The sequence below is a fragment of the Salvelinus namaycush genome, chromosome 13, assembly GCF_016432855.1.
Source record: "Salvelinus namaycush isolate Seneca chromosome 13, SaNama_1.0, whole genome shotgun sequence".
In the NCBI taxonomy this organism is placed as follows: domain Eukaryota; kingdom Metazoa; phylum Chordata; class Actinopteri; order Salmoniformes; family Salmonidae; genus Salvelinus; species Salvelinus namaycush.
The window spans coordinates 13,984,935-14,236,941 of record NC_052319.1 but is presented as its reverse complement, the minus strand read 5'-3'; the positions used below and the strand labels follow the sequence as shown (position 1 = coordinate 14,236,941).

The 252,007-nt window shown below is 43.1% G+C and overlaps 8 protein-coding genes across 10 annotated transcripts; 5 read left to right on the top strand and 3 right to left on the bottom strand.

The window, feature by feature from the left end:
• The first annotated feature begins 7,197 nt into the window (after positions 1 to 7,197).
• Positions 7,198 to 13,926, top strand: LOC120058267 (caspase-8-like). Its single transcript, XM_039006805.1, has 12 exons — positions 7,198 to 7,478; positions 7,725 to 7,830; positions 7,972 to 8,116; positions 8,216 to 8,283; positions 8,434 to 8,479; positions 10,294 to 10,367; positions 10,542 to 10,575; positions 10,689 to 10,784; positions 10,934 to 11,022; positions 12,303 to 12,423; positions 12,542 to 13,055; positions 13,199 to 13,926. Exons 1-12 carry the CDS (start codon positions 7,198 to 7,200, stop codon positions 13,368 to 13,370), a joined length of 1,746 nt encoding a protein of 581 aa, XP_038862733.1. The 3' UTR covers positions 13,371 to 13,926.
• Positions 13,927 to 22,145: 8,219 nt separating this feature from the next.
• On the top strand, positions 22,146 to 27,247 carry prkra (protein kinase, interferon-inducible double stranded RNA dependent activator). The gene is made up of 8 exons (XM_039006803.1): positions 22,146 to 22,330; positions 22,625 to 22,800; positions 22,958 to 23,039; positions 23,166 to 23,241; positions 24,631 to 24,748; positions 24,911 to 25,005; positions 25,106 to 25,268; positions 25,387 to 27,247. The coding sequence occupies exons 1-8, from the start codon at positions 22,272 to 22,274 to the stop codon at positions 25,542 to 25,544; spliced, it is 927 nt and encodes a 308-aa protein (XP_038862731.1). The 5' UTR covers positions 22,146 to 22,271; the 3' UTR covers positions 25,545 to 27,247.
• A 2,446-nt stretch (positions 27,248 to 29,693) lies between these two features.
• On the bottom strand, positions 29,694 to 57,411 carry LOC120057883 (oxysterol-binding protein-related protein 6-like). The gene is made up of 22 exons (XM_039006358.1): positions 57,122 to 57,411; positions 48,727 to 48,849; positions 48,499 to 48,552; positions 47,897 to 48,010; positions 46,217 to 46,378; positions 45,359 to 45,497; positions 44,420 to 44,523; positions 43,670 to 43,762; positions 41,169 to 41,349; positions 39,697 to 39,830; positions 37,948 to 38,055; positions 37,295 to 37,426; positions 36,143 to 36,230; positions 35,478 to 35,731; positions 34,531 to 34,668; positions 33,217 to 33,280; positions 33,034 to 33,112; positions 32,225 to 32,369; positions 31,855 to 31,999; positions 31,501 to 31,627; positions 31,009 to 31,131; positions 29,694 to 30,783 (listed from the first exon to the last, which is right to left on the bottom strand). The coding sequence occupies exons 1-22, from the start codon at positions 57,275 to 57,277 to the stop codon at positions 30,675 to 30,677; spliced, it is 2,772 nt and encodes a 923-aa protein (XP_038862286.1). The 5' UTR covers positions 57,278 to 57,411; the 3' UTR covers positions 29,694 to 30,674.
• Positions 57,412 to 108,771: 51,360 nt separating this feature from the next.
• On the top strand, positions 108,772 to 110,854 carry LOC120058265 (cytochrome c-like). The gene is made up of 3 exons (XM_039006802.1): positions 108,772 to 108,900; positions 110,304 to 110,477; positions 110,579 to 110,854. Exons 2-3 carry the CDS (start codon positions 110,309 to 110,311, stop codon positions 110,722 to 110,724), a joined length of 315 nt encoding a protein of 104 aa, XP_038862730.1. The 5' UTR covers positions 108,772 to 108,900; positions 110,304 to 110,308; the 3' UTR covers positions 110,725 to 110,854.
• A 5,692-nt stretch (positions 110,855 to 116,546) lies between these two features.
• LOC120057786 (dual 3',5'-cyclic-AMP and -GMP phosphodiesterase 11A) lies at positions 116,547 to 178,506 on the top strand. The gene is made up of 21 exons (XM_039006251.1): positions 116,547 to 117,347; positions 118,209 to 118,367; positions 128,480 to 128,569; positions 129,268 to 129,408; positions 129,634 to 129,698; positions 131,585 to 131,717; positions 138,438 to 138,513; positions 141,092 to 141,159; positions 141,310 to 141,402; positions 154,477 to 154,527; positions 156,141 to 156,287; positions 157,192 to 157,299; positions 157,760 to 157,869; positions 160,614 to 160,704; positions 162,212 to 162,312; positions 162,617 to 162,694; positions 162,792 to 162,855; positions 163,005 to 163,079; positions 171,504 to 171,587; positions 177,036 to 177,138; positions 178,484 to 178,506. The coding sequence occupies exons 1-21, from the start codon at positions 116,547 to 116,549 to the stop codon at positions 178,504 to 178,506; spliced, it is 2,661 nt and encodes an 886-aa protein (XP_038862179.1).
• A 2,304-nt stretch (positions 178,507 to 180,810) lies between these two features.
• On the bottom strand, positions 180,811 to 217,431 carry LOC120058263 (alkyldihydroxyacetonephosphate synthase, peroxisomal-like). 3 transcript variants are annotated; one of them, XM_039006799.1, is made up of 20 exons: positions 217,188 to 217,431; positions 209,958 to 210,047; positions 206,764 to 206,854; positions 206,536 to 206,656; positions 206,218 to 206,295; positions 205,096 to 205,167; positions 204,770 to 204,849; positions 203,437 to 203,517; positions 202,365 to 202,490; positions 201,917 to 202,025; positions 198,807 to 198,934; positions 198,143 to 198,194; positions 195,113 to 195,189; positions 194,893 to 195,005; positions 193,402 to 193,471; positions 192,953 to 193,014; positions 191,916 to 192,005; positions 186,816 to 186,915; positions 186,553 to 186,610; positions 180,811 to 182,960 (listed from the first exon to the last, which is right to left on the bottom strand). In XM_039006799.1, exons 1-20 carry the CDS (start codon positions 217,343 to 217,345, stop codon positions 182,839 to 182,841), a joined length of 1,878 nt encoding a protein of 625 aa, XP_038862727.1. In that variant the 5' UTR covers positions 217,346 to 217,431; the 3' UTR covers positions 180,811 to 182,838. The 3 variants fall into 3 exon arrangements, with proteins under 3 accessions (XP_038862727.1, XP_038862729.1, XP_038862728.1); XM_039006801.1 differs by lacking the exon at positions 217,188 to 217,431 and adding an exon at positions 216,670 to 216,768; XM_039006800.1 differs by lacking the exon at positions 203,437 to 203,517.
• A 5,395-nt stretch (positions 217,432 to 222,826) lies between these two features.
• LOC120058262 (nuclear factor erythroid 2-related factor 2-like) lies at positions 222,827 to 230,387 on the top strand. The gene is made up of 5 exons (XM_039006798.1): positions 222,827 to 223,046; positions 226,511 to 226,786; positions 227,053 to 227,145; positions 227,269 to 227,451; positions 228,027 to 230,387. Exons 1-5 carry the CDS (start codon positions 223,005 to 223,007, stop codon positions 229,275 to 229,277), a joined length of 1,845 nt encoding a protein of 614 aa, XP_038862726.1. The 5' UTR covers positions 222,827 to 223,004; the 3' UTR covers positions 229,278 to 230,387.
• A 4,901-nt stretch (positions 230,388 to 235,288) lies between these two features.
• Positions 235,289 to 239,410, bottom strand: LOC120058261 (heterogeneous nuclear ribonucleoprotein A3-like). Its single transcript, XM_039006797.1, has 11 exons — positions 239,311 to 239,410; positions 237,745 to 237,867; positions 237,518 to 237,664; positions 237,222 to 237,432; positions 237,044 to 237,130; positions 236,872 to 236,940; positions 236,731 to 236,784; positions 236,495 to 236,632; positions 236,244 to 236,372; positions 236,077 to 236,147; positions 235,289 to 235,972 (listed from the first exon to the last, which is right to left on the bottom strand). Exons 1-10 carry the CDS (start codon positions 239,314 to 239,316, stop codon positions 236,092 to 236,094), a joined length of 1,020 nt encoding a protein of 339 aa, XP_038862725.1. The 5' UTR covers positions 239,317 to 239,410; the 3' UTR covers positions 235,289 to 235,972; positions 236,077 to 236,091.
• Between the last annotated feature and the right edge of the window lie 12,597 nt (positions 239,411 to 252,007).

Below are 252,007 nucleotides of genomic sequence, written 5' to 3'. Positions count from 1 at the left end.
TGCTTAAAATCGTGCAGTCAAAATCGTGATTTTTTCCTGTGCTTTACATATACACTGCTCAAAAAAATAAAGGGAACACTTAAACAACACAATGTAACTCCAAGTCAATCACACTTCTGTGAAATCAAACTGTCCACTTAGGAAGCAACACTGATTGACAATAAATTTCACATGCTGTTGTGCAAATGGAATAGACAACAGGTGGAAATTATAGGCAATTAGCAAGACACCCCCAATAAAGGAGTGGTTCTGCAGGTGGTGACCACAGACCACTTCTCAGTTCCTATGCTTCCTGGCTGATGTTTTGGTCACTTTTGAATGCTGGCGGTGCTTTCACTCTAGTGGTAGCATGAGACGGAGTCTACAACCCACACAAGTGGCTCAGGTAGTGCAGCTCATCCAGGATGGCACATCAATGCGAGCTGTGGCAAGAAGGTTTGCTGTGTCTGTCAGCGTAGTGTCCAGAGCATGGAGGCGCTACCAGGAGACAGGCCAGTACATCAGGAGACGTGGAGGAGGCCGTAGGAGGGCAACAACCCAGCAGCAGGACCGCTACCTCCGCCTTTGTGCAAGGAGGAGCAGGAGGAGCACTGCCAGAGCCCTGCAAAATGACCTCCAGCAGGCCACAAATGTGCATGTGTCTGCTCAAACGGCCAGAAACAGACTCCATGAGGGTGGTATGAGGGCCCGACGTCCACAGGTGGAGGTTGTGCTTACAGCCCAACACCGTGCAGGACGTTTGGCATTTGCTAGAGAACACCAAGATTGTCAAATTCGCCACTGGCGCCCTGTGCTCTTCACAGATGAAAGCAGGTTCACACTGAGCACGTGACAGACGTGACAGAGTCTGGAGACGCCGTGGAGAACGTTCTGCTGCCTGCAACATCCTCCAGCATGACCGGTTTGGCGGTGGGTCAGTCATGGTGTGGGGTGCCATTTCTTTGGGGGGCCGCACAGCCCTCCATGTGCTCGCCAGAGGTAGCCTGACTGCCATTAGGTACCGAGATGAGATCCTCAGACCCCTTGTGAGACCATATGCTGGTGCGGTTGGCCCTGGGTTCCTCCTAATGCAAGACAATGCTAGACCTCATGTGGCTGGAGTGTGTCAGCAGTTCCTGCAAGAGGAAGGCATTGATGCTATGGACTGGCCCGCCCGTTCCCCAGACCTGAATCCAATTGAGCACATCTGGGACATCATGTCTCGCTCCATCCACCAACGCCCCGTTGCACCACAGACTGTCCAGGAGTTGGCGGATGCTTTAGTCCAGGTCTGGGAGGAGATCCCTCAGGAGACCATCCGCCACCTCATCAGGAGCATGCCCAGGCGTTGTAGGGAGGTCATACAGGCACGTGGAGGCCACACACACTACTGAGCCTAATTTTGACTTGTTTTAAGGACATTACATCAAAGTTGGATCAGCCTGTAGTGTGGTTTTCCACTTTAATTTTGAGTGTGACTCCAAATCCAGACCTCCATGGGTTGATAAATTTGATTTCCATTGATCATTTTTGTGTGATTTTGTTGTCAGCACATTCAACTATGTAAAGAAAAAAGTAGTTAATAAGAATATTTCATTCATTCAGATCTAGGATGTGTTATTTTAGTGTTCCCTTTATTTTTTTAAGCAGTGTATTTCCACACTATGAGGTTGGGAATAAAAATGTTAAATTGGGAAAATTATGATAATGTTGTTTTAGTGTAAGAGCTGTTTGAAAAGACCGGCAGAAATGTAAGCCTGATTCGGTGGGATGGAGTTTTGGCCTGCCTGGCGACATCACCAGGCGGTATAATTTATTAGATCAATAACAAAGAGAGTTTCAAACCTCTCTGCTAATAACAGCTAGTTTTTAGGTTACATATCCCCCCCATTAAGCTCGTCCAATTAGGCCCCTCACTCAGACCACTCCCAGACAGTCCCAGCACAATTATTGCTTGAGAAATTGCTCTTTGCTAAGAAGCAATTATTTTTCATTTTGACCATTTCTGTCAAGTGTCAGTGTGCAGCGGATAGGACGGAGTCAGGCGCAGGACACGGAACTGAGTAAAAACGTACTTTACTCGGAAAATCACAAACAAATTCCATACAGGGAAAAATATTCCAGCTCGACACAAAAGAGCGACTACTTAACAAAGAACAAACACGCACAAAACTATGTGGGAACCAGAGGGTTAAATTTGGAATAAATTATAACGTAATGGAAACCAGGTGTGTACAATCAAGACAAAACAAATGGAAAAAGGAACGTAGATCGGTGGCGGCTAGAAAGCCGGTGACGTCGACCACCAAACGCCGCCCGAACAAGGAGAGGCACCAACTTCGGCAGAAGTCGTGACAATTTCATTTTTTTAATAACAGTAAGGTACTTAATTGTTACCCAGAAATGATTTGATATTGAGATAAAAAAAGCTGCATTGGGCCTTTAAATAATGCAGTCAAGCTATAAAAGTGTAGTAGAGAATGAATACGAGGTTAGAGCATGTTGTACTGTGCTTGAGTCGGTATATAAATCCATCATGTGATACTGACCACCTCCTGTTCTCAGACGTGTGTGATATGAACTTTGAGCGTATTATAAACATGTAGGTAGGCCCTGTGTCATGAAGAGACCGAGTCATCAGCCAGGAAGTGCAGCTCAAACTCAAACTAAATAAAGTCCTCCAAAGTGTTGAAGCTTTTGTCACATATGTACAGTGTAACAAAACCTTTCCAAATGTTTATACCATCTAATGAATAATGATTCCTAAACTTCCTGCCTATAATCACTCTAACATTATGATTTGAACTTTAATATTCCCAATTTTACTGAGGTGATTGCTTCCTTTAATTGAAAGACAATTCTAGTGTCTTATCCAGTCAAAACACCAAAGAGAGAAAAGGTGGAACTTCCATCATTAAACCTCTCTTAATGCGTCATTAGAAGGATGAATGACTTGGTGGTAGCCCACTGCAGCCCACTTATCTATGGCTTCTCACTAAGGCTGCAATTAACTCCCAGATCACGCATGCATGTGGCATTTCACTAAAAGCATCGGCACACTGCTTATGTAGCACACCAGTACTCCCGTGTGTTTCGTCTGCACTGGAACCGGAAATAAGGACTTTCCAAGTTGACCCAGAGTCAGATCTCCTGCTGTCTTCCTTTCAGTGACTCTTCAGCTTGAATGAAACTGGGCTGTACTCATGGCTGTGCAGCAGTCTGACTCATTCACTCAGGAATATGGTTATACCCGAACTGCCTGAAATTGTAGTTATCCTTGAGATGTGATTTAGGATATGCAAATTCTCCTAGAAGTTCTGTAAGAAATTCTGATATCTGAATAAAGTAACGGTTCTTTGCACAAGGTTGCAAATAGAGGAGATCCCCCCCCCCCCCCCCCCCAAAACAAATGTTGGGTAAAAACAACCAATTGTTGCATTATGAATAGGGTCAGTTTTTACTAACCTATGACCTACTCAGTAAACATGTATCATGATTAAAACATGCAACAGAAAGTAATCAACCAAATAGCCTGTTTCATGAACGTGTTTACTTGCTTACTCCCGGACTTGCTTTCTTACCAAGAAATATGTCATATAATATCTCTGAAAGGTTTAGTCACAATTCCTGTTGTTTTGTTAATACAAGCTTTAACCACAGACCAGAGGCCTAATCCAAGGTTGTTCATAAAACCACCTTTTCAGTTCTTAACAAAGTTTATTCAGATGGTTTATTAATATATTAATGAAATATTTAGTTTTTATTTATTATGTTTTTGTATAGGCGATTTAAAAACAAAGGAACAGATTGATGCACTGCCAAAGAGGAAGGTCTAGGTTATAGCCTCTGTGGAAATGAAAGAACCCTCCCTCCAGTGTAAAATTCCTGAAGAATGATGTGTAACAATGTACATTTCAATTCACATTTTATGCAAATGATGAATCCGTCCAATAGAAATCAGCATGTGACAGTCAGACAGTGTTCAATCACTTCCATTGGAAAGCTAATAAACTATTTGGCCGTCCCCCTTGGATAGACTGACGTACTGTATTTGAGAGCAAACAGATGCGCATCTAAACATCGAGGGCTGCACAAACTACATCACTCTACAAAAGGTAAGTCCCTGTTTTGCACCTGTTGTATTTTATGAGCTTTTTTTCGTGTATATTTAATAAAAACCTGAAATTAGAACGTTTTGTTTAAGAAATATTTGTTGCCAGGTTAATCTTGCAAAATGTACTTTATTCGAAATAAAGCAGTTTAAAATAAAAGCTTAGTAGGCCTTTCACTTTTATGATATTTCCTCACACAACAGTTATATGCCTATTCTTCATCAATATTTGGCATGTTATTTATTTAAAAAATCATAATTCAAAATAGAATGCCTGATATTTGTTCGGAACATATTACTTTATTTGGATTTTATGGAAACATAACTATGTTTTAATCTTTACCATTTCAAGGGATAAGTTTATTCTGAGAACGTGTAAATTCCTATGGGCTATCTTTAACAATAGCCTAATTCAAATATCCATTCTGAAAACAGAATGCAGTGATAACATTATGTTTGATTGATGTCATTCATGTTTTACTAACACTTACATTCTGTCTCAACGCAGATGGATACTACAATCCTCAACATGTATCTGGCTACAGTGCTGCTCATGGGCTGTGTATGTGTGGTACCTCTCCAAGGTCAGAAGCCAGGACAGGTGGACCCCCTGACTCTGAGCAGGGCATCACAGTGCTGGACCTCCTCCTCAGAACTCCTGCTGGAGATGCGCTCCCCGAGGATCGCTGACACCGTGCCTGCCTTCTGGGATCTGATGGTGTTCCTCAAGTCGTCAGACAACAGGAAGCACAGTGCTCTATTCTGGGACCTGGCCCAGGTCTTCTGGGACATCTATGTGGATTGTGTCCTGTCCCGGACCCATGGACTGGGGAGGCGGCAGCTAACTTGGCCCCATGAGCAGATCACTGCAATGCGCTCACTCGTCACTGACAGTAAGTACCTGTCTCTGACACTTTTCTCTCCAGTTTACAGTTTGGGCATGGATACTTTTTAAGGAGCCGAGTTAGGCTCTGTCTGTGTGTACAGGATACATGTTCTATTGCAACTGATATCATGGCTGATCTGGTGCCATAATTATAACACAGAAGTAGCCTATAAACGTGTGTTGTGAGATAATGACTGCTATGTTGTGTGTTGCTGTACATATCATTGATTAGTAAATTGCAAGTCATTGTTAAAATATAATTATTATGAGACGATGGGATCTTATCTGTACCCATTACCATGCTTAAACCTCTGAATGAAACATATTCACCACTAGTAATGAATCGGTTTTTCTGACTTTATCTTGCAGAATCTTTTGTTCAGGACTCACAGACGAACGTCTCCAAACTGAAGGAGTCATCTCAGGGATGGCTAGAGATCCAGGTTCAGCACTTTGGACCAGGCATTTTAAATCACATCATTCGTACCAGGGGGATCAAGAGTAGATCTATTCTTTAACCACGCATTATAATTCAACCAAGTCCATATGTCCTATTGACTTTTTCTACCTTTGATGTGTTGAATAAAAATATTACATTCAGAGTACTTCTCTAAGTGTATGTTGTGTGTATGACAATGCATGGATGCCACTGTACGTTTGTGAGGATTATGGTGACTCATCTGTACTAATTACAGCTACATTGCAACATTTGGAGAGGGTGAGACCATTGGTTGAAAATATTGAAACGGGGCGTATCCTATGAAATTGGCGTGAGGAAAGCTCGAAGTACTGTACTGACTTCTCGCCACTTGTATCGAAACCTCCCGATACTTTCAAGGAAATAAAATGACTTGTAGTTGTTATCGGGAAGAAGACAGGATCTTTGGAAAAAATTGATATTCCTGTAGTTTATGTTACCTCCAAAAGTACAGGTAGGCCTATTTGGACTTGAAATATCAGGACGCACATTTACACTTCGAACGCACTATTATTCCTAGCTGAGGAACGCTCAACTCCGTCCTTCAGCTATACTTTCCCCAAACTTGTTCTTGGGTGAGGCATGTGTTCTAATTAAACAGTAAAACAATAGTATTATACACTGTATAGCCTTTTTGGACAGTGTGTTATTTTTTTATTGGACAGAGTGTGTGGCTTGTTATGGGTGAATTCATGTAGATTTGTCATGGTTTCTCATTCTCAATTTTACGTCTATAATAATGTGGGCTAAATCCGGGTGTACACTATATGACTTTCAGAATCCTAACATCGCTGAGCCTCTCACATTAGACGTCTTTTATGTCACTAAACGATGTGGCACAGACAGTGGTCACACACTGCAAGATATTTTACTTGGTCGTGAGGATTGTTGATACCACGCTATCTCGCAAAAAACATTGTTTGTGCACTTCGGAGCTGTAACGATTTGACGCTTTGGTTAATTAAAGGCAAGTACAAAGTGCAGACGCATACTAGTAGTAGTCATCGCTCCGGTTCGTGAGTCTACGCCTTCTAGGTGATGCGAAACAACGTCATCATCTCACTGCTTTCTTCTCTGGCGAGCTTGCATTGGCTGTCGCTGATCACTGTTCTCAAAACTTGTCAGGGCACATCTCACACTACACGAACATTGCAGATTGTGTGCTGATAAAATCAAACGTTTGAAAATATCGGGAAGTCTGGGATTCCTGAAAGACGAGATCGGTATCCCTCGGATTGTGTCTCTGAGCCGCTCACATTAAACCAGCGTCGGTGACGGCCGCGCGCCCAGATTAGGCAATGACATGGGGATTTTTGTCTCCGATTTTAAAAACTTCTCTGGGACAGCTAAATCGGGGCCAAAAACGTGTAGTGTACACCCGGTTTAAGAGACATATTACTGTTTTATGTAATTATGTGAGCATAATCTTCTAGTGTTTTAAGTATGAGCTCTTCTATAGAATATAAATGTTTTGCAATGGTTTCCTCTCTGATTTTTATGCGGCTGGAAATTCAATTCTAGAAAATAATTATACTGGGACAAATTAGAAAATTCACTGAGGCCCCTAGGGGTCCCCATCCCCCTGAAAGTTCCTGCACTAGAGGACTATCCAATTGATTACTCACCTGGGCTAATTGATATTTTCAACTGACATTATATTAATACCATGTACAGAGATGGTAAATTCACAATATGTATTTATAGATATCAAACATAGCAATCATATTGGTATTTCGACAGGAGATGGATTTCCAAAGGCTGCTGTTGCAGGTGGAACAAGCCCTGAGCAGTGAAGAAGTACAAGCACTTGCATTTCTTTGCAAAGATTTACTGGATAAAGACCTGAACTCAGTGACCACAGCTAGTAAACTCTTCTCTCTTCTGACGGACCAAGAACTGTTATCCCCTGATCAACCTTACTTGCTTGCTGACCTACTACTCACCATCCAGAGGCACAGCTTGATGCGAGGCCTTGGCCTCAACAACCAGCTACCAACAACCAGTAGACACATCTCTCCTTATAGGTGAATATATAGGCCACATTTACTATAACCTCATCCCCAGGCTTAGTGTTGTCGGAAGTGGCTGGGAATGAAATGATTACTACATCTGAATCCATACATCTTCCCCCACAATTGAATACAGACAAAGATAACTACCCACTCATGACACGAATATAAACACTTGTTGTGTTACAGTTGATCACTCCATATACTGTAATATGATGTTCTCTGAAAAGTGAATGACACATTGTATCTAACCATCTGCAGAAAGCTGCTGTATAACCTGTCAGAGAACATCACTAGAGATGAGTTGAGGGAGATCAAGTTCTTGTTGTGGAATGAACTCCCTCGTAGAAAACTGGAGGACAACCTGGTGAGTATGTCAGAACAGTCTAAAATTCAATATGTGTTGTCCAGAGTAGGGCAGTAACCTTTTATTTAGTGCAATATAATTAGAAAGAATGCTTATCTTAATGGACCAACTGACGTTACACATTTTGCTTCATTCTTTCAGACTACCTTGCAATTATTCCTGGAAATGGAGAAAATGGATATTTTGAGCATCATAAAACTAAACACTCTTGAAAGCATTTTTGAAAGTGTCTGCCCCATGTTGAACACAACAATCAAAAAGTATAAGACACAGAATTCCTTAGCTGGTAAATCACTTATATGCTGAACAATCCAATCCCTTGCCTGTCAATCATTTAGAACAGGGATATGACTGAGATGTTTTATGCTATTCAATCAAAAACCAGGAACTCAAGAGACAGGGGTGGGACAGTTAAGACCAAGATCTGTGTCTGACGCTCATCCAGGAATCCAGGTAACATACAATTCTCGTCAGCACTCCTTTTTATTTCTTACATTATCTTGATATCCAGTACTCATGGACACATTTCAGTTCATATCTTGATAAGCTACTACAGTATAATCCTCACAGACTCTCATGCCTGTTTTATTTGTTTTCCTTCAGGCTGCCTCCATGCTTCCAAAGAGGCCTGTCTCTTGTGAAGTATCAGGTAGATAGGAGCTGTCACTATCCACTGGGCACAAACTGGTTGAATCAACGTTGAATCACCTCCTACTAGAGAGTAGATCTGCAGCTGTTCATTTGGTCTCCCATCCAGGGTTTTAACCAAGCCCAGCTTTTATATTTGTTACTGACTACTATTAATGTGCTATCGTGAGAATGATTTTTGAGTGACCTCTTAAAAACGAAATATATTCACTTTTGCTATCAAAGTCATTCTAATAGGTAGGTTTAACAGAGCAAATGAAATGGGACCATACGTTATCAGTCATATATCATCAATGATGCTATTCAGGACTATATAGCATTAACAAAGTCATCAACAGCTATTGTTTCAATTCAACCCAGAATTCAACAACAAAAATAGACAATACATATGCTTAGGGTTTCAAGCTTTGGTTGATTTCAAGTGTAATCTTCAAGTTAATCATTAATATGTTGGATTCATAATCTGCATCTCAACCAAAAAGTTGAAGAGTATAACTAATTCTAATGAAACTTTATTCAAAGTGCTTTTAATGTTTGATTAGATTAGATTTAGTACTATTCTTTAACTTGAGTTTGTGGTTGAGATGGAGATGTGAATCCAACATATCAATTATTAATTTGTGTAATATCAACATTTGAAGGAGATGTCTCTCCTGCTTGGATAGCTCCATCTGTACCATTGAATTAGCCTGGCTTTAATTCCACTTTGTCTACAAATTAATCATTGATATGTTGGATTCACGTCTCCATCAACCGAAAATCAAAATGAAAGAGTAGGGCTAAATCAAACTTGAAATGTACTTTAAATAAAGTTTCATTTGATTTAGTCCTATTCTTTAACTTTGATTATAGGTTGAGATGGAGACGTGAATCTAACATATACATTATTGATTTGTAGACAAGATGGAATTTGTTGACCATCAAACAAAATTCAATATCACTTTTGCAATACAGTCAATAGCCTATTAACTTGTCGACAAGTTAACAAATGATGTTGGATCTCCAACTAACCAAAAAAAGTTAAAGAATGGGATTAAGCCAGTGGGTCTAATGAAACTATCCAAGCATTAAATGTTGATATTTGGTTGCGTTGTCAACCAAACACAATTCAATATTAATTTTGTAATACAGTAAATTGCCGAAAGTGAAAAATATCTTACAAACTAATGTAACAGTATTTATTCAACCTTAAAATGGGTAACACATCCATGGCCACATTTTGAGGTTACTGTAACTATAAATGTCTTCTTATGTAATCACATTAAGCGTGCATGTTCAAGATAGCATGAATAGGTCATCGCAGGTCTGTGGAGAACTTCATAATTGCTGTAATAATCTGTGCAGAATCTCGAACTGCATTGATCACTTGCACTATGTACTTATTATGCAATATCAACTGCAATCCAAGTCATTTGGTTGTGCTATTAGATAAAGCACAGTGATAACATATCAAGTTGTGTAAATACAAAATATGTGACATTGTATTCCCATTTGAACTTTGTTTTGCTTTTTAATGGTTGAAAGTGTGGTGATAACACATTTAGATGACAACTAAACCAAAAATCAGACGTTGTTTTCCCATTGAAATTTGGTTGTGCTTTTAGATGGTTGAAAGCATAGTGATAAAGCTTTGGGAATTCCACACATTTCTGGCAGTCTTTTTGACTTGGTGAAATCTCATTGATCAACGCCTCAACCAAATATTACCCAAATTTCAACGTTGAAATGACACGATGTGCCCAGTGGGTACTGTCAATGTCAAATCTTCTTCAGTATGTTATAACATGCTCACCTTCCATTTTCTTGTTGTCTTAGTTGAACAGTATGACCATTCTGACGAGACTCTCATTCCCCCCACTTACTTCTCGAGTTCACAGCCTTCAGCCAAGGTAAGTGTCTAATGTTCAGTCCAGGTTTTGGGGCCACACTTATTTGCTGTATATGCTGCATTGGAGCTGACAGCATACATCAACAGGAACACCCCACCTGTCTTTACATCAGAGGCCATGGCCATCCCTTATGTCTGTGTAGTAACTTGTCATTACCTCTTCTTCCATTCACAGGTATCCTCTCTGAATCAATCTGACACCTCTCTGGGTAAGTCCCACACTGAACATGCTGTGCCGCCCTCTAACCTTGTTCTCTGTTTTAGAGAACAGTGCAGAACTCACATGACCTTTTTGTGTCATCTTGGTCTATCCACACAACAGATGTTCGGAGAGTCTCATATTCGATGGATGCAGGACTTTCACATGGGCTGAGTCTCCTAAGTACCAATGGGGACAACTGTGCTGCTCCCATTAAAGGTCAATTGAGAATGTATAATGCCAATCTGCAAAAGGGACCTGCTGACTCTTACCTTTCCTACTCACTCTGTTGGCTCATTGGCCTCACTGTTTAATGTTAGCTGTATCATTGATGCATTCTTACCTGATCCATGTCTTCTCTCACATAGAGTATCATCATGTTTCATCCACATCCTCATGTGGAGACAGTAAGAACTTTGGCCCAGCAGATCCTCAGACAGGAAACACCAAAAGAGAGGTTTCTCTTATAATTATCTTTTTAAAGGAGCATTGACAAAGTCATGTCAGTGCCTGTTTTTACTGAAAACTGACTGTAATGTATAGATTATTTTAGGTACACTAGTTGTTTCTGGGATTATGGATTTGTATATGACGTACAGTGCATTCGGAAGGTATTCAGACCTCTTGACTTTTTCCAGATTTTGTTACGTTACAGCCTTATTCTAAAATTGATGAAATTGTGTTTTTCCCCTCATCAAACTACACACAATACCCCATAATGACAAAGAAAAAACAGTTTTTTCTAATGTTTTGCAAATATATATATAAAAAAAGCTGAAATATCACATTTACATAAGTATTCAGACCCTTTACCCAGTACTTTGTTGAAGCACCTTTGGAAGTGATTACAGCCTTGAGTATTCTTGGGTTTGACGCTACAAACTTGGCACACCTGTATTTGGGGAGTTTCTCCCACTCTTCTCTGCAGATCCTCTCAAGCTCTGTCAGGTTGGATGGGGAGCATCGCTGCACAGCTATTTTCAGGTCTCTCCAGAGATGTTTGATCTGGTTCAAGTCCAGGCTCTGGCTGGGCCACTGAAGGAAATTCAGAGACTTGGAAGGTGAACCTTCGCCCCAGTCTGAGTTCCTGGTCACCTCCCTAACCAAGGCACTTCTCCCCCGATTGCTTAATTTGACCGGGCGGCCAGCTGTAGGAAGAATCTTGGTGGTTCCAAACTTCTTCCATTTAAGAATGATGGACGCCACTGTGTTCTTGGGGACCTTCAATGTTCCAGACATTTTTTGGTACCCTTCCCAAGATCAGTGCCTCGACACAATCCTGTCTCAGAGATCTACGGACAATTCCTTCGACCTCATGGCTTGGTTTTTGCTCTGACATGCACTGTCAACTGTGGGACCTTATATAGACAGATGTGTGCCTTTCCAAATCATGTAAAATCAATTGAATTTACCACAGGTGGACTCCAATCAATTTGTAGAAACATCTCAAGGATGATAAATGGAAACAGGATGCACCTGAACTCAATTTTCGAGTCTCATAGCAAAGGGTCTGAATACTTATGTGAATAAGGTAATTCTGTTTTTATGTTTAATACATTTGCAAACATTTCTAAAACCCTGTTTTCGCTTCGTCATTATGGGGTCTTGTGTGTAGATTGATGAGAAAATAGTTTTATTTAATACATTTTAGAACAAGGCTGTAACGTAACAAAATGTGGAAAAAGTCAAGGGGTCTGAATATTTTCCGAATGCGCTATATGTGTTTTCTTTCTGTAGGAACTGGGAGAATATTCTATGACAGGAAAGAAGAGAGGTTTCTGTCTGATCATTAACAACCACGACTTTAGAAATTCCCCTCAACCGTTAAAAGAAAGAGAGGGAACACACATTGACAAAAGTAAGATCATCTTTACTTGTAATACTTACTATACTGAAATACTTCCAATACCTGTATGTTGGTTGCTTTTGAAGAAGCAGGGCTAAACCACAACCACTTGTATGTGTTTGTGTTTTAGAGAGTTTGGTGAGTGTGTTTAAGTGGCTGGGCTTTGAGACACAGACTGAGTCAGACTGCAGTCGGGAGAAGATACTGTCTCTACTTGCGGAGCTGCGCAACCGGGATCACAGCCAGATGGACTGCCTGGTGTGCTGCGTTCTGAGCCACGGCCTAGAGGGAGGTGTTTATGGGGTGGACGGGCTGGAGGTCAGTGTCAGGGAGCTCACAGAGCCCTTCTCTGGACTGGAGTGCAGCTCACTGAGGAACAAGCCCAAGCTGTTCTTCATCCAGGCCTGTCAGGGCAACAAGGAGCAAAAGCAAGTGTTCATCCAGTCTGATGGCCCAGGACCAAGCTCTACTACCACCAGCTCTATCTGCACTGATGCAGTGGTACACAGAGACTCCATTCCCACTGATGCTGACTTCCTTCTGGGTATGGCCACCGTTCCTCACTTTGCCTCTTTTAGAGACAAGAGGCAGGGCACTTGGTTCATCCAGTCGTTGTGCCAGAACCTCATCGACTTGGTGCCCAGGTTAGTGCTCAGAGATATGCTTGGTCTCTCTGTTGTTAGATTCTGCCATCAGTACACAGTGAAATATGACATACAGATGTGAGGGTATTGTTGGTAAATTAATATCAGGTTTAATTTCCTTTCATTGTTCTCTCTCTGTCCAGTGGGTATGACTTGCTGTCCATCCTGACCAAGGTGAATGATGATGTCAGCAGGAAGACAAATGGCATTAAGAAGCAGATGCCCCAGCCTGCATACTCACTCAGAAAGAGGGTGGTCTTTCCCATTCCCAAAGAACCACCTCCCAGACTATGTGAGCCACAGGCATTGGCTTGAGACCACTAGAGCAGATTTCTTTAATGGTCGTCACCTTTCCCATCTATTCAGGGACTGATTCAGAAACTAGTTGAGTGGACTCTCACAGACGATATTAATCAATGGCGAAAAGACTAGTACTTGAATAGCACTGCCCTAGACTGAGAGACTGTCTCCACACTCCTGTCTACACTGCACACCTCAGGGATCCCTCAAGTATAAACTGCTGTGTTTTTCCAAAACTGAATGTTAACTGTTTTTTACACCTTATATAAAAAATGAAATTCAATATACATATATCCAAAGAACTGTAAATAGAAGATTTCAGGGATTTTTTTAAAGGGTATTTTTAAATGTTGTAGAGAAAAAGCAAGAACAACCGAAGAGCACTTAATATGCAATGTTTTCCACATGGTTTTTCTAAATGGTCTATTTCTTACTCCCTTGCACATTGACTTCCTAAATGAATACAAAATAACATTTTCAATCAATATTGATCATTTTGTTGTTGCTGCTGTTTCAATACATCACAGTGTACTCCTTGACACCACATGTCATACAACACATTTAAGACAAATTCTATGACAGAAGAATAAAAAAATATGTTCAAACATGTATTGGTGTGGTCATGAGTTGCACTATGGCTCTGTTGGTTCTTGCGTGATGCATGACATGCGTCTTGGTCCAAGCTGGCTTGGATTTTTCCCGAAGTCTGACATACGACAGGTCTGTCACAACAACAAGATATCCATCACTAGCAGGTTTGAACAGAAACTTCAGTGACAGTTTCTCTGGATGAAGAGGATACATAGAGTATCAGTAGCTCACCACAATATCCAGTTGCTCTTGTGTCTGGTGATAAGCTGTTCTCAACAAACTGATGGTTACATCCTTCTCTGTCAGCTCACCAGCTAGTACCTAGAAAGCCACACACACTCAGTCACTTCAGAGGTAAACTATCCCATTGTCCGAACCACCTTTAAGTCAAATTCAGGTTAACATTGGTAGCAACAATCCTCCTCTGACCTGAATCTCCTCCTCAAACCTGGTCTGGAGTTCTGCCATTTCTGCCTCAAAGGCCTTTCTTTGGTTATCCTTTTCCTGCTCACTTTTGTTCAGCTGCTCACGTGCTGTCAGAGATGAGAAATATACCATTTCTAAATATCAACACTGAAACTGAGGAGCTGTATAATAACTACTTTGCACAATTGTTAATAACCTCACAATGCATCAGTTGGTCCATGAGATGCCTTTCCTGCTCCTCTTTCCAGCTGTTCTCCTTCCTTAGCCAGCTGCTACGCATCTCCTCAAATATACTGTCCTAGAGCAGTAGGGAAAAAACGTTATTTTAGTTTTCAATAAATAAATCTACCTTTTTTTGCAGTACATTTCACTGAAAAAATATGAAACGCCAAGTTCTGACTGGTGCCATCTGGCAACAGGTGGCAAGGCTAATTCACCTTGTATGTGCGGAAGGAGCTTTTGAGGAAGTCATAATCTTTCTCCAGCAGGGCTGTGAGGGTTGACGAGCAAAGAAAGGGTGTGAGTGATAGGGACAGGGACAGGTAGAAGAGATACAGTATTAGTTAGACTGTTAGGCTGCCGCAAGTCATTGTTTCTTGTTTAATACCACATCTCTCCTCTGCACAGCCCTTCTCCCCCTCCAGAGTCTTGGTATGGAGGGTCACCAAAGCACTGATCTCTGATCTGTGGGCCTGCATTAGCTGCCTGTAAATCAACGGGAAGTGGTGACTGGGAATCACCTCTTTGTCAAATGACCTTATTCCAATTTGACAGTCTAGCATGAAAGGACGCCACCTCTGCTAGCTGTGTGGGGCATAAAGTACCTACTCAATCTCCTGTTGTTGCTGCTGCCTAACTCTCTCAGCTCTCCGCTCTGCTTCGTCCAACAGCTGTGAAACAGAGACATGATGAAGTCAGAAGGAGTCAGAGGTTCTCTTTAGATGACCATGTTGGAGAAACTATCTAGATATCTCACCGCACGGCAGCTGTGCTGGTGGGACCGCCGTTCATCCTTTAGGAGGTCTGTCAGTTTCCCCATCTGCTCCTGCATGTCCTGCAAAAAACCCTGCCTAGAGAACACAAAGGCAATAAGCCAAGCATGTAAAGGCCAATAACTCTGTAATCCAGAAGAGCAGATTTCATGCACAGAATGTTACTATCCATGTCAAACTACCCAAATCAACTATATCAATGGTATTTGAATGAGTTCTGTGCTTTGAGTGACATATACTGACAACTGAAATTAAAAACTCACATGTCCATAGTTTGGGAAACCCAGTAGTCCACTAGGCCTGAGGACTACACTGTGCAAGTTCTCAGGTTTTTTGCTGGGATTCTAATATGAGGTCATAATTAACTTCTAGCTTCTCACAAACTTTACTGTTCCAGTAATCTCTGTTAATCCAGAAGTCAAATATTTCTCAGTCTATACGCAGAATCTGACCATTGGAGATTACTGTTCCAGAATTTGAGAAAAAATCATTTCTGGGAATGAATCAAGCTTTACGCATCCCTAAAGTCACTAGACACATAAGCATGTTACAGACTGACCAAGTGGGAAAGAAATCAGGGGCACGTGTTTAAAAATACTAAATATATACTGTTTTTAATATATAATGTAATACTACTAGCCACCTGGCAATTTTATGAAGTTGGCGTTAGCTAGCTCAGATAGGTTCCCAATCTCCCAATCTCATAACTAGATACACTATATGACCGAAAGTATGTGGACACAAATCAAATCAAATGTATTTATATAGCCCTTCTTACATCAGCTGATATATCAAAGTGCTGTACAGAAACCCAGCCTAAAACCCCAAACAGTAAGCAATGCAGGTGTAGAAGCACGGTGGCTAAGAAAAACTCCCTAGAAAGGCCAAAACCTAAGAAGAAACCTAGAGAGGAACCAGGTTATGAGTGGTGGCCAGTCCTCTTCTGGCTGTGCCGAGTGGAGATTATAACAGAACATGGCCAAGATGTTCAAATGTTCATAAATGACCAGCATGGTCAGATAATAGTAATCACACTGAACAGGTCAGGGTTCCATAGCCGCAGGCAGAACAGTTGAAACTGGAGCAGCAGCACGGCCAGGTGGACTGGGGACAACAAGGAGTCATCATGCCAGATATAGATATATACAGATATAACAGACTGAACCTAGCCCCCCGATACATAAACTACTGCAGCATAAATACATGACACCTGCTCGTCAAACATCTCCAAAATCATGGGCATTAATACAGAGCTGGTTCCCTCTTTGCTGCTATAACAGCCTCCACTCTTCTGGGAAGGCTTTCCACTGGATGTTGGAACATTGCTGTGGGGACTTGCTTCCATTCAACCACAAGTGCATTAGTGAGGTTGGGCACTGATGTTGGGTGATTAGGCCTGGCTCAAAGTCGGCGTTCCAAATCATCCCAAAGGGCTCTGTGCAGGCCAGTAAAGTTCTTCCACACCGATCTCAACAAACCATTTCTGTATGGACCTCGCTTTTTCTGCACGGGGGCATTGTCATGCTGAAACAGGAAAGGGACTTCCCCAAACAGTTGCCACAAAGTTGGAAGCACAGAATCATCTAGAATGTCATTGTATGCTGTAGTGTTAAGATTTCCCTTCACTGTAACTAAGGGGCCTAGCCTGAACAATGAAAAACAGCCCCAGACCATTATTCCTCCTACACCAAACTTTACAGTTGGCACTATGTATTCGGGCAGTTAGCATTCTCCTGACTTCCGCCAAATCCAGATTCGTCAGTCGGACTGCCAGATGGTGAAGCGTGATTCATCACTCCAGAGAACGCATTTCCACTGCTCTAGTGTCCAATGGTGGCAAGCTTTACACCACTCCAACCGACACTTGGCATTGTGCATGGTGATCTTAGGCTTGTGTGCAGCTGCTTGGCCATGGAAACCAATTTCATGAAGCTTCATGAAACAGTTATTGTGCTGACATTGCTTCCAGAGGCAGTTTGGTACTCGTGAGTGTTGCAACAGGAAAGGAACACTCCCCATCCAACCCGACAGAGCTTGAGAGGATCTGCAGAGAAGAATGGGAGAAACTCCCCTCTCCATTTTAGAATAAGGGTGTCATGTAACAAAATGTGGAAAAAGTCAAAGGGTCTGAAAACTTTCCGAATGCACTGTATCTACTGCTTGGATATTTCCATCTGAGCCACTGGCTTAATCACATTCTTTAACTTTTATTTTTGGTTGAGTTGGAGACATTAATCCAACATATCAATTGTTGACTTGTCGACAAGTTTAATAGGCTATTTATTGTATTTCAAAAGTAATATTGAATTATGTTTGGTTGTCAACACAACCAACTATCAACATTTGAAGGAGATGTTTCTATCGTTTGGATCTGTGCCACTGATTTAGTCTGGCTTTATTCCAGTTTGTCTACAAATTGATATGTTGGATTAACGTCTTCATCTCAACCAAAAATCTAAGTTAAAGGACACGACTAAATCAAATCAAGCTTTAAATGCACTTTAAATAAAGTTTTATTTGACTTAGTCCTATTCTTTAACTTAGATTTTTATTTGAGATGGAGACGTGAATCCAACATGTCAATCATTCATTTGAAGACAAACTGGAATTAAAGCCAGACTAAGACGGTGGCACAGATGTAACTCTCCAAGCAGAAGATACATCTCCTTGCGTTGACAACCAAACACAATTCAATATCACTAAATATCAACAACCAGAGCTTGAACCCCTAGGCCTATTGTATTGTCTATTTCTTTTGTTGAATTGAAACAATAGCTGTTGATGTCTTTGTTAATGCTATATAGTCCTGAATAGCATCATTGATGATATTTGACTGATAACGTATGGTCCCATTTCATTTGCTCTGTTAAACCTACCTATTGGAATGACTTTGATAGCATCAGTGAATCTATTTAGTTTTTAAGTGGAGATCTCTCAACAATCATTGGTAATATTCAGTGACAAATATCATAGCTAGGCTTGGTTAAAGCCCTGGATAGGAGACCAAATGGTAGCTGTAGATAGATCAACTCTCCAGTAGGATGCGCTGCCCAACCTATTGTTTTTTCTTCTGATAGTGGATATAAGGTTGAAGATCTGACCTTGTTTAAAAGGTACAAATTCAACATATTTTATTTATTTCACCTTTATTTAACCAGGTAGGCAAGTTGAGAACAAGTTCTCATTTACAATTGCGACCTGGCCAAGATAAAGCAAAGCAGTTCGACACATACAACAACACAGTTACACATGGAGTAAAACAAACATACAGTCAATAATACAGTAGAAAAATAAGTATATATACAATGTGAGCAAATGAGGTGAGATAAGGGAGGTAAAGGTAAAGAAAGGCCATGGTGGCGAAGTAAATACAATATAGCAAGTAAAACACTGGAATGGTAGATTTGCAGTGGAAGAATGTGCAAAGTAGAAATAGAAATAATGGGGTGCAAAGGAGCTAAATAAATAAATAAATACAGTAGGGGAAGAGGTAGTTGTTTGGGCTAAATTATAGATGGGCTATGTACAGGTGCAGTAATCTATGAGCTGCTCTGACAGCTGGTGCTTAAAGCTAGTGAGGGAGATAAGTGTTTCCAGTTTCAGAGATTTTTGTAGTTCGTTCCAGTCATTGGCAGCAGAGAACTGGAAGGAGAGGCGGCCAAAGGAGGAATTGGCTTTGGGGGTGACCAGAGAGATATACCTGCTGGAGAGCATGCTACTGGTGGGTGCTGCTATGGTGACCAGCGAGCTGAGATAAGGGGGGACTTTACCTAGCAGGGTCTTGTAGATGACCTTATATGAGGTTTATGTTGAAATTTGGTTACCACGATGACATCATCCTGTTGACATTTCACCCTTAAAACACGTTTTGTTCAAACAGTTTTTTCAAATCCAATGTATTTTCCATGTATATCACAACACTTTGACAAATTGCGTTGGGAAAGCTGAATTCTCTTGCTAGAAAATGTCATTTCTAGTGCTCCTCATTAAACCAGTAGATGCCAGTATTCACCTATTTTCTGACGTCTAAACGGGTTCCGTGGGACGTCCCAATGCTGAAGTCACCCCAATGACGTTGACATTTCAAACGGTTAGGGTAACACTTACGAGAAAAGGTTGCAGTATACTACAAATACTGCGTCCAAAATACCACAGTCGACTGCAGTTTCAAACTTCAATGTTTCTTTTAAAGGGAAGGGTACGGGTTAGGTTTGGAGCAGCATTTCCCAAATTCGGTCCTGGGGACCCTAAGGGTTGCACATTTTGTTTTTTGACCTAGCACTACACAGTTGATTCAAATAATCCAAGCATGATAATGAGTTCATTATTTAAATCAGCTGTGTAGTGCTAAACCAAAACGTACACCACTTGGGGTCCCAAGGACTGAGTTAGTGAAGCGCTGGGTTAGGGTTTACGGTAGGGACGTCCGAAGGATTCCGTATAGCACTAACCATTATCTGAAATCCTACAACTGCGGAAAAATATTTATTTGACCTGGTGAACCGGATGTTGTTGATCAGTTGTCGAATGATCAAATCGGATCAGTGTCATGGGAGGACCCAACACTAGCTGGATCCTATCCACATTAAGAATTCCGGTTTCCGGATTTTGCCTTCAAAATAAAAGTTTGCGGTAAAACGTGTATGATAAGAAAACATTTTTCCCCCCCAGCTTTGCATAGTGCATAATTTCAAAAGTATGTGAAAAAAATTAAAAACATTGTATAACGACATGGTGTAAAAATCTAAAATAAAGAGATTTACTACTTTATATACGATAAAGATTATTATAAGGTGGAGCTTAAGTAAATGAATGTCAAGAACATAATAGCCTACTGGTAAACATTTTTTTATAAATCATTATTTTGATTGTATGATCCTTGTTTATTTACTGGTGCTATTGTTCAAGGATGCAATTTTGAAATGTAATGTTTAAGAAAAGTATTTTTGTTGTATTGCACAAACAAATTGCACCATACAGGAAAAGAAAATGATCATGTGTCCATAAAACCAGGGTTCAGTCTACTCACTATAGTCCCTAGAATACAAATCAGATGAGTTTTAACAAAAAGCTAGGTCATAGGAAGTGTTGGACTTTTACGGAGTGTTGCTGGCCTTTTACTCCGTCCATCACATTGGCCACAATGCAAATCACTGTATATGGAATACATAGACTTTATATAGAGCAACATCTTAAATCAAATCAAATGTTATTTGTCACATGTGCTGAATACAACAGGTGTAGACCTTATAGTGAAATGCTTACTTACAAGCCCCTAACCAACAATGCAGTTTTAAGAAAAATAAGTGTTAAGTAAAAAATAGATATGTAAAAAAATAAGAAATAAAAGTAACAAATAATTCAAGAGCAGCAGTAAAATAACAGTAGTTAGGCTATATACAGGTGGTACCGGTACAGAGTCAATCAATGTGTGGGGGCACTGGTTAGTCAAGGTAATTGAGGTAATATGAACATGTTGGTAAAGTTAAAGTGACTATGCATAGATAATAAACAGAAAGTAGCAGCAGCGTAAAAGGTGGGGGGCAATGCAAATAGTCTGGGTGCTCCGGTACCACTTGCCGTGCGGTAGCAGAGAGAACAGTCTATGACTTGGGTGGCTGGAGTCTTTAACAATTTTTAGGGCCTTCCTCTGACACGCCTGGTATAGAGGTCCTGGATGGCAGGAAGCTTGGCCCCAGTGATGTACTGGACCGTATGCACTACCCTCTGTAGTGCCTTCCGGTCGGAGGCCGAGCAGTTGCCATACCAGGCAGTGATGCAACCAGTCAGGATGCTCTCGATGGTGCAGCTGTATAACTTTTTGAGGATCTGAGGACCCATGCCAAATCTTTTCAGTCTCCTGAGGGGGAATAGGCTTTGTCGTGCCCTCTTCACGACTGTCTTGGTGTGTTTGGACCATGACCATCTCTGACCTTCTCCCTATAGGCTGTCTCATCGTCGTCGGTGATCAGGCCTAACACTGTTTTATCATCGGCAAACTTAATGATGGTGTTGGAGTTGTGCCTGGCCATGCAGTCTTGAGTGAACATGAAGTACAGGGGGGGCTGAGCACGCACCCCTGAGGGGCCCCCGTGTTGAGGATCAGTGTGGCGGATGTGCTGTTACCTACCCTTACAGGTGTGGAGTAAAAGGCCAGCAACACCCCGTATTATTCATAACCCCATGAAATGACACCATATATACATTCTACTGCCCCTACTGAGTATTCCCGTACAATACTTTTACTGCGGCACCTAGAATAAGTTTTGCTCTATAACGCTTCAAACACACCGACAGTGTTGTGGCACAAAATAGTATGCAGCATCATCTGGATGTGTATGCAACACAAGTTCAACATTCACCTTCTGCTACCATTTCTGTCAGGCCGTCTAGGCATACAGTTCGACGCATACGTTCGATAAAAAACAATTTATGCACCACACCAAACGCACTGCAACTGCCTCTGCAACGCAATGCTGCAAGGCAAACACAGCGTTTCATTGGAAACGCATGTAATTCTGGTGTACCAAAATGCAATAACGCTGTGGTGTGTTGCATTGGGCAAATTTATTTTTACCTTGGAACATATTTTAAAACCTATATTTAATGCAAATATCACTTAAATATTAACAAATATGAATAATTGTTCATGTTTAGATAATTATTTCAGATATCATGAATAAATACAGGTTATTGACACGTTTATACTATTACGTGAGGGACTTTTATTTGGAACATTTCCGAAATTCCGTAACCCGAAAGTACTTGTTTAATGTTGCTGACGAGCCGCTGATTCAAATCGGCAACCCCCCCATCCAGCTAATTTCACCGGTTTCTGCAGCAGATAAATTAAATTTGTACAACAATATATTAACATTACGCACGAAATTGTTTACTAACGTTAGCCATGTCTCAAGACGGATTTCAACCTACACTAATAAGGACCACGCACAATAACAACACGAGGTCTGTCATGCTACTAGCTAGCTCTAGCTAGTCAACGTTACATTCGATTTGTTTCCATCCAAGCATTTGATGCTCGTTAACTAGCCAGCCAATTAGCCAGTTAGCATTATTCTCACTATCAAATATATTTATAATTTACCCCTTTAGCAGGCTAGCAAAAATCTTGCAAAAATTGTTATCAGGGCTTTATTCAGTACCATCATTTGTCAGTCAATAATACCAACAAAAAAACAGCTATTTCTATTGAATCAAATGCAGTGACACTAATGACTGTTAATCATGCTTTCTACGCAGCATGACTATTCAACAAACTCAGGCACCGTGCCCTGGTAAAACGCCAATACAAATTCTGCATGAATACGGAACCAAAATTGGTAACCTTCCCGTGTACGTGATGGAAAAGGCTGAAGGGGAGGCACACCAACCCAGTTTCATCTTTAACGTGACAATAGGCGATGTATCCTGCACAGGTGAGCCATCTTGTGAAGTATGTAAATTAGGCTCTACTTAGCTAGAGTATTATGGGGGATTGATATTAACAACATGGGCTTCAAAGTTATATCCCCATGTTCGCCTCATCCTCAGTACTTTCTATGATACCGTGAGTATAATTCTGTTATATCCCAGGTCAAGGATCCAGTAAAAAAGCTGCCAAACACCAGGCCGCTGAGTCTGCCCTGAACCTTCTGGAAATAGACGCTGGGACACCGTGAGTGAACATGTACAATTTCTAAAATGAGCATTTATGACAAGTTGCGTTTGCAACCATTCTAGTCAGGTAACATTATTATCATTATTATTATTAACTTCTTACGTCTGATATCCCCTCCTGCAGCCTTCACATAAAGCCGGAGAGTAACGGCATCCCAGCAGAGCCCAACGATCAACCCAACTCAGTGGGGATTCTGCAGGTGTCTTTGTTATTGCCCTTCAATGACCTTAGATTGTGTTTTTGTAAAACAATAGGGCGGTGTACTGTTGCAGGGCTGTAATCATAGTAACACATTCATGTTGGCATTGAGCATCTTCAAGGTGACATAAGAAAAGTCCATATGATTATGAATAGATGGGTTGTTTTCATGTCTTTCCTAATATGTACACTATATATACAAAAGTATGTGGACATCCCTTCAAATTTGGGGATTTGGCTATTTCAGCCACATCCGTCGCTGACAGGTGTACAAAATCGAGCACACAGCCATGCAATCTCCATAGACAAGCATTTGCAGTAGAATAGCCTTACTGAAAAGCTCAGGGACTTTCAACGTGGCACCTTCATAGGATGCCACCTTTTCAACAAGTCAGTTCGTCAAATTTCTGCCCAGCTAGAGCTGCACCGGTCAAATGTAAGTGCTATTATTGTGAAGTGGACACATCTAGGAGAAACAACGGTTCAGCTGCGAAGTGTTAGGCCACACAAGCTCACAGAATGGGACCGCCAAGTGCTAAATCGGGTAGCGTGTTAAAATTGTCTGTTCTCGGTTGCAAACTGCCTCTGGAAGCAACATCAGCACAGAAACTGTTCACCGGGAGCTTCATGAAATGGATTTCCATGGCCGAACAGCCGCTCACAAGCCTAAGTTCACCATGCGCAGTGCCAAGTGTCGGCTGGAGTGGTGTATTGCTCACTGCCATTGGACTCTGGAGCAGTGGAAACACGTTCTCTGGAGTGATGAATCACGCTTCACCATATGGCAGTCCGACTGACAAATCTGGGTTTGGCGGATGCCAGGAGAATGCTACCTGCCCCAATGCACAGTGCCAACTGTACAGTTTGGTGGAGGAGGAATAATGGTCTGGGGCTGTTACGGGAAGTCTTAACGCTACAGCATACAATGACATTCTAGACGATTCTGTGCTTCCAACATTTTGGCAACAGTTTCAGGAAGGCCCTTTCCTGTTTCAGCATGACAATGCCCCCGTGTACAAAGTGAGGTCCATACGCAAATGGTTTGTCGAGATCGGTGTGGAAAAACTTGACTGGCCTGCACAGAGCCCTGAACTCAACCCCATCGAACACTTTTGGGATGAATTGCAACCCCGACTGTGAGCCAGGCCTAATCGCCCAACATCAGTGCTCGACCTCGCTAATGCTCGTGGCTGAATGGAAGCATGTCCCTGGAGCAATGTTCCAACATCTAGTTGGAAAGCCTTCCCAGAAGAGTGGAGGCTGTTATAGCAGCAAATGGGGGACCAACTCCATATTAATGCCCACGATTTTGGAATGAAATGTTTGATGAGCAGTTGTCCACATACTTTTAGTCATGTAGTGTATGTTTCCTATGGATTCCTCCCAAAAGGAGCTGGCACTGCAGCGGGGATGGCGCCTCCCTGAATACACTGTTCTCATGGAGGCGGGCCCACCTCACAAGAGAGAGTTCACTGTTACCTGCAGAATGGAGTCACTGACAGAGACGGGTATGGTGGCTCCACGGTTGTTCTTTCTGAATGCTTTATCATTTTAAAAGTAGAAAGTGTTTAAATACTTTACCAATGCAAAAACACAATGCTTATGTTCTTTCAAATGCAAAGTGTTCCGTTGAGTCAATTATAAGTATGTCATCCACGTGTATCCGATAGCAATGGGAAATTCCAAGAAGGTGGCCAAAAAGGCAGCTGCGGAGAAGATGGTGGCTAAACTTCAAAATCTGTCTGGCTGTCCTGAAATCACATGGGTATGTAGAATGTTTCCTCTCATTTGGCCTCCTTGGTAAAAACATATTTAGGGCGTTTTAGAATGAATGTAATGAGTGATCTTTGACCAACTCTTTCCAGACCCCGAAGCCCAGTGTCCGTCTGGAGAACTTGCGTAACTCCTCTGCAGAGAAGATGTCTCTCCTGAGAAGGAATCCACTCAGTATTCCCAACACCGACTACATCCAGATGATGCTGGAGCTGTCCAACGAGCAGGGCTTCGAAGTCACATACTTTGACATTGGTAAGGAGCTATTTCTTCCTTTGACTGATCATAGATGTTAACTTTGTGTTTTCAAGAATAGCTAACCGGGGGCATATTCCAAGTATATTGTAGAGTGTGTTTGTGATGTGTTTGGTAGATGAGCTGACTGTGAACGGGCAGTACCAGTGTCTGGCAGAGCTGTCCACCTCACCTGTCACCGTATGCCACGGCACGGGCATCTCCTGCGGCAACGCACACAATGACGCCGCACACAGCGCGCTTCAGTACATCAAGATCATGGCTTCTATCAAATGAACGATCCGAGTAAACGTCACAACTGGTTCACCTGCAATACATATTTAAGAAATTGAGGAGGGGAAAAAAAACATTTAATCACAACTGAAACGTGTAGCCATCTTCCATCTACCATTATGTTTTCACTCTTTACCCGTGTTTACTCAGTATGAAATTGGTGGATATTGAAGGCAGTATCAATAGGAATCATGTGATTCAGACAAAACAATCCAGTTGTTGTTTTTATAACGGTGACAGTCAACACCGTTCATCACCTATGGTTTCTGTCAGATATTGAAGTTACTTTGAGAAGATCAGCGCAAAAAACAAATCTAATCCCATGGGGGTTATGTACCGTAGAAAAACAAGGACAAGGGAATAGAATGGACACTAGTCTTGAACGGCTTTGCTGCCAAAATGTCGACATATTGAAAATAGTCTCCAATTTATCCCCTTGTCCTTGTTTTTTTATAAGCCAGTTTGAGGACATGCAATCATTTATTGAATGATACACAATTTAAAACTGTATTGCACTGAACAAAATTAGTGATGGAAACTGGTTTGGACTCGTTTACCTTTAAGGTTATGAGAAAATAATGAATTTAACGTAATCTTATAGGTTCCCAAAATAATGAAGCCGATTGAAAAGGGCCTATTGGATAAACTATGTAGGAACAAACAATACATTAATTTCACATTTTGTATTTGGTTTGATCTTCTAAATGATCTCTGCTTTATTTAATTGGTTATTTCTCTCTGCCAAGATTCAATTACATGATGGAAATAATTTTCCATCGCAATATCAACCCCTATTTTCCAATCGGCTTATTAAAAAGAGTCCATTATCACTTTGTTTGATTTTAGAGTAAATGTTTTGAGCTTTGGTTGGTTTAAGACCATATTACTGTTTTTTTGTTTTTAAAATGTTTTTTTATTCAGTCATAGGGAGAAGGACTGGTGTTTTTCGACTACCACCACATGTATTTACAAAGAACACTACTATTAAGCAGGTTTTTGTTCACAGTGACTTTATCTCCCAACAATTATCATTATAAACAACTGCTCAATTAGAAAGTTACATTTAGCTTGTTTAGGTGAAATTGTGCTGGATATAAAACCACATGTCTAGATTAAGAACACATTTCTTTTTGTAAAATGTATCTTTTTTTAAGTTAATGGTAGCAAGATGGCATTCTCGGAAACATCTGGACCACTCCTGACTTAGACTTCAAGACCAAGACTGCCATTATCGTCTCTTCATGCTACAAATGAGCAAGAGCCAATAATTGCAATCTTGGTAGCTTTGATGTTGATGACTAAGCAGGTAGTTGCCCTGTTGTGTATTGTGACGTTATCTTGCTCAGTCTGCCTGTAATGTTGTAGCTAGCCTAGTTATGTCAGCTGTATATGAAAGTCATGCTGCTGTGTGTGTGTTTTGAAGATTTTGAGTTTGTCGGCCTTCACACCGAGTCTTGCGAAATGTTATCCGCCAACTACGGAGGATTTTTACAACTGAATTCCACCCTGTCCTGAGTTACTGTCACAGAGCCGAGACTGGGCGGTTTAATCACATTTTCGTTTCCTTTTATCAAGGTGTATTGTAAATCGTCTCGATGTTTTGGCGGACTCATCCCAAGCGCGTGCTGTGTACCTGACCATATTAATACATATTTATGACATGTGAAGTGTGACAGACATGTTAAATAAATCTACCTGACATTGGCCTCATCCTACATTTATTTGACCTTTGACCTTTTTCCCTCCAATTTTAAAACAATGCTGTAGAATGACCTATATAAACATGATTGTAGGGGAGATGGTAATAATTCAGTCCTCCAGTCTCTTGGTCTGGGTCAACATGGTAGCAGCAGTGCTGACAGGAAAAACAACTATATAGCCAAGGGAGTCCCAAAATATTCTCAACCGGGTGCAAGAATTTCTTCACTTGTCTTTGATTCACTGGCAAAGGCCCACACAGTCCTTTACTGCCATCTACTGTGCAGGAGTACGATGGTGTTAATACACTATTAGGTACTTACCATGACACTACTATACCTAATGCATGGCTGGATTTGGTAAACGGTGATAAACAGTTTGTGTCACAGACGCCACTGAGTTTTCTGTATTTTTATTAGAACAAGCACTATGTAGCAGCAGTGTACAGTGTTCATGGAAAGATATGTACTTAGACAATTGCACTTTAGAAGGTACCCATTAGAAAATAGATAGAACTCAGCTGACACAGTGCGTAGTGGTACAAGTCAGTCCAAAATTCAAAAGAAAAAGCCCAATTGAGAAAATAAAATATTTCGTAAGGCATTTGCAACATTCATTGGCAGGCTATGTCATTTAAACATGCAGATATAAACATTGTAACCGATGAATTACTCAGGTCTAACTGTTCTACTCTGATGAAACAAGTCTCTTATTTTTTTTACTGGTCTCTCTGAAAACAAATGTATTAATCTAGAACTAAAACTTTACAAAGTACATTATCCTCAAATGTCCTTATGAACAAAGTACTGTGTTAAAGTCGATGGTGTAGTCTTTGCATCAGTCTAATCCAAAAGAGGAGATAGGAATATTCTGCTGTTTACATGTAGTGCACTGCCAATAACAGTGATCACAAATGAGTGGGGGTGACGGCACAGAAAATAAGGAATTTCTAGATTATTTATGGGCAATGTCAATTGAGTGTGACCACAGTCTCCCATTCTCCCTCCCTCTTAACAAGATCTCAGACGTCTACATTCCCTCCTTGGTGGAATGTGACACATTCAGAACATTTTCATTCCCTGACCGTCGTTATTCAGTACATAATACTCTGTGGGGAACAATACTCTTGTGGGGAAAGTAGTTTATTCGATTTTAAATGGTTTTCTTATCTGGCTTGTATGGGGTTTCTTATCAGTATTGTGTCAGAGGCGTTAATTAAAATGTATTAAGGCACAGCAAGTGGAATTGACACTGACAAACAATTGATTTCTGAATACATAGCTACAATATGGTACTATAGTCATATCTATAATTTTTGGATCTAATCTGCAGTACTGCACAGGATAGTGCACACAAATTAATAGTTTTCTTTACAATTGAACATTTAAATTCTACATATTTCTAACATAAACCACTTTCCCTGTTTCAATTTCAGGCTTCATTCTGGACAAAACAATTCAAAGAACAAATAAATATAATCCCAATGTAAAAATGTTGTTCACTCTACAGATTCTGCGGTAATGTAACAAATGTAACCATTGTGTATTGACTTCTACACACAGTGACAGAGGGAGGGGAACATCAAATATACATTAAAGCTGAAATGTTTGGCAGTAAAAGATCTAAACTGTTTAAATTGTATTGGTGTAAAGGATAATATACCAGTAAACTCTAGGAACTGGACATGTGTTTAAAGGATATTCAAATATAATAGCATTAGCTGTGTCGTAACTACCTAATTAAAACCACAGAACTTGAACAAGTTTATTTTTATTTATCAAAATGTTGTCTTTGGCTTTAACATCCACACTCTGCCATTTGCAAAAGCAGAAAGTTCTGAACATTCTAAAACAACGTAATAAAAGCTGTTTGACTTACTCAAGCCCTTGGCCTCTACATAACACATTTCCACATACATATGAATTCATGTAAAGTGTTTTCAAAGAACTGACAGTAGGTGGCTCTAGTGTTTCATAAAACACTAATTGTATAAGTGGGGGTAGTCAGTCTGGTGTAGTAGTGACGGTCTAATGGTCATGAGTCATGTGGTTCCCAGTAGAGGACACATTGACCTCTATACTGCCACAGGAGGACTCCACTTTCACTATGACATTTCAGTGAGTGGCTTGGTCGGAAAATAACGCGAGACCGGACTCGCGTGAAACGGAAATACATTTGACGAGCCCACTGGCTCCCTCACTATATATGGACAGAATCAAAGATGATTCGTGTAACCATGTATCCAGATAAGTGACCAGGTTTTAAATTGATTCCTCAGAAGGGTATGGCACAAGGCCAAACGTTCTGGGTAGGAATCTCTTCAGATCATCATGAGACGTCCTGAGTGTTAGTATTACACATCCTTTCAGTTATACTACAGGCTAAACTGCAAACAGCAAAAAACACAGAAATTGTAGTACAGGAAATTAAAGAACATTACAATTATATTTATAATTACTTTTAAAAACTTTTATTTTACCTTAAACTATTAAAACTAGTTTGAATGTGAGCTGTATAAGGGAAAGAAGTAATGTCTATACATGTGGTTTGCAATAACAGTTGTGGTGAGTGACATGAAGGGTCAAAAAGGAACTTGTTTCTCAGGTCAGTCCTTACGCATCAGCAGTTGGGCCAGTCTTGTAATGATGGTCCTCTTCCAGGCAAACTGGAACTAAAAGTCTCCGCTCAAGGGGTTTGTCTTTTGGAGTTGCTGAGGAAATCTCTCAGTATACAGCAACGTCCATCAATACCAGTGACAAAAACAAATTAACTGCAAAAACAAAAATGTGTCCCAAGAGAGAATACAGCTATGATACAGATTCAACTAATACAAAAGGCTGATCCAAAAATAAGAGCAATCTTACCAATATTGTATAATAGTTACATTTTCACTAAATTCTTTGAGTTGACGATATTTTGCAAAAATATCAGACTTCTTTCAATTTTATTTTTGTTATAGTCTATATAGCATATGCCAATGAAAGCTGCACTCTAAGCATGCATGATACATACAGTAATAGGTAATCAAAAGCCTAATCCAAACACTAGTCTAAATCAAACTGCTTTCAGAACTCAAGTGGGTTTCACTAAAAGCTTTAAAATGTGTGGTGTGGATAGGTGACTTTTTAAGGCAAGGACATCCTCTGAAGTCAAAACAGCTTAGGATAGATCTACGTGGTAAGATTGTTGCCCTGACAACCCAGCCTCTGCAGCAAGCTCAATGAGGGGGATCCAAGAGAATACTTGGATGGGTGACTGGTTGGCTGCAGTGCCAAACAGGGTGACGGTTGGTCCAACTCATCTCTCAGCTCTGAAGTCTTTTGTATCCTTCCACACTGTCATCTTGTCAAGGAGACGTTCATTTGAAAACCGTATTGTGCATAGGAAAAAGCCTCTGTCAGCGGTGATGATATGGTCTGTATAGCGATCCATATGCTACCATAGATTAGGGTTTTCCATGTTGATGAAGCCGGGGGATTTGCGAAGCTCCCAGTAGGTGTTGTTAGTGACCCAGCGCTCCCTATGATTGGCATCAACCACTTTCCTGGGAGTAAAGAGACGGGCAATCAATGAAATCGTCAGGGAGTTAAATGTCATGAATGGAATGGATAATGACAACTCAGCCACACAAGTGTAGGAGGAACAGCCAGATGTATTGCTGTCGATCTTGGGGATACATTCCCCAATCTACCCCTCGTTCTTCTCCCATTAAGCTAGCCTGGTTTATACTTTACGTCGCTGTAAATGACCCTCTAGCCTCTGTACTTACTTGAAGAAGCGTGGCTCGTGCTTTATGTCATTCTCCTCTTGCCACTTCCTTCTGGTGCGTTGCAGGTCTTCGATACGCTGCTTCTCTGAGGCAGCCATTTCCACATTGCCCTCCTCCAGATGTCTAATGTAGAGAAACAACATCACTATGACTCAAATACACTGTCAAGTGTCACTCAGCAGAGAAATACACAAAGCTTATCAACATATTTACCCGTACAAATACTATTTGACTGATGTCTTATTTCTGATTTCAAAACTCGTTTTTAAGCCCTTTTTGTAGCTTCACAAATCAATTCTGAAAATGTATATGAGAGTACAACTAAAGCTGCAATGGTTCACTAGTCCAGTACAGTCAGATCTGCATGATAATGCTACTGTACCACGTTCTCTCAGCAGGTGGCAGCAGTAGCACACAGTGCATTTCTCATACTGTCTGGGCATTACAACAACCTTCACAGTAGCTGGAAGTGTGACGGCTGTCTGACTCTACCTTTGATCGGGTCTGAAGCGGGCATCTGTGGGTGGTAGCAGATCTTGCATCTCCGGGCAAAGCTCATTGAGCTCAATGGCAAACCTGGTGAAGCCATAATACAGCTCGTAATCGGTGGGCATGGCGCCTGAGAGAAGAACACAAGAATCAAGAATCCGTTTCAAGTCCTTTTTTTGAATTGTCTGGACTATTGACACCATTGTCAACACTTTCTTTGTTCCCATATTATGGTCTCATGTACTAGTAGCATATGTTCTACTCTAATGCTGTTATCTGCTAAATGAAAGGAGATATCCAATCAAAAAAAACTGTTCAAAGCATCCTGCTTAGCAACAGTATGATTAACGTGGTTACCTGTCCTCCAGATGCATTTGGCAGAGGGCGGGACTCCACAGTAAAGGCCCTCATGCCATTTTCCGAACAGCCGATGCACTACCTTCCCCTCTTGGTCCATCACGATCCCTTGAACCTCATTGACATTAGAACTCCAGTAATTTCCCTGCAAGTAAAATGGTAACAGTAATATTGTGACCGCAAGATAAATAGCATTCATCCCCCACCTGAAAGGTAACAAATAGACAATAATTACATTTCCAAATGAAAGAGACAGCTATGGTAATGTGAAACGCTTCACAGGGATGGTTATTTCTCAGCACATAATTGTCTTTGGACTTCATAGTGTTTGTACTGGTCATATCCACAGCTGAGTTCACCGATGTCTTACCTTGACGAAAGTGAGTTTGCAGATACAGGCACTGCTTTTGGTGTTCCTAATGGTGATCTCCCCGTAGTGTTCGATCCACCTTCTGCCGCTTAGGATGTTGTGCACGCAGGTGGTGACTTTGTTCCATTCATAGTGATCACCAAAGCTGAACGACACAATAGCGATTAGCGTGAAAAGCTTGAAACACTCTCAGGATATCTACAGTAATCACAGACAATGATAGTTATTAAGTCGGTCTGTGTCTTTGAGATGCTTACTGGGCAACATAATCACAAGTCTCATAAACAAAACAGCGGGGGCTTGTGGATACCTGTGCAATCTCATTTTCTGTTGAGGCAGACACGCTTGCAATCTCCTATAATCTATGTGCTTATTCAGCAGCCCTCCCACCCCCCCTTTCCTGCTCCTCTGTCTTTCTGATTCATTTCTCACAGGATGGAAAATAGAGCGCAGCCCATCTCACTCCTCCCTAACCCAGTCAGGGGATCTTCAGTAGGGAGTACAGTAGCTCCTTAAAGCTTCCCAGGACCCAGCATAGAGCCCACTCCACAGGGTGAAGTGATGACTGTGGCAAGGGGAGGCTAGCAGAGGCCTGATGGCTCTAAGTAGGTAAGGCCACTGTTATGGAGTTATTTAGGTAGCTCCTATAGCGAATGACAGTGGGGACCAAACTGGGCCCGCGGAGACGTTTGGTTTGGCCCGCCAGAAGGTCCACTCCAAAGGAACATCTAAAGGATGTTACACAGAGTGGGACTGCGTGTGTGTGTGTGTTTGTGTGTAGCTGAAGAATAGGGCCAAAGCTGGATTACCTTGGAAGCATAACATTGACTGTGCCAATGGGTAGGATTTCCATGGATTTCCCCCAGAATTTGTTTTTCCATCTGACATCTGAGAAGAAAATTGGCAGAATTAGCCGTCAAGAAAAAGAAAACCATGACCTCATTGAGGAAGTGCACAACGTGTGTGACACTGTAATTCAACAGATAACCTACCTTGCCAGAAGGTGAACTTGTTGGAATCAGCGTGACAAGCTGAGATTGGTGGATGGTGGCTCACCTTCAAAGAGATAATCAAACGTCACACGTCTTATCAGTGGCAACATTGCTAGATTGTTGCCTCGTAGAGGAATTTATTTTAGGTCAAGATACAAGAAGGTGAGTCATTATATTGTGACTATCATGCAGACTGGGTACTTGGTAACAGCTGACACCAGCACTTAGGGTAAGTGCAGACTAGGTTCAGTCAGACCAAGGGGAAAAAAATTGAGTTACCTTCAAAGGCCCTGTCAGCCGACTGGGACACACAGTCTTTCTTTAAGCACGCCGAAAGCCACCAGACCTGACAGGTCTGTCAGTCTGCAGCACAGTGCAATACAATACTGCAACCTGCAGCTCATGTTACTATTAAATTGATCTTACAGACTCCAGTACATGGAAGAGAACTGACACATTTGACCTAGTCTTGGAAAACCCAGACCCAGGGAACATTGTGGGAGGCAACCCGTCTTGTCTTTCTAGAGCAGGGGTGGCAAACATTCGGCCCACGAGCCCATTAAATCCAGGGGGTGTGGGGGGGTTGAGTAAAACAAATATATACACCAAGTGTACAAAACATTAAGAACACCTGCTCTTTACATGACATAGACTGACCATGTGAATCGAGGTGAAAGCTACGATCCCTTACTGATGTCACTTGTTAAATCTACTTCCATTAGTGTAGATGAAGGGGAGGAAACAGGTTAAAGAAGGATTTTTAAGCCTTGAGACAATTGAGACATGGATTGTATGTGTGCCATTCAGAGGGTGAATGGGCAAGACAAAATATTTAAGTGCCTTTGAACTGGGTGTGGTAGTAGGTACCAGGCGCACTGGTTTGTGTCAAGAACTGCAACGCTGCTGGGTTTTTCACACAACAGTTTCCCGTGTGTATCAAGAATGGTCCACCACCTAAAGGACATGCAGCCAACTTGACACAACTTTGGGAAGCATTGGAGTCAGCATGGGCCAGCATCCCTGTGGAACACTTTCGACACCTTGTAGAGTCCATGCCCTGGTGAATTAAGGCTGATCTGATGGCAAAAGGGGGTACAACTCAATATTATATATATATTTTATAATATTTTTTTCTCAATAAGTAGTCCGTACAGTAGGGTGTACAGTACGCGATAGATAAAAAAAAAAAAAGCAGAGTTAGACAGGATTACCGACACATTATGTAAAAAGCAAAACCGATCCCAGATCTACTACTGAGACGCTTGATACATACGGCCCGCGCAACTCTGTAATGAATGTGTTCCGAGTACCTACCTGCTCAGCGATAAAACACATGCCCTTGTCCTCACGGATACATTCATACGTCTCTCCCAGTAAAGGGTTGAATGGCTTGCTTCCCGCTCTGTAGTACGTGGAGGAGTATCCTGAGATGACGAACGCTGCCATAATGGCCTGTAGCAGAGAAACGGCAACACAATGAACGCTAACAACGTAAAACATACACAACGCTTTCCATCAATACTGCCAGTGGCGTTACACTGAAACAGAAGTTCTCTTTGTTTGATAAAAGTTACGAATGAATCATTTGTGCATAAAATAATACATGATAAAATGATCTAAACGCCATTTAAACCCCTGGTACATACTGGTTTACAACCTCCCAGTAAAATATCATTATTGTCACACTTGTCTTGCAAGTGCAACGTTAGTATTCACACACCGTCCTGTTATGGTAAAAAAAGACAGGAGAATGACAGATGTGAGATTGAACAAGGTCGACAGCTGCAGCGGAGCGTGATGTCTCTGGGCCTTGTCTCTGGAAGAGGCCAGGGCTGTTGTTCAGACTGTTTACTTTGGGCATGGCACTGCCAACGCCACGCCAGCACACATGCCATGGACTGGACTCACCCAGTATGGGTTAGTGATGGTAGAGACCGGGAATGTATATAGTTGCTTGTGCTGATGAACTCCATCTTAACCTGAAGAGGTTTTCCGTCATCTAATGAGCCTCTCCAGTATGTCTTCTGTTAGCTGGTTTAGTGGGTCACATCATCACTAAGAGTTCCAGTAATGTAAGATTAGGTCATACCTTGTGGTAGAGAATGCAGAGTTATACTTGTGGCTTTTCTAAGTGCATCCATACAGTTATAGGACTCAGAGAGGTGAGCGTTTGGGCCGTACCATGCATTGGTTGTCAGAGGGGTGAGCATTTCAGTTGTACCATGCGTTGGTACTCAGAGGGGTGGGTGTTGGGGCCGTACCATGCGTTCGTAGGGGTCCTCCGTATCAGCAGCTCTGTCCAATAGTTCAGTGTACTCCAGCTCCTCACACATGTGCTGCAGGGTGTTGAGGGGCTCGTTGAGTTCCACGGGCATGGACACCTTGGACAGGTCCTTCCCTATGTTGTTCCTCAGGATGTTCCACAGGTTGATGTTGCTGCAGTCCGGCGAAGGGGCGGGGAGGGACGGGCGCCGCCCGTTACGGAAGGAACTTCCAGCCAGGTCTCCGTTCAGCACTGAAAAAAAATAGGAAAGTACAATACTGTCACGGAGCATCCTCGAGGACTCACGACCGTCTGAACCAGGCTTCGTCAAATCCTAGTCCTTGCATCTCATAATAGCCACAGGTAGTTCATGACTGAAACATAGTCAAAGGATGAATGGCTAGAATAGAAGATAGAGTGCCTGTGCAGAGGAGAGGGAGGCCCTGCTTCACTTTCCCCTGACAGCTTTCATAAACCCTGAGTGCCGCTCTTGGCACACTGTGAGCCCTGCAAGGTCAATCCCTGCCTCAGTGATAAATGACCTGGCCATCGCAGTGGGAGAGGGGGGAGGTGGTGGTGGGGGCAGGGGGTTCACCACCACCTCTATTACATTAGCCCCCTTGCTCTAATGGAAGGAGAGGCCGCCGCAGAGGGGGGACCTACTTTGTCTGGAGACGTTATCGGTCACGCTGGCATTGTCCTCTGAAATGTTATCGCTCACATCGCTGACGTATGACTCATCGTCTGAGGCCTAGAGGGAGCGGGGGACAAAAGAGCCACTGAGTCAGTACAGTACACACACCCAGAGAGCCTAGTCAATAACACACACACACACACACACACACACACACACACACACACACACACACACACACACACACACACACACACACACACACACACACACACACACACACACACACACACACACACACACACACACACACACACACACAAAACACAACAGTTTGCCAGTGGCTAGCAAACTGCAGTCAGCGCTGGCTTTCTCTCTCTCGCTCTGCAGTAATCAAAAGATGAGACACTGCAGCATTTCCATGCACTTTATATATAGTAACATATAATGAACTCATTGACGGTGCCAGAGAAAAGCAGATTGTAGCTGGCGGTAATGGCCTCTATTGCAGTACAGTCGGCTGCTGGAAGAGCTTTTTTGGCCAACAGCACTCTGCTGGTTTGAATAGGGCCTGGCACCTGAGGCAGAGGATTTGGCCTTAGACTAGTGATGGGATATCCTTGGTGAGTAATCCTTCAGTGGGACTCTAGCTAGCAGCACTGTGTTTGCATACCTGGGGAGCAGCAAGCCAGTCCTGCTGGCTTTTATGAGGCCATATTGACTGGGGCTTGGTATTCATGGCAGTGAGTGAGAAAGGCCATCTTTGTGGCGTAGGAACGGACACAAACCATCAGTCTAGAGGATGAACCATGTCAAATCCATAAAGAAGGGCTTATCATTGAAAACCTGGAGTTGGTGGGAAATCCCGGGGGACGGTGGCATGAGAAATGCTGCCGTGCTTTAGGACATGACTGGACCCAGTTGAAGGATTTAAGCAGCAGGATAATAGAATGGAGACTGGAGAGCCTCCCTCCAGTGTGGCTTTGTTTGACTTTCCGTTGTGTTATCTCTGTCCCTCACACTCTTCTCATGAATCGCTGACGAACTCCAGCTCCACTCGGGCCATCGGCCATGCTTAATCTGAGCTCCCAGCTCTTTGACATGTTTTCACCCTCCCCCTTCCTCTTCAATCTGCTCCCCGTGGTCCTGCTGCCACCCCCCTCTCAACGCCCCACTCTCACCTCGTTTTCCGACGAGCTGGCAGACAGAAGCACTTCCTGGGCGTCGAAGAACTCGGACACAGACTCTGACATGGACAGCCTGCTCTCATTGGACGTCTGTTGTGTCAGAGGGATTCCCATCTGCTCACCAGCCTGTAAGAAAACACAGTGAAACACAAGTAACTTATTTGAAATTAATTGGGAGAGGGGAATGACAGAACTGCAATGTGTAATGGGGGTCTTTATTCTTCCTATATTTCTGAAAGGACTGAGGTCACAATGTTTTCTGATTAGTCATTTTCCCATTTACCTTGACGTCGGGGTCAGCATAACTTAATGATCAGTAAGCTCACCTGCCAAGATATACTGGAAGCACCATCCTTCTTTAAGGACAGGAATCAATAGTGTAATTGGCAAATGCAGTAAGCAGAGATTACACAATGTTTTCCAGTTAACTAAGGCTACATGGCCAGCTCTATGCCTGTGTATCACCAAAGAGGGGGAAAAACAGCACACAAGATCACGCTATTCTCCCTGACCTCACTTGGCAGCTATCGGATGGCTGCTATAAGCACATTCAGCACTGCAATGGCAGGTTTTCTGCAAGTCAGGGACATTGGTTTTGGGGAATAGAAAAACTTCAGACAAGTTTATCTAGTTGAAGATGTAGCTACCTCGTCAGAACTGGGAATGATGTTCACACTGACTTTTTGTTCAGACAGGACCGACTCAGAGTGGATGCGGCCCAGTCGGGTTTTAAGCTCGGCGTTTTGGGACAGGGCCTGAAAGAAATAATGATCAATCATTAATCTGTCAGCTAGATGAGAAAACAGAGTGGAATAGAGAACTAAAAAGATAAGCATTAAAACTGGATCTATGTCATGCAGCTCTACATTCATTTTTGTTAAACAGAAAACCCAAACATATGGCAGCAGATCCACAAGGTCTGCCATGAGAGGTGACTGTATAGTTCCCTTAAGGAAAAGCACCTTTAGTAAATCCGCTTTCTCTGTGAGAGCTTCCCATGTCTGGAATACACTGCCATCAGACACACATAACTGCACCACATATCACACTTTCACAAAATGCATGAAGACATTGCTAAAGGTCAATCAGATTTGTGAACATAATCCCTAGCTGTGTATTGCCTCTTTCCATGTTGTCTGTTGTCTGTAGCTTGTGAGGTGTGGAAACACTTTGTTGCTTTTATGAATTTTGTCTTACTGCTTTTTGTTCTATGTTACTCTGTCTGTATGCTACCTCTTGCTTGTCCTATGTTGCTCTGTCTGTATGCTATGTCTTGCTTGTCCTATGTTGCTCTGCGTGTGCTCACTGCTCAATGATTGTCTATATTGTAATTGTTTTTAATAACCTGCCCAGGGACTGCGGTTGAAAATTAGCCGGCTGGCTAAAACCGGCACTTTTACTGAAACGTTGATTAATGTGCACTGTCCCTGTAAAAATAAAATAAACTCAACTCATTAACACAGAAATATCGGAGGCTTATACTGTATGTACTGGCACACCATGGACATATTTTGTGAAAATGAGATACAGTTATAATGTCACCTATAGTTCGACAGATTTTACTGCTGCAGTTATGGTCTGTATTGGTCTAAACTGTAATATCTCCAATCAAACCTACCTAACAGGTCCCTAAGGAGAGTACAGTACATCAGCTACCCTGACTACCCTTAGCTGCAGTAAAGGGCATGTTAAGTTGACATCCCGACAACCCTCTCTGTAGCCATACCACGACTCTATCTTGCAGGCACCCAGACTACACACACACACACACACACAACATGCCATGGCCTGATACCCTTGACCTGCACTATTACGAAAACTCCCAATTAAGAACCAAAACAGTAAACGGTTGACACATTTCACAAAAATAATTTGACATGTCAACACAGAACGTGCTCCAATGAAATCATTGGCAACCCTAAGGAGTCAACTTAATGGACTTGAGACGCAGTTAATATTACTTTCATATTATTTTGAAAAAAGGTAACAGCAGTTTTTTTAAACTAAGCTGTCCTCTTTTTCATCTCCACGTTTCGCTTCTCAGAAAGAGATGAAAGCGATTGCAATGAATCAGCAATGGCTGCTCTGCTTTCCATGATGAGTTATTAGCTTAGTCTCACTATGTGACAATATAAAAATGGATCCATTCTCATAGAAACAGAAAACAAAGCAGTGTGTCTAGTAAAACAAATGATGAAAGCCATATCATTCTTTCAAAACACCTCATCTCTCCATCCATTACATTAAAAAAATGTTATGTGCTGCAATGAATATTTGAAGTGACGCAGTGAATTCTGACAAAAACAACAATATTAACAATTTATAATGACAGTTCCCAGTGCAGGGGAATTCTGGGTACTGTAGTACATTTCTTATAGAACACCTGCATGTCTCACCTGTGACAGAGACTTCCTGAGGGTGATGAGCTGGACAGACTGCCCTGATGACTGATCCTGGTCTGATAAAACAGTTTTGATCTTCTCCTTCTCTATAGCCACTGTGTTGAACGCAGACTTTAGCAGAGAGTGGACTGCAAAGAAAGGAACCAGAAATCCCTTTAAACACACCCTCTAGTAACAACTCTTCAGTATCGCTTTCACTTTATTTTAGTGGTATGGATAGTGTAAAGCCACGTGAAGTGTAAATAAATCTGTTGGTTGGTGTCAAATGTATTCCAATAGTCTAACACAGGGGTTCTTAAACTTTTTCAGTCTATGACCCAAATTAGGATTTCTGTGTTTTCCTGGGACCCAAGCTTATAAAAACATGCAACTAATTGTAAATATGGGTACATTCCATTGCCCTTATGCCTAAAACAAATGCAGTATAGACAAAAACAAATAACAATTAAATACCCATATAAATATTAATGTTTATTGTTCCCCATTAAAAAACACACTGCTTCCTGCTGTAGATGAGCAACCCAAACATGTGAGTGTTTGCCTCAAAAAGCATCTTGCTTCAATCAGTTTATTCCAGTTCAGAATAAAAATGCATACTTGTATTTTAACTGCAACAGTTCAAATCTAGACTTGTTTTCAACAATACTTTCTACAGTAATATGTACAGTAGGCCTGATAATTTTTCAGGTTGCACTATCAGTAGCTAGCTAGCTTGCTTTGGCTAACGTTAACTAGCTATTAGCTGTGTAGAAGGTGATTGTTTGAAAGAAACTCACATCGACTACTATGAGATATTATTTCTGCTTATCATCAACACCTGCCTTGCTAGCTGACGTTTTCCAAGAGGCCCCTGGGTTTACCATCATGCTGTTTGGTCAGGACGTGTTCGTTTGAGACACTCATTACCAAGCACTTCCCCGCACAAAACACATGGTGGGCGCTCCGAGTTATTTCTCAAAGTTTGTATGAAACCAAGAGAGAGAAACTCATCGCTGTATTCGCGTTTCATGACGATTGAGTTCAGTCAGAACTTGTGGCTAGCTTGAGTCAATTGGATGACAGAGATGCGTGGGAATGAGAAGCCAGTGGCTCACAGCGCATCGTCTGCTGCTGAACGACAGTGCCGCAGTGTGTGGGTCGCGGAGGGATCTTCACGAAAACTGCAGAAGAAAGATCCGGTAAATCACAGAGCACATCTCCCTCCCACTCGCGCAGTGGCCAAACTGTGCAGACACAGCTGCTAAGCAGAGAGCGCAGTTGCACTTGGCCAAATCAATGAGTCACTAATGAAATAATTATACATTTACTCTGACACGTCGCGACCCACCATTAACAGGTCCAAAGTGGGTCGCGACCCATACTTAAAGACAGTCTGGTCTAACATGACTTTTCTATTCAGTGCAGAAGCCTGTATGTGTGTCTGCGTCTGTCTTTCTGTCTGTCGGTGTATATGTATGTGTGTGTACCTTTCTGAGCGATGAGGCAGAAGTCCTCCTGTAGTTTGATGTAGTCGCCTCCACACTCTATGTTGTCAGGAGCCAGGCGAGAGGCAGGGGTCTGGATGTCCACCAGCTCAGCACTCAGGTTGGGGTTTGAGGAGTGGAGGCGGACTGGAGACATGCTGGCACTCACAGGGAGAGATGGGACCTGAGAAGGAGGAGTGAAGTGGGGCACTGTAAGTACCACCTAGAAGACTTACAGTGCCTTCAGAAAGTATTCAGACCCATTTACCTTTTCCACATTTTGTTGTGTTACAGTCTGAATAAAAAAATGGATTACACTGAGATTGTGTCACTGATCTATACACAATACCCCATAATGTCCAAGTGGTTTGTAGAACCTTTTTTTTAATTAATAAAAGATTAAAAGCTGAAATGTCTTGAGTCAATAAGTGTTCAACCCCTTTGTTATTCAAGCCTAAATAAGTTCAGGAGTAACAATGTGCTTATTAACAAGTCACATAATTAGTTACATGGACTCATTCCGTGTTCAATAATAGTGGTTAACGTGATTTTAGATTAACTACCCCATCTCTGTACCACACACATACAATTATCTGTAAGGTCCCTCAACCAAGTAGTGCATTTCAAGCACAGATTCAACCACAAAGACCAGGGAAGTTTTTCAATGCCGTACAAAGACGGGCACCGATTGGCAGATAAAAAAGCAGATGCTGAATATCCCTTTTGAGCATGGTGAAGTTATTATGGTGAAGTTGGATGGTGTGTCAATACACCCAGTCAATACAAAGATACAGGTGTCCTTCCTAACTCAGTTGCCAGAGAGGAATGAAACTGCTCAGCGATTTCACCATGAGACCAATGGTGATATTAAAAACAGTTACAGAGGTTAATGGTTGTGATATGAGAAAACTGAGAATGGATCAACAACATTGGAGTTACTCCACAATATTAACCTAAATGACAGAGTGAAAAGACCCCTGTACAGAATAAAAAAACATTCTAAAACATGCATTCTGTTTGGAACAAGTCACTAAAGTAATACTGCAAAAAATGTGCCAAAAACATTTTTGTCCTGAATACAATGCGTTATGTTTGGGGCAAATCCAACACAACACATCACTGAGTACCACTCTTCATATTTTCAACCATGGTGGTGGCTACATCAAGTTATGGCTAATGCTTGTCATTGGCAAGGACTAGGGAGTTTTTTTAGGATAAAAATAAATGGAATACAGCTACAAGCACAGAGAAAATCCCAGAGGAAAACCTGGTTGTCTGCTTTCCAACATACACTGTAAGAGAAATTCACCTTTCAGCAGGACAATAACCTAAAACACAAGGCCAGATGGGTGAGAATTGTTTTCATTTCATCCATGTTTAAATTCAGGCTGTAACACAACAAAACGTGGAATACGTCAAGGGGTATGAATACTTCCTGAAGGCGCTGTAGGTGGGTGGGAATGTAGGCCAAGTTATGTGTCTACAGAAAGGAGTGAATGGGTCCAGATTAAGCTCAAGTTCTGGCTCCTTATAGAACACCCTTCTGCTGTCTCTTCAGATAAATATTTGAGCATACAGACTGATGGTAAATAATAGATAGATACGCATACTTGTATGTTTGTTTACATCCCTCTATAAAGCATAGCAAGTCTGCCGAGTCATTGGAGACGGTGAAGCACAGTTGAATCAGAGGCTTTGTTCCAACCAATGCTCTTTTCATGTTCCTCAGCTATAAATAAACCATAAAACAAGGAAAAAAACCTTTCCCCTTGTTTCTCCTGGACTGATGACTCACTCATTCATTAACACTACGTATCCCAGAGGGCCGCTGGTGAGGAAACGGTTGGTTCTGGGCTACATAATCTACCAGAACGCCCGTAGTGAAAAGAACTCAGTATCATGAAGGAAAAGGCTTTTAAACTGTCCGTTGTTGCAATCGGCCATTGGAACAGTTTTAAATAACGGAGCGTTATATGAATTCAAAGCATGACTAGCCTTTTCCCGAAGCAGTAGAGTGTTAAAAGTAAATAGGGGAATTTAGTCAATATAAGAAAAAAGTAATTGTACAGACCAAAACAGGGTATGTGGTTCAGGCTTTGTGTTATGAGTACAAAGTACAAAAAGGACATTGAATCCTGAGCAGATAGCCTAACATGTTCTCTGTGTCCTGACCTATAATTGCATGACCCATGTTGGTAGGCGATAATGCGGTGGGGTTAACTGGATACATCCCGAATGGCACCCTATTAGTGGTGCCCAACTTTTGAGCCCTATGGGTAGGGCATTTGGGACGTACCCACAGAAAAAAATTCAACTTAATGATGTGCCCTGTGCTTCCCCCTGCAGACGGCTGCACAATGAGGGCCTTCGGACACAGAAAGACTGCCTTGAATATATCTGGGGCATTTTGTATGGAGGCTACTAAACCAGAAACGATTCCAAAGAGCTATGTGTGCGTGGGACAGAAAAAGAGAGAGACTGGATATCTAAGAAATAAGAGGTACCTGAAGCTGCAATTTTGCATCTTTGCCGACACTTTTTGTTCTCCATCTTCTGTTCATGCGCTTGTCTTTCTTTGACATGTCTACACAATTGCTCTACATAACAAACACGGATCAGAATATGTGAGAGGTGGTTAATAAGACAAGCAAAGGTTGCATCATCACTAAGAGAGAAGCAATGATGCCAGATAACATAGCAGCAATGATGCCAGATAACATAGCAGCAATGATGCCAGATAACATAGCAGCAATGACAGTTAACCCACACACACATTGTTAGCTATGAAATTGAGGATGAGATCGTCTCCACACAACTGAGTAAAAAAAAACTTTCTCTTAATGAAATGTAACGATTCAAAGCAAATGGCAAACATTCAAACGTTGATGTATGCTCTTAATCAAATGCAATTTGTTATACATTGATTGGAAAGCAACAAAAGCAACAGTGAATTATGTGAGTCTATTAGAGTGTGTTGATGTACAGTGACAGAGATGAAGGCTGTGTTGGAAACGAATTGGGCCTCACACAGCCTGACCATGAGGCCCAGAGATACACACCTCCATCCATTAGAGTAACAGCCCCCCCCCCCCACCCCCCACCACACTCAGACACTGCTGTACTAAGATTAAACTCTCCCTACTCCTGCTATGTGTGTGTGTGTGTGTGTGTGTGTGTGTGTGTGTGTGTGTGTGTGTGTGTGTGTGTGTGTGTGTGTGTGTGTGTGTGTGTGTGTGTGTGTGTGTGTGCGTTACCTGCATGTCAGTGAAATTAGGAGCCGACTGGGTCCTCTGTAAGATCTCCAGGCTCTGCAGTAACTTGCTCAGCTCAACCAGGCTGGACTGGCAGCGGGCGAGCTCTGGACAGAAGCAACACAAGGACATGGGTCACACACTGGAAGACCACGTCTGACACAATCATCGTTTTTCTATCACTGCTGTGTTTAACAAATGAGAGAACAATTATGGAAAAACAAATATCCTTATTAGTTTAAGTAACAAAGTGGAATAATATGACAGGCAGTTGCTACGGCTATTATTTTTTTCAATTAATATACAGTATTAGTATTGTCCACAAGTGTCTAGTCGATAGACCATATGGTTCAAGAGAAAATAGCCAAATAATCGAATCAACAATGGCATTATTTTCAATTACTTCTGCAACTCGTTCAATTATTGACTTTTTACACAACATAGACAACAAATACATATTGACATAGTAAAATAAATAAAAGTGTAAAAGAAAAATAAGGATATTTAACACTGAAACCCTTATATTAAACACCAAATGGTGTTCATTAAGTTGATGGTTAATATTTATGTTTTACAGCTTTGATATTCTCTCTTTTTTATTTGACAGCCAGAGAGGCGCCTGTGATAATATGAAGTACCCCAAAGGGCCACTAGATGTATTGTGATAGATTACATAAAATCCTTGAAAGATTCAAAAATTCTGGTAGTTTACTGGTAAACTTTGAAAGTTTCCAGTAATATACCCTCCTTTTGCAACCCTAGTTGCTACTATCAGAAGCTGTTGTAAATCAGACACGGGCATGAGGAGAATATCCCATCATATGAATAATACAGTAAATCTTTCAATGTTGGCAGGGAAAGGGAAATATATTGCTGATCCTTATCATCCCGATATAATAGATGGATGTTTCACAGCAGTGATGGTGGGAAGAGAGCACTTACCCTCTGTACACTTGTCCATCTCCTCCGACTCCTGGAGCCATGCGGCCACTTTGCTCTGTCCGTTACTGTAGGAGGCCGGCAGGCTGCTGCTACTAGGGACCGGGGGGGACTGCCATGATGGAAGGGTGGTGGGTTTGGGCTGCTGGAGGACAGGGGTAGAGACACAGAGGGTTGGGTTAGTAAACACACCTCAGACATACAGTATGTATACCTTCTGAATAACACACACCAGATGTGAGAGAAACATGTATGTTTCCTGCTTTCTAAGACACATTCTAACAGAATTCATGCTTTCTAAGAGAAATTAGAAGAGAATTTATGCTTTCTAAGAGAAATTAGTATAGTAACTGTGAAGCAAAGGACAGGAGATATAGTATGTCCAAATCATCAAAGATTTCCTATTTAGAACAGTAAAGATTTCCTGCATCATCACCACTTCAAAGCCACAGATCTTTATTGACTCAGGTCCTGTGAGAGTGCTGATCAGTAAGAGCCCGTAGCGCGCAGGCCGAGACCCAGGCCCAGCTGCTCTGAATACAGGTTTGTTTGATGAGTCCTAATAACCTGAGTCTGCCAGAGACTCTCCCCTCCCTGGGGGGATTCAGTGCCATTAGTCTTATAATTAGCTCGGTAACTGAACAGGGTTGTTAGAACCCGTCACAAATGAAAATGTTGAGTGGCTGTATATTGAAACGTTAATAGCGTTGTATGAGGGCCACTGCCACTATGTAAACCCAACCTGAGTCAGACAGACGTAAGAGTTCAGCTTACCACAGCAGAGAACAACTGTGCCGAGGTAACCGCCAGGGAAGAGAGGCCCACCTTTACGTCATGTTGTCCCGCAATGGGGGTGGGGGCTGGCTGAGGGTGGGGGTGTGGGATGGGGGACTCAGTGGTGGCAGGGGGAGGGAACGTCCTTATGGTGGCGTCTCGGGGGGAGCGGACAATTTCGTTCTGCCGGTAGAGACGGTGGTGGCGCAGCTTGACCACCCAGGAGTCAAAGATGTCTGGAGACTTGACCTGGGAAGAGAGAAGAGAAGAGGAGAGGGGAAAGGAATAGAAGAGCCGTGAGAAGGAGAGGAAAGGGCATAGTCTTTGAATAATGCAAATGTAGAGTGATGCCACATTAAATCCAATCTAATGTTATTTGTCACATGCTTCGTAAACAACAGGTGTTGACCAACAGTAAAATGCTTATGTAGGCTACTGTACCTAGACTACATGACCAAAAGTATGTGGACATTAATATGGAGCTGGTCCCCCCCTTTGCTACTATAACAGCCTCCACTCTTCTGGAAAGGCTTTCCACTAGATGTTGGAACATTGCTGCAGGGACTTTCTTCCATTCAGCCACAAGAGCATTAGTGAGGTCGGGCACTGATGTTGGGCGATTCGGCCTGGCTCGCAGTCTGCGTTCCAATTCATCCCAAAGGAGTTCAATGGGGTTGAGGTCAGGGCTCTGTGCAGTCAAGTTCTTCTACACCGATCTCAACAAACCATTTGTGTATGGACCTCGCTTTGTGCACGGGGGCATTGTTATGCTGAAACAGGAAAGGGCCTTCCCCAAACTGCTGGATGCACAGAATCGTCTATAATGTCATTGTATGCTGTAGCGTTAACATTTCCCTTCACTGGAACTAAGGGGCCGAGCCTGAACCATGAAAAACAGTCCCAGACCATTATTTCTCCTCCACCAAACTTTACAGTTGGCACTCTGTATTTGGACAGGTAGCGTTCTCCTGGCATCCGCCAAACCCAGATTCGTCCGTCAGACTGCCAGATGGGGAAGTGTGATTCATCACTCCAGAGAAGGCGTTTCCACAGCTCCAGAGTCCAATGGCGGTGAGCTTTACACCACTCCAGCCGACGCTTGGCATTGCGCATGGTGATCTTAGTCTTGTGTGCACTTACATAGTGTAGAAATTTGACAAACTGACTCGCTGGAAAGGTCCTATGACGATGCCACATTGAAAGTCACTGAGCTCTTCAATAAGGCTATTCTACTGCCAATGTTTTTCTATGGAGATTGCATGGCTGTGTGTTCGATTTTATACACTTGTCAGCAACGGGTGTGGCTGAAATAGCCGAATCCACTAATTTGAAGAGGTGTCCATATCTTTTACATATATTGATCAAAAATATAAACGCAACATGTAAAGTGTTGGTATCATGAGCTGAAATAAAATATCCCAGAAATGTTCCATATGTACAAAAAGCTTACTTTTCTCAAATGTTGTGCATCCCTGTTAGTGAGCATTTTATCCTTTGTCAAGATAAAGTCCTTTTGTGGGGGAAACTGATTCTGATTGACTGGGCCTGGCTCCCCAGTAGGTGGGCCTGGCTCCCAAGTGGGTGGCCCCTGCCCAGTCATGTGAAATCCATAGATTAAATTTATTTCAATCGACTGATTTCCTTATATGAACTGTAACACAGCAAAATCTTTGAAATTGTTACATTTTTGCTCAGTGTAGAAATTGTCCTCTTCCTGACTTAGCCTATATCATCCATCATTTCTATCTCAGTCACAATGAAGCTTACTTTGAGGTGGTAGATATGCTCCTCTGTGTCCAAGTCAATGCGGCGGGCCCTCTTCTTGATGGACATGACTGACAGACCCACATCAATGCAGCCATGCAGTTTGGCTTTCTGAATCTGAGAAAAGAGAGTTTAACAGAAGTCAACGTATGTCATGTAAGCAGGTGTGATAACTCATTGTTGCTGTATAAATAAATGGAATCTTAAGGTGAAGAAAAAGAAAAGAGCATCACGATGGAAAGCTACAGGCCTACTTGTCTCTAAAGTCTTATTCAAAAGTAATCATCATGTGATTCAGCACTATTACGCAACATCATGCATTGAGGCTAGTTTGCCAGTTCGGTTCAAAGAGATCAAGGCTGACAAGAACATGGCTGATTCCAGGAAGCCCTGTGAAAGGAAGGGTCCTTTGTACACATCTGATTAGTGTGGACGCAGCAGTTTAGAAAGTCATTTGGAGATTTCCTGCAGGCTGACTTGGGCAGCTGAAACACAATGGGCAGTGACCCTGGGGGTGTTTCTGCTGAGTCACCATGGTGCCACAGCCATGCCAAGCGAGGCTGCCCTCGGTCTCTGCCTCGTGGCTACTAGTCAGGGTTACTCACATCAATTGGCGACTTGGAGTACTTCAGCATCCCATTGTCCAGGACAAAAAAACGCTTTGGAAAAACAACAACAACAAAACATTGAGTTGGTGACTAACAGTACTTGTCTCTAGAAATATATGTCCTTTTGAGAATTGTGTTTGGTGACTTTTCTGAAGGGTTTCGCAACAAGGAAATCGATGAAAACAAGTAAACAGTTTTGTGTCCCACTCGGTCGTTAAGCCCTACCTTGTGCCAGCCTTTCAGCGGCCATTTTCGCTTCTTCAGCATGAAGCCCTCGTGCTTATCTGGCCTCTGGACGTTGCTCTGACCGATTCTCAGTCCCTCAATGATTTCCCAGCTGTCTGCCTCCTAGGGATGGAGACAAAAACAGAGCCGTGTCGGAACTCATCTGTTCACTTCTCCAGGGTCAGGGAAAACAGCAACAGTAAAGAAACGCCCCCGGCCTTGGCCGCATCGCATTCTGCCTGTAAACAGTATGCATAATAGATACTACCAGCTATAACAGAAATACTACTAGTATACTACAGTATATTACATCGAACTGGGCATTTTGTCTACCTATTTACAGAAATACTGCCCGATTGAGTATCTTGTAGCCCTCTCAGCATTTCCACTCCATTAGCTTTCCCTTAGTCTGCTCTCCTGTTTCTGTTGGCTCTGCAAATCACAGGCCTCCTCTGGAGTGGAGGGAGGGATGGGGTCAGGTAAGGATACGTATGACAGGGCAGAAGTGTCCCACTATAAGACAGAGACCCGGGAGAATCCCCACTGGGCTGTGTGGGCCGGGCGATGGTCAGGTGAGGTTATAGCTGAATACGGAAACATTATTATCTGCCTAATAAGAGTCCCCTGCAGCGCTGACAGCCCAGTGTGTGTGTGTGTGTGTGTGTGTGTGTGTGTGTGTGTGTGTGTGTGTGTGTGTATGTGTGTGTCTGCGTGTGTGCATGACAGGATGAGGCATCACTCACCACCCAGGGATTACTATAGGCCATGAAGGGTCATGTGGCCATAACCACACATACAACACCCAAGGCAAAACAAACTGTTGGCTGCTGCACTGTTGTGGACAAAAATACACCTCTCACCTTGCAACAACCTCCTCTCGCTCTCTGTGTCTGTTTCTATGTGTGGGTCTCTCTCTGTGTGTGTGTGTGTGTGTGTGTGTGTGTGTGTGTGTGTGTGTGTGTGTGTGTGTGTGTGTGTGTGTGTGTGTGTGTGTGTGTGTGTGTGTGTGTGTGTGTGAGAGAGAGAGAGAGATAACAACATTGGACAGCCTAATAAATATGGCAAAGTAGACTTGACTTCAGTGTGTAACAACCAGTTTTTTAACCAGCCCAGTGCAGAAAACCAGAGACTACAGCTGTTATTCTGTTCTGGTCTGCCCCAGTTCAGTCACCATAGCAGCCTGGGAGGAGAAGTAGGCCATTCCAAGCCCTCTATTTAAAAAGTTCAACTCACCTTCCAAAGAAATTAATTCAAAAAAACAAGATGCTTCCAAAGAAATGAATTCAGAAACGTTTGCATACTTGCCCCCATTACGCTTGAATATGAAGAGGAATGAATGCATCATAACCACTAAATCTGTTTCCTCACAATGTTGGGAGGATAGATGGATTGAGGTTGCTCCAATAATATACAACATTGTTGTCCCAATACACAGTAAGCAGGCTTCCAGCTTCCTGATTAGGCTTGATAGACAAAGAACAAGAGCAAAGCCTCAGTTCACTAAAACAACTTCCCTGTGTAGTTTATTATTATTATTAAAATAATGGTCACAAGTCATTCTCTCACTTCTAAAGAAATAAATCTACACTACATTAAATAAAAGCTTGCTCATACTGCAACAGAGGACAGCATATTTATTTACTTCAACATCCTGTCAAGATTCGAACAACCCAAAGATCAAAGTATATACAATACCAGTCAAAGGTTTGGACATACCTACTCATTCAAGGGGTTTTCTTTATTTTTACTATTTTCTACATTGTAGAATAATAGTGAAGACATCACATCTATGAAATAACACATGGAATCATGTAGTAACCAAAAAAGTAGCCATCCTTTGCCTTGATGACAGCTTTGCACACTCTTGGCATTCTCCCAACCAGCTTCACCTGGAATGCTTTTTCAACAGTCTTATATGCTGAGCATTTGCTGGCTGCTTTTCCCTCCCTCTGCGGTCCAACTCATCCCAAACCATCTCAATTGGGTTGTCTGGTGATTGTGGAGGCCAGGTCATCTGATGCAGCACTCCATCACTCGCATTCTTGGTCAAATAGCCCTTACACAGCCTGGAGGTGTGTTGGGTCATTGTCCTGTTGAAAAACAAATGATAGTCCCACTAAGCCCAAACCAGATGGGATGGAGCATCGCTGCAGAATGCTGTGGTAGCCAAGCTGGTTAAGTGTGCCTTGAATTCTAAATGAATCACAGACAGTGTCACCAGCAAAGCACCCCCACACCATCACACCTCCTCCTCCGTGCTTCACGGTGGGAACCACACATGCAGAGATCATCCGTTCACCTACTCTGTGTCTCACAAAGACACGGCGGTTGGAACCAAAAATCTCAAATTTGGACATCAGAACAAAGGACAGATTTCCACCCGTCTAAAGTCCAATGCTTGTGTTTCTTGGCCCAAGCAGGTCTATTCTTATTATTGGTGTCCTTTAGTGGTGGTTTCTTTGCAGCAATTCGACCATGAAGGCCTGATTCAGACGGTCTCCTCTTAACAGTTGATTTTGAGATGTGTCTGTTACTTCAACTCTGTGAAGCATTTATTTGGGCTGTAATTTCTGAGGCTGGTAACTCTAATGAACTTATCCTCTGCAGCAGAGGTAACTCTGGGTCTTCCTTTCCTGTGGCGGTCCTCATGAGAGCCAGTTTCATCATAGTGCTTCATGGTTTTTGCAACTGCACTTTCAAAGTTCTTGAAATTTTCCGGATTGACTGACCTTCATGTCTTAAAGTAATGATGGACTGTCGTTCCTCTTTGCTTATTTGAGCTGTTCTTGCCATAATATGGACTTGGTCTTTTATCAAATAGGGCTATCTTCTGTATACCATCCCTACCTTGTCACAACACAACTGATTGTCTCAAACGCATTAAGAAGGAAAGAAATTCCACAAATTAACTTTAACAAGGCACACCTGTTAATTGAAATGCATTCCATGAAGCTTGTTGAGAGAATGCCAAGAGTGTGCAAAGCTATCATCAAGGCAAAGGGTGGCTACTTTGAAGAATATGAAATATATTTTGATTTGTTTAACACATGATTCCATGTGTTACTTCATAGTTTTGATGTCTTCACTATTATTGTACAATGTAGAAAATAGTAAAAATAAAGAAAAACCCTGGAATGAGTAGATGTGCCCAAACTTTTGACTGGGACTGTATATATTTATTTGTATGAAGTAGGCTATCTTATGAAGACCTAGGCCTAATAAAGCATTATTAAAAAGGACCCTGGCTTTCTAAAATGTTTCATTTCAGCTTTAACGTAGTCTAAATCGTTTTACTACCTGGGATTGTGATTTAACAGCCATGATATCCACTGGATCCAACTCATGACTGATTATTCCACTGCTTTAAAGCTTGCAATGCATTATGCATCCACCAGCGTGGAAACAGTATAAACCTATCAAATGTCCAGGCTATTTATATCTTTCAATGGTAACTAACTACCAGCTCATGGGACCAACCTTCATTGGTACACAGTGGTGTAGTAGGCTACATTAATCTCCAATACTGCAATGAATCAAACCGTTACTACAGTTAAGGTCTTTAAGAGCAGGGAAAAGGACCAACGGTCCGTGGGGACAAATTAGGGTAAAACTGGACTATAACTATCTAGACCTACACGGCACGGCAGAAGCAGAATTCCTATGGCAGCTTCGCCTGACACATCTGTTTTCCCAGGGACTCCCAGAGTAACAGACACACAACAGAGCATTGAGGGGATACTACTGCTGCTTGAGCATTAGGCAACATACCGCCTTGTTTGGTATGTTCGCTGTGTATTGAAGCACACTTAACAAACTCAAATCCGGTAATGCTAACACCACAACACTTGAGACCATGTTGATTTTGTGTAGCGAATCTCTCTTGCTTCGCAACTAAGCAAGGCAACTCACCTGCAACCTAAACAACAACAAGTAGCAGGCTGAGATTTGCCGGAGGAATATCCACACCGTAGTAACTAATCCCCCAACACGATGGATGTTAATTCAAGTACCACATTAAGTACCCATTGGACCCTAGCGCTGATCAGAAGCAGACAACCTAAGTGCCAGGCATTGGTAATCACTGCCAATGTGATTGTAACGAGACGAGAGTCATTTGCTGCAGTCTTGGGTTTTGCTTTGCCATAAATCTGAGTGAGAGAGGGGCTGGGCTGTTGCTGCGCTACTGATGAGATGTAACACAGTGTGAGGTAATATAAACACTGCCTGCGTTCCAAATGGCACCCTATTCCCTAAATAGTGCAATACTTTTGACCAGGGCCCATAGGGAATATAGAGAATTATACACTGAGTGTACAAAACATTAGGAACACCTTCCTAATATTAAGTTGCACAGTCTCAATTCGTTGGGGCATGGACTACAAGGTGTCGAAAGTGTTCCACAGGGATGCTGGTCCATGCTGACTTCAATGCTTCGCACAGTTGTGTCAAGTTAGCTGGATGTCCTTTGGGTGGTGGACCATTCTTGATACACACGGGAAACTGTTGAGCGGGAAAAACCCAACAACGTTGCAGTTCTTGACACAAACCGTGTGCGCCTAGTGCCTACTACCATACCCCGTTTAAAGGCACTTCAATCTTTCGTCTTGCCCATTCAGCCTCTGAATGGCACACATACACTATTCATGTCTCAATTGTCTCTAGGCTTAACAATCCCTCTAACCTGTCTCCACCCCTTCATCTACACTGATTGAAGTGGATTTAACAAGTGACATCAATAAGGTGTTAGGTTCCAAATATCAGAGTAAGAACTCGACGGACAATATGAAAGCTTAAACCAAGTTTATTCATCCCAGGGGTCGAACAGCTGAACAGACAAAGACATATTCACACAAAGACTGATATTTAACCCTTTCTCCTATGAAGAGTCTCCTCCTACACATCTGAACAGCCACTACATCTCTGTTGCTAGACAGAACCTTAGTGATATCTGTTCTTCATCTGACCTGACCTCTGCCCCAAAGTGCTCAATCCTCCCCAACTCACGGCTCTCATGGTGATTGGTACCTGACTGTGTCTCTTCTCATCCCAGAGGATCCCTCCCATAGGATCCCTGATGGCTAACAATAACATATCCTGACATAACGTAAACATTACCCGCTCTCCCTCAGTGACATGAATAAGTATATTTCATTTTATCAAAACCCAACAAAGGGATCCTAGCTTTCATCTGGATTCACCTGGTCAGTCTGTCATGGAAAGAGCATGTGTCCCTAATGTTTTGTACACTCAAGTGTGTAGGGAATAGGGTGCCATTTGGGCCTCTCCCACTGTCTCACTGTAGTAAACATGATTGATTCAGAGCTGCAGGAGGGGCGAGGGGAAGAAAGCACTGAGTTAAACCTTTAGGTGCCAGAAGGCAGAAGCCTGACCTATAGTGGAGCAGGTGGGAATATGTAGTGTGTCTGCTGTACTCTCCACTTCACACATTGCCATGGGCAACAGATGGCAGATTTACCCCCCCACCCCCCAACACAGATTGCCCATGGATTGTCCATTAAGAGGAGGATCTATGGGCCAACCCTTGCAAAGAACGTGTAGTGCAGGGGTCTCCAACCCTGTTCCTAGAGAGCTACCGTCCTGTAGGTTTTCACTCCAACCCTGTTCCTGGAGAGCTACCCTCCTGTAGGTTTTCGCTCCAACCCTGTTCCTGGAGAGCTACCCTCCTGTAGGTTTTCGCTCCAACCCTGTTCCTGGAGAGCTACCCTCCTGTAGGTTTTCGCTCCAACCCTGTTCCTGGAGAGCTACCCTCCTGTAGGTTTTCGCTCCAACCCTGTTCCTGGAGAGCTACCCTCCTGTAGGTTTTCGCTCCAACCCTGTTCCTGGAGAGCAACCCTCCTGTAGGTTTTCGCTCCAACCCTGTTCCTGGAGAGCAACCCTCCTGTAGGTTTTCGCTCCAACCCTGTTCCCAGAGAGCTACCATCCTGTAGGTTTTCACTCCAACCCTGTTCCCAGAGAGCTACCGTCTTGTAGGCTTTTGCTCCAACCCTGTTCCTGGAGAGCTACCCTCCTGTAGGTTTTCACTCCAACCCTGTTCCTGGAGAGCAACCGTCCTGTAGGTTTTCGCTCCAACCCTGTTCCTGGGGAGCTACCCTCCTGTAGGTTTTCACTCCAACCCTGTACCCGGAGAGGTACCGTCCTGTAGGTTTTCACTCCAACCCTGTTCCCGGAGAGCTACCGTCCTGTAGGTTTTCGAAAACCTACAGGATGGTAGCTCTCCGGGAACAGTTGCGCTTTTGACCTCAATGGGATAACCCAGTTAAAAAAATAATAATTGAAAGGGACTTAGTGGTTGGACACCCAAAACAAGGGCTTCATTGGATATACTTTTGCCACAGTGAAAATGGCGGAGATGTATTATATTGTCAGCGCCGGCGCTTCATCACCCTTTCATCTTCCATCAATGTGTTCTAACCATTACCATGAACACAGCCTCTATCTGCTGCTGCTGTACATAATCACGTCATTGATTTCTCCACAGCCAGAAATCCACTAGTCGTCTGCTATCAAAAGACTTTCCCGGGTCCCCCACAGAAGCATAAAGGGAACCAAACGTTTCAGATTCATCATGTTCCTTATCTCCATGCCTCAGAACCATCTTATCACACTAAGAGACGGCAGACGGTTGTTATAGCATAGAGAGAAAGGTTAGCGTGATTATCTAGACACACAGAGGGATGACTGTGTAGGATGTGCGCTGAATCAGTGTGTCGGTACTATACACTGCAGGTGGTGTCTCTAATTGCACTTGTGAGAGTCTCCAGTCCAGAGTGCCTAACGGTAGTCTGCAGCACAAGAGAAAGTGACATGTACTGATCCCATAGGGACTGGATCTCATTAAGGCTTCCCCCTACAAATAGCCACTGCACTCACTTTCCCTCGCACACTGAAACACACTGCAGCCAGCCAAGCCTACCGAGGTCTTTTCCCTGGGTCTGTAGTCTGCACCACTTCCCCAGGAGTCTCTGGGGAGGATGTAACCCTTATACAGCAGTAAACACGCATACAGACACTGATACACACATACTCTTTCTACACCCCCTAACCACATAAACAACGAGGCAACAGAGTTATAAAGATGACTCTTGGTGCTCGAGTTAATGCATCACTACGGTGATGGCGATACTGAGCTGGGTTGTAGCTAGTCGTGCCTTTCAACTCGGGAGCCAATGAGGACACAGGATCAGCCTGTATTAACAAATCACACCACACGGCCCCACCTCCAGCCTCAACACAACAATAGCTGTGTAGTATAGTAGACAATCCTCTGGTGCTTCCCTGGATCTATAGCATCTACCCAGTAAATTACTACAGTAATGAAATACAACAGCAGTCACTATCGGCCAATAACCTTTCTAGGCATCGCAGTCTCACAAAGGACGAGTAAGGTGAATCAATTGGACAAGTGCCTAATTTCTTGCATGCCTCTTACCTTCCTTGCTCGCTACTTTAATTAAACTCATTAAATTAGCGGAGTAGGAATGGGACATCAATATGCTGTTTAGATTAGAGTGAATTCAGGGAACAGGCTAGAAGACCGCAGAGCTCACAAGGTCTCTTTGTACACCATGTACAGCACGACAGGGAACAGAGTAGGAGGCCCAGGAAGGGTTAAATCTCTCATTTAGCAGCAAGCCTGACTGCTACTGTAAGTGTTCTGTACAGGCCGCAATTCCCCCACCAACTCCCCAAAGCACTCCTCTTCAGAGAGCAATCTCCCATGGTTACGGGAATGCAGAAGTAGCTCCCACACAGCACAGAATACCAGAGCGTGCCACATGTTCCCTGGTCTAATCGAGCCTTGGCTTTCTAACTCTACCTCATGAATTATTCACGACCCCCCCCATCGGAAAAGCCGTGATGTCAGAGATTCCAGATAAGTGTCCTGTTTCTCCATGGCTAAGGTGATATGGCAGTTCAGTTCACAGACCGAGACAGTAGAAAGGCTTCCTCTTCACACGCTTACAAAAGGGGCTAACATTTAAGCCCCTGTAAGCTGACCCTTAAAAAAAATAATGTATCTAATTCACTGTTCCACTTAGGACATGGTGAACAGTGGACACATATAAGCCACAATGCCTGGAATTGGCACCACTACTCTACAACATACTACAGTGCACAACATAAAACGCCTAGAATGATAATAGCTAGTTACATACAGTGCATAGTCATCACCTCCTCATAATAGCACAGCTCTCAGTGATCGCCCTTACAGACTGCCCTCAGGGAGCTGTTACTTCCAGTCAGTCCCACTCTGTCTGTCTGCTGCTCCAGAAACAGTCTCGGGGGACCAGATTGAGTGAATCACACCACTACACTGTTCCCAGAGCAGCGGACTGTGTCGCGCTCTGTCTGTCTGGAGGCGGGCGCCACTTACCTGACGGGTGTCGCGCTGGCACGAGGAGGAGGACGAGGCGCTTTTGTGTGTGGGCGTGGACGTCTTGTGGTGGTGGACGGGCGTGGAGCACCTCTCCTCGGCGCTCATGGTGCGGTGGCTGCTCTGGCTGGGGTTCCTGTGGTGGTGGTAGGACATGGTTTCCCTCCCTGTAGCACCCCTCTCTGTGGCTTTCTGACTGGACTCGACTGTTCCTCCCTCAGCAGCAGCTCCAGGCCATGTGGGTAAACAGCATTATCTGATGCAGCTCTGCAGCTTTCCCCGGCTCACGCTCCTCTCATCTGCAGCACAGACAGAGACAGACATGACACACAGACGTTAGGCTACGTTATGTTAACCCCTCCTCCTCCCATCACTGTTTCCCGTTGTGCATCCATCCAGCCCAGAGCCTAAACGACACTACACACCCTAGCAATTCAAGTTCTAGCCAATGAGCTACAGCACCCCACCATTTAAGTGACAGCTAGCCAGATGCAGCACACAGCAGAGAGAGAGAGAGCACGTTACAGAGGGTCAAAGATCATGCCCCCAAGACATGCTAACCTCTCACCATTACCAATAACAGGGGAGATTAGCATGTCTTGGGGGTATGATCTTTGACCCTCTAACTTTCTCACATCATCATTTACGATTCATTACGGATTATCCTTAATCATGGTAGCTTCTAGAGCTGGGTGAAATGCTGAGTGATACAGCTTATTTATTATTATAGTTAAGGGCTCTACACTGACATTTTTTACAAGGAGTACATACACTACCGGTCACCTACTCATTCAAAGATTTTTCTTTATTTGTACTATTTTCTACATTGTAGAATAATAGTGAAGACATCAAAACTATGAAATAATAATTATGTAGTAACCAAAAACGTGTGAAATCAAAATATATTTAATATTTGAGATTCTTCAAATAGCCACCCTTTGCCTTGATGACAGCTTTGCACCCTCTTGGCATTCTCTCAACCAGCTTCATGAGGTAGACACCTGGAATGCACTTCAATTAACAGGTGTGCCTTCTTAAAAGTTAATTTTGTGGAATTTCTTTCCTTCTTAATGGGTTTGAGCCAATCAGTTGTGTTGTGACAAGGTAGTTTATATACTTAAAGACATGAAGGTCAGTCAATACTAGGGTTGCACATTTTGGGGAATATTCAAAGGTGGAAACTTTCTGTGGGAATTAACGGGAATATATGGGAATTAACGGGAATATGGGAATTAATGGAAATATATGCAAATTAATATTAATACCATTTAAATGTAGATGTTTTTGCATTGGATATATTTACCATATCATATGGAGACAGAAACATAAACCTTTTACCTTATCATAAGTAGACATAATTGCAAATGATTAAATCCAGCCAATGGAAATTTAAAAAAACTATTTAGTTACGAATTGAACTTTTATTAAATGAGTTGACTCTTCACATGGGATTATTTCACTGAACAACAAAAGAAAGGGAATATTGAATGATCCCCAACAATCCATTGCATCTCCCAAAAACGTTTTCAACATAGTCTAGAAACTAAAGCTTTGGTTGTCTTCCTTTCAGGCTTCCATGTCTTCTCCCTGGACCTACTCAATGACCACCTATTAAACATCAGACTCTGAGGCCTCATCTTTACTGTCACTTTCCAACCTTGTTGATGATGGCTCGTTGTCAGGCTCAAAAAGCCTCAAATTTTCCCGGACGGCCACCAATTTTTCAACCCTTGTATTGGTCACCCTGTTGTGTGCTTTGGTTTGTGTGTTCCCAAACAAGGGCTAGTTGCACACTGAGGCGGATGATGAAGGCAACAGGGGAAAGAGCCTCAGACCCACAAAGTCCCTTTCACCAATAGCTGATGAGATATGTTGGCACGATTGCATATTGCATCTCCATGCCATATTGCATCTCCATACCAAAGCCCTTGCTTGGAAGTGTACTTCGTCAGACCAAGGTCCCTCATCCAGGCCAAGGTGGTGAAACATGGTAGTGATGACACCATAGGCCTTGTTGATCTCTACACCAGACAGGATGCTCTTGCCAGCATACTTGGTGTCAAACATGTACGCTGCAGCGTGTATGGGCTTCAGGCAGAAGTCTTCATGCTTTTTGATGTATTTCAGAACTGCAGTTTCCTCTGCTTGGAGCAACAGTGAAATGGGCAGGGCAGTACGGATTTCTTCTCTTACATTTGCAAGCAGAATCTGAACATCAGACAGGATGGCATTGTCTCCCTCAATCCGTGCAATGCCTACTGCTATAGGTTTCAGGAGTTTCAGGCTGCTTACCACTCTCTCCCAAAATACATCATCCAGGAGGATCCTCTTAATGGGGATGTCCATATTGGCAGACTGCGATGTGGCATTTTCTTGGAGACTCCTTCCCCTCAGGGTGACTGTCAAACATGATGACAGCACCACCCCAACGGGTGTTGCTGGGCAGCTTCAATGTGGTGCTCTTATTCTTCTCACTTTGCTTGGTGAGGTAGATTGATGCTATAACTTGATGACCCTTCACATACCTAACCATTTCCTTGGCTCTCTTGTAGAGTGTATCCATTGTTTCAGTGCCATGATGTCCTTGAGGAGCAGATTCAATGCATGAGCAGCACAGTCAATGGGTGTGATGTGAGGGTAGGACTCCTCCACTTTAGACCAAGCAGCCTTCATGTTCGCAGCATTGTCTGTCACCAGTGCAAATACCTTCTGTGGTCCAAGGTCATTGATGACTGCCTTCAGCTCATCTGCAATGTAGAGACCGGTGTGTCTGTTGTCCCTTGTGTCTGTGCTCTTGTAGAATACTGGCTGAGGGGTGGAGATGATGTAGTTAATTATTCCTTGCCCACGAACATTCAACCACCCATCAGAGATGATTGCAATACAGTCAGCTTTCTCTATGATTTGCTTGACTTTCACTTGAACTCTGAACTCTGCATCCAGCAAATGAGTAGATAAAGCATGTCTGGTTGGATGAATTTAAGCAAAAGTACTACATTTTCCGGGCTTAACTTCCCATGGAAAATTTCCGGCAAGTTTCCGACCCTTTGCAACCCTAGTCAATACAGAACATTTCAATAACTTTTTAAGTTTCTTCAAGTGCAGTCGCAAAAACCATCAAAGGCTATGATGAAACTGGCACTCATGAGGACCGCCACAGGAAAGGAAGACCCAGAGTTACCTCTGCTGATGAGGATAAGTTCATTAGAGTTACTAGCCTCAGACATTGCAGCCCAAATAAATTCTTCACAGAGTTCAAGTAACAGACACATCTCAACATCAACTTTTCAGAGGATACTGTGTGAATCAGGCCTTCATGGTCGATTTGCTGCAAAGAAACCACTACTAAAGGACACCAATAAGAAGAAGACATGCTTGGGCCAAGAAACACGAGCAATGGACTTTAGAGCAGTGGAAATTTGGAGTCCAAATTGGAGATTTTTGGTTCCAACCACCATGTCTTTGTGAGACGCGGTGTGGGTGAACGGATGATCTCTGCATGTGTATTTCCCACCGTAAATCATGGAGGAGGGTGGTGTTATGGTGTAAGGGTGCTTTGCTGGTGACACTGTCTGTGATTTATTTTGAAATCAAGGCACACTTAACCAGCATGGCTACCACAGCATTCTGCAGCGATGCGCCATCCCATCTGGTTTGGGCTTAGCGGGACTATCATTTGTTTTTCAACAGGACAACAGAACAATGACAAACATTTCTAAAAACCTGTTTTCACTTTGTCATTATGGGGTATTGTGTGCAGATTTGTATTTATTTAATACATTTTAGAATAAGGCTGTAATGTAACAAAATGTGGAAAAAGTCAAGGGGTCTGCATACTTTCCGAAGGCACTTTGTATATATTCCGGAGTCTGACATTGCCCGTTCTGATATTTATGAATTTCTATTTGACTTTTTGGGTCATGTGTGTATTGTTTTGTATTGCTAGGTAATACCGCACAGTTGGAGCTAGAAGCACAAGCATTTCACTGCACCTGCGATAACTGCAAATCTGTGTACGCGACCAATAAACTTTCATTTGATTTGTTGTTCAATGCAATGTTCCATTTTATAATGGCTGCTGTGGCTACTGCTAGCTAGCATGAGGACGAAAACAGCAGTTTCCTCATAAACAAGCAGTCGTTTAAGCTTCTGGGATAATTGGACAAGTCGGAGTACAACGCATTTCTTATCCCTGGATTGAGGTAAAATGTTCAAGACATATCTCGCGCCGGCTCCGCGGTGTCTTAATTTACATAGGAAGTCTATCCGATCCTAGTTCAGCTGTAAGCAAGCGGGTCGGATCTGCTGGCTACAAATGGAGTAAACTATAAAATTGGACATTACATGAGTCCGGAGTTGTGTATCACATTTAACAAACCAAACATTTAAATACCGCTATAGAAGGTAAAGTAAAAACCCAAACCGGTCCGTGCATCAATACCGGTATATAGTCAAACATGGTATACCATCCAGCAATATTCCTTCAAAAATGTTGAGACACATTTTCACAATTTGAACATTGTGAAGATTCTGTGCAACTTCCGGCGTGCGTTTACAACACTGAAGCTGTACCCACTTTAAGTTCCGGTTTTAACAGTGGCCAAGTAGGCTACTGTGGTTATTTGATCATAATGTAGGCCTACCAGAGTGGCCTACCATCAAAAACAATGGAGAAAATGCATCCAATTTTAACATGGAAATAGCTGTTTTATCATTCAGCCTACAGTAGCAGAAAATGTGTGGTGTTCATTGTAGGCCTACATTCCATGAGACTTTTGAAAAAACATGCCTAACCTGTTTATCCACTTGTCCTTCAGAGAAGGAAATGTTGTGTGTTGTTTGATGCAAGAAGCCACTTTACAAAATACAATTAATTTATATTACAGAGAATCAGGCAAATTATGCTAACCTCTTTCTATTGGCTACTTAACTTATTCAAGACCGTCTCAAAATACAACACTGTGTCACGTTCCTGACCTTGGTCCTTTTGTTGGTGGGTGATTCTGTAACGTTCGTCTTGTGGTGAATGAACGGACCAAGGCGCAGCGGGTGATGAATACATACTGATTTATTAAATGAAAGACGAAACACTAATGAACACTAGAACAAAACTACAAAACAATAAACGAAGGCAACAGACCTGAAACAAACGAACTTACATATAGACGAAGAACGCACGAACAGGAACAGACTACCTAAAACGAACAAACAAACGAAACAGTCCCATGTGGTATACACAGACACAGGAACAATCACCCACAAACAAACAGTGAGAACAACCTACCTTAATATGGTTCTCAATCAGAGGAAACGTCAAACACCTGCCTCTAATTGAGAACCATACCAGGCAAACCATTAACCCAACATAGAAAACACATAACATAGACTACCCACCCCAACTCACGCCCTGACCAACTAAACACATACAAAACAACAGAAAACAGGTCAGGAACGTGACACACTGCCCCTTTAAGACATTAAAAAAGCTCTTTACCTGACGGGCTTTTCAAAGATAGCTAGAAACGCACACATTTTGTGCTCTTGTAGGAAGCAACCACTCCCACATTGCTGACTAGAAATTAGCTGTAACTGGGCTAATAACTCACTAACTAGCAAAGAATATGAACAAATGTACACAGGTGGCTACATGTAGCTCTCGCTTTGATCTCAAAACAAGCGCATCTCAAAACAAGCGCATCTACTAACGACCGCTCATGCTGTAAACACAGTCCAGTTCAAATTGAATGGCACAGATTCATGGCTATGGCTATTTGCAAATAGGCCTACTGCAGCTCTGATTAGTTATGGCACAACGGTCTGTGTAGAGTACGGGCCTGAGTCGTGCCTGTCAATGCAGTTAAATCCTACTCCAATGCACTCTGCCTACAAAAAAAACAGTTTTGCATACTAAGTCTTGCATAGTTTGTTTTGTTTCGGTATGTTACATTGGAAGTGACTAATATTGAGTTGATTCGAGCACTATTCCCACAGTAGGGCAAAACTTTGATAGTGTTAACTAAAGAGGAAAACTCAGATATTTAATCTGCGTGGAAGTGCGAAAGTATCTGCGCAACATTGCCACCCAGCCCTAGTAGCACATTAATGTAGAAGTGTTTAGAAACATATTATATTCTTATTTATAATAAAAGTGACTCCAAAATGACACAATACATTATTTACCATTTCTATTGGGCACAAAATGATCTGGAACACAACCAAAACGAACTGCAAATGCATCCAACAAGTTTGTAGTCAGAAGCTTGATGTATTCATTGCGTGCTAGGATTACGGGAACAAATACTAAACTTTTGACTACTTTATTTATAAGAATCTTTAGGGGTGTCAATAATTATGACCCCTACCTTTAAAAAAACAAAAACATTACTTGTTAAACACTCTTTCTCTGAGCAATTGTAATTTCCCATTTTTGTTTGCATACAATATAGCTCAGTATTTGAATTATGTATTTTATACAGTCATTATTGCTCATCTTCATCAAGGGTGTCAATCATTCCAGACCCCACTGTATGTGACGTAGTACTCAATATTCGGGGAACACTTTTTGCTCGTGAGCGCTACTTTCAGAACTACTCTGCTGCTACAGAACTGCTGCTGCTACTCTCTGTTATCTATGCATAGCCACTTTAATAACTCTACCTACATCTACATAATTACCTCAATTACCTCGACACCGGTGCCCCCGCACATTGACCCTGTACCGGTACCCCCTGCCCTGCTATTGTTATTTACTGCTACTCTTTAATTTGTTATTCATATATCTTACTTATTTGTAGGTCTTTTCTTAAAATTGCATTGTTGATTAAGGGCTTGTAAGTAGGCATTTCACTGTAAGGTCTTTGATTTGATTTTACTGGCTAAAAAGTACACAAACGTACCAGAGAATCTCTTTAATTATGATGTTTGTTATGGTGAGAAAGGCGACATCTCAATTCTGCTCGGCTCTGTATTTCACTCATATTCCACCTAGCAGTGCAGTGGTGTCTGGCCTCCTATCCCTACTCTGCATGTCTCGGTCTCTCACCCAGCCAAAGAGCAAACTCACCCAGTATAATTGGCTCAGTGATGCATGCCTGAGGTTTTTCCCATTGCCCTTGTCTCACAGACAGAGACGAGAAAAGACACAGGACACCCAATTAACATTTCTTGTCCACTCCGCCTTGTATATGATTCAGTTCTGTTGTGTAGCAGATCGCTGTGTGTTCAGTTAATTCATGACAGTAATCAGCATCTCGATTGCAGCAGGAAAACTAGCCATCCCAGATCCCACAGGCAACATAAATCCCTCTGCATCCATTCTAATTACCATTATGATACATTCGTTAATGACGCCAAATTGGGTGGGGATACCAAATCAATACAAGCAAGACACAATGTATATGCAGGATCTGGAACGCAAACTAGTCTAGGATGTAACCTAGCTCTTACAATTGTTAGGCCTAGATATGTTTTGAATGGATATGGAATGAACAGTCAGTATAATCATCTGACATGCAATGGTTACATCATCTAAGTCATCATACTGTAGGAGATTCCATACAAACATGGCTGATCCATCTTCAGCTGACCAGACATTAAAAAAAAGCTCTCATCAGTCTGTCCATAGTTCCAGGCAGGCTGACACCTAAGTATTGTGTAAGTGCAGAGTCATTGTGTGAGATAGCTGTCACCCTGCCTCAGTATTGATCTAGCGTAGGCTGAGGGACAGGGACACACGGTTCAGGTTAAATTGGACCCTGAGGACTAGAGTGGAAATTCTGGTTTTCATTTTCTATCTCACAGCAGGCAGCGTAACACAGCAGGCAGTCTACTCCTCTGAAGTGGCTGAAACCAAAAGACAGAAACAGACGACTGGTAGGACTACATCTGATACAGGAGTACATTTGGTAATAACTGGTGGGTGCTTACATTTGTCCTATTTCACACATGCACAAGTGTGGATTATACGAATGTGTGAATTGGAAAAAAATGTCTTTGGCATATCCCAGATATATCCTGAGACACCCTCGAAGACCCACAACATATTTTTCACCTAGTCAGCACTGAGATTTGAACCAGCGACCTTTCAGTTACCAGCCCAACAACTCTTAACCGCTAGGCTACCTGCCGAACAACTGGCTGTGTAAAGACACGCTGATAGGGTAGAATGAGTGGACTTGTTTCCAAGCTGCTCCCTCACACAGGGTATGATTATCAGTACGTCGGGCCTGATCACCACTTTCTCTAACCTTACACCATAGTTACTGTAGTGAGTGTAGGCCTAGTTCTTACAGGAAAGTGCTGATTCAGGAGGATTCCTTATTTCAACAACAGGATACATCTGTAGCCTGGTCTCCCCCCCACACACACACGCGCTCTCTCATGAACATATTGTACTACACACACAGTCTGATCTATGTTACCAGCCCCCATCTTTAACCAACTAGGAACTAAGCCCAGACAAAACCTGAGCCTATTCAGAAAAGTATGGCTCTCTAACAGATCCCTTCCTCCTCATCAATCTAGGAAGACATGGAGAGTATCGGCCTATTGTGGATAAATGCATTTCATGGTAAAACACCACCAGTGCAGTGCATGCATAGAATGAGTAACATACAGGTGATGTGCTGTCTATCCCTGTCTAGATGGCGTGGCAACAGACAGCTACAAAAAGCAGCATTGGATGTCACAACAGTGCTTGTTGGAAGCTCTCCTTCCTAGACTTGATTAGTAATGAGTTTAATCTCTTAAATCTTGTTACTGTGACTATCGTCTCTGGGCACAGATAGGACCTGGAACATCGCCTGTTGTACAATAATATAAGAAATATACACTGAACAAAAATATAAACTCAACATGCAACAATTTAAAAGATTTTACTGAGTTACAGTTCATATAAGGAAATGTGTCAATTGAAAAAAATGTATTAGGCCCTAACCTATGGATTTCACATAACTGCGAATACAGATATGCAAAATGAAGGTAGGGGAATGGATCAGAAAACCAGTTAGTATAATGACTGCAGGAATGTCCACATACTAATTGCATGCTCCTTCAAAACTTGAGACATCTGTGGCATTGTGTTGTGTGACAAAACTGCACATTTTAGAGTGGACTTTTATTGTCCCCAGCACAAGGTGCACCTGTGTAATGATCATGCTGTTTAATCAGTTTCTTGATATGCTACAGCTGTCAGGTGGATGGATTATCTTGGCAAAGGAGAAATGCTCACTAACATGGAAGTTAACACATTTTTACACAAAATGTCAGCGAAATAAGCTTTTTGTGCATATGGGAAATTTCTGGGATCTTTTATTTCAGCTCATGAAACATGGGACCTTTACATGTTGCGTTTATATTTTTGTTCAGTATATAATATACATTGTCTTCAGAAAGTATACCACACCACTTTAACTTTTCCACATTTTGTTGTGTTACAGCCTGGATTTAACATGGAATAAATTGTGATTTTTGTCGTTACTGGCACACACAATACCCCTTAATGTCAAAGTGGAATTATGTTTCTTTTTATTTGTTACATTTTTATTAAAAATGGAAAGCTGAAAAGTCTTGAGTCAATAAGTACTCAACCCCTTTGTTATGTTAAGCCTAAATAAGTCCAGGAGTAAACATTTGCTTAACAAGTCACATAAACACTATTATTGCAGTCCATGCAAATGATTAACATGATTTCTGAATGACAACCTCATCGCTGTATTCCACACATACAATTATCTTTAAGGTCCATCAGTCAAGCAGTGAATTTCAAACACAGATTCAACCACAAAGACCAGAGAGGTTTTCCAATGCCACGCAAAGAATGGCACTTATTGAAAAAAAATAAGACATTGAATATCCCTTTGAGCATGGTGAAGTTATTAATTACACTTTGGATGGTGTGTCAATACACCCAGTCAATACAAAGGTACAGGTGTCCTTCCTAACTCAGTTGCCAGAAAGGAAGGAAACCACTCAAGGATTTCACCATGAGGCCAATGGTGGCTTTAAAATAGTTACAGAGTTTAATGGCTGTGATAGGAGAAAATTGAGGATGGATCAACAACAACAAAGTGTTATATTTGGGGCAAATCCAAGATAACACATTACAGAGTACCACTCTCCATATTTTCAAGCATAGTGGTAGGTGCATCAAGTTATGGGTATGCTTGTAATCGTTAAGGATTACGGAATGGAGCTAAGCACAGGCAAAATCGTAGAGGAAAACCTGGTTCAGTCTGCTTTCCACCAGACACTGGGAGATGAATTCTCCTTTCAGCAGGAGAATTACCTAAAACACAAGGCCAAATCTACATGGGAGTTTCTTACCAAGAAGACAGTGAATGTTCCTGAGCGGCCAAGTTATTTTTGACTTAAATCTACTTGAAAATCTATGGCAAGAACTGAAAATGGTTGACTAGCAATGATCAAAAGAGCTTGAAGAATTTTTAAAAGAATAACGGGCAAATGTTACACAGTCCAGGTGTGGAAAGCTCTTAGAGACTTACCCAGAAAGACTCGCTGCCAAAGGTGCTTCTACAAAGTGACTCAGGGGTGTGATAACTGATATAAATTAGATATTTCTGTATTTATCAATAAATGTGCAAAAATGTATTGTAAATTCTAAAAACATGTTTGCACTTTGTTATTATGATGTATTGTGTGTAAATGGGTGAGAGAAAAAAATAAAATAATAATCCATCCACAAAATGTGGAATAAGTCAAGGGGTATGAATACTTTCTTAAAAGGCCCTGACAATTTTATCCACAGCGACTTAGTCATGCGTGCATACATTTTACGTATGGGTGGCCCCAGGAACCGAACCAACAACCCTGGCGCAACAAGGGCCATGCTCTACTAACTGAGCTATAAAAGGACCAACAACACCAAAGTTGTTTACTACCACTCAAAAATATGGCCGCCCTACACTAAAAAAGACAACACACACCTAGAAATGTTGTTACAAAATTCACTGCTAAAACATTGCAAAGATGTGACATTTTGAGTTCAGAAATTATAATAATTTGTTAGCTTCTCTTTTTAAGTTGGAATGCAATGCACTCAGTAGACCTATGACCATTTGAATGATGATATATTTGGCCACTATTTGGAGGCTAGTCTGGAGACAGAAGTTCTGAGCTGATTGAATAGGCTAATGTTTCTGCAACAACAGAAGTCAGTACATCCTCTGCACTGAAAACTGTTGAACATCACATCAGGCGCTTAGCTTGTGCATACAGGAAGCTAGCTATGTTATGTTTAGCTTGAAGGGGAAGTTGCGCTGACATTGAGTCAGCCCTATCCTTGTAGCTCAACTTCTCACCAAATTCTAGGTATTGGCTTGATTCAGGGAAAAACATAAAATGATTACATTTCAAATAGCTGGTTCCTGTTCGAGGTTGTATGCTTTTGTAGTGTGGCCTGTGTTTGATTTACATTGTCACTTTTGTACAGTTTGTACCACTGGTCAAGAGAATGACTTCAGCTCTAAGCAGGGATAATGAATGATACTTGTGTCTAGCATATTGTGAACAGACTCTAGTCAAACATCAGTTTCCCAGCAGGGCTTAGCTCTGGGTTATTTTGACACGAGGAGAAATGTCACCAAACAATGTCCATTGATAACACAGCATGCTAAAAATCCCAAGAATCCCTTTGCATGCAAGTCTCATTGGCTGTGTTTACACAGGCAGCCCAATTCTGATCTTTTGCCACTAATTGATCTTTGACCAATCAGATCAGATCTTTTGCCAAGAATAAAGCAGCCTTACTGCTTTTTTTGGAGGCATTTACACTGACAAAGAAACAGACTGAGAAACACATCAGAAAAGTCATGGCTAGTCCCCTTCACCAATAGTGGGAGTTTGTCCTCACATAGTTCCAGGGTTTTTATCTGGATTAAAATGGGGCTTACGTGGTGGGCTTGGCGGGGCGTGGAGATAATTCTTTGCTGTATTAAAGCAAATGTCCTACAACTCTACACATTTTGTCATGGATCTAAGAAAAACAAATTCAGTTTTAAATCACATTTCCTGCAATTCTACACATTTTTGACATGGGGCTGAGAGAATTGCAAGTTTTAAAGCTAATTTCCTGCAATTCTACACATTTTGCAATGGCTTATGCCGTGTTCTTATGCTATCTGAGTGACTTAAACATTATAACACAATCAATAGGGGCCCAATTCCATGACAAAAATACTCCTGGAATTTTAGATTCTCCCTGACTGTCTAGTTTTTATTTTGGTGATTGTTAGTTCTCAAAGATGATCTTATTTAGAAATATATAGGTCCATTATCTTTAAAAAAAAAATTTTTTTACATACTTTGTATCTGGTTATAGTCGTTTTAAGTTTCATCATCCCAAAATCTTTTTTCTAATATTTGTATTAGAATTTTTATTAAAAACACCATGCAGAAAAAACTGGATGTCTTTAAGACAATCTCAAGGAAAGAAGTGGAGGGCACTCAACCAACGTGAGTCGAGGTTCAACCAAAAATCTATGTCATAGAATATATACATCTTCTATGACAATCTTAACTTGTCAGCATTTTAATGTCCAAAACATTGTATTCCCTCAGTTTAAAACCAAATCAAATGGCCAAAAAGACAACATCAGCTAAAATAACAAAGAGAATGCTGCAGAAGTGATTACACTCTACGGAGCTACAATAAATCATACCCTTCAAAAATATCTTATTAGTCAAACCGTCATCTCTGTCCTGTGTCATGGATCGACAGTAATACATCTGTGTAAATACTGTCTCTCTTCTCTCCAACTGTTGAAAAGGTGTTGACTATTTACTGAACGCTGCCTGCTCCCAAGGATGTCAAATCCAATAGGTCCATTATAAAATGTGATCGTTAAATCCCCTTAATGGGACAGACCTCATTAGCCAAAACAGACAACAAAGGACAAAATAAACAAATAAAAAGTGAACGATGCAGTGCTTTACCATTGATGTTACTCGCGTATTTGCATTTCCTTCACTAGAGCTGCACAAAGAAAGAGTGCATGATTAGCCATATACAAAAATAGGCCTAGTCTTAATGTTGAGACTGTAGGCTATACGGGAAAAAAAGCATACCGGTTTTCAGTCATGGTAGTAGCAGCCAAAATCCCTGTCATGGGCAGATGATGATGGGGAAGTAAGGTGGACTGCTGCTTGCTGTGGTGCTGTTGATTATGGCACTGGAACAAGCACAGACATCCGTGAGTCTCCCTGGGCCTGTTGATTCATCCAGCCAAAGCCCTTCCACACACACACACACACGCACGCACACACACAATTCCACAATAACGGAATTACGCTTTGACTCAGTTTTTTTTCACTTTCAAATGTATGCCAAACAAAAAAGTTGACCCTGTTTTTCTGTTAGACAAAGTGCATAGTTGAGTGCCAGACTGATCCTTGGTCATGAACGGATGCCGGGACCTACCAGAAGGAGCAAAGGTAGGTATCGTAACATGTCCGGCAATGTGAATGCAATGTTTTAGCGATTTCCAAAAATGATTTAATTTACTGTTCACTTGCTATATTCACAGCTTGTCAGACAAGACCTCAGGATAAAAGTGTTGTGCGACAAGTACCCTTGTGACACCTCCTCCGTTGTTGCCAGTCTCCCTCGACTACTATGAAAAGGACACGCCATCATGAGGCCTCTGATAGTGACCCGAGTTACTGCCCTGATGACACAGATGGGTTCATCAACAACGACAGGTAATGTTTGTTATGTGAAATGCGAAAAGTTGTATTAAAAAATACCCGGCTCCATAGGCTAATTCTGACCTATGGAGTCCCTTGGGAAACCCAACCATCCAACGATGGGATTTATAAACACATTTTCTAGGCTCCCAAAAGGACTCTAATATAAAAACTACTTTTGGAATGCTCATATTCTGAGCTAGCCATTAAAAAAAGTATATTCCACAGATCTAAGTGAATCTGAACAACCCTTGAACTGGAACAGAATATGGAAAAATATGACCTTGGCATCCCGTAATCCGAACAATCATCTTATACATTTTAAGTTTGTTCAGACTGTATTTAACACCAAGGAAAAGTTTTACGATGAAATGGGCCCCAACTGTTCACACTGTCCCCTAAATCAGGTAGACACATTCCTTCATATGATGTGGGAGTTCACTGTAGTAAAAAGCTTCTGTGACTAAGCAAAAATATTTTTGAAGTGCATGAATGTAATTATTCAATAAGTTGCATCTGCTATGTTACTTAACAATGATAGCTCCTTGAATCTCTCAATCAATCAGAGACGATTACTACTGGCAAGCAGCAATGCCTCAAAAAAAGATACAGTAGCAATCACCCCACTCTCTCCCATTTAACCAGTGGATTCAGTTAATATAGGAAGTTATAACGTTAGAAATAACGACAGCGAGAATGAATGGCGCTAGTCAAGGAACAACTGAGGCCTGGACAAATAACGTTGACTGTGTAAAGAATAATCTCAGCTAAAGCACAGTACATACATTATCAGTCACAGTTTGGGCACACCTACTCATTCCAGGATTTCTCTCCATTTTTACTATTTTCTACATTGTAGAAAAGAGTGAAGACATCAAAACTATGACAGCCGCATATACAGTTGAAGTCGGAAGTTTACATACACCTTAGCCAAATACATTTAAACTCAGTTTTCACAATTCCTGACATTTAAGCCTAGTAAAAATTCCCTGTTTTAGTAGGTCAGTTAGGATCACCACTTTATTTTAAGAATGTGCAATGTCAGAATAATAGTAGAGAGAATGATTTATTTCAGCTTTTATTTCTTTCATCACATTCCCAGTGGGTCAGAAGTTTACATACACTCAATTAGTATTTGGTAGCATTGCCTTCAAATTGTTTAACTTGGGTCAAACGTTCTGGGAAGCCTTCCACAAGCTTCCCACAATAATTTGGGTGAATTTTGGCCCATTCTTCCTAACAGAGCTGGAGTAACTGAGTCATGTTTGTAGGCCTCCTTGCTCGCACACGCTTTTCAGTTCTGCCCACAAATTTTCTATAGGATTGAGGTCAGAGCTTTGTGATGGCCACTCTAATACCTTGACTTTGTTGTCCTTAAGCCATTTTGCCACAACTTTGGAAGTATGCTTGGGGTCATTGTCCATTTGGAAGACCCATTTGCGACCAAGCTTTAACTTCCTGACTGATGTCTTGAGATGTTGCTTCAATATATCCACATAATTTTCCTACCTCATGATACCATCTATTTTGTGAAGTGCACCAGTCCCTCCTGCAGCAAAGCACACCCACAAAATGATGCTGCCACCCCCGTGCTTCACGGTTGGGATGGTGTGAAAGCCTCCCCCTTTTCCCTCCAAACATATCAATGGTCATTATGGCCAAACAGTTCCATTTTTGTTTCATCAGACCAGAGGACATTTCTCCAAAAAGTACGATCTTTGTCCCAATGTGCAGTTGCAAACCGTAGTCTGGCTTTTTTATAGCGGTTTTGGAGCAGTGGCTTCTTCCTTGCTGAGCGGCCTTTCAGGTTATGTCGATATAGGACTCGTTTTACTGTGGATATAGATACTTTTGTACCTGTTTCCTCCAACATCTTCACAAGGTCCTTTGCTGTTGTTTTGGGATTGATTTGCACTTTTCGCACCAAAGTACATTCATCTCAAATCGGCCATTCCGATTAATCGGTCGACCTCTAATCTCTAGGAGACAGAACGCGTCTCCTTCCTGAGCCGTATGACGTCTGCGTGGTCCCATGGTGTTTATACTGCGTACTATTGTGTGTACAGATGAACGTGGTACCTTCAGACATTTGGAAATTGCTAAAAAGTTGAACCAGACTTGTGGAGGTCTACAATTTCTTTTCTGAGGTCTTGGCTGATTTCTTTTGATTTTCCCATGATGTCAAGCAGAGGCACTGAGTTTGAAGGTAGGCCTTGAAATGCATCCACAGGTACACCCCCAATTGACTCAAATGATGTCAATTAGCCTATCAGAAGCTTCTAAAGCCGTGACATCCTTTTCTGGAATTTTCCAAGCTGTTTAAAGGCACAGTCAACTTAGTGTATGTAAACTTCTGACCCACTGGAATTGTGATACAGTGAATTATAAGTGAAATAATATGTCTGTAAACAATTGTTGGAAAAATTACTTGTGTCATGCACAAAGTAGATGTCCTAACCGACTTGCCAAAACTATAGTTTGTTAACAAGTAATTTGTGGAGTGGTTGAAAAACTAGGTTTAATGACTCCAACCTAAGTGTATGCAAACTTCCGACAACTGTATATCTTCAAGTGCAGTAGCAAAAACCATCAAGCGCTATGATGAAACTGGCTCTCATGAGGACCGCCACAGGAAAGGAAGACCCAGAGTTACCTCTGCTGCAGAGGATAAGTTCATTAGAGTTGCCAGATAAATGCTTCAGAGTTCAAGTAACAGACACATCTCAACATCAACTGTTCAGAGGAGACTGCATGAATCATGCCTTCATGGTCGAATTGCTGAAAAGAAACCACTACTAAAGGACACCAATAAGAAGAGATTTGCATGGGCCAAGAAACATGGGCAACGGACATTAGACCGGTGGAAATCTGTCCTTTTGAGATTTTTGGTTCCAACCGCCGTGTCTTTGTGAGACGCAGAGTAGGTGAACGGATAATCTCCGCATGTGTGGTTCCCACTGATTTATTTAACAATTCTTTGGTTACTACATGATTCCATTAGTGTTATTTCATAGTTTTTACAATGTAGAAAATAGTAAAAAGTAAGAAACCCCCTTAGGTTTCAAAACGTTTGACTGGTACTGTACCTTATTTACATAAGTATTCAGATCCCTTTGCTATGCGACTCGAAATTGAGCTCAGATGCATTCTGTTTCCATTGATCATCCTTGAGATGTTTCTACAACTTGATTGGAATCCACCTGTGGTAAATTCAATTGATGGGACATGATTTAGAAAGGCACACTCCTGTCTATATCAGGTCCCACAGCTGACAGTGCATGTCAGAGAAAAAACCAAGCCATGAGGTCGAAGGAATTGTCCGTAGAGCTCCGAGACAGTTCTGGGGAATGCTACCAAAAAATGTCTGCAGCATTGAAGGTCCCCAAGAACACAGTTGCCTCCATCATTCTTAAATGGAAGACGTTAGCAACCACCAAGACTCCTAGATGTGCCATCCAAAATTAGGAACACCTTCCTAAATCCTAATTTTTAGTATACACAGTGTATGTATATATGTATATATATATATATACATACACTGTGTATACTAAAAATTAGGAACACCTTCCTAATATTTGAGCTGCACCCCCCCCTTTTGCCTTCAGAACAGCCTCAATTCGTCCAGGCATGGACTCTACAAGGAGTCGAAAGTAGTTCCACCGGGATGCTGACCCATGTTGACTCTATTGCTCCCCACAGCTGTGTCAAGTTGGCTGGATATCCTTTGAGTGGCGGACCATTCTTGATATGTGAAAAACCCAGCAAAGTTGCAGTTCTTGACACAAACCAGAGTGCCTGGCACCTACTACCATACCCATGTTCAAAGGCACTTCAATCTTTTGTCTTGCCCATTCACCCTCTGAATGGCACACATACACAATCCATGTCTCAATTATCTCAATGGTTAAAAATCCATCTTTAACCGGTCTCCTCCCCTTCATCTACACTGATTGAAGTGGATTTAACAAGTGACATCAATAAGAGATCATAGCTTTCACCTGGATTCACCTGGTCAGTCTCATGGAAAGAGCCGGTGTTCCTAATGTTTTGTACACTCAGTGTATAATACATGCCATTTAGCAGACGCTTTTATCAAAAGCGACTAACTGTAATGTGCGCATAGATTTTACATTTGGGTGCTCCTGGGAATCAAACCCACTACCCTGTCATTACAAGCTCTACCAACTGAGCTGCAAAGGACGACACGTTTCATGTAGAATACACAAGGTGCAATCTCGACATTTGGTTGTGCATTAGCAGTTTCTCTTGTTATGCCAGTCACTCAATTAGTCATGTCAGCTAACCGGTGTCGGTCTGGACTCGAACTCGATTTGCTCCGGTCTTGTCATTAAATCGTTCTGGTTTTAGGTGGTCTCGAACACACTGGTGATGACGTTGAATGTGGAAAACTGATTGGATTTGAAACCAACTGTTCAACTACATCCAATGACATGGTGCATTTTTGTTGTTGAGTTCACATCTACATCACATTAGTTGACAACTAAACCAAATGTAAATCAAAACTAAATGTTGAACTGACGTCGGAGCCCAGTGGGTTGTGTGTTTGATCATGGACATAAAATGTACTACAGATATATGTTATCAAAGTGTGTGTATAGGTTAGCATATCCAAACACTATGGAAAGAGTACTTTTGGTACCCAACTTTTTTCTTAATAAACTGTGTGCTTTTCATGACATTTTTTTTCAATATTTCTGAATAAAATAAATAAATAAAATAGTAGGCCAATTCCACAGTCCAGTAGATACAACTAATCGTTTTGGTTGTGAAGTGCATTAGCAAAACGCTTTGTCCTTTCTTTAGAACAAAATGCAATTTACCACTTGGCTGTCTATTTTATCACCCTGTCAAAGGCCCTCCCAGTCAACACCACCTAAATAATATTGCCTACAGTTGTTCGAGAGATGTCCAGATTCCAGCCAAACATGCAGCATAGAGAAGACCAGCAAGGGGTCCCTCATCAACATCATGCAGACATGCCCTCGCAGTGAGCATTCTTTTGAATGGAACAGTCAGCCACTTGTTGGCAAGTATCCGGCCAGACCCCTAAAATGCAGAAGGTAATCCAATTCACTATTTTGATACATTTGATAAACCAATTGTGAAACATAAGACAATATTTGTTGCTCATGTTCTACTTCTAAAATCATATAATGTCCAGGGCATAACCTAGCCTGGTGGAACCAGCCTGATCTCTGTGTTAGAAAGATAGAAAGTTGAATGCAGCGGTCAGGCTGGTTCCACCAGGCTAATCATAACTACCATTGACAATGTAATCAGTGCTCTGTGCGTGTGTTTGTGTGTGTGCCCGACCAGTATATTTGACGAGGGGCCAGGAGCTGATATACGCTGCTATGCGGGGGCGCTGGCAACGGCCTCACCCCCAGCCTGTTCATGCTCACCAACCGTTGTCGATTGGGAGAACAAGAATTCGGTGGGTTTAGTCTGACTTGTTAAAACTTCAACATAGGTAATATCTGACACACAAACATACACTATCACTAACTGCCATTGGTGATAGAACAGTATGTGTTCACAGAAACATGTATGGTGACTTGCCAGATGATGTGATGAAGTCCAGACTGACAGATGGGCTTGATACTGATGTCTCTAAATGTAGAGAGACCTGGGACAACATTTTTACAAGACAACTTTTACTTGTATTGTCTTTTTCTATTATTGAATTGAATAGTACACTACACACACAGAATGGGGTCCTGCCGGTTCTGTTCATCTGTTCATTACAATGATCTGTTCTTCTACAGTCTTTGTTACGGCACCTAGGGAAATGTGTGAACAATGCCATCTGATCTGGGTTCAAGAACACAGAACAGTCTGTGCTTTTCTCTACTAGTACACTGTAGGTCTATACAAGGTAAACAAGTCAGACTGACAGAGGGGAGGCAAAACAGAGAGACCACCGTCCCATCCAAACACAGACACCTGCCTTCTTTTGTAGATCAAAGGCTAGTAGGAAATCCTTCTCTCCTCTCAACTGCTCACTTCAAAGAGTGTTCATCATATTATCTGTGGTGCAGCAAGTTAGGACCTTGACCGGGCTTCAATCTGTCCCCAACACAAGGCCACAGTCTCACAGTATCTCACCCCACTATATACCCCTATAGAACAACTATTATTGAGTCCCTAACCTTTTTGGACCCTTTGAAAGTACCGCAGTGCTGTTCTGGGAGTGAATAATAATAAGAGGTTAAAAACATGTTGCTAACACTGTCAGCTGTCGCTGGTCATCAGAGTTGGGATTTGCAGAGGAAATGAGTAAGCAACCCATGAACAACATTTGCACAATCGTAGGACTGCAGAAATGTCAGATGGAATTGAAATCACTCGATACACTTACTGCACTACATTAAATGTTCATCTCTTCACTAAAACAAGGAAAAACATATCACGTGATCTTTTATTAGCCATGTGACTGTCTAAGGTATCCTTTTGTATTTGTATGTATTATGGATTCCCATTAGATGCTGCCAAGGCAGCAGCTACTCTTCGCAAAATGAAGGCAGTTATACAATTTTCAAAAACATTACAATGCATTCAACATGTCAATACCTCTCACAAATACAAGTAGTGATGAAGTCAATCTCTCCTCCACTTTGAGACAGGAGAGAATGACATGCATATTACTAATGTTAGCTCTCTGTGTACATCCAAGGGCCAGCCGTGCTGCCCTGTTCTAAGCTAATTGACATTTTCCTAAGTCCCTCTTTGTGGCTCCTGACCACACAACTGAATGGTAGTGCAGGTCTGACAAAACTAGGTCCTGTAGGACCTGCCTTGTTGATAGTGTTGTTAAGAATGCAGAGCAGCGCTTTATTATGGACAGACTTCTCCCCCATCTTAGCTACTGTTTTATCAATTTGTTTTGACCATGACAGGTTACTCCAAGCAGTTTAGTCACCTCAACTTGCTCAATTTCCACATTATTTATAACAAGGTTTTGTTGAGGTTTTTGAATGATTTGTCCCAAATACAATGCTTTAATTTTTGAAATATTTAGGACTAACTTATTCCTTGCTACCCATTCTGAAACTAACTGCAGTTCTTTGTTAACTTCTCTAGGATAGGGGCCAGCATTTTCACGTTTGGATGAAAAGCGTGCCCAGAGTAAACTGCCTCCTACTCAGTCCCAGGTGCTAATATATGCATACTAGTATTAGTATTGGATAGAAAACACTCTGAAGTTTCTAAAACTGTTTGAATCATGTCTGTGACTATAACAGAACTTATTTGGCTGGCAAAACCCCGAGGACAAACCATTCAGATTTTTTGGGGGGGAGGTCACTCTCTTTTCAATGGGTTTTCATTGGAAATCCAGATTTCTAAGGGACGTTCCTGCAGTTCCTATCGCTTCCACTGGATGGCAACAGTCTTTAGAAATTGGTTGAGGTTTTTCCTTTGAGAAATGAAGAAGTAGCCATGTTCAGAATGAGGCTCCAGTGAAGTGTACTGTTTGTTAGAGGCGCGTGACCAGAAAGCATGCTACACATTGTTTTCCTCCGGTATTGAACACAGATCATCCCGTCTTCAATTTTATCGATTATTTACGTAAAAAAATACCTAAAGCTGTATTACAAAAGTAGTTTGAAATGTTTGGACAACGCTTACAGGTAACTTTTGAGATATTTTGAAGTCACGTTGTGCAAGTTGGAACCGGTGTTTTTCTGGATCAAACGCTCCAAATAAATGGACATTTTGGATATATATCGACGGAATTAATCGAACAAAAGGACCATTTGTGATGTTTATGGGACATAGCGAGGTGCCAACAGAAGAAGCTCGTCAAAGGTAAGGCATGAATTATATCTTTATTTCTGCGTTTTGTGTCGCGCCTGGAAGGTTGAAATATGATGGTCTGTGATTGTTAGCAGGGGTGCTATCCTCAGATAATAGCATTGTTTGCTTTCGCCGTAAAGCATTTTTGAAATCTGACACGTTGGCTGGATTCACAACAAGTGTAGCTTTAATTTGGTATATTGAATGTGTAATTTCATGAAAGTTAAATTTTTATAGTAATTTATTTGAATTTGGCGCTCTGCATTTTCACTGGATGTTGGCCAGGTGGGACGCTACCGTCCCACATATCCCAGAGAGGTTAAGTGTTGCAGTCATTTCAATCGCTGTAGTAGCTGACGTGTATAGTGTTGAGTCATCCGCATACATAGACACACTGGCTTTACTCAAGGCCATTGGCATGTCATTAGTAAAGATTGAAAAATGTAAGGGGCATAGATAGCTGCCCTGGGGAATTCCTGATTATGTCAGAGAGGCTTCCATTAAAGAAAACCCTCTGTGTTATGTCAGACAGGTAACACTTTATCCACAATATAGCAGAGGGTGTAAAACCATAACACATAAGATTTTCCAGCAGCAGACTATGATCGATAATGTCAAAAGCCGCACTAAAGTCTAACAAAACAGCCCCTACAATCTTTTTATCATCAATTTCTCTCAGCCAATCAGTAATTTGTGTAAGTGCTGCGCTTGTTGATTTTGCCTTATGTTTATATGAAGCTCCATCCATACAGGCTTCGTGGAGAACACTAAGCAGATAACAATCATGCTTCCTTATGATTCTTCCCAAATAGGCAACTGTACTATCAAATGTTCACTGTTGTATAACTGTAACCCCGCCACCACCTTCATGACAAGTCAAGAAAACTGGGCTTTCCTCCCACCTACATCTCCTCCGAACCAAAATGCCTTCTCAGCCCAATCACCCACATGAAACCACAACTGAGTCCCATCCCATCTAACCATGATTTCACCCTCCAGCTAATCTGAAGAATGTCAGATGGGCTACAGTGCTTTCCTTCCAGAATCTGGTTCTGATCCAAATCATCCACTTGGAGACTTGTCAATAATGGCCTCTGTGATTGGCTATGGCAGGGAATCTAGGAAAATCCAGGATACTGTAGGATTGTTTTCTATTAGAGAGGATGGCTACAACAATGTGATGTTTCAGACTGCTATACTCCAAAGAATAGAATTCCTTGTACAATTAAAATAATCTAATTAGAGCCATCTGTGCAGACATCCGTTTCTTGACTGATCAAGGTTCATTAAATTGAACTCGGGAGACAGTCCAACCAGCCTGCAAATAGTAAAGCAGGAACTGAGTAAACAACACTAATTATTAGACACATGGCTGATAGAAAGACTTACACAATATTGGTCACATCTTGTTATTTGTGTTAAATTCAGTGGAATACTAAATCGTAGTCCTCGCCAGGCATTTATCGTTACCAAAGGATGGAAAAATTACTGGCTGGACAGCTTGTTCGCTTCATTTGCAACTAATCAAACGTACAAATTGGTTACCAATTAAAGACTGCAAAACATGTCATTATAAGAGTCCATCCATTACGGAGCTGTATCAGAATATGCTGAGATGTGTAGATGAGGGATGTCAATGGCTCATACAAGCCCACAGGGCAAAATGTGGCTAATATTAGCAGAGCAGTGAAGTAAAGTCAATGTTTAGTAAGTAGTTAACAACACATTCATGTGTCGAGTCATTTATTTCCCTCTTTCGGGGGGAACACTGAGTGTTTTCCAAAAGGCCTCTATGGCAGGAATGTTAGCCAGCCAACCAGGCAATTCTCCACAGTACTAAACTGCTATAGAGAGAGAAGGAAAAGGCATACATACCAGAGACCTCGGTGAGGTTTAGCCTAAAGGCTGTTGGCCATCCAGTATGACAGGCCTGGTCAGGAGTAGAAGCCTTAGTTAAATTCCTTGAGTTAAATGTCCCTCCTTGGCAAAGGAAATGTGACAACAGCAGATCCACTGGCCTAGGCCAAGTGCCCTAGCTAAGTATCCACAACACTAAGATAGTAGTAGGCCAAGTGCCCTAGCTAAGTATCCACAACACTAAGATAGTAGTAGGCCAAGTGCCCTAGCTAAGTATCCACAACACTAAGATAGTAGTAGGACAGTAGTGGCTCCTGCTGTCTCCAGCACAGTTGAAATCCTTGGATTAAACTTTACTTTTCCCGCCTGCCCCCATTAGATTTGGGAGGGGGTGAGGAGGAGGAAGAGGAGGAAGCTCACTTAGAATAGCCAAGTGCCCCTGAGTGCTTCCAGCATGTTAAGCAGCTTACAGCCATAGCCCAATGAAGCAGGGATTTTCTATTGATACGTGAGGACAAGTCTGTTGTCTTGTCTATTTTGGATACGTCGTTGTTGTTGAGTGGTCCAAATGTAGACGCAAAAGCACCGCTAGCTCAATAGCATACACATGTTCTGGAAAAGGAATGACAAGCACAACAACTTCACGCAGCAGGACAAGTCACAGCCCTACAGTGGAGCCATACATTCCACACCATTTAAAATCCCACACCAGTAACAAATACAATTTATATATGACTTTACCTATGCAGGGGAAGGGGGTACTAATGTTTTCCTTGTTTCGATGAGAGGTGTATCAGGCACATGTACAGTACCACCTAGTTAGTCATCATTATCACATTGGTATTGACGGGACTGTCTGCTGCCCTGAGGATGCCGCTGATCACCCTTGCTGTTGCATAATTAAGCATGCCCGACAACCGACTCATGCAGATCATATTACAGGAAGAGAACACAGGGGCTTTGTTTGCATTGGAGCACAACTATTGTCTGAGATTATTAACTGGTAATAATGAATATTGATTGGATGAGTGGGAGGGGTGAGCAGCAGGGGTAGATGAACTGAACTACTGACAATAGGAGGTTAATACAGTTGCGAGTGCATATCGTATGGTGTCACCTTCGAATGTGATGATTAAAGTGTTGCAACTGCTTCAACTTGAATTAGCACATAGTAACACCACATATAGAACAATGATACAGATATTTCACTGGATGTATACATGTGAAGCGTCCGCTTGGCGTTTCCACTCACTACCAAATATGTGACCAACCGCCTTGATTCAGTCTTATGTAGCAAAATTTGAAACTGTGTTTTTTACATTGGATAAAAGCAGAGACACAGAGCTACAAAATTGTATATCATACAATGCATTTGACGAACAATGGGAAAGTAATTCAGCTATTGAAAAACTTGTAACCTCACTTTTGAGAAAATGGTCTTTGAATGTGTTGGTACCTACTGGAGAGCTCTTCTTTGTCTACACCCATTCAGCATCGTTCACACCCTCTTAAAAATTAGCCCCCATCCAAACTCTGACCATTTTACTTGCCCTATCAGAGCTAGTTAGGCTGTTTTCATGTTATCCAGAGCATTGGTAACTGTAACTGTGCTGCTGGCAACAATTTAACTACGCTTTTTTGCCGACGTTTACTGACACCGGCCATATATTCAATGGGTGTTGAGCGTTCGTAAATTCATCAGTTATTCTGCGCTCTGGCACACTCAGACGAGAGTGCTCTGAAATCGGAGTAGATGGCCAGACTGAATTTACGAACTAAATGGTTACTTGCATAGTGGAGTCTTTTGTTAAGACATGTAGCTAGCTAGCTAAACAATGAACTATAATCCCAACTCATGACGTTACTACCCTGCATGAATCTGCAGGTAGCTAACCAACCAGGTTCAATGTTAGATAGCCAAGCAAATGGCTCTGATATACAAATAATAATATCATACACGCAGTGGTAACCTGTCATTCAGGGCAGAGCCCCACCTGTTTTGAGCCACACATTCTTTGCAAAAAATAAATAATATTTATTTTCTCAAAACAACTATTAACTCGGAACTATGAAAACTTGACTTCAGTGAGTTCAAGACAACTGGGAAGTCGGGAATAAACAAGCTCCGACTGGGAAAATACGGTCATCCAGCTCGGAATTGTAAATCCGGCCTTTTTCTAGAGCTACGACCTGAAAATCAATGACATCACCATGATTCGACCTTGTTTTTTCCGAGTTCCCAGTTGTTTTGAAAGAACCATAAATCCAGAGAATGCCAGACATTGATGACAAAATTTGCCCACGAAGGATCGCCGTGCCACCTTCCTGTTCAAGTGAGCACAGCACAACAAGGTGAGTCCAAAAATGTATTGTATGCTGCTGCATAAATTATGTAATATGCCAGGGAGATAAGTATACTGTAGCTAAGAAACTAATACTAAGTGGTTGTTGTGTAGTAAGATGTTGGTAGCCCATGTGCCTCACCCTAATCATTTGATCTATATCCCCTCTTAATTTCGCCTACTGTTCTGACTTTATGGTACACATGTAGCCTATAAACTGTTTTAGAGAAATGTAATAATTGAATATTGTAAGAGCTTTTTTTGTCTGCTTATATGCCCCCTTTATTTATCCTACGGTTCTGACTTGGTGTACAGGGAGAACAGTGTAAAAATGGCCCATGTTCGGAATTCTGTCGCTGTACATTTTAAAAGTGCTAGAGAAATAGGTATGACTACGTCCGTCCTAGCTCGCTCATTAGTGTCTTAATGGAAATTACAGATTGCCTCTTGTCCTAATGCCATAGTTTGTACATCTCAATTATCATTAAAAACCACATTTGTTTAAGCAAGTCAGCCATATCAGCTATGTTTTTTAAAAAGGCAGTAAATGAGGCTGAATCAACTGTTTCGCTGCCAGACAAGGCTCCGCTGATAGCCAGGTGTAGCAGTGGTAAGATGTTGGGACTGATGTTGGGGCTGCTTTACGTAGGCTGTTTGTGGGCACCGTTTGTCACTGTTATAGTGCAATGCTGGCATGCATCCCACTTTTATGATTTTTTTGCCCCACCAAGATTTACATGCTAAAATCACCACTGCATACACATAACGTTAGCTTGCGAGGCAGCCAGCTAACATTAACTAGCTAACAGTACACTTCGGCCTCCCGAGTGGTGCAGTCGTCTAAGGAACTGCATCACAGTGCTAGCTGTGCCAATAGAGATCCTGGTTCGAGTCCAGGCTCTGTCGCAGCCGGCCGCGACTGGGAGACCCATGGGGCGGTGCACAATTGGCCCAGCGTCGTCCGGGTTAGGGGAGGGTTTGGCCGGCAGGGATGTTCTTGTCCCATCGCGCACTAGCGACTCCTGTGGCCGGGCGCAATGCACTCTGACACGGTCGCCAGATGTACAGTGTTTCCTCCGACACATTGGTGCAGCTTGCTTCCGGGTTAAGCGGGCGCTGTGTCAAGTAGCAGTGCGGCTTGGCTGGGTTGTGTTTCAGAGGACGCATGGCTCTCGACCTTCGCCTCTCCGAGTCTGTACGGGAGTTGCAGCGATGGGACAAGACTAACTAACAATTGGATACCACGAAATTTGGGAGAAAAAGGGGTTAGAAAAATAATAAATAAAATACAGTACATGTCCAGCCCACTCATTATCTCAGCCAATCATGGCTAGCGGGAAGGTTGCTGGCTTTTTCTGTGGCTAAACCAACTAGGCTTGTAATTTAAATGTTTTATTTGTATTTACAGATGGCACACAAGTTTGTTATTAAGGCACAGGAAAGTTCACATGTTCAAGAAGGCATTTCCAATAAAAAAACACATTTTGATTTAAATACAAAGTTTACTGGTAGGCTGTCATTGTAAATAAGAATGTGTTCTTAACTGACTTGCATAGTGAAATAAAAGTTTTTTATTTTTTTATTATTATCATTATGATTTTTTTTTAACCTTTATTTAACTAGGCAAGTCAGTTAAGAACTAATTCTTATTTACAATGACGGCCTACCAAAAGGCCTCCTGTGTGGGTGGTAGCTGGGAGTAAAAATACAAATAAATTAAATAAAAATATAGGACAAAACACACATCACGACAAGAGAGACAACACAACACTACATAAAGAGAGACCTAAGACGACAACACAGCATGGTAGCAACACAACATGACAACAACATAGTAGCAGCACAAAACAGGGTACTAACATTATTGGGCACAGACAACAGCACAAAGGGCAAGAAGGTAGAGACAACAATACATCACGCAAAGCAGCCACAACTGTCAGTAAGAGTGTCCATGATTGATTCTTTGAATGAAGAGATTGAGATAAAACTGTCCAGTTTGAGTGTTTGTTGCAGCTCGTTCCAGCCGCTAGCTGCAGCAAACTGAAAAGACGAGCGACCCAGGGATGTGTGTGCTTTGGGGACCTTTAACAGAATGTGACTGGCAGAACTGTATGTGGAGGATGAGGGCTGCAGTAGGTATCTCAGATAGGGGGGAGTGAGACCTAAAAGGGTTTTATAAATAAGCAACAACCAGTGGGTCTTGCGACGGGTATACAGAGATTACCAGTTTACAGAGGAGTATAGAGTGCACTGATGAGTCCTATAAGGAGCATTGGTGGCACATCTGATTGCTGAATGGTAAAGAACATTTAGCCGCTCGAAAGCACCCTTACCTGCCGATCTATAAATTATGTCTCCGTAATCTAGCATGGGTAGGATGGTCATCTGAATCAGGGTTAGTTTGGCAGCTGGGGTGAAAGAGGAGCGATTCCGATAGAGGAAACCAAGTCTAGATTTAACTTTAGCCTGTAGCTTTGATATATGCTGAGAGAAGGACAGTGTACCGTCTAGCCATACTCCCAAGTACTTGTATGAGGTGACTACCTCAAGCTCTAAACCCTCAGAGGTAGTAATCACCACCTGTGGGGAGAGGGGCATTCTTCTTAACAAAACCACATGACTTTTGTTTTGGAGGTGTTCAGAACAAGGTTAAGGGCAGAGAAAGTTTGGACACTAAGAAAGCTTTGTTTTAGAGCGTTTAACACAAAATCCGAGGAGGTGCCAGTATAAGACTGTATCATCTGCATATAAATGGATGAGAGAGCTTCCTACCTGAGCTATGTTGTTGATGTAAATTGAGAAGAGAGTGTGGCCTAGGATCGAGCCTTGGGGTACACCCTTGGTGACAGTCAGTAGCTGAGACAGCAGATGTTCTGACTTTATACACTCAATCTTTGAGAGAGGTAGTTAGCAAACCAGGCCAAATACCCCTCAGAGACACAAATACTCCTTAGAACGGAACGGTCTACCGTATCAAAAGCTTTTGCCAAGTCAGTAAAAATAGCAGCACAACATTGCTTAGAATCAAGGGCAATGGTGACATCATTGAGGACCTTTAAGGTTGCAGTGACACATCCATAACCTGAGCGGAAACCAGATAGCATACCAGAGAGAATACTATAGACATCAAGAAAGCCAGTGTAACGGCTGTCGACTTCCTCCTCCTCGGACGAGGAGAGGAGAGAAGGATCGGTGGACCAATACGCAGCAAGGTATGATGACATAATGTATTTATTGAAAAGATGAACACGAACACGAAAACACTTGGAAAATTACAAAATAAGAAAACGACGTAGACGAAACCTGAACATGAACTTACATAACTACACGTAGAACTCACGGACAGGAACAGACTACATCAAACGAATGAACAGCCAAACAGTCCCGTATGGTACAGACACGGACGACACAGGAGACAATCACCCACAAACAAACAGTGAGAACAACCTACCTTAATATGACTCTCAATCAGAGGAAATGCCAAACACCTGCCTCTAATTGAGAGCCATACCAGGCAACCCTTTAACCCAACATAGAAACACAACACATAGAAATGCCCACCCCGCTCACGCCCTGACCAATAAACACATACAAAACAAGAGAAAACAGGTCAGGAACGTGACATAACCCCCCCCTTAAGGTGCGAACGCCGGGCGCACCAGCACAAAGTCTAGGGGAGGGTCTGGGTGGGCATCTGACCACGGTGGTGGCTCAGGCTCCGGACGCTGTCCCCACACCACCATAGTCACTCCCCGCTTCTGTATCCCCCTCCCAATGACCACCCTCCAACTAAACCCACCTAAATGAAGGGGCAGCACCGGGATAAGGGGCAGCACCGGGATAAGGGGCAGCTCCGGGCTGAGGGACGGCAGCTCCTGGCTGAGGGACTCTGGCAGGTCCTGGCTGAGGGACTCTGGCAGGTCCTGGCTGAGGGACTCTGGCAGGTCCTGGCTGAGGGACTCTGGCAGGTCCTGGCTGAGGGACTCTGGCAGGTCCTGGCTGAGGGACTCTGGCAGGTCCTGGCTGAGGGACTCTGGCAGGTCCTGGCTGAGGGACTCTGGCAGGTCCTGGCTGAGGGACTCTGGCAGGTCCTGGCTGAGGGACTCTGGCAGGTCCTGGCTGGACGGCTCTGGCAGGTCCTGGCTGGACGGCTCTGGCAGGTCCTGGCTGGACGGCTCTGGCAGGTCCTGGCTGGACGGCTCTGGCTGGTCCTGGCTGGACGGCTCTGGCTGGTCCTGGCTGGACGGCTCTGGCTGGTCCTGGCTGGACGGCTCTGGCAGGTCCTGGCTGGACGGCTCTGGCAGGTCCTGGCTGGACGGCTCTGGCAGGTCCTGGCTGGACGGCTCTGGCTGGTCCTGGCTGGACGGCTCTGGCTGGTCCTGGCTGGACGACGGCTCAGTCCAGACGAGCAGTTCATGCGGCGTTGGGCAGACTGGCAGTTCAGGCGCCGCTGGGCAGACGGGCAGTTCAGGCGCCGCTGGGCAGACGGGCACACCTGTAGGGAGGAGACGGAGAGACAGCCTGGTGCGTGGTATAGGCACTGGCTGCGCTGGAGAGGAGGAAAGCTCTGACAGCGCTGGACAGGTGGGAGCAGCTGGAGAGAGAACCCGGAGAGACAGCCTGGTGCAGGGGGCTGCCACCGGTGGACTGGTACTTGGAGGTGGCACCGGGTATACCGGACCGTGAAGGAGGACACGTGCTCTTGAGCACCGAGCCTGCCCAACCTTACCAGGTTGAATGGTCCCCGTAGCCCTGCCAGTGCGGCGAGGTGGAATAACCCGCACTGGGCTATGCAGGCGAACCGGGGACACCACCTGTAAGGCTGGTGCCATGTACGCCGGCCCGAGGAGACGTACTGGAGGCCAGATACGTTGGGCCGGCTTCATGACATCCGGCTCGATGCCCAACCTAGCCCTCCCAGTGCGGCAAGGTGGAATAGCCCGCACTGGGCTAAGCACGCGTACTGGGGACACCGTGCGCTTTACCGCATAACACGGTGTCTGACCAGTACGACGCCCTCTCACTCCACGGTAAGCACGGGGAGTTGGCTCAGGTATCCTACCCGGCTTTGCCACACTCCTCGTGTGCCCCCCCCCCAAGAAATTTTTGGGTCTGACTCTCGGGCTCCCAACCGCGTCGCCGCGCTGCCTCCTCATACCAGCGCCTCTCTGCCTTCGCTGCCTCCAGCTCCGCCTTGGGACGGCGATATTCCCCTGGCTGAGCCCAGGGTCCTTTGCCGTCCAGGATCTCCTCCCATGTCCATGAGTCCTGGTTGCTCTGTTGAGCTCTCCCCCGCCGCTTGGTCCTAGTTAGGTGGGTGATTCTGTAACGGCTGTCGACTTCCTCCTCCTCGGACGAGGAGAGGAGAGAAGGATCGGTGGACCAATACGCAGCAAGGTATGATGACATAATGTATTTATTGAAAAGATGAACACGAACACAAAAACACTTGGAAAATTACAAAATAAGAAAACGACGTAGACGAAACCTGAACATGAACTTACATAACTACACGTAGAACTCACGGACAGGAACAGACTACATCAAACGAATGAACAGCCAAACAGTCCCGTATGGTACAGACACGGACGACACAGGAGACAATCACCCACAAACAAACAGTGAGAACAACCTACCTTAATATGACTCTCAATCAGAGGAAATGCCAAACACCTGCCTCTAATTGAGAGCCATACCAGGCAACCCTTTAACCCAACATAGAAACACAACACATAGAAATGCCCACCCCGCTCACGCCCTGACCAATAAACACATACAAAACAAGAGAAAACAGGTCAGGAACGTGACAGCCAGTCAGTTGATTATTGACAAGTTTTTCCAACACTTTTGATAAACAGGGCAAAATAGAAATAGGCCTATAACAGTTAGGATCAGCTTAATCTCCCCCTTTAAATAAAGGACTAACTGTGGCTGCCTTCTAAGCAATGGGAACCTCCCCAGAGAGGAGAGACAGGTTAAAAAGGTCAGAGATAGGCTTGGCGATTATACTGTAGAGGCAGCAACCTTAAAGAAAACAGGGTCTAAACCACCCAGATGTTTTTTTGGGGTCTAGTTTAAGGAGCTCCTTTAGCACCTCGGACTCAGTGACCGCCTGCAGGGAGAAAATTAAATAAAAAATATACAACATTAAATACGTTCGAACGGCTCTTCTGTGAAGTAGTGACCCGCGACATACGCCTAGTTTCCTGAAACGGGTCACATATGGTAGTGAGAAGATGGGACGAGATGGATTTTGGCAGATTTTCTGCAAATTTTCGCATCGATGAAACATTTGATCTCAATACAGTTCTGTTCCCAAAACCAAAATATGTTATGAGCAGAGTGGACTAAGGTTTGTAGACTTTACCCTTCGCAAAAGTTTTTTAAAAATCACGTTGTTTACAGTAAGTGCAAAGGCGAATTGAGTTATTGCACACGTGCAATTCACAGAGTAGGCGTTGCCTTACGGAAATATGTAGATTATGCTAGAACGTGCCAATAGGATCTCGCTAGCTAGTGCTTGGCTCTGCCCCCCTCTTTGCTTGTTCTGCCCACTATGGCTTATTTGTTCCCACAGGGCAAAATGTGGCTAATATAAGCAGAGCAATGCAGTAACGTCAATGTTTAGTAAGTGATTAACAACACATTAATGTGTTAAGTCCTTTGTTTTCCTCTTTCGGCCTCCACTACCACTAAGCATTTTCCAAAAGGAATCTCATTAAACCTGATGTTAATGACTGGGTCCTTCAGGTCCACAGGCTCTTCAGCTAACTACTGTTATTGACTAATTAAAGCACAGCTCATGGGTTCCAATTGTGAGTCACAATTTTCAATAAAATGAGTCATCAGAAAGATGAAAAGGTTTAATGGTGAAACTAGTCTCAATGTGGCTTTAATAAGAGTGCTGGTCTAGGATCAGTTGTGCCTTCTAAATCACACAAATAAGAAGATCAGCACTACTACACCGAGCCACTTTCTGAATATGGGACCTGGTTCTGCCTGGGGATACGATATGAACTCTATGAACTGATGTGAAACAATGATACCTTGAGGAGGTCTCCTCTCCTCAGTCCTAAATCAATTACTAGTGCTATAAAAGCAGAATCTGTCCAGGCCACGGATGGGAATGTCATGCAGTGACAGGCAGATAATTACAACATTCCCCTTGTAAATCCCTTCATCAAGGCTTTGTCCTTTTGGATATTTTTAAACCTCACTGCAATGTCACTTTCTGACCTTCATTTCAGCAAATTCCCTGATGGGATGGATGCTCACCCAGAATATCATTGTAGGCTACTGGCAGAGGAGTTGGAAAAGGTCTTGATACAAGGTGCATGATAATCACACGTTAAAGATGATTCCAGATTGTCTGTGCCTGACTTGGGCAGGAGCACACAGGAGCTGAGTACCACCACCTAAAATGTTCTACTGCTTCAACTCCTGCACCGCTTATAGAATATTAGTTCAAAAGTATTGTGGAGCTCCTGTACCTAAGTACCGGCTGCCAAAATGAGTACGGGCTGCTTTTCAGTCCAAGTCATGCACTGCAGATAGTGACAGCGTGATGATGATGCAACTTGTATGTACGTCACTCACCAATCAATTTTCGCATCATTAAAGGATAAACTGACACTGTACCACTAAATATGACTTAAAATATGAATTAATTGTAGGCCCCTTTGCAGACAGTTATGTTTCAAGTCAGAAGTCGGCCATTCAAATGCAGCAAAAGTAGACTGTCATCCATTTCTCAGGTAGTCATTGGTTAGATGGGGTATAAAAACAAGTAGCCTTCCCCAGTGTCTGAGGATGCCGAGTTATCACTTGAATGGATAGCATTTTCTAGATGTTTTTTTTTACTTCAATTTCAAAGCGCAGGGAAACAATTCACATAAAATAGTTAGATCAAGTATGGAAAACATTGCTAGCTTACCGATGTTTCGTTGTATTGACCATGTCTGCAATTTTTGGCGCAGGAAATAAATGATACGACTTCCCTATGCAACAGAAAACCCCGCGTTCTTATGATGTTAGCCTAGGATGCTCCGCGTTGAAACCCCTTGCTAATACAGTAGATGAGATAGAGGTTTAGAACATAAGCAATGGAAAGTCAAAAAAGTGCTGTGTATGCCCGTTGTCTTCTTGAATGCAGTCACTCAGACGGATGCTCAACGCTCCTCCCTGCAGCAAGAATGAGTTTTGGAGGGAAGAAATGACCGTACTGGATCCGAGCGCAAATGGGCCAATTGTGTTTCGCAAAACCAGGCACTGGATTATTTTATGTCAGCGCAGTGAATAAATTCTCTGATAGACTGACGTCCCGAGACAGACCGCTACAGAGGAATTATAATTATAACAAGATTCGGGGTTAGAAGGATTGTACTAAGCATAATTTAGAAATTCAAGAATCAGTGGTAAGACTTCTTTAACCGCAGGGAATCTTACTGATTGTGCTTATAAAAAGACTAAAAGAACATACTAAAACACAGACACACTGTTCTATGCAAAATACTTTTCTTTTATATTTTAGTGTGATGGCTTACAACACCCGGACAAATGATGTTCGTTTTTATAGGTCCTTGTGTGTGATGGTACTATAAGGTCTAGCTGGCACATGTAGAAGTGCGCTCGCTCCATAACTGCAAATTGGTGGCAGTGTGGGATAACCAACCTGTGGTCTCTTACCTGTTAGAAGTGTTCCCATGTCACATTGTGGTTTGTGTCTGGGGTCTTTTGCGGGGGGGGGAATAGTCCTGGATCTGTATGTGTACATACTACTGCCTCATCCAAAAGGTCTGGATCTGTATGTGTGCATACTACGGCCTCATCCAAAAGGTCTGGATCTGTATGTGTGCATACTACGGCCTCATCCAAAAGGTCTGGATCTGTATGTGTGCATACTACGGCCTCATCCAAAAGGTCTGGATCTGTATGTGTGCATACTACGGCCTAAGCCAAAAGGTCTGGATCTGTATGTGTACATACTACGGCCTCATCCAAAAGGTATGGATCTGTATGTGTGCATACTACAGCCTAAGCCAAAAGGTCTGGATCTGTATGTGTGCATACTACGTCCTAAGCCAAAAGGTCTGGATTTGTATGTGTGCATACTACGGCCTAAGCCAAAAGGTCTGGATCTGTATGTGTGCATACTACGGACTCATCTGAAAGGTCTGAATCTGTCTGTGTGTGTAACAGTATAACTTTACGTCGTCCCCTCGCCCCGACACGGGCGCGAACCAGGGACCCTCTGCACACATCAACAACAGTCACCCACGAAGCGTCGTTACCCATCGCTCCACAAAAGCCGCGGCCCTTGCAGAGCAAGGTGCAACACTACATCTAGGTTTCAGAGCAAGTGACGTAACTGATTGAAACGCTACTAGCGCGTATCCGCTAACTAGCTAGCCATTTCACATCCGTTACACTCACCCCCCTTTCAACCTCCTCCTTTTCCGCAGCAACCAGTGATCCGGGTCACGGCACCAATGTAACAGTATAACTTTACGTCGTCCCCTCTCCCCGACACGGGCGCAAACCAGGGACCCTCTGCACACATCAACAACAGTCACCCACGACGCGTCGTTACCCATCGCTCCACAAAAGCCGCGGCCCTTGCAGAGCAAGGGGCAACACTACATCTAGGTTTCAGAGCAAGTGACGTAACTGATTGAAACGCTACTAGCGCGTATCCGCTAACTAGCTAGCCATTTCACGTCCGTTACATGTGCATACTACGGCCTCATCTGAAAGGGTCTGGATCTGTATGTGTGCATACTACGGCCTCATCCAAAAGGTCTGGATCTGTATGTGTGCATACTACGGCCTCATCTGAAAGGTCTGGATCTGTATGTGTGCATACTACGGCCTAAGCCAAAAGGTCTGGATCTGTATGTGTACATACTACGGCCTCATCCAAAAGGTCTGGATCTGTATGTGTGCATACTACGGCCTCATCAAAAAGGTCTGGATCTGTATGTGTGCATACTACGGCCTCATCTAAAAGGTCTGGATCTGTATGTGTGCATACTACGGCCTAAGCCAAAAGGTCTGGATCTGTATGTGTGCATACTACGGCCTAAGCCAAAAGGTCTGGATCTGTATGTGTGCATACTACGGCCTCATCCAAAAGGTCTGGATCTGTATGTGTGCATACTACGGCCTCATCCAAAAGGTCTGGATCTGTATGTGTGCATACTACGGCCTCATCCTAAAGGTCTGGATCTGTATGTGTGCATACTACGGCCTCATCCAAAAGGTCTGGATCTGTATGTGTGCATACTACGGCCTCATCCAAAAGGTCTGGATCTGTATGTGTGCATACTACGGCCTCATCCAAAAGGTCTGGATCTGTATGTGTGCATACTACGGCCTCATCTAAAAGGTCTGGATCTGTATTTGTGCATACTACGGCCTCTCATAAAACGTATGGATCTGTATGTGTGCATACTACGGCCTCATCCAAAAGGTCTGGATCTGTATGTGTACATACTACGGCCTCATCTAAAAGGTCTGGATCTGTATGTGTGCATACTACGGCCTCATCCAAAAGGTCTGGATCTGTATGTGTGCATACTACGGCCTCATCCAAAAGGTCTGGATCTGTATGTGTGCATACTACGGCCTCATCCAAAAGGTCTGGATCTGTATGTGTGCATACTACGGCCTCATCCTAAAGGTCTGGATCTGTATGTGTGCATACTACGGCCTCATCCAAAAGGTATGGATCTGTATGTGTGCATACTACGGCCTCATCCTAAAGGTCTGGATCTGTATGTGTACATACTACGGCCTCATCCAAAAGGTCTGGATCTGTATGTGTGCATACTACGGCCTCATCCAAAAGGTCTGGATCTGTATGTGTACATACTACGGCCTCATCCAAAAGGTCTGGATCTGTATGTGTGCATACTACGGCCTCATCCAAAAGGTCTGGATCTGTATGTGTGCATACTACGGCCTCATCCAAAAGGTCTGGATCTGTATGTGTGCATACTACGGCCTTATCCAAAAGGTCTGGATCTGTATGTGTGCATACTACGGCCTCGTCTAAAAGGTATGGATCTGTATGTGTGCATACTACGGCCTCATCCAAAAGGTCTGGATCTGTATGTGTACATACTACGGCCTCATCTAAAAGGTCTGGATCTGTATGTGTGCATACTACGGCCTCATCTAAAAGGTCTGGATCTGTATGTGTGCATACTACGGCCTCATCCAAAAGGTCTGGATCTGTATGTGTGCATACTACGGCCTCATCCTAAAGGTCTGGATCTGTATGTGTGCATACTACGGCCTCATCCAAAAGGTCTGGATCTGTATGTGTACATACTACGGCCTCATCCTAAAGGTCTGGATCTGTATGTATGCATACTACGGCCTCATCCGAAAGGTCTGGATCTGTATGTGTGCATACTACGGCCTCATCCAAAAGGTCTGGATCTGTATGTGTGCATACTACGGCCTCATCCAAAAGGTCTGGATCTGTATGTGTGCATACTACGGCCTCATCCTAAAGGTCTGGATCTTCATGACACAGGTGGTACTGTTTACAACACTGTGGTTTCTGGTTTGAGCCCAACTCTCTGCATTCCCCCTTAATTACTACTAATAAAAATTGAGATCAGGGTAGAATCTTTGTTATATTTATCAGTGGGGGATAAAACTGATCTCCCAGTTGGTAAAAGTTTAAACCAGCCATTCGTCCAGGATGAATTTGAGTCATCTCATACCCCCTCTCTTGGAGTATGAAGCAATGCAACATTGGAGTATCAAGCAATGCAACAGTCTCTCCAAAGAATTAGACTGCCATCTAGTGGTTGTAATTTAACCAAAGCCGTCAACTCCGAGACAATTTGGTGTAATTTTAGTGGCAGGCAAGATAGATATTGTTGAGTGATGTAATTGAGTTGTGTATATTTCCTACCAGTGCTGTACCAGAAGTAATTATCATATTTTGTATCTGTCATTAGAGGGTTACACTGCCTGCAGTCTCAAATTTCTTAGCCACTCCCCATAGCTCACATTACATCAGGTGCATTTCATTGAAGGCTGAACACACCCACAGCTGAAAATGTTGGTACTTCGCCAACATTCAACGCTTTCTCGATTACAGTACATGACACTGTAGTATTGGCTATTAGCACCATGAGTCAGACATAGATAGTTGTTATCGGTGTGCTAACTGAGCTCTATATATTTGACTTTGGCATGGTACATACAGAGCTTTCACACCTCACCATCACAGTTCACTTGAGTCAAACTCAAAGGATATCCATTTTATATCTCTAGTCTGACCCTTGCTTTACTTATCCTATTTTACATCCCACCTAACCCTCGCTGGCCCTTAATTTATTCTTAGCTTCCTTCTTCAACCTGGCACATGCCTTTGCTCCAACCATAACTCTTGCCAAATGTCGGACTACCCCTACTACGGAGTCCTTCAAAATCTCTCCACGCATTTAAAGGCTGCGTTGAAACAATGACTTATCAATGACCCAAGACCAGTTCAGTTAATCTCTACCGTTGTTATAATGAGTCGTCATAATGCTGCATCAAATGTGCATTATCCTAGGGGCGTTGGCAGACACAATGCAAGTAACTTAATTTATGTCCCAGTGTGTCTATGTATGCGGATGACTCAACACTATAACACGTCAGCTACTACAGCAACTGGAATGACTGCAACACTTAACAAAGAGCTGCAGTTAGTTTCAGAATGGGTAGCAAGCAATAAGTTAGTCCTAAATATTTCCAAAACTAAAAGCATTGTATTTGGCATAAATTTCTCACTAAACTCTAAACCTCAACTACATCTCGTAATGAATGATGTGGAAATTGAGCAAGTTGAGGTGACTAAACTGCTTGGTGTAACCCCGCATTGTAAACTGTCATGGTCAAAACATATTGATACAACAGTAGCTAAAATGGGGAGAAGTCTGTCCATAATAAATCGCTGCTCTGCGTTAACAACACTGTCAACAAGGTCCCACAGGCCCTAGTTTTGACACACCTAGACTACTGTTCAGTAGTGTGATCAGGGCCACAAAGAGGGACTCAGGAAAATTGCAGTTGGCTCAGAACAGGGCAGCACGGCTGGCCCTTACAAAAACAAGTAGTGATGAAGTCAAGCTCTCTTCCACTTTGAGCCATGAGAGATTGACATGCATATCATTAATGTTAGCTCTCCGTGTACTTTTAAGACGTGTTGACAAGCTGAATGTACCGAGCTGTCTGTTTAAAATATTTGCACACTGCTCGGACACCCATGCATACCCCACAAGACATGCCACCAGAGGTCTCTTCACAGTCCCCAAGTCCAGAACAGACTATGGGAGGCGCACATTGCTACAAAGAGACATGACTACATGGAACTCTATTGCACATCAGGTAACTGATGCAAGCAGTTGAATCACATTTTTTAAAAACAGGTAAAAATACACCTTATGGAACAACGGGGACTGTGAAGAGACACACACAAAAGGTACAGATACATACATATGCATACATTGTGATATTGTTGTATGGTGGTATTAAACATTTTGTATTGTAATTATAGATATCAAAGATATCTAGGCTTGTACACGTTTCGTGCTTTTGAAGGAAGCAATCGCTCCCCTATTGCTGACTATTAATGATCTATAACTGGGCTAATAACTCACTAACTAGCAAAGGATATGAAGATTTTTTACACACGCAGCTCTCGCTTTGATTTCAAAACATGTGCATCTACTCACGACCGCTCATGCTGTAAACAGAGTCCAGTTCAAAGTAAATGGCACAGATCCATATATGGCAATGGTCTATTTGCATATACTGTAGGCCTACTGCAGCTCTGATTGTTTATGCCGCATCGGTCTGTGTAGAGTGCATGCTGAATCGTGCGTGTCAATGCAATAAAATCCAACTCTGATGCAAGTAGAATGCTGATTGTTACAAATATGAGTATAGGATGAGGTATCTTTACTTTTACTCAAGTATGAAAATTGGGTACTTTTTCCACCACTGTTGATTATTAGTTTATAGATAGACTATAAATCAGTAATAAACAATTAATAAACGGTGTATTCATGAAAAGGATGCGAAGAAGCCTATCTCATACCACTTTATATTCCTCTGTGTTTTGTATTTTTTGTTTATTTTCCCGTTTTTGTGTTTGGAATGGCACGGTTACTATGGGAGATTCAGATGTCATAATCCGTTTGTAAATTCACTCTGGATTGTCAGAGTGCGCTCAGAGTGCATTCAGAGCATTGTCAGATTGTTCTTTCATAGGGTGTGTTCGTAAATTCATTATGGCTATGTACATCCGATTTCAGAGCACTCTCATCTGAGTGTGCCAGAGCGCAGAATAACTGATGAATTTACGAACGCTCAACACCCGTTGAATATGGCCGGTGTCAGTAAATATCGACAAAAAAGCTTAATTAAATTGTTGCCAGCAGCACAGTTACAGTCACCAACGCTCTGGATAACATGAAAACAGCATAACCAGCTTTGCTAGGGCAAGTAAAATGGTCAGAGTGAGGTGTTCTCTCATTTCTGTAAGGAAGTAGCTAGTAAGCTAGCTAACTTTAGCCAGTTAGCTTGGGTGCTTGACTGCCATTGTGAGGTCAGAACGCAAGGATCTACCCAACTTGCTCTAAACGCTCTGAGAGCGAAACGCTCTGTGAAACACTCTGAATTTACAAACACTGACAATCTGACAACACTCTGAATTTATGAATGCCCAGAGCGCCACTCCAGAGTGAAATTACAAACACACCCATAAATACAGTGCATTTTGCTTGCGGCATGTTCAGAGTGTACACTGGACACACTGGCCGAGCAGTAGGGTTGATCTGAGCATTCTGACCTCACAAAGGCAGTCAAGCACCCAAGCTAACTGGCTAAAGTTGGCTAGCTTGCTAGCTGCTTCAAAACACAAATAAGAAAACACCACGCTCTGACTATTTTACTAGCCCTAGCAGAGCTGATTAGACTGTTTTCATGTTATCTAGAGCGTTAGTGACTGTAACTGTGCTGCTAGCAATAATTTTATTCTGTTTTTTTTGCCGGCGTTTACTGACCTGTAAATTTCAATGGGGTGCGTTCCTAAATTCATCAGTTATTCTGCATTCTGGCACATTCAAACGAGAGTGCTCTGAAATCGGAGTAGATAGCACCTTTGGCAGCAATTACAGCCTTGAGTCTTCTTGGGTATGACGCTACAAGCTTGGCACACCTGTATTTGGGGAGTTTCTCCCATTCTTCTCTGCAGATCCTCTCAAACTCTGTCAGGTTGGATGGGGAGTGTCGCTGCACAGCTATTTTCAGGTCTCTCCAGAGATGTTCAATCGAGTTCAAGTCCGGGTGGGCCACTCAAGGACATTCAGAGACTTATCCCAAAGCCACTCCTGCGTTGTCTTGGCTGTGTACTTAGGATCGTTGTCCTGTTGGAAGGTGAACCTTCGCCCCAGTCTGAGGTCCTGAGTGCTCTGGAGCAAGTTTTCATCAAGGATCTCTCTGTACTTTGCTCCGTTCATCTTTCCCTCGATCCTGACTAGTCTCCCAGTGCCTGCCGCTGAAAAACATCCCCACACCACCATGCTTCACCGTAGAGATGGTGCCAGGTTTCCTCCAGACATGACGCTTGGCATTCAGGTCAAAGAGTTCAATATTGGTTTCATCAGACCAGATAATCTTGTTTCTCATGGTCTGAGAGTCCTTTAGGTGCCTTTTGGCAAACCAAGCAGGCTGTCATGTGCTTTTTACTGAGGAGTTGCTTCCGTCTGGCCACTCTACCATAATGGCCTGACTGGTGGAGTGCTGCAGAGATGGTTGTCCTTCTGGAAGGTTCTCCCATCTCCACAGAGGAACTCTGGAGCTCTGTCAGAGTGACCATTGGGTTCTTGGTCACCTCCCTGACCAAGGCCCTTCTCCCCCGGTTTCTCAGTTTGGCCAGGCAGCCAGCTCTAGGACGAGTCTTGGTGCTTCCAAACTTCTTCCATTTAAGAATAATGGAGGCCACTGTGTTCTTGGGGACCTACAATGCTGCAGACATTTTTGAGTACCCTTCCCCAGATCTGTGCCTCGACACAATCCTGTCTCGGAGCTCTACAGACAATTCATTCGACCTCATGGCTTGGTTTTTGCTCTGACATGCACTTCTTCTTCTATGATATCATGGCAGTCCACAAACAAATGTTTAAAGTGCATGCCGCCACCTACTGTGCTGGAATGTACGATCAATCATGATCTGCCCAATTCTGTACTACCAATTCAAAACCAAATACATCCCTACTAACGCCTAATCCCTTCTCCCCCCAAAAAACCCTCTCCAACCCCATTAAACTTTATATCATGCTGAAACACTCCACCCTTAAGATTGACATGCTGAACAACAACTATTTCCACAGTAACCTATGTTACGCCCAATATTTCCTTTGCTGTATCCACAATAACCTTCAACCTGGCATTTCTGCTTTCCACAACCCGCGTCGTATTGATAACCTTAACAATAAAAGCTATGAAGTCCATGCTAGGACCATCAGAAGCACCAGCTCTGACAGTAGGTCCACTTACTACAGGTACATCCATGTAAGCTCCATCAGTCTGCACTGTAGTTGTCCCAATCTGTTTTACGGCCTCTGCATATGATACATCATGACTGATCCTATCTCGCTGAGCTTCTCTAGCCTCTCTCTGCACCTGGCATCCGTCAAATGCTGCACTATGTTCTCCCCCACAATTACAACACTTAACCTTCACATTACTTCCACATTCACTGTAATCACGTTCCCCTCCACACATGGCACATCTTTTCTTTCCTTTACACTGAACAGCTACACAGTCTCATTCTTAGGCATTTAAAACACAGTAGTGCATATGTGTCAGGGTTGTGTGCGGCGAAGTAGCAGAGTCAAATGCAGGACACAGGTGTTGAGCGAAACACAAAATGTTTACTCAAAAATGACAGCAAAATTCCACAAAGGGAATAATTACAAAACATCATATGAACTAACAACAACCACTAACGTAACAAACAATCACGGACAAAACAGAAATGAAAGCCAGAGGGTTAAATAGGGAACATAATAGGGGAATTGAAACCAGGTGTGTAATTATGCAGACAAAACAAAACGAAACAGAAAAATGGATCGGTAGTGACTAGAAAGCCGGTGACGTCGACCGCCGAACACCACCCGAACAAGGAGAAGGGCCGACTTCGGCGGAAGTCGTGACAGTACCCCCCCCTTGACGCGCGGCTCCAGCAGCGCGACGACACCGGCCTCGAGGACGACCCGGAGGGCGAGGTGCAGGGCGATCCGGGCGGAGACGGTGAAACTCTTGTAACATAGATGGATCTAGAATGTCCTCCACCGGTACCCAGCATCTCTCCTCCGGACCGTACCCCTCCCACTCCACGAGGTACTGAAGGCCCCTCGCCCGACGCCTAGAATCCATGATGGCTCTTACGCTATACGCCGGGACCCCCTCGATGTCAAGAGGGGGCGGAGGAACCTCCCGCACCTCAGATTGCTGGAGTGGACCAGCCACCACCGGCCTGAGGAGAGACACATGGAACGAGGGGTTAATACGGTAATCAGGGGGGAGTTGTAACCTATAACAAACCTCGTTCAATCTCCTCAGGACTTTAAATGGCCCCACAAACCGCGGACCCAGTTTCCGGCAGGGCAGGTGAAGGGGTAGGTTTCGGGTCGAGAGCCAGACCCGATCCCCCGGTGCATACACCGGGGCCTCACTGCGGTGGCGGTCGGCACTCGCTTTTTGTCTCCTGATGGCACGTTGTAGCCGTACGTGGGCAGCGTTCCAAGTCTCCTCTGAGTGCCGAAACCATTCATCCACCGCAGGAGCCTCAATCTGGCTCTGATGCCATGGTGCCAGGACCGGCTGGTAACCTAGCACACACTGAAAAGGTGATAGGTTGGTAGAGGAGTGGCGGAGGGAGTTTTGGGCCATCTCGGCCCAGGGGATGTAAGCTGCCCACTCCCCCGGCCGGTCCTGGCAATAGGACCTCAGAAACCTACCCACATCCTGGTTTACTCTTTCCACCTGCCCGTTGCTCTCGGGGTGGAAACCTGAGGTAAGGCTGACCGAGATCCCCAGGTGTTCCATAAACGCCCTCCAGACTCTAGACGTAAATTGGGGACCCCGATCAGAAACTATATCCTCAGGCACCCCGTAGTGCCGGAATACATGGGTGAACAGAGCCTCCGCAGTTTGTAGAGCCGTAGGGAGACCGGGCAAAGGAAGGAGACGGCAGGACTTAGAAAACCGATCCACAACGACCAGGATCGTGGTGTTACCCCGCGACGGGGGAAGATCCGTCACGAAATCCACCGATAGGTGTGACCATGGTCGCTGTGGAACGGGAAGGGGTTGTAATTTCCCTCTGGGCAGATGTCTAGGTGCCTTGCACTGTGCACATACCGAACAGGAGGAAACATAAACCCGCACGTCCTTAGCTAAAGTGGGCCACCAGTACTTCCCAGAAAGGCAGCGCACCGTCCGACCGATACCAGGATGACCAGAGGAGGGTGACGTATGAGCCCAACAGATCAAACGATCGCGGACATCAAACGGAACGTACAGACGCCCAGCTGGACAGTCATGTGGAATGGACTCTGTACGTGACGCCCGTTCGATGTCCGCGTCCACCTCCCACACCACCGGTGCCACCAGGCGAGATGCTGTAATTATGGGAGTGGGATCTGTGGACCTCTCCTCTGTATCATACAGCCGGGACAGTGCATCTGCCTTAACGTTCTGGGAACCTGGTTTGTAGGTAAGGGTGAAATCAAAACGGGTGAAAAACATGGCCCACCTTGCCTGGCGAGGGTTCATTCTCCTCGCTGCCCGTATGTACTCCAGATTGCGGTGGTCAGTCCAAATGAGAAAAGGGTGTCTAGCCCCCTCAAGCCAGTGTCTCCACGCTTTCAGAGCCATGACAACAGCCAGCAACTCCCGGTCCCCCACATCATAGTTTCGCTCCGCCGGGCTGAGCTTCTTCGAAAAGAATGCACAGGGGCGGAGCTTTAGTGGCGTACCCGAACGCTGAGACAGCACAGCCCCTATCCCCGCCTCGGACGCGTCCACCTCAACTATGAATGCTAAGGAAGGATCAGGATGAGCCAGAACTGGAGCCGAGGTAAACAGTGCCTTCAGGTGACCAAAAGCCCTGTCCGCCCCAGCTGTCCACTGCAGTCGCACCGGTCCTCCCTTCAGCAGTGAGGTAATGGGAGCCGCTACCTGACCAAAACCCCGGATAAATCTCCGGTAGTAGTTGGCAAACCCTAAAAACCGCTGCACCTCCTTTACCGTGGTTGGAGTCGGCCAATTACACACGGCTGAAATGCGGTCATTCTCCATCTCTACCCCTGACGCTGAAAAGCGGTACCCTAGGAAGGAGATGGATCGTTGGAAGAACAGACATTTCTCAGCCTTGACTACAGGTCATGCTCCAACAGTCTACCAAGCACCCTACGCACCAGGGACACATGCTCGGCGCGTGTAGCGGAGTATATTAGAATGTCATCTATATACACCACTACACCCTGCCCGTGCAGGTCCCTGAAGATCTCATCCACAAATGATTGGAAGACTGATGGAGCATTCATTAACCCGTACGGCATGACGAGGTATTCATAATGCCCAGAAGTGGTGCTAAATGCTGTCTTCCACTCATCTCCCCCCTTAATACGCACCAGGTTGTAAGCGCTCCTGAGGTCCAATTTTGTGAAGAAGCGCGCCCCGTGTAATGACTCGGTCATACTGGCTATGAGTGGTAGCGGGTAACTGTATTTTACCGTGATCTTATTTAATCCTCGATAATCAATACACGGGCGCAAACCTCCATCCTTCTTCTTCACAAAAAAGAAACTCGAGGAGACAGGTGAGATGGAAGGCCGAATGTATCCCTGTCCCAGAGATTCGGTGACATATGTCTCCATAGCCACCGTCTCCTCCTGTGACAGAGGATACACATGACTCCTGGGAAGTTTAGCGTCTACCAAGAGATCTATCGCACAATCCCCCGGTCGATGGGGTGGTAATTGAGTCGCCTTCTTCTTACAGAAGGCGAGTGCCAAATCGGCATATTCGGGAGGAATGTGCATGTTGGAAACCTGGTTTGGACTTTCCACCGTAGTGGCACCTAAGGAAACACCTACACATCTACCTGAACACTGACAGGACCATCCCTTGAGAGTCCTCTGTTGCCACGAAATAATCGGATCATGAGAGGCCAACCAGGGAAGACCCAACACAACAGGAAACGCAGGAGAGTCGATCAAAAAGAGACTAATTCTCTCCTCGTGATCCCCCTGCGTTCTCATAGCGATGGGCGCTGTGACCTCCCCAATCAGCCCCGACCCCAAAGGACGACTATCTAAGGCATGTACAGGGAAGGGAACATCAACAGGAATAATAGGGATCCCTAATCTATGTGCTAAAGAGCGATCAATAAAGTTCCCAGCTGCGCCTGAATCTACTAGCGCCTTATGCTGGGGATGCGAGGAAAACTCAGGAAATTCTATATGTAACCACATGTGCGCAACAGAAGACTCTGGGTGAGTTATGTGCCTACTCACCGGAGATGACCCATCAGTGCTCCGCCTGCTACCTCGACTTCCAGGAGAAACACCCCAGCACCGGACAGCAGTGTGTCCTCTGCGTCCACAGTTGGTGCATGGAGTGGTCCTCCCTCCGGTCTCCCTTCTAGCAGCCCCTCCTAACGCCATCGGTGTAGGATCCAAGGGGCTGGGTAATGGAATGGGCGGACCCCGGTCTAGACGTCCGCGGGAGGCCAACAGGTTATCCAGCCGGATAGATAAATCCACCAGCTGGTCCAGGTTAAGAGTGGTGTCCCTGCAGGCTAACTCCCTACGAACGTCCTCTCGTAGACTACACCTGTAGTGATCGATCAGGGCCCGCTCATTCCATCCCGCACCAGCGGCCAGAGTACGGAAGTCCAGGGCGAAATCTTGAGCGCTCCTCATCCCCTGTCTGAGATGGAACAAACGCTCTCCCGCCGCTCTCCCTTCAGGTGGATGATCAAAGACCGCCCGGAAGCGGCGAGAGAAGTCATCATAGTCATCCAGGGTTTGGCCCTCTCTTCCCCAGATGGCGTTGGCCCACTCCAGGGCCTTTCCAGTCAGACAGGAGATGAGGGCGCCCACTCTCTCTCGTCCTGAAGGGGTCGGATGAACAGTTGCCAGGTATAACTCCAACTGTAGGAGGAACCCCTGACACCCGGCTGCTGTACCATCATACGCTCCTGGGAGCGAGAGCCGAATCCCACTGGGTCCTGACGATGGAGGGATGACCGGTGGAGTAGGGAGAGGCGCGGGTGGGGTTGATGGGGTATGATTACCCGGGAGACTTCCTCTCTCCCATCGGTCCATTGTCTGCAGCACGCGATCCATGGCGGTCCCTAAACTGTGTAACATGGTCGCGTGCTGTTGAACTTGCTCCCCGACTGGGAGAGAGGGGCTGGCTGTGCCTGCTGACTCCATTTGAAGTTTGGTCCGTGATTCTGTCAGGGTTGTGTGCGGCGAAGTAGCAGAGTCAAATGCAGGACACAGGTGTTGAGCGAAACACAAAACGTTTACTCAAAAATGACAGCAAAATTCCACAAAGGGAATAATTACAAAACATCATATGAACTAACAACAACCACTAACGTAACAAACAATCACGGACAAAACAGAAATGAAAGCCAGAGGGTTAAATAGGGAACATAATAGGGGAATTGAAACCAGGTGTGTAATTATGCAGACAAAACAAAACGAAACAGAAAAATGGATCGGTAGTGACTAGAAAGCCGGTGACGTCGACCGCCGAACACCACCCGAACAAGGAGAAGGGCCGACTTCGGCGGAAGTCGTGACAATATGAGACAAATTCTCAAACATTGAAACTAAGGAATCATATCTGTACTTTCCTGGCAAGACTTTCTCAAACCTCGCATCACTGACAAGCTTTCATTCATTTGATCCTCTTTCCTACTGATCAACCCTTTGGCCTCAATCACTCTGCCTCCCTTCACATTTTCTTCAATATCATCTGTGGACATAGATATTGGGACCCCAGTGATGACTCCCCTCAACCTAGCATAAGCACCAGGGACATGGCTTTTAATCTTCTTCCCATTAAGCTTTTCCATTTGCAGAATCTTCCCTTGCTGAGCCTGGCTACCACAAAATATTAGCAATCTACCATTTCCAATTAACCGGGATAGTTTAACTTCACCTATCTCTTTCTTTACGGCATTAGTTACTTGGATAGAGTGTAAATGAGGCCCTATGGTCTCAAACGCCATGACATCTTTCCACTCAGACACATTATTGCTCTTGCTTCCTACCTTGAATCTCTTTTTGCTTTATACACTAGACGCTCCACTGCTTACAGTATCACAATCTCTCTTCTTCCTATGTCTTTCCACTACAGATCATTCAGATCCTTGAACCTCATCCTCCCGCTCCATATCATCAGAGCGGTCACCCATATTGATCGCACTCCAGCACAGCTGTTGCTTCTCTCTTTTCGTCCACACTATTCGCCACCATCTCTCTCTGACATGCACTGTCAACTGTGGGACCTTATATAGACAGGTGGGCGACTTTCCAAATCATGTCCAATCAATTGAATTTACCACAGGTGGACTCCAATCAAGTTGCAGAAACATCTCAAGGATGATCAATGGAAACAGGATGCACCTGAGCTACATTTCAAGTTTTATAGCAAAGGGTCTGAATACTTATGTAAATAAGGTATTTCTGTTTTCCATTTTTAATACATTTGCAAAAAGAATCTAAAAATCTTTTTTTACTTTGTCATTATGGGGTATTGTGTGTAGATTCATAAGGAGAAACATTAATTTGATACATTTTAGAATAAGGCTGTAACGCAACAAAATGTGGAAAAAGGGAAGGGGTCTGAATACTTTCTCAATGCATTGTATACCCTGCCTTTGAGAAGGAATTGTGTGATGATTAGCTTAGGAATCGCGTGATGCAGCATGACAACGTGAACGCGATTGGTCGACAGTCTTCTTGGTGGGGTGTTATACAGTACGTTCCTTCATTCATTGGATTCCTATCTGCTTTCTACAATATCTCTGGCAATGGTACCATGCAATGCTCCTTGGACTAAAGAGGCAGACAAATAGTAAAAATATGCCTAGATTCTCCGTTAAATTACACATTTCTCGAGGTAGGAATATCGCAAAAATATTGTCAACGTCTCATTCGAGAGAAGACATCCTCCCGATATCACGTTTTAGGGAAGAACCAGATGCAGAAAGTGTTGATGTAACAAAAGTGTATTACTTAGAACCGGGGTGCAGGCAAAACGACAGGTCAAGGGCAGGCAGAGGTCAGTAATCTAGATCAGAGTCCAAAAGGTACAGAACGGCAGGCAGTCTCAGGGTCAGGGCAGGCAGTGGTCAATAATCCAGTGTGGTGTGGCAAGGTACAGAACAGCAGGCAGACTCAGTGTCAGTGCAGGCAGAATGGTCAAAACCTGGAAAACTGTGGCCTCCCGGGTGGAGCAGTGGTCTGCTAGCTGTGCCACCAGAGACTCTGGGTTCGAGCCCAGGCTCTGTCGTGGGCTGGGTACAGTGCACGCTGACCAGGTCGCTAGGTGTTTCCTCCAACACATTGGTGCTGCTGGCTTCTGGGTTGGATGCGCGCTGTGTTAAGAAGCAGTGTGGCTTGGTTGGGTTGTGTTTCGGAGGACGCATGGTTCTCGACCTTCGTCTCTCCTGAGCCCGTACGGGAGTTGTAGCGATGAGACAAGACAGTAACAACTAATAATTGGGGAGAAAAAGGGGGTAAATCATTTTAATTTAAATTTTTTTAAACCTTTTTTTAAACCTGGAAAAAGCGTTTTGCCTGCACCCCGGTTCTAAGTAATAAACTTTTGTTACATCGACACTTTCTGCATCTGGAGGAAAAGAGGAAAAACTGGTAGGCTTGATGAACAAATGAACTGGCAACAGACAAACTGAGAACACAGGTATAAATACACTGGGGATAATGGGGAATATGGAGGGGGGTGGAGACAAGCACAAAGACAGATGAAACAGATCAGGGTGTGACACCCGAGTTATGACATGGGCCAATATTGAAATCGGACATGTATAATAATCTAAAAGTCGTATTCCTATTAACTTCCAGTGTAGTGAGAGCGACTTTATTGCAGTGCTATGTCATACTGATTTCTGCCTGCTTGAACTCCGATACACTTGAAAACATGAAATGACCCAGGGAATCGATAGAAGATGCACAAAAGAGATGCACAAAAACAATATAACATTCAAAATGGGCTAAACTTTCCTTTAAGTTTAGGTGTTTGGTTAAAGGGTTAAGGTTAGAGTTTAGGTGAAGGGTTAGCTAGAAGGGTTAAGGTTAGGGTTAGGTGAAGGGTTAGCTAAAAGGGTTAAGGTTAGGGTTAGGTTAAGGGCTAGCTAAAAGGGTTAAGGTTAGGGTTAGGTTAAGAGTTAGCTAAAAGGTTTAAGGTTAGGTTAAGGGTTAGCTAAAAGGGTTAAGGTTGGGGTTAGGTTAAGGGTTAGCTAAAAGGGTTAAGGTTAGGGTTAGCTAATGTGCTAAGTAGTTGCAAAGTAGCTAAAATATAGCAAGTGGTTGAAAAGTTGCTAATTAGCTACAATTCTAAAGTTGTCCGTGATGAGATTCAAACTCACAACCTTTGGGTTGCTAGTATGCCCACATCCCAAACACCCACCCACCCTACTTTCATTTTTGCCTTAAGTAACCATCTGTCTTAAGGGACCATACCAATCATCATTGTAAAGATAATACAACAGTTAGAACTTTCGAGATTGTTCTGTCAATGATTGTTCTGTCAATCTCAAAAGTTCCAACTGTTGTCTTATCTTTTCAATGATGATTGAGTGTAAAAATGAATGTAGTCAGAGAGGAATACAGAATATATGTTGTGGTGTAGTGTGAATACAAACAACAACGCCATTTCCACTGAAATTGTGTATAACATTTTTACATTGTATTTCCATAACATAGGGAAGAATACTCCTCACGTCCTCTCTCCTCATCTCCTTATCAAAACTTTCTCTTTCTGTCTTTCTCATTCAATGGGTCTTGAGAAGGAGACGAGGAGAGAGGACGCGAGGAGTGTGCAATAGAGCTCGCCAGCATGTAGTCCTAAAACCTGGAAATTAGTTATCTCTGGTTCATTCAGCCATTCCTATGGCGAAAAATTAATGGTGGAATAATAGGGTTTTGGGATAAACGCCGAAAATAAGGTCTGAGGTTAATTCAAGTTTAGGAGATTTTATAGGTTTTGTTCTATGAGTTAATATCAGTCAGTTAGAGGAGGCTGGTGGGAGGAACTATAGGAGGAATGGCTCATTGTAATGTCTGGAATGTAATAAATGGAATGGTATCAAACACATTAAACATACGGAAACCACATGTTTGACTCCATTCCATGGATTTCATTCCAGACTTTACAATGAGTCTGTCCTATAGCTCCTCCCAACAGCATCCTCTGCAGTCAGTTAAGTATGACCCTCATGAATTATGAAATATTCATGTGCTTCTAAAAAATGCATTGTTTAAAAATTCACAAAAAATTACGTTAGCTGATGAAGATGATCTCATAGAACAAAACTATAATATATTCTAAGCCGGTGTTTACCATCGACCTTATTTTCGGCGTGTAACCAAAAACCCTATAAAAACGTCATTCATTTCCACATAGGCTTTGTCCAAAAAAACATGGCTGAGTTAGTGCCTACAAAAAGACGCCATTACTATTTCTCTCTATTGGAATCTTGCCATTGTGTAGTACAGTATGTCACTTCTTCCTCAACTCCATCTAGGGCTTGAACGCAAAACAGTTGTGTTCGTCATGATGATGGTGCTGACGCAGAGCATGTGACTGGCCAATATGGGACTGACGTTTTAAACCACATATTTTTTCAGGGAAGAAAGGGGACTTGCTTGCATTTGTTACATTAGGCTACCGGCGCGGAGACAGGTCAAGGTGAAAGAAACTTTTAAGGAATATAGCTACATTGAACAGGTAAGAAAGAGTAAATACGTTTTACTAGTTACTGTAGTCAGTATTTCTTTTATTGTTAACATTTCTTTCGAAATAAAAAAAGCAAAGTTTGTCTGATTCTGACTAACGTTACGTTAGTTATCCGCCAATTAAACGTGCGGTGGTAACTTTACAAGCTTGTTCGCCAGTTAACGCGTCTAAAGTCAACACAACTGAATATCTTAGAAAAACTGAAACAAGCCATGGCTGTGAAGAAACATATCATCCAACATGTGTAGCCTGTGTTCGTCTTTTGAGTGAACAAGTTAGTTAACGTAGCTTGATAGGTAAGTTACGTTAGCCGTTTTGTAACTTGGCTAGTTAGTTAGCTAACGTTAACTAATAGTAGCAAGAGATGCTAACGTGGCCACCTCAACGACCTATCGTTAATACTGACGCCCTCTTATTTGGCTAGATAGCTAGTTATAACCTAGCTAAGTTACACAACGTTACACCCAAATGCCGGCACGTTGTCATTCCACTACTCCCAGCGAGTATTGCATAGTACTGCATTGGTTGCGCAACTGTCTAACGCCTCTCGTGGCGAGTGAATATTCTGCAGGACAAATTATGAAACGTTATTACAATGTGGGATCCTTACGACGTCCTCAGGCTAAACCACAACCTTTACATTTTAGTTATTTAGTAGACGCTCTTATCCAGAGCGACTTACAGGAACATTTAGTGTTTAGTCTTGCTCAAGGGCACATCGACATTTTCACCTAGTCGGCTCAGATTCTAACCAGCAACCTTCCTCTTACTGGCCCAACGCTCTTTACAGCTTTGCCGAAACATCACTCTTACCATGGTTACACTTTGGCTTTTCAGTCAGAAAGAAGTCTGCCTAAAAAAGATACAGGAGTCTCTAAAAGACAGAATGTTGAATAAAACGATGTGCTCTTTACCGATTGTCTGTGCTTTTGGCGGTAGGAGGTGGGGATTGGGTATCCATAGGAAAGTGTTTACCGGAATTTTATATTTTATTTTGGTGTGACGTCGGAAGAGTATCGCTTAATTCTGAGCCTACATGTTAGATGAGACTAAGTATTTCACTCGGATTCCAAAAGAGTTTCTTAACCGTTAGGCTACTATACCTGCCGCCCCACCTTAATCCCTACCCGTACCTAACCCATAACCCGGCTAGAATGTCAACTTCAATAGGGTGACGTCAGAGTTGGGAAGTCCCAGGCATACCCTTTAGACTTTTCCAATTATGAAATTCCAGTCAGCACGTTGAACCACCCTAACAAATAATCTTCCCTTGGGATTGTCAGCAACATGTCATAGGAAATTGTGGAGACCTCCCTCCATTTCTGTGTTTTTGGGTACTACTACAGAGATGGTCTTCTGTTTTTATAGTTACCTCTTTGTATTTTGTCCAATAGGAAGCATGGGTGATATTGCTAAGGGAAAGAAGGCATTTGTCCAGAAGTGTGCCCAGTGTCATACTGTTGAAAATGGAGGAAAGCACAAGGTCGGTCCAAACCTCTGGGGTCTGTTTGGACGCAAGACTGGACAGGCTGAAGGCTTTTCCTACACAGATGCCAACAAATCCAAAGGTCTGAGATTCTCTCACCATCCTACAGGAAATTAAAGGGGGAATCTGACAGTAACATATTGCATTCTCATTCTAACTTGTGCTTTTCACATGTGATTTCAGGCATTGTCTGGGAAACCGATACCCTCATGACGTACTTGGAGAACCCCAAGAAATACATTCCTGGAACAAAGATGATATTTGCTGGCATCAAGAAGAAGGGCGAGCGTACAGATCTTATAGCATATTTGAAGTCGGCAACTTCGTAGACCACTCTACGCTTTGTTCAATGTATAGATTTCCCTTTCTGTATCTTATATAAATATCATAAAGTGTTCAGTGGAGAAGGGGGATGGCTCTTTCAAGAAGCTAAGACTTTAATTCTTAGTATTTTAACAATTTTTTTGAATAGCCTGCTTGACATACCTGCTGGGACTCTGAATGGTGTTTGCATGATCAGTTGCCATATTTCACAGCTGTACCTCCATTTTGATGGTGTAAATTATATCCCTTGGTTAAACAGGCTCTAATATACATAAATTATTGATCCATAGACTGTAAGTATTCCATAATTTATTGGGTCAAACCTGTGTAATATTTGTTTCACAAAAAGTTTCAACTAATTATATGGGTAGTGGTTTTAATACTTGCTAATGCAAACGCTCAATCCGATTTGGAATAGTCTAATTTCAAAGGGTCGTCTTGAAAGTAACTTCTACTTCAGACCATGGTAATGTCTTATGACAATACCTCATGATATGGTTCTATTTGAGTTTGTTAATTGAATAAATTACATGCTAAACAATTATCCCAATTGTTTATTTTTTTTTATCTGGTCTGGTTCAAGTATCAGGAAGGCAACACTACCTCCCTCTCCAACCAGGGTGCATGAATTGAGCAAAAACCTCAGATTTTTAAGGCGCAAAATGCATCTTGAGTTCAGTGACCTAACGTTGCAGGTGTATAAGACGCTTGAGCGGAGTTCCCAAATGTGGTTTTCAGGGAATTGGCCCCACAGGCTGAGATCCGGTACAGGTAGTAGACCGGTTTTATTCAGCAGTTGTGATTGAAGGCAGGAGCACACAATATGAGGCCCCTGTAAGTTTATTTTTGTATATATCAAAATGGCAGAGTTTGAAGGACACTTCAATGACCTTCGTCTCACCATTACAGGATGTGAGACTAAGACTGTGATGCAGTGCCTTAGACCACTGCGCCACCCGGGAGGCCCCTACCCAATTTATGCGTGATCTGAAAATATGGTTGCAGGCTCGGTATGGAGGGTGTGATGCAATAGTGGTGACTCCGGAGGGTCCCAGATATCAAATTGAGCTCCGTACCGCATCGCTGTGCGCCTCCCAAATTTTGTATCACTGCGGAGGGCTCTGTATAGCTCCGCATTGACATGATTGGTTGGCGGGAGGTCCTGTATAAACACAAACTCACTTCCTTGACAACAGCTCTACTCAAAAGTATGAATGCCCTGACTTCTGCAGAGGCCGTATCACCCTAAATGCTGCACTGCCAAATCAGATGTCAAATTGATCATGCAGTGCCTTTAAGTGCCCATTAGTGTTTCTCAATCCTCTGTGGGTTGTTACATGGGAGGTCAACCCTGAATTGAATGGTGAAACCTACTCCTGGAGTACAACATTTTGTTCCAGCCCTGCACTAACACCTAATTTTACTAATAAGCTGTGTTGTGATTTGACCTTAACATTAATCTGAACAGTTAATGATATAAATAACTATGTTTAATTGTTACCTGATTAAATGAATCATGTAACAATTAACTCATTAGGATCTGGGGCACCACAAGAGCGGTTCTTTAAAGAGTTACCATCTCACAAATTAAATTCACCTATTTACCTATCACATCTATAAACAGTCAACTTATTAATCATAACCTTGTATCATATCACCATTCTGAAGTCGTAAACCTTGCATCTGTAAAAACCTGAGCCTTATGATTCAGAACTACACAAATTGGTTTAATTATTTATTTACTAGCTAATTAAATGGGAACAGGATAAACACTTATTGACTGGAGACGTAATACACTGAAAACAGGTCCCTAGTGGAATGACAACATGGATACTTGTTAAGGAAGAGATGGAGAGGGAGAGAGGGACAGAGACTCTTAACATTGCCACATTCAGAAACTACTCTCATCTACAATAACCATATATTTTGCACACGAACCGCCGCTGGCTTTGAGCAAGAAATCATGAATGTATTTACTTGAAATGCCTGGGTTTGCCACGGATCTCTCGGTGAACAGGGCAGCCTTGGAAAGGGGGTTGGGACTTTTCGCGACACGCTTGTAAGGCTCTGATTGTCCAAAATGGTTCCAACAACTCTTCTACAGTTGTCATTCTTCGTAGTTGTCCGGTATCCGGTGACTTGTCGTGTAGTCCTGAACAGAACTACAGTGTTGATTATCCCTCCATTCGCTCTTGAAGATGCTTCTTTGATGATAGGCTTAGCCAGCTGTATCGATGGTTCCCCAATGGGATGATGAGAGTAGCATAATATGATGGTTTGAGCAGAGTAACAGGAGGGTCCTACTTAAATTAGCTTTCGAAGATACTTTACTTAGGACAGCTAATCAGCCATACCAGTGATTGTCCGGGAGGTGAGTTTATCGTCTCCACCTCATGTTGAGATTCAAAGTTCAAACCATTTTACAACGTGTAGCTGCCGCTTCACGCTTTGTCTGGTCCAATGTGTTTCATAACCCATCATTTATACCTTTTGCTCAAAAGGCGCAGTTCCGACAGGCTGGCTCGCTCCCTGACCCCATTCTGGGGCGGTGATTACTCACTGTGCAAAGTTATGGAAAACAATTATCTCTTATAACTTCTCAAATCCCATCCCTCTCTTAACAAAAACACTTCCATCATTTTTCATATTACATGCGTAACACAGTATGGAAACGTCATATACGTACGTAGTGGTTATACTTTCCAAGTTACAGTATTTCCTTTATAACATTTTTTATGTTATATACTAGAAATATTGTTCCAGTATTTGCTTTTGAATGTGTTAGAGTTTCAGCGGGGAAAATGTCTGTTGAGACAAAGCACATTCCTTTGGTGAATTTGGAGAGCGCAGGCCTGGATCTTCTCCCTTGATTTACAACAGGACGTGAGTTGTTAATCCCCACTAGTTCTTTCCTTCCCCCTCTACGGGTGAGTGGGGGTCTGATTGAAGTTATTCATTGCAAACCTGATCTGACCTATTTGGATTCTTGTGGACAGTCATGACAGTTGTGTTTTGTAGGGCAGGTCAAGTTGCATCTGATGGACTTAGGCAACCTACAGATGCATGTTACACATAATGTAGGTCATTCTTGGAGAGAGCCAGTACAGTAATGTTTTGGTTAGTGAACATATGAAAGTTGACTTTATGGTGTGTGAACACCTTGCATCACTTGTATAATCAATATGCCCCAATTTTAATGACATTTTGGGAATGTTTAATCATTTTATCTCACAAGCTTAACACAGAAGTGTGAATAGGATGAATGAGGGCTAATGGTGCTTTCAAGACAACTGGGAACTCGGGAAAAAAAGGGGTCAAATGTCAGTGAACTTCAGGTCGGAAAGTCAGCTCCAGAAAGTTTCCGACTTGGAATTTCGAGTTGGATGATCACGTTTTCCCAATCAGAGATAGTTTTTTTTCGAGATCCCAGTTGTTTTTAACGCTCGGAAGTCAGAGATTTCCAAGTTCCCAGTTGTTTTGAACACAGAATAAAACATGCTGCAAAGTGCATACCATAGAGAATAAAGGAGGCCTCTAGTGGCCAAAAGGCATTTTAGCATTGGCAACACCATTGAGGGCTTCCCTAGGGGCCAGGGGTCATTAGAAGCACTTTTTAAATTGCTCCTACAGTTTTTCTTTGGTACTGCAGTTTAACTGTCGCCCGGCCCAGAAAGAACATTTCCATACAAGTCAGATTTTAAAAGTCCTAATAAGACACTTTAGTCATCACCTTTGCACACAAAACATCCCATTTTTTACATCACTCACAGCCGAAGATATTAACATTTTATGTTTATCCAGTGTCTGCCATGTTGTTGGAGGTGATGACGTCGTCGCTGCACCCTGTGTGCACTGAGTGCTAGTGTGCATGTGATGTTGGTCTGTATAAACCAGATGCAACCCGGATATATAGACAGTCCATGAATTGGCAGTTGAAAACAACCGTCGGACATCTTGGACGCAGTCTCCAGTTCTTTTTTTGAAATTATTTTTTACCCATTATCAATATTTGGAATAAAATATAAAAAATTGTAAAACTAACAGTGAAATACAACTCAGACTCATCCTCTGGCCAAACTCTTCCACCATTGGCTGATCCCTCCTGGTGACCCTGTTGGAGTCATGTCCAACCGGGTCATCAGAAGCGATCAGCCAATCGTGAAGAAGAAAACTGACTACTAATGAATAGAGATAGCCTCAATGGTGCTGCCCATGCTGTCACAGATGCTATAATGGCACAGATACAAAGGTGAGTCCTTTATCCATCTCTATGGTGCAAACGTGAAAGACCATTGATCGTATTCCACATTGTGGAGTACAGCTCCCTCTAGAGGAGAATGCAGTTACACATCACAGAAATTTTGTAACAGGTGAAACAAGAGATATGGTCCTTGGTGGAAACAAGGAATTGGTGTTGTGGATGGTAAAGTGAACAGTTGTGCACTGCACAGCTTGATTATGGTAAAAGAACAACAAGAAAGTGTGCGTGTGTGTATGCATGAGTGCGTGTGTTCTGGAACGTGACAGCGTAACTTTCCACTAGAGGCCACTGTTATCACACTTCCTATATAATGCGATTAAGGCTCTTGTTAAAATTTTTTTTTTGCATATGCCTAAATAAATACATGTTTTTATTGTCACATACACCTAGACACGGGCTATATTAAGGCCTAACTAAATTCAATAATGAATAGTTTATTTTAAACAATCATGTAATTACTCATCTTCTGCATTTTGCCATCTTGATGTAATTAAATGTATCACTAGCCACTAAACAATGCCACTTTATATAATGTTTCCATACCCTACATTACTCATCTCATATGTATATACTGTACTCTATACCATCTACTGCATCTTGCCTATGCCATTCGGGCATCCCTCATTCATATATTTTTATGTACATATTCGTATTCATTCCTTTACACTTGTGTGTATAAGGTAGTTGTTGGGAAATTGTTAGGTTATATTACTTGTTAGATATTACTGCATGGTCGGAACTAGAAGAACAAGCATTTCGCTACACTCGCATTACCATCTGCTAACCATGTGTATGTGACAAATAAATGTTATTTTATTTTATCTGATCTACTCATTATAAACTCGAAAATTAAATACAATTGGAAAAAGTTGGAAACACTGCTCTAAATATTTCTGTACATAATTGATTTGGTAGAGCTCCGAAGTTGAGCTTCGGTAGCAGCTCCATATTGTCCTTTCAAGACAACTGGGAACTCCGGAAAAAACGAGGTAAAATCATGACGTTAGCGATCTTCAGGTCGGAAAGTCCGTGCTCTAGAAAGATGCCCGAGTTTACGAATTGAATGAATGTTCAAAACGATTTTTCTCAATCGGAGCTCGTTGCCAGTTATCTTGAATCCACGGAAGTCGGAGATTTCCGAGTTCCCAGTTGTTTTGAACGCGGCAATAGCCAACGTCATTTGCGCACTCTCCACTCCGGTGATGCACGGCCAGTGCGCGGCAGCAGTTGCTCTCTGAATAAAGAACAGTCGAAGTCCGTGAGTCTTTTTGCATCCTGTCTTTCATCCATGAGAGGTGGCTTTTATTAATTGCAATTGAGAGTTAATATGTTATTGGAGGTGAGGTGGTATATTCCTCATAATTTCTCCATCATATTTTGTACAGAAGGCAACAAGATATGTAGCCTAGACCTCAACGATAGTTTCGTTATGAATGGATTAAGGGAAGTCGTATTACAGAAGTGTCTAGGTTTCTTTATTTTTGATACTCTGTAAAATATTATAAATGAAAATTTATTGTGCAATTTTATGGATTTGGTTCAGCCAGGACCATCAACACAACCGACATGGCAGTGTCCAATATGGTATTCTCTGACGTGGAAAGTTTTCTGGATACGCATCCTGAGTTGTTTGAGGACTATCTAAACAGAAAAGGGAAACATAGTATGGTGGAGAAATGGCTCAAGAATCACCAGGCAAGCAAAACTTCAGTAAGTACAACCGCAGTCGCCGAGTCGGAGAAAACAAGCGTCAGCGCCTGTAAAGACAGTTGGGCGAGCTGCAAAGGTGATGGGGGCCCACATAGACGAGCATCGCAGAAGGAACTGCGGAAAACTTTCGCCAGGTCCAAAGCTATGAATTGCAACAGGACATACGATGAGCAAGTCAACTACAGGGCTCAGGAGCCACTGACAAGTATGAGGAGGAGAGCTCTGCTGAGAAAAGCCAGCTCGTTGCCTCCAACCACTGCCCACATCCTGAGCGCGCTCCTGGAGTCGCGAGTGAACATACCTCAGTATCCATCCACAGCTGTCGATTTCAAATATTACCTTAAAGAACACAACGAAAGAGAGTTTTTCCTGGAATTGGTAAAAGACATATCTAACGACTTGGATTTAACTAGCCTCAGCTACAAAATCCTGGTGTTTGTGTGTATAATGGTCGATGCAGACCGCTGTTCCTTATTCTTAGTGGAAGGCTCAGCAAATAAGAAGACATTGGTATCCAAATTCTTTGATGTTCATGCAGGTATCACAGTTTTACCCTCCATGAGCAACTCGGATGAAGTGCAGGTTCCTTGGGGAAAGGGAATCATTGGATATGTTGCTGAGCATGGAGAGACAGTCAATATCCCAGATGCCTATCAGGTGTGTGTGTGTGGTTGTGTGTGTGTATGCCTGTGTGTGTGAGAGAGAGAGAGAGAGCGCACTCCCACCTTTGTGTTTGTTTGTCTGTGTGCAACAGATGAGATCATGTGGCACATCAACACACAGCTTGCATTTGCATCAGAATGATAATTGATTAATTTGCATCCGTACCTCATCTATCACCATACACACAAGCCTATGATGGTCGATGACTCTTGATTAATCAACAGAAAATTGATCTCACCACATGAAGTAAAGAAAGCCTACTGTAATGAAATGAAATTGAGAAGTGCATGTTTATACTTCAGTGGTAATGTGATGTTGCACCAGCCACCAGGGATGATGTGGACTATTGCCAAGCTGACTCCCCGGTGGCCCCAGGACCTAACGCTGATTTTATTTGAAGTAGTCTTGATCAATTGATTTACAATCCAGTCTGCAGACATTGAATGCACAACTCATGCAAATATATTCCTGAAGTTAGTGTGGTAGTGCCAAGCCAAACTATATTGCTTTCATTCGCACTTGAAGATTTGCAAATCAAACACATAACCATATTAAAGGTATGGTATGTGACAAATAAAATTTGATTTGATTTGATTTGAAGGTATAGTCAGGCAGGGTGCTTAGGTTGACATATCCATTCACTGTTGAAGATCAGTTTTTCCCACAGTATTTTTGCATGCAACACAATGTCAACACTCCACAATGAGTTAGGGCCTGATCACGGGATCTCACAGGAAGTGATGATGTTGAGTTATACACTTTATATCTGCCTTAAAACATTAATTTACTAATACTTGTTATGTATTAGTATGTATTAATATGTATTATGTATTATCCATCTTCCATGGATTGTAGGACCGTCGTTTCAGTGATGAGATTGACAAGCTGTCAGGATACAAGACCAAGTCCCTCCTCTGTATGCCCATTCACAACAGTGATGGGGAGATTATTGGAGTAGCCCAGGCCATCAACAAGAGTCCAGGAGGGGCTCTCTTCACTGAAGACGATGAGAAGGTAACTGCAATTTGACTGTTATTTTTTTCTTTAATTTTCCAATCAAGAACAACATTCAAAACCGAAATGAAAAGACATTAGACAACAATATAACAAAGTGACAATAGCCTCCTTACAAGACAACTAACAGACAAAAAGTAAATAAAATTAAAAAATGATTAAGAAACATTATAAACTGGGTGGTTCAAGCCCTGAATGCTGATTGGTTGAAAGCCGTTGTATATCAGACTGTATACCAGGGATATGGGCTCCCGAGTGGCACAGCGGTCTAAGGCACTGCATCTCAGTGCAAGAGGCGTCACTACAAACAACACAAACATTTATTTTTACCCTGGTTCGAATCCAGGCTGTATCACATCCGGCCGTGATTGGGAGTCCCATAGGGCGGCGCACAATTGGCCCAGTGTCGTCTGTGTTTGGCCAGGGTAGGACTTCATTGTAAATAAGAATTTGTTCTTAACTGACTTGCCTAGTTAAATAAAGGTTAAATAATAAATAAATATGACAAAACATTTATTTTTACTGTTCTGTTTTTACATTGGTAACCAGTTTATAATAGCAATTAGGTACCTCAGGGGTTTGTGGTATATGGCCAATATACCACAGCTAAGTTCTGTATCCAGGCACTCCGCGTTGCGTTGTGTTGAAGAACAGCCCTTAGCCGTGGTATATTGGCCATATACCACACCCCCTTGGGCCTTATTGCTTAATTAGATCACATGGTCACCTGAAGTAGGCTACATATTGTACATTGAGTGTGCAAAATTACCTGTGGATTAGATGGAATCAATGTGATGTTAGGGGAGATTCTCCATAAAATCAATAAAGGGTTGCCAAATTCTGTAAAATGTCTCTGACTTCCTCAACCAGTAAGTAATTTTCTCCAGTGGGATACAACTACTTCAGATTTCCATTTCAAGGCAATACATTTTTTGCAGTTTGATTGTTTGTTAGGTAATACTTTATAACATGTTATACCTCTGTAGTAACACTGTTATTACACTAGTAACAACACTCAACTATTTCATTACCATCGAACAACTCAAAATATTCAGTTTTGAACTACTTTAACAGGAGTGTTAGACGAATGCCAATTGCTTGTGCTGAATTTCTCAGTGTAGGTCTCTGTTTCTCCCCTTTCATCTGTCGCACCTTCCAGCCGTCAATTGTCCCCTTGTTCTGAGAGAGCCCACACATGTAATGGTCCTAACATGTCAGATATAGACTTCTGTTTTATCTCATGTGTAAAAAGGTATGCCTCCATCGTCTCTGGAACAGCCCACATCCTTTTTTATAGGATCCCAGAAACAATGAAGTCACTGAGGCAGAACACAGAGTGATATGTGGACCGTATTATTAAGACCACTTATAGACACCATTGACGATTTCTCGTCTGTGAATCACATGAAATGGATAGAAAAAAATACATGAAATCCATCTAAGCCATTCTTAATTAAGCTGCTCTCATTCCGTTGGTAACGACTAAATGATAGATAAGGCCAGGGGGAAGATATACCATTATTATACATTTACAAAATACTGACTGACCAAAATACTGACCTTTGTAGTCCAAACAGATGTTCACATCGGTTAGGTAACATTATCATTGTCCTGCATTAGAGCACAAGTGGCAATTTTTTTTTCAGTGATATGGTCTATAGCTGTGGGGTTTGCAAGGCTTGCAAAGGTGCAGGGGCAGTGGTGTCTTCCTTATGGCTGTCTGTCCACGTTGTAAAGCAGTGGAGACTGATTGGTCATGTACTTTATAATTACCTAAGCATTAATGTCTGTGAGCAAAACTAATTGGCTTTCCCCATCATTTATCTTTCTAACAATAAACCCCCAGCAACGGGGGCTTAACCTGCCATGCTTCTACTCAAAGGTAGAAAAACTGTCTTTCATTATCTTGGACCGCCGTAAGACACATTTATGGAAGTTGTTTATAAATAGAAGACACCCAGTTTGTAGTATTTATTGACTCTGTCACAGTGAAGTAATCCAAATACCAATTACATTCAGTGTAGAATTGAAACATTCACAGAGGCGTTTGCAACTACACCGTCTTCTAGTACTAGATGACATTTACAATGGAATTACAAGAACCTTTGACTCCATGCCACCACATTAATAGGTATGTATTAGCCAAAGTGACTAAACACTGGGGTTGTACAGTAAGTAGTAAGCTGTTAGTGGATACACACTAACACACAAGGGTTAGTGAGTTTTACTGACATGTTTTACAGTCTGAATTGACTCACGCTGTAAGCAGATGAGCTGAGTTGACATTTGCACCCAAGACAAAGACACAATCGTCTCTGCGTGAAGGAAACAAATAATAAGGTAGATCCAGTGAGGTAGGAAGGGGCTGGCGTCTCACATTGATCTTCCTGATGGGATCTGCTGATTTCTAATGAGCTGTTATTTGGCACAGTTATTCATTTAGCTCGCTAGCCAGTCTCAGCTAGAGGCATAACGAGTCTGCACTGGCGCTCTGTACTTACGCACTTCAAACCCTTCCACGGCCAGGCAGAGGCAGGCAGCCCTGTGACGTGGCTCACAGTTGTGCAGGGTAGATTTCCAAGGCACATGTTGTCTTCCTTCATCAGTGCATCTCTTAGCCTTGCTAGCTTCAGAAAAACAACAACTGCATAAAGCTAAACACAGAGGACTCTTTGAAAATATAAATGAAACCCAGCACAATTTGTTTTTGTAGATTTTGTCTTTCGGATATGTTATGGTAGGTAGAATGCACTTATTAAAGGTTTAGAGTTGTCCCACTGTGTATAATGGGTAGAGGGACTAACACAGTCTCTTCACTGTGTTTTCAGCACGTTTCACATTGCATTAGCATCACGCCAATGCACGGGATGGTTACAACTGAATTAGTAATGAAATCCTATGTTGGCATTTGAGGACGGCAGAAGCTGCATGCTACAATGCAGTAATGCTTTAATTGAAAGACCTTGTAGAATTAAATGTATGAAGTGCACCCTTTCAAACAGACTTTTCATTTTTGCTGCAAATGTTTAATTTTGTGTAGACTCCCCCCATCTGTTGTTGTAAATAAGTGCTTATCACCAACATACTGCACGCTCATTTAATATATTACTATAGCTAAACATATTATATGTCTTTGTTCTCAAATGCCACGCTCTGTAAATTGTGTTAGGTTGATACCCTACAGGATTAGAGTACTTTGGGTAGCTTGGATAATTTATGCATAATTGTATTTTCTCATTATCTTTATTGGGTAAATACACCAATAGACTTTCTCAGACGCAAATAACTTGACCCCATGGTGCAGTGTATGGTCCTTGCGATATTATTTAGTTTTGCATGATACTATACTATAATATTACTGTTTCAAAGATCATTTAAAATGTATTGTGTAAAATGAGCTAATTGAACACTGCTAGATTGCGCTCCCCTGTCTGTCAAAAATTGTGTTGTCTGTATACCTGTTTATACACCTGTCAGGTGACTGAGCTGCAACAATTGAAAAGGTATTGGCAGCCAAACAACGCCTATTCCCACATTCTCAAGTTTTTGGCATGGCTCTGCCACATTCCCTGTCCAATTGAGTTACTGTAATACTGTAATATCCACTTTCGCTCAATTTCACCACTGTACATTTGTAGAGAAGGATGAGGGAACACCATTTCTCATTGGAGCCAAGGTCCCATCTGAAATGTTCCAAAATGAAGATTTGAAAAACGTAAATAAATACAATCCTGGACTGAGGTTACCAGCATTGTCTCTTTCTCTATTTCTGGAGGGAAAGACCAATCTGTATGGCCGATGATTAGACATTTTCAATTTGGTATTCAAGTACAATTAACTATAATCATACTTCACACATTTCTGTAAGAGAGTCCCGGCCTGTATGATAACTGATATTAAGTGAGGCGATAATAAGACAGTAAATCAGACAATAAAGTCCTATATCGCTGACCAATACAGCTGATAGTTTACCATGGGTTCAATGCTGATCACTTTGGAGTGGGAGCCTTATTATGTCTATGTACCACAGTGGGGAGGGTGTTGTAACGGTCATCGTTGGATGAAGAAGGATCGGACCAAAGCGCAGCGTGGTAAGTGTTCATGATTTTTATTTACGCTGAACACTAGAACAAAATAACAAAGTGAGAACCAAAACCGAAACAGTCCTGTCAGGTGCAGAAAAACACTAAACAGAAAATAACTACCCACAAAGCATCGGTGGGGAAAAGCTACCTAAGTATGGTTCTCAATCAGAGACAACGATAGTCAGCTGTCCCTGATTGAGAACCATACCCGGCCAAAACAAAGAAATACAAAACATAGAAAAAGGAACATAGAATGCCCACCCAAATCACACCCTGACCAAACCAAAATAGAGACATAAAAAGCTCTCTACGGTCAGGGCGTGACAGGTGTACATTGTTGGGGGCTGGGCTGCATGCCTGTACGGTCACCATACACCTTCTCCTCTCCTGTCCCCTGCCCCCTGCCCTGGCTAAAGGAAATGTAAATTAAAGATCCCAATGAAATGATTGAGAATGTCTGGTAACAGTGGCATCAGTCTTACCAGGATATTGCTAGTGTTTGGGCGTTGAGACATGGCCTACTAGAATGATGCTGAGACATTTGTTTATTTCTTTACCTGTATCCCCATTAGCTTTTGCAGAAGCAGTAGCTACTCTTCCTGGGGTCCACAAAAAACATAAAACACAACAAGTAACAAAACACTGATACACAAGGACAGACACACAAATTGAAAAATTGGAGATGGGAGTTCCATGAGATCATGGCTCTGTATAAAACTGTGCGTCGCCGTGAATTTGTTTTGAACTTGGGGACTGTGAAGAGACCCCTGGTGGCATGTCGTGTACTGTATGTATGGGTGTCTGAGCTGAATGTTATTTGATTATGTAGACAATCTGGATTTTTCGTCACAGTATTATTTCTCATAGAAATTTGGAGAAGCAGTTCTCTCGTCAACCCTCAACCAGGAAAGACTGGCATGCATGTTGTTGATGTTAGTTCTGTATCTGCAGTTAAGGGCAAGGTGTGCTGCTCTGTTCTAAGCCAGACAGTAATCAAGATGGGACAAGACCAGAGCCCGAACAACTAGTACATTTGGTTTTTGTGACAAAAACACAGAACATCTTTTTCTAACAGACATACCCCTCCCCATCTTCACAACAACTTTGTCAATATGACTTGCCCATGATAATTGACCACCTAGGAGTTTATCCTCCTCAACTTGCTCAATGGTGGTGGCTATTCAGTATGATATGGCGGAGGTCCCTGATGATCTTCTTGGCCTTCCTGCGACACCTGGGGTTGTAGGTGTCCTGGAGGCCTGGCAGTGTGCACTCAATGGTACGTTGGGAGGAGGTGATGTGGTCTTTGACTAGCCTCTCAAAGCATTTCATGATGACGGAAATGATTGCTACAGGTCAGTAGTCATTCAGTTCAGTTACTTTCCCTTTCTTGGGCACAGGGATGATAGTGGATATCTTGAAGCAAAGGGGGATAACAGTATGAGCTAGAGAGAGATTGAACATGGGCTAGCATCATGTGAGGCGCGCAGTGCTGACTCGTTCCCCTGGCTGACAGCTGTCAAGAGGACTGGGCGGTGCAGCTTGACCATAGAGATAGATAGAAGACTCATCTTTCTATCTTTGCTATTATAATGTCAGTGACAGCATGGGCATCGCCAGTGAGGCTACCACCCATAGGAATCCCCCCCAGTTGTCTACTTTGACTAATTTAAAATGTCGGAGGCATGGTGGAAACTCTTAATGGCGCTGCCCATGCTAAAATGGCCTTTTGCCCACTAGAGGCCTCTATCATTCTTCATGAGCTCGACCGACAATGCTTCGTTGGACAGCCCTCAGTGACACAGAGCAGGAAATGGTGCTTGGCTCTTTTGATTGGCTGCACTCATGTTGAACTGATGTTGAAATTATGTAGTGTAGCTCGCTCCCGACAAGGCCAGACCCTTGGAGCAAATCAGAGTAATTAGTGGCAATTTGGGCTTGAAGTGATGATCATTATGGAGGACTGGGCCTGTAACCTTTCATCAAATGCCCTCTTTCTCTGCTGTTGATTCACCCTGTTACCCATGGGGGGATTTTCCCTGATTCAGGGATCACTGCAGTGTGATCTTCAAGGTTAGCTGTTTGGCATGAGGTTTGTAAAAACTCTACAAATGTTGAAGGTCTCATTAACATCTCAAATGTGAATTTGGGAGAAATATTTTTTGTGGTAATACTGTAGTAACACAGTGTGTTGAATATTGTTCTAGAGATGGATGATACAGGGCATACACTACAATGACTGTCAGTTATTAATGTGACAAAATATGTCTGTGTATTTGATCATGTCAAGTCACACTACATGTCGTACCATTGATAAAGCTGTGTTTTGAGTCCACAAACCCCTGTCCTCCATTTTTTTCTAGTCCGCACCATTTCTCAGCTTGCAGATGGAACTGTAGTCTGCAGAACACAAGGACACCATAATAGTCACCACGATTTAAAGGCTCTCCATCCTCTACTGGAATTAAGCTCCATAAAGAACCAGAGCACTTTATAGCCAAAGCACTTCTGGAGAATATGTCGCAGGAGCAATATATTGTAGTTCAAAGTCTTTTCACACATAACCTAACTTGACATTATTGCGCTGATGCAACACTTACTGTTGTTTCAATGCAATGTGTTTTTTTTAATGCCTTTTTCTTTTTTTATGTACTCTCTACAACATTGGTTAATCTTGAATTGTTTACAATCATGTAAGTGGTAGATTTTGATTGTATTTCTGAATTAGTAATTAGTTACTAGTCAATATAAAAGATCTTCATACTTTAAACAGAATTCAAACATATTTGTCTTGCCAGTGCATGTTAACTAAGTTGGGGAAAGCTGAGAGAGGAAGAGGTGAAGCGAGAGGGTCCACTCCCGTGAAAATGTGAATACAGCGTTAAGCAGATCGGCTGCCTTACAGCCTTTGTGACAACAACTCCCATTGTTAGGCCGGAGACTAGACCATCTTGTCATTATATACAGTATCTCTGGCTTTCCCCAACTTAGGTCCTGCTTTGTTCACACTCCCTCGCCAATGGTCGCATTGCCCAACGGTCCCCCGCCCATTTCGCTTAACTTCCATTGAAAAGGAATGGCTTCAGTTGTTTCATCTCCCTACATCGTCTTCAGTTAATCAGCACTGTTCGACATCATGTGGTGGCATTAGAAAGCTTCTTTTACCCAATCAGTAGTGGTCTGCATGAAGTTAGAGCCACTCAGTGCTGTTAAAGTGTTCTGTGAAAACGTAGCTCCACAGTCAATAAAGGCATATAAAGGGTTGTGAACCCACCCTGATAGCTTCCAGAGCCACGCATAAGACCCACAGGAAACTAGATAATTCATCTTCACCTGATCTGTGAAGTGTCTGGAATTATTCATGGTCAAATTGAATAATAAGAGCCAGCTGCATGGTGAGAATTTGTCTCAGTGTGGATTCCTCTTACATCAATAATTGATGCCACCTCCATAAAGAGCAATCACAGCTAAATGCATTTGGAAAGTGCTACATGCACTGCTGACGCAAGTTAGAGAGAACCCTAGTGACATCAGAGGGAAACGGGAGACCGACTGCTGTACGCAGGGGGAGAATAGACGCAACACGGCAAGACTCTTGGCACAGCAACAATGGGCTCAATGGCATAACATCTCTGAATAGATTGAATACAATCCTTAGCTAGCTCAACTAGCTACTGTAAACAGCTTGTGTAGCTAACAAAATAATTAAGAGCCAGGCTTAGGTTTACAGTAGCATACTGCAACGCCGTCACGTCCTCTTGGCTTCTCCTACATTAGTAGTGGGTCCCCAAGGCCTTAGTCAGTTTCATTATTAAACCACATCTTTACTGGTCAACCCTCTGGCCTCTATGGGCTGAAGCCTCTTATTTGTAATGCAGCCTTGTAGTATAATGGACCTGCTGCAACCTATGCTTTACTTGAGCGTGTGTGTCCCTCTTCTCTTCCTGTTACTTATACAGGCAGATCCATAGCTGGGTCCTCGAAGTCTTGTCTGTAATTAATGTGATCTTGCTGGCTCAATTGATGGTTGCTGGACAGCCTCTCTGGAAGATCATTATTAAATAATTCAATAGCTTTAGTGGATGTACAGGTGTATATGCTATATATAGGGTTGCTGTTTTTCCTCTTATTCTTTGAATGTGAACGTGCTCCATGCATTATGATGTGTACGTGTGTGTATAGTGAATGCTGTGTAGGTTGTAGTCACCCTAGAAAGCATGATAGTGAATGTATGTGGTAAGGTAGTGACCGGCGGGAGATACAGAGGTGAGGTGAGGTGATAGAGATGGTAAGCTGCTTAGTCCTAAAGGGAAATGTGTAGAATAAACCATAGCCAGCATTATACATGGACATAGTTGTACGTCTGGCACAAATAAAGTTCCAAACTTGGAAATGGGTTGTCTGTTTTACAGTAGGCTGTCTGTAGTTGTCGGTAGTGAGAAGTGCCACGATTACTCCCTCTGATCTTCTGATATGCCCACGGATGGTCCGTGCTCCTTGGGACGTCCCCACCCCTCATTGAAATTGACATTTAAAATGGTTAAAGTTAGGGTTAGGCAAGGATTATGGGTAAGGGTAGGGTTTAAGGTTAGGGTTTAGGGTAGGGACGTCCCAAGCATCCCAAATAGCAAAGACAGTTTCAGATAGTGAAACATCCGCTTTCTTCAGTGTAGCCTTGACGCAGGCTCAAGAGAGCTGGTGGACGAGGTGATCTGTGTAACAGTATCTGATGTATCACTGGTAACAGCTGAGTAACTCCCCATTGTTCTTAAGGGTCTGACACCTCAGTGCATTCGTTGGACATTGTTGGTTGACGTGGTATAAGCAGCAGCCAAAAACAGAGGTGATTTGACTAAACGTGAAGCAAAGGACTCTAATTGCTCTTGATCCTTTGTCAAAGGGCAGTGATGTGTCTCTCAGGTAAGGCCCCATGGTCTGTGAGATAGACCGTACTCTGTCCCAGATACCGTAGGTCTGATTAGTACGGCAATCTCCACAGCACACTGTAAAGTACCACACACCCCTTCTCCGTCCCTGGCTATGCGTGCATGCATGTGCCTCAGAGCATTGTCGAGAATATTGGATTGGCAGCAACAGAAGGAATGCCGTTCGATTTCTGCCAGCGAAGCGTTGATTAGATTTTCATAACACACTAATGAACCCCCAGCCATCAAGAGTCATACATCATCTAGCCTGCCCTGTAAGCAGGTGGACCCATGTTTTGTGATACAGAAAGAAAGAAAAGGTGGAGTGGAACATGAAATCTGTTATGCAATTCATGTTATCACCTTGAGGCAAAGGGTCAAACCATTCAGTCAAACGGGGAAATGTAAACTGGATTGATTTATTTGTCTTGGCAATTAAATGACACTGATGAAAGGCCATTCTTTATTAGGTCCATTTTAAAGGTGTGCTTTTCCCCCCGGGCATGGTATGAGAATATAACCGTGCACACAGCTATGTCGTATTTTCATTCCCCTATAGAGTAAAACTGGCCTCTATATTAATAAAGGCAATATTTTTTTGGTCAGAAAATGACAGATTAAGCCAATTGTTTTTCAATGGTAGTCATATGTTGACGGATAATGGACAACAGAGATGATTGTCTGTCCATAAATGCACAATATGTCCGCCTTTTTACATTTGAAGCTCATCCGAAATCGATGAGTTGAACTTTTAACGGACAATACGGACAATAGCTGAATAAATATACAATTTCATTCATGTTCATGCGTCTCTGTGTGGCCATAGCCTAACAAGGCAGCTGGCAATCATTATTCTGACTTGGAAGACTTTGAACTCACCAACCATATGGCTTATTGCTCTCACATTGACTGTCCTATCTTCAACTAACCTTTCCCCCCTGACCTTGGTCTATTGAACAGTAACTGTTCCTCTGAATCTATTGGCTGGTCACTGAGTGTCAGGCCGGGCATCCTTTGAACAGTGAACCCTTTTTTCCTGTGTTGAGCTCAGCGTCTGTATGTCCAACCTATTGACTGTCTGTCTGATGTGATGTCTCCACAGGTGCTGCAGATGTACCTGCCCTTTTGTGGGATCGCCATCTCCAACGCACAGCTCTTCGCTGCCTCCAGAAAAGAGTATGACAGGAGTCGGGTAAGGGAAGCAGGCAGGGACAAGCCAAGGCAGGGTTGGGGTTGGAGAGTGCACTAGTATCCAAGTATGGTGTCTATACATCCCCATAGAGCAGCCCACCTCCTCCCCATTGCTGACACTAGTGATGCCGGGTATTGATCTTTATGAGCCCACTTGCTGCCACTGCAGTGGGGATCAGGGAGCCATGTACAGCCCTGCCTGGACCTCTCTGCTGGAGGAGGGGGCGGGAGGAGGTGGAAGGGACCAGCAGTGTGCTGAGAGGGTCCAGGGTGTAAATCTCACAGCAGGCGTCTAGAGACGCTCTAATGCTTGTCCCACATTGATCTCTGATGGGGGAGAACATAATGAGAACAGAGACCAGCGCGAAGAGGGGAGAGAGATACAGAGATCCTCCACCGTTACTCACTGGTTTATGCTCTCTGCTGTGTCTTATTGAGTTGGTAGTGCTTTAGATAGTGTCTGATCTACTTTATTGTGGAACGGTGGCATATGATATTATCCTGTCCCCTTATGTATTAGAAACCATTATAATTCTAGCTCTGTGAGGTGAAAAATCTCCATTGAAATGGCTTTGAGTATTTATTAGTTGCGTCTGAAAAGTTATCTTATGTGTTGTGCAGTGTCTAGTTGACCAGACATGCATTGACTAATAGCAGCAGTAATGTCCGTGTGTCTGTGCTGTGACATTTGACCTGCAGTCGCTCCTGGAGGTGGTCAACGACCTGTTTGAGGAGCAGACCGACCTGGAGAAGATCGTGAGGAAGATCATGTACCGCGCCCAGACTTTGCTCAAGTGTGAGCGCTGCTCTGTCCAACTGCTGGAGGACATTGAGTCACCGGTAGGCTCTTCTCTCTCTCTCTCTCTCTCGCTCTCTCTCCCTTTGTCTCTCTCTATCTTTCCTCACTGACTAGGGTTAGATTTCTATACAGAATTAATATCTTTCTGATGTATTGTGCTTTGTACTTGACAAATTGTTTGTGACTCCAGTACCTGAGGAAATGCTGGAGGGACATTTCCATTTGAAACAGTTCTACCAGTGATGTTTTCTCTTTTCATCCCACAGGTGGTGAAATTCACCAAGTCGTTCGAACTGCTGTCCCCCAAATGCAGTGCAGACATAGAAAGCAGGTAAAGTTGGTGCACAGTTGTCCATCCCAACAGTCCACTCGTTTCCATGGAGAAATCCACTGTCCAGTCTGGATTTACTGATTAACATATGAACACTTCCCCACCTCATACTGTATATGGAATCTCCTCTATAAAAAATCTCTTCATATTTATCAGATTCATCAAAAGACCCGTGGCTGAATTGGCCAACTTAAATGCACATTTGACAAATGAGTTTGTGTGACATTTATGGATTTAAAGATTCAAATCTGTCCAGTTTTACAGCCCTTTGAAAGCAGGAGTTCTTTCCGCATGAGCTGCATGCATGCTTCTGCGTAGTGAGTGCAGCTCGTATTCTGTCACACAAATATTCCCATTTCCCTCTGCTCCTGATGTCAAGGCTCTTGCCAAAGAATCGCAGCTCCGCCTTTGCAGACGTACACCGCCGGCGGACCTGCGAAGTCTGCGCAATGCCTCATCTGACTAGTTCTTAGCTCAAACAGTGAAAACTGTTTGTTTATTTTCTCTGTGGAACTTCTTCGAAAAAGGGAAAAAAATGTGGAGATTAAATATGGCGGAAGTAATATGGGGTTTGTAAATGGGGAAGGCCATGTTGTAGGAGTCCTCCTTAATTGGGGTTTGGAGCTTCTCTCCCCCGCGAGGCAGGGGAGGGGCTGGAAGTGGAGGGGCTGGATACAATGTGAGTTGTTTATGGATGAAAAACCTCACCAAAAGGATGACAAATTATCCTCCAGTCCGGTGCAGGCTACAACAGACATGCCCACTTCAAGGCTGCAATGATAACTACTGCAGTAATTTAAAAAAGCATCTTAGCATAATAATATAGTAATCAGTGAAATGTCAGGCTGCATGGCTGGCCAGTTCAGCCTTTTCTGACAGGAGACGCATCACCTTTGATTTGTGTTGCTCTTATCATGTGAAGTGCACACTGCTCTCCCATAATGGCAGACAAATGACCATAGCCTGATTCCAAGTTATAAAGTAAACAGAAATGATCACCAAGTTCAAAGGAATATGTGTTTATGATGCTATTCCAAAAGGTTATTTTTGCGTAGGGGATTGTGCAAGATTTATGTGTTTAATTAAGTGAATAAATCTGACGTCAAAGGCATAGGCTTTTTAAAGCACCTGGGAAATTCTATACCCTTGGGGAGAATAATGTTGAGGTACTGTGTGCTTCCATTGCTGGTTCTCTGGCTGCACCTAACGGGAGGCAGAAGAAGCTAGAGAAGCGATCACACTACTGAGGTTTACTCCCCGCTGTGTCTGTGTGGGTTTTACATCTACATGGGGGAGATATCAGAGAGATTTCAGAGGACACAGTGTCTCTATGTGAATCTTTAAAGTTCCTTGTCAATAAACAAGTATGTACAGTATGGTGTTGTTAGGGGAAAGGCACAGGAGGCGCTAGCTGAGAAATATGCTAAGGATGCACCCTAACCTGAATGGGAAGCCTGTGTCGAGGAAGGAGTCAATTCTCCCGCAGTGTGGGCGTCTACTGGGGAGGAAGACAATCCCACAATTAACTTTTCATTACTTCAGAAGGTGCTGGAGAGCCTTATTGATATCCATGAGACATTCATTAAATACAAATCAAAAAGGGAAACAACAACAGCGGACGTGCATGTGCCTGAGTTTGAGATGTGAAAAATAATCCCTTTTCTAAGATGATAATGATGACGGTTATTAATGGTCAAAGACCAAACAAACCAAACAAACGGTTGAACAAAATGATCCGACCCACAATGGAAGATTTGTCCTCTCAGTGAACATGCATGTGACTAGGGTCCTTCTCCTCCTCTTCTCCACTGCATGTCAATAGTTACAACGACCCAAATATTTAACTTTCTCTCTTCTCTTCCCTCCACGTCCGGGTGTCCCTGTAGTTTTAAAGACAGCATGGAGAAGTCCTCCTACTCTGATTGGCTCATCAACAACAGTATAGCAGAGTTGGTAGCGTCCACTGGTCTGCCCGTCAACATCAGTGATGCCTACCAGGATCCCCGGTTTGACGCAGAGGTAAAATAATCTCCTCTGGAACTACATTACAATATACAGTTGAAGTCGGAAGTTTACATACACTTAGGTTGGAGTCATTAAAACTCGTTTTTCAACCACTCCACACATTTCTTGTTAACAAACTATAGTTTTGGCAAGTCGGTTAGGACATCCACTTTGTGTATGACACAAGTAATTTTTCCAACAATTGTTTACAGACAGATTATTTCACTGTATCACAATTCCAGTGGGTCAGAAATTTACATACACTAAGTTGACTGTGTCTTTAAACAGCTTGGAACATTCCAGAAAATTATGTCATGGCTTTAGAAGCTTCTGATAGGCTAATTGACATCATTTGAGTCAACTGGAGGTGTACCTGTGGATGTATTTCAAGGCCTACCTTCAAACTCAGTGCCTCTTTGCTTGACATCATGGGAAAATAAAAATAAATCAGCCAAGACCTCAGAAAAAAATTGTAGACCTCCACAAGTCTGGTTCATCCTTGGGAGCAATTTCCAAACACCTGAAGGTACCATGTTCATCTGTATAAACAATAGTACGCAAGTATAAACACCATGGGACCACGCAGCCATCATACCGCTCAGGAAAGAGACGCGTTCTGTCTCCTAGAGATGAACGTACTTTGGTGCGAAAAGTGCAAATCAATCCCAGAACAGCAGCAAAGGACCTTGTGAAGATGCTGGAGGAAAGGTACAAAAGTGTCTATATCCACAGTAAAACGAATCCTATATCGACATAACCTGAAAGGCCGCTCAGCAAGGAAGAAGCCACTGCTCCAGAACTGCAATAAAAAATCCAGACTACGGTTTGCAACTGCACATGGGGACAAAGATCGTACTTTTTGGAGAAATGTCCTCTGGTCTGATGAAACAAAAATAGAACTGTTTGGCCATAATGACCATCGTTATGTTTGGAGGAAAAAGAGGGAGGCTTGCAAGCCAAAGAACACCATCCCAACCGTGAAGCACGGTGGTGGCAGCATCATGTTTTGGGGGTGCTTTGCTGCAGGAGGGACTGGTGTACTTCACAAATCAAATCAAATTTTATTTGTCACATACACATGGTTAGCAGATGTTAATGCGAGTGTAGCGAAATGCTTGTGCTAGTTCCGACAATGCAGTAATAACCAACGAGTAATCTAACCTAACAATTTCACAACAGCTACCTTATCACAAGTGTAAAGGGATGAAGAATATGTACATAAAGATATATGAATGAGTGATGGTAAAGAACGGCATAGGCAAGATGCAGTAGATGGTATTGAGTACAGTATATACATATGAGATGAGTAATGTAGGGTATGTAAACATTATATTAAGTGGCATTGTTTAAAGTGGCTAGTGATACATGTATTACATAAAGATGGCAAGATGCAGTAGATGGTATAGAGTACAGTATATACATATGAGATGCGTAATGTAGGGTATGTAAACATTATATTAAGTGGCATTGTTTAAAGTGGCTAGTGATACATTTTTTACATGTATGGCAGCAGCCACTCAATGTTAGTGATGGCTGTTTAACAGTCTGATGGCCTTGAGATAGAAGCTGTTTTTCAGTCTCTCGGTCCCTGCTTTGATGCACCTGTACTGACCTCGCCTTCTGGATGATAGCGGGGTGAACAGGCAGTGGTTCGGGTGGTTGTTGTCCTTGATGATCTTTATGGCCTTCCTGTGACATCGGGTGGTGTAGGTGTCCTGGAGGTCAGGTAGTTTGCCCCCGGTGATGCGTTGTGCAGACCTCCCTACCCTCTGGAGAGCCTTACGGTTGTGGGCGGAGCAATTGCCATACCAGTCGGTGATACAGCCCGACAGGATGCTCTCGATTGTGCATCTGTAAAAGTTTGTGAGTGCTTTTGGTGACAAGCTGAATTTCTTCAGCCTCCTGAGGTTGAAGAGGCGCAACTGTAACAGTATAACTTTACGTCGTCCCCTCGCCCCGACACGGGCGCGAACCAGGGACCCTCTGCACACATCAACAACTGACACCCACGAAGCGTCGTTACCCATCGCTCCACAAAAGCCGCGGCCCTTGCAGAGCAAGGTGCAACCCTACTTCAGGTCTCAGAGCAAGTGACGTAACTGATTGAAACGCTAGTAGCGCGTACCCGCTAACTAGCTAGCCATTTCACATCCGTTACACTCACCCCCCTTTCAACCTCCTCCTTTTTCCGCAGCAACCAGTGATCCGGGTCAACAGCATCAATGTAACAGTATAACTTTACCTCGTCCCCTCGCCCCGACACGGGCGCGAACCAGGGACCCTCTGCACACATCAACAACGGTCGCCCACGAAGCATCGTTACCCATCGCTCCACAAAGGCCGCGGCCCTTGCAGAGCAAGGTGCAACCCTACTTCAGGTCTCAGAGCAAGTGACGTAACTGATTGAAACGCTAGTAGCGCGTACCCGCTAACTAGCTAGCCATTTCACATCCGTTACACAACTGCGCCTTCTTCACCACGCTGTCTGTGTGGGTGGACCAATTCAGTGGTTAGCAGATGTTAATGGAACTTAAAACTTTCTAAATAGATGGCATCATGAGGATGGAAAATTATGTGGATATATTGAAGCAAGATCTCAAGACATCAGTCAGGAAGTTAAAGCTTGGTCGCAAATGGGTCTTCCAAATGAACAATGACCCCAAGCATACTTCCAAAGTTTGGGGTCATGGCTTAAGGACAACAAAGTCAAGGTATTGGAGTGGCCATCGCAAAGCCCTGACCTCAATCCTATAGAAACTTTGTGGGCAGAACTGAAAAAGCGTGTGCGAGCAAGGAGGCCTACCAACCTGACTCAGTTACACCAGCTCTGTCAGGAGGAATGGGCCAAAATTCACGCAACCTATTGTGGGAAGCTTGTGGAAGGCTACCCAGAACGTTTGACCCAAGTTAAACAATTTAAAGGCAATGCTACCAAATACTAATCGAGTGTATGTAAACCTCTGACACACTGGGAATGTGATGAAATAAATAAAAGCTGAAATAAATAATTCTCTCTACTATTACTCTGACATTTTACATTCTTAAAATAAAGTGGTGATCCTAACTGACCTAAGACAGGGAGTTTTTACTTGGATTAAATGTCAGGAATTGTGAAAACTGAGTTTAAATGTATTTGTCTAAGATGTATGTAAACTTCCGACTTCAACTGTACTGTATACAGTGCCTTCAGAAAGTATTCAGACCCTTTGACTTTTTCCACATTTTGTTAAGTTACAGCCTTATTCTAAAATTAATTAAATTGTTTTTTCCCCTCATCAATCTACACACAATACAACATAATGACAAAGCAAAAATAGTTTTGTAGAAATGTTTTGCAAATGTATATATATAAATGTATATATATATATATCACATTTACATAAGTATTCAGACCCTTTACTCAGTGCTTTATTGAAGGACCTTTGGCAGCGATTACAGCCTTGAGTCTTCTCAGGTATGACGCTACAAGCTTGGAACACCTGTATTTGGGGAGTTTCTCCCATTCTTCTCTGCAGATCCTCTCAAGCTCTGTCAGGTTGGATGGGGAGCGTTGCTGCACAGCTATTTTCAGGTCTCTCCAGAGATGTTCAATCGAGTTCAAGTCCAGGCTCTGGCTGGGCCACTCAGGGACATTCAGAGACTTGTCCCGAAGCCACTCCTGCGTTGTCTTGGCTGTGTGCTTAGGGTCATTGTTCTATTGGAAAATGAACCTTCGACCCAGTCTGAGGCCCTGAGCGCTCTGGAGCAGGTTATCATTAAGGATCTCTCTGTACTTTGCTCCGTTCATCTTTGCCTCGATCCTAACTAGTCTCCCTGTCCCTGCTGCTGAAAACATCCCCACAGCATGATGCTTCCACCACCATGCTTCACCGTAGGGATTGTGCCAGGTTTCCTCCAGATATGACGCTTGGCATTCAGGCCAGAGAATCTTGTTTCTTGCGGTCTGAGAGTTCTTTAGGTGCCTTTTGGCAAACTCCAAGCGGGCTATCATGTGCCTTTTACTGAGGAGTGGCTTTCGTCTGGCCACTCTACCATAAAGGCCTGACTGGTGGAGTGCTGCAGAGATGGTTGTCCTTCTGGAAGGTTCTTCCATCTCCACAGACGAACTCTAGAGCTCTGTCAGTGTGACCATCGGGTTCTTGGTCACCTCCCTCACCAAGGCCCTTCTCCCCTGATTGCTAAGTTTGGCCTGGCAGCCAGCTCTAGGAATGGTCTTGGTGAATCCAAACTTCTTCCATTTAAGAATGATGGAGGCCACTGTGTTTTTGGGGACCTTCAATGCTGCAGAAATGTTTTGGTACTCATCCCCAGATCTGTGCCTCGACACAATCCTGTCTCGGATTGCTCTACGGACAATTCCTTCTACCTCATGCCATGGTTTTTGCTCTGACATGCACTGTCAACTGTGGGACCTTATATAGACAGGTGTGGCCTTTCCAATTTAATTTACCACAGGTGGACTCCAATCAAGTTGTAGAAACATCTCAAGGATGATCAATGGAAACAGTATGCACCTGAGCTCAATTTATAGTCTCATAGCAAAGGGTCTGAATACCTATGTAAATAAGGTATTTCTGTTTTTTATATTTAATAAATGTGCCAAAAAAATGTTAACCTGTTTTTGCTTTATCATTATTGGGTATTTGTGTGTAGATTGCTGAGGATTTTTTTCTCCATTTAATCCATTTTAGAATAAGGCTGTAACGTAACAAAATGTGGAATAAGTGAAGGGGTCTGAATACTTTCCGAAGGCACTGTATATACCGGATTTAGGTGCTTACTGTACAGTATATACATTTACTGTATGTATTTGAATGATAACCGAAACCATTCAGCAGCTATTTTTATTGGTTAAAATCGGAGAAGTAAGCCTCATAAAAGACTCAAACAATATTACAGCTTTGATCATTGGTATGCTGTCACATGATTATGAATTATATATGATAATATCCGTTTGATATGGCTCCGAGGCTTTTCTATCTGATGTTTGAGTTCCGATCTCAACTGTTGATCTTCACGTGATAATAATGGTTGATAAAATGCAACCAACGATGCCCATGTTTTTGTAATTGTATTGAAAATGATTATATCCGATCCATAGTGAACCTTGTACCTGTGCAGAGTTGAAATACTGCTGAAGTAATGCATGTATTACATTCTCTACAGTGCCTTCAGAAAGTATTCACACCCCTTGACTTTCTCCACTCGTTGTGTTACAGCCTACACACAATACCACATAATGTGAAAGTGTAATTCTGATTTTCAACATTTCTACAAATTAATGCAACATTTAAAGCTGAAATATCTTGAGTCAAGTATTCAAGCCCTTTGGTATGGCAAGCCTAAATAGGTTTAGGAGTAAATTTGTGCTTAACAAGTCACATAATAAGTTGCAGGGACTCACTCTGTGTACAATAATAGTGTTTAACATAATTTTTGAATGATTACCTCATCTCTTTACCCCACACATACAATTATCTGTAAGGTCTCTCAGTCGAGCAGTGAATTTTAAACACAGATGCAACCACAAACACCAGGGATGTTTTCCAATACCTTGCAAAGAAGGGTACCTAACGGTAGATCAAAAATAAGATGGTGTATCAATACACCCAGTCAATACAAAGATAAAGACGTCCTTCCTAACTCAGTTGCCGGAGAGGAAGAAAACCACTCAGGGATTTCACCATGAGACCGATGGTGACTTTAATACAGTTGCAGAGTATAATGGCTGTGATAGGAGATAACTGAGGATGAATCAACAACATTGTAGTTACTCCACAATTCTAACCTAACTGACAGAGTGAAAAGAAGGAAGCCTGTACAGAATACAAATATTCCAAACAATGCTTTCTGTTTGCACTAAAGTAATACTGCAAAACATGCGGCATAGCAATTCACTTTTTGTCTTCAATACAAAGTGTTATGTTTGTGGCAAATCCATTACAACACAATGCTGAGTACCACTCCCGATATTTTCAAGCATAGTGATGGCTGCATCATGTTATGGCTATGCTTGTAATCTTTAAGGACTGGGAAGTTTTTCAGTATAAAAAAAAATAAACGGAATGGTGCTAAGCACAGACAAAGTACCTAGAGGAAAACTTGGTTCAGTCTGTTTTCTACCAGACACTGGGAGATTAATTCACCTTTCAGCAGGAAAATAACCTAAAACACAATGCCAAATCTACACTGGAGTTGCTTACCAAGAAGACAGTGAATGATCATGAGTGGCCGAGTTACAGTTTAGACTTAAATCGGCTTGAATATCTAGGGCAAGACCTGAAAATGGTTGTCTAGCAATGATCAACAACCAATTTGACAGAGCTTCAAAATTTTTGAGTAGAATAATGGGCAGATGTTGCTCAATCCAGGTGTGGAAAGCTCTTAGAGACTTACCCAGAATGACTCACAGCTGTAATCGCTGCCAAAGGTGATTCTACAATGTATTGACTCAGGGGTGTGAATACTTATGTAAATTAGATAATTCTGTATTTTATTTTCAATAAATTTGCAAACATTTCTAAAAACATGTTCTCACTTTGTCATGATGAGGTATTGTGTGTAGATGGGTGAGGTTTAAAAAATATATAATCAATTTTGTAACAAAACAAAATGTAGATTAAGGCTTATGAATACTTTCTGAAGGCACTGTATGTCTCTTTAGGATACAGTTTACATGTCTAATAAATCATAACAGCCCAGTTTCAGCTCCAGTCTCTTTTCTCTTTCGTTTAGGCAGATCAGTTCTCCGGCTTCCACATTCGTTCAGTGCTTTGTGTACCTATTTGGAACAGCAACCATCAAATCATTGGTAAATTCTCAAATTGTCCTTTTTTCACTGACTTCTTTTGATAGTCAGTTGTGCCATTACATGTCCGTTGATAAATCTATGTTGACAGATGTCAAAACTAAGACATAATCCAGCATTCAAGCTTAAAGTGATTTTAATAATGAGAGAGGAACATCAACAAACCAACGTACATGATGTCCCAAACCTCCGATAACCTCAGATGTCACTGTGTCTTGTTTGGAGAATCTAGAGAGGATACTCTGCCTGTAATGCTCTCCTAGGTAGCATTTAGATGCTCAATTAAAGGGGCGATCTGGGATTGATACATCAATTTCTGGACTTTTAAATGAATGATATATAGCCATTGATTCTTGAAGAATATAATGCATTAATGTCTATTACCCTTAGTTCAACTGTTTAAATCCATCGCAACCCAAAGCTTGTTTTACTCCATTGCTTGTGAACACTGTAATTGCAAACAAACACTGTATAGCTTCAAAACATGGTTAAAACTGTCATTTTAATTCCACGGATGATCAGTCCTTGCATCCATAGCTCCATCTTATGAATTTGACTGTGGTTACATTTCTCCTGCCCCATCACTCAGCTGTTTACCGAAAAAGTGGAAAGGTGACGCTTTGTGGTTTTGTGATTCCCAGATTACCCTTTTAAAGCAGTGTAGCCTGATTAAAGCCAAGCCTTCATATCAGTCAGTTCTCACAGAGGTGGAGTTTCCTCCCTAGTCCTGGCTGCTCCACCATGCAGTGTTCTGTGCTCCTCAACCACCCCAAGGTCCTCACCACTCTGACACTCTGATACATCATTGATCTACAGTCTGGTGTTGGTGCTGGATATTGCAAGGAGAGGCAATGCTAGCAGCTAGACTCAGGCCCACAGAGATCGGACTTGGGAAGTCATTAGTTTTGTTTCTGTGCAAAGTGATCAGCAGCATGGCTTCCAGGGAAAGCACTGCTACAGACGGTCAGTCGCGACCACAGATTATTGTGTGTGTGTGTGTGTGTGTGTGTGTGTGTGTGTGTGCGTGCGTGCGTGCAAGCATTGTGTGTGTGTGTGTGTATGCGTGTACATGCGTGTGTGTGGGCTTGTGGAAGTTGGGAGGGGGATGGAAGAATGAGAGACAGAGGGAGCAGGAGAGAGGGGTGGGTGGGTGTGTGCGTGCGTGCAAGCATTGTGTGTGTGTGTGTGTGTGTGTGTGTGTGTGTGTGTGTGTGTGTGTGTGTGTGTGTGTGTGTGTGTGTGTGTGTGTGTGTGTGTGTCTGTGTGTCTGTGTGTCTGTGCGTCTGTGTGCATGGAGGTTGGGAGGGGAAGAGGGAGCAGGAGAAGAGGGGTGGGTGTGTGCGTGCGTGCAAGCATTGTGTGTGTGTGTGTGTGTGTGTGTGTGTGTGTGTGTGTGTGTGTGTGTGTGTGTGTGTGTGTGTGTGTGTGTGTGTGTGTGTGTGTGTGTGTGTGTGTGCATGGAGGTTGGGAGGGGAAGAGGGAGCAGGAGAAGAGGGGTGGGTGGGTGTGTGCGTGCGTGCGTGCGTGCGTGCGTGCAAGCATTGTGTGTGTGTGTGCGTGCGTGTGCGTGTGTGTGTGCATGGAGGTTGGGAGGGGGATAAGAGAGAGAGTGAGCAGGAGAGAGAATAATGTGTGTGTGGGAGGAAACTATCAGGATCTGGACTGAAAGCCATTATAAAGCCATTATAAAGCACAACAGCAGCAGAGAAATGATCAAGTCAAAGATCTGTTTATTCAGAAGGTAGATATCCTCCTGCCACGTACCGAGGTTATGATATAACAGTATAGAGGAGAAAAGCCTTGGGCTAGATTGTTACATCACTGTTATCTCAATGCTCTTCTATATAGGTTGTAAAAATATGATTCCATCTTCAGTGATATTGACAGCACCCCAGTAACCTACAGTACAACCCATAGAGACATACTGTAGAACGTACAATGACCTCTCCAGGGACTCAATGCTAACTTGAATATCTGCTTGTTAGCATAATTTCTCTCGGGTGATAGAAGACGATTCTCTATCAACTAACAATTAGCCTTATCAGCAAAGTCCTGGGTTTTTTAATTAGTAGATAAACTGAGGAGAGCAGCCTGTCTTTGCTTGCTGGCGTGCCTCCAAACCAGGGGACTTGAAATAAAAGATCAAAGGATACACAGTGTTCTATTGTTGCCATCGACATGACCTCCAACCTTACATTACAACAGGCTTAGACACTTTAATTACTCAGGTCAACAACACTACTGTTTCCTGTTTCTTACTCCTTCTTCTAGGAAATACAGCGACATGCGTCTATAACAGTGTAGAAGCATTGCATATTGCACTGAAAAGTGATAGCAGAAAATGCCTTGTTTTATCAATGACTTTAATGAATGTGTGGGTGTGATTTCCTCCTGCTAATTGGGGTTGTGGGAGCGGAACTAGTGTGTGTACGACAGCCCAGTCAATGGTAGCCCAGCCCTAATGAACTAGTGTCAGATAAAATTATGGCTCTCAGGAATGGCCGTCGTCTCAGAAAGAGGAGGGCTTTAGCCTGGTCTGCGTCTGTGGTAGTGTCAGTGATCCTGATGTCTGTTGTTGCAGGTGTGGCTCAGGTGCTCAACAGGCTGGATGGTAACCAGTTTGATGATGCAGACCAGAGACTGTTCGAGGTAGGACTTTTGTTTTGCGTGGTGTGCGTAGGTGCTGCATGTGTGTGCGTGTGTGTGAACAAGTTGTTTGTGTGTTATGACGTCAACCATGTCTCCCTGTTTCGGTGTGCCGTGACCTTGAGAGTGTAACAGCAGTGTGGTGTGTTTCAGGCCTTTGTGATCTTCTGTGGCCTTGGCATCAACAACACCATCATGTACGACCAGGTGAAGAAGTCCTGGGCCAAACAGTCCGTGGCTCTCGATGTAAGCACCAATGTTCATTCCTTTTTATAGCACTTAAAGGGGGGCTGAACGCACCAATTCTGCATGTGTTTTTCTGCTGCTCCTTAAGAAAAATACAATTTGGATCTTGGGGGTGTGGTTTGATGTGCCTGTGTTATATTCGCTTATCGTACCCTGGAAGTTACTGTTGTTTGTCACTCTAGCAACCACACAGCCACCACCACTTCCTCAAAATAGTCAGAACTAATTTAAGATAAATAAAAAAATCTGTAATTCATTTTGAGGTTTTTGCAGAGGAGGTCTTAGTCACCCAATTGTACATCTAGCTAAGGTGTTTGGTGCAGTATTACTCAAGTTAAAACATTTGCATGAAAAACTAGTCAGTGCGCTTTAGAGAGTAAATCGAGCCAGCTGCTGCTGGTTGCGCTCAGGACTGATTTCTGAGAACATGTCTACAACTTCATCAGCAGCAATCTGTCAAACTATTTTAAATAAAGCACAAGCTACACTGTTTATCAGTCCCGAAAATCAATAGCTAGCTAGCTAATTTCCATCTCTGTGTTTGTCAATGAAGCTAGCTAGTAGTAGCTAGCAGGCACATTAGGCAGGCAGACCAGTTTAGCTAAATCAGAAAACATTTCTCGCATGGAATAGCCTTCATTTCTCAGAACAAGAATAGACTGATGAGTTTCAGAAGAAAGGTCTTTGTTTCTGGCCATTTCGTGCCTGTGATCGAACCCACAAATGCTGATGCTCCAGATACTCATCTAGTCTAAAGAAGGCCAGTTGTATTGCTTCTTTAATCAGGACAACAGTTTTCAGCTGTGCTAACATAATTGCAAAAGGGTTTTCTAATCATTTTGCCTTTTAAAATGATAAACTTGGATTAGCTAACACAATTTGCCATTGGAACACAGGAGTGATGGTTGCTCATAATGGGCCTCTGTACGCCTATGTAGATATTCCATAAAAAACAGCCATTTCCAGCTACAATAGTCATTTACAACATTAACAATGTCTACACTGTATTTCTGTTCAATTTGATGTTATTTTAATGGACAAAAAATGTGCTTCTTTCAAAAACATTTCTAAGTGACCCCAAACTTTGGAACGGTAGTGTATGTCACGCCTGCTCCCACTCCCCCTCTCTGGCACTCGAGGGCGCCAGGCTGTTCTTCATTACGCACACCTGTCACCATCATTACGCGCATTAGCGCGTCATTGGATTCACCTGGACCACTTCACTTTCTTGATTGCCCCCTCTATATCTGTCTGTTCTTCAGTTTGATCCATGTGTCAGCATTAATGTCGCTTTGTTTCCCCTGTCCAGACACTGTCTGTGTTTTGTTTCTTGTCCGTTATTTATTAAATGTTCACTCCCTGTACTTGCTTCTCGTCTCCCAGTGTCTGTCCTTACAGAATGCTGACACCAATGTTGGGAGTTTTTTTGTTTTTTGTTTTGGTTGGTGATGTTGGGTGCGGCTGCCGAAGGAACCGGGGATGCCTCAGCTGGCTCGTTGGGCTTCCATGCCTTAGCTGGCTCGAGAGGTTTTCTTGCCTTGGTTGGCTCGGCAGGCTCCCATCCCACGTCATGCTTCAGCCGGCTCGTCAGGCTCTCACGCCTCAGCCGGCTCGGCAGGCTCCCACGCCTCAACCGACTCGGCAGGCTCCCACGCCTCAACCGACTCGGCAGGCTCCCACGCCTCAGCGGGCTCGGCAGGCTCCCATCCCACGTCATGCCTCAGCCGGCTCGTCGGGCTCCAACGCCTCGGCCGGCTCGTCGGGCTCCCATGCCTCGGCCGGCCCATCAGGCTCGCCCAGGTGGGATTCCCGGGTGGTGCCCCTAGGGGGCGGGGTAATGTCACGCCTGGGCTGCCAATCATTACGTACACCTGTCACTATCGTTACGCGCATCAGCACTTCATTGAACTCACCTGGACTCCATCACTTTGTTGATTGCCCCCTCTATATCTGTCTGTTCCTCAGAGTCATCCCGTGTCAGCATTAATGTCGTTATGTTTCCCCTGTCCAGACGCTGTCCGTGTTTTGTTTCTTGTCTGTTATTGATTAAATGTTCACTTCCTGTACTTGCTTCTCGTCTCCCAGCGTCTGTCCTTACAATATAGGCTGTTTTCAACCGGAGTTGTTTTTTGCGTTCAGTTGCTCTTTAAACAAAATATATTGTGGCAGTGGTATCCTGAATGGTTTCTCATCAAATCCTATTTTATTGTGTATAATGACCAAAATTACAGCAGGATTGATATTTGAATGGAATTTGGTCTGCGTTTAGTCTATCCAATTTGGTTCCAGTAGTAGATGTCCAGTATGGATATTGGGATACTGTGCTGTTGTTTTAGTGTGGCAACACATTTGGGTGGGCAGTTGGCCTACTACAATGGACTGTACTGCAGGGCTCTGGTGATTCCACTGTGGCGTCTGACTCAGACAGTCCACTGACACCATCAGGAAAGCTCTCCCATGCTGGCTACTGTGCCACTCTCATTTTCTCTTCTCTTCCCTTCTTCTCTTTCCTCTCTGTCCTGGTTTCCTCTCTCCCACTCTCATTTTCTCTTCTCTTCCCTTATTCACTTTCCTCTCTGTCCTGGTTTCCTCTCTCCCACTCTCCTTTTCTCTTCTCTTCCCTTCTTCTCTTTCCTCTCTGTCCTGGTTTCCTCTCTCCCACTCTCATTTTCTCTTCTCTTCCCTTCTTCTCTTTCCTCTCTGTCCTGGTTTCCTCTCTCCCACTCTCCTTTTCTCTTCTCTTCCCTTCTTCTCTTTCCTCTCTGTCCTGGTTTCCTCTCTCCCACTCTCCTTTTCTCTTCTCTTCCCTTCTTCTCTTTCCTCTGTCCTGGTTTCCTCTCTCACACTCTCTTTTTCTCTCTTCTGTTATAGTGGACTCAGTGCCTCCTTTTATTTAATTTATTTTAACCTTTATTTAACTAGGCAAGTCAGTTAATAAGAACAAATTCTTATTTTACAATGACAGCCTATCCCGGCCAAACCCTCACCTAACCCGGACGACGCTGGGCCAATTGTGCACCGCCCTATGGGACTCCCGATCACGGCCGGTTGTGATACAGCCCGGGATCGAACCAGGGACTATAGAGACGCCTCTAGCACTGCGATGCAGTGCCTTAGACCGCTGCACCACTCAGGAGCTTTTAGTGTCATAGTTCTACATCATATTTCTACATCAGTGAGCATCAATGGATCCCTGTTTGTAGTCTGCACTCCACAAAGGGCCATATTAATTTTTAAAGAGAGATTGTGAAAAGCAATCCCTTATCTGATCAATAATAAGGCATGCAAGACTGATCAGCTTCTTCTATGCTTTTTGTGAGAGAGAGGACAGTGCTCTCAAGTGGGCTGTGCAGGTTGCCTCGTTGTTGGGGACAGGGCGGCAGGAAGGAAGCATGGGATAGAGCATAGTGAAGAGCGGCATAGGAAGGAATGGCTATGGGGAAAATACGAGCGTGGAGATGCATTGCCTTTGGCAGCAATGAATAAACATGAGCTCTCTTGATCAAATAAGGAACTGCAAGGCTGCTGCGCAAGGTATTTCTCCTAGGAGATGGAGGAAGCAAAGGGAATGACATCGGGGCTGACATCTCGGTTCCCCCAGCATTCCTCAGCATGGAGGGTTCAGAGCTTTAGGGGCAGATCACAATTTACTGTGGGGGGGTCTGAATAAATGGGTTGGATGGATGACTTCGATAGTCCAGCAATCGAATTACAAGTCATTCATATGCTAATAATCCAAATATTCTGCTTAAATAGATCTTGCACTGCTACCCTCAGCATTCACTATTCTTATTGGAGGTCAGAACAGGAAATGGAACCTGAATTTATCCTTTCTGTGTGTGGAAAAAATATTCTGCCGCATGGATACACCTACAGGCGGGAACGACAGACTGCAAAATAAGTCCTCCTGGAAGTGCACTGAATATGATGTTTTTCGAATGCTGAGGTCGCATAACCCTCACTAATGGGGTTATCTCCAAGTTATCTGAAGAACACAAGAAAGACAATGTTTCCCATAGGTATGTCTTGTTTGTTGTTTAGCATAATAATGGCAGTCTTCTTCTTATGATTACAGCATGCCCAAGGCCAATAACATGGTTGCTAATCTTCTCCTATCTTTTCTTTTTTTTTCAGAATTATGGAAGTGCTATGATGCTGTCCTGCAAGACTTGGTGGAGACCAACAACAGAGTGGAGGGCTGGCATCGTAAAATGTAGGCAAATCTTGGCACATAGAGGCATTGCAACGACAGCAGCAAAGAGGTGAAATGAGAATGAAGCAGCAACTTGCTGGTGTTCCACCGCCATGGCAAAGACCCCACTACCGCAAGCAATAGAAGTATCTGAAGTCACTGGTTGAGGAGTATACGACTCAATAGCTGGAGTCTTCCCCGAAGAGAAAAAATAGGACCTAGCCTACTTGGACACTTGTTTGTGACACTTATCAATTTCAACCCTTTCAACAACTCCAAAATCCTTATCAGACCAGAACACAAAGCACATTCTTGGACGATTTGTTCATGAACTTGTTTTTACGGAAGAGCATTGTTATGTAACCTACTCTTATTTTTGGGTTACTTGAAATAAATGTTTTAGGCCTACTTGTTTTTGCAATATCATTTTTTGTATTTTGCTAAGCCTTTTTTGTTGATAACTAAATGTTTTATAGTGAATGATTGGTGCTAATGGATGGTGCAAAAACAAGATAAAACTAAATCCATTCTTTGAAACAAAAATACATTGTAGAAACTAGATACAGGCCTTCAGCCTTTATATAACCATATGAATTAATTTATATACAATATTCTGCCAATATGAACTAATGTATATAGGCCTAGCCTACAATATTCTGCCCATATGAACTAATGTATATAGGCCTAGCCTACAATATTCTGCCCATAGGAACAAATTAATTGTAGGCCATACCTGAACCAATTTCTGTAGGCTATATATATAATATTATTGTCAGGACCCGGTGCGAGAAACAGTCACTAATAATCGTCAGAACCCAGAAGATGAGGCAGACACAGCAGTACTAGAGATGGTGGTTTAATTAAAGAACAAAATCTTCAGGCAAAGAAACTAAATCCACAATGTCCAAAAATAAAGCCAAGAGGCACAAAGTGGAAATCCTCCAAAATACAAAAGAAACTCCACAAAGTGGTAAAAAACAGCAGGGAAAAACAAACCTCAAAAGACTACTCAAATAATACACAAGAACTAAACCAGAGAACCTCTGGAAAATCCAACAAGAGAAATATCTATATAAAACAAGGCTTGGGCTGGGGCTGGGTGCTAACTTACAAACACTGAGCAAGGAACTGAGGAACACACAGGGTTTAAATACTAACAAGGGAATGACCTACAGGTGCAAACAATAATTAGAGCAAGAAAAACAAAAGGTACAAAAAAGGTGCAATGGGGACATCTAGTGACCAAAACCCGAACAGTCTTGGCCAAAACCTGACAGAATCCCCCTCCTAGGAACGGCTCCTGACGTTCCTACCAGCCTTCTCAGGGTGGAGGGTCCTGAACTGACGAATGAGGTCAGGGTCCAGTATGTCCTTGGCAGGAACCCAGGAGCGCTCCTCGGGACCGTAGCCTTCCCAGTCCACCAGATACTGCCAGGACCGCTGCACCCGGCGGGAATCCAGTATCCGGTGGACGGTATAAGCCGACTGGCCACCGATGACACGGGGCGGAGGGGGAGGTCTGCCTGCCGGGATAAGGGGAGAAAAAACAACAGGTTTTAATAAAGAAATGTGAAATGTTGGATTGATCTTAAGGGATCTGGGTAAGTGCAGGCGAAAAGTAACGGGATTGACTCTCCTGGCAATCTTAAAGGGACCGATGAATCTCTGGGACAGCTTGCGAGACTCCACCCGTAGCGGTAAGTTCTTTGTTGAGAGCCATACTCTCTGGCCGGGGTACAGGGTAGGACCGGGACGGCGACGTCTGTTGGCTTGTCGTTGGTACTGCTGTGAGGAACGCAGAAGATTAAGACGTGCCTTCTTCCACGTAAGCCGACAGCGTCTGATGAACCTCGAGGCTGAAGGCACTCTGACTTCTGCCTCCTGGTCCGGGAACAATAGAGGCGCATAGCCAAACTGACACTCATGCGGGGATATACCAGTGGAGGAGGAGCACAAGGTGTTGTGCGCGTACTCGGCCCAAACAATGAAGGATGACCATGTGGACGGGTTGTTGGAAACCATGCATCTGAGGGTGGTTTCCAGCTCCTGATTCATCCTCTCAGTTTGGCCATTGGACTCCGGATGGTACCCTGAAGATAAACTGGCCGTGGCCCCTATGAGTTGGCAGAAGGCCTTCCAAAACCTTGAGGCGAACTGGGGACCTCTGTCGGAAACCATATCTTGCGGAATCCCAAAGACTCGGAACACATGGTTAATCACCAACTCAGCTGTTTCCTTGGCAGAAGGTAATTTGGTCAAGGGAACAAACCTGGCCGCCTTAGAAAACCTGTCGATGATGACTAGGATCGTAGTATTACCATGGGACGGAGGAAGGCCAGTAATAAAGTCCAACGAGATATGGGACCAGGGTCGGTGGGGAATAGATAGAGGGTGAAGGAGTCCTTGAGGGCGGAGGTGAGAAGATTTGCCCTGGCAGCACACGGAACAGGCCTTGACGAAAGTGGCAACGTCTTCTTTTATGGTGGGCCACCAGAACTTACGCTGGATGAACTCCAAGGTGCGACCTACGCCCGGGTGACAGGTGAGGCGAGAGGAGTGCCCCCACAGAAGGACTTGGGACCTTGCTGCCTTGGGAACAAACAACCGATTGGCAGGACCTCCTCCAGGGCCCGGTTCGATGGCTTGAGCTTGTTTCACGGTATCCTCCACTTGCCACGAGATCGGAGCCACGATCTTAGCGGCAGGAAGGACAGTCATGTCAGTATCTTCTCGAATGGCAGGAGAGTAGATTCGTGACAAGGCGTCCGGTTTGAGATTCTTCGACCCGGGTCTATAGGTGAGGATAAACTGAAATCGGCTGAAGAAAAGAGACCATCGAGCTTGTCTGGAGTTCAACCGCGTCGCCTGCTGGATATACTCCAGATTTTTGTGGTCCGTAAGCACTTGAAACGGTTGAGAAGCCCCCTCGAGCCAGTGTCTCCATTCCTTCAATGCCATCTTAACCGCTAGGAGTTCACGATCCCCCACATCGTAATTCCTCTCGGCCGGGGTAAGCCGGTGAGAGAAGAAGGCGCAAGGATGAAGCTTCTTGTCTTCACCCCTCTGAGACAGGACAGCTCCAACCCCAACCTCTGATGCGTCTACCTCCACCACAAAAGGTTCATCCGCCGTTGGTAGTGTCAGGATGGGAGCAGAGAGGATGCGCTGCTTGAGTCCTTGGAAGGCCGTCTCAGCTTCTCTTCCCCACAGAAACCTTGTGTTGCCACCCTTGGTTACAGCTGAGAGAGGGGCTGCCACCGAGCTGAAGTTCTTGATGAACTTGCGGTAAAAGTTGGTGAAGCCCAGGAAACGCTGAACTTCCTTAACGGACTTGGGGGTGGGCCAATCCGCTACCGCCTCTACCTTCTTGGGGTCCATCTGGACTCGTCCGGGTTCCACTATAAATCCCAGGAATTGTACTCGAGAGGAATGGAATTCACACTTTTCCGGCTTAACGTACAAATGGCTGTCTAGGAGGCGTTTGAGCACTTGTCTGACATGCTTAGTGTGTTCTTGAAGGGAGCTCGAAAAGATGAGGATGTCATCCAAGTAAACAAACACAAAGATGTTAAGCATATCCCTAAGCACATCATTTATGAGCGCTTGGAACACAGCCGGAGCGTTGGTCAGGCCGAAGGGCATCACCGAGTATTCGTAGTGACCAGTAGGCGTGTTGAAAGCGGTCTTCCACTCGTCCCCGGGTTTGATCCGCACAAGATGGTATGCGTTCCGCAGGTCAAGCTTAGTGAAGACAACTGCTTCCTGGAGCAGCTCAAAGGCTGTGGCCATAAGGGGTAGCGGGTAGCGGTTACGGACAGTTATGGCATTGAGTCCCCGGTAGTCGATGCAAGGTCGTAATCCACCGTCTTTCTTGGCCACAAAGAAAAACCCTGCTCCCGCCGGCGAGGTAGATGGACGCATGAGGCCTGCTGCCAGAGCGTCCTTGATGTAGGTATCCATAGCAGCTCGTTCGGGAGGAGAAAGGGAAAAGATCCGACCCCTGGGAGGGCAGGTCCCCGGCAACAGGTCGATGGTGCAATCGTAAGGTCTATGGGGTGGTAGTTTGGTGGCCCTCTGTTTGCTAAATACCAGTTTGAGGTCATGGTAACACTCGGGAACTCGGGACAGGTCGATGGATTCTAGAGACTCGGAAGGGGAACTCTGGGAACTCGGGAAGATACAAGTGGCTTGGCACGTAGGACCCCACTGCTTGATAGTGCCCACAGACCAGTCGATGTGAGGGTTATGGCTGTGAAGCCAGGGATAACCCAGGACGAGAGGGAACTCGGAACAGGAGATCAGATGAAAGTTCATCACTTCCTGGTGTTGGGAAACTGAAAGTCGCAAGGGGGTAGTGGCACGAGTGACAAGTCCAGATCCCAAAGGGCTTCTATCCAACGTAGTAACCCTTATGGGGTCACTTAGAGGTTCAGAAGGAACGCCATTCTCCTTCGCCCAGACCCCATCCATGAAGTTACCTGCGGCTCCAGAGTCTACCAAGGCTTGAAGAGAAAACTCGTGGTCGTCCCAGGAAAGGGTAACTGGAATGAGCAGGCGGGAGTTGGATGGATGGGAGGAGGTTATGTTTCCCGTTACAGTCCTCCCAGGCCTGCACGGGAGAGTGCGTTTCCCTGGAGCCCGGGACACGTGGAGCGGAAATGGCCCGGTTTGCCGCAATATAGACAGCATCGCTCCCTCATCCGGCGGTCTCTCTCAGCCTGGGAGATGCGTCCAACCTGCATGGGTTCTGGTGGAGCCAGCGAGGATAAAGGTGGAGACTCGGAGCTGGAACCGATAGGAGCTAGGGTGAGCGGTCTATGGTTTTGTTCTCTCTCTCTCAGACGCTGGTCTATGCGTGAAGCCAACTTGATAAGGGACTCGAGGTTGTCCGGTGGTTCCCGAGTGGCCAGTTCATCTTGGATGGTGTCAGAAAGACCCTTCAAAAAACACACTGTGAGCGCCTCGTCGTTCCAGCCACTTGCTGCTGCCACAGTGCGGAACTGGATGGCATAGTCCGTCACGCTGCGCCGACCTTGGCGGAGAGTCAGGAGCTGTTTGGCTGAGTCAGGGCCGTTGGTAGGACCTTGAAACACTCGCTTGAATTCTTCAGCAAAGGTAGAGTAGCTGGCACAGCAGGGACTTTGGGCATCCCACACAGCAGTAGCCCAGGCTAGGGCTTTTTCCGACAGCAGGGTGATGATATATGCTATCTTGGACCGGTCGGTGGGAAACGACGATGGTTGCAGCTCAAAGGAGAGAGAACATTGGGTGAAAAACCCCTTACAAACACTCGGATCCCCTGAGAACCGTTGGGGAGGCGGCAGACGAGGTTCAGCCAGGGGATTAACTGCCAGGGGCACTTGAATCGGATGAACTGGAGCAGAAGCGGTTGCCGGGGAAAGTCGATCCGAAATCTGCTTTATGGAAGTCAGCATCTCTGACAGAAGTTGAGAATGTCTAGCCATTAAGGCCTCTTGCTGAACCAGAGCAGCTTCGTGGCGTTGGACAGTCCCCTCGTGGTGGGACAGCATGGAAAAAAGATCCTGGGTACTGGCTGCCTCTGGGTTCATTATAATGGCTCAGTGTTTCTGTCAGGACCCGGTGCGAGAAACAGTCACTAATAATCGTCAGAACCCAGAAGATGAGGCAGACACAGCAGTACTAGAGATGGTGGTTTAATTAAAGAACAAAATCTTCAGGCAAAGAAACTAAATCCACAATGTCCAAAAATAAAGCCAAGAGGCACAAAGTGGAAATCCTCCAAAATACAAAAGAAACTCCACAAAGTGGTAAAAAAACAGCAGGGAAAAACAAACCTCAAAAGACTACTCAAATAATACACAAGAACTAAACCAGAGAACCTCTGGAAAATCCAACAAGAGAAATATCTATATAAAACAAGGCTTGGGCTGGGGCTGGGTGCTAACTTACAAACACTGAGCAAGGAACTGAGGAACACACAGGGTTTAAATACTAACAAGGGAATGACCTACAGGTGCAAACAATAATTAGAGCAAGAAAAACAAAAGGTACAAAAAAGGTGCAATGGGGACATCTAGTGACCAAAACCCGAACAGTCTTGGCCAAAACCTGACAATTATGCCCATATGAATGAATGTATATACAATATTGGTAGCCATGTGTGATTTAATGAATAGCAGTAAACATGCAGTGCCTGCCCATATGAACGAATGTACCTTATAGGCTATATAATATTTATAGCCATTCATAATTTAATGAAAAGCAGTAAACATTGTTTGGCATGATTTAATAACAGACTCATAAACAGAATCACGCAATAGGCTACAGCTCACTTCACAGCTTCCCCTGTGCTTCACAGCTTCCCCTGTGCTTCACAGCTTCCCCTGTGCTTCACAGCTTTCCCGGGAAACTCCATGTATTGTAGCCTCACCCCGACGAAAGATCAACTTCTTCTGCAGTGTTTGCTGTAAAATATTACATGTTGCGGTGGTGCAACATGTAAGTGTAGAACTGTCCGTTAATAAAGCTCACTACAAGCGCTATGCAGACACAAGACAGAGTGTTGCAATGTCGTCACACAAGGGGCGGCTCCTTGTAATAGATGAAAACCGAGACAGTCGTGGGGGCAGTGCTGTCACTTGGTTCCTGATCTGATCTATAGGCTATGTGAAATGGTAGCACCTGCTGGAGCCAACTAGCTAGCCATGTGCTTTTTTTCTCCCTGACCAAAACATGAAGGCATATTTTTTTAATCATACAGTACATTTGATTATTTCACATGGAGATGTCGAACAGGCTAAAGCCCACTAGCCAGGCTGCCAGCTAGCTACTATCTAATATTTTTAATAACTAACCCAAGATTGACCACAGCCTGTTGTTTCCAATGGGAACACATTAATCATAGTGGGCAGAACAAGCTAGGAGGTGGGCAGAGCCAAGCACGAGCTAGCGAGATCCTACTGGCGCGTTCTAGCATGTATTTGCATATTTCTGTTAGGGAATCCCTACTCTGTGAAGTCTACAAAGCATAGTCCACTATGTTCGTAACTGATTCTAGTTTAGGGAACAGAAAACGATATTGGGATCAAATGTTTATTTTTTTGGTGGTATTTTGGGGGTATTTTACATGTTTTAAACAATACAAAACATACAAAAGACAACATACAGACGAACACAATTATCAATGACACCACACCTGCCCAGACCCACCTGTTCTCACACCTATTTCCAGTGCCTGCACTACTCTCTATCAAATGTTTCATCGATGAGAAACTTAGCAGAATGTTGACCAAAATCAATCACCCTCCATCTTCTCCCACTTCCAGCCACTGGGCTTCCTCTCATCACCATATTTGGTGGTGAGTGGAAATGCCAACCGGATGCTTCAGATCTATTCTTCCAGTGAAACATCTGCCTCATTGTTCTATCTATGCTACTATTAGCAAGGGAATGCGACTCTTCCTTATTTTCACAAAATGAATAGACAAAAATAAAATATTTTGCTATCACCCCCTTGTGAACGGGAGTGGGACCGGCGAGGATATCATGTTACCAAAAGGTGTCCGCTACTCCAAAAATCTCCACCCACGTGCACGCAGGCACATAGATCCACGGTGTGAAGCTTATAGTAACTGTTGTGGAAATTCCCCAATAAGGACTCAAACTCAATGTAAATGAACCAATCTTTAGTATCACGGCCGGAGAGGTTCACAAACTCAATCCAAGCATGATCAAAACTCTGAAGAGGCCATTCCCTTTCAGTCCTCTTCTACTGCTACACAAACAAGTCATATAAGCATGATTTACATTATTCATTATTCATCATTAACGTTGGTTCCTGCACGTGACTGATTGACACCTCACAAGGCTTCTTCTCTAAATGCTGGGACCTTGGAACTGAGATACTCCTTTTGGTTCCCAGAACAGTGTTCTGGGCGTGCTGCCAATTGGTCTGAGGAGGAGGTCACAGTCACCTGCACAAACCAAGATGGAGTGAGAGGAGATGCTGTTTACAATTCAAGGCTTAGCTCATCAGACAATAACATTTTCCCTCACATAACCTTTAGAGCAGATTGAGGTGGTCAGTCATTGACACCAAAGGTTTTTCTTATTTGGTCCACAGGCATAGCTTAGCAGAAGGGCTCCATAAATAACCTTTGTTAAAGTCCTTTTAAGACCTATTAAGTATTACTGACTATGACTGTCCTAAGTGTAGTGAGCATGACTTAATATCTATAGCCAGTGTTATGAATATGAAATACTGTATGTAAAATATACTGTATGTGCTTCCAGTGGTGTAACGTACTTAGGTACTAAAGTACTTAAGTACTACCTAAGTTTTTTTGTGGCATCTGTACTTTACTATTTATATTTTTGACAACTTTTACTTTCCTACAATCCTAAAGAAAATAATGTACTTTTTACTCAATACATTTTCCCTGACACCCAAAAGTACTTACATTTTGAATGCTTAGCAGGACAGGAAAGTGGTCCAATTCATGCACGTATCAAGAGAACATCCCTGGGCATCCCTACTGCCTCTGATCTGGCGGACTCACTAAACACAAATGCTTCGTTCGTAATTATGTCTGAGTGTTGGAGTGTCCCTCTGGCTATCAATAAATAAATACAAATAAGAAAATTGTGCTCTCTGGTTTGCTTAATTTAAGTAGTTATAAATGATTAATACTTTTACTTTTGATACTTAAGTACAGTATATTTTAGCAATTACATTGACCTTTGATACTAAAAATAAATACTTTTAGACTTTTACATAATTAATATTTTACTAGGTGACTTTCACTTTTACTTGAGTCATTTTCTATAGAGGTATCTTTACTTTTACTCAAGTATGACAATTGGGTACTTTTTTCACCACTGTGTTCTGTATTCTTTTGCAGGTTCTGTCATACCATGCAACCTGTTCCAAGACTGAGGTCGACAAATTCAAGGTATTAGGTCTTATTCTTATATGAGAGAGAAAGTGTGTGTGTGTGTGTGTGTGTGTGTGTGTGTGTGTGTGTGTGTGTGTGTGTGTGTGTGTGTGTTAGTCATCGCTAGCATTCACTGGTTGAAGTTGAAGTAACTTTTGAGTGTAATGGAGTTGACTGGTAACTTTGACATGAATATATATATATATCATTCACAACAATGGTACGGGAGCTATAATACAGTTATAATACAAAAAAACTACGTGTGTTGTTATTACTTGAATTATTTGACTATAATTGGGCAAATCAACCGGCTGGTTGAGATGTTTGTGATGCATTATCTATTAAAGCTTAAGTAAAGCAAACAAACATTCTTCATTTCTGGCTTATACTGATGCTAAATACACATATTTTGCAGAATAATAATAATATTATATATACTGAACAAAAGAACGTGAACTGTGAGGAAAACCCCATTTTGTAGTTCACCGCCCAGAGTAATATGTTTTTTTCAATTAAGAGATAACTTTCGGAATGAAGCTTTGTCACGCATTACCTTCCAATGTAAAATGAGAAATCATTAATGGTACTACATGATAGGAATAGATTGATGGCTTCGCTTCACGGACCTCATTTTCCAATTGCTTCCCTGGACTGCAGTGTGGTGCAACGCAGCGTACTGTATACACAGGTCGGGGCAGTACTCCTTCAAGTCCCACATGAAAACAACTAATTGTGGTATTTGGAATGAATAAGTCAATCAATAGCCAATCACTTTCATTGCATTATTTAGAGAGTAATAGAGCGTGCCTCTGGAACCAATCCGAGAAAAAAAACCATTCTCAGAACTGTGTGATGTGTGATGTGTTAAATGTCTTTCTTGCTCTTTGATATGGGGCTTGTCCCGGTGGCCATTAGCACTGAGCATCAGCCATGCAATGTGACATCTGTCAGATCTCCCCCTCACCACATGCAGGCACAGCACAGTGCTCAGCAGCACCCACCCTGCCTTTATCCGTTTCATAACTGGCCTACATACAGAACCTCAGTAAACACACTCTACCCCAGATTCCGGAGAATTGTAAATGTCACCGGCAAAAAAAACCTTGGCTACAATTCATAACCTAAGGCGTTGAATTAGCCCGACGCACCTGCTGACCTGAAAGACAAACGGTTCCTAGAAAAGGTGGGCTTTCCTGGCTGCTCTGCTCTGCTGTGTTCTCTTGGTGGAAGTGAGGCTGGATGGTACATCACAGGGATTGGGGAAGGAGAACAGCAAAACCTTCATATTCTGAGATGTTACCTTATCCCCCTTAGAAAGAAAGACCAATGGCACATGTAATCCAATAAGACAACAACTTAAATTCTCAGTCTTTCTGAACAATTATGCTTTGATTTTCATTAGAGAGCTCTCTGTGGGTTGAAGTCTTGGGATAATTAAATTGGTTTAGTGGTGTTTCTGTGTTAGTATTATAGGTTAAATATAGAATACTACCACGATTTGTTAATGAGCTCACAGGAAGTTAACAACAATGAATTCACACGAGCTCTCGGAGTCTTCATTAGCAACCCTCCATGTGTTGAATTTTCACTGTCTCAAAATGACCTCTCTCTCTCTTCTTTCCATAACCCAGGCTGCTAACATCCCCCTTGTTTGCGATTTTGGCATCGATAAGCTTTCCTTTGATGATTTCTCTCTGGATGTAGACGCCATGATAACCGCAGCCCTCAGGATGTTTATGGAGCTGGGCATGGTGCAGAAGTTCAAGATCGACTACGAGGTGAGAGCGGCTCTGACCCAATGCTCTGACAGAGCCCGCTATTCAATCAAATATGCAGTGTGGTATTTACACAGTAGCTTTTTCCACATGGTAAAATACAATTACTGAATGGTTTTCAACAGGAAAGACCTACTACTCCTACTACTACTACTACTACTACTGCTACTGCTGCCACACACAGGTAACTGACAAAATAAAGGAAACAAATGCACCTTAGAATAGATTCTACAAGTGTCTGGAACTCTATTGGAGGAATGCGACACCATTCTTCCACGAGAAATTCCATAATTTGGTGTTTTGTTGATGGTGGTGGAAAACACTGTCTCGCCGCCCCAGAATCTGTTCAATTGGGTTGAGATCTGGTGACTGAGACGGCCATAGCATATGGTTTACATCGTTTTCATGCTCATCAAACCATTTAGTGACCATTAGTGCCCTGTGGATGGGGGCATTGTCATCCTATGGGGGCATAGCCATGGTAGCCAAAATAATAGCGTGCCCAGCATTTTATACATGACCCTAAGCATGATGGGATGTGTGGAAGCACCTGCTTTCAATACACTTTGTATCCCTCATTTACTCAAGTGTTTCCATTATTTTGGCAGTTACCTGTAGCTTCACAATAGGAAGTGTGTGTTTGTTAACAACAGCAGTGGAAACACTGCTATGGCAGGTTAGATTGAGGCCGCGATTCAATAGGATTGCGGATTTGTACAATGCGCCATTAAAGACATTTCCAATTGAGCCTACATATGCAGCGTAAATAATCTATTTAAAACGTACATTGCAGACAAAGGGCGATCGGATTGAATCCCGGCCTGAGTGTGAGAGCTGATGCACCAGCCTACTGTCTGCTGACGGACCCTGTTCTGTCCATCCCTCTTGTGCCCCTGACTCTCTACAGACTCTGTGCAGATGGCTGCTGACGGTCAGGAAGAACTACCGCATGGTGCTGTACCACAACTGGAGGCACGCCTTCAACGTCTGCCAGTGCATGTTCGCCATACTAACGGTGAATATGGAGAACGCACAGGGAGTCTAGCATTAGCCTATCATTAGCCTAAACGGAGACCGTTCAAATACACCACACCTGCCCCAACACATGTGGACACTGACTAATGTGCACCAACTGCTTCATCTTCTGTCCATTGTTCTCCGCTCCTTCTCAATCTTTTTTATGTAATCAAGCACAGCATTATGCATGTCCCATCTGAATTGATTGTGCCAAGAGAGAGATTAAATAGTTGTGTGTAAGCCGTTTAGAGCCCGGGAGTGCTGTGTTTTAATAAATAACTCAGACCTACAGTACACTACTACTAACTGTTAACCCCATAGCGACCTAACTCCAATTTACACATGTTGTTTACTTCATCGCCATGCTCATCCTACCTACAGTGTGTGTGTGTTTTAGTTTATGTTTACTTGTGTGTGTGGCCCCTGGGTGACATCCTGTCCCTGCTGTGTCCCTATAGACGGCAGGCTTCCAAGAGACCCTGACGGAGATTGAGATCCTGGCTCTTATAGTGGGCTGTGTCTGTCACGACCTGGACCACAGAGGAACCAACAACGCCTTCCAGGCCAAGTGGGTGACCCTGTCCGTAGACACACGCACGCTTGCAGGCACACATGCACAAGCACTCTAGTGATGCGTGGGTCAGTTGTTTATTCACCCGCACCCCGCCCGTAATTGCTAATAATCTATCCGCAACCGACAAGCTATATATGATCAAGTGAAAATCTGAGGCCGCACCCAACCCTAACCCGCAAAAATAGAAAATGCTCAGTCAGAGATGCCAGAATTATTTTGCTACGGGGGCTGTAGGATTTATTTTTTAAAGATTAATTTACATCGCCCTATATTTCTGCTTAGAATTTCTGACATTTGGTAGTCAACTTGTCTATAATTAGATACATCTCTTCTGTCATTACTTGTTGCCCTAGAAGAAGACTACATTTCCAAATGACATCAGTTTGACCTGTTTTAAGGGAATTACAAGCTGTGAAAACAGCCCAACATGTTTCTGATACGATTTCAGTTCGGCTTGGATGCATATTTTATGTGGTGGAAATACTATCAGCTTTTATGACGCTGATAAAGATGGCACATTTACAGACGGTCCCTAACCACGTATTCATTATCTCAAGATGCTGAAAGAAATAAATCACATTTCTCCACTCCTGTTCCCTAGTAAAAATGTACATTTGGTGTATAATTTTAATGTAAAAACTGCTTAATTCAGCAGGAGTTTATATTATGTTAGGCTATGTGAGAGGTTGTAGACCATTGGCGGTCGGTGCTGTTGCACACTCTTGCCTGCATCTAGCTGATCTAGGGTGTAATCATTAGTCCAACAGTTGCAAACAAGAGTTTATATTGGACAAAGTCAGGTATGTTTATCCCCGTTTCGTTCCGTTTGCTTCCATTTAGGAAACGTTTTTCAACAGAATTGGTGGAATGAATACATCCCTGATCACACGCAAACGTTGTATTCCTTCTCTCATCTATGCGCTCTCCTCCTCTCACCTTTTCCCCTCGCTTGTGGACTTCAGTGCAACACGCAGCTGTTTGTGACCAGGCAAAAAAAACTTTACACACAGCCTACATCGTTGTCACCATATTAAAGTAGCGTCATTGTCAACATAGCTAGTAGAACTAACACGTTAGTAAACCTTCTTCAATCATGCAGTACAGTATACAGCCAGTATGCAGTTGAGCAGTTATACCGGTGGGCTCCAGTGGCAATAAATTACCTTGACGGAAGAGTTCCAGTGTTGGATAGTCATAGCCAGCTAGCTAGCATAGCATCCGTCTGTTTGAGCCGGGTATTTGAGTAAGCTAAACTAGCTAGCTGCATTTGATAGCTCAGTAAGTGAAAGTGAAAAAAAAAAAAGAAATCTCTCCACATTTTATGCACTGCAGTGCTAGCTAGCTGTAGCTTATGCTTTCAGTACTAGATTAATTCTCTGATCCTTTGATTGGATGGACAACATCTCAGTTCATGCTGCAAGAGCTCTGATAGGTTGGAGGAAGTCCCCTGGAAGTTGTCATAATTACAGTGTAAGTCTATGGAAGGGGGTGAGAACCATCAGCCTCATAGGTTTTGTATTGAAGTCAATGTACCCAGAGGAGGACAGAAGCTAGCTGTCCTCCAGCTACACCGTGGTGCTACCCTACAGAGTGCTGTTGAGGCTACTGTAGATCTTCATTACAGAACAGTGTGTTTTAATCAATTATTTGGTGACGTGAATATATTTTGTATAGTTATTATCTAACTTTTTAAGCGTTTCACTATTAAAATGTTTATGAAATTCACTGAGGAGGATGGTCCTCCCTTTCCTCCTCTGAGGAGCCTCCACTGTTATAGACAGTACAGTTCCCTTGACGTGCCATATTTGAAGTCCCAGTTTTGTGACTGTCAAATTTGTACAGGGCCTCACAATCATCACACATAAGATCTTTCTCAAACATTAGGCTACTGTTCTGGCCCTCCCTTGTCTTTATTTTCATCTCTCCATTTCACAACTTTTCTCAAACTGAATTCATCTCCAACCTTTTTGCCTCAGTGGATCAGCGTTAACTTTTCTACCCAAGTTTCCAAAAGCATTTGGTAATTGTTGTGTATTTGGCTCGCGTACAAGTTAGACCTTTAAGCTTAGGCTTACGCACTAACGCCAGATAAAAATAATGAAAGAAAAAAACTCAATGTAGTCTATCAGTATTAATTGCACAATAATTATACATTCATGGATCTTTTATGCATTGTTTTCTCTCTATGAGTCAACCCACCCATCACTAACACACACACACTCTGTGCTCTGCTAGCCCACCTGCAACAATCTGTTATAATCCAGCCCAGCTCAACTAGAGTGGAGAAAAAAATTGCATAAGATGTACATAGGAGTCTGTTTGAGGGAGAGAGAGCGAGAGAGAGAGAGAGGAGAGAGAGTTTAAACGCGGCTGGGGTGGAGAGCACAATTAGAGCCGCAGGAAAAACAACTGTTGAATCTAGTGGATCTGCCCACACACCGCAGTCACCATCAGGAGCCCATGTGTCATTTTGACCCATTGGCCCAGAATGATTCCAGATGGTGAACACTGAAGGTTTTCCCTCCACAGACTCTGATATTAGCTTCACTTGCTGCAATATTGAGCTGTGAGAACATGTTGACAGTGGACTGTGGAGTGATTTAGTGAAGAGACTTAGAGAGGTCTCAATGGAGGATCCTCTCTCTTCCAGTGTTTTTGTTGTGCTTTGCCTGTTTAACTCTTTCTCTCGCTATGTATCCCCCTTTCTCTCTTTGTCTTTCTCTCTTTGACTTTCTCAGGACAGGTTCAGCCTTGTCTCTGTTGTATGGAACCTCAGCTACTCTCGAGCATCACCACTTCAACCACGCCGTAATGATCCTGCAGAGTGAGGTGAGCTACATCACTGTGTCACTACTGACAGACTACAAACATCATTTTGTGCAGGATTACAAAAAGCCACGTTCTCAGCGCGAGAAGCGATCAGAATAGACAAACATCACGCTACTCCCCGCCCCCCCTCAAAAAAATCAATGTCATTACAAAAACAATGATTGGTTGAGAGAGAAGTTTTAAGCAAGCGACTGATTCTGTGTGGTCAGACAGACAGGTGGTAATTAGCTGTGTTTTCATGGTGTCTGCTGAAAGAAGAGCTAGCCAGCAGGGCTCCAATAGACTGGTTATCACGACGCTGACGACACAGTAAGCTGACAAATGTTTGCTGTGACTAGCATAATGGTTTCTGTTGACACAGGGGCTGAATTACTGCCATGGTCATTAGCATATCATTGAGCAGTGCGTCTAATTGAAGGGGAAAAGAACGAGCGCACGGATTCAGTCCACCAAACAGCAGGAACCATTAATTAAAACGGAACGTCTCGACGAACGAACGCCACTCTCTCCGCTATCAGTCTTTCTCTCTCTCTCTCTCTCTCTCTCTTTTCCTCTCATTAAGATAGAGTGAAGAAGAAAAAAAACTCTATGTCTCTGACGTTAAGGTATTCAATATTTCATGGGAACCAATGAACTGAGGATCGAGGCTGGTCTTGCAGTGCTGGAGAAAACCTCAGTCTCAGCTCGAGCGTGAACAGAGAGAATCAGGGGTCACCCTGTTCAAGAAGCCCCTCTCTCCTTCCCCATATCTCTCTTCTTGGGCATTCCCCTGGTGAAGGGCACTCTAAGTGGGACTGGGATATATTATATATATATATGATGAAGAGAGATCTGTTGGAATGATATGAAAAGGAGAGAGAGTGAGAAGTGGCACTTACTTCTTAAGAGCTTTCCCTCTGATCCCTGATGGTTCGTCTTCCTGCCTCTGGCAGATTTGCCTTTGACTCCAGACACACACACACACACACACACACACACACACACACACACACACACACACACACACACACACACACACACACACAGACACAGACACAGACACAGACACAGACACAGACACAGACACACACAGTGAGTGTCACGCTCACACCATCCCCTTTATCACCACTACACATAAAGATGTGACACTTGAGGAGTCCCTCTCAAGTCACAGACTGAATGTGCTGACAGCCACAAAGTCATGCTGGAGCTGCTAGTCAGATCATGACACCTTTATTTTGCTCATGTACAGATTGGACTAGATTCCGCCACAAAACACTGTTTAGGTCATTTATTCACCTGTACCGGGTTAAGGGAATCCATAAAAAATATTGTGTTCACGTTGATGAAGTAAACAAAGCCTGGTACCAGATCTGTTTGTGCTCTTGCCAACGTATATGCTGTCATTGTTGAGCCAAGAGTGACAGGGAGTTACAGGGAGCATAATAGCACAAACAGACCAGCACTCAGGCTGAATTAGACAGTGATTCATGAAATGTTTTGTGAGCCTCTTCTTCTGTGTGTGCAGGGACACAACATCTTCTCCAACCTGTCGTCCAGAGAATACGGTGACCTCATGCAGCTTTTGAAACAGTCCATCCTGGCCACAGACCTCACTCTATACTTTGAGTATGTACTTTATTGTATCCGGCAGATGGGATTTGATATAAACATATTTGACGATATCGTCTCATACAGCAAGCATAAAGCGTAGTGCAGTCAGTTTAGTTGTTTTGTCGATATTATAGCGGGGTTCATAATTTTTTCACATACCAACATGACGTACAGGTAAGAATGCATTGTTTGTATTCTCATGCTCACAGCTCTTGGTTAGATAACAAATATTCTAGTCTGTACTGCCTCCTTGTGGATTGTATATCACTCACACTAGAATGATCAAAATGGCCTAGAATTCATCCTTCCTCTCTTTTAGGAACAGGAACACATTTTTTGAGCTGGTCAACAAAGGCGAATACAACTGGAACGTGAAAGGCCACAGAGACATGTGTAGGTAAGTAAATCATTGTGATGTAGAAAACTGGGTGGTTTTTTGAGGGCATTGTGTGTGTTTCAACTGAGATTACGAATGTCTGACTGAACTTTCACAGGTCCATGTTGATGACAGCGTGTGACTTGGGGGCCGTCACCAAACCCTGGGAAATATCACGCAAGGTAAAAAGGACAGGCTATTTCATTCACGCACATCGGAAAAGTTTATATTAGGATATTGTGAATACTCTCAGGCCTGGAATTTCACTGTATTCCTGTAAAAATCCTTGTATTCTCTCATGCTAATAGTTGTTCTGATGTTCTCCTGTTAGGTGGCAGAACTGGTCACCAGTGAGTTTTTTGAGCAGGGGGACAGAGAGAGATCTGAACTGAAGCTCACCCCATCTGTGAGTTCATCATCATATGAGCAAATCTCACTGTTGTTTTTGGGATATATAAAGCCTATGACATAGGCAGTGGTGAAAGTAAGGCTGTACGGTTCGGTACGGCGTCCCAGCAAAATTAATAGTGGGGGTACACTGTACAGGTAAAACATTTTTTATTTCACCTTTATTAAACCAGGTAGGCCAGTTGAGAACAAGTTCTCATTTACAACTGCGACCTGGCCAAGATAAAGCATAGCAGTGTGACAAAAACAACAACACAGAGTTACACATGGATGAACAAATGTACAGTCAATAACACAATAGAAAATCTGTATACAGTGTGTGCAAATGAAGTAAGGAGGTAAGGCAATAAATAGGCCAATAGTGGCAAAGTAATTACAATTTAGCAATTTACACTGGAGTGATATATGTGCAGATGAGGATGTGCAAGTAGAAATACTGGTGTGCAAAAGAGCAGAAAAACAAAAACAAATATGGGGATGAGGTAGGTAGTTGGTTGGATTGGCTATTTACAGATGGTCTGTGTACAGCTGCAGTGATCGGTAAGCTGCTCTGACAGCTAACACTTAATGTTAGTGAGGGAGATATAAAGTCTCCAACTTCAGGGATTTTTGCAATTCGTTCCAGTCATTGGCAGCAGAGAACTGGAAGGAAAGTTGGCCAAAGTAGGTGTTGGCTTTGGGGATGACCAGTGAAATATACCTGCTGGAGCATGTGCTACGGGTGGGTGTTGCTATAGTGACCAGTGAGCTGAGATAAGGCGGAGCTTTACCTAGCAAAGACTTATAGATGACCTGGAGCCAGTGGGTTTGACAACGAATATGTAGCGAGGACCAGCCAACGAGAGCATACAGGTCGCAGTGATGGGTAGTATATGGGACTTTGGTGACGAAATGGATGGCACTGTGATAGACTGCATCCAATTTGCTGAGTAGAGTGTTGGAGGCTATTTTGTAAATGACATCGCCGAAGTCAAGGATTGGTAGGATAGTCAGTTTTACGAGGGTATGTTTGGCTGCATGAGTGAAGGAGGCTTTGTTGCGAAATAGGAAGCCGATTCTAGATTTAACTTTGGATTGGAGATGCTTAATATGAGTCTGGAAGGAGAGTTTACAGTCTAGCCAGACACCTAGGTATTTATAGTTGTCCACATATTCTAAGTCAGAACCGTCCGGAGTAGTGATGCTAGTCGGGCGGGCGGGTGCGGACAGCGATCGGTTGAAGAGCATGCATTTAGTTTTACTAGCATTTAAGAGCAGTTGGAGGCCACGGAAGGAGTGTTGCATGGCATTGAAGCTCGTTTGGAAGATTTTTAACACAGTGTCCAAAGAAGGGCCAGATGTATACAGAATGGTGTCGTCTGCGTAGAGGTGGATCAGAGAATCACCAGCAGCAAGAGCGACATCATTGATATATACAGAGAAAAAGAGTCGGCCTGAAAATTGAACCCTGTGGCACCCCCATAGAGACTGCCAGAGGTCCGGACAACAGGCCCTCCGATTTGACACACTGAACTCTATCTCAGAAGTAGTTAGTGAACCAGGCGAGGCAGTCATTAGAGAAACCAAGGCTGTTGAATCTTCCTATAAGAATGCTGTAATTGACAGAGTCGAAAGCCTTGGCCAGGTCGATGAAGACGGCTGCACAGTACTGTCTTTTATTGATGGCGGTTATGATATCGTTTAGAACCTTGAGCGTGGCTGAGGTGTACCTGTGACCAGCTCGGAAACCAGATTGCATAGCGGAGAAGGTACGGTGGGATTCGAAATGGTCAGTGATCTGTTTGTTCACTTGGCTTTCAAAGACTTTAGAAAGGCAGGACAGGATGGATATAGGTCTGTAACCATTTTGGTCTAGAGTGTCTCCCCCTTTGAAGAGGGGGATGACCACGGCCACTTTCCAATCTTTAGGAATCTCAGACGATACGAAAGAGAGGTTGAACAGACTAGTAATAGGGGTTGCGACAATGGCGGCGGATCATTTTAGGAAGAGAGGGTCCAGATTGTCTAGCCCAGCTGATTTGTACGGATCCAGATTTTGCAGCTCTTTCAGAACATCAGCTGTCTGGATTTGGGTGAAGGAGAAGCGGAGGGGGGCTTGGGCTATCACAATAATTAAAAAATATATATAAAGAAAACTGTAGGCTTTTACACCATTATTTATCATTACTGCATGTCAGAGGCATGAAAAATGAACGCATGGCCTTGAAAACCGGTGGTATAGCCTTATGCTCCAAAATGCGATGTGGTTTGACAAGAAGCTTGTCTTTACCGGTTCTGCACCGGTAAAGAAATTCAATCTACTCTCACCCCTGGCCATAGGATTTATAGTCCAGACATGGTTCACTTGTTACATAGAGCTTGCATCACACTGTGTGAGAGAGGAGAGTTGTCAGCTCGTACAAAGTGTCCCTCTACAGTAGGGTTCCCTAACTGGCGGCCCACCAAGTTTTCGGAGCAAAATTGTTTAATTGTTGGACATAAAAGACTGTCAAAAAACACCAGCAAATCAGCTCCAAGTGATTTGAATACTGTTCCAAAGTATTCCCACGCATAATAGAGAGATATACTGTATGTGATCATATACAAATGTAAGCAACGTTTGAAATGATTATGTTTTAATCAAATATTATATCTGTTTGGGCTTCTTATGGTCTAAAATTATTTGTAATTATATTCCGTCCCTCTGACCATCCGCTCAAGAAAAATAATCTAGTTGATGATCTCTGCTCTACAGTACCTTAAGCAGTATTTGGACTAGGTTTTTAATCAGGTGGCTCTGTATGTACTATAATAATGCTCTTGCACAAGCCTGTTACCAAACACTTACAACATCAATTTAACCTCTGCCCCTGTCTATAGTTTACAGAAAGAAGTGACGACGACACCTTCCTCTAATCCCATTGGCTGCCGTGTCCTAACCTGTATACAACAGGGGCCATAAAATGTATCATAACTCTTCTATGAATATATTTTTTTAAATCCTGCAAGATAATCCTAGATAAATATAGATTCAATGTCTTACTTTGGTCAGCCTTGACATCAGGTAACCCATCGTTCTACACTGAGTGTACAAAACATTAGGAACACCTTCCCAATATTCAGTTGCATCCCTTTTTGCCCTCAGAACAGCCTCAATGTTGACTCCAATGCTTCCCACAGTTGTATCAAGTTTGATGGATGTCCTTTGGGTGGTGGACCATTCTTGATACACACAGGAAACTGTTGACAGTGAAAAACCCAGCAGCGTTGCAGTTCTTGACACACTCAGAACCGGTGTGCCTGGCACCTACTACCAAACCCTGTTCAAAGGCACTTAAATATTTTGTCTGGCCCATTCACCCTCTGAATGGCACACATACACAATCCATGTCTCAATTGTCTCAAGGCTTAAAAACCCTTCATCTACACTGATTGAAGTGGATTTAACAGGTGACATCAATAACGGATCATAGATTTCACCTGGATTCACCTGGTCAGTCTATGTCATGGAAAGAGCAGGTGTTCTTAATGTTTTGTACACTCAGTGAATATTCTACATGTATAAGTACTGTATTCAAAGCCAATGCACTAAAATGGAAGAATTGCTGGTGTTTTATTTTGGAGCTTTGAAGTCCAAACAGTGCTGCAGGTTCTTAGGGAGGAGAGCAGAGTAGCGTCCGTCTGTAATTACTGCCGGTTGACTAATCACGCCCGGCCACATTGGTTCCCCTCTGAAGTAGCTAGCTAATGCACTAGCCTCAGGTTGCTTTGCAGCCTGTGTCAAACCCTTTAGCGCTGAGCGTGTGTGTGGGTGTTGTGAATTAAATATTCAACTCGATATTCAAGCGTAGCCCAGTAACTATCTGTGAAGCGCAGCCTCTCTCTCTCTCTGGAGCCTCAGAAGTTCATGCAGCAAGAGAGGAGACTGAGGCAGAATGGGAAATAGGAACTGGAATGAACTTGTTTGGCATAATGGTAAAGGGTGCATTTTATACATTCATTTCTACAACAGTTCTATTGCAGTACTGAAGTGTACATTCTTGTTCTAGGACTAGGAGCCATTCCCCCTTTTTCACATACTCTTATTTTCCCACGTGTGAGCCTGTCTTTGTGTAGCCCAAGTTGTACTCTTAAGGAGCCTAGCGTTACTTCTTAAGAGGACCTTATGGGCTCTATTTGAACAAACCGAGCGCAACGTTCAATCTAATTGCTGGCGGTAGCGTTATAGGTTCGGGGTGTCTCATAAATATTTTTGCTGTTTTCACAACCACAATTATCGTCGCAGTTACTGGCGTTGGCGCGAAAGGGCTGGGTTTTGATGAATGAAGAAGTTGTGGGTGTGTCGAGGCTTGGCCCCTCACTGGCCAATCAGGATGTGCTCCATGGCTAAATAAGTTGTTGCTTCAAGTTGTGTATATTTACAGTCTTTTATGTATTGCCTTGGAATCAACTCCAATTCCAATGTTAGTCCGTTATAGTTTGTTAAACAGCTTACAGAAACAAAATAACAAAATGTAGACCTATCCCATCTATTCTAAATATGTTAACTTGAACCTGTTTAGAGTCCACATTGTTCTAAGAAATTGCATTGCTTCAATGTAGAAATACAGTGGGGCAAAAAAGTATTTAGTCAGCCACCAATGGTGCAAGTTCTCCCACTTAAAAAGATGAGAGAGGCCTGTAATTTTCATCATAGGTACACTTCAACTATGACAGACAAAATGAGGGAAAAAAATCCAGAAAATCACATTGTAGGATTTGTAATGAATTTATTTGCAAATTATGGTGGAAAATAAGTATTTGGTCAATAACAAAAGTTTCTCAATACTTTGTTATATACCCTTTGTTGGCAATGACAGAGGTCAAACGTTTTCTGTAAGTCTTTACAAGGTTTTCACACACTGTTGCTGGTATTTTGGCCCATTCCTCCATGCAGATCTCCTCTAGAGTAGTGATGTTTTGGGGCTGTTGCTGGGCAACACGGACTTTCAACTCCCTCCAAAGATTTTCTATGGGGTTGAGATCTGGAGACTGGCTAGGCCACTCCAGGACCTTGAAATGCTTCTTACGAAGCCACTCCTTCGTTGCCCGGGCGGTGTGTTTGGGATCATTGTCATGCTGAAAGACCCAGCCACGTTTCATCTTCAATGCCCTTGCTGATGGAAGGAGGTTTTCACTCAAAATCTCACGATACATGGCCCCATTCATTCTTTCCTTTACACGGATCAGTCGTCCTGGTCCCTTTGCAGAAAAACAGCCCCAAAGCATGATGTTTCCACCCCCATGCTTCACAGTAGGTATGGTGTTCTTTGGATGCAACTCAGCATTCTTTGTCCTCCAAACACGACGAGTTGAGTTTTTACCAAAAAGTTCTATTTTGGTTTCATCTGACCATATGACATTCTCCCAATCTTCTTCTGGATCATCCAAATGCTCTCTAGCAAACTTCAGACGGGCCTGGACATGTACTGGCTTAAGCAGGGGGACACGTCTGGCACTGCAGGATTTGAGTCCCTGGCGGCGTAGTGTGTTACTGATGGTAGGCTTTGTTACTTTGGTCCCAGCTCTCTGCAGGTCATTCACTAGGTCCCCCCGTGTGGTTCTGGGACTTTTGCTCACCGTTCTTGTGATCATTTTGACCCCACGGGGTGAGATCTTGCGTGGAGCCCCAGATCGAGGGAGATTATCAGTGGTCTTGTATGTCTACCATTTCCTAATAATTGCTCCCACAGTTGATTTCTTCAAACCAAGCTGCTTACCTATTGCAGATTCAGTCTTCCCAGCCTGGTGCAGGTCTACAATTTTGTTTCTGGTGTCCTTTGACAGCTCTTTGGTCTTGGCCATAGTGGAGTTTGGAGTGTGACTGTTTGAGGTTGTGGACAGGTGTCTTTTATACTGATAACAAGTTCAAACAGGTGCCATTAATACAGGTAACGAGTGGAGGACAGAGGAGCCTCTTAAAGAAGAAGTTACAGGTCTGTGAGAGCCAGAAATCTTGCTTGTTTGTAGGTGACCAAATACTTATTTTCCACCATAATTTGCAAATAAATTCATAAAAAATCCTACAATGTGATTTTCTGGATTTTTTTTTCTCATTTTGTCTGTCATAGTTGAAGTGTACCTATGATGAAAATTACAGGCCTCTCTCATCTTTTTAAGTGGGAGAACTTGCACAATTGGTGGCTGACTAAATACTTTTTTGCCCCACTGTATACTGATATAGAGGCTAGGCCTCTATGGACATGCCAAAGGTTTTCAATAAATAAGATTAAATTCATTATTGATAAGGCCTAAAAAGAGATTTGAATCAAATTCTTAACAAAACAAAACAACTTGTTTTAAATAGGCTATATCTAAGTACACTTACAGGCTCCATAATTGCATCCCATGCCCATATAATATTAAAACAACGCATGATAGCTGGACAAAGATCCAATATAAAGAGAAAGGGAGAATGTCCCCTAACCGTTATACTGCTCCCAAATATAATGTTTTATAGACATACTGGAACCATCTTACAGATCGCATTCACACTTCTCCAGAAGTTGCGTGCCATGGTCGTTCTCACCATAAAACCAGGACAGTGAATCTTTGTAATAAATTTGGTTTTAATACAATTCTACGAAAAACAAGCAATCCGTTTTTTTTTCTTCAACAACAATAAATACATTCTAAAATCGCTAGCATAAAAAAAGGCACAACGAATTGCTGTTGAACCAGCTTTCGCTGTAGTAGGCCTAGGGTAAGGGTATCCTACGGAGGGCTTGGGTTTAAAAAATAGGAAATGGAAAACAAACTATTGTTACAGGAAAATAACTTCTAAATAGGAGGGTCACTGGTATTCACAGAGGGTTTCAGCTCTCGTTTCATGATGGGCATGGACACATGTAGCCTACATCATGGAGGGGGTTTTACACACGTTCAAAGCATGGCTAAAATAATGTAGGTCTGCCTGCAATACATAGATAAAAAGGGAATGTCAGCTCCTCTCAAACTTAATATTTTAATAAAACTTTGGTGATTAAGATTTATTTCCAAGCGGTCTCACGAGCTAAACACTATATCAACGGTCTAGACTAGTCTACGTACTTGATTAAATTGGGCAGGACAAAAAGAAAACAGCCTTCATTTAAAAAAATGATTTAACCTTAATTTAAACTAGTCAAGTCAGTTAGGAACAAATTCTTATTTACAATGCCGGCCTACCCCGGCCAAACCCGGACGACGCTGGGCCTATTGTGCACCGCCCAATGGGACTACCAATCACGATCGGATGTGATACAGCCTGGATTCGAACCACAGGTGTCCGAGCTGTGTGCTAGTATTTAAGTGCATAAGCCTAAACTTTAGGGTTTAATTGTACACATACCAAATAGCCTACACAGCCAATCACCAAATAATGCTTTTGGGAACAGGCAGAAAAAGTGAATACTGCAGTGACACCTCTTGCACTGAGATGCAGTGCCTTAGACCACTGTGCCACTCGGGAGCCCCCCAGCATACCCTCCCCCTCTCATTAAGAGGAGGGGAGGGTATGCTTGGTTTTTAATAAAATATACAGTATACAGGCACTAAAAGCACATCTTGTCCCATGTGCATATGGGCTGTTTGTCACGGCTGGATAAGCTGCATTTCCGCTGTCAAAATTCATGCCATAACCAACTGTGTTACCGCTAAAACCAGCTTTTGGTTGGTCTTAAACATCCCGACCAGCGCTGCCTGAAATTAGCACTTTGGGTCATGTTTTTAAGGACACACCTTAAATATATCCACCCCTCCCATCTGAGTTAGATGATGTTAGACAGATAAATTGCCGAACCTGGCGTTAGGGCTGGAAAATGCCAGTGCGACAGTTTTTACATGACGAAATTGCAAACTAACGTGCGTTTGACACTAGCGCTGCCTTAACACCAGAAATAGAGCCATATATGTTATTCTCAAAGGTAGACTGGCTCTGGCAGCCTAAACAGACAAAAACTAAGTCGAAACGTGAATCGATTCTCAATTGCAATACGGTTCTAGAAACATAAAGCCCTTTACTTTTATATCACATTAAAATAAATTCACAAATGCAAAATATACATTTACTGGAGCATGCTAGATAGCTAGTTAGCACAGGTGGTCCCTCGATCTTCTATCTCTCTTCCGGAAACACTTGCTGTAACATGAAGATATGACAGTTTGGAAACACTAACCCTATAAAGGTGTATCAATTTAACCTTTTCTTTTTTGGAAATGATTTCTTGCTGATATGAAAGATAAAGTCCTTGTGCTTCCAAAAGCGTACCACAAGCGGTGTGTTAATGTTCAGACCGAGTATCTGGGCTCTTATGTGTAATGTAATGGAACTGAGAATCATGATCCAGGGCTAGTGTGTGTGTAGGAAGGAAGTGGAACAGACAGTAAAGGAATCATGAGGTTTAAGCGTGTGTTTGTGTTCCAGGCCATTTTTGATCGAAACCGGAAGGACGAGTTGCCGGGGCTGCAGCTGGAGTGGATCGATGGGATCTGTGCTCCGCTTTATGAGGTAATCCTCCGCAATGCCTCCACAGCCTCCCCAAACCCTAAGGGACTCAATCTACTGCTCTCACTACCACCAAGCACCACTAGCCGAATAGTCCCCTCTACAGAGGAGGCCGTCCTTCGCCTGCCATTGTCCCTAATGACGCCAGCAGTGGAAATGTCACTGCAGTAAACATTCTTTCCTTTTAGAGACATTTCTTAGAAAAATAAGGTATTTTTTAATCTCTGAAATAACTCCAAGGACGTGTACTATCTATTTGAGAATACTGCACTAGAATGAGACCTCGTTTCCGGATCTTGAGAATGCCAAGCAAACAAATGAATGAGGGAAGCATTGACGTTAGTGATGATGGTCCAGTATATTACATGCTTAACTCCCTTTAATGCAGGTATAGTGTGCCTCAACTGCACAGCACTGAAAGAGGGAATGAGTAGGGAGAGTCAGCTCTGTGCTCTCATTGTGTGCATGCGTGCGTGGGTGGGTGGGTGCGGATGAGCCAGGTCATGACGTCTGCGGCAGTGAGGGTGTGTGGGAGACCGAGGAAGACTGGATGACTGACTTCCAGGGAAGATCAAGGCCACTGGTAAAGACAAAGAGAGTTAGAGGCCGAGAGCACAGAGCAAACAAGTGAGAAATACAGGGAATGCCATACAGTATGCAGATAGTTGCAGACATGATTTTTGCCAGATCAACGCTGCCAGATTAAAAAACTGTAAATATGTTTTCACATACACATATATTTTGATTGACAAACGTAGGCCTGCTATATTGTAATATTAGGACAAATGTGCTTTCAAACGTTGGATTAATTCAGGAGCAACTTGTGTTAAAAGTGATGGTAGACTGACATTTTTTCCCCTGTAGCTTTGAAAACTCTACATTATTAGAACAAAGGGATTTGCTTTCTGTGTGTCTTTAGATGCAGACTCACACAGTGGCCTGCAAATGCTCATGTTTAGAGAATGCAGATATACAGCTCACGACCATACCGCCACCAATTAGAGGAGAGAGAGAGAGGGGAGCAGGAGGAAGTTCAGAGGCGCCAGGGGTTTGTGTCTGTGGGAGGAAGAGCATCTCACTGATCTCCTTCTCCTCGTGCTACTGTGTGGAATATTAATCCTGCGTTATGTAACCTCCCATCTTCAAAGCCTACCAGATAACCATTGCTCTCCGTCTTTATCCCCACTCGTTCCGTCTACGGCACTGGAATACTGATGCTGGAACAAGATAGAGGGGTTTTTAGAATGAAGGAGGAAAGAGAAGAGAGACATTGGCAGGATCCTAGTTGGAATCCTCCTCTATTCTCCAGCTGTACTAGTCAAACTCAGAGAGATTAAGTTGATCACAGAGTGGGTTTGTCCATCCAAGGAACGTGGCGCTATTACAGCACCACACACAGGGTGCAATGGCAACTCCCTAACAGGAGTCAGTCTTTACTGAACCCTCACCATCTGTGGATGTGGAGACTGAGTGCTCTAACAACAACCTGCCATGGCGACTAGCAGGGAGCTGGTCCTGTGTAGTGTACGGCTGAGTCCCAAATGGCACCCTATTCCATATGACTTTGGCTAAAAAGTAGTGCACTGTATAGGGAATAAGGTACCATTTGGGAAGTACCCTAGTGGTCTGGTAATGGTAGAACTGTATGAATCAATGTGCTTGGAGCTCTCCAAAGTTCGCAGTGGAAACACCATTTGGAACATTTAATGTTCACTATGGAATGTTGTGGACATACGGTCACTAGGTTCTAGTTAGAAGTGCAAACTAAAAGCCCTCTCTGGAAATGATTATGCATAGCATATGAATGAGAGGCCATGTGGAATCTTTTGATCATGTAAATGTAGTCTTGACTTCTGAACTGCACCCAATTAGAAAGCATAACTTCAGTGTACCACCGCAATTGTTGTGTGAGTTTGTGAGTACACCCTCTGAATACACATGCTTTTCAAATCCCCCTAGCTGTTGTAACAGGTTTGACAGTTTCAGGTTTGACAGTTTCAGGCAACAGGCAGTACCGTAGATCATTTTCTGGCATGTGATTGTACTGATTTGACTCATAAAACATGTATGGAGATGCTCCATGGGCCAGCCATAACTGCACACTGGCGGGGATGATGAGATACTGAGCACATACTCATAGACAATTCTTGTAGCGTTTTATAACATTGTGAGTTATTCCACTCATATATATTTATACTGTATATTGTGTCCTAAGTTGCTATGTGTCTTGCATGCCCCAGCCCATCACCACATATAAAGTTCCCTATCCGGATATAAAAGTTATGTGAATTGAATTGATAGCATGAATTAAATGATCCCCTGTTGTCGTGGCAATGTGTACGGTATCTCTTCCTAAATGGCGGCTTTGTGTTTTGTGTCTGTTGTGGAAAGTGTTGGTGTTTTCATATGAAACATGGGTTAATTAGTGTGCAATGGAAAGCCAAGTGATTTAGATGATATTTAAAGGAGCCTAAATGCAGTGTGAAGAGAAGAGAACCCCCCACGTCTCTGAGGTAATTCATTCAAGGCTGTATGAAAGGCAATGTGTCACACTGACTGAATTGTCGTTTACAATTCCACAGCAAGAATGACACTAGTAACTAATTACAGTCCAGTAAGTCATTTTTTCTTCATATTAACCCAGTGTGCACCGTCCAACGCTGACATCCATGGACGTTGAAAAGATGTTGAAATTTGGTCCGTCCACAGATGTCCGGTCTAGACCGGACTTGATTCAGCCTAAACATAGACGTCTATGATTGGTTGAGATTTGTTCCCGGACCGTTCTTGATTTGGCCCCAAAAAAGACGTCTGTGATTGGTTCAGATCAAATCAAATCAAATGTTATTAGTCACATGCGGTGAAATGCTAACTTACGAGCCCCTAACCAACAATGCGGTTAAAAAATATATACAAAAAATAAGAATAAGAAATAAAAGTAACAAGTAATGAAAGAGATATGGTTCAAGTTTTGACAGCACAGTACAGTAGAGCATGTATTCCCAAACTGGGGTATGCGTAATGCCGTCGGGGGTACGCCAAATAAAAATTCTTCACATTTTCAAACTACATTTATATTTTCCAACGGGGCTATACATTTGGGTGAGGTTTTTTTCCCGCCTGAGTAGCCTCGTTTCACTGCCCCCCCCAAAAATTCACCCATCTAGTGTTCAGCGAAATAACAACACAATGTCAAATACAGGTAGCCTAGTCAAATAATTAACATCCAATCACATTAACCGTTACTCTATCGCGGGAAACCTTCACTCTTGCGCAGACATTTAGAAACAAAACATGACCATTTGAAAAATAAGCCACAAAGGTTTTTTGAGCGAGAAGAAAGATGACTTTCGAGTAGTAACATTAATAAGAAGGGGCTAGAAGCGTCTTATATGGTGAGCTACCGAGAGGCTAGGACAGGCAAGCCCCATACTATTGTGGAGGACTTAATTCTTCCTGCTGCCGTGGATATGGCTGGGACAATGACGGGGGAAAAGGCCAACAAAAACTTCCTCAAACAACACTGCTTCACAACGCATCAGTGACATTAGTGACACGCCAGGAGATGTTGTGAAACAATTACTGCTTCGCATACAAGCCAGTGAATTCTATGCGTTACAGCTGGAAGAGTCAACAGACATGGCGGGCCTGGCACAGCTGGTATATGTCCGTTACGTTTATGGGGGGTCAATTAAGGAAGACATCCTCTTCTGCAAACCACTGGAAACCAGGACAACAGTAGAGGATATTTTTAAAGTACTGGACAGCTTTGTGACATCAAACAGACTTTGGTGGTCAAGGTGTGTTGGTATCTGTACTGATGGCGCAAAAGCCATGACAGTGTACCACTTGGGTACACTGCAGCATCCCCCGAGAGGCGCTTTCTGCCAAGGGAATAACTGACAGCTTGAAAGACGTTTTGGACACTACAATGAAAATGGTTAACTTTGTTAACAAGCCCCCTGAACTCCCATGTATTTTCTGCATTATGCAATGATATTGGCAGCGACCATGTAACGCTTTTACAACATACAGAAGTGCGCTGGTTATCATTGGGGTAAAGTATTGACACTTTTGACATTTTTATTGAGAGACGAGCTTAAAGTTTTCTTTACTGACCATTTTCACTTGTCTGACCGCTTGCATGATGAAGAGTTTTTCACACGACTGGCCTATCTGGGTGATGTTTTTTCTTGCTTGAATGATCTGAATCTAGGATTACAGTGACTCTCCGCAACTATATTCAATGTGCGGGACAAAATTGAGGCTATGATTAAGAAGTTGGAGCTCTTCTCTGTCTGCATTAACAAGGACAACACATAGGTCTTTCCATCATTGTATGATTTTTAATGTGCAAATGAACTCAAACTTACGGACAATGTCAAATGTGATATAGCGAAGCGCCTGAGTGAGCTGGGTGTGCAATTACACAGGTACTTTCCTCAAACAAATGACACAAACAACTGGATTTGTTATCCCTTTCATGCCCTGCCTCCAGTCCACTTACCGATATCTGAACAAGAGAGCCTCATCGAAATTGCAACAAGCGGTTCTGTGAAAATTGAATTTAATCAGAAGCCACTGCCAGATTTCTGGATAGGGCTGTGCTCAGAGTTTCTTGCCTTGGCAAATCGCGCTGTTAAGACACTGATGCCCTTTGCAACCATGTACCTATGTGAGAGTGGATTCTCGGCCCTCACTAACATGAAAACTAAATACAGGCACAGACTGTATTAAAATGATTAAAGACTGAGACTCTCTCCAATACAACTCAACATTGCAGAATTATGTGCATCCTTTCAAGCACACTCTTCTCATTAACCTGTGGTTATTCACAATTGTCAATGAACAAATAAGGTTTTAAATGTAAGATGGTTAAATAGAGCAAAATTATTGATTATTATTATATTATTATTTGTGCCCTGGTCCTATAAGAGCTCTTTGTCACTTCCCACGAGACGGGTAGTGACAAAAACGGACATTTATTAAACATAAGAATGAGTGTGTTGTATAGTGTGTGTGTGGCAGGCTTACAATGATGGCAAGAAAACAACATTTGAGAGTGCGCTGACCCTGGTGCAAGAAGGGTACGCAGCTGGAGGTTGAATGTTTGAAGGGATACGGGACTATAAAAAGTTTGGGAACCACTGCAGTAGAGGACAGTACAGTTACGTTTAGTAACAAGTAGAGTTCAGTAGAGTACAGTGTAATGTTCTGTATGTTACTGTACTGTACCCTACTGTACTCTACTGCACTAAACTGTACTGCATGGCAATGTGCTCTACTGTAGCCTACTGTACATATCGGGGTGGCAGGTAGCTTAGCAGTCAGATGCATATTTTTTGTATGATGAATAATGTACTAAGTGAAAGATGGTCTTCATTTATCTCACTTTATAACACCCTGTCTCTCTCTCTCTTCTCCCTCTCTCTCTCTTCTCCCTCTCTCCAGACATTGGTGAAAATAAACCCTAAGCTCCAGCCAATGGTTGACTTGATCCAGGCTAACAGGGCCAAGTGGGAGGAGCTAAACAAAGAGAGACAACGCAGCCAGAGTGAGTCCAAACCCACAAGCCATTGCAGCAGTGACACCACAGAAACAAGAACTTGTTCTTTGGGCGACACACCTTGCTGTGCAGGTGACCCTCCCAAACCAGCAAGCTAGCTCCTGCTGACCTCTCCAGGCAATATTTCCTCCGCCTCTTAGCTTCTTTACTCTTTAATGCAGCCTGCAGAATAGGCAGTGCAGTGCAGTGCAGTGCAGAGATTCTTGGGCTCTGCTTGCTTTTTGCCACTAGAGATGGGCTTTAGACTGTCGCCACGGTCAAGGTGTTTCCTGCTCCTTCCACAGCTACTTCCTGTGTGGGAAACAGAGAGAGCTGTGTCTGACATGTTAGTCAGAGCAGCGCAGCTAGTTATTCCTCTGACCATTGCAAGTGTGAGGAAACTTCAGACCTCTGTGTCAGAATGGCAACCAGTGATAAGGCAGGTTTAGGAGAAATCTGCAACCTCACTACAAGGTGCATGGAGTGTATGTAGAGAGGACCTAACTGTTGTTTTTCTGTACCGTCATTATGTCATCCCTTACGTTGCTTTCGATATCTGTTGCTAGAATATTGTTCTTGGGGAGGGTGGTTATTTATTTATTTTTGTACATATGACATTTGAAGAGATGGTACATGCAAGTGCAGTTGTTGATTTAGATGCTTGGCTGATTTGGAGTCCTGGAGTTAGCTAGTGTTGAGGGTCAAGGTGTTGGGAACCAGCAGGTCCTGTGGCTATGCTTGCAATGCAAATCGTTCGCTCCACTCCGCTCCTTGTGCCTTGTTTGAAACTCCTTATGAAAAATGCATGGCGTCTTCACACACTGAGATTCTTCTATAGTTTGAGAGATTTTATTTGACCATTCTGAGTTTTGTCTTGATCTCAGTTAGAGAGTATATATAATACATATATATAATATATGTAACGTTACATTAGAAGTATTACTGACCCAGAAGAGTTGTTTTATAAGCCACATGATTGGAAAAGGGATCAATCACACACATAGACAATGTGCCTTTGCAAAATTGTTCTGATCATTTCACATTTTATGAATAATTTGCCAATTTACAATTAGGCTCCCATCCCATTGGTTTACTAATTTCAACGATGTGCTTGTTTTTAGTCTATGGCCTTTAGATGCAGGTTGATTCAACAGAGAATGGCTATATATTCTGCGGAAGCTATTTCAGCTGAGGGAAAGGTGCATCAGGAATGTCACACAAATAGTGTAATGGCAGCTCATTCCTTACTAGTGTACCTCAGAATACCATGTCAGTACATAACAGAACTAGGTATTCACACAAAAATCTAAACGTACAATTGTCCTAAACTATGAACACTTTTGGATCCCTTTAGAACAGAACGTGTCCATGCTGTAGCTGCATTAGGTTCCATGTTGAAGTTTTATTTGGGGTATGAATTGTTGTAGCTTTGTTAATTGGAGTTTAAAAATGTAGCTGTGCGCATTGTGTGGCATGGATCTTTGTGCTACTGTATTTGGGTTGAAACAAATTGACAATGGGAAATTGAATTGCATGAGGTGTGACTACAGTATTGAAATCAAACAACTGCTATAGATGTAGCAAACAAAAACGTGAGCCAACAAATACCTCGTATTTTGAACTTTATTATTAATATGCATATGACTATTTCATTTAATTGCATGGATTATACAATTGCATCATGTTTGGTGAAGTATTAACATTGCTGTAATATTTTTATTACATTTGGTTTCAAATGTGGCCAATTTTTACTTGGTACTGTCTTCTTTAGCATTTGGAAACAGCTTATTGTATTTATTCATATTTTCCCTCTGTTACTACCAATGGTTTATATATACACTAGAAGACTGACAGGGGGCGCTGTTTTGAAGCCACCTCACCTCCATCTTGGCACTCCCCCACCGTTGTAAAACATATTTTGGATTGTATGGAAATGCATTTATTAATGTTTACCTTTGATTTAGCCAAGTTTATTCTATTACAGACACCTTAATGCATACTTTTAAAGTATATTATGTCAGCTAAACGTACACATTTTAAATAAAACATATAACAAAATTTTCCTTAAAGTATCATTTATAAGGACAAAACAAATATTCAAATACATGTAATTTTGTCCTTGAAACATTTTAATTGAAATACTGTAGAATTCCATTCATTCCTATGGAGGACTGCTCCCACTGGGGAGTGCCAGTATGGCCGACCTGCGGCTTCAAGCCTCTCATTTGCCAATACATAGCATTGCAATTCAGGGTTTATATACATCGTTGGTTACTACTCTTTTCTCATTAAGCGAGGTGAACTTGATGGACCTATACAGGCATGTTACTGGAAAATGTGCAATGTTTTTGTTAAGTTGAAATAAAAATGTGCTGCTAATTGTCTGTGCCTTCATTATTTTGTAAGGCTGTGTAAGGGATTCCATTCTCTAATGAAGAGTACACATGCACAATTTTTTCCTGTTACCATACTGACCCCATGTGGACAAATGGGTATATAGGAATGAAGAGGATGGATGCAATCTGAACAGTCGCATTGGAGAATTCCAGCACTATCTCATTATAGTGTCTGATTACCTGCTGAGCAGTGATTCAAATCAGGACTAAGTTGGAAATGTGTCCGCACAAGACCTACTGTAGAAATAACTGAGAAATATTCATACCTGGTGGCATACATTCCAAAGTGTGTATTAGTAACACCCTCCTAATATTGAGTTGCACCCCGTTTGCCCTCAGGACAGCCTCAATTCATCTGGACATGGACCTACAAGGTGTTTTCCCATGTTGACTCCAATGCTTCCCACAGTTGGTCAAGTTGACTGGATGTCCTTTGGGTGTTGGACCGTTCTTGATACACACGGGAAACTGTTGCGTGTGAAAAACCCAACACCGTTGCAGTTTTTGACACACTCAAACCGGTGCACCAGGCACCTACTACCACACCCAGTTCAAAGGCACTTCAATCTTTTGTCTTGTTCATTCACCCTCTGAATGGCACACACACACAATCCATGTCTCAAGGCTTAAAAATCCTTCTTCAACCAGTCTCCTCCCCTTGATGGGCAAGTGCAATGATTGAAGAGGATTTAACAAGTTACATCAATAAGGGATCATAGCTTTGACCTGGTTTCACCTGGTCAGTCTGTCATGGAAAGGTGTTCCTAATGTTTTGTACACTCAGTGTAAAATCAGGGCGATGGTGGTGGCATATAAATCAACATGGATTATCCTTTGTAATTACAATCTCTCTCTGAAAGATTGGGATTGCTACATATCTGAACATAGCTGTTCCCCAGATAAGTGCTGTGTTCATGTTGACGTCAGCAACAGCAGCAGTGTGTGGGTGGGTGAGTGGGAGGATGAATCTCAGGGGAGCTGCTGGAGATACCTTTGACTGGAAGCACAGAAAGGATGTGTGTTACAGCAACTCCTCCGTTCTGGATTACCTTGAGCTTGAAGAAGGTAGAGTCAATTGCGTGTCTTAAGAGGACGAGTGGGCGGCCGAACAATGCCTGTATCTTTATGAGGACCGGGCCCTTTGCTCTGCTGACCGTCAAGCCCTCTGTGTGTGTGTGTGTGGGAGAGAATGTGTGTTCTGACATCACCTGTATGTGAGAGACAAGCAGTGACATTTCCTGTCAATTGGATACAGTATTTCCATTAAACTGAATGAAAACTGATGTGTCAATCTACAAGACAACTGCTTGTTTTATTTCAATTTATTGCACAAACAGCATTAACAAAATGTACTTGAATATTAATACTATCAAGTGGAAAATAACAAACTTTCAAGCTCTCGTTAAGTTCTCTTTCGATACCATCACAAGTAAAAGCATGAAACTGATCAGAAAATACTGGCTGGGGCCCCACCATTTCCTTCATTGAGGCAAAATGTTAATTGGAGGTGAGACACTTGGGCAGGAAGGTGGCATGGTGACACAATGCACTGTGGGAAAGCTGTGAGGCTAGCTTGGGAACAGGAGGAACAAAGTCATACAGTAGTAGTGACAGGAAAATGGTCGCACAACATTTCATGTATCTTTCTCTAGCACCGCACAGTAGAATCCATGTCTGCGAGTTCAGGATTGGCCACAACATCAACACATGCCTCCAAAAGAGAGGCCAAACTTAGCTACACAATCATCGGTAAGTGACAAAGGTACAATTTTGTTAGACTCAAATGTATCCTTTCCAACAAAACCACAATACTGGGACGCTCACCAGACTAGCAATGAATTCTGATGTATTTGTGTGTAAATACAAGCAACTTATTTTGAAGTAGTGACAATTGTAATTACATTTTAATGAAGTTTTGTCTGATATGAACAGGAATAAGTACTGTACATGTAATACTTACAGTAACAGTTATATATTTTTGGATATTTCTAGAGATGGTTTCTGGGTATTTGCATATATGAATAATAAAAAAGTATCATCAGGATATATAAATGTTAATGTAATACTAAATGTATTTAACTATACAACATGTACAAACATATACATCCAGTATGTTTGCATGGTGAATGGGTTGTGTGAAAAGTCTTTGGTACAAACATGGGCATTGGGATTCAGTTGTCTGTAACCTGTTAACACTAAAGTACACACTAAAGCATGTACGATCCAAGTACATTGGCTTTGTCCACAAACTGAACTCTATATGACAAGCAAAGACCATGCAAGGTTAAAATCTAATTCAGAAAAATCAATACAAAAATATGAATAATATGAGTTGATAGATGCATCATCTAACCTTGTCATAGTTTCTTCAATGACAGTTTAACGTAATAGTTAAGGTTTTAGGGTAGGGACGTTTGAACCCTGAGGTCAATTTTCAGTAGGCACCACTCAAGCATAATGTAAATACTCCTAGGTAGGTACATGTTTAGATCCAAACAAAATACACATCTCCTGTGGCAATAACTCATCATTCTAAGTCATAACTAAAAGGCATGAGGGCTTGAGTTGAGATACAAAGACCAAATTGGAAACAGAAATCTCTAATGAAGGGCATGGTCATTATTAGGGAAGAAACAGGATGCCATAAAAAAAGACAAACCAGTCAAGCTTCCAGTCGGTAACCTTTGTGCCTGGAGTATATGAGGAGGAAAGGGAGACGTCTTCAGAAAGGCACAGGGATTTACAGAGCGCGTTCATCTCAAACTTACTGCTAAAGTAGTGCCAAACACAGGTGAATAAACAATGTGTACAAATACAAATTAAGTTAGTGAAGATGGCATAAATCGTAGGAAACAATTCATGAATTAATAAATGGCAAACATGGGATCACAAAAGTTAGCTCGCATCATGTACAGTATGAAAGGCCGTTCCTATGGCGTGTTGTACACGTGACTGAAAAGAGCAACAGTACACACTCACAGTACTATAGTTAGTATGATACACACTGGAAAGGACTGTGGCCTTGATGCAATGATCTTCAAAAATGAATCATAGATGATTATTGTTACCGCCTGATTATTGTTACCGCCAGCTTATTGCTTTCCTCAAGAACCAGACACACACCCTAGGAATGGAACCATGTCTGATGATGACAGCTCAACTCAAGTCATACTGGAGGAGGGGGGGGGGGGGGAACGTTTATATTTATTTTCATGTCAATTTCACATTTTAGTAAAACTGTTAAAGCCAATTGCACGAGAGGCTGTTAGAAAAGGTGTGAAGATAAAAGGTGGAAAACAAAGCAAGGATTAAATTAGAGGAGGTTTCGGTTGCCGAAAATGTTATCTGGGTCCACATAATCCTTGACGGACTGGAGCATCCCGACGCCCAAGCTGGAGATGCTCTCCTTCATCCACTCCTTCCGAAGTTTCCCAACTGGAGAGAGAGAAGAAAAAAATAAACACAAAGAAAGGAGAAATCAGCACGCCTGATTGCGCAGCAGGCTGCTGGGAGCCAATCAATCTTGTGAGAGTGAGTGAATAAACAGAAGGTGATAAATGCTTTTATTCAGAGAGGAGAAATGTTTTGCATGGCATGATTTATGGAGCCCAGCAGCCTATCAAACTCATTAGGCCCTGTGTGTTCCCTGAGGAGGTGCCGGCTGGCCGCCGCATGCACGCCCCGCTCTGCCTCTCCCTCCCGCATTCCCTGAGCAGGCTTCCACTACCTTATCATTCCCCCGCCCCCCCACAGACGCCACCACGGTGTGGGGTGGGTGTTCTCCTCAGGCTGACCAGCACAGCCCTAAAGTCCCAGCGTGCCACGCTCACACACACACACACACACAGCCATCCTTCTGACCCTGGCCACTGACTGTGCCGGTGGCATGGGGACACAATGGTCCTCTGTCATGGCTCTGGCCGCAGGCCCACTGTGAGGAGGCTCCTGTTGAGGAGCTGGAACAGAGTGGGCCAGGCCTGGCCAGAGAGCCCAGACCAGCGCTCTGCCAGCTGGCCAGACACAGACACACTCCAGAGTCCCCCCAGTCCTGCCAGGACCGCAGCAGGGAGTCTGGAGCCTCTGGGAGAGGGGACAGGTTCTCACTGGTCCCTGGCACACAGTCAACACCGAGGTCCTAACACTGACCAGAGCATGGCTGGAAACCAGGAGCATTCATGGTACTGCCTCCACATTGAAACTGCTACAGAAGCGTTCAATCCAGTATCAGTTTTAGAATGACAAACCCCCACCTGTCCTCAATTGTGACAACAGGTCACAGCAACCTCACTCCTTTTGTCTGATAACACAAAATTCATTTAGAAAGTAAATAACAAACAAAAAAGTTGAGGAACCTGTGCTGAGATAAGAGTCGATCTGAAAGCGACATTGTGTCTTTGAAGAGAGGGAACCAGGCAGTCTGTTTGTTCTGGGTAAACATCAAGCGTAAGGTCGCACTTTCTTGGAAAAGCACACAGCTATCTTTTTTCCACTAGTCTAAAAACAGCCCTGAGAATGGAATGATCTTAAACAGGTGCCACTGAAATGAGTACATGCTTTGGGAGCTCAAGCTCCTGCAGGTAATGCGCAGATATAACCATCAGAGATTAGATTAGAGTACAGCAACAAATTTAACAGAGCAAGATAGAAAAGGGGCGCTCACATACCATCCCTTCCCCCGTAACTGAACTGCCCCACCCTGTCTCTACGTCACTGGCATTGAAGAGAGCCAGCCCAGCCTCCCATGTTAAATGGGGGGAGTTGAGAGAAAGGGGGTGGGGTGGTGACTGAGACCTGGAGCATGGGGGAGGCTTGGGGAGATGGGAGGGCGCCATGCTATCAGTGACGCCGAGGCAGAGCAGCCAGGGGATACAGATGGAAATCAGCCATGGGGCCACAGAGGGCCGTCTCCTGACAAGACAGGACAAACAGGGGGGCCACGCCACGCACACCCAGATGGTGACAGTGGGACCAGTCAGTCACCCAATCCGCTGCTACCCAATAACTAACAAAGTGGCCTGCTCTCCTCCTCCTCCCCCCTTCTCCCCTCCCTCGTCCCACCTCCATCCCTCCCTCCACTCAGAAAGGAGAGAAAACAGAAGGTGCTGGGACTGCATCATTGCCTCCATCACAGTGATAATTTACACATCTATCTTGTCATTTTCCCTCCTTTTCGCCTGCTATTGCAATCAATCTACCCTGGGTTTAGCCATACAGCTGAGACATGCAAAGAGGAGCAGGCAGGCAGGCACTTATTTTGGAAATGAATGAGAAAGAGAAACACTGAGGTCTAGAAACAGGGGATATTTCTGTGTACCTCTGGGAGACGGCCCAACAACGAGAGCTATGGCTAATGAACGGAAAATAAGCTAATTCAACCCACTTTTCTTGGTTTCCAGCTGTGCTACTCGGTGACCTGTGTAGTAGTGCAGTTGACCGGTGGCATTTAGGCCGACATTCTATAGAGTCACACGGTCAGAAGGAGCTGCCTTCCTGCTCTTCTGGAGTACTTCTCATGCGGAGTATAGGACTGAGCTGAGAGCCTTGCCACTCAGTCTCTCTGTGTGTACTGGCCTGTTTTGACAAATGGAGACCAGGACATGAAAGAGGGGGTAGTGTAGTGGGCCTGTGTCTCTCTGATATGAACAGGGACAAGTCCAATGGAGTGAGTGTCTGAAGAACCAGGACTGTTTGTGTTTACACAGACGGATGACTCTCAACCTGACTGGTGTGCCAACAGCTCTGCTCCTGCTAGAACATTACTTTTCCTTTTACATTCTACTCTGACGCAACAGTGACCACCTTAGAGCTAAACAATGGGGATAGAACAACAAAACAATAGAATATATTGTCATGAATGGATGGTATCTGACTACTTCTAAAATGTACTTAAACCGACCCGTCAAATCCAGTCCACATATATTTGTGTAAAAATGTAGTTCTGTTGTAGCAAGAGTGTATTAAGCTGCAGGGATGGATAGTGGAGAACTGTAGATAGAGGGTTACACACACACACACACACACACACACACCAACAAACAAAACACTCCACTCACCCAGAGCCACTACACACACACGCACGCACCCTGGGCAGCCTGACCTGGTGTAAACACAGGTTAGAAAAATGTATATTTCCTGCGGTGGCCTCCCACCTCGTCCTCCCAGACTACATCTGTTTTGTTTGATACACAAAACCCAGTGAAACTAGCTCCATTTGTCACGCGGTGATTGTGGGCAGACAAACCGGCCTGTCCTCGCTCAGATAGCAGACCCAGCTGTTATTAATCACAATTACAGAGTGGGACTCGCACCGAGAAGCTGCATCAATATCCCCTCTCCCCCCTGGCCCCACACCCCCCTGCTCAGCCTCCCTGCTCAGCCCCGGGTGGCCGGCTGGCCCACCGATTGGAGGTCAGTAAATACCGGGCGATAACACCGGCATCATTTACCCTGGCCCATTGCCTTCTAGTATTAGCAATCTTTTAATTTTTAACCTTCCCCGCCTTCAGGAGAAATTGTGATTTAATATCGCAGCTGATTCACTGCATGCTGTTTTTGACAGGCGTGATGAATAGCCTGAAGTGATGTATGAAAACGGCCAGGCGGATGGCAATATAGATAAGGTAAGGTAGCCATTTCGGTTAGCCCTGATAGGGCACCACAGAGTCGTTTTTCCCCCTCGCTCCCCTGCTCACGTTTCATTTGGCCCGTGTTGAAATGAACAAAAGAGCCATGGCATACTCGCTTGTCTGCACTGTGGGAAAGTTTGGACGCGCCAAGGAAGCAATGAAATGTCTCCTCCTAGCCAAAACAGAGGTTTTCAAAAGACTCTGTGCCTGCTTTCTTACATAGAGCAGCATACCGAAAGAGCCTGTCAGACTACCCTAATGTGACTTTAAACCACTGCCCTGCCACCCATCTCTAAGTGAAGAGGCAGGTCAGTATTATGAATTTGTCGGGTTTTGAGCCGAAGAAACGGTGCCAAAGCGTGCTGAAATGGTTAGATGTAGGGATGTTCACTTGACTGTACCTCCATGGTGGTGCGAGAGGCTTCCTCCATTGGCTAGGATCTCCTCTCTAGCAGCGTGCTAGGAATGGACAACAGACGACACACATCAATCAATGCATCAATGAACCCATCAATGAACCCATTATTTCCACAATGACTATCATCACCCTTAACTATGGTGGTATACATCCTCCTGAGTGGTAACGGTTAGAGTTCCAGGTCAGAAAGGATGCATGTCTGTGAGTGGGTAGCTAGCACATATTTGGAGTGCTCCGTAGATTTACCTCCACTTGTTCATATGTATGTACTGGATCCGCCAGTCCTCTGTAGTTGAAGGCAAAGTAGAAGTAAACACATGCGCCAGCGTCATAGGTCTGAGTCACTCTGCAAGGCAAGAGGAAAGGGTTTCAACATGATAATGTTCACAACAGAGAATAAAGGCTGAGTTATGTTCTTAAATGCTTTTGTCCACACTTGTCCCACTGCAATTTATCTCCACATGAATCCAAAGAGAGCATCGTTTAGTAGAACCAAAATCAATTTTGTAACAATAAATGCTATTTTTTTCTCTCTCATTGGAATCGGAGAGCAGACGGATGGAGGCGAGAGGCTGGTGTTTTCTCGTGAACCTCTGACCCCAATTCTCCCTCATGTTTTCTGAGGAGGAGGAGATGCGCTGGATCAGTCACCTTTAATAACATCCCATTATCAGGACATTGAATAGCCATCAGCACACTTTGATTGGATTATCTGAGCTACATTTACAATGGTTCAGGACACAATATGCTTCAACACTGGCTGTCCGCAACTGGCTAAAAGATTGTGCTTTCACATGAATACGCAAAACAATAAATTATAATAATGACTGACATTTTGCACAGTTCAAAAGATGAATACTATTTGAAAATGTTACGTGCTTCCTTTTAAGAAGCGCAGGGCTAATATGATAAAATGATGCTTTATTCCCTTATCATTAAACATTTATTGGATATTAACCATCTTAGTAGGCATGTGCATATTTACTATAACTCTAACCAGGGCAAAAAGATCTGCATTGAAAATTAAACTAAAACCTTATCAATGTAACACTGTGCTTCAGGGAAAGGAAACACCAGTACAAGAGTCTCTTTACTGTGTTGTTTTGCCCTAGCCTCCCGTCTCTTTACAGTGTTGTTTTGCCCTAGCCCCCCGTCTCTTTACAGTGTTATTTTGCCCTAGCCCCCCGTCTCTTTACTGTGTTGTTTTGCCCTAGCCCCCCGTCTCTTTACTGTGATGTTTTGCCCTAGCCTCCCGTCTCTTTACTGTGTTGTTTTGCCCTAGCCCCCCGTCTCTTTACTGTGTTGTTTTGCCCTAGCCCCCCGTCTCTTTACTGTGTTGTTTTGCCCTAGCCTCCCGTCTCTTTACAGTGTTGTTTTGCCCTAGCCCCCCGTCTCTTTACAGTGTTATTTTGCCCTAGCCCCCCGTCTCTTTACAGTGTTGTTTTGCCCTAGCCCCCCGTCTCTTTACAGTGTTATTTTGCCCTAGCCCCCCGTCTCTTTACTGTGTTGTTTTGCCCTAGCCCCCCGTCTCTTTACTGTGTTGTTTTGCCCTAGCCCCCCGTCTCTTTACAGTGTTGTTTTGCCCTAGCCCCCCGTCTCTTTACAGTGTTGTTTTGCCCTAGCCCCCCGTCTCTTTACAGTGTTGTTTTGCCCTAGCCTCCCGTCTCTTTACTGTGTTGTTTTGCCCTAGCCCCCCGTCTCTTTACTGTGTTGTTTTGCCCTAGCCCCCCGTCTCTTTACTGTGATGTTTTGCCCTAGCCCCCAGTCTCTTTACTGTGATGTTTTGCCCTAGCCCCCCGTCTCTTTACTGTGTTGTTTTGCCCTAGCCCCCCGTCTCTTTACTGTGTTGTTTTGCCCTAGCCCCCCGTCTCTTTACTGTGTTGTTTTGCCCTAGCCCCCCGTCTCTTTACTGTGTTGTTTTGCCCTAGCCCCCCGTCTCTTTACAGTGTTGTTTTGCCCTAGCCCCCCGTCTCTTTACTGTGATGTTTTGCCCTAGCCCCCCGTCTCTTTACAGTGTTGTTTTGCCCTAGCCTCCCGTCTCTTTACTGTGTTGTTTTGCCCTAGCCCCCAGTCTCTTTACTGTGTTGTTTTGCCCTAGCCCCCCAGTCTCTTTACTGTGTTGTTTTGCCCTAGCCCCCCGTCTCTTTACTGTGATGTTTTGCCCTAGCCCCCCGTCTCTTTACTGTGTTGTTTTGCCCTAGCCCCCCGTCTCTTTACTGTGATGTTTTGCCCTAGCCCCCCGTCTCTTTACTGTGTTGTTTTGCCCTAGCCCCCGTCTCTTTACTGTGTTGTTTTGCCCTAGCCCCCCGTCTCTTTACTGTGTTGTTTTGCCCTAGCCCCCCGTCTCTTTACTGTGTTGTTTTGCCCTAGCCCCCCGTCTCTTTACTGTGATGTTTTGCCCTAGCCTCCCGTCTCTTTAGTGTTGTTTTGCCCTAGCCCCCCATCTCTTTACTGTGTTGTTTTGCCCTAGCCCCCCATCTCTTTACTGTGATGTTTTGCCCTAGCCCCCCATCTCTTTACTGTGTTGTTTTGCCCTAGCCCCCCATCTCTTTACTGTGATGTTTTGCCCTAGCCCCCCGTCTCTTTACTGTGTTGTTTTGCCCTAGCCCCCCGTCTCTTTACTGTGATGTTTTGCCCTAGCCCCCCGTCTCTTTACTGTGATGTTTTGCCCTAGCCCCCCGTCTCTTTACTGTGTTGTTTTGCCCTAGCCCCCAGTCTCTTTACTGTGTTGTTTTGCCCTAGCCCCCCGTCTCTTTACTGTGTTGTTTTGCCCTAGCCCCCCGTCTCTTTACTGTGATGTTTTGCCCTAGCCCCCCGTCTCTTTACTGTGATGTTTTGCCCTAGCCCCCCGTCTCTTTACTGTGTTGTTTTGCCCTAGCCCCCCGTCTCTTTACAGTGTTGTTTTGCCCTAGCCCCCCGTCTCTTTACTGTGATGTTTTGCACTAGCCCACCGTCTCTTTACTGTGATGTTTTGCCCTAGCCCCCCGTCTCTTTACTGTGTTGTTTTGCCCTAGCCCCCCGTCTCTTTACTGTGTTGTTTTGCCCTAGCCCCCCGTCTCTTTACAGTGTTGTTTTGCCCTAGCCCCCCGTCTCTTTACTGTGATGTTTTGCCCTAGCCCCCCGTCTCTTTACTGTGTTGTTTTGCCCTAGCCCCCCGTCTCTTTACTGTGTTGTTTTGCCCTAGCCCCCCGTCTCTTTACTGTGTTGTTTTGCCCTAGCCCCCCGTCTCTTTACTGTGTTGTTTTGCCCTAGCCCCCCGTCTCTTTACAGTGTTGTTTTGCCCTAGCCTCCCGTCTCTTTACTGTGATGTTTTGCCCTAGCCTCCCGTCTCTTTACTGTGTTGTTTTGCCCTAGCCCCCCGTCTCTTTACTGTGATGTTTTGCCCTAGCCCCCCGTCTCTTTACTGTGTTGTTTTGCCCTAGCCCCCCGTCTCTTTACTGTGTTGTTTTGCCCTAGCCCCCCGTCTCTTTACTGTGTTGTTTTGCCCTAGCCCCCAGTCTCTTTACTGTGATGTTTTGCCCTAGCCTCCCGTCTCTTTAGTGTTGTTTTGCCCTAGCCTCCCATCTCTTTACTGTGTTGTTTTGCCCTAGCCCCCCATCTCTTTACTGTGATGTTTTGCCCTAGCCCCCCGTCTCTTTACAGTGTTGTTTTGCCCTAGCCCCCCGTCTCTTTACAGTGTTGTTTTGCCCTAGCCTCCCGTCTCTTTACAGTGATGTTTTGCCCTAGCCTCCCGTCTCTTTAGTGTTGTTTTGCCCTAGCCTCCCGTCTCTTTACAGTGTTGTTTTGCCCTAGCCCCCCGTCTCTTTAGTGTTGTTTTGCCCTAGCCCCCCGTCTCTTTACTGTGATGTCTTTCCCTAGCCTCCCGTCTCTTTAGTGTTGTTTTGCCCTAGCCTCCCATCTCTTTACTGTGTTGTTTTGCCCTAGCCCCCCGTCTCTTTACTGTGATGTTTTGCCCTAGCCCCCCGTCTCTTTACTGTGATGTTTTGCCCTAGCCCCCCGTCTCTTTACTGTGTTGTTTTGCCCTAGCCCCCAGTCTCTTTACTGTGTTGTTTTGCCCTAGCCCCCCGTCTCTTTACTGTGTTGTTTTGCCCTAGCCCCCCGTCTCTTTACAGTGTTGTTTTGCCCTAGCCTCCCGTCTCTTTACTGTGATGTTTTGCCCTAGCCTCCCGTCTCTTTACTGTGTTGTTTTGCCCTAGCCTCCCGTCTCTTTACTGTGTTGTTTTGCCCTAGCCCCCCGTCTCTTTACTGTGTTGTTTTGCCCTAGCCTCCCGTCTCTTTACTGTGATGTTTTGCCCTAGCCTCCCATCTCTTTACTGTGTTGTTTTGCCCTAGCCCCCCGTCTCTTTACAGTGTTGTTTTGCCCTAGCCCCCCGTCTCTTTACAGTGTTGTTTTGCCCTAGCCCCCCGTCTCTTTACAGTGTTGTTTTGCCCTAGCCCCCCGTCTCTTTACTGTGTTGTTTTGCCCTAGCCCCCCGTCTCTTTACTGTGATGTTTTGCCCTAGCCCCCCGTCTCTTTACTGTGATGTTTTGCCCTAGCCCCCCGTCTCTTTACTGTGATGTTTTGCCCTAGCCCCCCGTCTCTTTACTGTGTTGTTTTGCCCTAGCCCCCAGTCTCTTTACTGTGTTGTTTTGCCCTAGCCCCCCGTCTCTTTACTGTGTTGTTTTGCCCTAGCCCCCCGTCTCTTTACAGTGTTGTTTTGCCCTAGCCTCCCGTCTCTTTACTGTGATGTTTTGCCCTAGCCTCCCGTCTCTTTACTGTGTTGTTTTGCCCTAGCCTCCCGTCTCTTTACTGTGTTGTTTTGCCCTAGCCTCCCGTCTCTTTACTGTGTTGTTTTGCCCTAGCCCCCAGTCTCTTTACTGTGTTGTTTTTCTCTAGCCCCCATCTCTTTTGAGGAGTTGTGGGAAGAGCTGTTGTTCCTGTGACGTGGCCCATCGCTCGGAGGGTGTACTGGCTTCTAGAGGTTAAATGGTCAAATCAATCATGTGACAGACTGCAGGCGGGAAATAAATGGCTGAAGCCTAATCAGGTTGGGCCCTAATCTGTCCACAGTGAGCAAGGAGCAGGCGGTCTGTGTGTGTGTGGCCAGGTCACACAGCGAAGGTCACACAGGACTCCTCTCTTGCCTGCGCGCACACACTACTGGCCCACTCATAGCAGGGAACACATTTGAGAAGATATAATCATAGGATATGATCAACCACACCGGTCAAATATGTACACAAGTTGAATCATGGAGTTAGAGATGCAGAGGTCATGTCCAGGTTTTCAACATGATCTCCACGATGTCAGCAAGTGTGTTGTCGCTCGGAAACCAAGACGGCTGAAAGGTCTCTTCCTAAACGTACCTGCATGAGGTCAAGGGTTGAAACTGGACCCCTCGCTCTTTACACTCTCGGTTAATACGCTCTTTGACATTCCGGCAAAGGTCCAACACCCTGAAGAAAGACAACAGGAGGAAGAAACATAAAGACTAGCATGTTCTCCTGAAGAGTAGCAGAATGTTAGGACATGATATAAGCCCTGAGACCCAGTAATGCACTATATAGGGAATAGGGTGCACAGCCCCATGATTTAACCCAGTACAACAGGTGGAGCTGAGCTGTCGAGAGTTATGTGAAGAGAAGGCCTCTGGCCCTGAACTGTGGGGTACACAGACAGAGAGACAGACAAAATGGAAAACCTCACACCATTATGGAGACTGTAGTGCTAGGTATTTGTAGCTGGGAGAGACTGGCTCACTCTGTTCTCTAATGGCCGTCACTCCCAGGCATGTGCAGCCTAGTGTGAAGAGATGGAGGAGGAAGAGGGGTAATGAGCCCTGAACATATGCTCGCCTGCTAACCCCCATCAGGCAGTCTACACAGTGGGGTGCTGAGCACGCGTGTGTGTCTGTGTGTGTGTGTCTGCCCGTGTGTCTGTGAAAAAGGGGGGGGGGGGGTTACTCTCCTGAGATATCGCTTTAAGGTGCAAGGGAGTCAGTCATTTTTGTTCATGTGTGGGAAGAACTGTGTGGTTTCATAATGGGAAGGTTTTTTACAATGAATTTCCAACACTGTATGTTGGAAATTCATGTTCAATCTCACACCCAGCAGCACACATGAATGCATCACATTGGCCATGTCTCTCTCTTTCCCTCTCGCTCCCCCTGCACAGAGTCAGGCTGGGGCTGAAGAGGCAGTCTTCCCTCCCACGCACAGCCAGTTAATGGAGGGAGAAGGCAGGCATGAAGGTGAATGTCAGAGAGGGAGTGGGGGTCGAGCTACTTGTCTTTGGGGCTCTTCAAACTGACTGTGTGGGAAGAGAGTGATGTCGAATTGTCACACCAGTTCAGAGACACTCGTTCATTCACAAAGGTTAAACAAGTTGCCATCTTTGTCTTTACCTGTCCCAAGGCACCGATGTCTCAAATGATTCCGCGACCACGTAGTAGTCCATCCCCAAGTCCTGTTAAATAAACCGCAGGAAAAATGCTGAAGTAAAACATAATAGAAGGGGACAATATATGATAAAATAACTATTATTGGAAGTCAAATAAAGAGGCACACAATATAGCTAGTGTTTCACAATTCGCGTAAGGGAAAGATCTGCGCTTTTCATTGTCAATTGCTCATGCCAAGATTCCTCGAATGGCAACATGACATCCCTGGCTGAACAGAGGCGCCAGATATCTCGGAGGTCACATTCTGCAGCCTTTGTGTGTATGTTCCTTCTATCCTATCAGCTGACAGAGGTCTCTATCTGCCCCTGTGAGCAGTGCCCCCTCCCTCCCTCCCCGAGCTGTCTCTGGACACTGGGAGAGTATGGCAGAATAGAGGAGAAGAAGTGACCCACCCGGAGGTAAGCGATGACGAAGGTCAGAATGTAGCCTCTCTGTCCATTGTCCTCTCCAGCTGCCAGGCCCCTGGAAAAAGATAAGTTAATATTTAACAGGTTCCTTTCTGGCCCTGTCATCTCTCCCTGACCACAGCTGCCTGTGATGCCCGTCAGTACCTGTCACTGCCACAATGTTCAAATCAATGATTGCCGCTCTGTGCCTCCCTGCGGGTCAACCACACATCCATCACCCGCCACGGGTAATAACATTTTCAACCAACAACCCAAATTAAATCAGGACGTGCTCATTAAGAAATCACTAAATTGATTTACCTGTACTTTTCTCCCCTAATTTCTTAAAACCAGAAGACAATATCCCTTACAGACCCCCCCAATCGATCACAGGCTCTCGACAAGTGATGATGAAATTATGGAAAAACTAAAACAACACACTGCCTGGTAGGTGAGGCCTTTTCAATGATTAAACTTATGAATTGGTCAGGATATTACCTGAGGGCACAAAGCCAGTGACCTGAGGAATGGACTGGAAGCTGTGCACTGGGCCAAGGAGCAACACTAATACACAATCCATAGGGTCACCAAGACAAGAACGGTATTTCTCATGGGTCCAGTGTTTTCATGAAAGGTTTGTTTATGATGACTAGGTGCAGAGCGGATGAGGTGTGTTCAGGGGGATGAAGAAGTGAGTTATTTGCTACAGTATGTTCTGATTCCTCTTTAATGGTGTGGAACAGTGTGGTTCCGGGCAGGGTGGGACCCCCAGCCCAGCGGAGGCCTTCAGGCACCCCAGACATGGGCCTTACAGCACGGCTTCATCACCAAGTCCCTACTCACTGACCTCTGTGGCACTACACATGACAACACACTTTTGTATATATAATCGATTCTTTTGGGCCTTTCAGTTGTATACAGGGTTGTTAGAGGAGCGAACGAATGTCTCCAGAATTCCACAAGCGCAGGTGAATTGAACATGTAGGGGAACTATGAGGAACCCAGGTTTGTTGCTGTTGTAGTTAAGGTGCAGATATACAGAATGGAGAGAGATAGCATCCCTTTCAGGCTGATAGATCACTTATTTCCACCAGGGCCTCTATTGATCTGCCTCACAATCAATCAGAATAGCCAGGCCAGGCCACCCCCCCCCCCCCCCCCCCCGTCACCAAAGTAGGTCTGACAGGAGGACGGCCACATGTGATCCATCACACTGCTCTTTATACTTGGTCTTAGATTGGTTCAAACACACCACCTTCAGCCTGAGGGGCCAAGCTCTTCCACTATGGCAATGGAATGCCTCCAAGCAAGGCCTAAGGCAGATTTCTCACAATGAGGAGTGTACCAGGTACCAACTGTGGTTCTCACGTGTTGTATGCAACCTGTGTGCTGAAGACAGTCTTCCAGAATAAAAGGGGGGAATTTAACCCTCACAAATTTAGGATGTATGTTGGGTAACATCTACTGACCTGAGAGAAGGAAATGGGGGCTACTTACCCAAAAGTTGCAGCAATGTCGTAAACTTGTTTTTCATGCTGCAAGACCCTCTCGCGGTCCCCTTCGAACAGCAGGGTGGCAACAACCAACTGGTGGGGGTCGAAACCTTTGAACTGGGAAAAACAGGGAAGTAAAATTTGTTTAACCGTTTCCAGAAAATACAAATGACATACAAGAGAGAAATGAGGAGTAGTATTTCTGCCAAATCATTAAGAATTACCTTGGTGATGTAGAATTTCTTTAACCCTTCCACAAAATTTGTGAAAATGGACGACACTTGAGGTTTCAGGGCATGACCTGTAGAAACAGAAGGGCCAAGTCCCTTAACTCAAAAGCCAAGTGGACCTCTGTCTTTTCTCTTTAGAACAATACAGTTTAGAGGAACTACCGATATCGTTTATTCACACATTTGGTCACACTTAGCCCACCCATCTCCTGCCTGTTTCCTCCAGGACTAACATGGCAACTAAGTCACATTTATTTGGGTGTGGAAACAAAAGGAGGAAAATAAATGGTAACATTTGAATAACTTTACAAGTGCCTGCGACAGGGACAATAAATCAGTGGGTTTCCGAGGGGAAGTGGGCTTGACACGGCCATATCCGTCTTCCTCAGCCACCGCACGTTTTGATTTATTCGTGATCGGACACACAAAGCGCCTGTGGACAAGCTAAAATGAGGGTCTGGAGCCGATGGGATGGTTATCAATCACAGTGGGGTAGAGTCCTGGGTGACTGTGGAGACTGAACACTTCATTTCTTTCCCCTCCGTCTCACAGTCTCTTCATCACTTAGTGTCCCAATTGTTTCCATTCCAAATTTGATTGTGGGTCTTTAGGTCTCCCGCAGCCATCACGCTCATTAATTAAATACTCAACGACCAGAGAGGAGAGGGATTATACATACAGTGTGTCATTTCCCCCCAGTCTGCCTTTTGTTCATTTGCATTTAATGCATGTCAATGGCTAACATACCACTTGCCATTTTCATCTTACTAGCGTATTGAGATAAGTGGCCCCTATATTTTATATTTTACTTTGTACAATTCGGAAATGAGCAGGCCCATTGAATACATCAGATCCCCTCACTCAGCAGCCAGGGTGATTAAAAGGGAAGGCAACCCAGCAAACAAAAATTGGTTCTGTGAACATTCCCAGAACATTCATTAGATTGCCTCAAAAGTTCTAATAACACCAAAACTGTCCAGGTGTGCTGGTGATTATACAGTGTTTGCATAAAACATTTGCCTGACGTTGCAAGAACATTCACAGAACACATTGTTACATTACCTGGAAACCTAATAAAAAACCTTAGGGCAATGTTATGTGGTGGTTGTTACAGATGTTGTGCACAACATTTTAGTGGATGCTAGAACATTCCAAGAATATTTAATTTAAAACATTAAAATAAATGTGTATTTTTTTTTTTAACCAAAAACATTTGAATGTTATCATGCTCATGTTAGATAAAATCCTAACTAGAACTTAATGAGAATGTTCGCTAATATCCTGGGAATGTTCCCGGTTTGCTGGGAAGGCACTAATAAGTCCAAGAAGGTATCCTATCAGTCCAGACTGAGGTTCAGTTATTAGTGAGAAACCTGGTCGCTTCATCTTGCCTGCTTAATGCTAAGAAGTGCTCACTCGGTGAAAAGTGGGAATATAGGGAGACTAATGAGATCCCAGGAGACTGAAGAACTTTACAAAGATGTCGGGCACCAACACCTGATACATTCCCCCAGACCTCAAGAAAAATATTGTAAAACTTCAATATAACAACTGCTTAATTGTTGCCAAGGTCATTTTTCATTGGGCTTCAATCCACGAGTCGTGTGTGTGTGTGCCGCTAGATCCTCTGCTGAAATAACACTACATTTAACTTAATGCAACGCAGCAGAGAGGCAAAAGCATACATGAAGAAACGTTGCCAATGCTGTATTCTTTTCTCAAATGGATTACAGTTGGGGGGAAAAGCCTCACACAAAACCAGGCCAAATGGCAATTAAAAAGAATGTCAGATTCAAGGAATTAGACTATTTTCAAAATACAATGATTGAGCAGAAAGACATGGCATAGACTCAAGCTGGGAATTGCCAGGGACCTCACGATATGATATTATCATCACGATACTTAGGTGCCGATACGATATATATTGTGATTCTACATGCATTGCGATTCGATACTGTGATTTTGAGATTCGATGTTCCAAACATATTCCTCCATATTCCTGCTGCAGAGGCACAAGAGAGAGCCATGAGAAAAGGACTTTTGATCAGTCGTGGAAATCAAAGCGCTGAAAACAAACTGTCTCCCTTTTTAAAAAGATGGAGAACAAGCTATGAAGGAAAAATACTGGAGTTTTGGTGCAGGTACAGCCAACTAGCGCCAAAATAATATTGCTTAATTGTCAAAACGATGCAATATATCATGAAAAATATCCCGATATGTATATCGATCCCCCCCCCCCCCATCACTAAAAAGTACTAGCATGTTCCTGAGATTCCAGCCTTGTCTGAGAAAGGCTACAGAGGGGGGTGAACTGTGGAGGGAACTAGAGGGAATTACTTAGAAATGGAAACCAGGTCATCCACACAGCACAGGCAGCGTGTGGAGCCAGAGAGCATAGACTACTACTTCACTTTGAGCTCCCGTGTTAAACAAAGACACACTGAGTGTACAAAACATTATGAGGTCTTTCCATGACAGACTGACCAGGTGAATGCTATGATCGCTTGTTGATGTCACTTGTTAAATCCACTTCAAATCAGTGTAGATGAATTGGAGGACACAGGTTAAAAGAAGGAATTGTTAAGCCTTGAGACAATTGAGACATGGATTGTGTATGTGTGCCATTCAGAGGGTGAATGGGCAAGACAAAAAATATTTAAGTGACTTTGAACGGGGTATGGTAGTAGGTGCCAGGCGCACCAGTTTGTGTCAAGAACTGCAATGCTGCTGGGTTTTTCACACTCAACAGTTTCCTGTGGTTATCGAGAATGGTCCACTACCCAAAGGACATCCGTCCTACTTAACACAACGGTGGGAAGCATTGGGGTCAACATGGGCCAGCATCCATGAGGAACACTTTCGACACCTTGTAGAGTCCGTGCCCTGACAAATTGAAGCTGTTCTGAGGGTAAACGGGGGTGGGGGTGCAACTCAATATTAGGAAGGTGTTTTAATGTTTTATACATTCAATGTAGGTTCCTTTGCAGAGATGAAATGGCAGGGTTTTGAATGATGTTGACTTACCGAACTGAAACTGTTCGTTATCCATGAGCCGGATGGATGCAGGTGCACACCTCTTGGAGAGAAAAAAAAAAGGTATAATTTAGGAGCATGTTTCATTTTATTTTGTAAACATTTCTCCATCCCACACTTTATTCTAGTAATTTTCCTTGTGAAAGTTGAACCTGCATTACGTTTCGTAATTTAGAGAAAAACCTTTCAAATGACTTTGAAATAACATTTGTTACACAATAATACACAACCTGTAGACATGAGCAGACATTCCTGGTAGTGTGTGGATACGTCCATGAAAAGCCACGGCTCAATGGTCGATACCTTAATTGTGTGCTATACTAGTGTACCGACTCAACTCATTTCTGTAACGAACGGAGCTGCACAAATCATATGCTTGTAGTCATCGATAATGGTTGCATCAGCACTACCCAGTAAGAGTGAAAAGAGGTAGCTTATTCATTATTATGGTCTTCATTATCATTCAAATTAATTCCTTCCCAGAATAGGAGATCTGCCAATCATTAACTGACCACTTTGTTTGTACACTACAATATAGCATTGATCTGCACTGTTCAATACCTGCATAGTTTAGCTACTGTTCTCACTGTTATTATAATGTCACCTATAGGTACATTGTACAAACACTCAACACAAGATGGTAATGGTCTTTTACCTGCTTGGCTACCTCTCGTAAGCAGGCCACTCCTGCCTCAAAGTTTGGGAAGACCACCGAGCCGTACTTCTGGTACTCTGGGATTGGCCGGATCTTCATCGTTACCTCGGTAACCACACCAAGAGTTCCTAGGGGAAAACACAAGGGAACATACCATAGAAACCGAGGTTCTCACACAATAATGATTTTAAAACAATAGCCTGACATTGGTTGTGGTTTGATTGATAATTGAAGCGTTAATGCCCGACTTAACTAACTGGGTTGGTGATGATCAGTGGTGTAGTGGAGGGTAACCACATGTAAAACGCTGTTTCCGCACCTTTCTTATTTTGCTCAAGCTTTTACCCACCTAGTTTCTTTACCACCACGTCACTGGTGGTGACCTGTGTGTCACCTTCCACCTCTGTGATCTGGTTTCATGCTGCTCACAGGAGACCAATGAGATTTATCGAGGAAATAAAACAGGTCCATATCAAAGGAAGGCCAACACCAGGAGCCCATTACATGTCGCCTAGGGTTCCCAGCTAACCTCTGACCCCACAAAGTATCCACTGTGTCTGTAGCTTTACGTGTCATGTTCCACGTTCTACATAGACATTCTTGCGGCAGGGAAAATTCTATGTCCAAAATGGACCCCTATTCCCTTTATAGAGCACTATTTCTTATCAGTGCCCATAGGGCTCCGGTAAAAAGTAGTGCACTATTGAAGGAAGAGGGTGCCATTTGGGACGCACTAGTCCCTTAAGGAATGTTCTCTATCAAAACAGACAATGCTATTTCCCGTGTTTCAGAAAAACGAAGAAGAGGTTGTAGAAAAAGATGACAATTTGAATGCAAATGCATGTTATTGCCATGGACGGACTCCCAAATGGCAAAATCTGGACAACTAATGGGCCAAACTACGCAGTAAACACACCAATAAAGGAATCCTGTTTTGCTTAGCTCTGTTTACAAATCCCATGGACAGTATAGATGCAGTAACTCGCTCTATAAAACCTGAACGGTGGAAAGGATTGTAACAAAGACTTTATCTAATGAGATCACACCGTAAATAGTGATAACCTCAGAGGCACCAGTTAATAATTCTGCGGGAGGAAATCAAAATGTGATTTTTTATTTAATATATTGTCTTTAATTACTATTTCTATGAAAAAACACAGATGTCTTGATAACGGCTTAATGAGTGTTTATGAACGTTGGCTAATTTGAGAAAATATCCACAATAATTACATACTGTCAGGTCAAGTTGAACCATACATTGTGTCTTGGTCTATTCTCAGCTCTGAATTCACACAATAATGTTTCCTCAAAATAAAATCATCAATAACACTTCTAATAACAAGAAAGACGGAGCGAGCGGGAGCCGGCGCGAGCGGGAGCCGGCGAGAGACGGCGCCAGCGAGAGACGGCGAGAGCGCGCGAGAGAGACGGAGAGAGCGCGCGAGAGAGACGGAGAGAGCGCGCGAGAGAGACGGAGAGAGCGCGCGAGAGAGACGGAGAGAGCGCGCGAGAGAGACGGAGAGAGCGCGCGAGAGAGACGGAGAGAGCGAGCGAGAGGAGGCTGGGTAGGACCAGCAGAACGGGCTCAGCAAGGTCAACTAACATGCTGACTCCAGAGGGGTAGACAGTATCGCATGCGAGTGGGACAGCAGGAGCCATTTTTACTGCAATCCTCTCTGTAAACATGCCCTCTCTAACCAGGGTTGTTTAGAGGAGATGTCCCTTCCAACAGAGGAGTCAGCACCATGCAGTATTTCCTACGTTCTGTTATCCAACAGTGAGGGAAAAAAAGTACTTCCTGTCAGAAGCGGCAGTGAACAAGCCTGATGTGGGAGATGCCATGCAGCTGAAACCTGAGGCCACTCGTTAGGAGTCAAAGGAGGCAGTTTCACATCACATTAATTCCACACAACATGAGATTAGTGCTGGTCTGCTTCACACACCTGCATAACGTTGGCAATGGCTTAGAAACAGAAACCTGATTATTATTGATTATTCCAATCAATCCCTTTTTACGCTGCTTAGAGAAGGACAGAGGGAAATACTTTGGTATTCAGTCCACTTCAAGGTCAGGGAGATTAGCGAGAGGCGAGATACTGTGTGTGGAATGAGAAGAGGAAGAGGGTTCTTAGTCATTTTTAATGAAATGGATGCCTGGCCACTTAACATGCAGAGCAGTGTTTGGGTTCCAGTGCTAGGGGCTCTGTTGTGTGGCCAGGTGTCAGCGTGTGGGATGCGTGTGCAAGGGGAGATATTGTAATGAGACCAAGCAGAGGTATGACCTCTCTCCCTCTCTCTCTCAGCTCCAGCAGCAGAGCAGGCCGCCCAGCCAGGAGCCCACACAGTGTCTGAGACTGGGGACAAGGTGGTCCTGTCTCCTCTCCTACCTAACAGGGGCTGGCTTCACAGTAGGAAGCAGGATCAAAAAAGGGCCCAAAACTCAAGCCTAATACCAATTAGATGAGGAACAACTAGTCGGCACATCTGACCCAACCCATTCTCCCCTTTCAACAATTCCGATAGTCTTTATTTCAAACTCTGTGTCCCTGAATTGAAGGTAATTTAAAAAGAGATGATTGGACTAAATTAAATACATGTTGTTAGGCTTTCGTTCGCAGATGTGCGTTAAGTATCCCAAAAAAACATTCTAATGAGTACAAATGGAGATGTCTGCCCAGCCCCAGTGTGTAGTCAGTGAGCAGCTTGCAGTGCTTTGTTGGGCGTGTGTACCCACAGCTGTTGAACACTGCAGTGCCAGGAGTCCCTGCACCTCCTCTTTATGTGTGTGTGTGTGTGTGTGGGGGGGGGGGGCGCTGGCTGGCATATGGCACTATTCTCACTGGGCTCTCTCACAAGGACAGGGGGGCAGAAGGGGTGTGGGCGTGGGCAGGCATGAAGCACAGAGGCCCCGAAACCAATAGCCCTCTCTCATGGCTATACCTCTTCTCCCACTCTGGTTCAAGTTAACCTGAGCCGCTACGTGAGAAGTACCGCATTACTACTACACCCCCATCACATTATACACACACACACACACGTGAACTCATGCAGATAGGGTGAACTTTTATCATGTTGCAGTCACGCGCCACGAGAGGAGAGGTGAGTCTTACCTTCTGAGCCCAGGATGAAGTGGTGGATGTCCGGCCCAGTGGACATGCGTGGCCCCTGGCAGCTCTTCTCTATCACTCCTCGAGGGGTCACCACCTTTATGTGGATCACCTGCACACAGGACAAACAAGATGGCAGCTCAAGTCACTACGTTTGACTTCAATAGCCGCAGAGAGGAGTGGAATATCCAGGTTAAAATGTTAAAAACAAGAGCTACCTGGGCTGCTGAGGTCATATTCAACGTTACATTCTGTCAACCATTGACCAAAGCAAGCAGGCTTCTTCCCAGGAAACACAAATAGAATGGTTCCCATACAGATGGCTTTGATGGCCCTCACCAGCAACTTCACGTGCAAGTCGCTAATTAGTGCCTTTCGCTTTAAAACCTGTTGCCTGTTCAGTCTCCTAGTAAGATCAGAGCTCGTTAGAGAGAAGAGGGCGGGCACGTACCAGGTCCTCGATGTTGCCGTATACGTTCTTCTTCATGCCCGATGCCCTCGTGGCCACCCAGCCTCCTAGGGAACTGAACTCCATGGAGTCGGGCTCATGCCCCGTACAGTAGCCGCTCTCGTTGAGCTGCGGAGGAAACACAACAGAGAAGTACACTCATCTGTATTCATAGGAGCACATACTGTAAAAGAACTCAACCACTAAAACCACAAGAATTTGGTATGAAACCAAAACAGCATGAGACAAACAAAACTCCTCTTCCATTGTTGGATTCAAATCGTGGGATCGTTATGGGGCTTTTGTGTTCAAATTCTTGGCTTGATGACATCATACATTTTTACAACGGTCTAAAATAAACCGACCAAAATAAAGTGGAGGAGCAGAAAGAAAAAAAAACGAGTAAAAAGATAGTTTTGGATGGTGGGCTGGGCCCTGGTCTGACAAGGCTCTACGCTGACCTTTTTTTAAAGGCGCACACAAAGCCATTTAGGAGCACAATGAAAGATATTTGAGGTAATAAAGCTGTAGAGCCCTGTCTGAGTGCTGGGCCCCTGCGGCAGGCAGGCATGGCCCTGGTCTGCTCTAATGGCTCCTCTCTTCCGGGTGAGGAGAGTCAGGCCGTGTGTGTTTTATGGCACTGCTCTCCCCGACAGGCAGCTTTCAATACTGAGCCATCTGCTCAGTCAAAATGGCCTCTCTCTATATGCAAAAGTGGCGCCTGTTTGAGATGCAGCACACGCATTCCTCCACATCAAACACTGGCTCCTTCGCCATTTTTTTCTGAATTAGCTTCATGGTGCCATCTGCTCATCGCCCGAGCCTCTACCCTTCACTGCTCCGCTGTGGAACATAGTTAGCCCTTCTTCTCCCATTCAGACCTGCCTAGCATGGTCTCTCTGTACTCCCAGTAAACAACTAACCCAGGGTGAAGAGGCATGGCTTCCTACAGGTGAAAGGATGGGAGTTTATTTCGTGGCCATCTTACCATCTTAATGACATGAGCCTTTCATGGGAAATGATTGGGTATGAAATGGTTTAGAAACTTGAGCTCTGACGAAGGCAAAACACTTACTAATCTCTCCAAATCTTGACCGATGATGCCCGCTTCAACGTGGGCGACTAAATTCTTCTCGTCGATCCACAAAATGCGGTTCTGCAGATGCAAAGACAAAAACTCAGGAGGTCAGAAAATGTCACTGCTTTGATCGCTTATACCACTAGAACAAATAAAACAAGCTCTTGGTTCGATGCCTTATGAGTTGAGCCCAAATGAAAAGCAGGCTCTGTATCCGATACATCTGCTACAGGTCAGAGGATTTTAATTCAAATGCAGTGGCATTGACACCAAATACTCATGGCTGTCCTCACTGTACTCCAGTCTGCCTTCAGCCACTGAATCACTGCCTTAAAATACATTCCGGGTGTTTTTGTCTTACTTCTAAAAGCCCAAACAGGTCAGCGTGCAGCATTTTGTAATGACTGTGAGGAGAAGACAGATTCTGTGGTGACCACAACATCTACCAATGAGAAAGGCAATAACCGCCAACCTCGTTGGTTGTTGAAGACGCGGGGGGAGTACTTCAGTAGCAATTCCCAACAGCGAGGTGAAGCACACATGTGGCTGGCATGACTAGAGGACTAGGCCGTGGGGAGGACACAGCATCAGTCAGATTCCAAAAGGTTAACCTCCTTTTAAACATTCAATCCAGCAAATCCCCCTCTCGTTTCAGCCTCTCCAGGAACCTCCTGGCCCAGCTTGAGCTCCCCTCCCAGAGCCATCAATCATTCTCCAGAGGTAGTAAAAGTGTCTGTTGCTGTCATAGACAGCCTTTCATGTGACTCCCTCAGACCCGCTACGCCCCGTGACCCTTGACCCAGCGCACTGGTCACTAGTATTTACGTCACCCCCTCAGTGACTGCTGGACTAGCGCTGTCCAGACTGCCAATATATCACCTGGGCAGAGAGTTGTCCAACAGCGCCGTGATACAGTAGTGCTATTAAATGCTGTTTCCTATTGGGTATCCTTCACTAACAGTAATTTCTCTGAGAATAGCTTGGCAAATTATTGCTACAGGATTCTCCCAAAGTTCGATAATGAGAGAGTGAGTCTCGGCTGGAAGTCTGAATGACCTTTGATCCTCCGCTGACCGCTACCTTTCCTGTCTGCACATCTACAGTTAGTTCTATACTCCAACATTCACAGCAGTAGGAGCTTCTAACATCCAAAATAAATAAACCCTGGCTTGCTGTCCCTACTAAAATAGAGATTGTCAGTTGATCTTACTATGCAAGACATTATACTGTCATATAAAAGAGGAAAAGCGTAAGTTGTGTTGAGACAAAATGCTGAGCAGAGCAGATTGCTGTGTGGGATGCATGTCTGTGTGCAGCTCTGATTCCCCACCATCTGTGAAGTATCCAGAGAGACGATGCAGCGAGTCTCCTCCGGGGGGCACTCTAGAGCACTGGTCACACTGGTCCCTCCTGGAGGAGGACAGGAGAGGGGTTAGGGCCTGCAGTTCTCCAGGACCAGGTCGCATGACCAGGAGAATACTACTAGGGCTCGGAGCAGACTTTATCCTGTTCAGGTCATATGGTGAAGGTATGGCATAACAGTATCATTATCAATCTGGTCTAAAATCAGTTATTACATTTGGGAAACGTTAAAAAAAGCAGATATTATTAGAATGAATTGCACTATTGAGTTTACAGACATTTTAAAATACTCACCGCCGTACGGTATCAAACAAACATTGTGCTTGCATGCCAGCTCCACAATTTTCACCACGTCGTTGTGGCAGTCTGCAGAGGCAAAGAACACCACAACAATATTTGGATGGACATTTTATCCCATGTCATTATATAACACACAGCCATAAATTAGTGTTGAGGCGATAACAAGCGTACTCATGTGGCAAAGGGACTAAGAAATGCCACATAAACCATCAGCCTCCGGAAAACAATAAACATTCACATAAGCCCTGGGCTATTAGAGCAGAGAGACAGGGAGAGACAGGGATAGGCAGGGGGGGCTTCCGGGGAAAGATGTCTCTGATTTGGCTGGGGGCATTCCTGAGATGGAGCCAGAGAGCATGAAGCCTGGGTCTCTGGGGTGGGGTGTGGGGGATCAATGCGGACAAGGTGCTCTGGCCAATCCCACGTCCATTCACACTGGTCCCCTGGCTGAGCGACTGAGGGTGAGGAGACAGAGCAGAAAAATCCACCTACATGGATCAGCTTCACTGGGCTCAAGCCCTCCCTCGCTGGCCAATGAGAAATGTCTCCGTTCCGACACACTCTGCCGTCCAATTAAACAAAGGGCTTTGGTGTGGGTATAAGAGTTCACAAGACTAACAACGTTCCACTTAAATATACAACCATACTAAAAGTAACTACACTGGCATTCATGTTTTACATCACTGAGGCTAGAGGGAGTGCAATTTTGTGTGGATTTGGAGAGTTTAAAATTCAGGGGATGTTCCAATTTGAATGCTGCTACAGGAGCTTAGTGATTTGCTGGCCATTTGGGAGCCGGCTAATCAAGTTCCAGCCATAAGTCAACACTCATTTACATTATAAAATAGTGCCGGCCATACCTACAGTAAACCAATCTCAGTGGCGTAATTCATGGGGGTACTGTGCTGGGCCCGGCCATGGTGTATTGGATATCAAACGCCCTCCCCCTGACGGTTCTTATTAAGCCTCCGCTCATACATATTAATATCCCTACGCCTCTGCAGAGATTAACCCTTTAAATCACCTAAGCCAGGATGGAAAGAAGCAATGTGGGAGGGAAATTAAAAAATTAAAAAAACAAGGACCGTTTAGAATAGTAGTGTCGCAAAAACTCACTTGGCCACACCACCATGTCCGGAACCCGCTCAAATTTCTTCCCTTCTCTGAGAGCAAAGATTTCATGTAAGCAATGACCTGTTAACATAAGAGAAAAAAAATGTAATATACTTAGTATACTACGAAAAAAAGCAATTATGGTTGTAGGATCAGTATAAATAGTGTGATATTGACAGCTTCCTCTGATTCAGGCTGCTGTTGTCCTACGTAAAAACAAAAAGGTGACATCATGATCTCAACATTCACAGTGTCTGTGTGAGACCCCTCCAGACTACACCCATCGCCCTGGAGGACCACAGCCTTCCCAGCATGCCTCACCGTGGGCACGGAACACCCTGTCCTCAGCCTCATGGGAGAAGGGGATGCCCGTGGCCTTCAGGTCCTCAACGAACGCCTTGTTCAGTCTGGCCGGTGGCACAGCACTGGCATTCAGAGCGGGCTGGGACAAAGACATGGGAGGAAGAGGAGGAGGAGCCATTAACGGACTGCTGCGGTCATTGGAATTCAAACCAACAGGTGACGAGGGTTGAAAACAACGACACTTACTGTCGCGGGGCTTTTATGGTTCACACTGGCGCCAAAGGTGTTTTCAAACCAGTCCTGCAAACTGGGCAGGACCATCCCGCTTAGCCTATACCTGCAATGAACAGAAACACACAGGCTTAGAAGAAAGGAAGTTACCCCACAATTGACCTCTGACCCAACCTGTAAACATAACCCCTCAGACCTAGGTGTTATGCTGGGAACTGGTGAAATATGCAAAGGAAACCCTGTTCGACTGTCATTGATGTGACGTCAGTGTGTGGTGGTTGGAGCTGAATGAAGTTATTAGGCGAGACCAATGACAGCACTGTCCGTGCCGTCCCCGTCACGCCAGCCGCTGTATAATTGAACCGCTGGCACAGCAGAGGCCAGCACATCAGGGGAATGTAGTCTGCCTTTGTCCAGCAGACCATGAAACACACTCCTTAATGAAAAAGCCTCTGTCACAGAGGAGAAATCTCTCTTTGACTTTCATTTCTTCCACCCAGCCACGCATATGTAGCACCCAGAAATAATTCAAAAGAGAAGGCACGGAATGGAAAGAGGTGGTTGATACAATTTAGAACCTAGAATAACAGAGGAATCATTTCCTGCACAGCATCCTGTATAATCCCCCCCCCCCTTACGCAAACACGGCTTCACATACAGTACAGCGGAGTACAGCACGCAGTCTACAAGATCCCTTTGATTTGAGTCTGACAGGCAAGGCTTTGTTCTTAAAACTATACATCACAAGTACAAAGATAACGCGATAGATAAAAGGTGTAAAACAACTGCCAAAGAAAAGAGGGATCCATTCTGCTGCCCGGTGTGTACTGAACACATCCTCAGTCACGAGAGACAGAGTGGAGATAAAAGGCTTCTCTACATCCACTGAGATTCAAAGTAATCATTTCCGACAGCACTCAGCATATTTCTTCAAATGTTATATTGCACACATTCAACCATGATCCACCATGAGAACTGTTGGCGTACACAGAACAAAACAAAAAAACAGTTAGCCTATCTATGGTCAATGGGAAGAAGTACAAACATTCCATGCAAGGCTGAGTTTCCAACGGGGAATTTCAAATCACCGATAATCACACTAATTGACCTCTTATGCCGGGGACTGAATTGAGGCAAGATATGCAGGATAGATACCAGCCACTAGATGGCACTAGCACCCCACTCTAAATTAGGATGGGGGGGGTTCCACTAGATAGCACAGCCACAATATCAAACTTGTGTACATCGTAAAAATTCATGACCACACAAATGTGCTTTTGGGTCTTAATTTAAGGTTAGGGTTAGGCATAAGGTTAGCAGTGTGGTTAATGTTAGGGTTAAAAATCACATTTTCAGAAGAGAAATTGCAGAAATAGGCAGGGTTCATGACTTTGTGGCTGTGGTAACTAGTGACGACCCAAGGAGGGGGAGGTTTTACAGTTGAAGTCGGAAGTTTACATACACCTTAGCCAAATACATTTAAACTCAGTTTTTCACAATTTCTGATATTTAATCCTAGTAAAAATTCCCTGTCTTAGGCCAGTTAGGATCACCACTTTATTTTAAGAATGTGAAATGTCAGAATAATAGTAGAGATTGATTTATTTCAGCTTTTATATCTTTCATCACATTCCCAGTGGGTCAGATGTTAACATGCACACAATTATCATTTGGTAGCATTGCCTTCAAATTATTTAACTTCGGTCAAACGTTTTGGTTAGCCTTCCAGAAGCTTCCCACAATAAGTTGGGTGAATTTTGGCCCATTCCTCCCGACAGAGCTGGTGTAACTGAGTCAGGTTTGTAGGCCTCCTTGCTCGCACACGCTTTTTCAGTTCTGCCCACAAATTTTCTATGGGATTGAAATCAGGGCTATGTGATGGCCACTCCAATACCTTGACTTTATTGTCCTTAAGCCATTTTGCCACAACTTTGGAAGTATGCTTGGGGTCATTGTCCACTTGGAAGACCCATTTGCGACCAAGCTTTAACTTCCTGACTGATGTCTTGAGATGTTGCTTCAATATATCCACATAATTTTCCATCCTCATAATGCCATCTATTTTGTGAAGTGCACCAGTCCCTCCTGCAGCAAAGCACCCCCACAACATGATGCTGCCAACCCCGTGCTTCACGGTTGGGATGGTGTTCTTCGGCTTGCAAGCCTCCCCCTTTTTCCTCCAAACATAAAGATCGTCATTATGGCAAAACAGTTATATTTTTGTTTCATCAGACCAGAGGATATTTCTCCAAAAAGTACGATCTTTGTCCCAATGTGCTGTTGCAAACCGTAGTCTGGCTTTTTTAATGGTGGTTTTGGAGCAGTGGCTTCTTCCTTGCTGAGCGGCCTTTCAGGTTATGTCGATATAGGACTCGTTTTACTGTGGATATAGATACTTTTGATCCCGTTTCCTCCAGCATCTTCACAAGGTCCTTTGCTGTTGCTCCGGGATTGATTTGCATTTTTCGCACCAAAGTACGTTCATCTCTAGGAGACAGAAAACGTCTCCTTCTTGAGCGGTATGACGGCTGCGTGGTCCCATGATGTTTATACTGCGTACTATTGTTTGTACAGATGAACCTGGTACCTTCAGGCATTTGGAAATTGTTCCCAAGGATGAACCAGACTTGTGGAGGTCTTGGCTGATTTTGTTTGATTTTCAAATGATGTCAAGCAAAGAGAGACTGAGATTGAAGGTAGGCCTTGAAAAACATCCACAGGTACACCTCCAATTGACTCAAAATATGTAAATTAGCCTATCTGAAGCATCTAAAGCCATGACATCATTTTCTGGAATTTTCCAAGCTGTTTTAAGGCACAGTCAACTTAGTGTATGTAAACTTCTGACCCACTGGAATTGTGATACAGTGAAATAATGTCTGTAAACAATTGTTGGAAAAATTACTTGTGTCATGCACAAAGTAGATGTCCTAACCGACTTGCCAAAACTATAGTTTGTTAACAAGAAATTTGTGGAGTGGTTGAAAAACAAGTTTTAATGACTCCATCCTAAATGTATGTAAACTTCCGACTTCAACTGTAGGTGGTATGTAGTGGAGTGGAGAGCGCAATCCAGATTGAGAATGTGTACAATCCAGATTGAGAATTCCATCACTGAATAATGGATACATTCATATTTACAGATCATAATACATATTATTCATGAGAATAAAAAAATTGGTTGAAAATGTTGGGACAGTATACTGTACCTTTTGCCTGTGAATTCTGCTTGACCCTTCTTATTGAAGAGGAATTTGGAGTCACTGTACCCCCAGCCATTCCACTTCATAATCTCCTGCCTTGGGAAACAAACAGTTGAAGTCAGTTTCATTGTTATAGTAGCAGCAGCTAATACTGTACTAATGCTGTCTGAGGTCAGGACACAGGACAAAAATCTCAAGGCAGGAAGACAATACAAGGAAGCACTTTTAGAAGGCCATGGCCTTGCACCTCATGAAAACGTCAGACTGTCCATACATGACATCCTGTTGCAAACAGTAGTAGTTGAAAAAGTGGTTTATTTGCCACTTATCAAACTGTTGCAATGGGGAAATGTTGTAGTTCCCTCATTTTGCTAACGGTTATTCAATGGGCTTTCCACATGGCTATCAGTAAGCATATTTGCAGTATGGGAGGCTGCAGTCACACTTAGGCGTAACCCCTGACAGATGACCTTCCCATGTGTACTGCACACAGCCAACCACAGGCAGCGTTTCCCCCTAGGATTTGTTTTAATCAGCAGCGGTGGCTGGGTGATGGCCACAATTTAGCAGCGGTGGTGCGCCAATACTAAATGCATATAGGGGTAACAGTGAAAAGCCGGTTGGCAAAGTAACTTCGGGGAAGAAAACCTATTAATCTCAAACACTATCATCAACAGCAATCAGACAGGGTGTGGCTTAGATCTCAGGTCGTTAAGTACATTCCCTTCAACAATAACACTCCATGGAGAAGCATCATGATGCATATCATAGAAGGGCATTACCAAAGAAGGTGTGTCCAACAACCGGATATTCTCCTAAAATGATTTTCCAAGGAAGGAACATTGTCAGCATAGGCCTAGTGATAATCATGGAAGAGGACACAAGAAACAGGGTTGAGCACTGAACTCAAACGTCAGGCAGAATTGTATCTCAATATCTACTACATAATTGAGCTCTGACAGTTCAGTAATGTGCTTCTTCATCAGTGTTAAATCACTATGCTCATCCTAAGGGAATGCTTTTCAGAAATCACTAAGTTATAATACGACATGATTCAAGATTTCCCCAGCAGACAGATGAAATAGGCCCACTACTCCTAGAAGGGACCCATGAATCACGTTGGTACACGTGATGGGATGCTAACGTAGTGGAGTAAAACCATGATGAATGCCTGCCAAAACAGCCAGGCAGTGTAAATTATGAGGAGCCTGAGAAATGAGACAGACATACTCTCCATGCCAGTCTGTGTGATCTCCTGTCATCACACTGGACGATGACACAACTCCACGCATCAACAAGCAGCCGAATACGGCTGTCCAGAGGTTAATGAATTTATTGTGCAATTAAATGGAAGCAACAGTGGTCTGGTCTCTGTCCCTTAGCTAACATTAATCCTAAGAGAGCTGGGGGAATCTTTTCAAAGTACTGTAATAAATATTACACACAGCATAAGAAAATGCTGATCACCGAAAACATTAGGCTAGTTCAACACCTTATTAAATTGGTAGCCTCATTTTGTGTCTGCACTCAAGTTGCTCCAACAGAAAGAGACAAAAGGTCTGACTGTTATTAAAAGGACTGGCCTTAAAACGCCTTTTGAAACAACGTGCCCAAAGGTATAGGTTATAAGACAACTCCAGAATGACATTCCAGCAGTACAAAAACCAGTAGCCCAGCTTTGAAGTGTACAACATTCCTACACTCCAGTGAAAAGTGGGTCGTTCCACCTCAAAAAGCACAAGAAAGAGAAATGACACTCACCATCTCAGATTGCATTCCTGCAACATTGTTTTGTTAAAAACTATTTGAACTCTAAGAAATGACGCTAATTGATTGCACCCAAATTATAGGATTCATATAAAATTCTATAATTATAGTAACCAATATCCAGTTTGGACCAAACCTCTTCTTAACAATGATTAAGATGTGAAGTCGGAAGACACCCACGGACCACACAAACCAAGCCCACCCCAACGGCCAGTATACAGTATCAGTTCTCTATGTCTGACAAGTACTATGAAGCTGCAGCTAGGAGTATTGTTTCTTCACACCATGTAATGGATTCTCAGTGAATTTGGTGATGGTTATTTTGCCCTGTTCTGAATTTTTTCTTTATTTAAGTTGGTTGATATTACCAGGTTATGACCTCAAGGTGGTGCTGTTTCTGCCATTTGTTGAAAATTCTCAGTTTCGTTAAATTTAATAAATATTTTCATAAGTAAAAAAAAAAAAAAAAAAAAAACTTTTTGTAACAATAATGAGGCAATATACAGGGGGTAGTCTTATGGCTTGGGGGTAGAAGCTGATAATTAGCTTTTTGGACCTAGACTTGGCACTCTGGTACCGCTTGCTGTGCAGTAGCAGAGAGAACAGTGACTTGGGTGACTAGAGCCTAACAATTTTTTGGGCCTTGCTCTGACACCGCCTAGTATATAGGTCCTGAATGGAGTGATGTACTGGGCTGTACGCACTACCCTCTGTAGCGCCTTAAGGTCGGATGCCGAGCAGTTGCCATACCAGACGGTGATGCAACCGGGCAGGATGCGCTCGATGGTGCAGCTGTAGAACTTTTTAAAGATCTGGGGACCCATGCCAAATCTTTTCAGTCTCCTGAGGGGGAAAAGGCGTTGTCGTGCCCTCTTCACGACTTCCTTGGTGTGTTTGGACCATGTCAGTTAGTTGGTGATGTGGACACCAATGAACTTGAAACTCTCGACCAGCTCCACTACAGTCCTGTTGATGTGAATGGGAGCGTGTTCCTGTCATCCATGATCATCTTGTCTTGCTCACGTTGAGGGAGAGGTTGTTATCCTGGCAGTCTCTGACCTCCTCCCTATAGGCGGTCTCATCGTTGTCGGTGATGACACTGTTGTGTCATCAGCAAACTTAATGATGGCGTTGGAGCCGTGCTTGGCCACGCAGTCGTGGGTGAACAGGGAGTACAGGAGGGGACTAAGCACACACCCCCGAGGGGCCCCCGTGTTGAGGATCAGTGTGGCAGACGTATTGTTGCATACCCTTACCACCTGGGGGCGGCCCATGATCCAGTTACAGAGGGAGGTGTTTAGTTCCAGGGTCCTTAGTTTAGTGATGAGCTTTGTGGGCACTATGGTGTTGAATGCTGAGCTGTAGTGAATGAACAGCATTCTCACATAAGTGTTCCTTTTGTCCAGGTGGGAAAGGGCAGTGTGGAGTGCAACTGAGATTGTGCCATCTGTGGATCTGTTGGGGCGGTATGTGAATTGGAGTGGGTCTAGGGTTTCCGGGATGATAGTGTTGTGAGCCATGACCAGACTTTCAAAGCACTCATTTAGGCAGGTTACCTTTGTTTTCTTGTCACAGGGACTATGGTGGTCTACTTGAAACATGTAAGTATTACAAACCCGATCAGGGAGAGGTTGAAAATTACACTGCCAGTTGGTCCGCGCATGCTCTGAGTACAGGTCCTTGTAATCCGTCTGGCCCCGTGGCTTTGTGAATGTTGACCTGTTTAAAGGTCTTGCTCACATCGGCTAAGGAGAGCGTGATCACTGAGCAGCTCACAGCTGGGTTTCTCTTTGTAGTCTGTAATAGTTTGCAAGCCCTGCCACATCCGACGAGCATCAGAGCCGGTGTAGTAGGATTCAATCTTAGTCCTGTATTGACATTTTGCCTGTTTGATGGTTTGTCTGAGGGCGTAGCGTTATTTCTTATAAGCGTCCGGATTAGTGTCCAGTTCCTTGAAAGCGGCAGCTCTAGCCTTTAGCTTGGTGTGGATGTCACCAGTAATTCATGGCTTCTAGTTGGGATATGTACGTACAGTCACTGTGGGGACGATGTCATCGATGCACTTATTGATGAAGCAGGTGACTGAGGTGGTATACTCCTCAATGCCATTTGTATGAATCCCGGAACCTATTCCAGTCTGTGCTAGCAAAACAGTCCTGTAGCGTAGCATCTACATCATCTGACCACTTCTGTATTGAGCGAGTCAGTTGTACTTCCTGCTTGTAATCAGGAGGAGAGTTATCGTCAAGATTTTCCAAATGGAGGGCGAGGGAGAGCTTTGTACACGTCTCTGTGTGTGGAGTAAAGGTAGTCTAGAGTGGTTGTACGTGATATTCTGGTAGAAATTAGGAAAAACGGATTTAAATTTGCCTGAATTAAATTCCCTGGCCACTAGGAGCGCCACTTCTAGATGAGCATTTTCTTGTTTACTTATGGCCTTATACGGCTTGTTGAGTGCGGTCTTAGTGCCAGCGTCGTTTTGTAGTGGTAAATAGACAGCTACAAAAAAATATAGAGGAGATCTCTCTTGGTAGATAGTGTGGTCTGCAGCTTATCATGAGCTACTCTACCTCAGGCAAGCAATACCTCGAGACTACCTTAATATTAGACATCACGCACCAGCTATTATTGACAAATAGACACACACCCCACCCCTTGTCTTACCGGATGTAGCTGCTCTGTCCTGTCGATGCACAGAAAACCCAGCCAACTGTATATAATCTGTGTCGTTGGTAGGATTGTCTCGAACCGAGCTCATCCAGTTTATTCTCCAGTGATTGTACGTTGGCTAATAGAACGGATGGTAGAGGCGGGTTACCCACTTGCCAACGAATTCAAACAAGGCACCTTGATCTCCGCCTCCTGTATTTCCTTCTTTTCTTTATGTGAATGACGGGGATTTGGGCCTTGTCTGGGAGCAACATTATATCCTTTGAGTCTGACTCATTAAAAAAAAAAGTATTCGTCCAGTTCAAGGTGAGTAACCGCTGTTCTGATAGAAGCTCTTTTCGATCATAAGAGACGATAGCATCAACATTATGTACAAAATAATTTACAAACAATGCGGAAAAAACACAAAATAGAACAATTGGTTAGGAGCCCGTAAAACGGCATACATCCCCTCCCACGCCATTCCTACGATACGGCCGTATACAGCTATATTTATTGCATACTGTCTGAATCCTATAAATTAAAAAGGGCCATCTAGCTTAAATTTACCAGAGGTGAAATTATATTTCAACATAATAATGTTACAGGAATGCTTATCTTTGTGTTTTTAACTGCAGAAACCATTCACAACAATCTGAGATGGTGTGTGTCATTGCTTGCTGAAATGACATGGAACGACCCAAGTGCAATTCCAGAAAATGTAGTCAAATTCATTGAGATTAGTTTTATTTCTATTGATAATAATGCAAGTGGTCCACAAAATTATTCCTAATTTGGATAAGGGTTGAAGGGGGGCACTCAAATGAGGAAAATAGGCATAGCTTATGTCTTATTTATTGTCATAGTTCAAACAATAGTGTCCATGAACCAGCACTAAAATGACCATCCATTGGGTAAGAGAGAGAGAGATTCCACCAGACCTGAAAATCTGGCTCCCGAGGGACAAACTCACCGGTAGCATAACTGACTTGACCTAGAGTTAGGGTTGATCTGAAAAAAAAAACTCAGCACTTCTCTGCCTCAAACACTTCCTATAGGCTAACTAATACCAATCAAATATGTTCCAATGACATAATGAAGAGCCATACATAATGCAAAAACAAATAGTTAAATATTGTGGTAGAAACACGGGAGCATTTCCTCACATTGGAAATCTTCCCCTATTGCACAAATTGTTACATAGGTGGGTTCTTACAAAACAGTCTGTTTGGCTGCGTTTAGACAGGCAGCCCAATTTAGATAATGTTTTTTAGTAATTGGTCTTTCGATCAATCAGATCTTCATCTTTCGATCATCAAATCTTTTTCAGAGCTGATGTGAAAATATCTGACGTGATTGGTCAAAAGATCAAATAGGCTAGTGGAAAAAAGGTCAGAATTGGGCATTCCTGTGTGAACCCAGCCTTAGAAATGTAAACTGATCAAAAATATAAAACGCAACATGCAACAATTTCAAAGACTTGACTGAGTTACAGTTCATATAAGGAAATCAGTCAATTGAAATAAATGCATTAGGCCCTAATCTATGGATTTCACATGACTGGGCAGTGGCGCAGCCACAGGCCCACCCACTGTGGAGTCAGGTCCAGCCAATCAGAATTAGTTTTTTTCCCATCAAAAGGGCTTTATTACAGACAGAAATACTCCTCAGCACCCTTTGCAAATGTTCACTAACAAATTTGTTCAAAGAATTTGAGAGAAATAAGGTTTTTGTGCATATGGAACATTTCTGAGATCTTTTATTTCAGCTCATGAAACATGGGACCAACACTTTACATGTTGAGTTTATATTTTGTTCTGTATAAATATGAAAGTATCCTCTAGTCATCCTTGTTGCTTAAACATATCTGACACTAGATGTCACTACAGCATGATTGTGAAAGCAGAACAGCCCACTCGCCTCATAAGGAATTGAGAGTCAGACCACCACAGCTCTTGGCCAATCAGATCCAAGTTTTAGGCGGAAAGTTTTACTGGTGAACTTTATCCCATTCTGACTTCTGTCAATTGTTTTGACTGGGAGAGGGTGTCCCACACCTAAATCCCAACAAAATCTGTAAAAACAACCTCTAGATAAAAATAGATTATAAGACTACATATAGAACTTTCACCATTATAATTACCACTTTTTTCTGCTCAAGAATGTAGCTTCTAATTCTGGTCATGTCAGTCAAACAGAGCTGAGATTTCCCTAGTTGTTCAGAATAGTGTCAGTATCAAAACAATGCCAGTAGCCTATTAAGCTATAGTTAACAATATAGATGTGAAATGGAATAGGCTACCTTGAAATAGTTTGAAATGTTGGCAAGCTGATCTTGTAGTTTTACATAAACTCCAGCTGCCCACTGTCACTGCGAGTGGCTAGTGGTGCTCACATAACGTTGGCAAGTTATGACAAAATGGTACAGGAAATGATGTAGGATTGACCTCAACTCAATATCAAACATTCCTATAACACACTCTCAGCAGCCTACAATAAAAATACAAAAAAAGAGTTGGATAGAATACATTCCGCCGCACCCACTTCTTCGATGAATGAACACTTTGTTTGAGGACCATTAACGTTGGCGCACATATAGCTGGCTAATTTCCTTAGTTAAATGAAATCGGATATGTCTGAATAATAATATGCCAAGGAGGCCATCTCCGTTTGTAAAAGACACCAATTCTGTGTTTACATAACAAGGAAATACATGACAGCTGTTTCATACTGTATGACAATCACTTTTAGCTACCAGCTAGCATTTCAGCATAGCCATCCTCCATCTACTGCTATCGCATCACCACCGCCAAGTCCTACCTCTTTCTCGGCACCGTCCCTTTATTCGCTTCAGCTTTGCATTCAGTTGCGATAATTCCCGAGTCATCGTCCTTATGTTTCTGTAAATGCCCGGCAATTATCCTCAATCTTTGCTGTGCAATTCGTTGGCTCTCGGAGCTGTTGCTGTCTGACGCCATGCTGCTTCCGTGTTTGTGTAGGGAGAGGCAGCTGTCAGAGGTCAGCACAGGGATAGAATGGGTGTGTTCGAGCGGTAAGCCTAACGAAGACGACTGAAGAGTGAAGTCGGGGGAGGGGCATCTGTAACAGCCACAAGTCGGACACTTTAATGGTTTTGCAACAGCAAGGCTCAGATCGACATGCAATGTCAACATAGCTGCTATTGTTTATAATAGTTTGTCTGTTGTCTAAACTTTTCTATATCCCCATATCACACACTCACAACTGGGAAAATGTGTGTACAATTCATTGGTTAGAGTGGGGTCTCAAATATCACTTTTCATTTGTATCCCCTGTAGCTTTAGAATTGCACAAAGTTGGTTGCTGTTTCAGTCAGGTATTTGGCCACGTTTACTTGGGTCAAACAAAACACCCAAATGATTGGTAGACAAATAGTGCCTCCCACAATGCAGGTGATAGCTGCAGCGACCTGAAGGTGATTTCCTCAAAACTGCATGACCTTTGATCACATGATTTTTGTAAAGTTCATGCTGTTACTGTAACCAATGGAATTGCTACTTATAAAGCTACAGTCACTGTTGTGTAGAATAATCTGTTTTTGAAAGGCGCAATCTGTGATTTAATGCTGTGCAATGGTCATTCCAACAAATTGTATTGGAATGGGAGGGGTTGCAATTTATTACTCCATGGTAAGTATTGTAGCATATACCTACAATCAAAATATGTTAAAAAGAATCATGTTGATCTGGGCTGTCAGTTGAATTCATAGTCTGGTATGAATTTGACTGTAGTTACATTTCCCCAGCCCCATCAGCCTTACAAACAAAGTTGCAGGGTCAGACTGTTGCTGGATACAGAAATTACAGAGTGAGCCTTTAATTAATGGAAAATGTATGCCTTTCTCTTTAACAGATTTGACTTTATAGTTTACCACAGAATCCAGGGGTGTATTCATTACCCCAATTCTATTGCAAAATGTTTTGTCTGTCGCAAAAGGTTTTGCAACAGGAACCATTTAGTCCAAACTGAAAACGTTTTGCAACAAAAATTAGTTTTTATTGGACAAATTCAACATGGTCACTCCCTGTTTTGTTCTGTTTGCTTCAGTTTGGTTCTTAAACGGTAAACTGTTTCCATTGCAAGACGTATTGAATACACCCCAGCTCCCCAAATATTAGACTATGAATAAACTTTAAAAACACAGAAAAAAATGTGTTTCATTTTAAGACAGTGATCTAATTTAATGGGAACCAAAATATGCCATGTTGGTGTAGTGTTTAAATCTATGCATGTGTCTTTAAGACTAACAAATATGTGCCCTTTGAAGGAGCCATTGTCTTTATTGCACTTTAAGGTATTTTAATATTTTCTTCTCTGTCTTCTATTTGTTGATGTATTGAAAGCTTTGATTTTATTTGAAAGAACCATGATACATACTACCCCCCCCCCCCCCCCCCCCCCTTCCTCAGAACAGCCTCAATTCGTCGAGCATGGACTCTACAAGATGTCGAAAGCTTTCCACAGGGATGCTGGTCCATGTTGACTCCAATACTTCCCACAGTTGTGTCAAGTTTGCTGGATGTCCTTGGGTGGTGAACCATTCTTTATAAACACGGAACCTGAGTGAAAAACCCAGCAGCGTTGCTGTTCTTGACACTCAAAACGGTGCACCTGGCACCTACTACCATACCCCGTTCAAAGGCAGTTACATATTTTGTCTTGCCCATTCATCCTCTGGATGGTACACATACACAATCCATGTCTCAATTGTCTCAAGGCTTAAAACTCCATATTTAACCTGTCTGCTTCCCTTCGTCTACACTGATTGAAGTGGATTTAGCAAGTGACATCAATAAGGGATCATAGCATTCACCTGGATTCACCTGGTCTGTCTATGTCATGGAAAGTGCAGGTGTTCTTAATGTTTTGTCCACTCAATGTACATCTCTGAAATAGTTTTATTCAGACTTACATTCCAACAATGAATGATACAACAGACAATTATCCAGCATTCGCATGACACAATGTCAATACTCAACAGAAAATGATGAAGAAAAAAGTATCTGAATTGGGACATTCATGTTTATGGGTTTGATATGGTTATGAGATGTTTGACCACTACATTGTATGACCCAGGACAGTGAAAATGAGGTTTGAACATTTCAACTGCTGTTGTTTATCTTTCCTTCTCACATCCATTGAGTCACATGACCAAGTGATAGTGAGGTATGACTGGAGTCTCCATATGGCCCACTGTCGTCCTATAGGAAATTATGTAACACTCTACCATGGCTTTCTGGGAGTCAATTTTTCATTAATAGTTCAGACATTTCACTCTGATACCAATAGACCAAGTGCGTGTTTACTTATAAGCAGATACATACTACACAAGTTGGTGAAAACTCATGAGTAATTGTCAAAATAAAAACTTTATTCTCCCTTTTGCAGTCTGCAAGTGGCATGTGAAATAATGGTTCCACTCTCCAGATGGTAGGTTTGTTTCCCGCAGGCCGGAGCATTAACTCCCAAAACAAAGTTCTGTAATGCACTGACTGCAAACAATTAGAGTCGAAGTGTATCACAGAACTTTACTTGGAAAGCCAGAGTGCCACATCGTAGGCTATTCCTTTGTGCCAACCCATTTCACCACTCCTTCACCTGCAACATATAACAAGAGAGTGAACTGTAGTAGCTACATTTCCCATTGGTGTGCTTGCTTGGTGAACACTTTGATTTAACACAATAGTGTGGAAAATATGTCATTGTGAGGTTAAGCTGACTCTCTCAACACAGTATTGAGACTTAACCTAAGTTAAATCCAACATGATTTGAGATTTTAAAAAATGGAATCAGTAACAGCTGAGTGATTTAAAAAAGTGCATTAAATGAAACTTAGAAGTGTAAGCCAGTAACTCTCTGGGCCTATTAAGACAACATAGAATAGAGTGAATGAGAAGCCTGCTGTTGGGAACTTAGATTGATTCTCACACTCTGCCACCAACCCACCACAGAAATGATGAAATCATACAATATTATACAGTATGCGGGAATCTAGCTTTTCTTTGTGTTTACTTTGCAGTTCAACCTTGACCATCTTCAAGGTTGTAAAGTGAACAATTAGGGCACTTCATATGTAGAACAGATGACGTGTCTAAAGGTTCCAAATTTGGAATCCTGTATTTCTTTATGCTGAATATTACCCTCCTGGAGTAATACACCCACATTCATTATGCAAATGTAAGCCTATTTGTTGAGTTTTTCACAAGCCACAGACTGAAGTTTACAATTAAAATGATATAGAATACACGGTCTACCTATAAAACAAGGCAAACATTCCACATTTTCCACTTCAGTTTAGCATACAAGTTTATATTAAATAAAGTTTGGAGAGTTGCTAATTGTAATGAAGTTACAAAGTGCAAAATCAAACAGTGAATTAAAAGATGTTGGAATTCGATTAGCAGATGTGAAATGCCATAGCTTCATATTCGAAATGTGAGAAAACTATAATAATAAGCAAGAAAAGCAACTGATCATACTGTACCTGGCAGAAGTGAGAGAGCTGTTAAAGGGGGCCAGCTGCAATCCAGCACGAGGGCAAAAAGATCATAAAATGCACAAAAAAACAGTGGGCTATATACAATTGTTGCAGGACTAACTGTAAAAAAAAAACTGGAGATTTTCCTCTTCTCAATTTCGCGGTTGACGTCCCTCGTTGGAGCCTACATACAGTGTTCGTATAGCTGGCTTCACGCCGCTTTTACCTCTTCTTCTTTCAGCCCTGTGCACAGCTGGAAGAATGTCGACGTGGAGCTGCCAAACGTGAACGCGTATTCGTGGGCGCGCTTGAGAGAAAAATCCATATAGTGTCATTTGAATTCAGATAGTGGGACAGTGGGCTGCACTGTATAGGTAAGGCATAGCTAGAGGTATAGTGAGGCTCTTTACATATACGTGTCAGAGAGCGTGGTATAAAGACCACCACATTACAAGACGTTTCAAACGCTGCTTATAATTGCAATGTGGTCCCAACCTCCTATTGCACTCGTGTCAGAATGTTATACTACGTCGGCGCTGTCAAGGATCTCATTGTAACTAGTGTAATATTCCAGCAACATGTTTCAGCAAAGGCATACCTTATTTACTTTAAATAATGAAGACCTATACCTAAAGATCAAGTTATGGATGATGGGGAGAATAATATAATGATACTATATTTTTTTCAACGTGTCTGCATACAACTAGGCTATATTGGAGAATGTGAAATGTTCCGATTGTTTTGAAAATATAAATTATTGTGTAGCCTATAGCCTACTTTATGTAAAATAATATTTCATAGGCTTTTTAAAAATAGATTGGGTATCTAACCCTGGTCGTCAATTTCAAAGGCAACCGTGTGTAGGCTACCATTTGCCTGGCTACCCAAACTCCTTGCTCCGGCCAAACGCAACGTCACGCCCACGGACGTGAACATAGAGCAGCGTCAGGAGAGGCTACCATCTGGTCTTGAGTCAACAGTCTGTCTTTTCAGGGTCTCAAGCAAAGGGAAACATGTGAGGCTATGACTGTGCACCATCTCCGTTTTACATTTGAATAACGTATACTAAGCCAACTGTGTCAATGGTGTGGCTGAGTCTACAGAGTGTGCAAGGGGAGGGCCTGGGGCCTGCTGTAGTATAGGTTAGGCTACTGTACAAATGAATGAAATACTTAGGCGTCATCTAAACCAGAAGAGGTCGCTATTTAATAGATCAACTTTCAGGAGTTGCCATCCCATCTCTCCTAGTTGGATTAGCTGTGAGCAGATTTAGGCCAACTGCAGACAACTACAGATATCAATGTTGACTAACAATTGTTCCTTATTATAGTTTCAGTTTCTAATCCTTATTTTCTTCATTGTATACTTGATTCCCATTGTAGCCTGTAGTCCTACCCTGTACATAAATACAGTTTGCAAGTCTATTCACTGCAGCTTTGTAGCATTCTGCATGAAATAAATGTGGGTATTTAGTCTGTCAAGATGATACAATTGGTAAATGTACCTTACATTTTGGAACAATGCTGATGTAACGGATGTGAAATGGCTAGCTAGTTTGACGTACTAAAGTTATACTGTTACACTGACAATAGTTGTAAAAACTGTTGTAATAACGTTGTAATAACTAATTCTTATATTAGTTCATAAGTCAACCAAGATGCTGTTATCAAAATACCTCTTCTAGTGTCATGAATCCATGGTGGCAGATATTATGTAAATGTATCTGGACACTTCTTGAATACACTTTTCATTTTTAGGTTAAATAACAAATGACTTGTTTATAAACGTGAAGCAAATGTAACATTGGCTGTCCGGAGCACAGCCACAAACTGGCCTTATCGAACCAATAGGATGTTGAGGGGGACGATCCCAGCGCAGCTCTCTCAGAGCCCTTGACTGGCTGACGCAACTTGTGGGCAAGGCTATCAGACTGCTTGGGGTTTTCCGTAAACTTTCACAAGATTAGAAGCACTATTTCCTTCATAGTCAAAACATTGCTGGGCCGGACTCCTCGCCTTCGGATAGTCCACCATTTTATATTTCTGTAAAGGATTACAAATATATTTTTTATATAGGCCTATTGGGTTTTTCTTTACGAAGGGACAAGCCAACTATCCACTATGATGGAAACTGAGATGCATAAAATGAATCCTAGTCAACAGGTAAATATTATATTGTTATTGGCTACTATATTCAACTCAGTAGGCTTTGTAAAACATCTCAAGGTTGATATATTGATAGAATGTTAGACTACCCTTTGCCTACAGTCGAAAAACAATTTAATGGATAGTTCAAACTATTGAAATGAAATAAGGCCTACACTCATGTTACCTGATATGAACAAACTGTCATGTTCAACCCAATGTGCATTTTCCATAATAATCCGTATATTATTTAATTAATTACGTTAAATGAAACGAATCGTAAACATGCTTTCTTAGCCTATAGCCTATCATAATCATATGTGAGCTTGTTGTGCTGTAGTTTTGACAATTGCAAACGCGTTTCTAGCACTAGGCTACAATTTCCGTCTCTGCGCTGTAGTCGACAGGTCTGTTCAGAGAGATTTCTGCAAAGTCATGGATGGTTGTCTGCCCGGTGCATACAACTAAATTGGGCGAAAAATAACAGTTGAATATCCGCTTAATATCGTAATCCATATGTGTAATGATGCAATTATTGTCAAGTAAAAAATATGCCAAGATTACGAAAGTTTTCCCCAGACAGCCCATTTATTTTTATGTCGGTGCTCTTGTTTTTTGGCCGTCGGGATCTCCCAATGTGCCACTAGAGCCCCATCCTGTAATCCCGTAGATGGCATCTATAGGCCTACCTTTGCTCCATATATACAGTTGATTGTACGATTGCACATGAATGTAGTAAGCTATGGGAACTGGGTTTGTAAAAAAGAAATGCTCAATTTCCTGGTGAATTCTGCAAGTTAGTGTAAATAAAAGCTCTTCCTTTCTCAAACAACACCTCTTTGTCCCAGCTAATCTTGGAATTGATTTTATTTTCTCTGTACATAGGTTCTCTGTACATATGGCCAACTGTGTCAAATTAACAAATGCGTAGGCTATTCATTATTATAATAACCCAGAAGTGGTTGTAGTTCTGCAGCTGGCCTTGGTTTACAAACAGTTAATAACATGTTAATCTAGTAATCAATTGATGAACAGGTTCCCCTAGATTAAAGAGTAAACCTGAGTTGGGGAATGTTCAGTAGGATTGTAACCTGATGTGTTTCTTTTTTTGGAGAAAAAAAGATGGCATTGGAGTAAAGGCCTTATCCCAAATCCAAACTCATCGGATTGTGTATTGAACAATTTGCCTTGACAAAGGCAAAGTATGTTAATATACAACTGTACAACTGTGTATACAACTTTTTTTTTTGTTTCAAGGAATTATGTATATAGGTCCACGAATCAGTTGTTTTACTGTCACTTAATTCCTGTACTGTTGGAATCGGTGTTCGGCTTGTTTTTAAAAGTGGTGTCTATATTCCTGATATGTTTTTATTCTGTTTGAGTTGCTGCACATTCTGAGATGAAAAATCAGCTACTCAAAGTATGTCTGGGATTCAAACAAAGAGATGTTGTTTGAGAATGGAAAAGGAGGAGCTTTTATTTACACTAATTTGCAGAATCAACCAGGAAAGTTAGCATTTCTTTTTACAAACCCAGTTCCCATAGCTTATTACATTCAAGTACTATTGCAAAATATCAGTGAACTAACCAGAATATTTCACAAGTATTTTGTGGATAAATACTTCACTCCACCAAGATAGTGCATAACAAAATAGTTACTGAGTTTAAAAAGTGAAGTCGCTCATCCAAACAATTTACCAAAATGGTCCCAATGGAAGTCAACATCATCCTTTTTTGAGAGGGAGGATCAGTAATTTGTGAATGTACACAGATCACTCATCTCTGCATGAATGAGTGGAGTTGAAGTATCATTGACAACATGAAAAGCTTAAAGTGTCTCTAGTCATTTTATTTTCTTCAAAAGGGATTATGAAATAAGTGTTTATGAAACTAGATAAAGTTAGTCTTTTATGACAGAATTCATCAATCCTGTATGATGAAAGTGTCTATAAAATAATAAGGCATTGTCCTTTTCAAGATTTCTTCACTCTTCTAGACTGCAACTGATAGTTGTGGTTGGTTGTGTGGGCTAACGGTATGACACATGGACTCAATCTGCTGTTTTTGAAAGGAGAAAACATGGCTGACCACAAAAGCTGCTTTCATCCAGCAGCTGTTAGGTCAGTTTAGGCCATTCTTCCTCGTCTCCACAGTCATAATTTATGGTTGCGTGTACTCACTCCTCTGAACAAGATTAATAGTGGGACTTATTGCCCTAACCAGACCTTCTGACGTTACGGGCTTTAGTGGTCATGGACTATTGCTGGCTTTGACGTAACGACCGAGGCAAATAGGGTTAAAGAGTAGTCAGCAGCACTGCACATCTGATGCACACAAACAGAAAGCCAATGTTTATTGTTTATTATACCCATTTCTGAATAAGAAGTCATGGGTTGAACTTATAACGGTCATGTTTAACACTTGATTTGGTCTACACAGTTACAAAGCAATTACTTGTGCTCATTCCTTTTACAATACAGAGTTACCTAAGTTGAAATCGATCAGTTGTTAACAAATAACATCAAGTTCCAAATCCACATCCTCTTTACACTTCTGCTTTGTTAGTCATCTGATCTGTCTCTCTTTATATCCTCTGTCCTCTCTCTGTTCTGTTCATGTGACCAAGTCTCTCTGAATGTATAGTTTGCCTTTATTACCCAGAAACAAATAGTCACATGCTCAGAGCTTTCAGTGTGACCTAATGTTCGGTTTATGCAATCTCCCAAGGCCCTTGTGAAACACTTCCTTCCTGTAAATAAGGTTTGTGTAATGGATGTTAAAAGGCCCAAGGGAGACCAGCACAGTTTATCTCTGGACATTCCTGAATTTACACGCAGGAAGCTAATAAACATCAGCCACAGTGAGGTAGAAGTGGAGGACCGAATGATCTTGTTATAAAACGTGCTATACACCAGTGGGGAATATAGTAAGCACTTCCTCTGAACATATCCGTACTAAACTCTATTGCCAGGTCTCAACGCAATATGGTTCTCCAAATACAGTAGTGAATGTAGTGACCTTGTGGTGCATTGTGGTATATCAAATAAAAAGTAAACCACATTACATTTCAAGCTGTATGAATGAACTTTTCTCCTCAGAGTGTTCATTGATTTAATTCGTTTTTGGTCTAAGCTACTGATACAACAGACAGAGATGCAACAATATTACATTTGACCTGTTGTCTTTTCATTTATTTGCTCCTCTGCCTGGAAAGCAGCTATGAGGCACGTATTCTCTGTGGGTGGGGACTGAACTCTGGGGAAATGGAGAAGTTCATCTATTATTCAGATGGCTTCTTCCTCATTACATTCTAGCCAGTCGTCAAAGGACAGACACCCGAAGGGACGGGGTGTGGCACTGTAGCGAGAGCCAGTAGCCATGCTACTTCACAGCAGGCACACACTTCCTTGTTCCTAGTGCACAATCTCCTCGTGTATGGTGCTTTGTGAGTTCCAGTCTAACCTGTTGTCTCTTGGCAGGACGTGGACCTAATCGACATCCTGTGGAGGCAGGACATTGACCTGGGCGCGGGGCGAGAGGTGTTTGACTACTGCCACCGTCAGAAGGAGCATGAGTTGCAGCGGCAGCGGGTGCAGGAGGAAGAGAAGAGGCAGCAGCTGCTGAGAGAGCAGGAGAAGGCCTTGCTGGCTCAGCTACAGCTGGATGAGGAGACGGGGGAGTTCGTGCCCCGCCTTGCACCCAGCGGCCAGTCACCACAGTCTGCCACCACCGCCGCACCCCCTCAAGTCACACAGGTACAGTACACACACAGCTGTCAGTCATGTCAGAGGCTGGCCACTGCCCTCCCTGCACTGGGTTGGGTGCAGCTCCACTGTAGCTAGGTAACCACCTCATCCAGTGTAATTAGGGAAAAACAGGTGGCTCTGTAGTTTTGCATTGGTGGATTTGTCTCTTTAGAAACTAATCTGTGAAGACCTTCGTCTAGGTAGTGCACTCTGTTCAAATTCCTACCTATTCTTTTGCAAGAGGGGTTACATATGCTTTGAATCTTTCCCTTCAGAATGTCAGCTTCACAGAAGATGGAGATGCAATGTCATTTGATGAATGTATGCAGCTGCTGGCAGAGACCTTCCCACTGGTAGATGCTACAGCGGTAAGAATACATTCACTATTAGATTAAAAACAATATATCCCCCAAACAAATTAAAAAACAATATCTCATCTCTGTTCCGGTCATTTACAGTGTTCCACCCCCCCCCCTTTTTTTGTATTGTAGACCGCTTCCGCCTGTCGGGACGTCACCGTAGCTCCAGCCCCAAACAGCAACCATGTCATGATGGCATGTGAGCTGCCAGCTTTGACTCAGCCACCCCTTCTCCCAGCCTCCCAGCCCCCACAGAGGACCTCCCCAGATTTGGAGCAGGCCTGGATGGAGCTTTTGTCCCTTCCTGAGCTGCAGGTACAATAGGCAGATTCTACCACCTCAATGGCACGATGCTCTGTGGTGTAAAAAAAAAAACACCCAAAGAATGCATGGATTGCAGCAGCCATGCATGCATGAGAGAACCTACTCACCTTTGTCCTGTGTGTTTGAATGGGACACATAGCAGAAGCAGATAATACAGCTAAATCCACTGTGATCAGGTTTCCACAGAGCACTGTTGCCTCAGAGCTGCTTGTGTCCTTGGTAACACTTAAATAGCGCTCCAATGTTTAGCAGTGGATCAATGTAGTAGCATGGAAACAAACCAGAAAATACTTTACGTACAGTACAAATACAGTGCAAAATTTCATGCTAAGATGTTAATAATTTAAGGATTCGCAATTTATTTGGAATTTTGAACCTGTGCAAAGTTTCACCTACTATTGAGAATAAAATACAAAGGTTTGAAACCAAGTCTTTTTAAACGCTGAACAACAGCTAGTCCATGTGATGGTACTATACTGCATATTACTATAATGTTACATCTTGACGTCTGATAAACTGCATGGGTTACTGGATTTGTTTTGACTCTTCTGAATCTTGTTTTCCAGCAATGCCTGAATATGCAAATGAAGGACACACTGGATCAGACAGGAGGATATCTGCCCACTAACACCACCCCTGAGGTGCAGGATCCAAACTACAGCTTCTACCCATTGCCCAACCTGGCAGAGGTGGCATCAAACGCAGCAGAGGTCTGCCCACCTGAATTCATCAATGCCTTTGAGGAGAGCTTTCCCAACATGGCTCCTCTCCACCACCTCAATCAGATGACCCTAAAGGCTCCAGACCTAAATACTAACTTCAGTGCAGCAACTTTCTGTGACGTATTTTACCCAGACATTGTCAACACAAAAGTGACCAGTGTCACCCTACCTTGTGGCCAAGGAAATGGAGGTAACTCCTTGGCAGAGATATCACACAAGCCTACTTTTACACCAATGGAATTACATGACCTTTCTCCTAGAGAAGCATTTGACAGAGGCAACAAAACTGAGATAATGCCAGAAATTCCAGATTCGGATTCAGGTGTGTCTGTGGAGGCAAGTCCACATGCTAGCTCCCCTGAGAAATCGATGTATGGGGACGGCTCCTTTGGTGGCTACAGCGATTCAGACATGGAGGAGATGGACAGTAACCCTGAGAGTGCAGAGTCTGACTACTCCGAGATGTTCTCACTGTCTTTCCAACCTGATGGTTTCCAGACTTCTCTCTCTGTGTCAGCTCAGCAGCAGGACAAAAAGCCCAAACATGGCAAGACCGAGCCAGATGAGGAGACTGGCCACAACGATCCCCCCTTCACCAAAGACAAGAAGAGGAGACGCTCCGAGAAGCGTCTCTCCAGAGACGAGCAGCGTGCCAAGGCCCTCCAGATCCCCTTCACTGTGGACATGATCATCAACCTGCCTGTGGACGACTTCAACGAGATGATGTCCAAGCACCAGCTCAACGAGGCCCAGCTGGCCCTGGTCAGAGACATCCGCCGGCGGGGCAAGAATAAGGTGGCTGCCCAGAACTGCCGCAAACGCAAGATGGAGAACATCGTGGAGCTGGAGTATGACCTGGACTCACTGAAGGAGGAAAAGGAGCGACTGCAGAGAGAGAAGACCAAGAATTACAGCAGCTTGCGGCAGATGAAGCAGGAGCTTAACACCCTGTACCTGGAGGTGTTCAGTCTAGTGAGGGATGAGGAGGGGAAGCCCTACTCCCCGTCCGAGTACTCACTCCAGCAGACCACCGATGGCACAGTCTTCCTTGTCCCCCGCATTAAAAAAATGCTTTTCAAGAAAAATGACAACTAGCACTTCTCTGCTTTACTACTTGGTACTGCATTAGTAATAATACTATGCAAAGAATAACGTTGTAGATGCTTGGCTTTAAGCGTTAGTAAAATAGCAGAACTATTATATAGTCCTTGCCTACTCTCCTTGAATGCCTTTGTAATATTTTTGACATTTTAGTTTTTTGTACTGGTCTCCATTTTCTTCTAAGGTTGTTTTACTGATATTGCTTGTAAATACATTTATACATTATTTGCTATTGAGATATGAAAATGTGAATTGTATATATCATGTTTTAGTATGCTAATTATATTGTTGCAATCACTGTTACTTAAAAGTCTGTTTTATAAACTTTACTCTTTGATTTGCAGCTCCATTTATTTTGTATCTTCTGACCCTTTTCTGCTTAAGGCAAGAGGGGTTGTGATATATCGCACGATGCAACGCGGAGTGCCTGGACACAGCCGTGGTATATTGGCCATATCACAAACCCCCGAGATGCCTTATTGCTATTATTTTTACATTTACATTTTATTATAAACTGGTTACCAATGTAATTAGAGCAGTAAAAACAAATGTTTTGTCATACCTGTGGTTTACCGTCTGATATCATTTGCGGCGGCAGGTAGCCTAGTGGTTAGAGCGTTGGGCCAGTAACCGGAAGGTTATAAAGCACTACATGGCCTTGCACTCGAATACATGTCTGATATGCTTTTAATGTCTAATATATCTTCTGGCACTGGTCTTTTAGTCATTCCAAATGTCAGAACCAAAACTTTTGGTGAGGCTGCCTTTAGCCTCTACGGTCCTGGTCTTTGGAATAGCCTGCCGAATCTTAGGGCCTCAAAAACTGTTGATTCTTAAGATTTGTCTTAAGACATACCATTTTAGCCGTGCTATTAACTAAAGTGCTTTTAGTTGTCTTACCAATATTAGGAACTTTTTATCCGCTTTTTCTGCATAAAATTTCATATCCACTGCTATTTTATTCTTAATGTCTATCTTGATTTTATATTTGCATAGAAACGTTTGATCTTTCGCCACCTTTAATTTTATTTAAGCACTTTGAAAAGCATTTGTAAGAATTTTGCTATATAAATAAAGTTGGATTTGATAGTATGCAACAATGTATGCCAGATGAACATAATGGCTTTGCTGACTGGGATTGCGTAACTGTGTTTTTCGAAACAGAACAAACCAAAACGGTTTACAGTGATCCAAATGCCATTCACAATGGAATCAAAACAGCTATTGGGTTGATCTATGTTAGACCTTCGTTTTTTTTCAATAGCCTTGTTTATTGTCCACAAAACAGAAAGCCCATGATGTACATTAAACTTAGTTTTGAACATTATGAACTGAATCTATTAAAATCTATAAAAATCTTTTGTGAAAGCCAAAACACTTAAATAAAACATAGTTCCAACCAGACAAGACACTTCAACATTATATTACAGCCATGCTAGCGCCCCATTAACATTGGGGAGAATTTAAACAATGCTATGTAACTGAATGTCTAGAATTTGAATAATATTATAAAAGTAGTCCTAGCTAAATATACAGTGTATTCGGAAAGTATTCAGACCCTTTCCACATTTTGTTACGTTACAGCCTTATTCTACCCCCCCCCCCCCCCCCCCCCCCCATTAATCTACACACAAAACTCCACAATGACAAAGCGAAAACAGGTTTTTAGAAATGTTTGCAAATGTATAAAAAACAGAAATACCTGATTTACATAATTATTCAGACCATTTGCTATGAGACTCGAAATTGAGCTCAGGTGCATCCTGTTTCCATTGATCATCCTTGAAATGTTTCTACAACTTGTAGTCCACCTGTGGTAAATTCAATTGATTGGACATGATTTGCAAAGACACACACCTATCTATATAAGCTTGACAGTGCACATCAGAGCAAAAACCAAGCCATGAGGTCGAAGGAATTGCCTCAGAGACAGGATAATGTCGGGCACAGATCTGGGGAAGGGTACCAAAACGTTTCTGCAACATTGAAGATCCCCAAGAACACAGTGGCCTCCATCGTTCTTAAATGGAAGAATTTTGGAACCACCAAGACTCTTCCTAGAGCTGGCACGCCCGGTCAAACTGAGCAATCGGGGGAGAAGGGCCTTGGTCAGGGAGGTGACCAAGAATTCAATTGTCACTGTCAGAGCACCACAGTTCCTCTGTGGAAATGGGAGAACCTTCCAGAAGAACAACTATCTCTGCAGCACTCCACCAGTCAGGCCTTTATGGTAGAGTGGCCAGACGGAAGCCACTCCTCAGTAAAAAGGCACGACAGCCCGCTTGGAGTTTGCCAAAAGACGCCTAAAGGCTCTCAGAAGATGGAAACAATATTCTTTGGTCTGATGAAACCAAGATTGAACTTATGGCCTGAATGTCAAGCGTTACATCTGGAGGAAACCAGGCACCGCTCATCACCTGGCCAATACAATCCCTACGGTGAAGCATGGTGGAGGTAGCATCATGCTGTGGGGATGTTTTTCAGAGGCAGGGACTGGGAGACTAGTCCGGATCGAGGGAAAGATGAATGGAGCAAAGTACAAAGAGATACTTGTTGAAAACCTGCTCCAGAGTGCTCAGGACCTCAGACTAGGGCGAAGGTTCACCTTCCAACAGGACAAAGACCCTAAGAACAGTCAAGACAACACAGGAGTGGCTTTGGCAAGTCTCTGAATGTTCTTGAGTGGCCCAGCCAGAGCCCGGACTTGAACCTGATCGAACATCACTGGAGAGACCTGAAAATATCTGTGCAGCAACAGTCCCCATCCAACCCGACAGAGCTTGAGGATCTGCAAAGAATGGGAGAAACTCGAGGGTGTAATCGATGCCAAAGGTGCTTCAACAAAGTACAGAGTAAAGGGTCTGAATACTTATGTAAATGTGATCCGTTTTTTTTATACATTTGCAAAAATGTCTTAACCTGTTTTTGCTTTGTCATTATGGGGTATTGTGTGTAAATTGGGGGGGGGGCAATTTAATGAATTTTAGAGTAAGGCTGTCACGTAACAGAATGTGGAAAAAGTGAAGGGGTCTGAATACTTTATGAATGCATTGTATGGCTCTGGTTCCAACTGCATTTATTCAGGTCTATAACAGTTTACCTCCATTATTCAGCTACACTTCATGTGAACCATGCATGACGACTTCAAAAGGGTCCAGTGGACAAACACGTTGGAAAAAAGCATAGCACTGCACATTGTAGTATTTGCAGTTCCAGGCCCTTTCACCCACATACATTACCTTTGAACGCCAAGCCTTCTTTCTCCGCCCTCTCTCAAACCAATCTTTTCGGAGGCTTTGAGGCTAACAAAACAAAGAGATCATGTTTGCTTCACATAGAGTATTCACAGCGTTCTCAACAAATGGATAATCTCAACCACTTTTCATACAGAACCAGTCAAAAGTTGGGACACACCTCATTCAAGGGTTTTTATTTATTTTTAATACTTTCTACATTGTATAATAATAGTGAAGACATCAACACTATGAAATAACACCTATGGAATCATGTAGTAACCAAAACAGTGTTATCAAATCCAAATATATTGTATATTTGAGATTCTTCCAAGTAGCCACCCTTTGCCTTGATGACAGCTTCACACACCCGTGGCATTCTCTCAACCAGCTTCATGAGGTAGTCACCTGGAATGCATTTAAATTAACAGGTGTGCCTTGCTAAAGTTCATTTGTGGAATTTCTTTCCTTCTTAATGCGTTTGAGCCAAATCAGTTGCGTTGTGACAAGGTAGGGGGGTATACAGAAGATAGCCCTATTAGGTAAAAGACCAAGTCCATATTATAGCAAGAACAGCTCAAATAAGCAAAGAGAAACATCAGTCCATCATTACTTTAAGACATGAAGGTCTGTCAATCTGGAACATTTCAAGAACTTGAAAGTTTCTTCAAGTGCTGTCGCAAAAACCATTAAGTGCTATGATGAAACTAGCTCTCATGAGGACCGCCACAGGAAAGGAAGACCCCGAGTTACCTCTACTGCAGAGGATATGTTCCTTAGAGTTACCAGCCTTAGAAATTGCAGCCCAAATTTATGCTTTAGAGTTTAAGTAACAGACACATCAACATCAACTGTTCAGAGACTGCGTGAAATCAGACCTTCATGGTCAAATTGCTGCAAAGAAATCACTACGAAAGGACATCAATAACAAGACGACTTGCTTGGACCAAGAAACATGAGCAATGGACAGTCTGATGAGTCCAAATTTGGGATTTTTGGTTCCAACCGCTGTGTCTTTGTGAGACGCAGAGTAGGTGAACGGATGATCTCCGCTTGTGTGGTTCCCACCGTGAAGAATGGAGGTGTGATGGTGCTTTGCTGGTGATATATATTTAGAATTCAAGGCACACTTAACCAGCATGGCTACTACAGCATTGTGCAGCGATACACCATCCCATCTTGTTTGCGCTTAGTGGGACTATCATTTGTTTTTCAACAGGACAATGACCCAACAGACCTCCAGGCTGTGTAAGAGCTATTTGACAAAGGAGGAGAGTGATGGAGTGCTGCATCAGATGACCTGGCCTCCACAATCCCCCGACCTCAACCCAATTGAGATGGACCGCAGAGTAAAGGAAAAGCAGCCAACAAGTGCTCAGCATATGTGGGAACTCCTTCAAGACTGTTGGAAAAGCATCCCAGGTGAAGCTGGTTGATAGCTTTGCACACTCTTGGCATTCTATCAAGGCAAAGGGTGGCTACTTTGATTAATCAAAAATATATTTTGATTTGTCTAACACTTTTTTGGTTACTATATTATTCCATGTGTCATTTCATAGTTTTGATGACATCACTATTATTCTACAAAGTAGAAAATAGTAAAGATAAATAAAAACCCTTGAATGAGTAGGTATGTCCAAACCTTTGACTGGTACTGTACATAAAATATCACTAATTCCTTTTAGGAGATGTCTTTATTTAAGAAACATCTAATAGACATGCATACTTGGATTAATTTATTCAAACTAGAATATATGATACCTACCTTGTCTGACCAGGGGGTGAAAAAATCATCATCCTTAATTAAGTTACACTTTTTAAATGTTACCTTTCAAAACGATGTATAGAAAATCTTTAAAATGATGCAGAGCAAAATATCAAGATACCTGTAGTGTAAGCCTGCGTGAATGTAAAGTCTGATCTGCAGACTCCCAGAGATCAGTGAGCTGTGCAAGAAATGCATGAGATCCTTAGAAATTACCAAAAATGGAGTGAATGATACCATTTTACTCTTAGAAGGGATTCCATATTCAACAGCAATTGTTCACCCCTATTTGAATGTTGGTGTGTGCAGTCTTACACCTTGCAGTATACTTTGAGATTTACTTAAGTCTTACCCATCCAGAAATGTCCATGTAATCGTGTCATTAGAGATTTTCAGCCTTTAAGAGTAGTCGTAATGCTTCTTTCACGATCTGTAAACCAAGCAAAGTGGTTACTCTTACCTGCATCTTCTTTATGTTACCACTGCTTGTGAAATACTCACTTCCCTTTCCCCTGTAAGGTCTGAAAGCTAGTAAGAACTTCCTGGTAAACTGCCATATCTGACTCAACAGGATCTCTAAGTGTCCAGGAACTCTAGTTACTTTTTTTGCTAGAATATGCTTTCCTCCAAGGGTGTGGCTCTCGTTGCTGCCTTCTCTTTTCTCTCACAACATGCTGACATGTCCACTGTGCTGGGACTGAAGAGGTCCTGTCTGAAAAAACACTCTGCAATCTTCCATACTGACCCGCTGAGGCCCAACTGAAGTGGCTTGTAGCTGTAACAATCCTACTAGTGCAATCCTGGCTAGGCGATGCGTGTCCCTCGCCCTAGGACTAGCCAAGACTCCCTTTCCATCCAGGCAGGAAAAAAATGAATCTTTCAAAGTTCAGAGAAAACAAAACATACTTCTGAGGATATTGATTTGCTACACTTGATTAGTGATGATGGACATGACAAGAATCAAATCCTTCAATCTCTCTGAGCCAATGATGCACTATACTTCAAAAGACTTTACTACACAACTTTATTAAACTTTTTTCCACTTGTCAAAATATTTTTTACAATCTAGAATTCTGTTTACTGCATACAAGTGGTGTAAAACACATTTCCTTAAAATTGTTGTCTGCACTACTTATAACCACTTGTCACTAATAAAATACATGGGGTTCTTGAAATACAGATCATAATACACTTGATACAAAGACTTGCAATCATATTAACTTCAAAAGAAAAAAAAGACAGCTCTAGCTTATTTGAGGGCCTGATGCGTATAGGCCCTTCTGACAGGACCAAGTTTTTCAAAAACGACAAAGATAAGACCATAGAAAATCTATCAATCTACAGCAAAATAAATGTAGGACTATTCAAAACTGACTGGAGTTCGAAATACTTTTTTATTTTATTTTTTAAAACTCCTGATTCCACAGGCACAACAATACATACACTTCAGATGCACAAAAGGAACAATTATAAAGTGGGGGAACATCTACCACAAATAAGGTACTAGCTACACCCTTGCACTTTGTAGTTTGTGTGTACAGTCTTTCTTAGGATTAGTTTCCCGTTAAAGCTGCAATAACTTTCTGACTTCTGTTCCTCTACATGCTTTCAGACGACTGCCTAAAAGTACAGTAACCTGCAGCTTTCCTGACAAATCCTTGCTCATCTCCTCTCCTGCTAAGAACTGAAGCCTGTTGAATGGATACAGGATAAAACAAATAGTTATTCTAGTGTTGCGTGGGCTCACACTGTACTATACAGTCAGGTATGCACAGTGTTTTCAAACAGAACTTACCCGAGCGTCATAGTATCAATATCGCTGTGAGCCGTAGCCATGCCCACTTCCACCGCCTGAGCCATAGCCACCTGGAATAAACAAATGATTGACAGATGAGGGTTGTGTCATCACAACATCAGACAGACAGCACATCACCTCATGCAGCTCAGCGAGAGAATACTCACCTCCATAGGGGCCACCACCAGAGTTTCTGCCACCAAAGTTGTTCCCCTTCATGGGACCATAGCTAGATTGCGGTCCTCCGTAGTTGCCAAAGTCATTGTAATTTCCACCCCTTCCACCACCAAAGTTCCCTACGAGTCACAGAGATTTATTTTTTAGAATAATGACGTCACATCCAATTAATGTGGGTTCAGCTCATTCAAACAGATCATGTGGCATGACAATATATACAGGCTAAAACAGGTGTTCGTACCTCTAAAGTTGCCTCTGTCGTTGTAGTTATCATATCCTCCTCCAAAGCCTCCTCCCTGGTTTCCATACCCAGGACTTCCTCCCCCATACCCGCCACCACGTCCACCTCTGTAGCCAGGTCCCCCACTGTAGTTTCCACCTGGACAGAAAAGCGCTCAGATTTGAGCAAGCTCTCTTTTAGAAATGCATCGTCAAGTTCCCGCTCCTTATCTGATGATCCGCTACATAAATACTGACCCTCTCCACCGTATCCATTGTATCCATCCCCTCCTCTTCCGCCACCGTAGCCTCCTGTAACACACAAGATAATTCCATTTACATTGCTGGTGCAATTACAGTTCCAAACGTATCCACATATCAAATGGAAAAGGGACTTACCTTGCCCAAAGTTGCCACCACCAGAGTTACCACCTCTGCCCATGAAGTTTCCAGAGCCACCACCCCTATCTAAAAAGAAAATGCCAATATTGACACTGAAGTATGTTCTATATGTGCCACTCTGAAACATTCATACATTTGGACAAATATAAAGATGGGTTATTATGCTTACTCCTCTGATTGGACGCCTCCATTTCCTGTTTTGGGAGTGCTTTTCTGACTTCACAGTTGTGGCTGTTTATTGTGTGGTATTTCTGAGCTGAAAAGAAAACAAGGCAAATCTTCAGCAAAGGAATGTTTACTGATATTTAAAAATGAGCAATTCAAAGCGGCAACAACCCCATACGTACCAACAATTTTATCCACAGTGTCATTGTCATCAAATGAGACAAAGCAGAATCCCCTCTTTTTCCCAGTTGCGCGTTCCTCCATAATGTCAATGGTCTCAATCCTCCCATAGGTCTCAAAGTACTCCCTGATATGGTCCTCCCGTGTGTCCTCCTTGATCCCCCCAACAAATATCTTCTTCACCGTCAGGTGGGCACCCGGTCTATTAGAGTCCTGTGACAGAAGAAAAGCTGAGCAGTGAGCACACACTTGTCACATTTTGACAATCGCAAATGAATGTGAAGCAGAGTTTACTTACCTCTCTCGATACAGCCCTTTTAGGTTCAACAACACGTCCGTCCACCTTATGAGGGCGAGCTGCCATGCAGGCATCCACCTCCTCCACACAGGAGTATGTTACAAAGCCGAACCCTCTCGAGCGCTTGTTGTTTGGGTCCCGCATTACCTACATGAAACCAACGTATTAGCTTTACTCCTCATATAAATGCATTGTAAATACCAGACACTTGTGAAATGCATACATACCACACTGTCTGTGAGGTTTCCCCATTGTTCAAAATGGATCCTTAAACTTTCCTCAGTGGTTTCAAAACTTAGGCCCCCAATGAACAGCTTCCTGAGCTGTTCAGGCTCCCTAGCTTCATGACCCTGTTAAAAAATTTCAAAACAGGTATGCATGTCACACAACAATGAAATTGTATGAATAACAGACTATACCATCTTATTTCAAACATTTTACAGTGTAATAACCTAGATTGCAATATCTTAGTGTAAATGTATCAAGATAGAATTTTCTCATTAGCCAAGACTCTTGGACATTCTAGGGAAAACAGTTTTGCCATTTTAAAAGTGTTATAAAATACATTTTAAAGTGCAAATATTATGTAGCTAACAGGTCTTTGAAAATGATGCAGTGACAAAATGCTAGCTAGCTAACTTTAGCACAGCTGCGTTTCTGAACATTTGGCTAGAAAATTGCATCATGCTAGTCAGAGTTCTACAGTTACAATAATTTTGGTTTGTAGAATGATGGAATGTCTCCACAGTTCAACAAGTGTTTGAATGTTCATTCATTGGGATACATAGACCTAAACTGTAGGACAGGCTATTCTTTAGCTAGACTGTAAAACCAGATAATGTGATTTAAACAAACATGGTTAAGTATGCATTATACTTGGAGTTACAGGTTTGGTACCATTTGGTGTAGCACATAATTTAACCAAACTTAGCAATATGATCTTAGATTCTTGGAAACTGGAGTCTCATAAAATGTCCTTGTCCATTTGAATTTAGAAAATTCTCCATTATTAAAATAAAATGACTCCATTAAGTAATCAAACCACATGTACGCCGCCATCTTGTCCATTTCAAGTATTCTCTTGTTGATCGAGACAGGTGTGTCATGACATGCGGCACTTTGGGGTGGATCCACCTGCCTCAATCAATGAGTGAAGACTTGAAAAAAACAAGAAAAAAGACAAGATGGCGGCGTACACACTCCTCATTGTTGGATTCCTTTATGGCGCAAAACATTTTAATTTATTTATTATAACAGAGCATTTTCTAAATTCCAAAATACCTCCTACAACTGGGCAATAACATTTTATGAGACCCCGGTTTCGACGAATCGCTAAGGTTGGTCGAAAATTCTCTGTTACACCAAACAGTAACGTTAACCTGTAACACCTAGTATACTGGATACCACTTTTGGGGGGTTACATCATTGCCTGGTGTTACAATCTGTAGCTAAGACTTAGCCTGACCTACATTTTTGGCCTATGTATTCCAATGAATGATACATCCAAGTACTTGTTAATGTGGAGACGTTCTATAAACCAAAATAACTGCAACATTGTAACCGTAGAACTCTGACTGGCATGATAATTTTGCTAGCCAAATGTTGAGAACCGCAGCAGCGCTAACGTTAGCTAGCTAACGTTAATGTTGCCTTCCTAAAAATGCTGTTAGAATCATGTGCACATTATGTCGCTGCATCATTTCCAAAGACCTGTTTGCTCATAATACACTTTACATTGTTACGTGCAACGCAAATATATGCAGACACTGATAAACAATCAACATATTTATCACCTCCATTTTGCGAAGTATTCTCTTTCCTTGGTTCTGAGAAGAAAGGAAGCTACTGCACCACGTGATAGGAAGTCTGAACGGGTCGTGCAGTCGTTAACTGATCCAGGATCGGTTTTGTGGTTTTACCATAATAAACCGGATAGGCCTGGCAAGTTGATTTAAGATCAATCATTCAGAGTAAATGTATTCAGCTGCATAGTATACCTTTATTTAAATGTCCAATGAAATAATATTTTTATTATAATGTATAATCTTTAACATTTGTGATGACTTTGTAGGCTAATCATACACCATGTATCATACATACCATGTAGCTGTAGGAGTGAAACAAAGAAGTTGTCTGCTATCTAGTGGACACTGAAGGCAATGTACCAGAATAGCCTCAGCTGATTGTTTTTCCCATAGACATTAACCAGGTTTTTCCATATTTTCCCATAACTACAAAGCAAAATAAATATTTTGTGAATTTAGCTTGTTTGTTGCAAATGTATGTTACTGGTTCATGAATACAGATATTTTTTATTAAAATAAAATGCAGGGAAATGCAACTGTTTTTCAGTATTTGTAACACTTTTAAAAATAGCATACAATTTGCACTTGCATTAAAATGTGTATCTGAATACTCGTAAGTTAATGTTTTGGATTTGACCACTGTCAGTGTTGACATTGGACAGTACAACTTGAATATGCTATTGCCATCAGCTGCTACACCATAAATATAGAATCTTGTTGAAAATCAGATCTGGACAAGTATCCATGTACTGTTTTATTGGATGGAATAATGTCTGGCATTACCATTACAGGGTGCCAGGAAAAAATACAGCCCCAATAAAAATGACAATATTTCACTGTCATTAACCTTCATTTCTATTTATTGCCTATTTAGAGTTCTAGTGTGGTATGTCTTTGTTTTGGTTATTACAGTGCTGTTATATTATAGGTGGTATTGTACCTTTTTTAAGTAAAAGATCATTCCAACTACAGAGATTAATTATATTGTTATAGCGTAACATTTTATTAAGACAGTTGTTACAATGGATGAAAACAAGGATTCTATAGCCATGAATAACCATGAATGAAATAAGTCCTGTGTTCCACCCTTCACTCTGACACTGTCGATTACATATCACCTGTGTTTGTTCCAGCACATTTATTTCTTAATTAAACTGATAATGAGATTGAGGCCTGGTAACATTATTTCTGCTTCAGAGCTTTCCCTTAATTAAGGAACAGTAGTAGTTGACCAGTTGCATCACCGCCTGGTATGGCAACTGCTCGGCATCTGACTGTATAAGGCGCTACAGAGGGTAGTGCGTACAGCCCAGTACATCACTGGGGCCAAGCTTCCTGCCATCCAGGAACTATATACTAGGCGGTGTCAGAGGAAAGCCCAAAACATTGTCAAAGACTCCAGTCACCCAAGTCATAGACTGTTCTCTCTGCTACCGCACGGCAAGTGGTACTGGAGTGCCAAGTCTAGGTCCAAAAGGCTCCTTAATAGCTTCTACCCCCAATCAATAAGACTGATGAACAATGAATCAAATGGCCACCCATAAGCATTTCACAGTAAGGTCTACACCTGTTGTATTCGGCACATGTGACAAATACAATTTTATTTGTTTGGTACCAGGAGTTCTCGCCTTTGGGTGTAGGAGTTGGCAAATACTCTGCATGCTACCACAACAATGTATACTCTATTGAGGCCATGGATCTCAATGATTATTTTGTTTTGTTCTCAATGTCATTGAAATGGGAAACAGCCTCTGTCTCATGTTGATTTTGAACAATCTGTAACATTGGCATTGATTAGTATTTTTTGGGTTGGGGGGGGGGGGGGGTTCTCATTTGCCCATAGCACCAGCTAAGAAGGAAAACATTCACGCCTGATAAAATGTTGTGCAGGGGGAACAGCCAAGGATAGCCCAGCAGCCATAAACAATGTCTTGCTGCCCAGTCCAAGCCCATGCCAACCGCTGCTGTTTGAGGGGAGCAGCAGATGTGAGGGGATTTGTCGAATTCATGCTGTCAAAAACCAGGCAGTCAGTCATACCCTGGTGCAATTGAAGGATGAAACTCTCCCAACAAGCCTTTTAGAGGCCTGGAACAGGAGTTGACTTTACACTGGGCTCAACATTACTTCAACAGAGTGACGTGCCCATTATCAGAACATAAATTGAATAATTTGTTTTCTCCTGATGCTAGATATGCATTTTCCAACTTTGTCTATTTAACGTTGGTGTATTCTTGGCACCTCTGCGCTCGACAGTAACCTTTGGACAAAGCATAGGAATGTATGAACCAGCAACCTCTTAATTTTAATTTAAAAAATGTTTCTATCACAAATTTTGGACTGAAATAGCACAAAACAGAAGTGGGCTGGGTGTTAAGGGAGGTTAGCAGAGCTGAGCGTAGAGGCATGTGTGCTGCGGTATCAGCGCCTCACAGATGGAGTTTGATTGATGCTCTGTGTACTTCTCCTTGCCCCAACCCCTGGACAGCATGTTTGTTTGGTTGTTGATCACACCCCATATTCTCTGAACATGGGGTGACAGCCCCCTGACACTGAGATATATCACAGACTACCGACCCAACCCACACATTATTACCAGCTACAGGTGGGAATATTTTCTCTCCCAATCTGGGGTTCTATAAAACATTCTAGGAGTGACGTGTTTTTGTCATCTTTCATCTTGTTGCAGGACATCAAGGGTAATCCGCATTGTATGTTACTAATAGTTTAGCACAGCCCAAACTCGCAGAGTAAATACCACATTAAGACGATGCTCTTCTTTGCACAGAGTTGGGTAGTTAAATACACCGTACATATGACATGCAGTGCCTGAGCATCAAAATACTTAAAGCAGGTTTGGAGTCAATTCTAGTCAATGAAAAACATTGGAGAGAATTGGCATTTCAGTTTACTTCCTGAATTGACTGGAATTCAATTATAATTGACCCCATCACTGTTCAAAAGGACACATTTGAATTTCATTAATACAATTTTAAAAGGATTTGAACCAAATGCATAAAAGCCTGCAGATAAATAGTCTGTCATAAAAACAAATTACACATTCAAGTCATTTAGCAGACGCGCTTATCCAGAGCGACTTACAAATTGGAAAGTTCATAAATATTCATCCTGGTCCCCCCGTGGGGAATGAACCCACAACCCTGGCGTTGCAAGCGCCATGCTCTACCAACTGAGCCACACGGGACAGTTGCCTTTTTTTATTTTTAAACTAGGCAAGTCAGTTAAGAACAAATTCTTATTTACAATGACAGCCTACCAGGGAACAGTGGGTTAACTGCCTTGCTCAGGGGCAGAATGACAGATTTGACCTTGTCAGCTCTGGGATTCGATCCAGCAACTTTTCTGTTACTGGCCCAACGCACTAACCACTAGGCTACCTACCTTACATCTGTCCAGTCCTGCACTAGATTGTTTTTTGGCAGACAAATTAATGATGTAACCAGCTCCTGGAATATAAGGGAATGACATCCTCTTTGGTTTTAAAGCGAGCACTTAAGACAATAATTTAATACAAGTTTTATAACCATTTTAGAACTCAAATGATGTTTTACCATATATCTGTGGTAGTAGTATCCCCGTCAGCAAAAGCTTCCTATCCAGTAAATCTTCATGGAGGAGGAGCTTGCTGCCGACTGTATCTTGAGGTGATGGAGAGCATTCATGCAACTGGTCAATTCCTTTCAAATTAAACCGTTGAGATGCAGAATCTTCGGCCACCAAATCTATTCCGTCATGTTGGTGTTTTTCTATCCAAAAGAGGTAAAGACACTGGCCTTGAAGACTTGGGCTCTTATTCATACTTCTGGTATGAATCAAAGAAAAAAAACATTTTGTTATGTTACGCGTTCATCTGAGCTATGTGGGGGAATACATTCATTTATTATTATTGTAACCTATTATTTTTGTCAGTAAATGATACTGTGTAAATGATCCTGATTGCTTATTGGACCAGTAGATGTCACTATGTGCCGATCTGCAATTCCTATGATTATTCCAACAGCTTTTTCAGTAATACACCATTAATACGTGATTGAACCATCACTAAAACTGGTGAACAAATTGGCTTCAAAATCACTGTGTACATTTTTGATGGTCCACAATAACGGGTAGTAGTGTCTGTCATTTTCAGCAGGGTTCTGCATAGATATAGGGCAGGCGATGTCAAAACATTCCCTTAAATGTCAAAACTCCTCTAGATGGCGCTCTTGCCCATGAAAATTAATGATTTGTGGCTGGAGTATTATCATTGGGTTGATGCCACACTCTAAATGCGTACTGTGTACACCATCAAAGAGCGGGCCACCAACATAAATACAACAATTGATTAAAGCGTCCCATAAGATTTTCATATGCAAATAGCAATTCTATGAAATATCTACTGTAGCCTAATCACATTCCAAAAGAGCCAGTTGACCTATTGTATACATGGTTGGAAGCTATAGCCTAAAATACATCGTTTGTTTTCAAAATCTTCTTCGACGTCATAAACAGTAGTAATAGGTCCTTAATGTTTCCTTAGGTAAGTCTATTTTTCCTGACTCAAGGAACATTTCGTAATTAAACTAACTGGAATTGTTACAAACTGTGGTTTTATTCACCCACACCAATATTCCAGGGTGTTTAATTATTTCCCTTTTTAATAATGATTTACCCTAAAACTGGGTCTAAACAGTGTCGACCACTTTATTCCATGCATCTGTATTCGGCTCATATTCTGTATGGGAACAGCCGTCACACCCATCACCTGTCTGTCGCAGCAGAAGCAGAGGGCGAGTCTTGACCTTGTCCTGGGAAAACGCAGCGGTTGTTCCGCGAGGGAAGCCTGCCATAAAGCATGGCCAACCTGGCTTTGGGCAAACGGACATACGCATGTGGAAACTGTGAGGAAATGGAGCATCAGAGCAGGGAAACCAGGGAGTCAATTTAGTCACTGTCTACCACCCCTTCTCATGCGAGTACAAAGCCAAGCCCGCACATCAGTGTTGACCAGAATCTCTCTCCCAGGAATTTAGGAAAAGAACAATTCCTAGCATCTGTTTCCTGTACTATTGCATGGAGGAAATGGGTGTAAATCACACCAAATAAAAATAGAATTAATGGTGTAACTACAACTTATTGGGAGCTAAAGGTAGCATTTGTGGCATTGTTTTTGGTGTGTGTGTGTGTGTGTGTGTGTCATGTGAATATATGAGTGTTCTGCAAACGAAACTGTAGACCTTGGCTGAGAGCTACTGATGACAGACAAGCTTCAGATAAGCTTTAGGCAAAGAGTTAATAGTTTCTAATAAGGGAAAATTGTGCAGCTTTTCACACCTCACAATTTTATGACTTAGTCCAGTCCTAGAGCCTCTTTAGCCCAGGGCTATTCAACATTTCCCACAATTTGCATGCAGATTTTTTGACATTCACATTAATCATCGATAAAATGCCTTCTAAAGTTGATGGAATGTCAGATCACTGTACATTCTTTGTTCAAGAGGCTCATAAACAGCTCAGCGTGGTCTCCCCTCCAAGGCCAAACACCAAAGACATGGACTCCTATCAATAGTTTTACCAGAGCCATTGGGCTCCACATGTACACTCCATGTTTATAGGTCTGCATAAAATATTTAACAAAAGGGAATTGCTCTTTTGGCTGATGAGTTCGGTATCCTGCTATGCCAAAAACTGATTCCACACTGATGTCTGTATTTTGAAAATACCATTTATTGAATGTGGAATATGTCCTCTTTACTGTTCCAAGTTGTCTGGGAAAAGCAGAAGTTTTACTCTCCGCCAATGATACCGGTTCCCTTCACCTTTTGCTCCAAACAGGCTGTATATCATTTACGGAATGTTATTTTTACTTCGGCGGTTCAGGTTTTCTGCATTGAAATGAATTGCCTGCGATGTGCAAATCCAATGTTCATATTAGTTTTCCACAAAGTGACTTTGTGTGTTTGTGGAACTAACAAAGCAAGATGTTTTTTTGCTTAATCTACTTCGACCTGCTTTCCGTCTTACGAGGACATTAAGCCTCAGAGGATTTGGAAGACAAGGCAATTTACTTAAACATCCTCATAAAGCAATGGCCTTCTGTATGGACTGATAAAGGAATAGCAATGTTTGGGAGTTCCTAGGATATGAAATCGATTTGCTCAATTTGATTTGCTGTATTGAATGATCCGTGTAGACTGATACATGGTCTCCGCCATATTGTGTATTGATACAGTCAAGATGGCGCTGGTGAAGCCTTCTTAATGAGCTTCAGGCCAAGGCTGGACTCAGGAACATTTTTCTCTCCTTTCTAAATATTGACAGATAACAGCAGCTGTCTTCACAGAGCTCTCTGGGAGTAATAAAGCAGTTTGGGTCGTTCTTTCTCTTTTAGTTTGTCAGCGACAACACACGTAATAACTCTTGGGGTGTAAAGCAGAGGAATCCAGCTACATTAAAAAAAATAGAAAAAGAGGCAGCCATTATTTCTTTAAAATGGTCACCTTCTTGGCCAGATTAAAGTGGCAACCATGACATTTTATTGTTAGTCTCAATGAGAAATAGAAGGTGAAGAAGTGATTACATTGGAATGGATTGGTCTATTGATGTAGGAGAAGAGAAGCAGATAGTGTGCTGTAATAAAACTTTATTTACAGCACCTCAGTGGAGAAGCAACCGAGATGAGGACTGCGCTGCTGCACAGTCTCCCTCTGCCTCTAATTGACTACCTGCTGCAGGAGAAACACTCTCGCCCCTCACTGGCCTGTTACTAGCCTCAAATGTAATTATAACCACTGCTCATTCTCTTACCACACTATCAAAGTAATGATGTGTTAAAAGCTGTATTGAAAGAGCATTCACTTTGAAAAATTGGGGGTTACGTCATAAAGATGAAATGCATTGGTAATTACAGTGTGGTGTCATTGAGGTTTATTCTACAAATGTATGTGGTCTGCCTTGCACAGATTCAGGCAATTCTGAAGCAGTTGTGTGTGCGGTCCATTCAGTGCATTTCCTTTCTTCCTGTGCGAGAGAGGTAGGGGTGGGGGAGCAGGTGTGGGAGAGCCACACTACCTTCCCTAATTCTTGTGTATAGACAACAAACGAGCACAAAAGTGCTGCTTTCACAGTTTCTGCTTGGCGACGTTGAGCTCCCAGCAGCCTGAGACGGAGGGATGATGAAGTCCCGAGGAGAGCAGGCCAGGTGTTTCCTGTGTCTCCGGGGAGAGGGGGACTACACCTGCCCACCGCTAGCCTGGGGTGATGGATCGATGAAGCAGGACCTGACTCAGCATCTCAAAAGCTCTACCTGGGATTAGGGTGCCGAGGACCTGATTGAAACCCACTGTCATCACACAAACAATAACACACATCCATCTTGGAGGGCCTGGCCTCTTCTTTCCTCCCCAGTGCTCTAGCATCACTGAGAATGATTGCACTGTTGATGACGAGAGGAGAGGGACAATTTATTGGATGAAAAGAAACAGCCAAATATCAGCAGACACAATGTCTAATGGCACCACTTGGATAGAATAAACACTATCTACATCGGGATGGGCCAGCTGAATAAGGACCTGCTCACCTGGCCATCCCAAAATTGACGTTTCACACACACACTCCACACGCACTGTTAGTTCACTGCTATTTCTGTAAACCATCTTTAATGCATATTGTTTCTGTGTGCTGAAATAAGAACATTGGCTGGCTCTAATTCACAATGTCTATGGTTCCTCTGCAAGAATATCACACTACTTATGTAGCCTTATCGACAATGCTACTGTTGCATATGTCCCAAAGTCAACATTCCAGTCCTGCATGCTCTTTTTCCAGACACTAAAATGATGATGCAATACAGAACGTGAACTATTGCATCGTGTTTTACATCTGTTATTAGTACACCGGTTTTATTTAGCTAATGTCCACTAGCAGTCATAAACATGTCTGTTACATAATTATCAAGTGCATAATCTATTAAAATCCTATTCAAGGAAGGAATGCTACATGGACATCAAAGTCCCTCGAAAGGGTAGTAAATATGTCATAATCCAGCTGTTATTCATCCCCAAAATATCTTCCTAATGTTTCAAGTTAAGTTTTAGAAGTCGTATGTACAGGATACACATGGTATTACGTTGTCCAATGAAATGTTACATGTAGGTTCCTTCTCCACAGTGCAACAATAATAAATGATAAAAGATAAGAATGCGAAAGTCAATGTCTCAGGGAAGGCACTATTATAATATTTACACATGTATCGGGGGGCCCCCCCCGATTGTGGGGCAAGTGTTTGTTTGATGACTTGTGCAGGGAAGTGGCCGCGGAAGGGAAAATCCCATTCTCTCGTCTCGTTTTGATCTCTCTCTCCCCCAGGAAGACATATTTTCAATTAACAGGGATAAAATATGCAGCTACGTTTGGACAGCACACACTTTTTTTTTCTTCATTTATGCAAATAGTGCATTGAAAGCATCCAAGTCTAATCTTATTTTCAGTATGTCCGGTTTTATTAAAAATATATATATTTTCACCAAGAACAAAAATATAAACGTAACATGTAAAGTGTTGTTCCCATGTTTCATGAGCTGAAATAAGATCCCAGAAATTTCCCATACACAGAAAAAGCATATTTCTCTCAAACTTTGTGAACAAATTTGTTTACATCCCTGTTCGTGAGCATTTCTCCTTTGCCAAGATAATCCATCCACCTGACAGGTGTGACATCAAGTGGCTGATTTTAAACAGCATGATCATTACACAGGTGCACCTTGTGCTGGGGACAAAAGTTCACTTTAAAATGTGCAGTTTTTTCACACAACACAATGCCACAGATGTCTCAAGTTTTGTAGGGAGTGTGCAATTGGCATGCTGACTGCAGGAATGTCCACCAGCGCAGTTGCCAGAGAATTTAATGTTAATTTCTCTACCATAAGCTGCCTCCAATGTTGTTTTAGAGAATTTGGCAGTACGTCCAAATGGCCTCACAACTGCAGACCATGTGTAACCACGCCAGGACATCCTACATTCAGCTTCTTCACCTGCGGACCGTCTGAAACTAGCCACCCGGACAGCTGCTGAAACTGTGGGTTTGCACAACCAAATAATTTCTGCACAAACTATCCCCAAAATCCAGAAACTTCACACAGCCATTGAAGAGGAGTGGGACAACATTCCACAGGCCACAATCAACAGCCTGATCAACTCTATGCGAAGAAGATGTGTTATCCTGCATGAGGCAAATGGTGGTCACACCAGACACTAACTGGTTTTCTGATCCACGCCCCTACTTTTTGTTTTTTTGTAGGTATGTGACCAACAGATCAGAGGCGGTTGGTGCCGTTTAAGATGAGGGAAGGCGATTTATTGTTTTTATGAGCATGGCCTTATTTCTATTATAGCATATTGGAAGACGCTCATTCTCTCAGCTCAATGTAACATCGATAGGTTCAGGCTACTACATGATACTCAAATTTCCCTATACCCATCATGAGGTTGCTACAACTTAGCCTATGATTTGAAGGTTTTCAACATAGTTGCACAGGTCGAGAAATTTTAGTAATCAAGGTGACCGACATTGACACATTCAATACTGCCTTGCACATTCTTGCCTGCATCTAGCTGATCTAGGGTGTAATCATTAGTTCAACAGTTTCTATTGGACAAATTCAGGTATGTTTATCCCCTTTTCGTTCCGTTTGCTTCCATTTTAAAATACCTTTTTCAACAGAATAGGTGGAATGAGTACACCCCTGATCAAATGCAAACACAGTTCAGTTTCAAAGATGCCACGTACACACAGTATGATCCCTGTGATCGTTGTAGAATTCCTTCTCACATCTACGCGCTCTCCTCTCACCTTTTCCCTTCGAATGTGGACTTCAGTGCACAACACATCTACAATCTGTGACCAGGCAAAAAAATCTTTCCAAACCTAAATATCATAACTGCTAGCTGCTACACACATCCTACATCGTTGTCACCATATTATGTCATAGTTAACATAGCTACTAGAACTAACGTGTTAGTAAACCCGCTACAATCATGCAGTACAGTGTACAGTCAGCAAGGAGTTTAGCAGTTATACTGGTGGGCCCCGGTGGCAATAAATTAATAAAAACAAAAGTTTACCTTGACTTGGAAGAGTTTCAGTGTTGTATAGCCAGCTAGCTAATATAGCGTCCTTCTCGGTTTGTGCTGGGTGTTTGAGGCTAAACTAGCTAGCTGCATTTGCTAGCTAATTAAGTGAAAGTAAAAAAAATATGAAATATTTGCTTTAGCTAACGCTCCATTTTTTTATTTGTTCAAAACCTATTGTCTTTCTCTCTCTGAGTCAATTGCTTTCAGTACTAGATTCATTCTCTGATCCTTTGATTGGGTAGACAACATGTCAGTTCATGCTGCAAGAGCTCTCATAGGTTGGAGGACGTCCTCTGAAAGTTGTCATAATTACTTTTGTAAGTCCATGGAATGGGGTGAGAACCACGAGCCTCCTAGGTTTTGTATTGAAGTCAATGTACCCAGAGGAGGACGGAAACTAGCTGTCCTCTGGCTACATGGTGCTACCCTACAGAGTGCTGTTGAGGCTACTGTAGACCTTCAATGCAAAATAGTGTGTTTTAATAAATTATTTTGTGACGTGCATGCATTGTTTTATCTAAAAAGGATCACTTTTCAAATGTTTCACTATTTACATTTTAATGAAATTCACTGAGGAGGATGAGCCTCCACTGTAACAGATGCATATTCATATTCATAGCTGAAGGAGGTAGGGGTGCTGTAGCACCTGCTGAAAAATCTCAATACACATTTTTTTTCTCAGAAAAGTAGGGCACTGGGCCTTTTAATAGTCCTGTATTAGCACACTGACTATAGCCATCTGCTGCTCGGGCAAAAAAACAAAAAAAACAGCCCCAAACTACTTCCCAATGTCTGTACTCCAGTCATTTGAAATTCATAGATTAGGGCCTAATGAATTTATTTCAATTGACTAATTTAACATCCCCCATAATTTCCTTTATATGAACTGTAACTCATGCGTGTTGCATTTTTATATTTTTGTTCAGTGAACTTTTCTTTTTTTTCTGGATGGTTTAACAGTCTTTGGCATCAAATGTTCTCTCATTCTTATTCGTCTGTTTCGTAGGCTATAACCATGACAATTATTGAGCTAAATTAGATTGCTGTAGTAACATTGCCCCTCTATGCCTTTTGGTAATTCACTATGGAAGAACTTTATTGTAAAACAGTTCATATCTGTCACTGAGAATTAATGAATTTTGAGGATAAACTACTCTTCACATAGTGCAATACTTCAAAACGTCCTAGGAGGGAGCCGTACACATGATGTCGAAGCAGATCAAACATCTCTCTCTCTCTCTCGTGCTCTCTCTCTCTCAATGCAGGCAAAACATTGCCATTACAGGCAAAACACAGAGATCTAAGAAAATGATGTCAGTGCATGGACAGGAAAAAAGTAAGGATCTGTTGATTACACAACACATTTTCTTACTTTTATGTGCTATATACAGTATCTATAGTCATACATGTACACACACAGTAAGTACCCCATATAACAAAAAAAGCCTGTGTAAATGCAATAAAATGAAAGTGACATTGTGTTGGTAGCACACAACACAGTAATGCATCTATAGCAATAATTGTTTATCCTCAGCACCTATCCTCAGCACCTAATAAATGACTCTCTCATTTTGTATGTCAACTGATCTCCCCTAATTCCACCACACAGCAAACGTTCACTAATTTAGATTTTTCAATGTAGATATACAGTGAGTGTACAAAACATTAAGAACACCTTCCTAATATTGAGTTCCACCAACCCCACAGGGATACTGGCCTATGTTGACTCCAATGCTTCCCACAGTTGGCTGGATGTCCTTTGGATGGTGGACCATTTCTAGCGTGGAAAAACCCAGCAGCATTGCAGTTCTTGACACAAACTGGTGCGCCTGGCACCTACTACCATACCCTGTTCAAAGGCACTTCAATATTTTGTCTTGCCCCTTTACCCTCTGAATGGCACACACACAATCTATGTCTCAACTGTATCAAGGCTTAAAATTCCTCCTTTAACCTGTTTCCACCCCTTCATCGACACTGATTTTAAAGTGGATTTAACAAGTCACATCAATAAGGGATCATAGCTTTCACCTGGTCAGTCTGTCATGGAAAGAGCAGATGTTTTGTACACAGTGTGTATGTAAGCGTATGAACACCTAACACACAAGGACAATGTTATTCCTTATTTTTAAAAATGAAGACCTTTTTGAAAGGGATTTAATTTAGTGCTACAGTATGACAGTCTCTTTGGCTGGCTGCAGTTATGTGTAGGCAGCCGTGTTCTCTCATCTTGTCCTGCTCTGCTTATCTGGTCAGTGTACAGCAACGGGTCTGTAATGAGCGCCAAGCCCACACCTCGGACCATGTGCACCAGCCGACGTGTCCCAAGCGCTGTCTCCCACAGTCCTACACATAGGGGTGCCTAAATGCTCACACATGTCCACCCACAAAAACACCCCCCCCCCCACATGTCCTCTCCCTAAAGCAGGGTGGCATGGCCAATTTTGGGTCGCAGGTCTGGGCTGCGATGACAGATTTAGAGGATGTTGTGGACTGTGCTGGACAGAAGCTACCCTATGGCGGATACGTGTGACACGTACCGTCCAGCGGTGGCGC

What these genes read in the sequence shown, in the direction of transcription:
- prkra (XM_039006803.1), top strand. Translation starts at nt 22,272, where the DNA reads ATGTCTCAAGACGGATTTCAACCTACACTAATAAGGACCACGCACAAT. An exon ending in GAAATAGACGCTGGGACACC is followed by an intron (nt 23,040 to 23,165) that starts GTGAGTGAACAT and finishes CCCCTCCTGCAG; the next exon opens with CCTTCACATAAAGCCGGAGA. An exon ending in AGTCACATACTTTGACATTG is followed by an intron (nt 25,269 to 25,386) that starts GTAAGGAGCTAT and finishes TGTGTTTGGTAG; the next exon opens with ATGAGCTGACTGTGAACGGG.
- LOC120057786 (XM_039006251.1), top strand. Translation starts at nt 116,547, where the DNA reads ATGGCAGTGTCCAATATGGTATTCTCTGACGTGGAAAGTTTTCTGGAT. An exon ending in CAGCAACCATCAAATCATTG is followed by an intron (nt 138,514 to 141,091) that starts GTAAATTCTCAA and finishes CTGTTGTTGCAG; the next exon opens with GTGTGGCTCAGGTGCTCAAC. An exon ending in GGCCACAGAGACATGTGTAG is followed by an intron (nt 162,695 to 162,791) that starts GTAAGTAAATCA and finishes GAACTTTCACAG; the next exon opens with GTCCATGTTGATGACAGCGT.
- LOC120058265 (XM_039006802.1), top strand. Translation starts at nt 110,309, where the DNA reads ATGGGTGATATTGCTAAGGGAAAGAAGGCATTTGTCCAGAAGTGTGCC. An exon ending in AGATGCCAACAAATCCAAAG is followed by an intron (nt 110,478 to 110,578) that starts GTCTGAGATTCT and finishes ATGTGATTTCAG; the next exon opens with GCATTGTCTGGGAAACCGAT.
- LOC120058262 (XM_039006798.1), top strand. Translation starts at nt 223,005, where the DNA reads ATGATGGAAACTGAGATGCATAAAATGAATCCTAGTCAACAG. An exon ending in AAATGAATCCTAGTCAACAG is followed by an intron (nt 223,047 to 226,510) that starts GTAAATATTATA and finishes GTCTCTTGGCAG; the next exon opens with GACGTGGACCTAATCGACAT. An exon ending in CACTGGTAGATGCTACAGCG is followed by an intron (nt 227,146 to 227,268) that starts GTAAGAATACAT and finishes TTTGTATTGTAG; the next exon opens with ACCGCTTCCGCCTGTCGGGA.
- LOC120058261 (XM_039006797.1), bottom strand. An exon ending in GGAGGCGTCCAATCAGAGGA is followed by an intron (nt 236,941 to 237,043) that starts GTAAGCATAATA and finishes TTTTCTTTTTAG; the next exon opens with ATAGGGGTGGTGGCTCTGGA. An exon ending in TGGTGGTGGCCCCTATGGAG is followed by an intron (nt 236,148 to 236,243) that starts GTGAGTATTCTC and finishes TGTTTATTCCAG; the next exon opens with GTGGCTATGGCTCAGGCGGT.
- LOC120058263 (XM_039006799.1), bottom strand. Translation starts at nt 217,345, where the DNA reads ATGGCGTCAGACAGCAACAGCTCCGAGAGCCAACGAATTGCACAGCAA. An exon ending in ACCATAAAAGCCCCGCGACA is followed by an intron (nt 206,657 to 206,763) that starts GTAAGTGTCGTT and finishes TCTTTGTCCCAG; the next exon opens with CCCGCTCTGAATGCCAGTGC. An exon ending in GACATTGCTGCAACTTTTGG is followed by an intron (nt 193,472 to 194,892) that starts GTAAGTAGCCCC and finishes ATCTTTTTCCAG; the next exon opens with GGGCCTGGCAGCTGGAGAGG.
- LOC120058267 (XM_039006805.1), top strand. Translation starts at nt 7,198, where the DNA reads ATGGATTTCCAAAGGCTGCTGTTGCAGGTGGAACAAGCCCTGAGCAGT. An exon ending in GAAAACTGGAGGACAACCTG is followed by an intron (nt 7,831 to 7,971) that starts GTGAGTATGTCA and finishes TCATTCTTTCAG; the next exon opens with ACTACCTTGCAATTATTCCT. An exon ending in GACACAGAATTCCTTAGCTG is followed by an intron (nt 8,117 to 8,215) that starts GTAAATCACTTA and finishes ATCAAAAACCAG; the next exon opens with GAACTCAAGAGACAGGGGTG.
- LOC120057883 (XM_039006358.1), bottom strand. Translation starts at nt 57,277, where the DNA reads ATGTCCTACCACCACCACAGGAACCCCAGCCAGAGCAGCCACCGCACC. An exon ending in GCCAGCGCGACACCCGTCAG is followed by an intron (nt 48,850 to 57,121) that starts GTAAGTGGCGCC and finishes CTCCATCCCTAG; the next exon opens with GAGGCAGACAGCTGGGAAAT. An exon ending in CAAGTTCACCTTCTGGCAAG is followed by an intron (nt 33,113 to 33,216) that starts GTAGGTTATCTG and finishes TTTTCTTCTCAG; the next exon opens with ATGTCAGATGGAAAAACAAA.